The 264,966-nt window shown below is 42.8% G+C and overlaps 4 protein-coding genes across 9 annotated transcripts; 3 read left to right on the forward strand and 1 right to left on the reverse strand.

Annotated features, from left to right (window-relative positions):
- Positions 1-2,772: 2,772 nt before the first annotated feature.
- On the reverse strand, positions 2,773-18,976 carry sh2d4a (SH2 domain containing 4A). Of its 2 annotated transcripts, XM_029646789.2 has the most exons (9): positions 18,649-18,972; positions 17,466-17,801; positions 16,288-16,447; positions 12,552-12,717; positions 10,909-11,041; positions 6,038-6,236; positions 5,124-5,254; positions 3,941-4,158; positions 2,773-3,605 (listed from the first exon to the last, which is right to left on the reverse strand). In XM_029646789.2, the coding sequence occupies exons 2-9, from the start codon at positions 17,638-17,640 to the stop codon at positions 3,513-3,515; spliced, it is 1,275 nt and encodes a 424-aa protein (XP_029502649.1). In that variant the 5' UTR covers positions 17,641-17,801; positions 18,649-18,972; the 3' UTR covers positions 2,773-3,512. The 2 variants fall into 2 exon arrangements, with proteins under 2 accessions (XP_029502649.1, XP_029502657.1); XM_029646797.2 differs by lacking the exon at positions 3,941-4,158 and having other exon boundaries at positions 18,649-18,976.
- An 8,356-nt stretch (positions 18,977-27,332) lies between these two features.
- Positions 27,333-33,431, forward strand: LOC115118237 (E3 ubiquitin/ISG15 ligase TRIM25-like). The gene is made up of 4 exons (XM_029646814.2): positions 27,333-27,382; positions 27,472-27,573; positions 30,802-30,915; positions 32,677-33,431. The coding sequence occupies exons 2-4, from the start codon at positions 27,533-27,535 to the stop codon at positions 33,182-33,184; spliced, it is 663 nt and encodes a 220-aa protein (XP_029502674.2). The 5' UTR covers positions 27,333-27,382; positions 27,472-27,532; the 3' UTR covers positions 33,185-33,431.
- Positions 33,081-43,849, forward strand: LOC115118228 (stonustoxin subunit alpha-like). 2 transcript variants are annotated; one of them, XM_065017230.1, is made up of 4 exons: positions 33,081-33,163; positions 40,547-40,627; positions 40,784-42,733; positions 42,890-43,849. In XM_065017230.1, exons 2-4 carry the CDS (start codon positions 40,591-40,593, stop codon positions 43,405-43,407), a joined length of 2,505 nt encoding a protein of 834 aa, XP_064873302.1. In that variant the 5' UTR covers positions 33,081-33,163; positions 40,547-40,590; the 3' UTR covers positions 43,408-43,849. The 2 variants fall into 2 exon arrangements, with proteins under 2 accessions (XP_064873302.1, XP_029502665.2); XM_029646805.2 differs by lacking the exon at positions 33,081-33,163 and having other exon boundaries at positions 38,950-40,627.
- Positions 43,850-83,427: 39,578 nt separating this feature from the next.
- Positions 83,428-234,779, forward strand: psd3l (pleckstrin and Sec7 domain containing 3, like). 4 transcript variants are annotated; one of them, XR_010463741.1, is made up of 17 exons: positions 83,428-84,534; positions 100,235-100,346; positions 103,292-104,357; positions 108,721-109,215; positions 158,715-158,909; positions 164,858-164,938; positions 165,172-165,284; positions 166,238-166,296; positions 173,778-173,867; positions 194,038-194,081; positions 202,073-202,254; positions 204,061-204,131; positions 217,574-217,731; positions 218,426-218,570; positions 222,102-222,245; positions 222,397-230,744; positions 230,787-231,300. XR_010463741.1 is itself a non-coding variant. In XM_029646845.2 (17 exons), the coding sequence occupies exons 2-17, from the start codon at positions 99,803-99,805 to the stop codon at positions 231,499-231,501; spliced, it is 3,183 nt and encodes a 1,060-aa protein (XP_029502705.1). In that variant the 5' UTR covers positions 91,341-91,552; positions 99,792-99,802; the 3' UTR covers positions 231,502-234,779. The 4 variants fall into 4 exon arrangements, 3 of the variants coding, with proteins under 3 accessions (XP_029502691.1, XP_029502699.1, XP_029502705.1); XM_029646845.2 differs by lacking the exons at positions 83,428-84,534; positions 222,397-230,744; positions 230,787-231,300 and adding exons at positions 91,341-91,552; positions 99,792-99,835; positions 231,307-234,779; XM_029646831.2 differs by lacking the exons at positions 222,397-230,744; positions 230,787-231,300 and adding an exon at positions 231,307-234,779.
- The last annotated feature ends 30,187 nt before the right edge of the window (positions 234,780-264,966 follow it).

Raw genomic sequence — 264,966 nt, forward strand, 5'->3', positions numbered from 1 at the left:
TTAGCTAGACACACATCCCTGAGCATGCGTGCCAGATTTCAGCACTCAGTCAAATAGATCAAGAGATATAAACATGTGCCAGTTATAGTGCCACCATGTGGTCGATATGAATGCTCTTACATATGTTGAGTCTTGACAGTGTTTGCAATGTGTACCAATACAAATATTCTTGACTGATTTTTATGTGTATGTGCCAGACCACACCTCCATGAATGTTTATTGGTCAATAGCAGCTATGTTGTTTTAGGTACTAGTCTGGAAAATATTGCGTTGAGACCTTTGTCCATAGACGCCACAAAGTTTTGTGCAAATCATTTTTTCAGTACCAGAAGAGTAGCTTTTGACACGTTTCTCACAAAATTCTTATTTGTTCCTTGTGAGAGGGACCTATGTACCAAATTTCATGACTTTAAGTCAAAACGGACTGACATTTTAATTGTATTTTCACTTGTTATAGCACCATCATCTGGCCAATCAGTGTAATTTTGTAAACAACTGCTCTCTGTGGCAAGACGCAGCATTCACCCAAGTTTGGTCAAAATCGTGCCAGTGGTGTCCGAGATATCGCGTGTGACTAAAGGACGGATAGAGACAGATACACAGTACCCTCAACCAATTTCATCGTGGGGGAAAATGAAGGTTACATGCACTATGATTTGGTACTTACTGTTGCATTAACATGTACAATGTTTTATCGGTAAAGAAACAGAAAAGGCAAGATGCGCCAGGGGGAATTGCGCTGATGCATTGAAGTTCATTGAAGAATTATTATTCATGCTTGGCAGAGAAATGCACAAGGCGAGTAGAACAGAGACCGTGCATAAAGTAGAGATTCCCGCCCATGCACAGAAGGAGAAATGCACAAGGCGAGTAGAACAGAGACCGTGCATAAAGTAGAGAATCCCGCCCATGCACAGAAGGAGAAATGCACAAGGCGAGAAGAACAGAGACCGTGCATAAAGTAGAGAATCCCGCCCATGCACAGAAGGAGAAATGCACAAGGCGAGTAGAACAGAGACCGTGCATAAAGTAGAGAATCCCGCCCATGCACAGAAGGAGAAATGCACAAGGCGAGAAGAACAGAGACCGTGCATAAAGTAGAGAATCCCGCCCATGCACAGAAGGAGAAATGCACAAGGCGAGTAGAACAGAGACCGTGCATAAAGTAGAGATTCCCGCCCATGCACAGAAGGAGAAATGCACAAGGCGAGAAGAACAGAGACCGTGCATAAAGTAGAGAATCCCGCCCATGCACAGAAGGAGAAATGCACAAGGCGAGTAGAACAGAGACCGTGCATAAAGTAGAGAATCCCGCCCATGCACAGAAGGAGAAATGCACAAGGCGAGTAGAACAGAGACCGTGCATAAAGTAGAGAATCCCGCCCATGCACAGAAGGAGAAATGCACAAGGCGAGTAGAACAGAGACTGTGCATAAAGTAGAGAATCCCGCCCATGCACAGAAGGAGAAATGCACAAGGCGAGTAGAACAGAGACTGTGCATAAAGTAGAGAATCCCGCCCATGCACAGAAGGAGAAATGCACAAGGCGAGTAGAACAGAGACCGTGCATAAAGTAGAGATTCCCGCCCATGCACAGAAGGAGAAATGCACAAGGCGAGAAGAACAGAGACCGTGCATAAAGTAGAGAATCCCGCCCATGCACAGAAGGAGAAATGCACAAGGCGAGTAGAACAGAGAACGTGCATAAAGTAGAGAATCCCGCCCATGCACAGAAGGAGAAATGCACAAGGCGAGTAGAACAGAGACCGTGCATAAAGTAGAGAATCCCGCCCATGCACAGAAGGAGAAATGCACAAGGCGAGTAGAACAGAGACCGTGCATAAAGTAGAGATTCCCGCCCATGCACACACCTTTTCCTGGCGGGAAGAACGGTCCAGAAAAGTCTCATCTGCAGCCTTTACTTTTTTAAAATAGTTTATTAAAATTGCTAGAGTAGAATGACTTCTTGTTTTAGGAATGTGTGGGTGATACATTAATTGGTTCTACTAAATGTATGCTGTATTCACACAGGCAGTCCAATTCTGATCTTTTGCCCATTATTGGCAAAATATCTGATCTTAAATGGTCTGAAAGTGGCAGATCGGATTTCAGCTGCCTTTGTAAACGCAGCCATAGACTCCCCAAAGCTGAATCAGTTATTGTTTCTTTGCAGGTAATGTATTATGTTCATAATGTGCTTTTAGAAAACAAAAACTGCAACATGAAATTAATCTCTTTGTCATGTGTTTTGTCAGACTCCTATAGGGGTATAATCCAAACCACGATTCATTAGTTAGCCAGCTAACTTTGATAAACAACCAGACGTAACTATTGATTTTCCGGTTCATAAAAGCGAAACCTAGATGTGTTTTTGGTTGTTGAGTCAATTACACCATGCCCATCTTTAAAAAAAAATCTGAATATTTAAGCAAGTTAGCTAGCCAACTCATTGATGGTGCTTTTTGTAGTACTAGCATACTCCTCAGGTCAGCATTGATGGTGCTTTTTGTAGTACTAGCATACTCCTCAGGTCAGCATTGATGGTGCTTTTTGTAGTACTAGCATACTCCTCAGGTCAGCATTGATGGTGCTTTTTGTAGTACTAGCATACTCCTCAGGTCAGCATTGATGGTGCTTTTTGTAGTACTAGCATACTCCTCAGGTCAGCATTGATGGTGCTTTTTGTAGTACTAGCATACTCCTCAGGTCAGCATTGATGGTGCTTTTTGTAGTACTAGCATACTCCTCAGGTTAGCATTGAAACCAACTAGACAGTTGCAATACAAAGTGCAGAATTTATTCAAGTGATTCGTCCCCAAACAGGCGACTGTTGTTTGTTGTCGCTGTCAAATGTGCCTTTACAATACTGGCCGCCTGGTACTTGTCTATGAATACATTAGCAGAAATTATATTACAGGCCTGTTCATATTGTACATGTGGGATAGAGGAGGTCTAGATATAATAGAAAGTCAGTGGCTTGACAGTTGGCACTGGGGGGGGGATAAGAGTCAACACGGATGTGAAACTTTCTGAACATTGCAGATAGAAATAGAATTACTTGAGCGGACACGATTTCCTAGTATGAAGTTAACCGAAGTTCCTCCTTGATAAAAAAAAAAGAAGGTTATTCTATTATTGTTCTAGTCTACATGAGACATCGTAATCGGTTCTAAACATTACACTTCTATCTGAACATCCTGTAAATCCTCCTGAGAAAAAAAAAGAAAAAGCTATGTTGGTTATCTAACCATAGCGTGAGTCTCCCGTAGAAACACTTTGTTCCACAGAGATCAGTCTCATGCCTGAAGGTTGTCTTAATATTCTAAAGTGGCTTCCTTCCTGGTCTCTTTCCCTCCTTGACTACCGTCCATAGACTTTAAAAGCTACTGACAGGTGAAACCACTTGGTCTCGATCATTCACCTGTTGAGACCTTTCTGACCAGTGGTCATGAAGGAAGGAGATTAGGAAAGGAGTCTGTTTTAGACTATTGGGACATGACCCTTGCAGGGTTTCAGGTAAAGAGGTCTGCATAGTCCACACCACTAGGCCTCTGGCCACATGGCTGGAGCAGCTGCTCCCCTCCTGACATGGTGATTGGCTCCCCCTAGTGACAGAAGAAAATGCAAAGCGTCATTATTCTGCTCCACTACAACAGTTCATGTGAATACAAAACAAGGTACATTACAGTCTCAATATTGAGGAAGAGAAGAGGTGATATTCAACATACCACCCACAGAAATCCTGTATTATTTCAACTTTAGTCATTTAGCACACGCCTATCCAGAGCGACTTATAAGTGCATTCAACTACAGTCGGCAAAACCACCAAATATCACAACCATTGCCAGTAAAAACCCTCAAAGCTACCCTAAACAACCCCCAAATACAACAACATTTTGTTTTTTAAAGCACAAAATAAGGGCTCTAAATGTGCCACTACCTCATGGAACTCCACAAGCTCTGCCAACGAGGTGAATCTGATCTGGTGTCCCAGCAGCATGTAGCAGCCCTCTGTCGCGTCAACGAGGAAGTGTTTAAACTCCTCTTTGCATCGATAAGACAGGACGTATCCCAGAATCCTTTCGCTGACCCTCACCAGAAAGTGCCCGGGTTCCCCCTCGCTCAGTAAGTCCTCGGCTTCCTGCCGCGAAATGATGCCTTGGTGGTAAAAATAACAGTGGGTCAGTTATTAAGTATTGCCAAGTCAGAATGACACCCTGATGTGACATTAAGGATGGAACACATACATGTACATGTTTTACTCTCCAGAAAACTACCTGTAGCCCTGAGATACTTGTGGAGATCTGACAGGATTTAATAGGTTTAAGCAATATAACAATAGCTCCACTTGGCCTTCTGATAGGCCAAATTCTAATTCCTCCATATTGCAACCCAGTCAGAGCTACACAAGTGCATCTAGGGAGTAGGGAAAAGGAGGTGTTTCTGGACAGGGCCGTTGCTTCCGTTCAACATGAGAAACCTGTCTGGGGTGTATTCATTAGTCGCATACCGCAACGAAAACAAGAGTTTCTATTGGACACATTGAGGTCGGTCCCTCCCTGTTTCGTTCCATTTGGTTCCTAGTGAATACACCTCTGATCATGCTACTGCCAGTCCTTTCAGATAAGTATTAAAAATAGCAGAAGTCCCAAGGCAAGAGAGTTACTGATAAACCCGCTGTATAGCAGCAGAATTTGCATAGGTGCCCAGCACCTACTATGTCAGGGGTAGCTAGGCAACCCTGGTCCTGGAGCGCCCAGCATGTACTTCACGTTTTTGGAAGACCAAGTGTGTTGAATCTAGGCCATCACTAAACAATTAGCTGGTCAGGTCTGGTGCCTAGTTGGAATACTGCAGTACCTGCGGCACTCCAGGAATAGGGTTACTTACCCCTGCACTGTGTGGTTCAGTAAATTGATCAAACTTGGGTGTTCTGTGGTATAATTAAGATATTACAAACAGTAGGAGGCATCAGACCTAATTCTAACCAACTGTGCTGCGTGGCATGGAGACTGATGTGGTCTCTTCACACACATACAGTAAATGACTTCCGGTCTAATGTAAACTAATTAAGATCCTCTTGTTCAGTTTAGAAACATTTCCAGTTCAACTTGGCCCCTTACCATGGAACCAAGACGCTATGCGACTCTGGTCCTTCTGGAAACCCGCTCGGTAAGGCAGCTGTTCCTCCTGGAACCATCTAATAATGTGCTCCCTGCTGGAGGTGGACAGTGTGCGTCGCACCCCTTGCTTCCTGTCAGGCAGCGACACAGAGAGAAAAAGTGGGTCAGGCAGTCAGCCAGCCAGCCAGCCAGTGAAAGGCATTCATGTGTTTAAGCTCTAAGGCTCAGTGTTTTTCTGCATGGCTTTGTCTGAAAGGGGAATCCCTAGACATCAGCTTTCAGTGAATGGGACAAACCATCACAAGCACGAGGATTGACATGTACTCACAGGATGACTACTGCAAAGAAACATTACCATATCAGGCTGGTGGAAAGATTTGGTTCACTAATACCAGTGTGAATATAGAGTGGATTTAACCATCTATTCAATAATAGAACTATTATTGAATAGTTATATTATTGACCTTCAGACCTGCAAAGTCCTAAGTGGTAGTCACTAAGGGAAGGGACTAGGGTTTTGGGCTGTGCCATAGCAGATGACTGGATACCATTGGGTTTCAGTGGGGTCGAGCCTAGTCCAGGGTGTATTCAGTAATGTCAAACATCCTTAACGGTGCAGATATAAATGTAATTAATAGAGCCAACATAACTGCAGAATGATTCCCTACTCCACATAACCAACAATAGTATTTATATCGGAATGTTCTAGAATGTTGGACCCTAGACCTCCTGAACAGCAGGGTTGGGGTCAACTCCGGAAGTAAACAGACATTCCGATTCCAACAAATGCACACATTTCCCCGAGAAGTATTGAGGAACATTTTAATTTCAGTTTCCATCCTGAATTTAAAAGGAATTGACCCCAACTCTGCTGAACAGGCCCTGTATTACTGTGAAGGCACAGGTCAGCTCACGGGTTAAGGGTGTCGCTGGTCACAGTAAGGTTCCTGGGTTTGGGTTTGGGCGGGAGGGCAGGTCTGTCCCCGCCGAAGGCCTTGGTGACGGCAGCCACACGGCCTCGCTCCAGAGCCTTGACCGATTGCCGCCGGTGGTCATCACGGGTCTGCTTGGCAATGGACCGGCGCCGCAGGTCAGCCGCTTTGGACTTCCGCACTGTGGAAAAACACAAAACACATACATGTAAACTCTCTCACACACACACACACACAAAATCCTACATTCATGGTTCGTCATATACATGACGTTTGTTTTTGTTAAAATCAAGTGAGAAATAAAAAAAGAGAAAGTTAGATCTGCATAAAACCATTTGAACATGGCGCCATAAGGTTCTATCTACAATCCAATCACAAGCCTGAACCAATCAGAACACATCTTTGCCATCTCCCTCCAAGTATGGTCTAGGCTTAGAAGGAGATGGCAAAGACCTTACTGTGACCAGCGACACCCTTAACCCATGAGCTGACCTGTGCCTTCACAGTAATACAGGACCTGTTCAGCCAACAATAATGGCACGCAAGCAACAAAAAAAAAAAAAAACTCTGTCAGAAATTGTAAAGTAAATGATGTGGCCACATCGTTGTTCAGTGATGACAGTCATTTGTATGATAATCATAATACATTTCATAACGTATTTGATATGTTCTGACTATCTTAGTGTTATTCTAATCACTGACCACGTTTACATTCACACCAATATCCTATTATTATTCAGGATACTCAAGTGTACAGTTTTTGTGTTAATGCATATAAATAAAACATCATATCCTGTTTACAATAACCCGAAAAGACTTATATCCCGGTTATGAGAAACCCGGATAAGATGCCTGGGATATGCTGATGTAAGACAGAATACTGTGGCATGTCAACATCTTATATCCCGTTTACTGTTGTGTTTTTTTGTGGTCTGTTCATGCTGTTTCACAAATCACTTCATAAAAGCAGGCTACCTGCACAATTCCATCCAGCATAATAATTTAGCCTACTATAATTAATTTACTACTGGCGACTTTCACCTCTAATTTAGGCAAGTTCCTGCTTATAATTTCCTACATTTGGTAGGCCATATTATAATTTCCTACAGTTGGTAGGCCATATTATAATTTCCTACAGTTGGTAGGCCATATTATAATTTCCTACATTTGGTAGGCCATATTATAATTTCCTATATTTTGGTAGGCCATATTATAATTTCCTATATTTTGGTAGGCCATATTATAATTTCCTACATTTGGTAGGCCATATTATAATTTCCTACATTTGGTAGGCCATATTATAATTTCCTACATTTGGTAGGCCATATTATAATTTCCTATATTTTGGTAGGCCATATTATAATTTCCTACATTTGGTAGGCCATATTATAATTTCCTACATTTGGTAGGCCATATTATAATTTCCTACATTTGGTAGGCCATATTATAATTTCCTACATTTGGTAGGCCATATTATAATTTCCTACATTTGGTAGGCCATATTATAATTTCCTACATTTGGTAGGCCATATTATAATTTCCTACATTTGGTAGGCCATATTATAATTTCCTACATTTGGTAGGCCATATTATAATTTCCTACATTTGGTAGGCCATATTATAATTTTTGACATAGTAAGAAACATGCAGCTTCTCTTCTAGAATATTATTATTATTTTTTACCCCTTTTTCGTGTTTTCCAATTGGTGGTTGCAGTCTTGTCCCATCGCTGCGTCTCCCGTACGGACTCGGGAGAGGCGACCGTGTCAGCGTGCACTGCGCCCTAACCCGGACGATGCTGGGCCAATTGTGCGCCGCCCCATGGGTCTCCTGGTCAACGCCGGCTGCGACAGAGCCTGGACGCGAACCCAGAATCTCTAGTGGCACAGAGAGAACTCGATGCAGTGCCTTAGAACCCTGCGCCACTCGGGAGGCCTGCCCCAGAAGACTAAATAAAGTAGTGCTCTTCAGAATAATGTCTTACATTGATAAAATGAATGTATTAATAATCTAGTTAACAGCGGTAAAGTTGTCGGTTTCGTTTAGGGACCGGGGAGAAAACGCAATAACTTCAAAACAGTGGAAAGATTGATGACATTTTGCACAGTGACAGTTTGACCGGTTTTTAAATGAAAAGCTGAGAAAACGACGTAACATGTTTCGTCGTTTGAGTTTGTCTTGGGGGCATATTTTCCATGGTTGAAATACTGTCTGCTTGCATAAGTGTCAAAAGATAACATTACATGCACATTCACATTTTCTCGAGAGATGCTGAAATCACATTTCACTGCAAGAAATGCAGAATCTAATTCTGCAGGAGTTAATATTAGATTACTCTACATGTAAGAGGTTATTGGCCTACGGTCAATGTCTTTATTTCAGTATCTATTCCATTTAACCCTTATACTTAAATGAGGAATATTCTGTTTATTCATGGATACTATTGAACGGGCGACAGAGAGAGATGGATCTATCCATCTCTATAGGTGCATGTAAACAGCTTATCCCAAATAAGACCTTAAGCAGGATATGAGCTCTTATCCGGAATACTATGCACATGTAAACGTGGTCATTTATATATTAAAAAAACATAACATGTATAATTCCTTAGTGTCAGAACCTTATGGTTGAACCCAGATAGAACCTTATGGCTCTGAAATGTCAATCTACCACTGGACACGCCTACTCATTCCAGGGTTTTTCTTTATTTTTACTATTTTCTACATTGTAGAATATTAGTGAAGACATCGAAACTATGAAATAACACATATGGAATCATGTAGTAACCAAATAACTTAAATCAAAATATATTTTATAGTTGAGATTCTTCAAAGTAGCCACCCTTTGCCTTGATAACAGCTTTGCACTATCTTGGCATTCTCTCAACCAGCAGACACCTGGAATGCATTTCAATTAACAGGTGTGCCTTCTTAAAAGTTAATTTGTGGAATTTCTTTCCTTCTTAATGCATTTAAGCCAATCAGTTGTGTTGTGACAAAGTATGGGTGGTAAACAGAAGATGGTATTTTACCAAATAGGGCTAAGTCCACATTATGGCAAGAACAGCACAAATAAGCAAAGAACAGTCCATCATTACTTTAAGACATGAAGGTCAGTCAATATGGAACATTTCAAGAACTTTGAAAGTTTCTTCAAATGCATTCGCAAAAACCATCAAGCGCTATGATGAAACTGGCTCTCACGAGGACCGCCACAGGAAAGGAAGTCCCAGAGGTACCTCTGCTGCAGAGGATAAGTTCATTAGAGTTAACTGCACCCCAAATCAATGCTTCACAGAGTTCAAGTAACTGACAACTGTTCAGAGGAGACTCCGTGAGTCAGGCCTTCATGGTTGAATTGCTGCAAAGAAACCACAACTAAAGGACACCAATAATAAGAAGAGGCTTCCTTGGGCCAAGAAACACGAGCAATGGACATTAGACAGGTGGAAATCTGTCCTTTCGTCCTTTCCTTTGAGATTTTTGGTTCCAACCGCCGTGTCTTTGTGAGACGCAGAGCTTCTACTCAATATCTCAGAACAGATATAACCTTATAGTCCCAAGGTCACGATTTGTCTGGTTACCCTACTGAATGTAAACAAACCGTTTCACAAGGCCAAGAAACAGTCATCTGTGTAATGATCAACTGGTGTGCCCTATATAGCTCTATCCAGAGGCCCAAGGGGGTTTCCTGCCTTCCATACATTTTATTTCAACCCATTTATGATTGGTGTTAAAGTGTTAAGTGTGAAAACAGCAGAAAGGGTTTTCACATTCAGAGAGGCAACAGTGGAAGACTGGTGTACATTTCAGACTAAGCACAAGACAAACATATGTCCACACTTTGGCAGAAAATGAATTTTAAAAAACATTCAAAGCAGCATGATTATTTATATTGTTAATCAGTGCAACTGAAGGTCAGCTCCAATCTTTGTCAAACAAGATGGTTAAATATTAACTTGTGTGTTGGAACTATATTCATTATACTTGGGAGTTTGCCATGGAGGAAATAATCATCATATTTTATATGATGTACGTTTGTCCAATTTAACATTAATACAATACTTAAAATCCTATTTATACAATCTAGATGTTCAGGTCGGTGGTAAACTATAGGACTGCACGGATCCCCCAGACATGTCTTCTCCTTCACGAAATCAAAACCTTTTCCAATGAGGTCAACATATTTTTGCAGCCATTCTGAGATCATGTTGAGTGTTCTAAAATTAGCGCCAACAAAGAATGGCAAGTAACACACATCACCCCAAGCCATGCTAAGGATCTGGCTGAGGACCGAGGTTTCCAAGGATATCAGGAATCACATTCTGGGCTTGTCCAATAGATGGGTTAGCTGACAACGTCATGAAAGCGATGCTTCAAATCAGGCAGAAGTCTGTCACTTGTTATTCTGGATGACCAGATATTACTACCAACAATGACAAGAAACTACCATGTGGGGAATCGTAGGTGACTCGTTTCAGCTAGTTTCTTCTTCTTGATACCATGGCTTGTTTTGAGGCGTTTTGACTGATTTCATGTCAATGCTAATATGGCTAGAATTCCCTAGCTAGCTAACCAACAACTGTAACGATGTAATTGAGAGACAACAAGTGCTCATTGTGCAAATGGATGTTTTCAATCAACATATTGGAGACGAAATATAGTTTACATGTTTCAACAATCTAAGCCAACCCTGTCCGTTTTGCCCCATAGTTGCATCCGTGAAGGTTTTGTTGCTGCACAACCAACCAGTCTATAAGAAACACCGGTTTTAATGGCAATCTTCTGAGATGCGAAGCTCGACTGCAAAAATGACGACCTAGAATGTGTGTGTGTGTGTGTGTGTTTGTTTACATGAATCTTGCCAGTGTTGGTCATCTCTCTCCTCTCTGACCTCCCTCAAGTCCATGTAGATCTCCTGCTTTCTCTTCTGCTCCACTCTTCGCACCTCTTCCTCAGCCCTCCTCCTCTCCTCCGCCTCTCTTTTCTGAGAGAAAGAGGGGGAAGGAGAGAATGAAATGTCACCATTGAACAGTAGTGGCTAAACAAATAGTAAGACTGTGGTATTGAACCAGGGTCATGTTCATTAGAGCACACCTGGCAAAAAGTTCAAACATTTTTTTCCTCCTCCAGAGTTTTACCTGCAGTAAATCAAGTCAATTTCAAACACTGTGTAAAGACAGTTATGCTATGAGCTCAAACAAATGTATTTAATCATCCTTTTGAACTGGCCTATATGGGGAACTGACTGTTTAGGAAGGACATTGTTCTAAAAGTTGGTCAAATGAACGATAACTGGAAAGCGATTATATGGGTTGTTTAGTTAACGTGTTATTGTCTTGAGGACGTGGGCAAACAATACCATTGATGAAACACTGAGTTGTTCCTGTAAGTTGACAAAATGAGCTTTCAACACCTATTGTGAGGCTAATTGTTTTATATCAATGCATCATCAACTTCCTTGTTTACATAACTTAAACACTCATACTGTGACAATATTATAGAATGACATTATTTTAATCAATGGGCTAATACTTAACCATATAACCTGTCGAACTGTACTTATGATCAAAACCCTTGATGTAATGACTGTAAAAACCTTAGAATAATTGTTCAACTGTCTTAAGATTTAAGGCAAGCGGCCCCGGAGAGCTAGAGTACTGGGAGTGCAGGCTTTTGATCCAGCAAATCACAAAAATAAGTAATTTCAACAAATCACCCCCCCCCCCCCCTTTCAGTTACTGGCCCAATGCTCTAACCACTAGGCTACCTACCGCCCGTGTAGTCAACTGGATTTCCTATGGGTTAAGGAAGGATCACACAATTCCATCCAGGTCATCAGGAAGGAACGGCAAATGAATTAACGAGTGAGCAAACATTCCATAAAGGCCTTGCCTTTATACCTGTGCAAACAACACACAGGATGGCAGGATGTACCCTTTCAGTTTGTTTGCCAACGTAGAAGTAATAGAGAAACTAAATTAACTACTTCAAAATGGAGATTGTATCTGTCCCATGGCCAGCGCCATTGAGGCAATGTCTATCCAAGTCTACAGCTGGAAGAAAAGTCTAACTCTCTAAATAAGCTGTGGCATGTGAATTAGTTCAAAATGATGGGCTAGGGGGCCTTAATGATGGGCTAGGGGGCCTTAATGATGGGCTAGGGGGGCCTTAATGATGGGATAGGGGGCCTTAATGATGGGATAGGGGGCCTTAATGATGGGATAGGGGCCTTAATGATGGGATAGGGGGCCTTAATGATGGGATAGGGGGCCTTAATGATGGGCTAGGGGGCCTTAATGATGGGCTAGGGGGCCTTAATGATGGGCTAGGGGGCCTTAATGATGGGCTAGGGGGCCTTAATGATGGGCTAGGGGGCCTTAATGATGGGCTAGGGGCCTTAATGATGGGCTAGGGGGCCTTAATGATGGGCTAGGGGGGCCTTAATGATGGGCTAGGGGGCCTTAATGATGGGCTAGGGGGGCCTTAATCTCCACCTCCTGTTGGCTCTGCTCCTGAGCTGCAGCCCGTCGCTCCACCTCCTGTCGCTCCACCTCCTGTCGCTCCACCTCCTGTCGCTCCACCTCCTCCTTCCACAACTGCAGCTCTGAGTCCATCAACACACTGGAGAACCTCTTGACCAGCTCCGCCTCCTTCTTCGCCCTACCACACACACACACACACACACACACACACACACACACACACACACACACACACACACATTGACTGAGTGAGAACACACACGAGCACCTGTAGATCTTTACCTGTCCACTGATTTGTAAAGCTTTCCCTAAAAATCGAAATACCTTCCACCTCTCCAAATAGTCCCATGGCCCCTCCAATGACCGTCCACAATCCCCTACCTCGAGGCATGGATAGAAAAAAAGAGCTACAGATATGTCCTATCCATACAGGCACATTGTAACTACTATGAGGAAAACAGGAAAACGCTCCCAGGTGATTTTATTATAACATTTCGACCCTTCATCAGGCATCCATGGAGGTCTTCATCAGGCATCCACAGAGCCTGTGAGCATGAGTATCCATGGAGCCTGGGAGCATGAGTATCCATGGAGCATGAGTATCCATGGACCCTGGGAGCATGCATGGAGCCTGGGAGCATGAGTATCCATGGACCCTGGGAGCATGCATGGAGCCTGGGAGCATGAGTATCCATGGAGCCTGGGAGCATGCATGGAGCCTGGGAGCATGCATGGAGCCTGGGAGCATGCATGGAGCATGAATATCCATGGAGCCTGGGAGCATCCATGGAGCATGAGTATCCATGGACCCTGGGAGCATCCATGGAGCATGAGTATCCATGGACCCTGGGAGCATCCATGGAGCATGAGTATCCATGGACCCTGGGAGCATCCATGGAGCATGAATGTCCATGGACCCTGGGAGCATCCATGGAGCATGAATATCCATGGAGCCTGGGAGCATCCATGGAGCATGAATATCCATGGAGCATCCATGGAGCATGAGTATCCATGGACCCTGGGAGCATCCATGGAGCATGAGTATCCATGGACCCTAGGAGCATCCATGGAGCATGAGTATCCATGGACCCTGGGAGTATCCATGGAGCCTGGAAGCCTGAGCAGCAGTGTGCAGCGTTCACCTTATTATTTACCATGAATTCACCTACACCTCCAGCAAAAATTACCTCGATGTGCGTATGTGCTTCAGATGTTTTAACTACTATGAGGACACACTCCTAACACCACGCAGATTGACGTTTATTGGGGTGAGGCTTGTCCTGGAGGCAGAACTGAGCAATTTCAACTCGATGGCCCAGCTGCTGAGTCAAATAGGCTACATTATAAAAATGTATGAAAACAAAAATGTGCTTTTTGGTCTTCATATATTAGGGTTAGCAGTGTGTTTAAGGTTAAAAATCAGATTTAGAGAACATTAAGCATCCATCAGCTAGTTACCACTGCCTCCAGAACAACATTCATGATGAATAAAAGCTAACCCGCTGAGGACTCAACAATAGAAGGTCTGAGGACCTTCTTCTGAGGAGTGGAATGTTATGACACACATCCAGATCAGGATGGTAACAGCCAACATGCAGGCACTGAGGACCAAGTCGTAATTTAAACACTTGCCTGTAACTTTATTTTACCCCCTTTTCTCCCCAATTTTGTGGTATCCAATTAGTAGTAGTTACCGTCTTGTCTCATCGCTGTAACTCCCGTACGGACTCGGGAGAGACGAAGGTCGAGAGCCATGCGTCCTCCGAAACACAACCCAGCCAAGCCACACTGCTTCTTGACACAACGCACATACAACACAGAAGCCAGCCGCACCAATGTGTCGGATGTTTTCACTGTACACCTAGCGACCTGGTTAGCGTGCACTGCACCCGGCCCGCCACAGGAGTCGCTAGTGCGCAATGAGACAAGGATATCCCTACCGGCCAAACCCTCCCTAACCCGGACAACGCTGGGCCAATTGTGCGTCGCCCCATGAGCCTCCCGGTCGCGGCCGGCTGCGGCAGAGCCTGGGCTCGAATCCAGAATCTCTGGTGGCACAGCTAGCACTGCGATGCAGTGCCTTAAACCACTGTGCCACCCGGGAGGCTGCTTCTAACTTTTTACAGCGATTTTACAGATCTCCAGTTAGGATTTGGCCCAGAATTATCAACACATTCATTTAAAATGAATTCTGTGATAGACTGTCTGTAAAAAAAGTTGTTACTTTAGGTTTAAATTTAGAAACCACTTAGTAAGAGAACTCAAGTATCCACAAGTACAGAACAGTGGGGCGTGAGACGGCATGTTCTCAAATGGAATTCTATTATATAACCCATATGGGCGGTTAAGTAAGGCTTTTGTCTGACCAGCCTTAGAGAAGAATTTGAAACGTCAGAATGATGTCAATTTAGTAGAATGTTCAACAACAATGTTCGCACATACAGATGATGGAATGTGAAATTGCGAAGGGGCATGAAGACAGAGGAATTCATACAGGACATCATTGTTTTAGCACTATCCATGGTTCAATGTGACAGCAAATCATCACAATCTACTTTTGTATTTTTTTCTCTCAAAATGGCCACCATCTTGGAGCTTTGTCGATGATACAAAAAAAAGAGTCACGGAGAGCAATGAACAATACGGCCAACGGAGCAATAGAAAGGCATTTGTACACGGTGGCCGCCATCTTTATGCACCTTCTCCATTGGAAGACGGGCATTTTGTAATGGCTGGAATCGAACAAATGGGAAGGTTTTAAACACATAGCGTTGCATTCATTCCATTACGACGAGCACCTCTGACTTAAAGTGACACCAGCCACCTGCTCACAGGAACTTTAATTTGTTACTTTTACTTATCACTTGTTTTTTCTTAACTTATTAAAGCATTTGTTGTTTAAAGGCCTGTAAGTAAGCATGTCACTGTAAGGTCTACTACACCTGTTGTATTTGGCACTAACCACAGGTGGAGATGACACATTGATTCCTGCCCACACAAGTTACCATGTCTTCTGATTGCAGGTTAATTTGGCGTTATACATACCTGTGGCTCAACCAAACTATTACAGCAGCCGGTTATCATTATCACCACACTAACAGGGAAACATGACTAAGAAGTCATACTCCCCACAGCGTTGAATGACTTGTTGTTGTGGGAACAACGTTATAGGCAACACTATCAGTGTTGAGTGCCTGACTCAATAAAAAGAGAGGTTTAGTTGAAGAAATGTTTAACTTGTGCTTCCTGGCTGGGAAGGGCGATGTCTAGATTAAACCAAACTATAGCCCTGTGGGTATTACAGACAGCCAGAGAATCTGTGCAGAGCCTACCTTACAGGTCATTTTGTGTTGGCTGGTGTTGTAAGCCACAAATAGACCATAGACACACACTTTGCCTACATCAACCACTGCATCCCATGACAGGGTCTGTAAATTAAGTAAGTGTATATGCCACTGTTCAAGACAACAAGCTTAACCACCTGTCAGAAAGCGGTGTTATTGGTGGCTATGACAACCATGTCTGTCTCCATAGAAGGTGTTCTATTTAAAGTGTTAAGAGTCAAATATGTGGCTAATGACCTGACAGTCAGGTCTCTCTCTGCTTTGACTGACGTATTTAACCTTTAACATTTTTGCCAATGACAAAGGGCGTTTGGCACGACAACAACAAAGGAGAGGGATAAAGCACAAACACGTTGCACTACTAAAAAAAATGTACAGCATGTGATGATGTAATTTCCTCCCACCTGAGCTCCTCAGCCTCTCTCTGGGCCTGGCAGGCTGCCCTCTGGGCTATGATGTCATCACAGATCTGCTCGTAGGACTGGTCGGCAGGGTGGTCCCCCATCACCCACACCCATACGTCACTATCCATCCCTGCCAGCCACTGTACACTCTTCACAGAGGCTGATGCACAAAATGCGCACACACACACACACACACAGACACACACACACAGCACAGCCAGTTAGAGAAATACTGTGCTCATTAATCCTAGCATAATATTGCTCAATTCATTTTCCACAGTGCAACACAGTTGTAAAACTACTTTAACAGGAGTGAATCGTACTCTCCATCACTACATCTGAACGCAACGTTTCAGTGGAGATCCCGATATGTCCTTTAGTCTCCAGTTTGGCATATAACTAGCTGGGTTTCTCAACACCACGGTATGTAAATCTCTGTGGAGTTGGGTTGTAACGCCTGTGGGCGGAGTGTTCCTCGGACTACATCAAGTCGCTGTCAGTGGATACGAGGAAACAGTCGGTGGTTTTATAAGAAAGTATGGATCTAAGCAAACAAAGGCAGGCAGCTACAGAAGAAAAACTTAGGTACACGGTAAGGGTTTCAGAATGTACATTTTCGAAAATATCGACCTGACAGCGGCTCGATGTAGTTGGAGATCCAACCCACACACCCACACCCACACACTTGATGTGATGAACATCATGGAGTTGAGAATAACTCAGCTAGCATATAGAAAAACAGAAACATCCCAGGAGACCAACAGTAAATGTGCTTTTCACAGAGAGAGGAATGGAACATATCCAAAATGGAACCTAATTCCCCCATAGGGCTCTAGTCAAAAGTAGTACACTATTTATTTTACCTTTATTTAACTAGGCAAGTCAGTTAAGACCAAATTCTTATTTTCAATGCCGGCCTAGGAACAGTGGGTTAACTGCCTTGTTCAGGAGCAGAGCAACAGAGCTTTACTTGTCAGCTCGGGAATTCGATCTTGCAACCTTTCGGTTACTAGTCCAACACTCTAACCACTAGGCTTTCTGCCACTACAGAGTAGTAGTACACTATACAGAGTAGTAGTACACTATACAGAGTAGTAGTACACTAGAAAGTGAATAGGGTGCCATGAGGGACACACACACACAACCATTCATTGTCAGTATTGACGGCTCACTGATACCTTTCTTGGGTTTCGTCAGAGTGGCATCCTCCTTCTCTAGTCGAGCCTCTCTATCCTTCCAGCGTCGGACCTGTTCCTCACGCATCTTAATGAACAACACCTGCTTCTGCTCCTCGCTCAGCTCAGCCAGGAGCTCAGGTGATATGAACATGTCCGTCAAAATCTGCTGGAGCATCGTAGAGCTGCAATGTCTCACCAAAAGTATGCAGAGAAAACTTTAGTATTAGCAGAGAACACCTGGTGTTGGTTGGATGTTGGGAGTTTCTCAGTTGAAATAGGGAGTTGTTAATCATCTAATGAAGGCTGGTCCATGCCTGTATTCACTCTGAATTCCCACTGAAAGAAACAGAAATGTCCATAAGAAATGGCTGCTTTGACCATAACTGTGCATCAGAGTACCTGCTGCCTTCTCCACACATTTTCTATTGGTATAGCCAGTACAGTGCCTGATATGTTTGTCCACATCACAGGTCAGATGTTGCAACTGGTGTACACACACACACACACACACACACACACACACACACACACACACACACATACACACATAGGAGTATGTAGGAAGACAATAGTCCAGTCTCTGAACTCTCACATTCTCAATCGACTGTGATTCGTGCTTAATAAGCATGGACGAAACAGTTATACTATAACACAGCATAATGATCTCGTGGTGAGATAGCAGGCTATTTTGGCTCGGTGTCGCCAACTGTATGCAAACAATTAAAGGTGGCTGCGGGACATAGGAATTTGCCGTGCGAAATAAATTTGAAATACAGTGATTGAAAACTCGTCAAATCCATTGAATTGCACGTCGACTGTGAAGACATGGCTGTCATTTTGATTTTCAAATAGTAATAGGATACAGTGGAGTTCACTACAACCTGCCCATTTAACTACCAGTATCTACTTAAGTACTTAAGTACAGAAACGTCACTACACAGACCTACAACAGCTAGAGTAGGGACGTTAATTAAAGGAAGATACAACAAAAAAAAGTAACTTAAGTCCATAATCAACTATGACTAAGCACATTCACAATGGATGATGATCATGCTGGCAGTAAATGATAACGCCGACTTAACATTTGCAATGTTGATATATTTGTACTATCACTGGATATTGAAATGGTAAACAAAAATACGTTCCATACATTTCATTACGGAGTTCATCCAAATGTACTTACCGCTAGGGTATATATCCTGAAAGTGGAAATCACAGGCGATACGTGGGACGTGGAGCCTTAAAAAATAACTTGTTTACAAAATCTCCCATGGGAATGTTCGGCATGAGTCACACTATGGGCCGATGGTCACGCCTACAAATGCATATATTTTTCCTGTAGCCTACTATTTAGCGGTATTTCGCAGGTTTAACGAAAATGACAAATGTTCCGTTGCCGGTAACGTTTTCCGTAAGTTACTTATTTCCTAAATGAAGGACAAAAGTGCCAACAAGTTTCGCAAGAAAAAAACACTCCTTTATGCAAATGTTAATATTTGTCCATCCCACCCGCTGTTATTGCAGGTAGACTACTGCAGCGTTCAAAACAACTGGAAACTCGGAAATCTCTGACTTCAGTGCGTTCAAGACAACTGGTAACTCAGCAAAAAACTAGCTCCGACTGGGAAAAGTCGTTTTGAAATGTCATCCAACTCGGAATTCCAATACGAAAAATCGGGCATCTTTCTGGAGCTTCAACTTTCCGACGTGAGGATCACTGACGTCATGATTTGACCTAGTTTCCCCCCCGAGTACCCAGTAGTCTTGAAAGCGCCATAAACTTGGCTAAAACAGAACTAAAGTCTCTCGTAATTGGTCTGCAGCCAGATCTATCTAGTGTGTCCAGGAGAGAGTACAGGATACTAATTTACTTCAGGTAAAAGTAATGCTATTCTGTAGGGGTCTAAATTGTGTGCAAATTATCCGTAGGCTAGAGACTAGTATGATATAAACAATTGTCAGTGTTATGGCACATTTTCAGTGGCACATGTAATAATGCAATGTGCGTTATGTGCTGACCAGAACAATTATTTATGGAACTATATATTTTTATCAACAACTTGTTTATAAAATAGGTTGAGAGCAGATGGACAGACAGACAAAAAGACAGACAGACAAAAAGATAGACAAACAAAAAAACAGAAAGACATTGGCAAGATAGGGGCATTTCAACCATAAAATACCTAAATAAATGTGAATGTTTGAGTGCTTCATTTTGAGTATGATGCTTGCAGTAATAGAAGACAGGTAACTGAAGCGAATAGGCCTATTGTTTCCTGGGAGCAGCGGTAATGTTGTCGGCTACAGTAGATGCAATGTTATCTGAACTAAAAATAGTTACGTTGTCAGTGTCACATATTTTGGACCTCATATTCAAACTACCGAAGAGTACCATGTGATATTGTACCTGGAACAGCGTTTGCTGTGGAATAACTAGTTTGCACGTTAGTGGTTATTATTATAATGGAGCTCATTGCTGTCTAGACTATATTGAGTGTCATGTGTTGCAACGTGGTCTCCAGAGCATTTCAAATGATTCTGTATGTCAATCCGAGACACTCTATTTCTTATATGTTACGAATTTGCAACACGCATGATATGTTACGAATTCCAATTTGTTGTGGCTAACAACAAAATGCTAACAATAGCTAGCTCTAGATTAAGGTTAGATTAAGGTTAAAGGGTAAATTTAGGGTTGGGGCAGGGTTATGTGAAGGGTTAGCTAACATGCTAAGTAGTTGCAAAGTAGCAAAAAGAGTAGTTGCTAATTAGCTAAAGTTGTCTACAATGAGATTCGAACACGCAATTTTGGGGTTTGATAGACGTTTGCATAATAAGTAACCTATTTTATGTAACCATACCAAATGTAACATATCATACTAATTTGTGAGTTCCGGATTTACATTTACTATGTTACGTCGAGTCTACGTGACCAGTGTTGAAGACAGACAGGCTAAACTATAGTTTATGACCTCCTGTCAATTTCCCGTCTATCATCTATGCAGATGATTCTGCACTGTTGGTTTCCCACCCAGAGCGACGTGGTTGAGAAACCCTCAGGGCTGTACATTTTTCATGTTATAATTTTTAATTTGGTTTATTTACTAAATATTTATTTTTAACTCTATTTCTTGAACAGCATCGTTGGTTAAGGACTTTTAAGTAAGAATTTTACGGTAAGGTCTACTAAACCTGTTGTAGTCGGCGCATGTGACAAATAAAATTTGATTTGATTTGAAGAGAAAAACCTTGTCATGTTGTTTGTACAGAAGATGGCGCTCTTGTTATATCTGTCTACACTTTCAGTTGAGGCCTAAAGAACTATAATCAAATGTTTTTGGTTATACTGAATAAAGTGGGATGACCCGAGGAGGATTCAATTGTAATTCGATGTACTGTTATTATGTGTCAATGTTTTAATTGTATCTATCCTTTAACATTTCAATGCAAAAATCTGCAATATAATGCAATTTAATCTTTGGTGACTGTAAACCATAGACAATTAATTTATTTATATGACTGAAATCGCTACAATACCTTTAACTTAATAACCCCTCTGCAAAGCACAAATTCAGGCGTGCTAGGCAGGCTAAGCTATCGGTTATGGCCTACTGTCAATTTCCCGTCAACCGTCTATCATCTATGCAGATGATTCGGCACTGTTGGCTTCCCACCAAGACAAAACATGTGGTTTATTTTTTAAATGTTTTTATTTCACCTTTATTTCACCAGGTAGGTTAGTTGAGAACAAGTTCTCATTTACAACTGCGACCTGGCCAAGATAAAGCAAAGCAGTGCGACACAAACAACAACACAGTTACACATGGAATAAACAAACATACAGTCAATAATACAATAGAAAAAGTCTATATACAGTGTGTGCAAATGAGGTAGGATAAGGGAGGTAAGGCAATAAATAGGCCATAGTGGCGAAATAATTACAATATAGCAATTAAACACTGGAGTGATACAGTGCCTTGCGAAAGTATTCGGCCCCCTTGAACTTTGCGACCTTTTGCCACATTTCAGGCTTCAAACATAAAGATATAAAACTGTATTTTTTGTGAAGAATCAACAACAAGTGGGACACAATCATAAAGTGGAACAACATTTATTGGATATTTCAAACTTTTTTAACAAATCAAAAACTGAAAAATTGGGCGTGCAAAATTATTCAGCCCCTTTACTTTCAGTGCAGCAAACTCTCTCCAGAAGTTCAGTGAGGATCTCTGAATGATCCAATGTTGACCTAAATGACTAATGATGATAAATACAATCCACCTGTGTGTAATCAAGTCTCCGTATTAATGCACCTGCACTGTGATAGTCTCAGAGGTCCGTTAAAAGCGCAGAGAGCATCATGAAGAACAAGGAACACACCAGGCAGGTCCGAGATACTGTTGTGAAATTTAAAGACGGATTTGGATACAAAAATATTTCCCAAGCTTTAAACATCCCAAGGAGCACTGTGCAAGCGATAATATTGAAATGGAAGGAGTATCAGACCACTGTAAATCTACCAAGACCTGGCCGTCCCTCTAAACTTTCAGCTCATACAAGGAGAAGACTGATCAGAGATGCAGCCAAGAGGCCCATGATCACTCTGGATGAACTGCAGAGATCTACAGCTGAGGTGGGAGACTCTGTCCATAGGACAACAATCAGTCGTATATTGCACAAATCTGGCCTTTATGGAAAAGTGGCAAGAAGAAAGCCATTTCTTAAAGAGATCTATAAAAAGTGTTGTTTAAAGTTTGCCACAAGCCACCTGGGAGACACACCAAACATGTGGAAGAAGGTGCTCTGGTCAGATGAAACCAAAATTGAACTTTTTGGCAACAATGCAAAACGTTATGTTTGGCGTAAAAGCAACACAGCTCATCACCCTGAACACACCATCCCCACTGTCAAACATGGTGGTGGTAGCATCATGGTTTGGGCCTGCTTTTCTTCAGCAGGGACAGGGAAGATGGTTAAAATTGATGGGAAGATGGATGGAGCCAAATACAGGACCATTCTGGAAGAAAACCTGATGGAGTCTGCAAAAGACCTGAGACTGGGACGGAGATTTGTCTTCCAACAAGACAATGATCCAAAACATAAAGCAAAATCCACAATGGAATGGTTCAAAAATAAACATATCCAGGTGTTAAAATGGCCAAGTCAAAGTCCAGACCTGAATCCAATCGAGAATCTGTGGAAAGAACTGAAAACTGCTGTTCACAAATGCTCTCCATCCAACCTCACTGAGCTCGAGCTGTTTTGCAAGGAGGAATGGGAAAAAATGTCAGTCTCTCGATGTGCAAAACTGATAGAGACATACCCCAAGCGACTTACAGCTGTAATCGCAGCAGAAGGTGGCGCTACAAAGTATTAACGTAAGGGGGCTGAATAATTTTGCACACCCAATTTTTCAGTTTTTGATTTGTTAAAAAAGTATGAAATATCCAATAAATGTCGTTCCACTTCATGATTGTGTCCCACTTGTTGTTGATTCTTCACAAAAAAATACAGTTTTATATCTTTATGTTTGAAGCCTGAAATGTGGCAAAAGGTCGCAAAGTTCAAGGGGGCCGAATACTTTCGCAAGGCACTGTAGATGTGCAGAAGATGAGTGTGTAAGTAGAGATACTGCAGTGCAAAGGAGCAAAATATATAACAGTCCGGGGATGAGGTAGTTGGATGGGCTATTTGCGGATGGGCTATGTACAGGTGCAGTGATCTGTGAGCCGCTCTGACAGCTGGTGCTTAAAAGCTAGGGAGGGAGATATGAGTCTCCAGCTTCTGTGATTTTTGCAGTTCGTTCCAGTCATTGGCAGCAGAGAACTGGAAGGAAAGGCGGCCGAAGGAGGAATTGGCTTTGGGGGTGACCAGTGAAATATACCTGCTGGAGCGCGTGCTACGGGTGGGTGCTGCTATGGTGACCAGTGAGCTGAGATAAGGCGGGGTTTTACCTAGCAAAGAATTATAAATGACCTGGAGCCAGTGGGTTTGGCAACGAATTTGAAGCGAGGGCCAGCCAACAAGAGCATACAGTTTGCAGTGGTGGGTAGTATATGGGGCTTTGATGACAAAATGGATGGCACTGTGATAGACTATGTCCAATTTGCTGAGTTCAGTGTTGGAGGCTATTTTGTAAATGACATCGCCGAAGTCAAGGATTGTTAGGATAGTCAGTTTTAACGAGGGTATGTTCGGCAGCATGATTAAAGGAGGCTTTGTTGCGAAATAGGAAGCCAATTCTAGATTTAATTCTGGATTGGAGATGCTTAATGTGAGTCTAGAAGGAGAGTTTACAGTCTAACTAGACACCTAAGTATTTGTAGTGAATTTCTGTTTGAAAAAGCTAGCCTTTGCCTTCAAATCAAATCAAATTTATTTATATAGCCCTTCGTACATCAGCTGATATCTCAAAGTGCTGTACAGAAACCCAGTCTAAAACCCCAAACAGCAAGCAATGCAGGTGTAGAAGCACGGTGGCTAGGAAAAACTCCTTAGAAAGGCCAAAACCTAGGAAGAAACCTAGAGAGGAACCAGGCTATGTGGGGTGGCCAGTCCTCTTCTAGCTGTGCCGGGTGGAGATTATAACAGAACATGGCCAAGATGTTCAAATGTTCATAAATGACCAGCATGGTCGAATAATAGTAAGGCAGAACAGTTGAAACTGGAGCAGCAGCACGGCCAGGTGGACTGGGGACAGCAAGGAGTCATCATGTCAGGTAGTCCCGGGGCATGGTCCTAGGGCTCAGGTCCTCCGAGAGAGAGAAAGAAAGAGAGAATTAGAGAGAGCATATGTGGGGTGGCCAGTCCTCTTCTGGCTGTGCCGGGTGGAGATTATAACAGAACATGGCCAAGATGTTCAAATGTTCATAAATGACCAGCATGGTCGAATAATAGTAAGGCAGAACAGTTGAAACTGGAGCAGCAGCATGGCCAGGTGGACTGGGGACAGCAAGGAGTCATCATGTCAGGTAGTCCTGGGGCATGGTCCTAGGGCTCAGGTCAGTTGAAACTGGAGCAGCAGCATGGCCAGGTGGACTGGGGACAGCAAGGAGTCATCATGTCAGGTAGTCCTGGGGCATGGTCCTAGGGCTCAGGTCAGTTGAAACTGGAGCAGCAGCATGGCCAGGTGGACTGGGGACAGCAAGGAGTCATCATGTCAGGTAGTCCTGGGGCATGGTCCTCCAAGAGAGAGAAAGAAAGAGAGAAGGAGAGAATTAGAGAACGCACACTTAGATTCACACAGGACACCGAATAGGACAGGAGAAGTACTCCAGATATAACAAACTGACCCCAGCCCCCCGACACATAAACTACTGCAGCATAAATACTGGAGGCTGAGACAGGACTGCCTAACTGCCTGTGTATATTGGTTCCTAACTTCCCTGAAAAGTTACATATTGCGGGGGCTATTCGATGCTAATGCAGTACTCCACAGGATGTTTTTGTGCTGGTCAAGGGCAGTCAGGTCTGGAGTGAAGCAAGGGCTATATCTGTTCTTAGTTCAACATTTTTTGAATGGAGCATGGCTATTTAAGATGGTGAGGAAGGAACTTTTAAAGAATAACCAGGCATCCTCTACTGACGGAATGAGGTCAATATCCTTCCAGGATACCCTGGCCAGGTCGATTAGAAAGGCCTGCTCACTGAAATGTTTTAGGGAGCGTTTGACAGTGAAAGCCCTCAGTGCTGAACTTCTGAATGTCAGTAAATGGCTATATGACAATAAGCTGTCACTTTGCTTGGAGTCCATCTTGTTTGGGTCTAAAGTGAAACGAATGAAATCCCCTGACTTTAAGGTGGTAGTAGCTGACTTAGCAGAAGACTGCATAAGACTGTTAATTATCTTGGACGTGTGCTAGATACCCATCTGACAAGGGAGAGGATGGCACAAAAACTTTTCTCCAAAGTGAACCATAAAATTAGGTTTCTGGATAAGTGCAATGGGGTCATTGGCAAGGGCTCTTGTTCAGTGCCACTTTGACTATTTGTGCTCTTCCTGGTACAGTGCCCCCAAGATAAGAAAAATAATTTGCAGACATCTCAGAGCAAATTACTCAGGATTATTCTTACAATTCCAGCACTTCCACATCTTGACCATTCCCACTTTGAAAGCCTTAGATGCCTCAAAGGGGAGGAGAGTCTCAGAATAAATTGTGTCCTGTGAATAAGATTGTTAAGAGTATTTTTTCCTTTATTTTACTAGGCAAGTCAGTTAAGAACAAATTCTTATTTTCAATGACAGCCTAGGAACAATGGATTAACTGCCTTGTTCAGGGGCAGAACAACAGATTTTTACCTTGTCAGTCCTGGGATTCAATCTTGCAACCTTTCGGTTACTAGTCTAACGCTCTAACCACTAGGCTACCTGCCACCCCATGGTCTCCGGGTATGGTCCCCGGGTACCTATGTACTACTTTAACCTGGTACTGGATAACCTAAACTATTCCACTAGAAGGAGTGAACAAACGTTGTTTGTTTTAGATTTAAAAGTGGTATGGGGAAATAAACTTTTTATACTCAGCTGCCATTCTTTGGAATAGTCTTCCAAAGGATTTGAAACGTATAAAACCTCCATAGCTATTTTTTTTAAATGGCTAAATAGTAGTATGTCCCAAAAGTTAGTCGTAAGACTGTAGGATGTGGCTGAGAAGGAAATGCCTGTTTATTTACAAGAGTTTATTTACAAGAGTGTACAAAGCAGTCATCAAGGCAAAAGGTGGCTACTTTGAAGAATCTCAAATATAAAATATATATTTTGATTTGTTTAACACTTTTTAGTTACTACATGATTCCATATGTTATATTTCATAGTTTTGATGTCTTCACTGTTATTCTACAATGTAGAAAATAGTAAAAATAAAGAAAACCCTTGAATGAGTAAGTGTCCAAACTTTTGACTGGTACTTAAATATTTTTTTTTCTTCTAAAAAATATATATTTTCCTTTATTATTTTCCTCTAACCCTAACACCCATCCCCTAATTGAAGTGAACTTATCGACAGCAGCACTTCTACTTCCAGTTTATACATACTATATATAAAGGGGAAAAGGCCATTCTTGAACATGGAGTACTGCCTTAATGTTTCTGGACCCCAGGAAGAGTAGCTGCTACCTTGGCAGCCACTAATAGTGATCTGTAATAAATACAAATACAAAGCAGTGTTTTTATGTACTGAAGAAGTTCATTTCAAAGTTGTTATTAGACTTAGGACAGACTGAGTGGTTCTAGACAAAATGACTCCCCAAGTCCCTACATGTTCTGAGCTATTGATATGAAAAGTGGTGGATTTTGGACACTACGAAAGTAGCTTAAAGGAACTGGACAACCTAATTAGCCTACACGGTACATTTAAAACTAGGCCAAACCCTGAGCTTAGTTCAGTTTTACCACTGATTATAAGCCACGATAACAACCAACCCGTAAACTTTTTACTATCCCAGAACTTAATGTTAAACTACTGATTATAAAACATCTCTGAGTCAAACATTAGATGCTTTATGCAAAACCTTGTGTGATATATGATAACAATTGTGTCTAAAATTGTAGTGTCAAGAAATATTTTGCTGCTTTCCTAATTAAATATCTTCTGAAGGGAGGAATCTGTAGGTCAGTTGTAACATACTGAAGAATTACATTTCAGAGTTGTTATTAGACTTTGGAAAGACTGACTGGCTTTAGTGTTCAGAAAGAAATGACTCCCCAAGCCCCTTCATGTTTTTGGTATAGTTGTTAAAGTTAGATTCACTTAAGGTTAGTGCTATGTGGGATCCTTGGGACATTCAAAGGCCAAAGTTGAATATGAAGCCACTGTCTGTCAACAGTATCTGTCAGCCGACTCCGCCCATTGAAATGTTTAATACGCCATTAACATAGGAAGATCAGGGGGACTAAGGGTGCTGAAGAACTGAGTTCAGTGAGTATAAGTAAATAGGTTTTTGAGGTTGAAATTGTTATTGCGTTGTTGCACATAGAGTATTAATGTATTATGTTTGTGTTGTCTAGGTAGCCTTCCTGATTGAGAGATCTCTCTGAGCAGCATAGTCTTAAAGAGGCATTAGACGATATGGAGCTTGAGGGAGACCCCTCAGAAGTCATGAGTAGGAGGTGAGTCAGAGAGAGGGGCTGTCCATAATAGACCAATAACAATACTTCCTCTGTTTTGATTTTATTAGAGGATGTTTTAAGCTATTGATTTTAAGAGACTAGATTTTTGACGCTACAAAAGCAGCGTAAAGAAACACAATGTCCTAACTATCCTACATGGTAAATGTACAATACTGTACGTGTCCTACACTGAACTATGCTGCTGGAATCTGGGGTTTTAAAGAATTTAAAACAGCTAACACTACAAAAAAAAGAGAGCCATACAATGTTTTCTGGGAAGTGTATAAGTTTGCCCCAATCCTTGCTATTCAAGGAGACATGGGATGAGACCTGTGAAAAAAGGCAGAGGGTTAAATGATTAGGTTATGGAACCATCTTATCAATATATCAGAGGACAGAATAACAAAAACGTTTTTAAACTGAGATAAAACACACAACTACCACTGGAGAAAGGAAGTCAATTACATATTCAAGAAAGCTGATCTACAACACATATTTAGAAACAAGTTAAGATGCAATATCAACCTGATCAAACACAAGTTAACCCTTAGCTACAAAGACAAATGTTCAACTGAAAAATGGCTAAAACCAAAACTCTAAACTTAGAACCAGATCAAAAACAGCGACGATCCAGAACCTTATGTCACCTATCACCTAACCAGAAACCGAAAGTCCTTGTGTGCCCAGTTGAGAACCGGGATAGTGCCTCTGGCAATTGAAGTAGGTAGGTTCAATGCCTTAGATGAGGGAGAGTGACTATGTACTGTTTGTGGTTTAAGGGGGGTTGAGAATAAACTGCACCTCTTAGTTTACTGTACTTTATATGATGATTTAAGAGCTATACTGTTTGACCAAATGTTGCATAGAAAACATGAACTCTTCTGGAGTAAAGATGAAGAAAAACTTAAATGGCTATTTAGGAAATAAATATTCCTGGTTGCAAATTTTATTTCCAAAGCTTGGAAGATGCAACAAGATAAGTTGAATACTTGAAAGGTTGTTTTCTCAATAGTTTTTCACTGCCGTATGAACGTATGTTTATATATCTATACAGTTGAAGTCAGAAGTTTACATACACTTAGTTTGGGAGTCATTGAAACTCATTTTTCAACCACTCCACAAATTTCTTGTTAACAAACTATAGTTCTGGGAAGTCGGTTAGGACATTTACTTTGTGCACGACACAAGTCATTTTTCAAACAATTTTTTACAGACAGATTATTTAACTTATAATTCACTGTATCACAATTCCAGTGGGTCAGAAGTTTACATACACTAAATTGAATGTGCCTTTAAACAGCTTGGAAAATTTCAGAAAATGATGGCATGGCTTTAGAAGCTTCTGATAGGCTAATTGACATAATTTGAGTCAATGGGAGGTGTATCTGTGGATGCATTTCAAGGCCTACCTTCAAACTCAGTGCCTCTTTGCTTGACATCATGGGAAAATCAGAAGAAATCAGCCAATACCTCAGAAAGAAAATTGTAGACCTTCACAAGTCTGGTTCATCCTTGGGAGCAATTTCCAAATGCCTGAAGGTACCACATTCATCTGTACAAACAATAGTATGCAAGTATAAACACCATGGGAACACGCAGCCTCATACCGCTCAGGAAGGAGATGCGTTCTGTCTCCTAGAGATGAACGTACTTTGGTGCGAAAAGTGCAAATCAATCCCAGAACAACAGCAAAGGACCTTGTGAAGATGCTGGAGGAAACAGGTACAAAAGTATCTATATCTACAGTAAAAAGAGTCCTATATCGACATAACCTGAAAGGCCACTCAGCAAGGAAAAAGCCACTGCTCCAAAACTGCCATAAAAAAAGCCAGACTATGGTTTGCAACTGCACATGGGGACAAAGAAATATCCTCTGGTCTGATGAAACAAAAATATAACTATTTGGCCATAATGATCATTGTTATGTTTGGAGGAAAAAGGGGGATGCTTGCAAGCCGAAGAACACCATCCCAACCGTGAAGCACGGGGGTGGCAGCGTCATGTTGTGGGGATGCTTTGCTGCAGGAGGGACTGATGCACTTCACAAAATAGATGGCATAATGAGGTAGGAAAGTTATGTGGATATATTGATGCAACATCCCAAGACATCAGTCAGGAAGTTAAAGCTTGGTCGCAAATGGCTCTTCCAAATGGACAATGGCCCCAAGCATACTTCCAAAGTTGTGGCAAAATGACTGAAGGACAACAAAGTCAAGGTATTGGAGTAGCCATCACAAAACCCTGACCTCAATCCTATAGAAAATTTGTGGGCAGAACAAAAAAGGTGTGTGTGAGAAAGGAGGCCTACAAACCTGACTCAGTTACACCAGCTCTCAGGAGGAATGGGCCAAAATTCACCCAACTTATTGTGGGAAGCTTGTGGAAGGCTACCTGAAACATTTGACCCAAGTTAAACAATTTAAAGGCAATATTACCAAATACTAATTGAGTGTATGTAAACTTCTGACCCACTGGGCATGTGATAAAAGAAATAAAAGCTGAAATAAATCATTCTCTTTACCATTATTCTGACATTTCACATTCTTAAAATAAAGTGGTGATCCTTAGTGACCTAAAACAGGGAATTTTTACTAGGATTAAATGTCAGGAATTGTGAAAAACTGAGTTTAAATATATTTGGCTAAAGTGTATGTAAACTTCAGACTTCAACTGAATATATATATATATGTATGTGTGTGTGTAAGTGTGCACATATAGACATAATTATTTTATTTAGCTACAGCAAATACAGTGTCTTATAAGCCCATGTGGGAGGGGCATCCTCCAGCAGGTAGCCTAGTGTTTAGAGCCAGAAACCAAAATGTTGCTGGATCGAATCCCCGAGCTGACAAGGTAAAAATCTGACGTTCTGCCCCTGAACAAGGCAGTTAAACCACTGGTCCCCGGGAGGCCGTCATTGTAAATAAGAATGTGTTCTTAACTGACTTGCCTAGTTAAATAAAGGTATATTTTTTATTTTTTAAATGCTGAAGATGTAATAATAAAATGTATCAATTAATCAAATCCATCAATCATGTACAACTATCTGAGGCCAAACCCTGAGCAAAGTTCAGTTTTACCACTGATTATAGTCCAGAATTACAAACAACCCATAAACCTTTACTATCCCATAAATTCATGTTACACTACGGATTATAAAACATCTCTGAATCAAACATTAGTTGCTTAAAACAAAACCTTGTGATAAGAATATTGTCTGAATTGTAGTGTCAAGGAGGAGAGAGTTGAGTCACCTGGTCTCAGCTGCCTGTCTATGAAGAGTAACAGGTCAATGTTTGAACCCATTCACTTCAGAGGAGAAACCATGCCCCCAGATCTAAGGTGAGAGGTTTGAAAAAGGCCAGACTGCAACACTACATAGTTTCAGCCCGGTCGCACCAACTAGATATAGGATAGTACACGTTTTTTGAGCACAAATGGTCTGTTCACACCAAAATAATATAATCAGCTCTATCATATGAACCCGCATCATGAGACATGGAGGAACGTATTATATCATGAGACATGGAGGGATGTATCATATCATGAGACATGGAGGGATGTATCATATCATGAGACATGGAGGGATGTATCATATCATGAGACATGGAGGGATGTATCATATCATGAGACATGGAGGAACGTATCATATCATGAGACATGGAGGGATGTATCATATCATGAGACATGGAGGGATGTATCATATCATGAGACATGGAGGGTTGTATCATATCATGAGACATGGAGGGATGTATCATATCATGAGACATGGAGGAACGTATCATATCATGAGACATGGAGGGATGTATCATATCATGAGACATGGAGGGATGTATCATATCATGAGACATGGAGGGATGTATCATATCATGAGACATGGAGGGATGTATCATGTCATGTGACATGGAGGGATGTATCATATCATGAGACATGGAGGGATGTATCATGTCATGTGACATGGAGGAACGTATCATATCATGAGACATGGAGGGATGTATCATATCATGAGACATGGAGGAACGTATCATATCATGAGACATGGAGGGATGTATCATATCATGAGACATGGAGGGATGTATCATATCATGAGACATGGAGGAACGTATCATATCATGAGACATGGAGGAATGTATCATATCATGTGACATGGGCTGCATTCCCGAACACGCAAAACCCTCTCCCCTCAGTCCTCAAATTAAGTGGATACTTCTGATGACGTATCATAACATATGATGAGTTGACAGTTGCAGGGCAAGGAGCGAGGGAAGAATTCATTCATTTTAAATGGACCACCCTTGCCCGGAAATTTGTCACTTGTTCATCCTACAGTTGTGTTTTCAGTTATCATGGAAAAACCGATAGCTGTTGTGTGTGTTTATATGCGCTACAGTCAATTATGATTTGCTTTTCATATCTAGGCTGGAAGACAAAGCATCCACAGACATCGAATACTAGCCATCCAAACGATATCAGGTCAAATGGAAAATTACAACGTATAAGTGTGATGTTAGGGAAAGTTATATGAGCTAGCTAACGTTTCCAAAAGCTAACCAAACAAAAACATCATTACTTTTACCATACGTGTTTGTGCCGTCATGTGCATCAGGAGCACAATTTCTGACTGTTTTTACTTACACTTGTATGTTGACTTCTCCATATTGATGTTGGTTTTAAGTTTCGGATGACTTTTCTTAGCGGATGTACAATCATCGCAAATTGAATTATGGGGCGTTTCAGGACAGCACACTCGATCACAAACGAGGGCTGTTACGTTGCCAACTTCCTTTGCTTGGCTAATTCTTTGGACTGACGGCAAAGATGGCCGCGTGAGTTTCCCGAAGGGCATAAAGTGAGCGTGTCTTTTACGTGTTTGAAACGCAGCCATAGAGGAACGTATCATATCATATGACATGGAGGATCGTATCACACCATGTGACACGGAAGAACCTAAAAAAATATAATATAATGTTAATTGGTGCGACCAGGTTGACCGTTTTGAAGGAAGGCAATACACAGTTAACTATGTCTGTCTGTCTGTCTGTCTGTCTGTCTGTCTGTCTGTCTGTCTGTCTGTCTCTGTGTATCTCTCTCTCTCTCTCTCAGGGCCAGTTTGCTGACTGTACATCATTTCAGATGCCCTTTGTGTTCAGATGTGATGAGGAACCCGGTCTCCATTCCCTGTGGACACAGTTACTGCAGGCAGTGTATCAGCACACACTGGGCCCAGCCCGGCCATGCAGGAAACTATGTGTGCCCCCAGTGCAATAAGAGATTCAGAGCCAAGCCTGTGCTCTACACTAACACAGCCTTGGCCAAGGTGCTCCACGAGCTCCAGCAGGCAGGCTTCAGTCCTGCCCTCCCTGCTCTGGGCTACGCTGGGCCCGTGGATGTGGCATGTGATATATGCTCTGGCCAGAAGCTGAGGGCGGTTAAGTCCTGTTTGACCTGCACTGTCTCCTACTGTGAGCCTCACGTCAGGCAGCACTACACCATCCCAGCTCTGCAGAGACACACCCTGGCCGATGTTATTGGATACGGTGGACACAAAGACCACCATGGTAACACTGGAAAGACAGAGAGAATCAAAGAGGTACTGTCATTAGAAATATAATATTAGACATGACTACAAGCACTTATCTGGGTTGTTCCACCAATCGAGTACTTTTTGGGTAGTGTAATTTGGTCATTTAAATGTTTTTACATTTTAGCATTCGGTCATAAAGGCACATGAATAACTTCAATAATCATGTTTTCCCATCACAAGAGGTGAAATAAATAAAATGACTATAGTAAGTGACAAATAAAGTAACATGTTTGACCATAACAGGGTTGATGTTTTCATCTTAAATCGTCCATAAATCCACTTGTGACAGGGCCAGGGGTAAGGGCGAGGGCCAGGGGTAAGGGCGAGGGCCAGGGGTAAGGGAGAGGGCCAGGGGTAAGGGAGAGGGCCAGGGGTAAGAGGGACAGGGGTAAGGGAGAGGGCCAGGGGTAGGGGGAGGGCCAGGGGTAAGGGAGAGGGCCAGGGGTAAGGGAGGGGAGGGCCAGGGGTAAGGGAGAGGGCCAGGGGGTAAGGGAGAGGGCCAGGGGTAAGGGAGGGGAGGGCCAGGGGTAAGGGAGAGGGCCAGGGGTAAGGGAGAGGGCCAGGGGTAGGGGAGGGCCAGGGGTAAGGGAGAGGGCCAGGGTTATGGGAGAGGGCCAGGAGTAAGGGAGAGGGCCAGGGTTATAGGAGAGGGCCAGGGGTAAGGGAGAGGGCCAGGGGTAAGGGAGAGGGCCAGGGGTAAGGGAGAGGGACAGGGGTAAGGGGAGAGGGCCAGGGTTATGGGAGAGGGCCAGGGGAGAGGGCCAGGGGTAAGGGAGAAGGCCAGGGGTAAGGGCTAAGGGAGAGGGGTAAGGGGAGGGCCAGGGGTAAGGGCCAGGGGGTAAGGGAGAGGGCCAGGGGGTAAGGGAGAGGGCCAGGGGTAAGGGAGAGGGCCAGGGGTAAGGGAGAGGGCCAGGGGTAGGGGAGGGCCAGGGGTAAGGGAGAGGGCCAGGAGTAAGGGAGAGGGCCAGGGTTATAGGAGAGGGCCAGGGTTATAGGAGAGGGCCAGGGGTAAGGGAGAGGGCCAGGGGTAAGGGAGAGGGCCAGGGGTAAGGGGAGAGGGCCAGGGGTAAGGGAGAGGGCCAGGGTTATGGGAGAGGGCCAGGGGTAAGGGAGAAGGCCAGGGGTAAGGGCCAGGGCTAAGGGAGAGGGGTAAGGGGAGGGCCAGGGGTAAGGGCCAGGGGGTAAGGAAGAGGGCCAGGGGTAAGGGAGAGGGCCAGGGGTAAGGGAGAGGGCCAGGGGTAGGGCCAGGGGTAAGGGAGAGGGCCAGGGGTAAGGGAGAGGGGTAAGGGCCAGGGGTAAGGGAGAGGGCCAGGGGTAAGGGCCAGGGGTAAGGGAGAGGGCCAGGGGTAAGGGAGAGGGCCAGGGGTAAGGGAGAGGGCCAGGGTTATGGGAGAGGGCCAGGGGTAAGGGAGAAGGCCAGGGGTAAGGGCCAGGGCTAAGGGAGAGGGGTAAGGGGAGGGCCAGGGGGTAAGGGCCAGGGGGTAAGGGAGAGGGCCAGGGGTAAGGGAGAGGGCCAGGGGTAAGGAGAGGGCCAGGGGTAGGGCCAGGGGTAAGGGAGAGGGCCAGGGGTAAGGGAGAGGGGTAAGGGCCAGGGGTAAGGGAGAGGGCCAGGGGTAAAGGAGAGGAACAGGGATAAGGTAGAGGGGTAAGGGAGAGGGCCAGGGGTAAGGGAGAAGGCCAGGGGTAAGGGCCAGGGCTAAGGGAGAGGGGTAAGGGGAGGGCCAGGGGTAAGGGCCAGGGGGTAAGGGAGAGGGCCAGGGGTAAGGGAGAGGGCCAGGGGTAAGGGAGAGGGCCAGGGGTAGGGCCAGGGGTAAGGGAGAGGGCCAGGGGTAAGGGAGAGGGGTAAGGGCCAGGGGTAAGGGAGAGGGCCAGGGGTAAAGGAGAGGAACAGGGATAAGGTAGAGGGGTAAGGGAGAGGGCCAGGGGTAAGGGAGAGGGCCAGTGGTAAGGGAGAGGGGTAAGGGAGAGGGCCAGGGATAAGGTAGAGGGAGAGGGGTAAGGGAGAGGGCCAGGGGTAAGGGAGAGGGCCAGGGGTAAGGGAGAGGACCAGGGGTAAGGGAGAGGGGTAAGGGAGAGGGCCCAGGGTAAGGGAGAGGGGTAACGGAGAGGTGCAAGTTTAGTCATTTTTTACCTTCATACTGGCTTCACATGCTCGTGGAAAATAGGAAACTGGGATGTGGAAAGTACGACATGATAGTGTTCAAATGATTTTGAAGTCATAACAATTCTTTAACCAATACAATTCTAGCTTGCTTGATAAGCTAGCTAACAATTCTAATAATAAAGTTAGCTAGCTTGCTTAACATTGACAATATGGTCAGACTAGCTACATCAAAATATTGACATGGTTGTAATGGTCAAAATCTGATTTGTCATCATCTTTTGGTTGAAAAGGGGAAAGGTGGTGAAAAGTCACAACTCGGATAACAACATTTTCCCACTTGTAATTCCGACATGGAGGGTTGTTCAAGTGAACTTTCCCACTGGGAACTAGGAGCTCCGATAGCGCGTGAATGTGGCATCAGCATCACTCCTGTCACAGGCGTCCTCCTCTTCATCTGAAGAGGAGAGGCGAGAAGGATCGGAGGACCAAAATGCAGCGTGGTATGTGTTCATGATGAAATTTAATAAAGAAAACACTGAACACTGAAACACACGAAACATAACAAAAAACAAATAACGACCGTGAAGCTAAATGAGAACTGTGCTGACACAAGAAATCAACATAGACAATCACCCACAAACAAACAGTAAAACCCAGGCTACCTAAGTATGATTCTCAATCAGAGACAACTAATGACACCTGCCTCTGATTGAGAACCATACTCGGCCGAAACATAGAAATCCCAAAATCATAGAAAAACAAACATAGACTGCCCACCCCAACTCACGCCCTGACCATACAAAATAATGACAAAAACAACAGAAATAAAGGTCAGAACGTGACAACTCCGTCATATAGTATTCTTTCTAACAAAGATATCAACATATATTTTAGGATGTTGTGGACCCCTGGAAATAATCAGAATTAATGTAAACATTATGGTTTTAAAAACATAGCTTGTCCAAAAAAGTGGTCTCTTGGGGTATAAGCCGCTGGACATAAGAAGTTAATTAACCTCTTAAGAATCCGACTCTTTATTTCAATTTCCACCTAAAATGACATACCCAAATCTAACTGCCTGTAACTCAGGCCCTGAAGCAAGGATAGGCATATTATTGTTACTATTTCAAAGGAAACACTTTAAAGGTTGTGGAAATGTGAAAGGAATGTAGGAGAATATAACATAATAGATCTGGTAAAAGATAATACAAAGAAAAAAACAACCGTTCTTTTGTATTTGTTTTGTACCATCATCTTTGAAATGCAAGAGGAAGGCCAAAATGTAGTTTTCCAGCCCAGCTGCAATTTAGATTATGGCCAATATATGTGCAAAGTTTTAGACTGATCCAATGAACCATTGCGTTTCAGTAAAAGGATTTGTATCTATACTGCCCACATGTGCCTAATTCGTTTATTAATAACTTTTCAAGTTTAAAACTGTGCACTCTCCTCAAGCAATAGCATGGTATTATTTCACTGTAATAGCTACTGTAAATTGGACAGTGCAGTTCGATTAACAAGAATTTAAGCTTTCTGCCAATATCAGATATGTCTTTGTCCTGGGAAATTCTCTTGTTACTTACACTTTTAACATAGGCCCTGTTGTTACCTCATATTCCAGCGATAATGCCTTGCAATACGCCTGGGAAGAAAACACACAACTTGCCGTTGGCTCAACTTACACCAAGGCAAACATTTTGACAGTATTAGCCCACACAGCTACAAGGATGCACTTTCATGCCAGGTTTAGGACCTCATTTTAAGCTTATATAGACCCCAACTGATGTATAGAACAATCTTAAAATGATCTACTTTGGTTTAGATACAAATATCATGAAACCTACAACGCAAACCTATAACTCAATTTTCCACCCCAAAACACCAGAAAATGGCCAAAATGAGTGGAAATATCTCACATGCTTTTACATTATGATTTGACTATTATGTGTTCTATGTTGCTTTTGAAAAAATTATAAAAAAATAGTTTCACTATATTAAAACAAGAATGTAGTTCACTTAACAGGGTTGACCTTAAAATGAAAGAGAGACATAATGTATCACTAAACACAAGGAATAAATAATAATAATAACCAGAAATGACTTCAAAGCAACAAAATAACTTTACAATGAGAAATTGAGAAATGTTGTGATTTCATTGGGTAAGAATCTTCCTAGAAGTCAGAAAAACATGACAAAACGCAGATTTCTTTGCACTTTCGCAAGTCTTTATTCATAAAAATCTGATTTATTGAATTTTCCATGCAGTCTTCATTATTTTATATGCACTTCATTTAATATAACAGGCTTTTAAAATGAGATATTTGTGCACAATCTCTACTTAAAACATCAAAGGGAGGAAAAACGTACTCCATTCGTGGAACGACCCAACTATTGTTGATATAATGAGACTTACTGTGTGTGTGTCCTGTTTACTCTTCGGGAGAGGAATAATGAGAATGAGGTAGAGGGGAGCGTCTCTAAAAAGATGAAGATGGGGGAAGAAGATTCTGAGCTGAAGAAAATCATCTCTGAGCTGAAGAAGGAGAATTCAGTATTAAAACAAGAGGCAATTGAGAAACAACGGATGGACATGCACCAATTTGTAAGTCGCTCTGGATAAGAGCGTCTGCTAAATGACTTAAATGTAATGTAAATGACATCAGAACTGCTGACCTGTGTAAGACCATCAACAAACTCCGCTCAGACCTTCAGCAGAAAGCAGCTGAGACTGAGAGAGGAAACCTGGAGAATATTACAGCTGGTCAGTGTTAGGGTTGAATATTTTACCGGTATTTTACAAATGTTTCATCCCGAGAATAAATCACTTTTCTCCCGGGTAACCCGGTATTTCACGGCAAAACCGAAAGTGTGATTCAAAAGCATTGTAAAGCATATACTCGACCATGGAAACCCATTTCATGAAGCTCCCGACAAACAGTTATTGTGCCGACATTGCTTCCAGAGGCTGTTTGGAACTTGTTGCAACCGAGGACAGGCGATTTCAGCACTTGGCTGTCCTGTTCTGTGAGCTTGTGTGGCCTACCACTTTGCGCTGAGCCTGTGCTGCTCCTAGACGTTGCCACTTCACAATAATAGCACTTACAGTTGACCAGGCAGCTCTAGCAGGGCATAACTTTGATGAACTGACTTGTTGGAAAGGTGCCATCCTACGACAGTGCCACGTTCAGTCTCTCGATGTGCAAACCTGATAGAGACATACCCCAAGCGACTTACAGCTGTAATCGCAGCAAAAGGTGGCGCTACAAAGTATTAACTTAAGGGGGCTGAATAATTTTGCACGCCCAATTTTTCAGTTTTTGATTTGTTAAAAAAGTTTGAAATATCCAATAAATGTCGTTCCACTTCATGATTGTGTCCCACTTGTTGTTGATTCTTCACAAAAAAATACAGTTTTATATCTTTATGTTTGAAGCCTGAAATGTGGCAAAAGGTCGCAAAGTTCAAGGGGGCCGAATACTTTCGCAAGGCACTGTACATAACAATTCAGACCCTTTACTCAGTACTTTGTTGAAACACCTTTGGCAGCGATTACAGCCTTGCGTCTTCTTGGGTATGACGCTACAAGCTTGGCATACCTGTATTTGGGGAGTTTCTCCCATTCTTCTCTGCAGATAATCTCAAACTCTGTCAAGTTGGATGGGGAGCGTCGCTGCACAGTTATTTTCAGATATCCCCAGAGATGTTCAATCAAGTCCAGGCTCTGGCTGGGCTACTCAAGGACATTCAGAGACTTGTCCCGAAGCCACTCCTGCATTGTCTTGGCTGTGTGCTTAGGGTCATTGTCCTGTTGGAAGGTAAACCTTTGCCCCAGTCTGAGGTCCTGAGTTCTCTGGAGTAGGTTTTAATCAAGGATCTCTCTGTACTTTGCTCCGTTCATCTTTCCCTCGATCCTGACAAGTCTCCCAGTTCCTGCTGCTGAAAACATCCCCACAGCATGATACTGCCACCACCATGCTTCCTCCAGACATGATGCTTGGCATTCAGGCCAAAGAGTTCAATCTTTGTTTCACCAGATCAGAGAATCTTGTATCTCATGGTCTGAGAGTCCTTTAGGTGCCTTTTGGCAAACTTCAAGCTGGCTGTCATGTCCCTTTTACTGAGAAGTGGCTTCTGCCTGGCCACTCTACTATAAAGGCTTGATTGGTGGAGTGCTGCAGAGATGGTTGTCCTTCTGGAAGGTTCTCCCATCTCCACAGAGGAACTCTGGAGCTCTGTCAGAGTGACCATCGGGTTCTTGGTCACCTCCCTGACCAAAAGGCCTTTCTCCCCATATTGCTCAGTTTGGCTGGGAGGCCAGCTCTAAGAAGAGTCTTGGCCTCCATCATTCCATTTAAGAATGATGGAGGCCACTGTATTCTTGAGGACGTTCAATGCTGCAGACATTTTTTGGTACCCTTCCCCAGATCTGTGCCTAGACACAATCCTGTTTCGGAGCTCTACAGACAATTCCTTAGACTTCATGGCTTGGTTTTTTCTCTGACATGCACTGTTAACTATGGGACCTTATATAGACAGGTGTGTGCCTCTCCAAATCATGTCCAATCAATTGAATTTACCACAGGTGGACACCAATCAAGTTGTAGAAACATCTAAAGGCTGATCAATGGAAACACGATGCACCTGATCTCAATTCCAATTCTTATAGTAAAGGGTCTGAATACTTATGTAAATAAGTTTGAAAAAATGTCTAAAAACCTGTTTTCGCTTTGTCACTATGGGGTATTGTGTGTAGATTGATGAGAGAAAAAAGGGATTTAGTCCATTTTAGAATAAGGCTGTAACGTAACAACATTTGGAAATATTCAAGGGGTCTTAATACTTTCCAAATGCAATGTATAGAGATATATATCAATCTACAACAGGATTATCTATTTTGGATGCAATTTGAATGGATTTGATAGAGAGAGAAAGATGTTGAGATCGGTTGTCTGTCCCCACCCTGAGCGTTAAAGATTCATCATGCAGAGGCCAGAGTTAGACATGGCATATATTTAACAGTTCCATTCCATGCTGTTCATATAAATAATTTATTATAATTTTACGGGTTTCTCACAGTTATTTTTCCCAGGAAAAGGGAGTGGTTTTAGGCGGCAAATCCCAGTAAATCTCGGTGTCTCCCGCAATCAACTCTAGTCAGTGTGACTATGATCCTATCAGAATGACAGTTATATATTTCTGAAGTAAATAAGATAGTATTATCAACATGTCTCCTTGTGTGGACTATTGTCTCATATCTTACTGTTCTCTCCCATGTGGTCTCTCAGGCTGGGTGGAGGTGCCAGCTCTGGGTCGGCCCATTCACCCTGGAATGCTGTATGACTGTTGCTCTGAGTCCTTCACTCCAGGTAACTCTACATTGAAGTGATATCTGCACTGATTATGTTCAGAATTATTATGTGTTTATAGGGATAGTGGAATGGATGAGAATAATATAAATGTCTTGGAGAATAAGGAATTATATTAAATTATAATACTGTACATGACATTTTCACTCCCTTCAGACTTCTTGTGTGACTCAGACAATAAGATAAAAAGGAAAATATCCCTGCCGTTCCCATTCACTGAGACCAAGGTAATAGAGACAGACTCTCTGCAGGAGAGGTTCAGAGCTCTGGGACTGGATCAGCCAATCAGAACCAGTTTCCTGTCTGGACTGGTGGATGTGGGAGGAGCTGCAGAGTATCTAAACCATCCTCTCCTGCACAAAGGGGACTATGTGACTCTGCACTACAAGAGAACCACCCGACTGGATCAGTTGACTTTCTTCCTGTTAGAGAAGGTGAGGCGTCCTGAAGTGATTCAGCAGCAAACATCCACACACATGGTCATGGCTGTGACATATGGAACTCAGGCCTTCATCGTTTGTAAGACCAACAGAACATGGACCATGAGCAAAGTTATCAATAAACTGAAGAAAATGATCCAACTTCTCACAGCAGAGGACGGAGCTGCTCAACTAGCTACATCTTCTGGTCTCACCTGTACCTACTATGGAGATCTTGAGACAAATAGAGGTGATAGGGAGATAACTGATCTCAGTGAGTCCTTCCCTAAGCTGCTGGGTCTCAGTGGAGAGAAGGCTGTTCCTCTGAGAGTTTGGCTCTGCCCTCTGAAGAACCTGTACCCTGCAGCAACCTGTGTGAGGGAGATCAGTGAAGACCTGCAGTCCAGGGTAGAGAGAGAGATGGAACACTACAGACGCACAGGCACAAGGTGTGAGGAGATGGTAAAACATGAGTGGGTCAGTAAAGTTCAGGACCTGAAGGATAAAGTGATCCATTTTATAGATCTCATTCAACAGTACCTAGCTCAACTGCAGAAACTCATGGGTAGAATTTTGGTGTCTGTGAGGTCAGGAGTGCAGGAGGAGAAAGCTGTTGAAGAGGAGATGAAAGGTCATGATCTGTCCCCGTTCAGAATGGAAGCAACAGGACAGTGGCTGGATGACAAACAGGCTGAGCTGAAGTTCCTTGAATCTCTTGACTCTAAAATCAGATCTAAGATGGTGTCTACAGACCAGCTGCAAAAAGTCATTAGTAATTCAAAGACAGACACTGTGGTGTGTTTCACTCTCACCTCTCTGGGTGAAACAGACCTGTATCTCTCATCCCTGAAGCAGCATCTTGATTCCCTACAGACATACTCACAGACCAGGCCTGGCCACCGCTACCAGCACACTCAACCCTGGTTCAAGTCTGAGGAGAACAAGGAGAGAGTAACAACGGCAGCTAGAGCTTTTCTTGATTTCGTTAAGGTCACCAAGAAACTCAAGTTCGTTGCAACCTCCATTCCAAATTATTCCACTCCTGGAGCCTCCATCCATCTCTACCAGGGAGGCAGGTTAGTGGACTCTGACTATGAAGCTGTGTCAAAGCCTGAGACTGTTAAGGTAGTAGACACAGAGCAGAGTAGTGTGACCCTCCTCTTATCCCCGTCAAAGACTGGACACACTGACAGGTTCAGAGTGGAGTACAGACCTGTCAGACCTGACCTGTTCTTTCTCCATGAGGAGAAGAACTGGAGAAGCATGACGACCGGAGAAAATGGGAAAGCCTTTGTGATATCAGGCCTGGAGAGAGATACACAGTACCAGATCAGACACAGAGCAGAGGACATGGCAGGAGTGACTAGTGAGTTCAGTGACATCACTGTGGCAGAGACTGGGTCAGGGTCTGAGCCTGGGCGTCCGGTAGTCCAGTCAGCAGACAGAAACTCGGTCACTCTGACCTGGAGAAGACCAGTGGAGGCTGCAAAGGGACGGCCTGTGCTCCACTACAGACTGGAGTACAGAGAGGAGGGACAGGACGAGTGGGTCATACTGCTAACAGACAGGGACGAGTGTGTGTACTCCCTAACACCCACACACACCTCTTGCAGAGTCAGAGTGTGTGCCATCTATAGAGAGGGAGACATGAGTGAACCTAGCAAAGAAACAGTCATCCCACTGGCAGGTACGGTTATTTTGAGTATTATATTATTCATACTTCAGTATAACATGCGCCTGTTCCAAAATCTAGTAAACCATCATGTTGTATCTCAAATCAGATTTTTCCTTTCTAATCTATAGTGACATTTGTGATCGTGGTAATTGTTGTTCCTCTCCACAGCTGATGTGACTCTGGACCCTGATACAGCTCACTGTGAGTTGATCCTGTCTGATAATGGGAGGAGAGTGACAGTAGGAAAAAATAGGAAGGTTCCTAATAATCCACAGAGATTTGATGGGTGGGCCTGTATCCTGGGAAAGGAGGGCTTCCGCTCTGGACGACACTTCTGGCACGTGGAGGTGAATATTGAGGTGGAGGCAAGTTGGGCTGTAGGAGAGACCAAGGAGTCTGCTGAAAGGAAAGGATGGTTCTCTTTCTCTCCAAATGAAGGTTACTGGTGTTCTTCTTGTAGTTCCACCCTGTGTGTCTTCAAGACCAACCTCCCCTGGCCCTCTAACCTCAAAGTGTTGGATGTGTGTGTGGATATTGAGGAGAGGTGGGTCTCCTTCTACAACGCCGTGTCCAGGAGTCACGTTTACACCATCACTGACATGGTCTTCACTAAGGGAGAGAGGATCTACCCACTGTTTCGAACTTATGGAAGAGATAAAGGCCTTGTGATCCAGGAGCTGAAATAGACTTCCAGGCATCATAAGAACCCTTGAACAGAAAAGTGGGCAGTCATCCAAAGAGCAGACAACATTAGAGGTTCAGAGTGCGTCCTAATTATCTCCCTTTGTCCCATAGTGTGCACTTGCTCACCCCCTTCACTGATTTGAAAGAAAATGACTGGTATAAGAAATATGGTGGAAACTAACTCCCACTAGCACATGACTCCACCAATCCAAAATATTAATGGGGAGTAATGAACGAGTGCACACTTCAGGAGGAAGGGAGAGATTTTTGGGACAACCTCAGCGTGTGCAACGTTCTGTTGCGGTTTAGGGAATTCCATAATCACACACCAGTGCTGTACCTCCCTCTAGTGGCTGGTGTCTGCAGCACATATGTTTGCCAATGTGTGAATAGAAATCTCCAACAACGGGCGCCAAAACAGCCCGCAGTGGGGGGGGGGGGGGGGGTAAATATGCATACATACATACATTGTATATATATATACATACATATATTTTTTTACCTATATTTTCCTTTATTATTTTCCCCTAACCCTAACTCCCATCCCCTAATTGTAGTGAACTTATAGACAACAGCACTTAGGCTTCTACTTCGAGCTTATACATACTATATACATTTTAGTGACACAGTATATTTAAAATGTGTTATATTTTGTTTGTTTTAAATCTCATATTTCAGCTACCATCAACCCCTCAACTATCTCTGAAGACCATCCAGTTTGATACATTGTTTTGCCATATATTTTTAACTGTGCTGTTTCACAAAAGTTCTGAACGTATGTGTATATACAGTACCAGTCAAAAGTTACTATGAAATAACACATATGAATCATGTAGTAACCAAAAAAGTGTTATATTTGATTTTTATTACATTTTTTAGATTCTTCTAAGTAGTCACTCTTTGCCTTGATGACAGCGTTGCACAATCTTGGCATTCTCTTAATCAGCTTCACCTGGAATGCTTTTCCAACAGTCTTGAAGAAGTTTCCACGTATGCTGACCACTTGTTGGCTGGTTGAGAGAATGCCGAGAGTGTGCAAAGGTGTTATCAAGGCAAAGGGTAGCTACTTTGTTATTTCATAGTGTTGATGTCTTCACTATTATTCTACAACGTAGAAAATAGTAACAAATTAAGAAAAACCCTTGAATGAGTAGGTGTGTCCCAAATATTTAATATTTATTTAATATTTGTTTTGAATCCCACCCTTCAGCTCAACCCCTCTCATCTATCTCTTAAAACAATCCATTTTTTATTTCAATATGCCATATATTTTACAACTGCGCTGTGATGTTTCACAAAAGTTCTGAACCTTTCTTTTCTCATAGTTTCTAGAGATTGTAAATTAAAGATAACATTTTTTGCTTAAAGTATTATATTATTGATGGATTGACTATGACATTTCAAATCACCCAGTAGTGCTATCTGCAGAGTTAGCTCCAGGTAAATGTTGCACTTCTTTAACCAATCATGTACCTGCTACCAAAAACAATCTACATATGGACAAATTATCTCCATGATTCGGTCTCTTTGCAGCAAAATCTGCAGAGCTGGGATTGTTGTATCCCCCATATAACATTCTATTGGTTGCAAGAGTTTTGTATAATTATTTAAATGGAAAAATTCTACATTTTGAATCCGTGTTTTGTGTATCAGTTCATAAACCATGTGCAATGGAATCAGTACATCGAAAATCTCTTTCCAATTATTTTGCAATCTATATGGCACAGCTGTCAATGTTTTGGTCCTTAAATGCAACTGGTATACTTTTTTTTATTTATCACAATTTTCTTTAACCAATTTTGGTCTTTAATGCCGACAGACAAGTTCCTTACTTTTTCCCCCTTCCACTTTCATTTTCCACTTTTGTGGTAATACTGCAATTCATTGGTTGTAATTTTGGGTAGAGCAAACATTTCCAAATATTTTTGTTAGCTGCATGTGTGACAACTCCACCAGTCCTATTTATGATATGATTTACAATGATTATACAGTGCCTTGCGAAAGTATTCGGCCCCCTTGAACTTTGCGACCTTTTGCCACATTTCAGGCTTCAAACATAAAGATATAAAACTGTATTTTTTGTGAAGAATCAACAACAAGTGGGACACAATCATGAAGTGGAACGACATTTATTGGATATTTCAAACTTTTTTAACAAATCAAAAACTGAAAAATTGGGCGTGCAAAATGATTCAGCCCCTTTACTTTCAGTGCAGCAAACTCTCTCCAGAAGTTCAGTGAGGATCTCTGAATGATCCAATGTTGACCTAAATGACTAATGATGATAAATAAAATCCACCTGTGTGTAATCAAGTCTCCGTATAAATGCACCTGCACTGTGATAGTCTCAGAGGTCCGTTAAAAGCGCAGAGAGCATCATGAAGAACAAGGAACACACCAGGCAGGTCCGAGATACTGTTGTGAAGAAGTTTAAAGCCGGATTTGGATAAACAAATATTTCCCAAGCTTTAAACATCCCAAGGAGCACTGTGCAAGCGATAATATTGAAATGGAAGGAGTATCAGACCACTGCAAATCTACCAAGACCTGGCCGTCCCTCTAAACTTTCAGCTCATACAAGGAGAAGACTGATCAGAGATGCAGCCAAGAGGCCCATGATCACTCTGGATGAACTGCAGAGATCTACAGCTGAGGTGGGAGACTCTGTCCATAGGACAACAATCAGTCATATATTGCACAAATCTGGCCTTTATGGAAGAGTGGCAAGAAGAAAGCCATTTCTTAAAGATATCCATAAAAAGTGTTGTTTAAAGTTTGCCACAATCCACCTGGGAGACACACCAAACATGTGGAAGAAGGTGCTCTGGTCAGATGAAACCAAAATTGAACTTTTTGGCAACAATGCAAAATGTTATGTTTGGCGTAAAAGCAACACAGCTCATCACCCTGAACACACCATCCCCACTGTCAAACATGGTGGTGGCAGCATCATGGTTTGGGCCTGCTTTTCTTCAGCAGGGACAGAGAAGATGGTTAAAATTGATGGGAAGATGGATGGAGCCAAATACAGGACCATTCTGGAAGAAAACCTGATGGAGTCTGCAAAAGACCTGAGACTGGGACGGAGATTTGTCTTCCAACAAGACAATGATCAAAACATAAAGCAAAATCTACAATGGAATGGTTCAAAAATAAACATATCCAGGTGTTAGAATGGCCAAGTCAAAGTCCAGACCTGAATCCAATCGAGAATCTGTGGAAAGAACTGAAAACTGCTGTTCACAAATGCTCTCCATCCAACCTCACTGAGCTCGAGCTGTTCTGCAAGGAGGAATGGGATCAAATTTCAGTCTCTCGATGTGCAAAACTGATAGAGACATACCCCAAGCGACTTACAGCTGTAATCGCAGCAAAAGGTGGCGCTACAAAGTATTAACTTAAGGGGGCTGAATAATTTTGCACACCCAATTTTTCAGTTTTTGATTTGTTAAAAAAGTTTGAAATATCCAATAAATGTCGTTCCACTTCATGATTGTGTCCCACTTGTTGTTGATTCTTCACAAAAAAATACAGTTTTATATCTTTATGTTTGAAGCCTGAAATGTGGCAAAAGGTCGCAAAGTTCAAGGGGGCCGAATACTTTCGCAAGGCACTGTACCTTTTTAAAACTTTTTTTTGTATAATGTTTTTTTTTAATCAATTACTATGTTTGAGTTAAACACCCTTTGTTGTATACTTTCTTCTGTATTTTCTGGTGAATTAAACTGAAATTGCAACCAACTTTCTATGGCTTTTTTAAAAAACAGTGATATTTTGGAGATTTATTTCATTTTCAAATAACCGAAAGTGAGAGGTTGTAATCTGAATAAAGGGAAAAAGGCAATAATTGAATATGGGGTGAAACATTCTTACTAATCTGATAGAGAACCAGTTCGGATTTAAGTATTACTTTTAGTATGACTGACGCTTTAGTGAGAGGTCTAATGCTTTAATATTTAATCATTTCTGCCCATCCGATTTCCTACTCATTATATAAAAAGGCCTGTTTAATTTTGTCTGGCTTGCCGTTCCAAATCAAATTTGAATATTTTTTGCCCATATCATTTAAAAAAACAGGTCACTAGGTGTAGGCAAGACTATAAACAAATAGGTAAACTGGGATATGACTAAATAGTTAATCAGGGTGATTTTTTAAAAACATTTCAATGGCCATAACAAATAGATATGCCGATAGTGGTTTAAACTCTTGACAGTTTAATACTTTCTGAGAGGAATCCATTATTTACTATTTTATACCTAGGGTTACTATACATAACTTTAACCCATTTTATAGTACCAGTCAAAAGTTTGGACACCTGCTCATTCAAGTTTTTATTTGGACTATTTTCTATATTGTAGAATGTAGTAAAGACATTACATCTATGAAATAACACATGGAATCATGTAGTATCCAAAAAAGTGTTAAACAAATCAAAATATATATTTATATTTGAGATTCTTCAAAGTTGCCACCCTTTGCCTTAATGACTGCTTTGCACACAAAGCTGGTTGAGAGAATGCCAAGAGTGTGCAAAGCTGTCATCAAGGCAAAGGGTGGCTACTTTGAAGAATCTCAAATATAAAACATATTTTGATTTGTTTAACACTTTTTTGGTTACTACATGATTCCATATTTGTTATTTCATAGTTTTGATGTCTTCACTATTACTAGAAAATAGTAAAAATAAAGAAAAACCCTGGAATGAGTAGGTGTGTCCAAACTTTTGACTGATACTGTGTACAAATTCCAGCCGTACTTTATCAAAAGCTTTTTCAAAGTCAGCTACGAATACCAGGCCATGTTTCCCAGATTTAGTGTTCTATTGTTTCCAGTACTTGTCTTATATTATAGCCAATGTATCGTCCATGTCTGATTAGGAGGAATAATATCCAACAATACTTTTTTCATTCTATGCGCTATGCATTTTGCTAGAATTTTTGCATCACTCCGCTGAAGTGTAAGTGGCCTACAGTTTTGTCAATGGATCTGTCACACCCTGATCCGTTTCACCTGTCCTTGTTATTGTCTCCACCCCATCCAGGTGTCGCTTGTTTTCCCCAGTGTATTTATCTCTGTGTTTCCTGTCTCTATGTGCCAGTTTGTCTTGTATGTTTCCAAGTCAACCAGCAGTTTTCCCCTTTCTCTTGCTTTTTGCATTCTCCTTTTTCTAGTCCTCCCGGTTTTGACCCTTGCCTGTTTCTGGACTTTGTACCCGCCTGCCTGACCTGACCATGAGCCTGTCTGCCACTCTGTACCTCTTGAACTCTGATCTGGTTTGGACCTTTTTGCCTGTCCACGACCATTCTCTTGCCTACCCCTTTGGATTAATAAACATTGTAAGACTCCAATCTGCCTCCTGTGTCTGCATTTGGGTCTCACCTTGCGCCTTGATAGGATCCTGTTTCAGTAATTATGAAATAAGACCTTCTTGTTGAGTATCTAATAATCAACCAGTTTTGTAGGAGTGGTTAAAACATGCTAATAACGGTCCTCTGAGTCTATCAAAAAGGTTTGCTATACCTCCACTGGTTTGCCATCCAACCCTGGAGTTTTCCCAGACTTAAAGGCTTTAATTGTATCAAGAAGTTATTCCTCTGTAATTTGTCCTTCACATGAGTCTTTCTGTACAGCTGTTCATTTTTACATAATTAATAGACAAAAAATCCATACAATTATCTTTGGTTAGTGGAGATGGAGGAGATGGAGGAGACTGAAACAAAAACATATGCTTAAAGTACTTCCTCTTGTTGTGGGAAATTCTAATCACGTGAGCGTTAGACTTTGTCATTTCTTCAATCAATGTATCTTTATTACATAATTATTGTTAAGCATACATTTAAACAAACAAAATACATATTTCTGGTGCCTGACATTTCCTCCATGGTAAACAACCTTCATTTGAGTTGCTGAGTTTAATACCTTATTTATCAAAACACTGACTCTGGAAAATAATAAAAAACATACAATTAACATCACACACACGCTTCATTACAGCAAATGGGACAATCATCCTGCTGACAACTAGCACAGTGGTGGGGTCAGTGTGATGGAAAGGTCCATTTTGTTTAGAACCCTTCCTAAACCAGTGACAGAGACCCCTCTTTGGGCACTTTGTACACACAGTGTGGAACATGATCTCTACATTTGGGCCCTCATGCTCAGGATTGGGGTCCTCATCATCAGAGATGTTGTCAGGAATAGGTCAGGGAAATCATTCAGTTTCCAAATCATAATTAAAACCCAATTATCCAACCGAATTTAGAATGACATTGCTCAGTGATTCACGTTGGTTCTATCACTCAAAGTTAAAACTCTCAACTTAGCACACATAAGCTCTAGCAGAATGTACATTTACATTAACATACAGTGTAATTATCCATAATTCTAGCATGAACTTTCTGGTGATAATTACAGATCATTATCTCAATGCATTCTTAGTCTAAATTACTATACATTTCGCAGTGTGTAGACCTCTACAATCAACTTAATACCCCAATACAGGCACAGTTGACCAACCCCCTTCCCTCCCCGTCACTAAGTCTTCTGGAGTCTCTTAATTTTCTTCTTCAGATAGCTTTAAAGTTAGTCCTCCCGATGGCACACATGTTCAAAGTGGATGGCCCTTGATAATGTCTTTCACACTGTCCTTTACAGTCCGTTATGACTTGTCCATTTGCCAACCAGTATACCAGCAACATGAGAGAAGTTTGGAACAGATTTCTCTCGATGCTCACTCCACGTGGACTTCTGTCGCACTCCTGAGAGAAAAGGCATGAGAGCACAGGCAGTTGATAGCATCGACTGGATGCTGTGTACAGGTTGCTGGCTCGGACTCAGGTGTCACGGTAGAAGTGGTGAAGGACCATACTGAACGCCATTTTCTCCTCATTACTTCAGACGGTTAGAAGGGGTTTAGGTTCACACTTTTCTCAGTCAAATTGTCCCTTTCATGCAACTAGATTTTTATTTTTTTATTGAACCTTTATTTAACTAGGCAAGTCAGTTAAGAACATATTCTTATTTACAATACATCTGTGGTCCAAAGATACCATCTGAGGTCACCTTCGCCATAACCTCGAGAGAGGACAGATCAGAACAACAGTTTAGTTTAGGGCATTTCCAAGTCAAGAAATCCAGACAAATTATTTACTGTATGACAAGTTATTACTTCTACCAATATTCTTAATACACATTTCTAAGACACATGTCAAAGAAAATAGTACTCCCCCATCATATCGACGACCTCACTGCAGAGCTACAGGGAGGGAGTTAGGTGGCTAATTCTTAGGGAGAAATTTTGATCATCCAGCAGACCCAATCTGGTGAGATTCATATTAAAGCAAGATAGAAACTTGTTAAGGGATTTTTTTAAATCAATAATGACTAATTGTGTATACATTTCAATCAGGACTGACTAATCAGAATACTATTATGTTACTGTATATGTATGAATTTTATTTTAATCCTAGTACTGAATATAATGTGTGTAAATATAATCAAGAATTAGAACAATGACTGTCTGTTCCTTGGTAGAAATGAATTAACTTATTGCTAGACTGGCTAGAATGCTTATCTACACAGGCAGACCTTGGCTCGGATCATAAATGATCTAAATTAGGAGAGACGATGTGGGAAGGCTTGAGAACTATACAGCCTTTGTACCAGGGTGAAGAAGAGACGGGACAGTTCAAAAACTAACGACGTCATTTTCAGTTTATAACCTGTGGTAAACTGTATCATGTTCAGTACTTTCGAGAATAAATGCTGCTGATTGATTTTGAGACTGGTCTCTGTCCATTTTATGCAAATAAGAGTCTTACAAATTCTTAGGAATTGACAGAGTGTTTAATTTAATTCCTGTAACAGAAACAGAACAAAACTTCTGCATATATCCTTTGATACACTGCTTCTTTTTACAGGCAGGTATCAATCTGCATATTTAATCAAAAAGCCTTAAATTAAAATAATTAATAATAACAAATAGAGTTAGAGTTAATACCCTTACATATGACCTTTAAATCAGTATTGCATGTGACCTTCAAATCATCAAATCAAATCACGTCAAATTTATTTATATAGCCCTTCGTACATTAGCTGATATCTCAAAGTGCTGTACAGAAACCCAGCCTAAAACCCAAACAAACACTAATCACTAATAAGAAATCATCATGTCTCTCGCCTCTCCAGTGAGGGTGATCAAACCACACTAGAAAGTCAGGACAGAGGTCATTCATCCCCTTTCCCTTTCCTTTCCCTGTACCTCAGACTAATTATTTTAAAACATTTCAAACATTTCATACATTTTGTATACCAGGTTTACATTGGGTGTTTTCAGTACATTTCTTCTCAAAAGAATTCACGTGTTTAATTAAAACTCAGAAAAATAAAAACAGAAAAAAATGTAATTTGTGTACCCCTTAAGGTACCTCCTCATCCTAACCTGTGAAAACCACACTAAAACCAAATGAAAAGACCCCACACAAGAAATCAAACACGGTATTAACACCACTAACAAATATTCATAACAGGTGTGTTGTGTGTGGGTGCTTGCGAACCGTAGTGTAAACCTAAAACACATCAGATGATAGTATCCCCTTGAGCAGAACACCTTCTAAAGTAAACAATCCCCAGAACCCTGACACCAATCTTATCATCTTAACCTGTTGCATTGATTTAGTCAAAATATACAACCTGTTGTTTAACAAATCTATTAGGACCTTCACAAAGTTGGTTCCGTCTTATCATCTTAATATTCAATACTAAAACATTTACTTCAATCTACTTTAAATAGGGCGGCAAGGTAGCCTAGTGGTTAGAGCATTGGACTAGTAACCGGAAGGTTGCACGTTTAAATCCCCTGTTACGATTAATGAGTGAAGAGGTGTGGAGTCAGGCGCAGAGAGCAAAAGGATGTGGGAAAAACACACTTTAATGTCCAGGAAAAATAACATGAACAAAAGTAGGAAAACAAATGATAGGAAATAATCACGGAAAGCGCGAAACCCGAAAATGCAAACAAAAATCACTCTAACACAAAACAGAAGAACAAGCCCGCACGAAACAGAAGCGGGCTGAACAAACTTATATAACCCCACCCTAACAACCAAACAAGAAACAGGTGATACCAATCAGACAAAACCAAAGGAACCACAGAACAAAGGATCGGTGATAGGTAGTAGACCGGTGACGACGACCGCCGAGCTCCACCCGAACAAGAAGGGGAGTCACCTTCGGTAATATTCGTGACATCCCCGAGCTGACAAGGTACAAATCTGTCGCTCTGCCCCTGAACAGGCAGTTAACCCGCTGTTCCTAGGCCATCATTGAAAATAAGAATTTGTTCTTAACTGACTTGCCTAGTTAAATAAAGGTAAAAAAATTAAACAAAAATACTTGACACTGTTCCTCGTAATGGAAACAGATTATAATTTTAAATGACATAACCTTCTTTCATAAATTCAAACTATAACATTTAGTAATAATAATTAGAAATAGTCAAAGAGCGTCTCCCATTCAACTATTCATACCTCTGCTCCAAATGTCCCATTTTGGCCCTTACATCCTGTTTGAGTTCAGTGAGTACTACTCACTGTCACTCGCAGCTTATCTATTTTGTCAGCCTCAAAGCTTAATCCTTCTATTCATCATTTAACCTTGTATTGAAACTCAGCTGCTTCAAACTTCACATGACTAAAATATGGCATTAGGGTACTATCCAAAAAATCACAAATAACATATTACCATTCACATTGTGTCAACACTCATTAAGTTTACATCAACACTCCTTATCAATGTCTACGTCACTGTCCCTTATCGTAAGATTTAGAAAACAAAAAAAACCAACATGATTATTCTCTCCTTATTAGAAGGCAATGTTTTGATTGTATTATTAAATGTCTGTTATTTTAAGATGAACATGTAATGCTCCAAATTCACAAAATACCTCAGCCAATTCCTAAGGGAAAATATATATTTCGGGGGGAGCTAAAATAGTTCACAATACTAGAGCCTCTTACTGCCCACAATTCATTGTTGTTGTAGCCTTGTTTTATCATGCAATAATTAATACCCATGTTTAGTTATCAATTATGATCATGGTCACAGGTCCATCGCAATTGCCGATCGTCTGTTATTAGAATGCATTAGATTTAGTTAACTGTCCCTTCTGATTAGACTACAGGTAATATAACTTGCTGTTGTTGACAAGAATATATTCAGTTCATATCCATATGATTAATATTTGATTCAGTGGTTTAGATTACGACCTCATTCTCACTCAGTAGGCTACTCCAGCAGACCATTAGGCAACAAAAAGAGTTTTTACCTCGAAATCGCCCTGCTATTCATGTTGAATAAATTAGCCTTTCAATTTGAACTAAGCAAGCCACTAAATCATTCAGATTACATCTTAAAACAAATTTTTAGGCTTTGTGGGCAGGTTTATAAAAATAAAATAAAAATTAATTACCAAGACAGAGAAAATCCCATAAGTGTTTATAATTTTATTGGTTAGGGTTAAGTCAAGTCCCCTACCATTACCAAAAGTGGATATACACCAATCTTGTTCTGAGCATATTTCCCAAACCTATTTAGACATACAATGCAAAACCTTATTTTTATTGAATGATCGATAAACGGACCACACTGAACCTGTCAGAATACTTTGACACCCCTTGGGGAGGTCTAAATATGGAGTGCAAGTTCTATATTATTATAATTTTTTACCATTGTTACTTTATCAAATCTCTAGTAATTGATTATACCCACATACAATTTCTCATGTTTTCATATCCTCACAGGATCCCCCATATAACGTTATAAATCAAAACTTGTTATCCAAATTTCAATCACTTATTATGCAAATTTCTAGATATTTTTATCCACATGTCAAATTATCAAAATTTCAATCTCTTATTACCCAAAATCCAGCTTAACACTTATTTCCACCCTCACACAACTCTCATATCACATTCACACAGTACTGTTCCCAAACATACTTAATCAATATTTTTATAACATGCAGGAATATTTTCTTACTTATACACGTTTCTACTTCAGGACTATTTCCTGGAATTACATAATTTGCACATTTGCATCTTACAATACTAACCCAGAGCATTATAATGCATTTCACACCTCTCCTTACAACAACAGTATGCTCACAACTCCATGTTTTCTCCTCTTAGGACAGTATCATCAGAACTTCCTCTCTATTATGACGTTTGCTTAAAAATCTTATAATCTTAAGAATGGCAGTACGGTCACGACTCCGTCTTTTACTTGAGGGCAGTATGGTCACGACTCCGCCAGCCCCCTCTGGAGTATCCTGGGCAGGTCCCTCCTGTATCTGTCCGCCGTCCCTCTCTGCAGGACCCTGGGCAGGTCCCTTTCTGCTCCCTTAATGAAGTGCTGGTTGCCTTGAATCACACCTAGAGTGATTCCCATGCACAGATGACCCTGGTCCTCTGGAGTGGTCAGCAGACAAAGATAAGGATAATGAATGTTGTTTGAAATTCTAATCAAGTGAGAGCGACTTTGTAATTTCTTCAAACAATTAACCTTTATTATCAATTTAAGTATTGCAATAATGGAGCTGGTCAACAAATCACCCATAGGTAAAAAAAAACAACTACTTAGTCATGGTTGTTTCCCCTCCTCTGCGGCAGATTGAGGCATCATAAGCTACCTTGTTTTCTTCTTGTGGTTCTGTGTACTTTCTCCACTTTCTGGAGGACCGAGTTTGGAAATCAGTGGAATTAGATTATGATAGCTAAGAAGATGGAGAAAATTCTGGGCGTTTGAATGCAAATATGCAGACAGAGTCAAAAAGGGAACACAGAGAAAGCTGTTGTAAAACACCTGTCTCCGGATTACATCTTCAAACTAAGGGCAACCATGGCATCCGTGATAGAGAGGGAGAAGCGTCCATCCATGTATACAGGTAAGAGAGTCTAGCTAGCTACATTTTCGGATATTACACATTTAAAATTTTGTCAGGAAGTTGTTTTAATTTCATGTTAAAGTGTACTGTTAGCTAGCTAGCTAACGTTAGCTGGCTGGCTAGCTAGCTAATGTTACGTGTATGATCTGTGTAGTAATATTATTCGTATCTCCGAGATATTTGCATTGCTAGTTATAGCCTAATGTTAGCTAGCTAACATTGAACCTGGTTGGTTAGCTACCTGCAGATTCATGCAGGGTAGTAACGTTATGAGTTGGAATTATGGTTCATTGTTTAGCTAGCTAAACAAGACTTCACTCTGCATGTAACTATTTCAATAGAATGTTTATGATGTCACTGCGACAATTGTCGATAGACGTAGCTGGTAAATTTGTTCTGGCTATCTACTGCGATTTCAGAGCACTCTCGTCTGAGTGTGCCAGAGCACAGAATAATTGCCAAATTTACGAACGCTCTGGTTGAATATGGCCAGTGTCAATAAACGTTGGCAAAAGGCATAATTAAATTGTTGCCAGCAGCACAGTTACAGTCACCAACGCTCTGGATAACATAACAGCCTAACCAGCTCTGCTAGGGCAAGTAAAATGGTCAGAGTGAGCTGTTCTCTCATTTGTGTCTGGAAGTTGCTAGCAAGCTAGCCAACATTAGCCAGTTAGCTTGAGTGCTTGACTGCTGTTGTTTGTTCAGAACGCTCAGTTCAACCATATTTTTCGGCCAGAGCGTCCAGTGTGCGTTCTGAAGCTTTACGAACGCCCAGAGCACAATCTGGCACTCCAGATTAAATTTACGAACACACCCGTAGTATAAACCAGCCTTTAATCTAGAAATCTTTGGTTGTTTAGTACATGGTCTCACGTTATTCCTTAAAGAGATGGGTGGGGCTAAAGCTTAAAAGGGTGTGAACGGTGCTGAATGGGTGTAGACAAAGAAAACCTCTAGTAGGTACCAAAATATTAATGGGCCATTTTCTCAAAAGTGAGTTTACAAGTTTATCAACTTTCAAAGCAGAATTACTTTCCCATTGTTCCTCAACTGTAGTGTGTGATATACCATTTTCTGGCTCTGAGTCTCTAATGTAAAAAACACCATTTCAAATTTTGCTCCATAAGACCGAATCGAGACAGTCGGTCACATTTTGTTACAATACAGCCTTATTCTAAAATGAATTAAATAATTTTTCCGCCTCATCAATTTACACACAATACCCCATAATGACAAAGTGAAAAACAGTTGTTGTTTTTTTAATTTAAAAAATTCGGAAATATATATACACTGCTCAAAAATCCCGACCTCCATGGGTTGATAGATTTGATTTCCATTGATAATTTTTGTGTGATTTTGTTGTCAGCACATTCAACTATGTAAAGAAAAAAGTATTTAATAAGATTATTTCATTCATTCAGATCTAGGATGTGTTATTTTAGTGTTCACTTAATTTTTTTGAGCAGTGTATATATATATTTAAAAAAGTAATCAGACCCTTTGCTATGAGACTCTAAATTGAGCTCAGGTGCATCCTGTTTCCATTGATCATCCTTGAGATGTTTCTACAACTTGACTGGAGTCCACCTGTGGTAAATTCAATTGATTGGAAATTATTTGGAAAGGCACACACCTGTAAGGTCCCACAGTTGACAGGGCATGTCAGAGGACAAAATAAGCCATGAGGTCAAAGGAATTGTCCGTAGAGCTCCGAGACAGGATTGTGTCGAGGCACAGATCTGGGGAAGAGTACCAACACATTTCTGCAGCATTGAAGGTCCCCAAGAACACAGCGGAGATCCTTCCCCTGAAACACTCACACGCTGGTCCCCCGTTGTGATAATTTCCCCAAGCATCTCTGTGCAGTCAGAACTTTGATTATTTTTTACAATAATATGCCCTCTCTCTGAATGTCCGAGTGTGACCCCTTCCCGATTGGTTACTGCAGCTAATGTTGCCAGCTCTGCCACTACCTGGGTGGGGGCACCCCACCGGAAACCCCACCGACTCGGTACAAGGTCGTCAAGGTTCTCATTAGTAGCTTTGAGAAATTCCTTGTATATTATGCTCTCCCATCAGGGGGCTCTGGCTTTGTAGAACCAGCCCTGCCAGGCAGGCTCAGAATCTTGAGGGGGCGGTGCTGCTTTAGTGGGTCTCTGACCACATTTATCTTACTGTCTTGGCTGCGTATAGCCTACTCACAGTAGGCCTATAAAACAGATAAGGATGGGTCTTAGTGTGAGGGTCACTCAGGTAGGTGTCTAGGGGATAGGGTTGGGGACTGTCTCATCATGATAGGACAATAAATACATTTACTGTATTTATAATTTATTTAAAAATGTATATCCCATATCTGCACAGAATTGAAAGCTCTCTCTCATAACCCATGCTCGCAGACACACATGGGCTCTGGGATTTACAACCATTTTCCTTTTTCACTCACTTAACTCCACACTTTTCAGAACACAAAAACACACACCTCAGCTTTCATGCCAATACACCCACACATACCCACACACTGTGCCTTCTATGTCCTCTGTTTGCTGTGTTTTTATCTCTACCATGTTGATTCTGAGTACTTTGTGTTCCAGTTCCTTATACACGTTTTCTTTATTTACAGACAGCCTGTGGCACACTCCAATACTCACACATAATTTACGAACAAAGCATGTGTTTAGTGAGTCCGCCAGATCAAAGGCAGCAGTGATGACAAGGGATGTTCTCTTGATAAGTGTTGTGAAGTAGACCATTTTCCTGTCCTGCTAAAAATTCAAAATGTAACAAGTAATTTGGGGTGTCAGGAAAAATGCATGGAGTAGAAAGTACATACTTTTCTTTGGGAATGTAGTGTTGTAAATGTACTAAAGTAAATATAAATAGTAAAGTAAAGTACAGATAACCAACAAAACGACTTAAGTAGTACTCTAAAGTATGTTTACCTAAGTACTTTACACCACTGCATACATGCCACAAACACCCTTTTGGCAAAAAGAAACAACAGATGTTTAAATATTTTATATTTTATATAATGAAGAATCCTTTCAGAGTTCTTTGACTTGACAGACTGGTTCTCGTGTTCAGACAAAATGACTCCTTTATTCCTCACCAATTTTTAGTAAAGAGTTGTTGAAGTTAGATTCACAAGATGGTGCCACTGTACAATACTCCCAGCACCAACAGAGGAGATAACAAAATGACACATTTCAACTTAATAAGACTTTGATAAGGTCAAGGCTGGGTGAAACAATGCAACACTAGACAATCTGTCACTATAGGCAACCTGTCAGCAGACTCTGCCCCTTTGGAATGTGAAAGTGAAACGTTCAGCACACCATTTTTAACAGAGGAAGGTGAAAGGGACAAATGGTTTGGTAAAAAAAAAAAAAAAAATCCTAGAAACCGAATGTAGATTTTAGCATGGGTTCTTGTGATCAATTTGAAGAGAATTTACTGTATAATAATTCAATTATTTGGAACAATGCACAAAGAATGACATCTCACCTGGAACAAGTTGGTCCCGACTCACAGTTTGGGAACCACTGACTTGGGCATTAAAGTAAGAGCAAATGGGGCATGTAAATGGGAAAGAAGATACTTGTTTTGGGTCGATTAACAATAAATATCTCACTTGCGACCTCTGCAAAACACTTGACTTGATCTTGTATTGAATAGCAAGCAAACTCCGATATTCCCAAATGGCATCCTATTCACTATATAGTGCACTACTTTTGACCAGGGCCCATAGGGAATAAATAGGGAGTAGGTTGCCATTTGAGATACAACATGTGAAAAACTCAGCGCTAAGAAGTTCAAGGGCCAGTCCATTAGTATTCCATTGAGGAGATGCTTGAGAGTTAACCAGACTGAACAAGTCTTTGTGCTTTGGATCTTGAACGATGGGGTTTGGTTGGTTTTGGTTTAAGTTGAAAGATCAATGTAAAAAACTTGTTTAGGAGTTAATATTCCTTGTTTTGAAATATTGTGCAGTATAATCAGCGGTGTACTTATATATAAAAGTGAATCTAAGATTACAAGGAATTCAGCTGAGAAGAAAAGAACGTTTCACGTTCCTGTTCTCACACGTTACTTTGACCACACAATATTACACTCAGGACATTGATATATATTTTCTTTACCATTTAGCAGTACTTCGACCTTGCATAGCAACCTTTTAGACCAGAATTATATCAAATCAAAGTTTATTGGCTGATGTTATCGTTTATGTGTCTAGCTCCAACAATGCAGCAATAGAATAGCAAAACGTAATCCTACCAAAAATAAAAGAACAAAGAAATGAAGACATATCAGAACGTGTTTGGAATATAAATAAATATATACGTATGAGAATAGTGTGTATAGACAATATATGAATATAATATAATTGTAAGAGTGCCTGTGTGTAGCTGGTGTAGAGGCGCAGGACAGCAGAGATGAGTAATAAACGTAATTTACTCAAGTATGTCCACAAATATAACACAATAATTCTAGCCCACAATAACGGACCGTATTACAAATAATCAATCACTCACAAACAAACATGGGGGAACAGAGGGTTAAATAATGAACAAGTAATTGGGGGATTGAAACCAGGGGTGTAAGAAAAAGACAAAACAAATGGAAAATGAAAAGTGGATCGGCGATGGCTAGAAGTGACGTCGACCACCGAACGACGCCCGAACAAGGAGAGGGACCGACTTCGGCGGAAGTCGTGACACACTGGCCTTGTTAGTGTCCTCCCCAGAAAAAATTTTTTGCGTCTCTGTTTGGCATTCAGCATTAAGGAGATGGATTGGGGGTAAGGCCCTGCTATAGACAAGCATCCTGACCAGGATGTGTTCTTGTTCATCAGGCTGCCCCACACTACAGAAACAGGAGATGGGCTCCTGCTCTATTTTTTTTATTTTACCTTTATTTAACTAGGCAAGTCAGTTAAGAACAAATTCTTAATTTCATTGACTCAGGTTAACTGCCTGTTCAGGGGCAGAACAACAGATTTGTACTTTGTCAGCTCAGGGATTTGAACTTGCAACCTTTCGGTTACTAGTCCAACGCTCTAACCACTAGGCTACCCTGCCACACCTATGAGCCGTTCCAAATCACACAAGCCAAGGCTCCTACTGCAAGGTTACTGACTTATAATAGAAATAAGTGCTTACCCATACAAACATATCCTTTATCATCAACCCATTACTTCAACAGGGTCTTTATGTAAATGTTTCTGTCCTTTATGGTCTCCTTTGTGGACCCTATTCTTAACAGTGCAACACTAGGGGCTGTATGGAGACTTGAACACAGTATTCCTTTAACAAAAGACTTGCTATTGGTAAGACTGCGAGAGTCCCATTGCTCTTATGGTGTGCTCCTTTTATATGGAGACTGTGGGACCACATTCAAACCACTGAATGGTCCCTTTTTGCTGCAGTCATTGGTTACGGTGAGCCCTCAGCCTGGTGTGAGTTTCCTAATAAAGAACATGAAACGTTGCACCTGGGATAGGACATTATTTAATTTAGTTATAAAAGGATCGTAATAGAAAAAAGGCACTTCTCAAAGCCATGATATATAGCTGGCTGGCTAGCTAGCAAAGCCATGATATATAGCTAGCTGGCTAGCTAGCAAAGCCATGATATATAGCTAGCCTTATTTCCATTACAGCATATTGGATGACTCTCATTCATTTTCCATTCACCCAGTTCAATGTAACAGCGATAGGTTTAGGTTATTACATGATATCATTTTCCCTATACCCATCATGAGGTTGCTACAACCTAGCCTATGAATGAAAGTTTACAGTGTAGGTGCACACAAGTTGAGAGAAAATGTTGAGGTGACAAACAGTGACACATGGACAGACAGTACCACATTCAAAACCACCTTGTACACTCTTGCCTGCATCTAGCTGATATAGGGTATAATCATTAGTCCAACAGTTGCAAACAAGAGTTTCTATTGAACAAATTCAGACATGTTTATCCCCATTTTATTCCGTTTAAGAAAAGTTTTTCAACAGAATAGCTTTTTCAACAGCTGAATGAATATACCCCTGATCACGTGTAAACACAGTTCACTTTCATAACAGCCATGTTGTATTCCTTCTCTATGCGCTCTCCTCCTCTCACCTTTCTTTTAGTCGCTTGTGGACATCAATGCACAACATACATCAGCTGTATCTGACCAGGCGAAGATACCTTACCAAGCCTTTCCACACACACACACACACACACACACACACACACACACACACACACACACACACACACACACACACACACACACACACACACACACACACACACACACACACACACACACGTAACCTGTAAAAGCTGGACATTCAGCTAACACACATTTAAAGAACCCACAACATGCATCGGTTTAGGAAATACACCGAGGAATAGAACCCACAACATACATCGGTATAGGAAATACACAGAGGAATAGAACCCACAACATACATCGGTATAGGAAATACACAGAGGAATAGAACCCACAACATGCATCGGTTTAGGAAATACACAGAGGAATAGAACCCACAACATACATCGGTATAGGAAATACACAGAGGAATAGAACCCACAACATACATCGGTATAGGAAATACACAGAGGAATAGAACCCACAACATACATCGGTATAGGAAATACACAGAGGAATAGAACCCACAACATACATCGGTATAGGAAATACACAGAGGAATAGAACCCACAACATACATCGGTATAGGATATACACAGCATAAGTATAAACTGTGAATATTTTTGGGGAATTGTGTCCAGCATATTGTCTTAACCTTTCATTTGGGTTGTTTGGGCTTCTCTGGGATTATCTCTCATTGCTCTCCCACCAGGCCTGCATGCACATTGAGAGAAACAGCATATTGATAAATATCACAACATTAAAGCATTAAACTGCACTCTCTTTGACCTGGCACCAGCTATAGAAAGCAGGAGAAGAGCAGCCTATATTCCTCCGGTAGGTACAATACGCCGAACCACAGACATGGTCAAACTACCAGTTTCCTAACAGAAAGCACATGTTTCCTTAGGAAAGGACATGTTTCGTTAGGAAAGGACCCAACATTAGGCTGCATTGCTCGCTGTACATTTGCTTTTGGTTTGCAGATTGCCCCTCCTAGCCAAGCTATATGAACAAAGACTGAGACTGCAGCATCTGCCTTTGAGAGAAAGAGAGAGAGTGAGTGTGTGTGTGAGAGAGTGGGGCGGGGGTGCGTGGGGGGCGGGTGCGAGAGAGAGAACCCAGGCAGAGACTTGAAGGTTTTAATTTGCAGAATGTTTACAAAATATATATTTGGGAATAGCACTGGGCATGGGCTCAAAGGCAATAACCATTTCCTGGTCCACGTTCCAACGGAACTCTATAATTTTCTGTGTTTACGCAACCGCTGATGTTATCATGTTGGTACGTGACATTGTTTTAGAAGTGGTATCATAGACCAATTAGACATGGCCCTAGACAGTTTGTGCCCTGTTGAGTGTTTGATGTCAACAGTGTTGTACAGGCGTGGAGGGGTTAGGGGGACATTCCTCTGTTGTTCCCAAGAGAAGGACAGTTTGGTTTCAGAAGATGGATGGGGCAGATGGACATGTACATCATTTGGCTGAGAGGGTGAGGACCTGTTATCAAAAGTTTCACAGTGAAGATTGTGTGTTAGTTAGAGGAGGAGACGTGCTAGATAGCAGTAAGGTTGAGTCAATGAGAGGGTCTGGATAGCAGGACGACTGAGTCAATGAGAGGGTCTGGATAGCAGGAAGACTGAGTCAATGAGAGGGTCTGGATAGCAGGACGACTGAGTCAATGAGAGGGTCTGGATAGCAGGAAGACCGAGTCAATGAGAGGGTCTGGATAGCAGGAAGACTGAGTCAATGAGAGGGTCTGGATAGCAGGAAGACTGAGTTAATGAGAGGGTCTGGATAGCAGTAAGGTTGAGTCAATGAGAGTGGCTGGATAGCAGGAAGACTGAGTCAATGAGAGGGTCTGGATAGCAGTAAGGTTGAGTCAATGAGAGGGTCTGGATAGCAGGAAGACTGAGTCAATGAGAGGGTCTGGATAGCAGGAAGACTGAGACAATGAGAGGGTCTGGATAGCAGGAAGACTGAGTCAATGAGAGGGTCTGGATAGCAGGAAGACTGAGTCAATGAGAGGGTCTGGATAGCAGGAAGACTGAGTCAATGAGAGCGTCTGGATAGCAGGAAGACTGAGTCAATGAAAATGTCCTTTTGATCTTCCGTGAGCAGCTGAATGTCTCTATTTATATAGAACAGGTGGGTCTAATCCTGAATGCTGAAAAGCGCATTCCAGCCGGTGTCAATTTCACAAGTTACCACAGGAAAAATCTATGACATTAAAATGCCTATTTACTCTGTTCCATCTGACTACACAATCCACTGTCTCATCAGCCCAGGCAGGGAAGTTATAAACTTGATATCCACTATAAAAGCATCCAGACATTTTCTCACATTTCGTCTGACATTATTTATGTACCTTGTTGGACCGCGGTAGTGGTCTCATCTCAAGGTCTCAGTGTTTGCCCCATTGAGGACATACACACAAGTTTCAGTGTTCTTTCACAGATAATTCCATCAAGGCATTGTGAACTATTTGTGACAGAGCATACATGTCCATGAATGTGTGGTGGTCAGAGAGACCAATGACTGCCAGTAAGTGAGAGTTTAAAGGGTTATGTTCAGTAGTACACCATAGCCAAATGTAAGAAAGCAGGGTTCTTTCTCTTTCTCTTTCTCTGAAAGTTTGTTATTGGACAAATCCAGATAGTCCCTCCCTGCTTGTCTGTTTTCCTCGATTACATTCCTAATGAACATGACCGTGGATATGGGAAGGGTCTGCATGTCAGGATCCAGACGTTGGGTCTAATACTTCTCCGTGTTGACAGATAGGGTCTTTGGAGGTGCAGAGGAAAATCCAGTGAGCTTGTGGTGTAAAGCTGTCATCACGCCTGTTGGTCACGTTCCTGTGATTTCTTTAATGGTTTAGGATCGTACCAATGACCTCCTCTCAACATGTGAGCAGAAGTCATGTTAAGTGGTCCAGGTAGATTGAAAGACTGCATTGAAAGGGGAAGTGCTCTTGATAGTAATTTGTATTTCATTTTTTACATAGTAGGCTACAAATGTGGATATCTTTATACTCACCTCTCCTCACTTGTGGTATACCTATAATAACAAAGGACAGTTTAATTTGAGTATGAAAATATACTTATTGAAATTGTTTCATCATGTGTTTCTCACAATGACAATCTCAAACATTTGATCCTCCCATTTTCAACAAAAATAAAATAATATTGTAGCGAAATTGGGGGGTAGCCCCCACCAAGACTTGAATCCCGGTCAAGCTACGTTCAAGCCAACACCTTAACCGTTACACCAAGAGGTCTGAACGTCTTGATGTGGTTGCTAGGTGACTTGAGGTTGCTACAATATCATCACAGAACACAGAAAACATGTACAACATGTACAAAATTATAAAATATACATTCTTGACTTGTTTGCATTCTGATGTCTGAAGAAACAATAGTATTTTATTGTGTAGGAAATAATAATTCCGCATCAGACCTGATTGAAACAGAAATCATTTATATTTATAACATGAAAATGAATCATTGTGGTACAGCATAGCCAGTGCACATATATCTCTCCTGGATATGATTGGAGGAAGTTATATTTTCATGCCAAGACATCAGCATGCAGGTGGTATTGGGTGTGGTAATATAGTCCTTCCAAATCCCTTGCCTCTGCAGACCTCATTACTTCTCCAAAAAAATGCATCACCAAAGCTAAAGAAATTCATCTCAAAGCATTGAATGACATTTACCCGTGTAATGCTTTCTTAAGACGGAGATTTAACTTTGACATTAACCGTTGTGTGTTTTGTCACTCATATATTGAAATGGCAGAACATGTTTTTCTTTCACGTCAGCCTATTAAAACCTTTTGGGGTGTATTTCAGTACTGGATGACATATAATGGTCTATTCATACCCACTTTAACATGTAATAATATCAGGTTTGGTTTTCTAATGGAGGACAGGAAAGCTGAATGGATGTATACTCAAAAAACAAAAATATAAACGTAACATGTAAAGTGCTGGTCCCATGTTTCATGAGCTGAAATAAAAGATCCCAGAAGTGTTCCAATAAGCACAAAAAGCATATTTTTCTCAAATTTTGTGCACAAATTTGTTTACATCCCTGTTAGTGAGCATTTCTTCTTTGCCAATATAATCCATCCACCTGACAGGTGTGACATATCTAGAAGCTGATTAAACATCATGATCATTACACAGGTGCACCTTGTGCTTGGGACAATAAAAGGCCACTCTAAAATGTGCCGTTTTGTTACACAACACAATGCCAGATGTCTCAAGTTTTGAGGGAGCTTGCAATTTGCATGCTGACAGCAGGAATGTCCACCAGAGCTATTGCCAGATATTTTAATGTTCATTTCTCTACCATAAGCCGCCTCCACAGTTGTTTTAGAGAATTTGGCAGTAAGTACAACATTGACTCAAAACCGCAGACAACGTGTAACCACACCAGCCCAGGACCTCCACATCCAACTTCTTCACCAACTGAGGAGTATTTCTGTCTGTAATAAAGCCCTTTTATGGGGAAAAATTATTCTGATTGGCTGGGCCTGGCTCCCGAGTGGTTGGACATGGCTCCCAAGTGGGTGGGCTTATGCCCTCCCAGGCCCACCCATGGCTGCACCCCTGCCTAGTCACGTGAAATCCATATCTTAGGGCCTAATTTATTTATTTCAGTCAATTCAATTGACTGATTTCCTTAAATGAAATGTAACTCAGTAAAATCGTTGAAATTGTTGCATTCATATTTTTTTTCAGTATTTATAATTTACCTTTATTTAACTAGGCAAGTCAGTTAAGAACATTTTTTTTTATTTTCATTGATGGCCATGAACAGTGGGTTAACTGCCTTGTTCAGGGGTAGAATAACATATTTCTACCTTGTCAGCTCAGGGCTTTGATCTCGCAACATTTCAGTTATTAGTCCAATGCTCTAACCACTAGTCTACCTGCCGCCCCAAGCTGAAAAAACTTGATCATCAGAGCAAAATATTTAATTTACAAATTTTAAAAAATGACCTCCCCTTGTTAAGTTATAAAAACAAGCCATTGATATTTATAAAAATCTCTGTAATTTGATTCCTAATTCCTGGATGTTTGTTTTATTTTTATTTAATTTAAGTTTGCTCAGTGTGTTTATTGAAAGAAATGGTCTTTCTATATGTGAATTATGCCCGTTAGATTTGTGAAAACGTCAACAACAAAATAAATCATTAAAAGTCGCTAAATTTTGACAGAATTCCAAATGCGCAGATTCGACATCAGCAAATATAGTTGTGATTCACAGAAGATGATTCACCACTCTCAAGTTTCGTAAATTAGTTGCATACATTCTCAAATTGAGTTGCATGCTTGCAAATCTTACTGAATTCATTCACGTAATCAGATAAAAATATTTACTACGTATCCCCCCCAAAAAATCTGAATGAGTAACTACATTTTTCCTTGTGCGCAGGTATTATTGTATTATTTTACCTCACTAATTCTGCAAATGAAGTGCAATTATGCAATTAAAGACACACAATTGGATTCAGATTCTTTGTACCCTTTTGTCACAATCAGAACACCGCCAATTCATGTGGACATTGCCAAGACAGGTTCTGATTGACTGGATTATGTCATCATCACAAGCCTGCCACATTCAAGATGCAGGGGGCAGGCTCCCAACTATAGACTTAGTGAGACAACACATCTCTGTATCGTCCAATTCTGGAGTCTGTGACGGCATGGGCAGCGCCATTGAGGCCATCTCCATTTTGAAGTAGTCCAAGTTCTTCTTATTCTGCTTATATGAGTTGGTAAACAAACTGAAAGGGTGCATACTGCCACCTAGAGTGTGTTGTTTGAACAGGTATAAAGGCAAGGCCTTTATGGAACGTTTGCACACTCGTTAATTAATTTGCTGATCCTTCCTGATGACCTGGATGGAATTGTGTGATCCTTCCTTAACCCATAGGAAGTCCCACCCAGTTGATTACTTTAAAATGATGGAAGTCCTCAAAGCAAATCTACATGCAAAAACAGGCTATTTCCAAGTAGTGATATATATGTATCTCTAAGGTCCTAACAGTTGTCTTATGATGTCTGAGGAACGTCTTGGTAATTAAAGACATGCTACTGCCGTATTTGGTTGACAAACTAGTTTCCCTCCATGTAGTGAATGGCTTCTCTGTTTCTGCCTGGTCATTTTGTTTTTTTATTTTACCTTTATTTAACTAGGCAAGTCAGTTAAGAACAAATTCTTATTTTCAATGACGGCCTAGGAACAGTGGGTTAACTGCCGGCCTAGGAACAGTGGGTTAACTACCCTGCCGTCCCAGTCATGGGCTGCGACTGTTTAAAGTGTCTCCTGTGCTTGGGCTGAGGAATGGGGATGTGATTGCATTCATTCGTTTCCTGCTGTCTCCACAGACAGACCATGCCAGAGGATTCTAACATATGACTCATCACAACAAAATATTGTTTCGGGAATGTTGTAATTTTCTGAATAATGTCTTGGGAATATAGTTTTTTTTTAAAACATGTTTTTGTTTATTTAAATATCGCCTTACAGCAATAGTCAAAAGAGGCAGGTCACGGTGCATCTGGATGTCAAAAACTCTATTTCTCATGTGTTGCAACTGTGCACATATAAATGAATGTACTCAACAAATGTATCAATTACTTTAATATTTTCAAATTGGAGTAACCCTGCCATCCCCTGCCATCCCCTGCTGCATCCCCTGCTGCACCCCCTGCCATCCCCTGCTGCATCCCCTGCTGCACCCCCTGCTGCACCCCCTGCCATCCCCTGCTGCACCCCCTGCTGCATCCCCTGCCATCCCCTGCTGCACCCCCTGCTGCATCCCCTGCCATCCCCTGCTGCACCCCCTGCTGCATCCCCTGCTGCATCCCCTGCCGCACCCCCTGCTGCATCCCCTACCATCCCCTGCTGCATCCCCTGCTGCATCCCCTGCCGCACCCCCTGCTGCATCCCCTGCCATCCCCTGCTGCATCCCCTGCTGCACCCCTGCCATCCCCTGCTGCACCCCTGCCATCCCCTGCTGCACCCCCTGCTGCATCCCCTGCCATCCCCTGCTGCATCCCCTGCTGCACCCCCTTCTGCACCCCTGCTGCATCCCCTGCTGCACCCCTGCTGCACCCCCTGCTGCATCCCCTGCTGCACCCCCTGCTGCACCCCCTGCTGCACCCCTGCTGCACCCCCTGCTGCATCCCCTGCTGCACCCCCTGCTGTACCCCCTGCTGCATCCCCTGCCATCTCCTGCCCCTTTCCTCCCAGCAGACTCAGTCCTCCCCTCCTGCTCTGTGGCTGAGTGACTCATTGCGAACTTACAGAACAGGGCTGTGGGCAGCTGAATGAAAATTTAGGAAAACGAAACTTCCGGAGGACCTACGATCCTTCCACTCCCTCCCCTCAACCTCCTTTTCCTCTGTATCCGCTGCTAAAACCACTTTCTATCACTCTAAATGTCAAGCTTCTGCCTCTAACCCTAGGAAACTATTTTCCACTGTCTCCTCTCTCCAATTTGAAAGAAGGTTGACAACATCCACTCCTCATTCATTCAACCTAATGAGTCCACTGGTCCCAGTCACACAGAACTACCCTACTGAGTCCACTGGTCCCAGTCACACAGAACTACCCTACTGAGTCCACTGGTCCCACTCACACAGAACTACCCTAATGAGTCCACTGGTCCTAGTCACACAGAACTACCCTACTGAGTCCACTGGTCCCACTCACACAGAACTACCCTAATGAGTCCACTGGTCCCAGTCACACAGAACTACCCTAATGAGTCCACTGGTCCCACTCACACATAACTACCCTACTGAGTCCACTGGTCCCAGTCACACAGAACTACCCTACTGAATCCACTGGTCCCACTCACACAGAACTACCCTAATGAGTCCACTGGTCCCAGTCACACAGAACTACCCTACTGAGTCCACTGGTCCCACTTACACAGAACTACCCTACTGAGTCCACTGGTCCCACTCACACAGAACTACCCTAATGAGTCCACTGGTCCCACTCACACAGAACTACCCTACTGAGTCCACTGGTCCCACTCACACAGAACTACCCTACTGAGTCCACTGGTCCCACTCACACAGAACTACCCTAATAAGTCCACTGGTCCCACTCACACAGAACTACCCTACTGAGTCCACTGGTCCCACTCACACAGAACTACCCTACTGAGTCCACTGGTCCCACTCACACAGAACTACCCTACTGAATCCACTGGTCCCACTCACACAGAACTACCCTACTGAGTCCACTGGTCCCACTCACACAGAACTACCCTAATAAGTCCACTGGTCCCACTCACACAGAACTACCCTACTGAGTCCACTGGTCCCACTCACACAGAACTACCCTACTGAGTCCACTGGTCCCACTCACACAGAACTACCCTACTGAATCCACTGGTCCCACTCACACAGAACTACCCTACTGAGTCCACTGGTCCCAGTCACACAGAACTACCCTAATGAGTCCACTGGTCCCACTCACACAGAACTACCCTACTGAGTCCACTGGTCCCAGTCACACAGAACTACCCTACTGAATCCACTGGTCCCACTCACACAGAACTACCCTACTGAGTCCACTGGTCCCAGTCACAGAACTACCCTAATGAGTCCACTGGTCCCACTCACACAGAACTACCCTACTGAGTCCACTGGTCCCACTCACACAGAACTACCCTACTGAGTCCACTGGTCCCACTCACACAGAACTACCCTACTGAGTCCACTGGTCCCACTCACACAGAACTACCCTACTGAATCCACTGGTCCCACTCACACAGAACTACCCTACTGAGTCCACTGGTCCCAGTCACACAGAACTACCCTAATGAGTCCACTGGTCCCACTCACACAGTACTACCCTACTGAGTCCACTGGTCCCACTCACACAGAACTACCCTACTGAATCCACTGGTCCCACTCACACAGAACTACCCTACTGAGTCCACTGGTCCCACTCACACAGAACTACCCTACTGAATCCACTGGTCCCACTCACACAGAACTACCCTACTGAGTCCACTGGTCCCAGTCACACAGAACTACCCTAATGAGTCCACTGGTCCCACTCACACAGTACTACCCTAATGAGTCCACTGGTCCCAGTCACACAGAACTACCCTACTGAGTCCACTGGTCCCACTCACACAGAACTACCCTACTGAGTCCACTGGTCCCACTCACACAGAACTACCCTAATGAGTCCACTGGTCCCACTCACACAGAACTACCCTACTGAGTCCACTGGTCCCACTCACACAGAACTACCCTACTGAGTCCACTGGTCCCACTCACACAGAACTACCCTACTGAGTCCACTGGGCCCACTCACACAGAACTACCCTACTGAGTCCACTGGTCCCACTCACACAGAACTACCCTACTGAGTCCACTGGTCCCACCCACACAGAACTACCCTACTGAGTCCACTGGTCCCACTCACACAGAACTACCCTACTGAGTCCACTGGTCCCACTCACACAGAACTACCCTACTGAATCCACTGGTCCCACTCACACAGAACTACCCTTGACCTTTTTCTCCCCTCTCTCACCAGATGAAATCCTGCGACTAGTGAGGTCCGGCATCCCGACAACCTGCCCGCTCTACCCCATCCCCTCCTCCCTTCTCCAGACAATCTCTGGAGACCTTCTCCCATTCCTCATCAACTCATCCCTGACCACTGACTGCGTCCCAACTGACTTCAAAATGGTCAGAGTTGCTCCCCTCCTCAAGGAAACAACACTCGACCCTTCTGACGTCAAAAGGCAGACCGGTATCCCTTTCTTTTCTTTCCAAATCACTTGAGCATGCTGTCTCTAACCAACTCTGTCGCTATCTCTCACAGAATGATCTTCTTGACCCTAACCAGTCAGGCTTAAATACAAATCACTTAACCAAGACTGCTCTCCTGTGTCACAGAGGCTCTCCTCACTGCCAAAGCTGACTCTCTCTCTCTTCTGTTCTCATCCTCCTAGATGTATCCACTACACCCTATAGGGGCTGATCAGCCCTGCAAATCTTGGATTGAATATGACCTTGCAGGCCGTTCTAACCGGGTTCACCCAGGACTCGGTTCTAGGCCCTCTTCTCTCTATACAGTGTATTCTCAAAGACTTTTTCCACATTTTGTTACGTTACAGCCTTATTCTAAAATTGATTTTTGTTTTAAACCCCCTCATCGATCTACACACAATAAATACCCCACAATCACAAATCGAAAACAGGTTTTTGGAAATTGAGCTCAGGTGCTTCCTGTTTCCATTGATCATCCTTGAGATATTTCCACAACTTGATTAGAGTCCACTTGTGGTAAATTCAATTGATTGGACATGTTTTGAAAGGCACACAGCTGTCTATATAAGGTCCCACAGTTGACAGTGCATTTCAGACCAAAAACCAAGCCACGAGGTCGAAGGAATTGTCCGTAGAGCTCAGAGACAGGATTGTGTCGAGGCACAGATCTGGGGAAGGCTACCAAAATCATTCTGCAGCATTGAAGGTCCCCAAGAAGACAGTGGCCTCCATCATTCTTAAATGAAAGAAGTTTGGAACTTCCAAGACTTTTCATAGAGCTGCCTGCTCGGCCAAACTGCGCAATCGGGGGAGAAGGGCCTTGGTCAGGGGGGTGACCAAGAACCCGATGGTCACTATGTCAGAGCTCTAGAGTTCCTCTGTGGAGATGGGAGAACCCTCCAGAAGGACAACCATCTCTGCAGCACTCAACCAATCAGGCCTTTATGGTAACGTTACAAAATTTGGAAAAAGTCAAGGGGTCTGAATACTTTCTGAATGCACTGTACATATCCTCACATAGTATCTCCTATCACTGCTATGCGGATGACACTAAACTAATTTCTCCTTCCCTTCCTGACACCTAGGTGGTGACATGCATCTCAGTGTGCCTGACAGATCTCAGCTTGGATGTTGGCTCACTGCCTCAAGCTCAACCTCGACAAGGCAGAGCTGCTCTTCCTCCCGGGGAAGGCCGTCCCACTCCAAGACCTATGTATAACGGTTGACAACTCCAAGATTTCCCCCTCCCAGAGTGCAAAGAACCTTGGCGTGACCCTGGACAACACCCTGTGGTTCTCTGCAAACATAAAAGCAGTGGCTCACTCCTGCAGATTCATGCTGTACAATATTGTAACGTATGACCCTACTTCACATGCACTTGTTATCTCCTGTATGGACTAGTGCAACTCGCTGTTGGCTGGGCTCCTCGCTTGTGCCATCAAACCCCTGCAACTAATCCAGAACACCACAGCCACCTGGTGTTCAACTTTCTCAAGTTCTCCCATCTCACCCCGTTCCTCCGCACACTCCACTGGCTTCCAGTTGAAGCTTGCGTCCAATTCAAGCTTGTGTCCAATTCCCTAACTTCAGGCTATGCTCAAACCCTACACCTCAACCCAAGTACCCCTTTCTGCCAACTCTGGTCTCTTGGCCCTCTTGACACTTTATCTCCACTTTAAGCAGTGTTTTGCCATCAGCGTCATGTCATTGTGACGTTCTACCTGCTACACAGAGTAGTACCATATCCATCCGTTATGCATCAGTACAATAGCTTTGGTCCATTTTTTTGCAAATACTCTTAAATTGTTGCTCGTGGTCGTGCGAAATGATCCTCTAATTTCACATTTTGCTTTTGTTTACATTGTGAACATAGTCAAGCTAGCTTGAGTTTCTAGTAGCTTCTCAGTAAAATAACCAGTGGTGTCTAGTGGAGGCCATATGCAACCCAAATTAACTTTATTTCTCATTGTTTAAATAGGCAGTATAGCAGCTTTCATTGATTTCAAGGGAAGCATTCCCTTTTTAACGTCTGTCTGACGCCAACGCCGGTCACCCGATGATTGTAGTGTAGCGGGACTGTTAGACTTGCAATTGACCCCCCCACTAGCAATGACTTTGCACTTAACTTCTTTATTGAGGACAAATTGTCTTACTATGACATGTGGTTGTCCCACTTCACTATCTTAAGATGAATGCACTAACTGTAAGTCACTCTAGATAAGAGTGTCTGCTAAATGACAGACATGTAAATAACACAATGTATTTTCTTCCTCCTTCACTTTAATCATTGCATGTCATGTTGAGAAAATGGCGATTTCAATCATAACTCCAGCTATAGGTCTGTGCTGCTCTGAGCCAAACTGACATCTTACTTCTACATGTAGCCCAGCTATAGGTCTGTGCTGCTCTGAGCCAAACTGACATCTTACTTCTACATGTAGCCCAGCTAAAGGTCTGTGCTGCTCTGAGCCAAACTGACATCTTACTTCTACATGTAGCCCAGCTATAGGTCTGTGCTGCTCTGAGCCAAACTGACATCTTACTTCTACATGTAGCCCAGCTATAGGTCTGTGCTGCTCTGAGCCAAACTGACATCTTACTTCTACATGTAGCCCAGCTAAAGGTCTGTGCTGCTCTGAGCCAAACTGACATCTTACTTCTACATGTAGCCCAGCTATAGGTCTGTGCTGCTCTGAGCCAAACTGACATCTTACTTCTACATGTAGCCCAGCTATAGGTCTGTGCTGCTCTGAGCCAAACTGACATCTTACTTCTACATGTAGCCCAGCTATAGGTCTGTGCTGCTCTGAGCCAAACTGACATCTTACTTCTACATGTAGCCCAGCTATAGGTCTGTGCTGCTCTGAGCCAAACTGACATCTTACTTCTACATGTAGCCCAGGCATGATTAACAGAACAATGGCCCTTTCAGACCTCCCTCTGTTTTGACTGGAATTCCTCCTCCAACGCACGGCACTGCAATTAGGTCGACCTCTGGGCTGCCGGGGTCAACATCTGGGTCTCTCTTTCCAAGGACTGGCACCTGGCCTGTCTGTCTGGGCGAGCTGAAGTGATTGTTTAAATGGAACTCCTGTGTATCACATTCCATAAATCATCAAACAATCCTTGATAACTAGGCAGCCCCACGCACATGTGCACACACACACACACACACACACACACACACACACACACACACACACACACTGATTTGAGCGGCATTGTCAGCACAGCTTGTCACAGTATGGCAGGGTTATAGCTGGTGTGTTTGATGGGATGAAGAAGGAGATGACTAGGGTGGTGGTGCTGGTGATGATGATGGTGAGGATCATGTCGACTACAGATTATGATTATGTGGAATGGAATCAACAGTGAAAGCTGTTGATATTGTTACATTGGAACGTTACAGTACGTTCTGTAACTATGTCAACAGGGCTAAAGGCAGCTATACAAACAAAAAAATATTACTGGGTGACTGTTTTGTGTCGACCAACTTTAACTGGAGCTTCAGCAAACTGGTCCAGGTGGTGTGAAACATAGAGAGAGAGAGAGACGGGGCCTGTCGATTAGCCCTGGTCAAAAGTAGTGCACTACATAGGAAGTAGGGTGCTATTTGGGACAGAGACAGGGTGGCTGATGGTTCTCATGTCTCTCTCTGACCCATTTCTTTATTGTGGGGAGAAGTGTGTCTCTAATTAGCACTGACCTCGAATCAGAAGGAAATTCATTTCATAAATCATGTCCTAATTTTGAAACCCTCACATTAAAAACGCTGTCCTCTTTACAAATGCATCTGGTTTAGGAACAGGAGATTTCAAGAAGGTTATTGGAGGTTTAAAAAATATATATACATTGCTACATGTTTAAAAAAAAATGTTTTACTATTTTATCCTGCCACCAACCCCCCCTTCGGATGACAACATTGTTTTTTTCTATCAAGTTAAAATAGAGTTTAATTTTCAATACTTACACACTGTATGAGTTTGAAGGTGTATGTATTTGAAATAGTCATGATGAAATAAATATAGGTTACATATTCAGGCGCCATACTGCCATCGTACAATCACCTCAGTCTGACCAAGACAAGCATGCAAATAACTGTGTGTGTGTGCGCATATGTGTGTCTCACTTCTCCAACGGTAATATATCAGGTTAAATATACAGTAATGTCCAAATGGATGAAGATAAAAAGGTACCCAGTGAGTGACAACATCCTTGAATAGCAGGAAGCTGTGTCACACAAGGAGAGGCAGTGGTTACCAACTGAACTGCCGGGAGGAATGAATCGTTACTTGGGAAACTAACTTACTGCGGAAGAGAAGGCATCTAAATGAACCAAGATGTTGAACTTTTGTCAACAAGTGCTGTCCAAAGGGTTGGTACCGACAAAGGCTTCCTTGGCCACACAGACTTTGTCACATGCACATGAGTGCACACACAAGTGGACACACATATACACAGACACACACACACACACACACACACACACACACACACACACACACACACACACACACACACACACACACACACACACACACACACACACACACACACACACACACACACACACACACACTTTTATTCCCTTCCAGAACCTGTCATCACATACACACAGTAATGCATCTTCATGACCTGCTGGCTGACATTATTTAGATGCACTTTAAGTACACTCTTAGAAAAAAAGGTTCCAAAAGGGTTCTTCGGGCTGTCCCCATAGGAGAACCCTTTTGGATATCAAGTTAGAACCCTTTTGGGTATCAGATAGAACCCTCTGTGGAAAGGGTTCTACCTGGAACCAAAAGGGTTCTACCTAGGACTAGCAATTATTCTACAAAGTGGTTATCCTATGGGGACAGCGGAATAACCCTTTAAGGTTCTAGATAGCACCTTTTATTCTAAGAGTATGTAGGCTTTTTGTATGCACAGTGTGGGACCATTGTACAGTGTAGCGCTATTGCAAGTGTGCTGTTCTGGTGCTAATGAAAGAGGCGAGCATAAGATCATTTCCTCTGAGCACAATCAATGCATTGTGCTTAACTGACACAAGCATACTCTTTGGATTAGAGGCAGAACGAGAGCAGATTGGAAACAGCTCTACTTCTGTCATACACAACGGCCTTCTATAGGAAAACCAGGGATGTGTGGGCCTACACATGCTTTATAGACGAAATGGTCCCCTACGTTTCTATTGAATTTGCTGTGTGACTGTTTTTTTTGTAGCATTTGTATAGAGTGTTCCCAATATGATATGCATACTTCCTTTAATGTCACATCAACATTAAAAATGTTATAAAAAATGACATAAAACATTTACAATTATTGTACATAACACGTCTCTGTCTGTCTGTCTGTCTGTCTGTCTGTCTGTCTGTCTGTCTGTCTGTCTGTCTGTCTGTCTGTCTGTCTGTCTGTGTGTGTGTGTGTGTGTGTGTGTGTGTGTGTGTGTGTGTGCTTTTGTCGTGTCTGGATGGACAGGTCAGTCATTGTGCTGTTCCACTGAGTTCAGGGTGTAATACAACACTGTATTTCCCTGGGCAATCAGCTGGAAACACCTCCTATCCCTATCATCACAATCATCTGGTTCACTGGTGCCATCACTGTTAAGTAAACACACTGCCATTTGACAATGAACAGAGAGGAAGGAGAAATATTGGACAGGTTGTGACTACTATGCAAAAATGTCAAATGATTCCTACAGAGACAAATACATTATTTCAACATAATTAGGTCTGCCTGTAAAAATAGTAAGAAGCAACACAACATTTTTTTTAAAGTATGAAGCACAATGAAAGTCAATCCCTGAATATGTTATTTTGTCAGTTGCGGAACTGATTATAGACATATTGTCAATTCTACAGAATGTCTGAATATCTTAACCTCTCCTGCGCTCCGGTCTGAGGGTGCCGATGACACATAAGAGGGTTTGACAGTATATTTTCCCCCACTTGACAAAGTATGCCTTTGAGAACCTGCGATGCAAAATAAGGTCGCCAAAAAATCTCAGTTTGGGGTACATGGAGCGAGAGAACGAGGTAACAGGAAAAGAACGGAGAGACCACGGGAAGCACACCTTTGCGCGCATGTAGCAAGAAGTTCAGCAACGTTACATGGTATTTAATTATCTCTCTTATACACGTACATCTGAAGCCCTGCTGGATCTGACCGCTGTTGCCTTTGCAAGAGATTTTGGACACAATGATTCAAGAGTGAAGGTATACTTTCATGAAAGTAAGTCAATGACTGATTCCAGAAACTGCCTCTTGTAAACGACTGTAAAGCTTCAATTAAAAACCAGAGTTGGTTTGGAGAATTGACTATAAATGGTACATTTAAATTATTATAAGGGGGAACTTAGCATCTGACTCTGTGGTTTATGTCAAGTTGTGCAAATTGGAAGTTTCAGTAATTGGATTTGAGGTATTTGAGTGACCTGGAATAAACTTTAGTCACCTTGAGATGTAGATGATGGTGCCTTTTATGACCTGAGGGAGGATGAAGTGTCATGTACATATTTTGATACTATATAAGTGGCTGAGGTATGTGTACTGGGGAGGAAAATGTTAAACTACTGAACAAAAATGATCATTACATTATTACAGTATTGTAAAAAATAATTGTCATTATTATAGACACAACAGAGAGTTATCAGCCCTCCAAAACAGTGATGATTACCTTAAAATATTTTTTTAAAACCTTTATTTAACTCTGCAAGTCAGTTAAGAACAAATTCTTATTAACATTGATGGCCTACACCGGCCAAACCCGGACGACGCTGGGCCAATTGTGTGCCACCCTATGGGACTCCCAATCACGGCCGGATGTGATACAGCCTGGATGACTTGGGAGGACAAGAAAACGACATATTATTTGATCCTTTTCATACAAGATCCACTTGTGTCTTATTACATTATCTTGCTTTTACTTGAATGTAAACGTTCCATCAGAACAGTATGCTGTATCAATACTTCCTGTAGAATAGACTGTTGGTGTATTAACATTATAGGTGTGTTCTTTTTTCCCCCAATACACTGACTCACCTTGCTTTAATACACTGACTCACCTTGCTTTAATACACTGACTCACCTTGCTTTAATACACTGACTCACCTTGCTTTAATACACTGACTCACCTTGCTTTAATCACCTTGCTTTAATACACTGACTCACTTTAATACTGACTCACCTTGCTTTAATACACTGACTCACCTTGCTTTAATACACTGACTCGCCTTACTTTAATACACTGACTCACCTTGCTTTAATACACTGACTCACCTTGCGTTAATACACTGACTCACCTTGCTTTAATACACTGACTCACCTTGCTTTAATACACTGACTCGCCTTGCTTTAATACACTGACTCGCCTTGCTTTAATACACTGACTCACCTTGCTTTAATACACTGACTCACCTTGCTTTAATACACTGACTCACCTTGCTTTAATACACTGACTCACCTTGCTTTAATACACTGACTCACCTTGCTTTAATACACTGACTCACCTTGCTTTAATACACTGACTCACCTTGCTTTAATACACTGACTCACCTTGCTTTAATACACTGACTCACCTTGCTTTAATACACTGACTCACCTTGCTTTAATACACTGACTCACCTTGCTTTAATACACTGACTCACCTTGCTTTAATACACTGACTCGCCTTGCTTTAATACACTGACTCACCTTGCTTTAATACACTGACTCACCTTGCTTTAATACACTGACTCACCTTGCTTTAATACACTGACTCACCTTGCTTTAATACCTTACTTTAATACACTGACTCACCTTGCTTTAATACACTGACTCACCTTGACTCACCTTGCTTTAATACACTGACTCACCTTGCTTTAATACACTGACTCACCTTGCTTTAATACTGACTCACCTTGCTTTAATACACTGACTGCTTTAATACACTGACTCACCTTGCTTTAATACACTGACTCACCTTGCTTTAATACACTGACTCACCTTGCTTTAATACACTGACTCACCTTGCTTTAATACACTGACTCACCTTGCTTTAATACACTGACTCACCTTGCTTTAATACACTGACTCGCCTTGCTTTAATACACTGACTCGCCTTGCTTTAATACACTGACTCACCTTGCTTTAATACACTGACTCGCCTTGCTGTTTTCTGAATAAATTATACAATGCGTAGAATGAATCTAAATAGCCTGTTACTATAAGTAACTTAACCTTACATCTTGTGCATTCAAGAGTAGCATATGCAGTCATTTCAATTACATTGGTTGTCTTTAATGTTATCTTCAAAATCGCAAGAAAGCATCATTAAGGAGGAATCGATGTTAGCATACAGAACCCCATAGCAATGACAGCAAATAGTGTCCATCAGCAGTAAAATGCTCTAACGGTCCGACTCCCTGCAGAAAGACTTCCTATAAAGAGAGGTTTGTTTCCCAGACAGATTCCTCTCTGTTAGGACTAGGTCACAAGCTGTAGGCCGGGATTATGACAACGCCCCCCACTCTTTCCTTTTATCACGACTGTGAATGTTTGGTTGGCCGCCCATGCAAGGCACCACCATGTCTTCTGCCTTATCACTACACCGCCACCAGCATCCAAGGCATGTGGGCGAGAGACCAAGACTTCTGAAGGACTTTAGTTTAACTCTGTCCACACTCCCAAGTGGTGCTTATATTAGACTACATTGCCTTTGGAGTCTTTCTGAAACTAGGCCATTGAAAGGCAGACATTGGGCTTGTAACATTGTTGGGACTATCAAAAACATATATGGATGTTAAATACCATTTAATTTGATGGTTCTGACGTGGAATGAGTAGTTTAGCTTTGAGTCTGACCCTTTGGAAGCTAGTTCCCATGATTGTATCACATTCAACGGCTACTTTTTGTGGTACTTGAAATTATGAATAAACACTTGTTTTCTAAGAAAAGCTCATGACTTCCTCTGGGCCTAAAAAAATGGAGGTTCTTTTATCAAATAGAGGGGTGGTCTATTTTCATTGCTAGCCCAGCTGTTTTCATTGCTAGCCCAGCTAGCCCCGCTGTTGTCATTGCTAGCCCAGCTGTTTTCATTGCTAGCCCAGCTGTTGTCATTGCTAGCCCAGCTATTGTCATTGCTAGCCCAGCTAGCCCAGCTGTTGTCATTCCTAGCCCAGCTGTTTTCAATGCTAGCCCAGCTAGCCCAGCTATTGTCATTGCTAGTCCAGCTGTTTTCATTACTAGCCCAGCTGTTTTCATTGCTAGCCCAGCTAGCCCAGCTGTTGTCATTGCACATTTAACTTGAAACTTTGCAGCCTGTGATATTGAGGCTTTGGTCAGGTTGTGGGGGACACTGGGGCGAGATGGAGGGTGGGTGTTTGAGGCTGTGGTCAGGTTGTGGGGGACACTGGGAAGGGATGGAGGGTGGGTGTTTGAGGCTGTGGTCAGGTTGTGGGGGACACTGGGAAGGGATGGAGGGTGGGTGTTTGAGGCTGTGGTCAGGTTGTGGGGGACACTGGGGCGAGATGGAGGGTGGGTGTTTGAGGCTGTGGTCAGGTTGTGGGGGACACTGGGAAGGGATGGAGGGTGGGTGTTTGAGGCTGTGGTCAGGTTGTGGGGGACACTGGGACGGGATGGAGGGTGGGTGTTTGAGGCTGTGGTCAGGTTGTGGGGGACACTGGGGCGAGATGGAGGGTGGGTGTTTGAGGCTGTGGTCAGGTTGTGGGGGACACTGGGAAGGGATGGAGGGTGGGTGTTTGAGGCTGTGGTCAGGTTGTGGGGGACACTGGGAAGGGATGGAGGGTGGGTGTTTGAGGCTGTGGTCAGGTTGTGGGGGACACTGGGAAGGGATGGAGGGTGGGTTCACTACTTTGTTTTCACCAGTAAAAGAAAGAACACAAACAAGACAAATTCTCCAGTTAAAAATGTCATTACATTTGCAATGTAGAGTAACTTCAGCTTTGAAAAGACATGGCTTGGGGTACTTACAATGTGGTCAGCTTTGGAATCAGTTCAGTTGGACTTCCAGCATTTTGTATGCTACAGTAAGTTAATGGCCAACCATTCTGTAAACAGAGGATATACTATAATTGGGCAGTACTACACAGTACTATGATAACAGTGGAAAATTGCTTATTGGCGGTCGGTCCATCTAACCTCCACCACCACAGCACTAGGAAAGTGGAAATCTGTCTGTATACTTACAATACACAATTGGCCATTCAGAAATGTTTAAAGCAGTGTAGGCTATCATAGCTACCATCAACTCTACCATCCTATTCTTAAATTTGCCACTGGCCAGCAAAAAAAGCACAAAGACAATGGTTAGACCACATTGGCTGTACAGTCTGTGGCAACATCTTGACCCTGGTTGGAGATAATGTTTTTCCTGTTAGAAACGTCTCTGTGTGTTTCTGTATGTGGGTCACACTGCTTGACTACTGAATTAGACGGATCCCACTTCAAACTGGCATTAAGCACGTCCCCTAAACCTCGGCTCCACAGTAATAACCGTACTGGAGATGAAATGGGCATTCTGCCACACATTTCAGCATCGGTCTGGTCTGCTCAGTACAATGGTGTGCGTTCCAAAAAAATAAAAAATAAAGCATGCATCCCAAATGGCATCGTATTTTTTTGACTCAAGCCATATTGCTCTGGTCAAAAGTAGTGCAGTGTAAAAGAAAAGGGGTGCAATTTAGGATTCGGCCAGAGTAAAGATTAAAGAGTAAAGGACAGGTGTGGAGGGGGGCGAGGTGTTTGGTCTGATTGAAGACCTGGTCTGACTAAATAGTCATAGTCTAGCACGTTCTGTATTCATACAGCCTATTGATTGTTGAATTGATTTAATGAGCATATTTAATTAGGGTAAGTATTTATAACCCACATCGTCAATATTACAATACTTTTCTATGCATATAAGTCTTGGGCGGTGTTTTATTTAATCTTTACCAGAATTGCATCAGTCTGAGTGACTGTAGATGAAGTCACATGATTAAATGGTTTCTTCCTCAGTTATCAGATTAAGAAATGCCCCAGAGGGGATCTACTGTGCTGCCATATTGCATATTTGCTGACAAAACCTCAAGTGGATATTCTTCTGTACTACCAAACAGCTCCTGACAATGCATGCTTGCAAAGTTTCACTTTCAATTTGCCAATTTTTTCGGTCTACTGACATTCATGAGAGTTGGCCTGTATCACATTTATTTCACTGCAGGCCTAAGAGATATCTTATGAGCTGTCGAAGTGTAGCCCTTATTCAATGATACAATGTATTTCCCAGTAAAAATCCCCCATTGCAATTAATACATTTGCCAGTTTAAGAATTAACAGTATATTCTGTGAATTAACACACTACATTTACCCAGTGGTTTCATTTCTCTTATTGGTACTGTGAGAAACAGTGCGTGTGACCAGGGAAATAGCAGATGTATTGTATGGGAGGGTGGGCATTTCACTGCTGTTGGTTAGATGACCCCAGCACACTCCTAGCCTTTTCACTGTGGCAAAGGGCACGAGAGTCCATGTTGATTTGATGATGTACGTAAGTGAACCCTGGGCATTAGAGGCTTATGTTTAGGTCACAGTGTCAGCACTGATATGTTAGCTTGGGATGGGGGATGGGCTTGATGTGTGTGTGTGTGCTTTTGTATGTGTGCGTGTGTGTATGTGCATGTGTGTGTGTGCGTGTGTGTGTGTGTGTGTGTATGTGTGTGTGTGTGTGTGTGTGTGTGTGTGTGTGTGTGTGTGTGTGTGTATGCCTGTGTGTGTGTGTGTGTGGCAGGGAGGGGGGATTGTAGAATGATCTGACCAGATGTATCATAGTGACTTCATAGCAGTTGGGTCTTATGCAAGGCTGCTGAGACTTGAGTGGAACTGGTGTTTTCTAAAGTGTGTAAAAGCAGAGAGGAGGGTAACTCTAAAATATACCTTCTTTAGGACCATTAATGGATCTCTCTCTCTCTCTCTCTCTCTCTCTCTCTCTCTCTCTCTCTCTCTCTCTCTCTCTCTCTCTCTCTCTCTCCCAACTCTGCAGTGACATATGTAGAACTGGCCTTGGGAACCCATCTCCTCTTTCACTGAGCCCTCTGCCGGGCCGTGTTGCCCCCTCTCACCCCCCTCCTGCAGCGCACCAAAAGATCCCCCTCCCTTAGAGGAAATGGCCGATCATCATCATCAGGTTAAGACTTCCTTCCTCTTTATTCGACTGCAGTCGCCCTCTAAGGCCCATGACCTGCCGTATCCTGCTGACACTGCCAGCTCCATCGCCACAGAGGAAGGAGGGTCGACGAACAACTCGGCTGGAGCTATAGTGACATCCACAGCTGTAGCCGCAGCACCCATCCCACCTGACCACATAGAGGACTGCAGTGTCACGGCCTTGAGAGTAGACATCAACTCAAATCAAGAAGTAGACGAAAAAGCCAGAGAGAGAGTGGAAACATCAGATTATTCAGCTCATGCTGGAGATGTGGCTTCGGTCGTCTCAGGAGACCCTCAGACTCAGAACTACCAGAACTTATTGTTGAAAGCTGATCTGGAATCAGTGACTGGATTACAGGACCATAGTCTCAGTACCTCGGAGTCGGATTTCCCTGTTTGGGTCCTGCGGGAGGACAGTCCTCGGACAAAGATGAACAAAGACAATCAACAGCCACTAGCGGGAACACCAACCACCGCCACCAACCCAGCACCCCCCTCTCAAGCTTATTCTGCAGCACCACGAGTAAGCTTCCTGCACCCAGCAGAAGGATCCGTGCCCGACACCCACGGGCCCAAGGCCACTGAGATGGAGGTGGACAAGCCAAGCCAGAAGCCTTTCCACCAGGCCCCGGCCCCAGCCCCAGCACCTACCCAACCCAACGTGGCTCCCAGCCCCCATTGCCCCAGCAGCACTAACAGTTGGGTTAGCAGTGCAAAGCAGAAGGAGGCTGGTGAGAAGCCAAGAGGTCCACAGAGTGGTTCACAAGTGTTCCTTAGAAGTCCAGAAGAGCGCAAGACCTTTCTGTATGCAGTCAAGGAGAGGTCCTCAAAGGTACCTGGAGACACGTACAGGAACGCAGTGACAAGGAGTCTCTCCACGTCTATAGCTGTCACTCAACCCAGTGTTGTGACTTCACCGGCTTCTTCTTCAGAGCCTTCTGTGGTGAGCTCAGCTATGTCAAAACCCACAGTCTCAATAGTTGCTGCTCCATCCTCTGTGATCAGTGCTGCTCGTCCCTCCATGATAAAGCCTATTCCAGCTCAGAAGGTGAGTTGCTGTTTAGGTTCTGTGTGTGCAGAGATGTGCTGCTACTGAAAGTGTATCTGATGAATGATCCAGTTGCATGTACAGTTGATGACTTGATGAGATGTTGTGGCTTCACATCCTTGATTGTTCCGTAATTACAGTACAGTATACTGTTTGCATTTGTGTCCTTAGGCTACTACATAAGTATGTGATTTTTACAATCAACATTACATTGATAATTCCCAAGAAGAGCATTTGTGATTTTGAGCACTGGGATTATACCAAAACTAACCATCCAAGGCCCTAATGTACAGTAGATTAAACTAACCAGCCAGGGATAAATATAAAGTAGATTTGAGATGTTAAAGTGCTCTTGGTAGTGTAGACATAAAACCAGCCAATCAACTTCCATGAGACATGAGTCATGACAACGTAAGACGAATAATACTCTCTATAGCTCCACACCCAGATGGAATGATAGCTAGTAGGTATCCGGGGCTTGTCTGTCATTCCTCAGACTAAATGGCCTAGAAAGACATATCATCTTTTCAAGAGATAACCCACCGGTCTCTGAAGTCCTCTGGACAATAATCACAAACAGCCCATGGAGCAGTCCTGTATTTTAGCCTCTTGAAATTGGTATTTATAACAAACAGTTGCGCAGTGTCATTACAGTGTAATTACTGAAGAGACAGATTTCACACACATCTCCTGGTTGTCTGTGTCCACACTAATGAAGTAATGAGATTATTAGTATTTAGGTGGATTAAGCCCACCAGTATCCTCTGTCTAACCTTAACCCTCTGTAAATAAATCCAACTCCACTTATTCTTGTAGGCCTCTCCATGCTACTGTGGTAAACTGAACGTCGCGGTCTGTATTCACAAAGTGTCTCAGAGTAGGAGTGCTGATCTAGGATCAGGTCAGCACTCTTATTTGTTATGATTTGAAAGGCAAAACCAATTATGTGTTGCTTTGTGTATATAGGCCATGGTCGTCTTTGACACCATTGGGATGCCATAGTATTATTATGAGAAAACCTTCCAAATAAGATTGAGGTGGGGGGGGTGAATGGCTCAACCTGGAATTGGATCACCCCCTAGTGTTGGATTTTCAAATATTGTACTGGAAAATAGGAATACTGCTTTATTTGCTATGCTTTATGAATTATTTGCAGAGAGGATTAAACAATATTATTCCACGAATCCCGCAAATTAATCCTGCGCTGTCAAATATATGATTAACAATGTCCTTTCAACTCTTAACACTCTGATCAGATATGGCAGTCTGTGATCTAAATATCCATGCATTTGCAATGAGGAACGCGTCTATATTTACATAAATGCCTATAAAAATCTATATTTATGCAGGTAAATTTGAATTTTCTAAAGTCTAGCAGTCTCTTGCTAAATGTATTGCTTTATTTACCTACAGTATCTTGTTAAAGGTAGACTCATCAATATGACATCTCGATATCAAATCAAATCAATGTTTTATTTGTCAAATGCGCTGAATACAACTACTAAACCTTACAGTGAAATGCTTACTTACAAGCCCTTAACCAACAATGTAGTTTTAAGAAAATACAACAAAAAAAGTAGGAGATAAGAATAACAAATGATTAAAGAGCAGCAGTACATAACAATAGCGGGGCTTTATACAGTGGGTTACGGTACAGAGTCAATGTGGAGGCTATATACAGGGTGTTACGGTACAGAGTCAATGTGGAGGCTATATACAGGGTGTTACGGTACAGAGTCAATGTGGAGGCTATATACAGGGTGTTACGGTACAGAGTCAATGTGGAGGCTATATACAGGGGGTACTGGTACAGAGTCAATGTGGAGGCTATATACAGGGGGTACTGGTACAGAGTCAATGTGGAGGCTATATACAGGGGGGTACTGGTACAGAGTCAATGTGGAGGCTATATACAGGGGTTACGGTACAGAGTCAATGTGGAGGCTATATACAGGGGTTACGGTACAGAGTCAATGTGGAGGCTATATACAGGGGGTACGGTACAGAGTCAATGTGGAGGCTATATACAGGGGTTACGGTACAGAGTCAATGTGGAGGCTATATACAGGGGTACTGGTACAGAGTCAATGTGGAGGCTATATACAGGGGTTACGGTACAGAGTCAATGTGGAGGCTATATACACAGGGGTACTGGTACAGAGTCAATGTGGAGGCTATATACAGGGGTTACGGTACAGAGTCAATGTGGAGGCTATATACAGGGTACTGGGGTTACGGTACAGAGTCAATGTGGAGGCTATATACAGGGGGTTAGGGTTGGTACAGAGTCAATGTGGAGGCTATATACAGGGGGTACTGGTACAGAGTCAATGTGGAGGCTATATACAGGGGTTACGGTACAGAGTCAATGTGGAGGCTATATACAGGGTGTTAGGTACAGAGTCAATGTGGAGGCTATATACAGGGTGTTACGGTACAGAGTCAATGTGGAGGCTATATACAGGGGGTTACGGTACAGAGTCAATGTGGAGGCTATATACAGGGTGTTACGGTACAGAGTCAATGTGGAGGCTATATACAGGGGGTTACGGTACAGAGTCAATGTGGAGGCTATATACAGGGTGTTACGGTACAGAGTCAATGTGGAGGCTATATACAGGGGTTACGGTACAGAGTCAATGTGGAGGCTATATACAGGGGGTACTGGTACAGAGTCAATGTGGAGGCTATATACAGGGGGTTACGGTACAGAGTCAATGTGGAGGCTATATACAGGGGGTACTGGTACAGAGTCAATGTGGAGGCTATATACAGGGGTACTGGTACAGAGTCAATGTGGAGGCTATATAGTCAATGGGGGTACCGGTACAGAGTCAATGTGGAGGCTATATAGGGGTTACGGTACAGAGTCAGGGGTACCGGTACAGAGTCAATGTGGAGGCTATATACAGGGGGTTACGGTACAGAGTCAATGTGGAGGCTATATACAGGGGGTACCGGTACAGAGTCAATGTGGAGGCTATATACAGGGGGTACCGGTACAGAGTCAATGTGGAGGCTATATACAGGGGTACGGTACAGAGTCAATGTGGAGGCTATATACAGGGGGTACAGAGTCGGTACAGAGTCAATGTGGAGGCTATATACAGGGGGTACCGGTACAGAGTCAATGTGGAGGCTATATACAGGGGGTACCGGTACAGAGTCAATGTGCGGGGGCACCGGTGTCGAGGTAATATGTACACATAGGTAGAGTGATTAAAGTGCATAGATGATAACAGAGAGTAGCAGCAGCGTTCCGGGGGTGGGGGAGGGGGGGGCAATGCAGTGTACAGCGGGGTGGATTCCTGCTTACAGACATCAACAATAATATCATTCAAATCCGCTACATTGGAAAGAGAGAAGTCTTTTACAGCAAAATGTTCTGCAATTCTAGCCATTTTGCCATGGGGTGGAGAGATGTTTGCAGTTTTAAAGCTAATTTTCTGCAATTCTAGCCATTTTGCCATGGGGTGGAGAGGTGTTTGCAGTTTTAAAGCTAATTTTCTGCAATTCTAGCCATTTTGCCATGGGGTGGAGAGGTGTTTGCAGTTTTAAAGCAATTTCCTGCAATTCTACACATTTTGTAATGACTCATGTCATGTTAATTTGATATCTGAGTGAGTATGACTAACATTTACATTTACATTTAAGTCATTTAGCAGACGCTCTTATCCAGAGCGACTTACAAATTGGTGCTTTCACCTTATGACATCCAGTGGAACAGCCACTTTACAATAGTGCATCTAGGTCTTTTAAGGGGGTGAGAATGATTACTTTATCCTATCCTAGGTATTCCTTAAAGAGGTGGGGTTTCAGGTGTCTCCGGAAGGTGGTGATTGACTCCGCTGTCCTGGCGTCGTGAGGGAGTTTGTTCCACCATTGGGGGGCCAGAGCAGCGAACAGTTTTGACTGGGCTGAGCGGGAACTGTACTTCCTCAGTGGTAGGGAGGCGAGCAGGCCAGAGGTGGATGAACGCAGTGCCCTTGTTTGGGTGTAGGGCCTGATCAGAGCCTGGAGGTACTGAGGTGCCGTTCCCCTCACAGCTCCGTAGGCAAGCACCATGGTCTTGTAGCGGATGCGAGCTTCAACTGGAAGCCAGTGGAGAGAGCGGAGGAGCGGGGTGACGTGAGAGAACTTGGGAAGGTTGAACACCAGACGGGCTGCGGCGTTCTGGATGAGTTGTAGGGTTTAATGGCACAGGCAGGGAGCCCAGCCAACAGCGAGTTGCAGTAATCCAGACGGGAGATGACAAGTGCCTGGATTAGGACCTGCGCCGCTTCCTGTGTGAGGCAGGGTCGTACTCTGCGGATGTTGTAGAGCATGAACCTACAGGAACGGGCCACCGCCTTGATGTTATTTGAGAACGACAGGGTGTTGTCCAGGATCACGCCAAGGTTCTTAGCGCTCTGGGACGAGAACACAATGGAGTTGTCAACCGTGATGGCGAGATCATGGAACGGGCAGTCCTTCCCGGGAGGAAGAGCAGCTCCGTCTTGCCGAGGTTCAGCTTCAGGTGATGATCCGTCATCCACACTGATATGTCTGCCAGACATGCAGAGATGCGATTCGCCACCTGGTCGTCAGAAGGGGGAAAGGAGAAGATTAATTGTGTGTCGTCTGCATAGCAATGATAGGAGAGACCATGTGAGGTTATGACAGAACCAAGTGACTTGGTGTATAGCGAGAATAGGAGAGGGCCTAGAACAGAGCCCTGGGGACACCAGTGGTGAGAGCACGTGGTGAGGAGACGGATTCTCGCCACGCCACCTGGTAGGAGCGACCTGTCAGGTAGGACGCAATCCAGCGTGGGCCGCGCCGGAGATGCCCAACTCGGAGAGGGTGGAGAGGAGGATCTGATGGTTCACAGTATCGAAGGCAGCCGATAGGTCTAGAAGGATGAGAGCAGAGGAGAGAGAGTTAGCTTTAGCAGTGCGGAGCGCCTCCGTGATACAGAGAAGAGCAGTCTCAGTTGAATGACTAGTCTTGAAACCTGACTGATTTGGATCAAGAAGGTCATTCTGAGAGAGATAGCGGGAGACCTGGCCAAGGACGGCACGTTCAAGAGTTTTGGAGAGAAAAGAAAGAAGGGATACTGGTCTGTAGTTGTTGACATCGGAGGGATCGAGTGTAGGTTTTTTCAGAAGGGGTGCAACTCTCGCTCTCTTGAAGACGGGAGGGACGTAGCCAGCGGTCAGGGATGAGTTGATGAGCGAGGTGAGGTAAGGGAGAAGGTCACCGGAGATGGTCTGGAGAAGAGAGGAGGGGATAGGGTCAAGCGGGCAGGTTGTTGGGCGGCCGGCCGTCACAAGACGCGAGATGTCATCTGGAGAGAGAGGGGAGAAAGAGGTCAGAGCACAGGGTAGGGCAGTGTGAGCAGAACAAAATCAATGGGGGGCCCTTTGAGATCAGGGCCCCTGGGTACATGGCCTGCGGGCCCAGTCGGTATTCGGCAATGATTACTACAAGTTTATAGCTGGCTAGACTAATTACCAAACAAAAAATTGTTGACATGGCTAATGGAGTAACTGTCAGTGACTGATAATAACATGAAAAAAACTGCTGATGCACATCCAAATTTTGAAATTGCATCTAGTGTGTTCTACTAAATAACAATTTGGGTTGGGGGGCCCTTACCGGCTGGGGGCCCTAAGCACAAGTTTAAGCCTGAACCCAGCCCTGACCATCCAGGAAATTATGCTACAGAGTATTTGTTTTCTTTAAGAATCAGACAGGAAAAACTGGTTCTTTCCACTTATGTTCTTGCTTAAAACAGCAAAATCATAATCCCCATTTCTGTGGGCTTGTGCACATCTGTGCCACCCATCCCGTAGCTTGTTTTCTGTCCTGATGTTTGGGAAGTCTAACACTTTGCAGTAAATGTCTATTTAAGGATTACATGTGGTGATGTAAAAATACAGACATTTTTGAAAGATAAACATAATAATGGTGTTTAGTCTGTCTGTGCCCCTAGAGACCAGTAATAGAAGAGAGTGGTGAAAAAGTACTGTATCAAATACATGTACATGCCACAGAACATAAACCCTGCATGTATAGGCCGACTGCCACATGGAGCTTTGCACTAACTCTATTCATTTTGTACCATACATTTCTTGCCAATCATTATCTGAGAGGTATCATGGGCTGTGTTTTTTGTTTTTCTCTTTCCATTTTGCACACACTGCATTTCAACCGCATGTCTTGATTGGATGTGTTTTTTATCTGTACAATCAGGTTATTTTTCGGTTGAGATTTTCAGGTTTTGTAAAACGTGTGTAATATGGATTCGTTTCCAATTGTATTAGTGAATGTACATGATACACATGGTACTGTCCAATGAAATTCTTACTTGGGGGTTCCTTTTAGACAATGCAACAACAATAAGAAATAATAACAAATAAGAATACGAACATAAAGTATATGTCTCAGTAAAATATCATATACAGGAAGGCACAATTTATAGTCATGCTGTACAGACACGCTTGGCGATTGCAACACCGCTTAAACCAAATTTAAATCGTTTCTCATGAATGAGGGGAAATTGTCGTCTGAGAATTTCTGAACTAGCAGGCAGAATGGGTTCCAGAGAATAGTTTAGCCATAGTCATGATAGCCTATCATCACGGGGAAAACAACTTTCATAAGCACAAGGTAGCCTACATAAATACAGCATGCATGACTGAAATTCTCTATACTAAAATGATTGCAAATGTATGATGGATAGATAGTTCATGAACAGGTTTTCATGCTGCCAGTCAGTTTAATCTTTGGATAAGAGCTTCATTATTTTCCTTTCTCGATGTCGATAATCTACCCTCGTTAGATCAGGAATAGTATGAACTACGAAGCGATTTTAGATGGGAACGTACCAAGTGTCACCATATTTGAGGGGAAGGCTGGAAAGCGTAACAAAAGTCAATAGATAAACACCGAGGGCAAAGTGTAGCAGATAGGAAGCGGGAGTAGGACGTCGGATCAAGAAAATGCTTTGCACACAGATGGAATAAATCAATCGTTGGTAAGTAAATGCATTGTTAACTACCCGAAGAACAAACTTTTCGAGTCAACAATGGCTGGTTATTTGATTCAGAAGGATGCTGGAGCTGGCTGAAGTCGAATTCGTGGTTAGCTCGCTGGCTAGCTAGCTACAGTACAGTAGTTCGTGGGGTTTCGAGTTCCTCCAGTCATCCATTCCCAGCCAGACGGATTCTGCTCCTTGGATTGAGGGCTGCAAGTAGACGTTACGAGTCGTGCAAACCACGTCCTGCATGTTAGGAAAACGGGTCAGTTTTCTTCGGAGGACAGAACTGTTTGATGCGTTTGTAGCATAAGTCAATATTGGCTAGTTTTATATACTGAGAAATGGTGGTGGTGGGGATTTCAGTCAGTCAAGGGATATGAAGTGAACAACTGTCAGAACAGTTTGCCAGCTCCTTCGCGAAGAGTGATCACAAAACATTGGGGATATGGACGAGAGTGATGATGGGGTAAGGTGCTTATAGCAGTAACGGTAAACTGGCTAAAATAAATTCCATAATGTCTTATTGTTTTTTATTTTTTTTTATAGCTAGTTACCTAGCCAGCTCAGAATATAACGATAATTTGGCTTGTTGGCTAGCACATTGTCAGCTGTGATTGTTACTGTTAGCTGTTGTCCCTGGCAGTTGATAGCATCATGCTATCTATCTAACTGTCATATCACACCATAGCAAGCATAGTGACAAATATATATTTTTTAAATACAATTTTTCCAAACGTCTTATGTTTGCCACTAACATTATACCAGTAAGAATATGTAACGATAGCCAAGACATTTTGAAATGTGTGGCTTGCTGTGGTGCTGGATAAGTATCAAGTGGAAGCTCTTTGTTGTCAGGAAGCCCCTTCAATTCACCATATTCTAATGTTATAGTCTAACTGTTAGCTAGTTAGCCAGCACTTTTCATTTTATCCATTGAAGAGGCTAGATTTTGTTGTTTGTAATTCATGATCAAAGCCTAGTTTTCACTCTTCACTAAATCAACTTGCTCTTTATTTTTGTAAATTTTGTGAAATAAACCATTTTTACGGTAAACCTAGTAGCTACATTATTTACAGTAACTGAGTTGTTAGTTCAGTTTTCAACACTGTAGTCATTGTAACATTATTTTGAAGGTAGATTCAACTAGCCAAGGGGTTTAACATAACAAGGATGCTCCTATAATATGACATTTAAATTGGCTGTGCTTGCTTGGATTAATCCTTGGATCAGATTCAAATCTGGGGTAGAGCCCCAACAGTGTTTTCCCCTCAGCAAATGTTTCCACTTCAGTATTTTCCCCTCATTCCCTCTTCAATTTCAGGAGCTTTAGCTAGAAGTCAGCGGGGTCTGCCTGAACTAATTCTTCACTTTGTACAGTTGTGCTCTGTTTGGATGTGATTATGTTAATGTAATTGGGAAGGCTTGGAGTGGTCCAGCAGTCTTACTGGCATTGTAAAATGAATTGCCAAGAGAGCAGTGCATTTAGCAGCAATGGCTTCGTTCGTAAACTGTTTGATTGACTGAGTACAGGATTGAAAAATCGACAGTGTTTCTTTCTCTTGCTTTTTTACACAGTAAGGATTTGTCATAAATTTACCTTAGTGAGAAGACAGATCACATGGTTAAATTCAAGGGGCTCAATAAGTTACCTATTGTCCAAGACACATCTTACAGTTCATCCCATACACGGTGCAGTTGATCCACTCGGCCTTTGTATGACAGAACATTAGAGATGTATTGACGCATGCATCTCACAGTCCCTTAACTAGCTGTCAGAGACAATTTCCCTCCTAAGTATTTTCACTACTTATGAGGATGACCTGTTTTTACCACATCATAGCACAGTTCTGAAAGACAGTCTTTATTGTATTGCTACATAAGCCTTCAATGGCCCTGAGTCAGGATGGGCCAGAAGTCTATCCTGTATGCAATAGGAATGCCTGCAACCTGTCATTAAGAGCACACTTCCTTCACTGTTCCAGAAAATGTTAATGACGACATAGGCTTTTTACGGAGTTCCCCGCTTACACTCAGTAGAGAGATTTCTGCCACCTCCTGTAGGTGTCCCGTGTTTGTCTGGGATTCTGTCTCCCCCTGTTCACCTGACACTTGGCCTGGTCTGACATGGGAGTGGCTGCATATGGTGTTGACTGGCTTGACAGCTGTGAAGGATGCATTGTTTCCTTAGGGGAGAGACAGAAACAAAGCATTATGCTAAGAGCCAAAAGGGAGCTGGGAATTGGCTAGTCTTTGTACAGGAGTAAGGCTATCATAAAAAGTGGCTTGATCAACATCAAATAATCATTTAAATGATTCTACATTTGTCCTGTTATCAGGTGAATTAAAGTCAGTGAGCATATAAGATCATTATTGCTTTCATTTGGTTGACTTCCTCCATGCTAACCTACTCTTTAGCTCATTGCTATTAGAAGTGCCTCCTAACCCAGCTCCTTCTCCCATAACCCACGCGGCACAGATTTTGGGCAAACACTCTTGTCTTTTTTTTTTACAGGCAAACAAGGAATAGTTTTTTCCTCAGCTAATGTGAATAGTGAGAGTTTTGTGCCTTCTTGGACAGACCTTCCTTTACTTCCATGAGTCAAGCTAAACCCAATGACACATGGGGTTCTGTTTTCCATTAATAAAGTGTGCATGCATTGCAAACCTCCAAAAATGAGGTCTTGTAGCAAAACATGACTTGATTTGGTACATCATTTAAAAGTGTTTGGAATCTTTCTGGTGTTTTTTTCCCTCATTATGCATTGGCAAATGTAATTCACTAATGCCGTGTAGCCTATCTATTCTATCGTATCTAAGGTCTCCAGATGCACAATCATTGTTATTGAAATCCTGTAACAGGACTTTTCCGGAACAGAAATGTGATAAGGAAATGTAAAAGCAGTCTTGCCCTTGCAGAACGTCGCACTAACTAGATCATGTCTAATTTACAAGCTCCCTCTCTATAAGGAGTCTGCTTCTTCCTATAAGTAGTGCCCTACATGGAAGCCCCCATTTCACCTCATTAACAGATGTTATTATCACCTCTTAAATGGTATTACCCTTCAGGGTTCATATCCAGTCTATCCTGTTTTACTGATAGGTCATATGACAATCCCACTAACTAACATCCAGTGATCTGTAAAGGAATACAACTGCATCACCAACCCCATTTATATGCATGTTATAGGCCTACATCTTTGGGTCAAATGTATTGGATTTTTAAACTCAGTTTAAAAGCACTTTGCTGAAGAGAGTGCAGGTATAAAGCCCTGTGTCAAGTGACTGATGTGTCTGGCACCTGATATAAATAAGAGATTTGGCAAGAAGCTCCTCTAAAGGAAGCTCTTTTGTCCTATTTATCAAATGCTCATGAAAGATCCAAAAGCGGATTATACCGGAAGATTCATGAGATTCACTTTAGTTGTAATTTATGGCTGACTCTGCACTACAGATTTACAAAGCCTATTTACAAACAGAACAGAGAGAAATACAAAAAAAACTGATTGTACTCAAAGTAGGTTAGATGAGCATATTTAGGCATATGACATTACTGGTCTGGAATAATAAGCCTAAAATATTTTGCTTTGATAAAAGCATATTTTGCCTCCATTTCTTGTTACTTGTATTACTCTCTTCTAAATCTTCAGTCCAATGGTGTACTTACTATGTACCATTTCATACACTCACAGGACCAGGTTGTGAACACACACTTTAGTTGTGTAATAATTAGTACTTTTGCACCTCCTCCATTACATGGTGACACAGCCACAACAGATCACAGGTAGACATGCTGCTCAGCTTTAATCTGGAATGTTTGCCCATGGCAGAGCCACTGTGGCCCAGCCTTATTATGGCATTGCAAAAATGACAGGGGAAATGTATTTTGTCATCACCCTCGAATGACTGAGGATTGGTCAGTGTGTTCATTTGAGTAGCATGTCATCTTATGCAACTTCTCAAAAGCAGATTTTTTTTTCACCTTTAGCCTATCTGCTGTTCTGGCTTGATATTGTCTGGGACATTACTCTCCCTTTAGAGAGTTAAAGTTCTCTAGGAGTCTATGTGGGCCGTGCCTGTGTCATAACGGAAAAGCTGACCTGTAGGTTAGGCGCTCCAAACGCAGTGAACCAACTGTGCAGCTGCGTGTTCCGAGCCATCTGCACTTTTGAATTTTCTTTGAACCTCCAAAAACATTTTCCGACCCTAGATGGATCGGAGCACGGTCGTCCCACAGCCTTTTGGATTGACAAATACTTACTAACCATAAAATACACATCGGCTGTTTTGTTTCTGACCATGTTTACTACTCTAGTAGTGAAGACTTGCTCTTTATGTGTGTACTGTCAAAGTTGACAATAACTTTAGAATGCTCGGGTTTGTCCTCCGAACACTATCCCTGATCTCTGCACACTGTATGACAGAAGTTAAGAGGGTTGAAAACCTTTTCATTGACTAAGAGGAGCTTCTCAAATTCAGGAGATGCAGGTAGGCCAATCTATTTTCACTTATTTAGCGTTCTGTATGTTTGTGTTCACCTGGATATGGTTGGTATTTTTCTCTCCTTATCAGTACAGCAGAACAGTTGCACCATTATTCAACAACTGTTCCTCAGTCAGTTTGAGTTAGTGTACCATTTGATAACATTGGAAATAATGTCAAGAAGCATTTTTTTGATCGTTTGGAATAAGATGTTTGTTTGTGGACTGGGTAGGGTATGGAAGACCCCCAGAAACTTGTCAGTCTGCTAGTCCTTGAAAAGAAAAAGCCCAACCTTTTTCTGTGCTTGTTTACACAAGTCTCACACATGCTGAGTTCTGGAAGCACTATACCTAGTTCTACAGCCGAGCACAGCTTTCACAGTCAAAGTAATGATATCCTGTTTGAGATGTACCGCTACTTCTTTTACCCAGATGTAAGTTTGGCTCAGATATTGAGCTAGCAAAATGCAATACATCCTACACTCTAATGTCCCTTGTGATTTGGGATGAGGCAAATTTGAACCAAAAAATGGGAACCCCCTTTCCTCATTTTGTCAAACATAAACTGTTTCATTTGACTAATTCCCCAAAACATTGTGATGGATTTGCAATGTTTTATTATCCTGAATCACGCTGATCTTTTGTCATTCATTTCCATCAGATTTAGGCAGGTCATAGGCAGGTCATTCACTGTACATAGACTTGTTCTGTTGTGTTATTGACTGTATGTTTGTTTATTCCATGTGTAACTCTGTTGTTTGTTTCGCACTGCTTTGCTTTATCTTGGCCATGTTGCAGTTGTAAATGAGAACTTGTTCTCAACTGGCCTACCTGGTGAAATAAGACATTTCAGCTCAGAGTGGATCTGGTTTAGATGTTCTCTTTTCAAATGTAGTTTGATGCCTTTGAGGACGAAACATTGCCAGATTGGTTACGGGCAATTCCAAGTAAACAGAATTAGGCTGAGATTCGCTTTAAAATTCTCAGTTTTAAAATGTATGCTGAACAAAAAACATTGATTTAAAATACATTTTAAAAAATGACTGCAAAGTTTGGTAACAGTATTAAGATAAAATCTCCCTCCATTTTTATTCTGTTACCAAACTTTATATCTGCACAGTTCTTCAGATTTTTCACTTTAAAATCTATACCAAATAAAACATCGATTTCAAAGTTGAACAAAACACAGAACTCTATGCACAATGACTACTGTGCAGATACAGAGTTTGGTAACAGAGTAAAACTGAGATTTTACTGTAATTATTTTGACCAAACTTTGAAAATCAATGGTTTTTGTTTGGTCAACATTTATAGTGAAAAATCTAGGTCTCAGTGTAATTCTGTTACCATGGAATTGCCCTTACCAGAGAGTGACTTTACTTTAGCACAGGCGGTGAATTTCTGAACCCTCTGGAGTATAACTCTTAGCTCGAGTTCTTGAGCTCCAGTGTTTTCTAGGACCTTGATGTGACACTGCTCTGGCTCCTGTGGGAAAGGACAATGTGCTGAGTTATGGTGCCTCTCTGGAGTGTAAAGAATAGACTAATGTAAAGTCCCAAATGGCAACATATTCCCTATCTAGTGCACTACTTTTGACCAGGGCCCATATTCCCATATAGTGCACTACTTTTGACCAGGATCCAATGTATGAATCCTGGTCAAAAGTAGTTTACTAGATAGGGAATAGTGTGCCATTTGGAATATAGACAAGAGATCATCGTGACCTTTTTAATGGAAAGCTGATTGACAGCTCACCTCCCATGACTATGTGGAAGTCAACTCTATTAATTACCCGAAGCATTAAACAAACTAGTGAATTATGATGTGGCCTTCACCCTCCAATGAGATTCCCAGCTGTTGCTAGCGAAATAATTGAGTCCATCTGGGCAGATTTAGTGGAGTAGCCTATCTAGGCTAACCAGAGTGTTTTTTGTTTTTGTTGCTGTACGAAATGTTTTCTGTGAAAAACACTGCCATAGTGTCTTGTCTTTCACAAAATGATGGAATTTTGTTAATTTTCTAGGCTTTGTTCACCTTGATCAACACAACAGTTCTCATGAATGTCATAACAGTTCCAAAAGATGCTCTGTCTAACCAACCACCTCATTTGAATAGCATAAATTCTGTTATTGCAGTCAACATGATACCTTTTTAGTTTGTGTGGGCATTGAGTCTTCAATATTGGCTTATCAATTGTTCATTTTAAGCAATGTCTAATTTCAAGAGAGTTGGGGGGGGGCTGCAAAAAACAACAACACTTTTCTGGTAAAAAAAAGGGTCTGCATTCTCACGTCTCACATTGGCAGCCATGGCAACAACCGCTTTCCCACAGAGAGCTAAGTTCGCTTCATAGTTTCTTCTACAATTTAACCTCTCAATTTAGATTGGAATGTAATTTCCAAGGTCATTTTACTTTGGAAGTTGTTATTTAGTCTATGTAGGAATTGTAATCAATCATTCAGATTATGCTAGTGTTCATATTAGCCTACTAGTGTAGGTTATTGACTATTTCTCAATAATGATCTCACTGTGTTTTTGTGGCCCATCTATAGTGTTTTCCCAGTCTTCCCCTTTTGTGCTCGTTGATGGATGCTGGCGTAATTCTAGTTTTAGTTGCCTGTCATTTGATCTGCAGAGCTTAATTCTTGTAATGGTCATGGCACTAAGCTTTGGAATGGTTTCAAATGTGGATTTCATTGAATCAGAGTGCCTTTCTCCTGTTGAGTCATCCTGAATGAACGTCATGCAATCCCTGTTGTAGACTTTAGCAGAACTAGGCCTATTAATTGTATGGCTGTTGGGAATGTTGGCTAATGAACTACTTTACTGAGCCTTTGCTAAGGTTCAAACAGAATTCACTAGCCTTACTTGGATTGAGAGAGCCAAATGCTTCACGTACATTAGATGGATCCTTCCTATGTGAACCTTTGACCTCCTCGGCACTTAGGCAGTAGCTTAAGCGTCTTTTGAGATCATGGCAGGTGAGTAGCTACTCTGATACATGAGACCACTTTCTGATGGCATTGGCGGCCTGGCAGGCAGAAATCACGATCTAGAGACACATCACTGTAAGCTGTTTTAAGAGAGGCTTTGACTTTCAGAACATGGACTGATTGAGCTTTTATTGAGAATGCTGTGTGGCATGTTCTTATCTATAACACAGATAGTTTAGGATAATGTAGGCCTGAACTCTACTCCTGTATCACATTTAGCTTTACCCTTTAGCACTGTCTTTGATCTTCAAAAAAAGTCAGATTGTTTAAGAATTCTTCAACTTTGTCAATGTTTGATTAGATCAGTGGTTCCCAAATTCTGAGGGCTCTAGGGGGGGCGTAGGGGTCGGGGGGTCTGGCTATTTTTTTCTAAACTGTATTTATAACTTGGCAGAAATGTCGAGATCAACTATCCCATGTCAGTTTTTTGGGGGGCTAGGTTTTTTAGCCCATAGATTTTGTAGTACACATTAGACATGGCAAAATGTATGGAATTGTAAGAAAATTAGCTTTAAAACTGCAAAATGTTCTCTGCACCCAATGATAAATGTGTAGAATTGCAGAAAATATGCTTTAAACCCGGTAAAATGTTCTCCCTGCCAACAAGAGGTGCACTGGATGTTCCCCAATGCTGGAAGGGGGGCCTAAGTGAAGAGTTTTGGAACCCCCTGGGCTAGGTTACGCTGTTTCAAGATTTTTTAAATTTGTAATAATGTTATGGTTTTACGTTACAAACTCATGTTAGTTTTACCCTTATGCTCACAGAGATTTTACCAATGAGTGTTCCCTGCTTTGAAAGAGACATGGCGGTAAGTGGCTGATGGTACTCTGTACGTTATAAATCAATCAAAGATGTTGCTGTTAAAAACAAAATCAATAAATCAAACTAAAGCAACCGGAAATGATTTTGGTCGTTTAAAATCAGAAACGATGTCAAGATCTGAAGTTGATTCGTAGAGCATGGTCAAGGGAAATGCTTTTGAAAACATGGCCAGATGGTTAAATAGCGGTAGGTCTACTGTCAAGGTGATGTGATCAGCCTCAATCTGATTTTGGTTTCAAAACACCCAGATGAAATGAACTCTGTTTTACTGTCCAATCAATGGCCACTGGTGGAGAGAGATCTCAATGATTTATGAATGATAATGCTTACTTATCAGAGAATCATCTTGCCTACGGTAAATACATGTTCTTGTTTATTCTTGCAGGCTGAAACGTTTGTTTGGGTTAACAGCTCGTCTTCACACGCTCAAAGTGTTGCGAAGGCCAAGTACCAGTTTCTCTTTGGAAAAGGAGACGAGACCAGCTCTACTGAAAGCGGTATGGCACCTTCCATATAATCTACCCCACATGATACTTCACAACAGTATGATGTTATGCTGTTTGCTGTAGCTACGGCTACACTTGGCATTAGACCTGGGTCATTATCCTCTTTTTATTTTTAATTGTTCATTTAATAACATGCATGAAATGTGTCAGTTGGACCCCTGCATTTAGCTGAAAAGTGTTCTTGAAATCCACTAAAAATATAGACTAATCCTGGTCTATTAATCATTCATCATCAGGCCTAATGCATACATTATTTTACTGGCTAATATGAATAATTCTAAATGATTAGTGCAGGACTGCCCAATTACAGTACTTAGCTATTTATAGTGCACTGTAAGAACCATACTGTGAAAGTTATAGGAAGCTCCTATATCAACCAGTTATTGATGAATCGGCCCAACAAGCCAATTTCTCTACAGAAAGAGGCTGTAGAAGTTGAGCCTTTGGCTTTCACTGCCTTTTAGCCATGAGTTGAACAGAGCCTACTTTCCCAAAGTGCAATGAATAATTTTGGGGAACTGTAGTAGGGCCTATATAAACAAACCATTTTTCACAGCAAGCCCATGAACAGTAGTTAAGTGCTGTGTCAAACATTCCCAGAAACTAGAGATGAATAAGTACTGTATAGTGATGTGTTTCTATCGTTCCATTTAGTGTGAACATTAGCCTGTTTGCTGAGGTAATGCTACATCTGCACAGGGAAGACTTCCTCTTTTTATTACCTGTCAAGAGCCAGTCCGATAAGAGGTCTTCAGCCCTGACTGGTTACCCAGGCTATTTAGCAGGAGCTTAAAAGGTCATTAGTAGTCCACAGGGATTTGCAAACATCATCTAGACATCTCCCAAGTGATGCTGCAAAGTCATGACTTAGTGCTATCACTTTCACTCTGTCCACTATCCTATCCTTCTCTACAGGGGTCACACAACTGGTGATCCTCAGCCTCCCTCGTCAACTAGACATTATATACAACTGTTGTATAAGATACGCTGTCTGTGTCCAAAATGGCATATGACGTGCACTACTATAGGGCCCATAGGGCATTGTTCTAAAGTAGTGCACTATGCCTGACGCAACACCAGTCTAAATAAAGGTCTATTGTTTTAACTCCTTGTGTCACCCCAAGTCATAAGTTATTTTGATGGCAGAAATCTAATTTAGCATAATAATAATAAATCCCCATGAAAATCCGTACGTTTAATCTAGAGATTTTGTTTTGTTTTGGATGCATCTCAATCCACCTCATCGGCCTATGTCGAACTTCTGCATTTGCGGTGAAAGGTGACAGAGCTAGATCGGTGTTTATCAGACCATGAGACATCCTGAAAATCGGTCTTCTCACACAACTGGAGTCGGTACAACCAATCTGCCAACTTCAGTCTGTAGCGTCCAGACAGTTTGGGATACACACTAATATGACCCCTCTGTGGAAAGGTGAGACTCTCTAGGATGCCCACAGGCCTCACAAGAATCGCCTGAAGGTCCCCGGGGACAGTTGAAAAAAAATGAATGGAAGTACAGTATATATGGAGATTGTTTAGTGCCAAAAATAAGTAGTTAAATACCTGTCCAAAAAAATAACAAATGCTTCCTGATCTTTCTTATACGCTCAGATATAGGACAGAAACTTCAGAACAAACTTCCCTTTGGAACTATCTGTTGTTCCATGTAGGGAATCTTTTATTCATTGCGTTTGTATGGGCTAATGACAGTAAGGCCCCCCGCGGCTTGGACAGAGCTTAGACTCTTATGCCTTACGCCATGAATCTCTCATGCTATGTCAGTCACTCTCCAGTAGAAACAGATATTGATACAGTAAAAACAAGGAAATGCTGCCATCTAGTGTAATCGTGTTCTTGACATAACGTCTTCTATGACGAGGACATACAGTAACTGGAGACAGAGATCAGGGTCTTGTTAAGTAGGCAGGACATGGAAGAAAACGCTCTGAAATGGAGTGGTACGATCTGAAAAGGAACGATTGCTTTCTTTTACCGTAGCAAAACGGTGTCCCCTAATAAACACAACCGTGTTGAACTCATTGTGTTGGTTTGAAGTATGGGCCTATTAGCATAAACAGGGCGGAGCAGGCTGCACATGATGTTTTTACTTTTAAGCTACCTCCTGTTCATCCAGTTCTGTTCTGGGTTTCATTAGCCTACATGCTAATGATGCTGTACCTTTGATGGTATTCACTATGTATCACTGTGACAATAGACCTCTTACTTGACCTCATCCACTCCACCGTTCATGTCAAATTAAACTGGATAATTGTATTAATTGACACAGCTGTCTCGTCCAACTCTTCGTGAACAGGTTCAACAAGAGGACAGAGCGAAATACTCCAGGATAAAAACCCTTAGGTGTATTTTGTTAATTTAGTAATTATACATTCTCCCTACATGGCTCAAAGCAGCTTAAAGCTGTTCAATATTTAACTAGATACTAAGGTATTCAATAGAAAAAAAGACCTGCTGTTTTGGCAAAATTGTATCCATCACACTCGGCTAATTTGTAATAAATGTTTGTGAATACATGTGAACTGAGCATGCTGAGCTTTGGTCCACTGTCTGAAGCCGTTTGCCGGCCAGTGAAAGGGACATCTGCGTGTGAAGGGACGAAAGAAAGAAAAGGAACCAGCAGTATTAGTTTGGATTCATCCCAGCCCTTCCTTGGCACCTCCTAGCCCTTCTCCTTTCATGAAGTGGACACAGTGCCGTAGTGTTCAGACTACAAGGCTTATTCAGAATTAGTCCAAGAGAGATATTTATCTTACACCGAGAGGAAATACACATTGTTTCACATCCTAAATCAATATAATCTATCTAATGATGGTGATAGCGATGATAAGTAACAATTGATATATTTTTAAAGTGCACATGTGACATTTGTATTGATCTATTTATCTTGTAGTATTTGACACATCTAATTTTCTCAGTTTCAGCATCAACCTCTCACGTCTTAGCGGACGAGGGGAGTAGTAGCACCAGTCTAGACGCCTGTCTCCAGGACGATGACATCGATGAAACCTCGCTGTTCCTGGAGATCGACCGTGAGCTGGCCAACCTGCTGAGCGGCCTCAGCGCCAGGAGCCAGAATGCTCCAGCCGCCTACACCCAACCTGAGGACAGCCTACACCCAGCGGACAGTAGTGAACAGCAGAGCGCAGCCATCATGATCCCCTGTAGCGGTCAAAACGGGGCCTCGCAGGATGTGGCCAGCCGGACCTCAGAGAGAAACGGTGAGGGGGTGGAGACCAATGTGGACCTGGACATGTCTGGCCTGGGCCTTGTTCCACCGGGAGACCCACTCCTCTCGCCCACCTTCCTCCTGGACTCGTGGACGGAGGCGCTGCTGAAAGATACGGCTTCCCTGAGCTCCGCGGCCCAGAAGGCCTTGGGCGTCTCCACCGTGGCGGCCGAGGTAAACGGAGACTTCAGGAATGCGCCCGCTGCGAACTGCCAAGAAAAAACAAGTGCCGGCCTGACAGCTGCTGCATTCACATCTGGGCCATGCTCAGGGGCGGGTGTGGTACCCGTGGTGGACCATTCTGAACCTCCCAGGAGGGGTTCAGAGGCAGCGACCGAGCCTGCCGGAGGGGGGCTGCTCCTGGACGAGGAGTCCCTGGAGGAGTCCAGTAAAATCCTGGCCGAGATCCCAGGCATTTTCACCGCCTTCCTAGACGGGGGCCAGCTGAGGGAGAAGCCCCCTAAGAAACTGCGATTTGCGGAGAGCCGGCCAGGGAGCACGACGACGGTGGTGGCGGCGACAGACGTTTGTGGTCAGATGGGACATGAGCGAGGTAGTGAGGACTCGGAGAAGGGACTGGAGGGAGGTAGGAGCTGCAGCGGTCTGAAGGTAGAGAGCTCTGTGGACAGTCTGAGTCCTCTAGAGAGACTCCCCTGCCGGCTGTCCCTGGAGGACGAGGTGTTCCGGGTGCTCCCTGACATATTTCTGCACCAGAGCCCTGATGGAGACGCGGCACGGGAGCCCAGCTCAGATAGGTACGTCACATATCTGCTATATTCCAAATGGCCTCTGACCCATAGCCACTCCTGTGGGTCTGGGGCTGTATTCAGCTTCATTGTTTTCTTTCAATGAATACGGTTATATGGACAGGAAGTAGCTGATCTTAGATCAGCACTCATACTTTGAGACACTTGTTACATATGGCCTCTGAAAGGATTGGACAGCTGTAATTAAGTTTAGTCCAAACCAGAACAGCCCATAGGGCAGGACGATCCAATCCTCTCAGATCTACAGATGCCCCTAGTCCCTAGTGCAGGGGTCTGAAACGTGTGGCTTTGGTGATCTATAATTTGTCAAAGTAATCAATACACTATAGGCCTAATAGTACTAGAATAAACACATCAAATTAGCTCTACTCACACTTGAACAGCCACAGAAAAGGTTATTTGAAAACCGTTGAAGTTGACTACACCCCTTACTATTCAACACAATTCTGTTTCGTTTGAAATGCAGCCAAGTGCGCCAATGTCTCTCAAATTTTGTAAAGAAAAATACATTTAAATTGAGGTATTTTGTATGTTTATTGGATAGTGATCGATAGAGGTGAATAATAGGAGAGAGAGTGTTGAAAACCCATGCTGTCAGCTGTACATCATACATGTGCTACAGAGTGTTGAAAACCCATGCTGTCAGCTATACATCATACATGTGCTACAGAGTGTTGAAAACCCATGCTGTCAGCTATACATCATACATGTGCTACAGGGTGTTGAAAACCCATGCTGTCAGCTGTACATCATACATGTGCTACAGAGTGTTGAAAACCCATGCTGTCAGCTGTACATCATACATGTGCTACAGTGTTGAAAACCCATGCTGTCAGCTGTACATCATACATGTGCTACAGAGTGTTGAAAACCCATGCTGTCAGCTATACATCATACATGTGCTACAGTGTTGAAAACCCATGCTGTCAGCTGTACACCATACATGTGCTACAGAGTGTTGAAAACCCATGCTGTCAGCTGTACATCATACATGTGCTACAGAGTGTTGAAAACCCATGCTGTCAGCTGTACATCATACATGTGCTACAGAGTGTTGAAAACCCATGCTGTCAGCTGTACATCATACATGTGCTACAGAGTGTTGAAAACCCATGCTGTCAGCTGTACATCATACATGTGCTACAGGGTGTTGAAATCCCATGCTGTCAGCTGTACATCATACATGTGCTACAGGGTGTTGAAAACCCATGCTGTCAGCTGTACATCATACATGTGCTACAGGGTGTTGAAAACCCATGCTGTCAGCTGTACATCATACATGTGCTACAGGGTGTTGAAAACCCATGCTGTCAGCTGTACATCATACATGTGCTACAGGGTGTTGAAAACCCATGCTGTCAGCTGTACATCATACATGTGCTACAGGGTATTGAAAACCCATGCTGTCAGCTGTACATCATACATGTGCTACAGTGTTGAAAACCCATGCTGTCAGCTGTACATCATACATGTGCTACAGAGTGTTGAAAACCCATGCTGTCAGCTATACATCATACATGTGCTACAGTGTTGAAAACCCATGCTGTCAGCTGTACACCATACATGTGCTACAGAGTGTTGAAAACCCATGCTGTCAGCTGTACATCATACATGTGCTACAGAGTGTTGAAAACCCATGCTGTCAGCTGTACATCATACATGTGCTACAGAGTGTTGAAAACCCATGCTGTCAGCTGTACATCATACATGTGCTACAGAGTGTTGAAAACCCATGCTGTCAGCTGTACATCATACATGTGCTACAGAGTGTTGAAAACCCATGCTGTCAGCTGTACATCATACATGTGCTACAGGGTGTTGAAATCCCATGCTGTCAGCTGTACATCATACATGTGCTACAGGGTGTTGAAAACCCATGCTGTCAGCTGTACATCATACATGTGCTACAGGGTGTTGAAAACCCATGCTGTCAGCTGTACATCATACATGTGCTACAGGGTGTTGAAAACCCATGCTGTCAGCTGTACATCATACATGTGCTACAGGGTGTTGAAAACCCATGCTGTCAGCTGTACATCATACATGTGCTACAGAGTGTTGAAAACCCATGCTGTCAGCTATACATCATACATGTGCTACAGGGTGTTGAAAACCCATGCTGTCAGCTGTACATCATACATGTGCTACAGAGTGTTGAAAACCCATGCTATCAGCTGTACATCATACATGTGCTACAGGGTGTTGAAAACCCATGCTGTCAGCTGTACATCATACATGTGCTACAGAGGCAGTGGTTTAGACTGCTAGTCCACCTCAGGCCAAGTCTCATTGTTTTTGACGGGTTCATCTGTGGGGTATTTCCATCGTGGCTCCCAGAGTACTACGTTTTAGTGAACATTTGAAAAAATGAATCTTCCTGTCAACTTGGTTCCCATCCCCCTGCCCTAGGGGCTATTGGGGGCTAGGTGTCTATTTGGAATTCAGCACTTCTCTCCTCAGCTCATCCCCTTGTGACCAATTAGATTGTCATGACTGAAGGCCTGTAAAATAAGATGTCAAAGTAAATAGTGTGATTATGATTCACTGTTTATTTTATGGAACTATTTACACTTGATCCTCCACTGTGTTTCAATATTTCTAACGTCCGTAGCTTTTTTGTCCTCAGAGTTCCTTTTAGTTGCTGGATGTTTCCATTACATGGAAACGAGCATTGTCACAGTCCACAGAAATGTGTTGTTTTGTTAGTTTCGCTGAGAGGAGGTAGAAAGGTGCAAGGTCTCTGGGTTAATAATGGAATCGTGTGCTTTATAACTTCCTCTGAGAGTTCACCACAGCGGCTATAGGCCTCTACGACAGGGACAGTGTATTTAGCGGAGTTCACCACAACGGCTATAGGCCTCTACGACAGGGACAGTGTATTTAGCGGAGTTCACCACAGCGGCTATAGGCCTCTATGACAGGGACAGTGTATTTAGCTGAGTTCACCACAGCGGCTATAGGCCTCTATGACAGGGACAGTGTATTTAGCTGAGTTCACCACAGCGGCTATAGGCCTCTACGACAGGGACAGTGTATTTAGCTGGGTTCACCACAGCGGCTATAGGCCTCTACGACAGGGACAGTGTATTTAGCGGAGTTCACCACAACGGCTATAGGCCTCTACGACAGGGACAGTGTATTTAGCGGAGTTCACCACAGCGGCTATAGGCCTCTATGACAGGGACAGTGTATTTAGCTGAGTTCACCACAGCGGCTATAGGCCTCTATGACAGGGACAGTGTATTTAGCTGAGTTCACCACAGCGGCTATAGGCCTCTACGACAGGGACAGTGTATTTAGCTCTGTTTGAGGAGCAGGAAGTAAGCAGTATGATGTGACCATAAACAGCAGTGGGACCAAAGATGTTATCATGGGGAGTGCCAAGCAAGATGCTGCACTAGTTAACTCGTACAGATACTTTTGAGCATGTGCAGGGGAGTTACACGCTTCCCTCGAGCAACATGATAGCCGCTTGAGAACAAATGCTGACGAGATTAGCATCTTGTTTTTTACTCTTCTTGTTTGGGTTGCAAGTTGCCCCGCTTCTTATGGTAGCGTCATATTGCTGAATCTAATCTATTTCTTCTTGGTAGAGGAACAATATCCTAATCCAAGAAATTCAGGCCAGGTTTCAGTACCCTTGTGGAACCAGCCTGATCGCAGCGTTCTCCATTTTGATTCACTTCACAATCACATCAGTCAGGCCTTTCTCCAATAGATTGGCGTTTGGAACGAGTTAGCAAATGATCGGTCCAATCCGCATCCTTTCAGAACCAATGGGTGGGTTTTAGGACAAAATCACAGGTGGCCAAACACTGCTTTGAATTAGGCCGTCCTCTGGTTGGTTGAAGGTGATCCAATTGCAGATGAGGTGGTTTTGAATAATGCCTCTCATTAAAGGTAGTCTCAGACCATAGAGGATGATAGAGGCCACTAGTGGCCAAAAGACCGTGTTAGCATGGGCAGTGCCCTTGAGGGCTTCCACAATTTTAATGTAGTAAACTGGATGGGACTTCCAACTTCATTGACTCATCCCTCCTGGTGACCCTGTTGGAGTCATGTTCAACTGGGTCATCAGGAGGGATCAGCCAATAGTGAAGAAAAATTGACTACTTCAAAATGGAGATGCTAGCACAGATACAAAGATGAGTCCTCTATCGATCTCTTATGGTTCAAACCATTTCATTGAGGAGGAATGCCAGATGGATATGTACTGTGAAATATAATGGCTAAGGTTTCCCACAGGCTAGTTTGAATTCCAGTCTTCTTCTGCTAAGTTAAGACTAAGACTTGACTTTTGTCCCCAGTCAAAGTTTTCATGATTGTCTCTGTTTGTCCCCGACTCCCTCAGGAGTACGAAGACCAATGGCAGCGAGGACCCGTCGGATAACCGGGATGGCAAGGAGACATCGGAGAGCCAGGAGGCCACCGACGTCTTCAGCTCGCAGTTCGAGAGCATCCTGGAGTCAGACCGTTTCCGTAGCACCCTTTACAGCAGCCTGGACTCTCTGGATGCCCTATCTTCCTCGGCTGACGACGAGGCGGACTCGGGCTTCACTTTCGACATGCCCCTTACTCCCATGATCCAGCAACGCCTCAAGGAGACGGGCCACTTTGTGGAGTTGTTGCCCGACGCGGGGCGCCAGCGGGAGCGCCAGGAGCTACTCAGCGTCACGACCACGGGGAAGGGCGGGAAAGCCGCCCTGGAAGTGACGTCTTCCTACCTAGAGGAGGTGGTAGCGAGTGGGGACCCCGCTTTCAGCGGCCAATCAGATAAACATTCCAGCGGACCCCTGGCCAATGGGGTGGAGCGGGACCCAAAGGACTGGCTGCACGGCTGCCTGAGGTAGGAAAGAATAGACTTTATTATTGTGGCTGAATAACAACAGGCTCACTGTACTGTTAGGCCTGTACTCTCATGGAGAATTTGTTATAGGTTGTAGCACTTCTTACACTGGCACTGAACAGAAGGTTCAAGGTGATTTATTCTGCATAAACTTATAGAAAGAGGTGAGGTGTGTGTGTGTGTGTGTGTGAGGTAAAACAACATGCTTCCTTACATAAGGCAACACAAACTAGTGGCATGGGTTGACAACTAGAAACAACTACATTTCTCAACAACCTGTTCATCTATTTGTCCTTTGACCTCCTCCAGGGACACCAGGTCCTGTAGTTGTAGGTTGGCTGAGTAATGAAAGGTACATATTCCATGCTCTTGTTCTAATGCTCGGGTCTGTTAGTATTAAACAAGATTGAGATCTGAGCTTGTATGTTTTTTTCATTCTGAGCTAGAAGAGAGGACAAATAAAATGGCCTTATAAATAAGAATGTAGCAGTGTTTGAGCCTGCGTGTTGCTACTATGTCCACCCGGCAGCACTGTAGAGATCACAATGGTGAGTTAGACGTCTCTGATTTGTGACAAAACTAAGTAGTACCACCATAGTCACATACAGATAATCAACTATTTTCTGGCGGCAAAGGAAAAACAAGCTTTGTGTTGGTAATAAAACCCCAATACGCAGCTTGAGTTTCCTGACAAGGTTCTCTACATGGGTGGTGAAGCTTAACTTCTCATCCATCCAAACTCCCAGACATTGGTACATTTTGACTTGCTCTATATAATGTTCTTTCAAGGTGTGTATGAGGTTGTGCCTGCACCAATCTTACCCAGTTCCTGCTTCACAGTGCCTGCCAATCTTACCCTGTTCCTGCTTCACAGTGCCTGCCAATCTTACCCTGTTCCTACTTCACAGTGCCTGCCAATCTTACCCTGTTCCTGCTTCACAGTGCCTGCCAATCTTACCCTGTTCCTGCTTCACAGTGCCTGCCAATCTTACCCTGTTCCTACTTCACAGTGCCTGCCAATCTTACCCTGTTCCTGCTTCACAGTGCCTGCCAATCTTACCCAGTTCCTGCTTCACATTGCCTGCCAATCTTACCCAGTTCCTGCTTCACAGTGCCTGCCAATCTTACCCTGTTCCTGCTTCACAGTGCCTGCCAATCTTACCCTGTTCCTACTTCACAGTGCCTGCCAATCTTACCCTGTTCCTGCTTCACAGTGCCTGCCAATCTTACCCAGTTCCTGCTTCACATTGCCTGCCAATCTTACCCAGTTCCTGCTTCACAGTGCCAGCCAATCTTACCCAGTTCCTGCTTCACAGTGCCTGCCAATCTTACCCTGTTCCTGCTTCACAGTGCCAGCCAATCTTACCCTGTTCCTGCTTCACAGTGCCAGCCAATCTTACCCTGTTCCTGTTTTATTACTATGGTAATGCTGCCCTCTGCAGGACACATCCTTCTGTTGCAGTATTCCATGGGGATAATGATACTAGAGGTCCACTGCCTTGGGTCAAGTTTAAACTCCAATTCAGGAATTGTATGAATCAAGATCTCCATTATTCAATCCGGTATCTATGATTACAGTTTTGTTTTGATATGATTACAGCCTAGGTGTTAAGAAACACGCCTCAGTGTCTCCTAATATACAGACATAGGTAGGTTTTTGCATACTTTCTTCCACTCCAGGAACACTTAAAAGAGCAGTTTGTAAATCCATCACCGTAATAATAGGCTTTTATAATGGGTTTGCAGGAGCCATTAGGGTCAGGCCATTAGGGTAATTTAATACATTATTGTTTTAGCACGGTGTACCGTGGACGCAACAAAAACATCTAAAGCACAGAATTGAATTTGTACAACCCACCAGCTCAGTTACAATAACTTGGCTATCGTGCTTTGTGGTAAAGCATTCTTTTGTGAATCCTAAATTGGCCATAATCAAATAATGTCTTGTTGTTCTATAACTTGACTTTTTAGGTGCTCTCAGAATCAACATTTAGTCTAGGCTTACTGTACCCCTCCACGAGTCAAAACATTGTCAACTTTGTTCCTCTACTTTTTAAAAAGCTAACAGACAATAAAAACCAGAACTGTAAGAGCACAAATTACATTGGAAACGGCTTTTAGGATTTGAGGTTTGAATTCCTGGGCACATTACTGAGCAGGAGGCATTGAGTCTGCAGACATTTCCTTCCTTTTCCCAACAGAAATGTGAAAGCACACAGGAAATCCTCCTCTGCATGGGTGGGGTGCAGCAGGGGTAAACTGTATGCTCCCTTAGATTATTTTCTTTAAAAAGGAATATACTATTTCAAATAGGGCTGGCACGGTAATTGTATAATCGTGTAACTGCCGATTTTATAGATGAAGATTGTCATGAAAGTATATAACTGTCATAACCATTTTTTTTGTGTTGAATGAACAGCTGACCAAAGACTCTGGTTGGGCATTTGTGCGGTTTAGTCCATTTCCATGGTAACACAAACTCTTTACAAGGTGATGAAACTTGTTGTCGGTGTTGTAGCAAATTAGTCTTCGGTTGCCTAGGAACCCCCCCCCCCCCTCCCTGCAGCAGCAGCACATGCCTTCAGGAGAGGAGAAAATAAATAAATAGAAAAATGTACAGTGACCGCGGCCATTTGGCTGACAAAACGTCATCTTAAATTCCATAACCGTCACAGTCCTAACTTCAAAAGCGTCTCAAGCCAAGTGGTCTGACCCTGCCTCCACATTTGAAAGGAAAGCTTCACCCCGATGTTTATCATCAACCTTTGATAGGAATTGACTCACATCATGTCAAATTGCAAGGATGGATAAGAGTAGTGGGTCAAATTAATTGATACAACCATCTACCCTTGAAAAAGGTCAAATGAGCAGTGAATTGTAAATAATTTTTCTTTACACTTGGCAATAATCTATCCTAATTTCGATTCATTCAGAATTTTATCCAATGGCTCTTGCATCCAATTTGTAGTGAGCTTTTTGTAAAAGATTTCTTCTGAAACACAGCCTATTTAATACGCGTCTCCAAACACTGCAGCTATTATATTCCATTCGGGAAAATGAATTTGGCATTCAATCTGTTACGTCACTGCAGTACATCATCAGATGTTAGGTATCTGTGTTGTGAGCAGAGGCTCATACTGTAGCTTACTATTTCCACCATATGTGTGCAACTGACATCCCTCTGCGAAGGCATTTTTTTCTCATTTTACCACCAAGCCAGGTTAGAGGATATTAAGCAGCAGTGTTATTTATAGCCTGAGTAGAACAGCAGACACAAGCCCCGTGGAGCCCCGACTCTCACACTCATATGGTGAAGGACATAAATACCCCCTCCCACACACACACACCCTGCCTGCCACCACCCGAGCAGCCAGCACAATCCCACTTCTTCCTTCATTCATGCTTCTGTGAGGAGTGGCCTCAGCACACAGTCAGGGCTCAGGCCCCTTCAGCAGATGGGGAGGGAGGCAGGAAGCAAGGCTCATTTCCAGCTGGATATCACAGGGAGCACCGTGATGGACTAAAACTCGTGTCCTCTTGCCGGCTCCCTGCCGCACGCATGCAGACATACACACACACACACACACACACACACATACACAGACAGACAGACACACTCCAGCCAGTCGGGCCCAGAGCTTTCGGCTTCAAATGAATAAGCAGAATCGAGGCTTTCTACCTGTGTTGTCCTAGCAGCAGCAGCAGCAGCCGAGGGCAAGAAACAGCAGTGCTCTTGTCTCCATGTAGGTCAAAGCACAGAGCGCTAAGGGACCCGGCCGCCGGTCACATGGCGCAGGCTAAAGCTAAAGAGTTTCATTCTTAGGGACTTTTCTCCTCTTCCTCCTCCCCCTCTTCTCCTGCTGGTGAGGCCGGCTTCCTATGGGCTCCTTTGTATCGGCCTGTTTCTCCCAGCCAGGCCCAGCCGACGCCGCTGATGCAACTGAAAGCGACTCCATCCAGTAAGTGGCGACCTTCAGCAATGCATGACATTCTGCCTTATCGTCATGACGATGGCTGCTCCTAGCCTTTCTTTCATAGGCTGTCGGCTGGGAGAATGCAGCCAAGCGGTTTGCTCTCCTCTCCTGCTGTTTAACGTGTGCTGTGTGCTCTGCAGTGTGGCTTGTAGAAACAGTTGCCGATTTACTCCTCTCTCTCTCTCTCTCTCTCTCTCTTTCCCTCTCTCTCCAGCAAAGGTTGTTAACGGGAGGCTTTGCTTTGCAGTATTAATTTTGTTGTCCTTTTCGCCCTCGCTCTCTCCTTCTCCCAGGAAGTGGGTGGTTCCTGTACCACCAGGAAAGAGAACAGGAGTATGACAAGAATAGTAATGTACTGTTCAATGTCATGCTAATTGGAAAGCCATTTGAGATATTAGGCCCATTTGAATATTTGCTGAATGGGTTGAGAAAATATAGCCTCTCTGGGCATTTAAGTTAAGTCTGCAGCTGTATAACGTGAAGCCCACTAACTCATCCAGGACCGAAATGCAAAAGGCCATTCAAGACATGCTGTTTACTTTCTACACACAAAATAGACAATTGACAGTGGTACATGTATATGTCATATCAGTGACCATTGAGTTACAAGCAGAAATGGAAAGGACTAATCTCCCATAAGACTTTAATACTCAGTTTCATTGCATTGAATTGTTAAAACCTTCATCCTTCCTGCACGTGTAGTTCTCTACATCCAATTTGGTGTTGTGGGGAGAGTTTCATGCAACATGCAGATCAAAATGTAGCAAGGCTGGGAAAAAATATACTTTAGTGTAAAAACATTTTTGTAATTTTTACAGTTGATATTTGCAGTTAAAATGTGAGATCAAATTTTATTGGTCACATACTTGTGGTTAGCAGATGTTATTGCGGGTGTAGTGAAATGCTTATGCTTCTAGATCCGACAGTGCAGCAGTGTCTTAACAGGTAATATCTAACAACTCCACAACAAAACCTAATATCTAACATATTCCACAACAAAACCTAATACACACAATCTAGTGAAGGAATGGGATGAGAATATATATGTATAACATATATGGATGAGCAGTGACAGGGCGGATAAGATGCAATAGATGGTAAAGAATAGATAGTGAAGGGTCGTGGCCAAACGTTTTGAGAATGACATATTAATTTCCACAAAGTCTGCTGCTTCAGTGTCTTTTAGATATTTTTTGTCAGATTTTACTATGAAATACAGAAGTATAATTACAAGCATTTCATAAGTGTCAAAGGCTTTTATTGACAATTACATGAAGTTGATGCAAAGAGTCAATATTTGCAGTGTTGACCCTTCTTTTTCAAGACCTCTGCAATCTGCCATGGCATGCTGTCAATTAACTTCTGGGTTTCATGGCAGCCCAGCTGATGGCAGACCATTCTTGCATAATCATTGCTTGGAGTTTGTCAGAATTTGTGGGTTTTTGTTTGTCCACCCGTCTCTTGAGGATTGACCACAAGTTCTCAATGGGATTAAGGTCTGGGGAGTTTCCTGGCCATGGACCCAAAATATCAATGTTTTGGCAAGGTGCTCCATCATGCTGGAAATGGCATTGTTCGTCACTAAACTGTTCCTGGATGGTTGGGAGAAGTTGCTCTCGGAGGATGTGTTGGTACCATTCTTTATTCATGGCTGTGTTCTTAGGCTAAATAGTGAGTGAGCCCACTCCCTTGGCTGAGAAGCAACCCCACACATGAATGTTCTCAGGATGCTTTACTGTTGGCATGACGCAGGACTGATGGTAGCGCTCACCTTGTCTTCTCCGGACAAGCTTTTTTCCGGATGCCCCAAACAAAAGGGGATTCATCAGACAAAATGACTTTACCCCAGTCCTCAGCAGTCCAATCCCTGTACCTTTTGCAGAATATCAGTCTGTCCCTGATGCTTTTCCTGGAGAGAAGTGGCTTCTTTGCTGCCCTTCTTGACACCAGGCAATCCTCCAAAAGTCTTCGCCTCACTGTGCGTGCAGATACACTCACACCTGCCTGCTGCCATTCCTGAGCAAGCTCTGTACTGGTGGTGCCCCGATCCCGCAGCTGAATCAACTTTAGGAGACGGTCCTGGCGCTTGCTGAACTTTCTTGGGCGCCCTGAAGCCTTCTTCACAACAATTGAACTGCTCTCCTTGAAGTTCTTGATGATCTGATAAATGGTTGATTTAGGTGCAATCTTACTGGCAGCAATATCATTGCCTGTGAAGCCCTTTTTGTGCAAAGCAATGATGACGGCACGTGTTTCCTTGCAGGTGCTTGACAGAGGAAGAACAATGATTCCAAGCACCACCCTCCTTTTGAAGCTTCCAGTCGTTTATTCAAACTCAATCAGCATGACAGAGTGATCTCCAGCCCTTTCCTCGTCAACACTCATACCTGTGTTAACGAGAGAATCACTGACATGATGGTCAGCTGGTCCTTTTGTGGCAGGGCTGAAATGCAGTGGAAATGTTTTTGGGGATTCGGTTCATTTGCATGGCAAAGAGGGGCTTTGCAATTAATTGCAATTCATCTGATCACTCTTCATAACATTCTGGAGTATATGCAAATTGCCATCATACAAACTGAGGCAGCAGACTTTGTGAAAATTAATATTTGTGTCATTCTCATAACTTTTGGCCACGGCTGTACAGTATATACAGATGAGTAATGCGATATATGTAAACATTCTTAAAGTGGCATTATTAAAGTGACTATTGTTCCATTTGTTAAAGTGGCCAATGATATCAAGTCTGTAGGTAGGCAGACGCCTCTGTGCTAGTGCTGGCTGTTTAACAATCTGATGGCTTGAGATAGAAGCTGTTTTTCAATCTCTCTGTCCCAGCTTTGATGCACCTGTACTGACCTCACCTTCTGGATGATAGCTGGGTGAACAGGCAGTGGCTCGGGTGGTTATTGTCCTTGATTATCTTTTTTGCCTTCCTGTGTCATCGGGTGTTGTAGGTGTCCTGGAGGGCAGGTAGTTTGCCCCCGGTAATGCGTTGTGCAGACCCGACCACCCTCTGGAGAGCCCTGCAGTTGTGGGCGTGCAGTTGCCGTTCCAGGCGGTGATACAGCCCGACAGGATGCTCTCAATTGTGCACCTGTAAAGGTTAGTGAGGGTTTTTGGTGACACTGCAATTTTTTTAGCCTCCTGAAGTTGAAGAGGCGCTGTTGCGCCTTCTTCACCACATTGTCTGGGTGCGTGGACCATTGCAGTTCGTCGGTGATATGTACACAGAGGAACTTAAAACTTTCCACCTTCTCCACTGCTATCCCTTCGAAGTGAATAGGAGGGTGTACCCTTTGCCATTTTCTGAAGTCCACGATCATCTCTTTTGTTTTGCTGACATTGAGTGAGAGGTTATTTTCCTGACATCACACTCCGAAGGCCCTCACCTCCTCCCTCTAGGTCGTCTCGTCGTTTTTGGTAATCAAGCCTACCACTGTAGTGTTGCCTGCAAGCTTGATGTTTGAATTGGAGGTGTGCATGGCCACGTAGTCGTGGGTGAACAGGGATTACAGGAGAGGGCTGAGAACGCACCCTTGTGGGGCCCTAGTGTTGAGGATCAGCGGAGTGGAGATGTTGTTTCTTACCTTCACCACCTGGGGGCGGCCCATCAGGAAGTCCAGGACCCAGTTGCACAGGGTGGGGTTGAGACCCAGGGTCTCGAGCTTAATGATGCATTTGGAGGGTACTTTGGTGTTGAATGCTGAGCTGTAGTCAATGAACAGCATTCTTACATAGTTGTTCCTCTTGTCTAAATGGGATTGTGCAGTGTGATGGCGATTGCATCGTCTGTGGATTTGTTGGGGCGGTAAGCAGGTAGGGTGGAGGTAATATGATTCTTGACTAGTCTCTCAAAGCACTTCATAAAGGACAGAAGTAAGCGCTTAGTCATTTAGTTCAGTTACCTTAGCTTTCTTGGGAACAGGAACAATGGTGGCCATCTTGAAGCATGTGGGGACAGCAGACTGGGATAGGGATTGATTGAATATGTCTGTAAACACACCAGCCAGCTGGTCTGTGCATGCTCTGGAAATGCGGCTAGGGATGCCGTCTGGACCGGCAGCCTTGCGAGGGTTAACATGTTTCAATATTTTACTCATGTTGGCCACGGAAAAGGAGAGCCCACAGTCCCTGGTAGCAGGCCGTGTCAGTGCCACTGTATTTTCTTCAAAGCACGCAAAGAAGTTGTTTAATTTGTCTGGGAGCCAAATGTCGATTTCTGCAACAGGGCTGGTTTTCTTTTTGTAATCTGTGATTGTCTGTAGACCCTGCCAAATACGTCTCGTGTTTGAGCCGTTGAATTGCGACTCCACTTTGTCTCTGTACTGACGCTTTGCTTGTTTGATTGCCCTATGGAGGGAATAACTACACTGTTTGTATTCGGCCATGTTTCCAGACGCCTTGTCATGATTAAAAATCGGTGGTACATGCTTTCAGTTTTGCGTGAATGCTGCCATCAATCCACAGTTTCTGGTTCGGGAAGGTTTTAATCGTCACAGTGGGTACAACATCTCCTATACACTTCCTTATATACTCGCTCACAGAGTCGGCGTATACGTCAATGTTATTGTCTGAGGCTACCCGGAACATATCCCAGTCCACGTGATCGAAGCAATCTTGAAGCATGGAATCTATTTGGCAGACCAGCGTTGGATAGACCGAAGCATGGGCGTTTCCTGTTTTAGTTTGTGCCTATAGGATGGGAGCAACAAGATGGAGTCATGGTCAGATTTGGTCAGATGGAGGGCGGGGGAGGGCCTTGTATGCATCGCGGACGTTAGAGTTGCAATGGTTGAGTGTGTTACTCGCTCGTGTACTGCAATCGATATGCTGATAGAATTTAGGTAGCCTTGTTCTCAGATTAGCTTTGTTAAAATCCCCAGCTACAATAAATGCAGCCTCAGGATATATGGTTTCCAGTTTGCATAAAGTCCAGTGAAGTTCCTTGATGGCCGTCTTGGTATCTGCTTGAGGGGGGATATATGCGGCTGTGACGATAACCGAGGAGAGTTCTCTTGTGAGATAATACGGTTGGCATTTGATTGTGAGGAATTCTAGGTCAGGTTAACAAAATGACTTGAGTTCCTGTATGTTGTTATGATTACACCACGAGCCGTTAATCATGAAATATACACCCCCACCCTTCTTTTTATCAGAATTATGTTTGTTCCTGTCGGCGCGATACACTGGAAATCCCGTTGGCTGTACTGACTCTGACAGCATGTCCTCAGCTAGCCATGTCTCCGTGAAACCGAGTATGTTACAATCCCTGATATCTCTTTCGAAAGCAACTCTTGCCCTAATTTTTGTCAACTTTGTTAACTAGGGACTGGACATTAGCGAGTAATATACTCGGAAGCGGTGGGTGGTGTGCGCGCATCCGAAGCCTCACTAGAAGACCGCTCCGGCACCCTCTCCTCCGACAGCTTTGTTTTGGGTCGGCCTCTGGTATCAGTTTAAATGACCTGGGAGGTGCAGACAAAGGATCTGCTTTGGGAAAGTCATATTCCTGGTCGTAGTGCTGGTAAGTTTGGTATTTTAGTAGGATCCCCATTAGCTGTTGCAAAAGCAGCAGCTTTTCTTCCTGGGGTCCAACACAAAACATGAAATGTAATACAGAATGACATAATACAGAACATCATCAGACAAGAAAAGCTAAAGGACAGAACTACATACATTTTTAAAAAGGCACACGTAGCCTACATATCAATGCATACACACAAACTATCTAGGTCAAATAGGGGAGAGGCGTTGTGCCACCAGGTGTTGCTTTATCTGTTTTTTGAAACCAGGTTTGCCGTTTATTTGAGCAATATGAGATGGAAGGAAGTTCCATGCAATAAGGGCTCTATATTAGACTGTACATTTTCTTGAATGTGTTCTGGATTTGGGACTATGAAAAGACCCCTGGTGGCATGTCTGGTGGGATACGTGTGTGTGTGTCAGAGCTATGTGTAAGTTGACTATGCAAACAATTTGGGATTTTCAACAGATTGCATCACTTCTTTTTATAAGAAACAGTCACTCTCCTCGACTCTTAGACAAGAAAGACTGGCATGCATAGTATTCATATCAGCCCTTTGATTACAATTAACAGCAAAACGTGCCACTCTGTTCTGGGCCAGCTGCAGCTCAACTAGATATTTCATTGCAACACTGGACCACACGACTGGACAACAATCAAGATTAGACCAAACTAAAGTTGACGTCTCTCTGATATCCAATCGTTCTTCCCGGCTGTATGTAATAACACGTAAGATTTTCTGGGCTAACAATGTAAGAAATAATACATTAAAAAAATATATATTGCACAGTTTCCTAAGGACTTGAAGCGAAGCTGCCATCTCTATCGGCGCCATCTTGAAAAATAAGTGTTGTAGTCGTACATTAATTCTAGTCCAAAAACCCACCTTTTGGTGGAAAAACTAGTGGAAACTGGCAGATAATAATTCCTCCTCACTATTGATAAGACTATACTGATTTTGAATTGTTTTACATTGAATCTGAGGTCATTATTGATCAACAGCAGCCCATTATTTTTCTTAAATTAGCCTAATTTAATAAGGAGATTTTTCTTGTGAAGAGTCACGCTTGCAAGTTATATGATTGAAGTTTCTTTAACCATTTGCCATTTTACTCCAATATTGGATGTTGAAATTGTATATTTCCTTCATGTTGTTGTTTGGAGCAGGTTGGCATGTCATGCATGTGAGTACCGAATACTGCACATTTCTATATTTGGATTTAGGCCTAATCCTGTAGCTCTCTGTGGATTTACAGTTGAGGTCGGAAGTTTACATAGCGAAATACAATACACAAGTACCTAGGTGTCTGGCTAGACTGTAAACTCTCCTTCCAGACTCATATCAAACATCTCCAATTGAAAATCAAATCTAGAGTCGGCTTTCTATTCCGCAACAAAGCCTCCTTCACTCACGCCGCCAAACTTACCCTAGTAAAACTGACTATCCTACCGATCCTTGACTTCGGCGATGTCATCTACAAAATTGCTTCCAACACTCTACTCAGCAAACTGGATGCAGTTTATCACAGTGCCATCCGTTTTGTCACTAAAGCACCTTATACCACCCACCACTGCGACCTGTATGCTCTAGTCGGCTGGCCCTCGCTACATATTCGTCGCCAGACCCACTGGCTCCAGGTCATCTACAAGTCCATGCTAGGTAAAGCTCCGCCTTATCTCAGTTCACTGTTCACGATGGCAACACCCACCTGTAGCACGCGCTCCAGCAGGTGTATGTCACTGATCATCCCTAAAGCCAACACCTCATTTGGCCGCCTTTCGTTCCAGTTCTCTGCTGCCTGTGACTGGAACGAATTGCAAAAATCGCTGAAGTTGGAGACTTTTATCTCCCTCACCAACTTCAAACATCTGCTATCTGAGCAGCTAACCGATCGCTGCAGCTGTACATAGTCTATCGGTAAATAGCCCACCCAATTTTACCTACCTCATCCCCATACTGTTTATATTGATTTACTTTTCTGCTCTTTTGCACACCAATATCTACCTGTACATGACCATCTGATCATTTATCACTCCAGTGTTAATCTGCAAAATTGTAATTATTCGCCTACCTCCTCATGCCTTTTGCACACAATGTATATAGACTCCCTTTTTTCTACTGTGTTATTGACTTGTTAATTGTTTACTCCATGTGTAACTCTGTGTTGTCTGTTCACACTGCTATGCTTTATCTTGGCCAGGTCGCAGTTGTAAATGAGAACTTGTTCTCAACTAGCCTACCTGGTTAAATAAAGGTGTTCTCAACTAGCCTACCTGGTTAAATAAAGGTGTTCTCAACTAGCCTACCTGGTTAAATAAAGGTGTTCTCAACTAGCCTACCTGGTTAAATAAAGGTGTTCTCAACTAGCCTACCTGGTTAAATAAAGGTGTTCTCAACTAGCCTACCTGGTTAAATAAAGGTGTTCTCAACTAGCCTACCTGGTTAAATAAAGGTGTTCTCAACTAGCCTACCTGGTTAAATAAAGGTGTTCTCAACTAGCCTACCTGGTTAAATAAAGGTGTTCTCAACTAGCCTACCTGGTTAAATAAAGGTGTTCTCAACTAGCCTACCTGGTTAAATAAAGGTGTTCTCAACTAGCCTACCTGGTTAAATAAAGGTGTTCTCAACTAGCCTACCTGGTTAAATAAAGGTGTTCTCAACTAGCCTACCTGGTTAAATAAAGGTGTTCTCAACTAGCCTACCTGGTTAAATAAAGGTGTTCTCAACTAGCCTACCTGGTTAAATAAAGGTGTTCTCAACTAGCCTACCTGGTTAAATAAAGGTGTTCTCAACTAGCCTACCTGGTTAAATAAAGGTGTTCTCAACTAGCCTACCTGGTTAAATAAAGGTGTTCTCAACTAGCATACCTGGTTAAATAAAGGTGTTCTCAACTAGCCTACCTGGTTAAATAAAGGTGTTCTCAACTAGCCTACCTGGTTAAATAAAGGTGTTCTCAACTAGCCTACCTGGTTAAATAAAGGTGTTCTCAACTAGCCTACCTGGTTAAATAAAGGTGTTCTCAACTAGCCTACCTGGTTAAATAAAGGTGTTCTCAACTAGCATACCTGGTTAAATAAAGGTGTTCTCAACTAGCCTACCTGGTTAAATAAAGGTGTTCTCAACTAGCATACCTGGTTAAATAAAGGTGTTCTCAACTAGCCTACCTGGTTAAATAAAGGTGTTCTCAACTAGCCTACCTGGTTAAATAAAGGTGTTCTCAACTAGCCTACCTGGTTAAATAAAGGTGTTCTCAACTAGCCTACCTGGTTAAATAAAGGTGTTCTCAACTAGCCTACCTGGTTAAATAAAGGTGTTCTCAACTAGCCTACCTGGTTAAATAAAGGTGTTCTCAACTAGCCTACCTGGTTAAATAAAGGTGTTCTCAACTAGCCTACCTGGTTAAATAAAGGTGTTCTCAACTAGCCTACCTGGTTAAATAAAGGTGTTCTCAACTAGCATACCTGGTTAAATAAAGGTGGGAAAAAAAATACTTAAAAAAAAAAATGGAGATGTTTCTTCAATATATCTGTCTCCTTCCTGAGCGTTATGACTGCTGCATGGTCCCATGGTGTTTATACTTGTGTACTATTGTTTGTATAGATGAACGTGGTACCTTGAGATGTTCCCATCTCAAGGATGAGCCAGACTTGTGGAGGTCTACAATTTTTTTTCTGAGGTCTTGGCTGATTTCTTTTGATTTTCCCATGATTTCAAGCAAAGAAGCACTGAGTTTGAAGGTAGGCCTTGAAATACATCCACAGGTACACCTCCAATTGACTCATACGATGTCAATTAGCCTATCAGAAGCTTCTAAAGCCATGACATCATTTTCTGGAATTTTCCAAGCTGTTTAAAGTCAGTCAACTTAGTGTATGTAAACTTCTGACCCACTGGAATTATGATACAGTGAAATAATCTGTCTGTAAACAATTGTTGGAAAAATGAATTGTGTCATGCACAAAGTAGATGTCCTAACAAACTTGCCAAAACTATAGTTTGTTAACAAGACATTTGTGGAGTGGTTGAAACTAGTTTTAATGACTCCAACCTAAGTGTATGTAAACTCCCGACTTCAACTGTAAGTAATGATGATTGCAATTTACTTCTTCAGGGGTAGCCTGGATCAAATGCACCATTGTCACCCTTTAATCATGATGAGGAATGTTCATCAATATTCTGTGCTGTTTATTGTTCAGAATAATATTAAAACACTATTTTACACATTTTGAGGACTAGCCTGATGACTGTCTGACTGACAGGTCCCTCAGTGGTGACTGTCTGACTGACTGACTGATAAACAGGTCCCTCAGTGGTGACTGACACTGAATGACTGTCCGGTCGCTCAGGGGTGACTGACTGACTAACCGGTCCCTCAGCAGTGACTGACTAACCGGTCCCTCAGCAGTGACTGACTAACCGGTCCCTCAGCAGTGACTGACTAACCGGTCCCTCAGCGGTGACTGACTGACTAACCGGTCCCTCAGCACTGACTGACCGGTCCCTCAGCGGGGACTGACTGGTCCCTCAGCGGGGACTGACTGACTGACCGGTCCCTCAGCGGGGACTGACTGACTGACCGGTCCCTCAGCGGGGACTGACTGAATGACCGGTCCCTCTGCGGGGACTGACTGACAGACCGGTCCCTCTGCGGGGACTGACTGACCGACCGGTCCCTCTGCGGGGACTGACTGACCGACCGGTCCCTCTGTGGGGACTGACTGACCGACCGGTCCCTCTGTGGGGACTGACTGACCGACCGGTCCCTCTGTGGGGACTGACTGACCGACCGGTCCCTCTGTGGGGACTGACTGACCGACCGGTCCTTCTGTGGGGACTGACTGACCGACCGGTCCCTCTGTGGGGACTGACTGTCTGACCGGTCCCTCAGCGGGGACTGACTGACTAGCAGGTCCCTCAGGGGTGGCTGACTGACATGTCCCTCAGTGGTGACTGACTGACAGGTCCCTCGGTGGGGACTGATGACTGACTGACAGGTCCCTCATGGTGATTGACTGACTGACTGACTAGCAGGTCCCTCGGGTGGGTGACCGATTGACCGGTCCCTCACTGCCGGTCCCTCCCCTGACCGGTCCCTCTGCGGGGACTGACTGACCGACTGACCGGTCCCTCTGCGGGGACTGACTGACCGACTGACCGGTCCCTCAGCGGGGACTGACTGACCGACTGACCGGTCCCTCAGCGGGGACTGACTGACTAACCGGTCCCTCAGCACTGACTGACCGGTCCCTCAGCGGGGACTGACTGGTCCCTCAGCGGGGACTGACTGACTGACCGGTCCCTCAGCGGGGACTGACTGACTGACCGGTCCCTCAGCGGGGACTGACTGAATGACCGGTCCCTCTGCGGGGACTGACTGACAGACCGGTCCCTCTGCGGGGACTGACTGACCGACCGGTCCCTCTGCGGGGACTGACTGACCGACCGGTCCCTCTGTGGGGACTGACTGACCGACCGGTCCCTCTGTGGGGACTGACTGACCGACCGGTCCCTCTGTGGGGACTGACTGACCGACCGGTCCCTCTGTGGGGACTGACTGACCGACCGGTCCCTCTGTGGGGACTGACTGACCGACCGGTCCCTCTGTGGGGACTGACTGACCGACCGGTCCCTCTGTGGGGACTGACTGTCTGACCGGTCCCTCAGCGGGGACTGACTGACTAGCAGGTCCCTCAGGGGTGGCTGACTGACATGTCCCTCAGTGGTGACTGACTGACAGGTCCCTCGGTGGGGACTGATGACTGACTGACAGGTCCCTCATGGTGATTGACTGACTGACTGACTAGCAGGTCCCTCGGGTGGGTGACCGATTGACCGGTCCCTCACTGCCGGTCCCTCCCCTGACCGGTCCCTCAGCGGTGACTGACTGACCGACTGACCGGTCCCTCTGCGGGGACTGACTGACCGACTGACCGGTCCCTCAGCGGGGACTGACTGACCGACTGACCGGTCCCTCAGCGGGGACTGACTGACTGACCGGTCCCTCAGCGGGGACTGACTGACTGACCGGTCCCTCAGCGGGGACTGACTGACTGACCGGTCCCTCAGCGGGGACTGACTTGACTGACCGGTCCCTCAGCGGGGACTGACTGACTGACCGGTCCCTCAGCGGGGACTGACTGACTGACCGGTCCCTCAGGGGTGACTGATGACTGACTGACAGGTCCCTCAGGGGTGACTGATGACTGACTGACAGGTCCCTCAGGGGTGGGTAACTGACTGACTGACCGGTCCCTCAGCGGTGACTGAGTGACAGGTCCCTCAGGGGTGATTGACTGACTAAATTATTTGAATTCCATTTTGTTCCTTTTTTTCTGTGATGTTGCTCGATCAACTTCCCGAGCTGACAAGGTAAAAATCTGTCGTTCTGCTCCTGAACAAGGCAGTTAACCCACTGTTCCTAGGCCGTCATTGTAAATAAGAATGTGTTCTTAACTGACTTGCCTAGTTAACTAAAGGTTAAATAAAAAAATACTCTACATAGTTTAGCGTATAAAACGTGGTAATTGACAACAATGACCATAATACATTGTGCATCTACTTGTCCGGTCTGTTTCTTTTATGCCTGCTACTTAAGAAGCAGAAGAATGTGCGATCTTGAGGGGATATAGAGAGCAGCTGTTGCTTTGTGAGGTATCTCTACCTGATAATACATCATCTAAGTGATTGATAGTTGGTATTCAGCAGTCATAAAAGTATGTCTTATTTACTTTGAACAACTACTGAGACAACATAGGCAGCATGTCTTCAGAGAAGAGATGATGACTTGGAATGAAATAATAAAGTCATCAAATAATACAAATGTAATATACACAACTGAAATATTTTATTAAAGTAATGTGATTAAATGAGGGTTAAGCAGCACTACCATCATGGGACTTTTATTCTGTGTTAAAGCGTGCAACCCACATAATCAAAATCGAAATCCGTGATTATTTTTAAATAATCGTACCAAAACCACTTAAAACATTATTTTGTCAATTACTTGTGATTCTCTCTCTGGCTCTCTCTCTTTCTCACTCTCTTTCTCTCTGCCTCTTTCTCTTTGTATTTCTCTGTATCCACGCCAGCCTCACCAGGAGCTGATGGGTAAAAGTCAAACCAACACCATAGTGTTATCACTGCCAACACCATAGTGTTAATACTGCCAACACCATAGTGTTATCACTGCCAACACCATAGTGTTATTACTGCCAACACCATAGTATTATCACTGCCAACACCATAGTGTTATTACTGCCAACACCATAGTATTATCACTGCCAACACCATAGTGTTATCACTGCCAACACCATAGTGTTAATACTGCCAACACCATAGTATTATCACTGCCAACACCATAGTATTATCACTGCCAACACCATAGTGTTATCACTGCCAACACCATAGTGTTAATACTGCCAACACCATAGTGTTATCACTGCCAACACCATAGTGTTATCACTGCCAACACCATAGTGTTAATACTGCCACCGCCATAGTGTTAATACTGCCAACACCATAGTGTTAATACTGCCAACACCATAGTGTTAATACTGCCAACACCATAGTGTTAATACTGCCAACACCATAGTGTTAATACTGCCAACACCATAGTGTTAATACTGCCAACACCATAGTGTTAATACTGCCAACACCATAGTGTTATTACTGCCAACACCATAGTATTATCACTGCCAACACCATAGTGTTATCACTGCCAACACCATAGTGTTAATACTGCCAACACCATAGTATTATCACTGCCAACACCATAGTATTATCACTGCCAACACCATAGTGTTATCACTGCCAACACCATAGTGTTAATACTGCCAACACCATAGTGTTAATACTGCCAACACCATAGTGTTAATACTGCCAACACCATAGTGTTAATACTGCCAACACCATAGTGTTAATACTGCCAACACCATAGTGTTAATACTGCCAACACCATAGTGTTAATACTGCCAACACCATAGTGTTAATACTGCCAACACCATAGTGTTAATACTGCCAACACCATAGTGTTAATACTGCCAACACCATAGTGTTAATACTGCCAACACCATAGTGTTATCACTGCCAACACCATAGTGTTATCACTGCCAACACCATAGTGTTAATACTGCCAACACCATAGTGTTAATACTGCCAACACCATAGTGTTAATACTGCCAACACCATAGTGTTAATACTGCCAACACCATAGTGTTAATACTGCCAACACCATAGTGTTAATACTGCCAACACCATAGTGTTAATACTGCCAACACCATAGTGTTAATACTGCCAACACCATAGTGTTAATACTGCCAACACCATAGTGTTAATACTGCCAACACCATAGTGTTAATACTGCCAACACCATAGTGTTAATACTGCCAACACCATAGTGTTATCACTGCCAACACCATAGTGTTAATACTGCCAACACCATAGTGTTAATACTGCCAACACCATAGTGTTAATACTGCCAACACCATATTGTTAATACTGCCAACACCATAGTGTTAATACTGCCAACACCATAGTATTATCACTGCCAACACCATAGTGTTAATACTGCCAACACCATAGTATTATCACTGCCAACACCATATTGTTAATACTGCCAACACCATAGTATTATCACTGCCAACACCATAGTGTTAATACTGCCAACACCATAGTGTTAATACTGCCAACACCATAGTGTTATCACAGCCAACACCATAGTGTTATCACAGCCAACACCATAGTGTTATCACAGCCAACACCATAGTGTTATCACAGCCAACACCATAGTGTTATCACAGCCAACACCATAGTGTCATCACTGCCACCACCATAGTGTCATCACTGCCAACACCATAGTGTCATCTCACTGCCAACATCATAGTGTCATCTCACTGCCAACACCATAGTGTTAATACTGCCAACACCATAGTGTCATCACTGCCAACACCATAGTGTCATCACTGCCAACACCATAGTGTCATCACTGCCAACACCATAGTGTTAATACTGCCGAATTGAGTTGTTTGGAACTTTTTAAGAACGCCTTTGAGTGTTTCAGTGTCCAGAAAGCCTTATACCTTCTCCATTCTCTCTATACCCTCTCACCCTTTCCCTATACCCTCTCACCCTTTCCCTATACCCTCTCACCCTTTCCCTATACCCTCTCTCCCTATACCCTCTCTCCCTTTCCCTATACCCTCTCTCCCTATACCCTCTCTCCCTTTCCCTATACCCTCTCTCCCTTTCCCTATACCCTCTCTCCCTTTCCCTATACCCTCTCTCCCTTTCCCTATACCCTCTCACCCTTTCCCTATACCCTCTCTCCCTTTCCCTATACCCTCTCTCCCTATACCCTCTCTCCCTTTCCCTATACCCTCTCACCCTTTCCCTATACCCTCTCTCCCTATACCCTCTCTCCCTTTCCCTATACCCTCTCTCCCTATACCCTCTCTCCCTATACCCTCTCACCCTATATCCTCCCTTTCCCTATACCCTCTCTCCCTATACCCTCCCTTTCCCTATACCCTCTCACCCTTTCCCTATACCCTCTCTCCCTATACCCTCTCTCCCTATACCCTCTCACCCTTTCCCTATACCCTCTCACCCTTTCCCTATACCCTCCCTCTCCCTATACCCTCCCTCTCCCTATACCCTCTCACCCTTTCCCTATACCCTCTCTCCCTATACCCTCCCTCTCCCTATACCCTCTCACCCTTTCCCTATACCCTCTCTCCCTATACCCTCCCTTTCCCTATACCCTCTCTCCCTATACCCTCCCTTTCCCTATACCCTCTCTCCCTATACCCTCCCTTTCCCTATACCCTCTCCCTATACCCTCTCCCTATACCCTCTCTCCCTATACCCTCTCCCTATACCCTCTCCCTATACCCTCTCTCCCTATACCCGCTCCCCTATACCCTCTCTCCCTATACCCGCTCTCCCTATACCCGCTCTCCCTATACCCCTCTCTCCCTATACCCTCTCTCCCTATACCCCTCCCTATATCCTCTCTCCCTATATCCTCTCTCCCTATACCCTCTCTCCCTATACCCTCCCTCCCTATACCCTCTCTCCCTATACCCTCCCTTTCCCTATTCCCTCTCTTTCCCTATACCCCTCTCTTTCCCTATACCCTCTCTTTCCCTATACCCTCTCTCCCTATACCCTCCCTTTCCCTATACCCTCTCTCCCTATACCCTCTCTCCCTATACCCTCCCTTTCCCTATACCCTCTCTCCCTATACCCTCTCTCCCTATACCCTCTCTCCCTATACCCTCCCTTTCCCTATACCCTCTCTCCCTATACCCTCTCACCCTTTCCCTATACCCTCTCTCCCTTTTCCTATACCCTCTCTCCCTATACCCTCTCTCCCTATACCCTCTCTCCCTATACCCTCTCTTTCCCTATACCCTCCCTTTCCCTATACCCTCCCTTTCCCTATACCCTCCCTTTCCCTATACCCTCCCTTTCCCTATACCCTCCCTTTCCCTATACCCTCCCTTTCCCTATACCCTCTCTCCCTATACCCTCCCTTTCCCTATACCCTCTCTCCCTATACCCTCCCTTTCCCTATACCCTCTCTCCCTATACCCTCCCTTTCCCTATACCCTCCCTTTCCCTATACCCTCTCTCCCTATACCCTCTCTCCCTTTCCCTATACCCTCTCTCCTTTCCCTATACCCCTTTCCCTATACCCTCTTTCCCTATACCCCCTTTCCCTATACCCTCTCTCCCTATACCCTCTCTCCCTATACCCTCTCTCCCTATACCCTCTCTCCCTATACCCTCTCTCCCTATACCCTCTCACCCTTTCCCTATACCCTCTCTCCCTATACCCTCTTTCCCTATACCCTCTCTCCCTATACCCTCTCTCCCTATACCCTCTCTCCCTATACCCTCTCTCCCTATACCCTCCCTTTCCTATACCCTCCCTTTCCCTATACCCTCTCTCCCTTTCCCTATACCCTCTCTCACTTTCCCTATACCCACTTTCCCTATACCCTCTTTCCCTATACCCCCTTTCCCTATACCCTCTCACCCTTTCCCTATACACTCTCTCCCTACCTTTCCCTATACCCTCTCACCCTTTCCCTATACCCTCTCACCCTTTCCCTATACCCTCTCTCCCTATACCCTCTCACCCTTTCCCTATACCCTCTCACCCTTTCCCTATACCCTCTCTCCCTATACCCTCTCACCCTTTCCCTATACCTCTCTCCTTTCCCTATACCCTCTCTCCCTATACCCTCTCACCCTTTCCTATACCCTCTCACCCTTTCCCTATACCCTCTCTCCCTTCTCTCTATACCCTCTCACCCTTTCCCTATACCCTCTCACCCTTTCCCTATACCCTCTCTCCCTTCTCTCTATACCCTCTCACCCTTTCCCTATACCCTCTCACCCTTTCCCTATACCCTCTCTCCCTATACCCTCTCACCCTTTCCCTATACCCTCTCACCCTTTCCCTATACCCTCTCTCCCTATACCCTCTCACCCTTTCCCTATACCCTCTCTCCCTTTCCCTATACCCTCTCTCCCTATACCCTCTCACCCTTTCCCTATACCCTCTCACCCCTTTCCCTATACCCTCTCTCCCTTTCCCTATACCCTCTCTCCCTTTCCCTATACCCTCTCTCCCTATACCCTCTCACCCTTTCCCTATACCCTCTCTCCCTTTCCCTATACCCTCTCACCCTTTCCCTATACCCTCTCTCCCTTCTCTCTATACCCTCTCACCCTTTCCCTATACCCTCTCTCCCTTCTCTCTATACCCTCTCACCCTTTCCCTGCACCCTTTCCCCTTCTAGGTCACTCGTTTTGCCCATTCTAACATTAATTCGAACAGTAACTGAATGCCTGTCTGCCTGCTTTATATAGCATGCCACTGCCTTGTGACTTACTGTCTGTAGGGGCGTACCTAATAGACTGTGTACATTCATGCTACATGTAACAGGGTTATATTGGTGATTCCCCTTGCCACTTTATTGTTAAGCCAATGGGTTTTTGGTTTTAGTTTTGTCTTGCCTTCAATTACTCAACATGGCATCTTATTGGCTGGTTTGCGTAGCTTGCTTACGAGGGAGGATGTTTCAGTTAGAATCATCCCAGTGAACAAGCACCAAACCAGCGGTAAGTTGTTGGTTGCAAAGCACTGTACGTCAAAAGTGATTTTTATACTCCCAAGTGATGATTTAAATGTACAATTTATATCAATTTGTTTGTAAATGTTATTCGAACATCACACATAAGATGCAGCGTATTTTGGTGCATATTTGGTGTGCATTTTGTTGTAGAGAATTCCAGCTAATACTAGCTAGCAGCTTACTGTGTCTGGTGGGGGGGGGTTCGTATATTTTGTACAGTGTGTGAGTGCAGAGTTGGATGGTGAGCTGTGCACTGCATGATGTGCAATTTTGTGCTGTTTCTATCCGATACATTGTTCAAAATATTATATTGTATATTGTAATTGTCATATTATGTTGTTAACTACATTGGCCAGTGAACAAGCACCAAACCAGCGTGCGTGAGTGCAGAGTGGGATGGTGAGCTGTGCATTGCATGACGTGCAATTTTGTGATGGCATGGTAGCAAGCGTTCTATTATAAAGGCTGTCATGGTAACAAGCGTTCTATTATAAAGGCTGTTTCTATCAGAATAAAGCTCCATGACTGGTGCTACAAGTTGGAGTTTGTGTCGATGATTGATTGTACACAACGCAAGAAGAGGACTGTTACATACACACACACATCACAACTGCTGCTACCAGACTCTTATTATACTGCTCAGTTTATAAACTTCCCCCCTTCCCCAATACAAATGTAAGTATTGGACTATAAATTGTGCCTTCCTGTATATTCTATTCTACTGAGACATTGACTTTGTTTGTATTGTTTTATTATTATTGTTGTTGCATTGTTGAGAAGGAACTTTTAAGTGTGCTTTTCTAATTATACCTTAAGAATCCCGTACATAGGACTAATAAAACCTGAAACTTGGCAATTGAAGTGAATGTTTGACTTGCTGACGTTTTCTGGGTTGCGTTCATCAGGACACATCGTAACAAAATGTTACAACGGAAAATAAAAACAAGTGGTTCTTATTGGACAAGTCCAGGTATTCCCTCGCTGTTATAGACTTTTATTCCATTTGGTTTCTAATAAAAATGACCCTGCTGTCAGTTCCTCCTCCTGAAAGCCAGAGGTCAGTGATGAGCAGGGAAAGACTCCGAACTAAGCAGATGTTTACTAACATAACATTGCAGGCGTAAAATAAACACGGGAACCTCTGGAGGATGACACTAATACTGAGCCTTGTCAGAAAATCACACCAATTTTCTGCTGCCAAATAATCATGTGAACTAGCTAATTATGAAGCATATCCGATTCACAACCAAATGAGAAGCTTGTGGAAGCTTAACAAGACATACTGAATCAAAGAGCAATCAATGATGTAGCCATGTCTTTTAGTGTTTTCTAAGGACGGTGAAGCTGAGCTTATAGGCTAGATGACGGTGCAGATGCTGAGTCATTCCTCCAGAGACACATGGCCCTCTACCCACATTCCCTATCCTCTCTGTCAGGGTTTCCCTTAGGCACAGATCTAGGATCAGCTTCCTCTCCCCAAATCCTAACCTTAACCATTAAATGGGGGAAATGCAAAGCTGGCCCAAGATCAGTGTCTAGTGGCAACTTCACCCTAGATTAGTGGTCCCCCACACGTTTTGGTTCTTGACCTAGCACTACATAGCTAATTCAACCGAGTTGGGGAAACCCTGCCTTAGAGAGTTATTTGTAACTTGACAGAAATGTCCAGATCAACTAGGCCCTGTCAGCTATCATATTTTTTAGCTAGGTTTTTTAGCCCATAGATTTTGTAGTAATGTTCGAGTCACACATATCACATGAATACACATAAGACATGCCGAAATGTGTAGAATTGATGGAAATAAGCTTTAAAACCAGCAAAAATGTTTCTCTGCAAACAAGAGGGGGGGGGGAATGTTTAAGTGAAACAGTTTGGGATTCCCTGTCCTATACCGTCATGGTTCAGTGTTAGGACTGAGCTTAATCTGCAGGCCATGTTCATCTCCTGAGCCGATGCGATGCGGGGGAGGATAACAGGAAGCAGCTCCATTCCTCTGGTATGGGAAGTGTCATGTGCTCTTTGATTACCCGCTCTTAGATCACCCCTCTTCTTTCCCCCCCCATTCCTCACACACACTTTCTGTGTGTGTGTGTGTGTGTGTGTGTGTGTGTGTGTGTGTGTCTGTCTGTCTGTCTTTTGTTCACAAACCAACACACCCTCTTTAAGTCTGAGTCAGTGCAGTTCTGTAATCCCCTGTCTTTCCACTCACTCCAGGACCATGATGGTTGAGCAGACGGTGCTGCCGGGTCATATGATGATTGGTGAGCAGACGGTGCTGCCGGGTCATATGATGATTGGTGAGCAGACAGGGCTACCTGGGTCATATGATGAATGGTGAGCAGACGGTGCTGCCGGGTCATATGATGATTGGTGAGCTGGGTCATATGATGAATGGTGAGCAGACAGTGCTGCCGGGTCATATGATGAATGGTGAGCAGACAGTGCTGCCGGGTCATATGATGAATGGTGAGCAGACAGTGCTGCCGGGTCATATGATGAAGGGTGAGCAGACGGTGCTGCCGGGTCATATGATGATTGGTGAGCTGGGTCATATGATGAATGGTGAGCAGACAGTGCTGCCGGGTCATATGATGAATGGTGAGCAGACAGTGCTGCCGGGTCATATGATGAATGGTGAGCAGACAGTGCTGCCGGGTCATATGATGAATAGTGAGCAGACTGCTGCCGGGTCATATGATGAATGGTGAGCAGACAGTGCTGCCGGGTCATATGATGAATGGTGAGCAGACAGTGCTGCCGGGTCATATGATGAATGGTGAGCAGACAGGGCTGCCGGGTGATATGATGAATGGTGAGCAGACAGTGCTGCCGGGTCATATGATGAATGGTGAGCCGGGTCATATGGTGAATGGTGAGCTGGGTCATATGATGAATAGTGAGCAGACTGCTGCTGGGTCATGATGATGAATGGTGAGCAGACTGCTGCCGGGTCATGATGATGAATGGTGAGCAGACGGTGCTGCCGGGTCATGATGATGAATGGTGAGCAGACGGTGCTGCCGGGTCATATGATGAATGGTGGGCAGACAGGGCTACCTGGGTCATATGATGAATGGTGAGCAGACAGGGATACCTGGGTCATATGATGAATGGTGAGCAGACAGGGCTACCTGGGTCATATGATGAATGGTGAGCAGACTGCTGCCTGGGTCATATGATGAATGGTGAGCAGACAGGGCTGCCTGGGTCATATGATGAATGGTGAGCAGACAGGGCTGCCTGGGTCATATGATGAATGGTGACCAGACAGGGCTGCCTGGGTCATATGATGAATGGTGTAAAGAAAATTAAGCATGTGGGAGGGGCCCACCGTATGGAGGAGGCACAGTTAGGCTAACGCAGGCCAGGATAGGGACTCGGATGATATACGAAGGAAAGAGGGAAATACCAGACACTTATTTTTTTTTTGTAAAATCTTTTGCTGGTCTCAGTATTTATTATTGTTGATTTGTGATACCTGAACTTTTTTTTCTATCAATCAGTAAAAAGTGGGCCTAATAAAAACCATTGGCTCTGAAAGTGGGAAAGGGGATACCTAGTCAGCTGTACAACTGAATGCCTTCAACTGAAATGTGTCTTCCGCATTTAACCCAAACTTTCTGAATCAGAGAGGTGTCTGGGGATGCCATAATCGACATCCATGTCTTCGGGGAAAAGTGGGCTAACTGCCTTGCTAAGGGGAAGCCTCTTGTGTTCCAGTCAACAGTCCTTTATTTGTGCTTCTTGTTACGTCAATGGCAAAGATCAAGACACGTGACACAAGTATACTACCATTCAAATGTTTGGGGTCACTTAGAAATGTACTTGTTTTTGAAAGAAAAGCTTCTTTTTTTGTCCATTTTTGAATCACTACTGGCTGTATGCGAACGAGTGATGTGCGTTTGGAGCAATACTGTCTGTTTCCAAGGCTCAGCCAATCGTTTACATAACAACAGAATGCAGCGCAGCATGCGACTTAAGAAAGAATAGACAACCAACTTACTAGTTACAGCACGATAATGAAGAGGTAAAGTTAGGTGAGATGCCTGACCACGGAGACGGGGGTGAGAAGGTGATGAAGCGAACTTCATGAGCTGTAACCTAAAAAAAACTAGCATTTGGAAAGTTTGAGGTGAGGGAGAAAGTGTGGTGGAACAAGTATTAGCATTATGTATCTTGCAAGCTGGATCGAATTCTCCGTTAGCTAGCCAGAGAAATGTTGCACAAAATTAGCCAAATCATCTAATCAAATAATTGAGTTTATGGTGTGAAAATTAGCTTGCTAATAAAGTCAGACAGCCAACGTTAGCTAGTTATGAGAGAATTAGGTGAAAATTAGGCGTTGCTTGTTAGACAAGTGGATTCTATTGTAAAGTGGCTGTTCCACTGGATGTCATAAGGTGAAAGCACCAATTTGTAAGTCGCTCTGGATAAGAGCGTCTGCTAAATGACTTAAATGTTAAATGTTCAGGGATGAAGTGTAGCAGGAGCTGGGCCTGGCTTAAACTGGATGCCACTATAGAGGTGAAAGAAACACCACACGCTTCCCTCTTTCTCACTTTTGCTGGCACATTGTAGAACTGATGTCCCCACAGGCAGAACGTGTACAATGTAATAATGTGCAGTGTTGCCCAAATACACTGCTCAAAAAAATAAAGGGAACACTTAAACAACACAATGTAACTCCAAGTCAATCACACTTCTGTGAAATCAAACTGTCCACTTAGGAAGCAACACTGATTGACAATAAATTTCACATGCTGTTGTGCAAATGGAATAGACAACAGGTGGAAATTATAGGCACCCCCAATAAAGGAGTGGTTCTGCAGGTGATAACCACAGACCACCTCTCAGTTCCTATGCTTCATGGCTGATGTTTTGGTCACTTTTGAATGCTGGCGGTGCTTTCACTCTAGTGGTAGCATGAGACGGAGTCTACAACCCACACAAGTGGCTCAGGTAGTGCAGCTCATCCAGGATGGAAAATCAATGCGAGCTGTGGCAAGAAGGTTTACTGTGTCTGTCAGCGTAGTGTCCAGAGCATGGAGGCGCTACCAGGAGACAGGCCAATATGTCAGGAGACGTGGAGGAGGCCGTAGGAGGGCAACAACCCAGCAGCAGGACCGCTACCTCCGCCTTTGTGCAAGGAGGAGCAGGAGGAGCACTGCCAGAGCCCTGCAAAATGACCTCCAGAAGGCCACAACTGTGCATGTGTCTGCTCAAACGGCCAGAAACAGACTCCATGAGGGTGGTATGAGGGCCCGACGTCCACAGGTGGGGGTTGTGCTTACAGCCCAACACCGTGCAGGACATTTGGCATTTGCCAGAGAACACCAAGATTGGTGGAGAACGTTCTGCTGCCTGCAACATCCTCCAGCATGACCGGTTTGGCGGTGGGTCAGTCATGGTGTGGGGTGGCATTTCTTTGGGGGGCCGCACAGCCCTCCATGTGCTCGCCAGAGGTAGCCTGACTGCCATTAGGTACTGAGATGAGATCCTCAGACCCCTTGTGAGACCATGCTGGTGCGGTTGGCCCTGGGTTCCTTCTAATGCACGACAATGCTAGATCTCATGTGGCTGGAGTGTGTCAGCAGTTCCTGCAAGAGGAAGGCATTGGACTGGCCCGCCCGTTCCCCAGACCTGAATCCAATTGAGCACATCTGGGATATCATTTTTAAAATTGTATTTTTAACTTTATTTAACCAGGTAGGCTAGTTGAGAACAAGTTCTCTTTTACAACTGCGACCTGGCCAAGATAAAGCATAGCAGTGTGAACAGACAACACAGAGTTACACATGGAGTAAACAATTAACAAGTCAATAACACAGTAGAAAAAAAGTAGAAAAAAAGAGTCTATATTACATTGTGTGCAAAAGGCATGAGGTAGGCAAATAATTACAATTTTGCAGATTAACACTGGAGTGATAAATGATCACATGGTCATGTACAGGTAGAGATACTGGTGTGCAAAAGAGCAGAAAAGTAAATAAATATAAACAGTATGGGGATGAGGTAGGTAAATTGGGTGGGCTATTTACCGATAGACTATGTACAGCTGCAGCGATCGGTTAGCTGCTCAGATAGCAGATGTTTGAAGTTGGTGAGGGAGATAAAAGTCTCCAACTTCAGCGATTTTTGCAATTCGTTCCAGTCACAGGCAGCAGAGAACTGGAACGAAAGGCGGCCAAATGAGGTGTTTGCTTTAGGGATGATCAGTGAGATACACCTGCTGGAGCGCGTGCTACGGGTGTGTGTTGCCATCGTGACCAGTGAACTGAGATAAGGCGGAGCTTTACCTAGCATGGACTTGTAGATGACCTGGAGCCAGTGGGTCTGGCGACGAATATGTAGCGAGGGCCAGCCGACTAGAGCATACAGGTCGCAGTGGTGGGTGGTATAAGGTGCTTTAGTAACAAAACGGATGGCACTGTGATAAACTGCATCCAGTTTGCTGAGTAGAGTATTGGAAGCTATTTTGTAGATGACATCGCCGAAGTCGAGGATCGGTAGGATAGTCAGTTTTACTAGGGTAAGTTTGGCGGCGTGAGTGAAGGAGGCTTTTTGCGGAATAGAAAGCTGACTCTAAATTTGATTTTCGATTGGAGATGTTTGATATGAGTCTGGAAGGAGAGTTTACAGTCTAGCCAGACACCTAGGTACTTATAGATGTCCACATATTCTAGGTCGGAACAATCCAGGGTGGTGATGCTTGTCGGGCGTGCGGGTGCAGGCAGCAAATGGTTGAATAGCATGCATTTGGTTTTACAGTTGGAGGCCACGGAAGGAGTGTTGTATGGCGTTGAAGCTTGTTTGGAGGTTAGATAGCACAGTGTCCAAGGAAGGGCCGGAAGTATACAGAATGGTGTCTGCGTAGAGGTGGATCAGGGAATCGCCCGCAGCAAGAGCAACATCATTGATATATACATCATGTCTCGCTCCATCCACCAACGCCACGATGCACCACAGACTGTCTAGGAGTTGGCGGATGCTTTAGTCCAGCGTTCTATTGTAAATGCTGTCATGGTAACACGCATTCTATTATAAAGGCTGTCATGGTAACAAGCGTTCTATTATAAAGGCTGTCATGGTAGCAAGCGTTCTATTATAAAGGCTGTCATGGTAACAAGCATTCTATTATAAAGGCTGTCATGGTTACGAGCGTTTTATTATAAAGGCTGTCATGGTTACGAGCATTTTATTATAACGGCTGTCATGGTAACAAGCGTTCTATTATAAAGGCTGTCATGGTAACACGTGTTCTATTATAAAGGCTGTGATGGTAGCAAGCGTTCTATCGTAAAGGCTGTGATGGTAGCAAGCGTTCTATCGTAAAGGCTGTCATGGTAACAAGCATTCTATTGTAAATGCTGTCATGATAACAAGCGTTCTGTTGTAAAGGCTGTCATGATAACAAGCGTTCTATTGTAAAGGCTGTCTTGTTAACAAGCGTTCTATTGTAAAGGCTGTCTTGGTAACAAGCATTCTATTGTAAAGGCTGTCATGGTAACAAGCGTTCTATTATTAAGGCTGTCTTGGTAGCAAGCGATCTATTGTAAAGGCTGTCATGGTAACAAGCATTCTATTATAAAGGCTGTCATGGCTAACTGCAATATTAGTGCTGTTTTCTTCTCAAGACTTGAGTGTCATTTGCAGTAAAGTCTAGGCAACATAACATTGGATTGCTTTCTTTATATTTTTTAGATGTGAGTTAGGTTCACATTAGCCACTTTTTATTTTACACAAAACAAGTGTCACCTTTTTGAGCCCTCACCAGAGTGCATTCCTGCTGTATGCCTATGTTAATGTTGAAAATGACTATTGTAGCTGGAAATATTTACAATGTCTACACTGTATTTCTGACAAAAATGGACCCCAAACTTTTGAATGGTAGTGTACGTGAGCTGTTTCATGAGCTGAAATAAAAGATCCCAATAATGGTCCATATGCACAAAAAGCTTGTTTCTCTCTCTCCAACCGGCCTCACAACCACAGACCACATGTAACCACGCCAGCCCAGGACCTCCACATCGGGCTTCTTCACCTACTGGATCGTGTTTCAACTGTACCGGGCAGATGCCAGACATTGTGTATGCCGTTGTGTGGGCGAGCAGTTTGCTGATGTCAACGTTGTGAACAGAGTGCCACATGATGATGGTGGGGTTATGGTATGTATGGGCAGGCATAAGCTACGGACAACAAACACAATTGCATTTTATCGATGGCAATTTGAATGCACAGAGATACCGGGACAAGATGTTGAGGCCCATTATCGTGCCATTCATCCACCGACCATCACCTCATGTTTCAGCATGATAATGCACGACCCAATGTCCCAAGGATCTGTACACAATTCCTGGAAGCTGAAAATGTCCCAGTTCTTCCATGGCTTGTATACTCACCAGACATGTCACCCATTGAGCATGTTTGGGATGCTCTGGATTGACGTGTGCAACAGCGTGTTACAGTTCCCGGTAATATCCAGCAACTTCGCACAGCCACTGAAGAGGAGTGGGACAACATTCCATGGGCCACAATCAACAGCCTGATCAGCTCTATGCGAAGGAGATGTATCGAAGGAGAAACAGGTGCCAGCGGCCATTATGTACTAAGCGTCTCAGAGTAGGAGTGCTGATCTAGGATCAGGTCTCCCCACACCAGGTAATCTTATTCATTGTGATCTAAAAGCCAAAACCGATCCTAGTCTTACAGGCTGACTACACTGCTCGTGTCGCGTGCACGAGCATTGCAAAATACATTTAGAAATCTATATTATTCAATTATTGCACCCACACTGCTTGCGCACGCCAACGAGCTTCTGCGTTGCCAAGGGCTAAAATAGAGGTCAGTTCTATTTGTGATGCAGTTCCCGCTGCAAGTCCTGCCTCTCATATCTTGATTGGTTTATAGAAGCAGGTACCCACCTGCTATCTCCTCACTGGTTATACCCACGTGGGTGACTGAAAGACGAACGAGGTTGGTGGCGGTAATACACCTAATTTATGAAAGTTGCCAATCCCAATATAAAGTCAAGAGAAGGAAAAGCCTGGAAGGAGGAGAGATGACTAGAAATGAGTCGGTTGAACGTTTTATTTGGGGATTAATTGGCAGAGTAGATGACCTTGTGCATTTCAGGTAAAATAACAACTCAATGTTGAAATCCCAGGATAAATTAGCTAGCAACAGAAAGCTAGCTAAATAGGACAAATTAGCTAGCAAGTGCAAGCTAGCTAGCTACATTTCCATAAATATTTAATGCTTTTCAACCTGTCCCCAAATTAATATAATTGGTTCAGAGTTTGTTTTGATATTTTAACCTGCGTGTCATGGTCACGTTTGGTGTGGGGGGACAAAATAAATGTATGCACGATGGCGCACACGCTCAGCCAGTTTGGGTTCCGTGTAGACGTCGACTGACTGATTTTCAACGCCGATACCGATTTCTTGGAGGACAAAAAAAAGCTGATACCGATTAATCAGCCGATTTATAAAAAATATAAGAAAAAATTAAGAAAAAATGTATTTGTAATAATGACAATTACAACAATACTGAATGAACTTATTTTAACTTAATATAATACATCAATAAAATCTATTTAGCCTCAAGTAAATAATGAAACATGTTCAATTTGGTTTAAATAATGCAAAAACAAAGTGTTGAAGAAGAAAGTAAGTGCAATATATGCTATGTAAGAAAGCTAACGTTTCAGTTCCTTGCTCAGAACATGAACATATGAAAGCTGGTGGTTCCTTTTAACATGAGTCTTCAATATTCCCAGGTAAGGAGTTTTAGTTTGTAGTTATTATTGGAATTATAGGACTATTTCCGTCTATACCATTTGTATTTCATTAACCTTTGACTATTGGATGTTCTTATAGGCACTTTAGTATTGCCAGTGTAACAGTATAGCTTCCGTCTCTCTCCTCGCTCCTCCCTGGGCTCGAACCAGCAATACAACGACAATTAGCGCGCGCTAACTAGCTAGCCATTTCACTTCGGCTACACCAGCCTCATCTCGGGAGTTGATAGGCTTGAAGTCATAAACAGCGCAATGCTTGACGCTCAACGAAGAGCTGCTGGCAAAACGCACGAAAGTGCTGTTTGAATGAATGTTTACGCGCCTGCTTCTGCCTACCACCACTCAGTCAGATACGTGTATGCACAGTCAGATTATATGCAATGCAGGACATGCTAGATAATATCTAGTAATATCATCAACCATGTGTAGTTAACTACTGATTATGATTGATTGGTTTTTTATAAGATAAGTGTAATGCTAGCTAGCAACTTACCTTGGCTTACTGCATTCGCGTAACAGGCAGTCTCCTTGTGGAGTGCAACGAGAGAGAGGCAGGTCGTTATTGCGTTGGACTAGTTAACTGTAAGGTTGCAAGATTGGATCCCCCGACCTGACAAGGTGAAAATCTGTCGTTCTGCACCTGAACAATGCAGTTAACCCACCGTTCCTAGGGCGTCATTGAAAATAAGAATGTGTTCTTAACTGACTTGCCTAGTTAAATAAAGGTATAAAACAAAATCGGCGCCCAAAAATACCAATTTCCGATTGTTATGAAAACTTGAAATCGGCCCTAATTAATCGGCCATTCCGATTAATCGGTCGACCTCTAGTTCCGTGTTAAACCGCTGTACGAATATGGGCCCCTCGAGACAGGTCTTTTTGTTGTTGTATTTATTAAGGATCCCCATTAGCTGTTGCCATAGCTACTCTTCCTGGGGTCCAAACAAGATTTAAGGCAATTACATCACAAAATAATTCTAATAAAACAGTACATCATACAACACATTATTACACAACTACTCTACCACTACATATCTACAATACAACATGTATTATACCACGATATCGTTATGCATGGATGTGTAGGTTCAGAGTTTGAGGTTGTCATGCCTAAATTTGCTAATCTTGTCAATGAAAAAAGTAAAGTATTTGGCATTATCAGTGTGTTTTAAAAAAATGAATGAGCCATCTGATTCAATGGAGTTCGCCTTTGTTTCATAGTACAGTTTCTTCTTATTTTTGTTTAGTCACATGATTTCACAATCTACAGTACGTTTGCCAATCGTCTGGGCAGCCAAACTTATTTGCCATTTCCTTTTGCCTCATCCCTTTCAACCATACCGTGCCATACCGTGCCATACCGTGCTTATTAGTAACTGGAATAAGCAATTTCATTAATGCGTCAAGTGCAGCGTCTGATTTACTTCTCATTACACACAACAGAACAGCAAATAGCTGGTATACAAGACATCCACCTCTTCTCTTATTCACATCTTCCAGTTAAAAGCACTTATTTAGGATGCCTTTGTCTGTTTTAGTTTTATATGGCTTGAAAATATATTTTGTGGCATAAACCCACAGGGCACATTTAGAGACATTCTTCACATGCAAAGTATTCAGCTGAAAACAATTTCACTGCAATTAAATCCCTTCACGTGTTTCTCAAGCAAGCGGAGTGTCATAACCAGGTTTGATTTGGATGAAGTGAGAGGCATACTTTGTGTTTGCTGGAGTAGTATACAGGTTGTCATGACGACAAGAACTTCCTCATGCTGTGTAGTTCCCTCTTTAGATGTCAGAGGAAATGAATGTAAATGATCATGTTTACTGTACTAAAGTAGTCACAATGTGTTTTAGCACCTCCACCCCTTTCGTTTTCTGTAATGACACCAGAAACCAAACCGAATTATTCATAATCTCTCAGGCCGTGCTCCAAAATGGCACCCTATTCCCTGTATAGTGCACTATTGACCAGGGCCCATAGTACCCTGGGTAAAAGTAGTGCACTAAATCAGGAATAAAGTTCCATTTAAAGTTCCAATAAAGTTCAATTTGGGATGTAGCCCCAATTCTTCTGTTGCAGTACAGTAAATAACTGTATGACAAGCTGTGTTTGAGTACGGTTCCAATGGCTCACTGGGTTAGAGCACAGTACTGGTAACATTAGGCCGGTTGGTTATACTGTAGAGCACAGTACTGGTAACATTAGGCTGGTGGGTTATACTGTAGAGCACGGTACTGGTAACATTAGGCTGGTGGGTTATACTGTAGAGCACGGTACTGGTAACATTAGGCTGGTGGGTTATACTGTAGAGCACGGTACTGGTAACATTAGGCTGGTGGGTTATACTGTAGAGCACGGTACTGGTAACATTAGGCTGGTGGGTTATACTGTAGAGCACGGTGTTGGTAACATTAGGCTGGTTGGTTATACTGTAGAGCACGGTACTGGTAACATTAGGCTGGTTGGTTATACTGTAGAGCACGGTACTGGTAACATTAGGCTGGTTGGTTATACTGTAGAGCACGGTACTGGTAACATTAGGCTGGTTGGTTATACTGTAGAGCACGGTACTGGTAACATTAGGCTGGTGGGTTATACTGTAGAGCATGGTACTGGTAACATTAGGCTGGTGGGTTATACTGTAGAGCACGGTACTGGTAACATTAGGCTGGTGGGTTATACTGTAGAGCGCGGTACTGGTAACATTAGGCTGGTGGGTTATACTGTAGAGCGCGGTACTGGTAACATTAGGCTGGTGGGTTATACTGTAGAGCACGGTGTTGGTAACATTAGGCTGGTGGGTTATACTGTAGAGCGCGGTACTGGTAACATTAGGCTGGTGGGTTATACTGTAGAGCGCGGTACTGGTAACATTAGGCTGGTGGGTTATACTGTAGAGCACAGTACTGGTAACATTAGGCTGGTGGGTTATACTGTAGAGCACGGTACTGGTAACATTAGGCTGGTTGGTTATACTGTAGAGCACGGTGTTGGTAACATTAGGGTGGTGGGTTATACTGTAGAGCACGGTACTGGTAACATTAGGCTGGTGGGTTATACTGTAGAGCACGGTGTTGGTAACATTAGGTGGGTTATACTGTAGAGCACGGTGCTGGTAACATTAGGTGGGTTATACTGTAGAGCACAGTGCTGGTAACATTAGGCTGGTGGGTTATACTGTAGAGCGCGGTACTGGTAACATTAGGCTGGTGGGTTATACTGTAGAGCACAGTACTGGTAACATTAGGCTGGTTGGTTATACTGTAGAGCACGGTACTGGTAACATTAGGCTGGTGGGTTATACTGTAGAGCACGGTACTGGTAACATTAGGCTGGTGGGTTATACTGTAGAGCACGGTACAGGTAACATTAGGCTGGTGGGTTATACTGTAGAGCGCGGTACTGGTAACATTAGGCTGGTGGGTTATACTGTAGAGCGCGGTACTGGTAACATTAGGCTGGTGGGTTATACTGTAGAGCACGGTACTGGTAACATTAGGCTGGTGGGTTATACTGTAGAGCACGGTACTGGTAACATTAGGCTGGTGGGTTATACTGTAGAGCACGGTACTGGTAACATTAGGCTGGTGGGTTATACTGTAGAGCACGGTACTGGTAACATTAGGCTGGTGGGTTATGCTGTAGAGCACGGTGTTGGTAACATTAGGCTGGTGGGTTATGCTGTAGAGCACGGTACTGGTAACATTAGGCTGGTTGGTTATACTGTAGAGCACGGTACTGGTAACATTAGGCTGGTGGGTTATACTGTAGAGCACGGTGCTGGTAACATTAGGTGGGTTATACTGTAGAGCACAGTGCTGGTAACATTAGGCTGGTGGGTTATACTGTAGAGCGCGGTACTGGTAACATTAGGCTGGTGGGTTATACTGTAGAGCGCGGTACTGGTAACATTAGGCTGGTGGGTTATACTGTAGAGCACAGTACTGGTAACATTAGGTGGGTTATTCTGTAGAGCACGGTGCTGGTAACATTAGGTGGGTTATACTGTAGAGCACAATGCTGGTAACATTAGGCTGGTGGGTTATACTGTAGAGCGCGGTACTGGTAACATTAGGCTGGTGGGTTATACTGTAGAGCACAGTACTGGTAACATTAGGCTGGTTGGTTATACTGTAGAGCACGGTACTGGTAACATTAGGCTGGTGGGTTATACTGTAGAGCACGGTACTGGTAACATTAGGCTGGTGGGTTATACTGTAGAGCACGGTACAGGTAACATTAGGCTGGTGGGTTATACTGTAGAGCGCGGTACTGGTAACATTAGGCTGGTGGGTTATACTGTAGAGCGCGGTACTGGTAACATTAGGCTGGTGGGTTATACTGTAGAGCACGGTACTGGTAACATTAGGCTGGTGGGTTATACTGTAGAGCACGGTACTGGTAACATTAGGCTGGTGGGTTATACTGTAGAGCACGGTACTGGTAACATTAGGCTGGTGGGTTATACTGTAGAGCACGGTACTGGTAACATTAGGCTGGTGGGTTATGCTGTAGAGCACGGTGTTGGTAACATTAGGCTGGTGGGTTATGCTGTAGAGCACGGTACTGGTAACATTAGGCTGGTTGGTTATACTGTAGAGCACGGTACTGGTAACATTAGGCTGGTGGGTTATACTGTAGAGCACGGTACTGGTAACATTAGGCTGGTGGGTTATACTGTAGAGCGCGGTACTGGTAACATTAGGCTGGTGGGTTATACTGTAGAGCGCGGTGTTGGTAACATTAGGCTGGTGGGTTATCCTGTAGAGCACGGTACTGGTAACATTAGGCTGGTGGGTTATACTGTAGAGCACGGTGTTGGTAACATTAGGCTGGTGGGTTATCCTGTAGAGCACGGTACTGGTAACATTAGGCTGGTGGGTTATACTGTAGAGCACGGTACTGGTAACATTAGGCTGGTGGGTTATACTGTAGGGCACGGTACTGGTAACATTAGGCTGGTGGGTTATACTGTAGAGCGCGGTACTGGTAACATTAGGCTGGTGGGTTATACTGTAGAGCGCGGTACTGGTAACATTAGGCTGGTGGGTTATCCTGTAGAGCGCGGTACTGGTAACATTAGGCTGGTGGGTTATCCTGTAGAGCACGGTACTGGTAACATTAGGCTGGTGGGTTATACTGTAGAGCGCGGTACTGGTAACATTAGGCTGGTGGGTTATCCTGTAGAGCGCGGTACTGGTAACATTAGGCCGGTGGGTTATACTGTAGAGCACGGTACTGGTAACATTAGGCTGGTGGGTTATACTGTAGAGCACGGTACTGGTAACATTAGGCTGGTGGGTTATACTGTAGAGCACGGTACTGGTAACATTAGGCTGGTTGGTTATACTGTAGAGCACGGTACTGGTAACATTAGGCTGGTTGGTTATACTGTAGAGCACGGTGTTGGTAACATTAGGCTGGTGGGTTATACTGTAGAGCACGGTACTGGTAACATTAGGTGGGTTGATTTTTCCCCATAGGTCATGTACAGTAATGAATGAATACGCTGATTGATTTTGATACCCCCCCCCCTTTCTACATGTTTTTTTATGAACCAGTGTCAGACAGTTTTAGTGACTGTGACAGAGTTTTATCTGTCAATCAATGTAGTAATTGCAAAACGGTGATGTAAAAAGACTATGGTGTTGGAGGAGGTTTGAGAAAGTAGGGATTGAGACGTGCTGGTGTCAGACTATGATTTGAAAAGGATTTGATCTTCTGCCACATGCAGACATAAACGCTGCTAAGCATTAAGTGATCCTCCCCGTTTGTGGACAATGAGAATAGATTCATTTCATCCGAGTTAAGTTCAAATGCAATATTAATAACGTTTAGTTAGTCCATGTGACAGCTCTTTAGTGCAGCTCAAATGGTGCTCGTGAGAGCGCCCCACTGAAAAATGTACTGCTAAGCAGAAGAAATTAAATTGCATATTCTTGATGGCTCCAGTAACTTCTACTCTGTTGGCTCTAGTAACTGCTACTCTGTTGGTTCCAGTAACTGCTACTCTGTTGGCTCTAGTAACTTCTACTCTGTTGGCTCTAGCAACTTCTACTCTGTTGGTTCTAGTAACTGCTACTATGTTGGCTCTAGTAACTTCTACTCTGTTGGCTCTAGCAATTGCTTCTCTGTTGGTTGTAGTAATTTCTACTATTGGTTCTAGAAACTGCTACTGGTTTTTCAACAGTACCATTTGTGCCCCAAATAGCACCCTATTCTTTGTATAGTGCACTACTTTTCGACCAGAACCATATAGGCTCTATGGGCCTTGTTCAAAAGTATTTCACTACACAGGGAATAGGGTGCCATTTGGTGCACAGGCTCCTGATCCTTCATTGTCCCAGATGGAGGAGGCCTCCAGGACGTCTAATGAGACGAGTGAGACCATGGATGGGCGAGACGACAGTGAGTCATTGCTGGGAAATCTCTCGGCAGCTGTTTTTGGACACACCCTCTGGAGACTTGGGAATACAGAGCAGAACACCGCTGGCTTGGTCTGCCTGTGGTTACAGACAGTGACAGAGAGACAATCATTGGAGAGTAGAGGAGGCATTCAAGTTATCCATTCACCAAAAAATGACCTACTCAAACACCACATTCGCATGCTGGTTTCCCCTTGTGGTGTTTCAATGGTCAATCACCAGAGCGTGGTCAGCTTACTTTATCTGTCTCTGAAAGCTTAAGCTGGGGTTTGTTTATGTTATAGATCATTTAATGGTTTAAGGGTCTGTCATTTGCTTTATTAGACGATGAGCTTGTGTACGACATGTTTTTTCTTTAAAGCTCTGTTTTGTTGGAGGGTTTTCATGCAATAGGCTTAGGCCTATGTTTTAGTGCAGATTCTGATGTTCTTGATTATTCATTGTCATTCAAATTAAAGGTTAATTTCGTTTTGATATTCCAAAATGTTGCAACCTTAACTTGACAGAATTGAGGAACATCCAACCCAACGTCACAGATGAGTTGGTTCTGTAATTGCAGTGGTTTCTCATTTTCAGACCAAATGACACATGATTTCAATGCTCAGTAAAAGCCTTCTAAATGCTGATTATACACTGGCTGTATGCAAATGGTTTGTTTTGTCTCTATCTTGATCCCAGGAGGATCAACTGTGTATTTTTGTTATTGCCTGTTTGGCTGAAATAAGGGTTACTGTGGTCGAGAAATGGTCTCTGTGTTTTCTTTGCTAGTTTAGACCTATATAAGAGGCTTTACTGCTTTAAAATGGAGGTTTGTTTTGGTATGACTCATCAGACAAAATGCAGTCGATTAAAATGAGGAATAGTTTATTGTCCATGTCAATCCCAAAGATGGAGAATGCCAAACCATATCATTAACATAACCATTAACATAAATTAGATATACTTGGGCAAGTCCGATGGATGAGCAGATTGAAGTGTTCATTTTCAGCATCCGTCTTTCATTACTTCTGTTCTTACACTCTTTGCCTATTCAGCTGAAGGGGAAGTTGTGCTGCACTCGCGGGGAGGCAGGATGTTATAACTTTCTCTGTTTGATGTGTGTTTCAATGCACGGGACCAGAGATGCTGTATAATGACGAGACTATCTTGTTTCCGCTTTAACAATGAGAGTCGTTGTCCCAAAGGCGGGAAGGCAGGCGGTCTGCATATCGTGGACAGATTTTGACGGGAGTGAACCTTCTCGCTTCGCCTCTTGCTCTCTGACGGGACTCTCTTCTTTCGGTACTTGCTATCTGGATGCAATGGTTTGTGGGAAATGCCTCCAGATTTCAGCCTAGTAGGAGATGAGCCGAGATTCAACAAAGTAAAAGTATTTTCTTCTTCGTTGAACAAACGTATTGTGGACTGCGCGCGGTACTAATACACAGCCCGAGCTGCACTCTATACATGTGGACTGGAATGCACGCGAATAACTTTCCGTAGTATTTTTAAAGCAACGTTTTCAGACTTAATTGTTGGATATCTGTGCACAATCTCGCAGCAGGTAAAGTTTTTTTTGTTGTTGGATGAAACGCTGACACGGTGGTCAATTGAATTCGAACTTGCGATGAGACGATTTAGTGCTATTTACTCGCATGAAACACAAAACCAACAACTCACCAAATGTGACGTATAACCGACGGGACGCAGGAATGTTTGGAAGGTGAGATTATCCATGGCACAGTTACAAATTGGCAAATAGGCTACACTGTTGTCTTTTTAGGAGGGTGGAGTTTAGGAGTTTCCTTTTGAGAGATTTTCAACAGGTTTATTCTCTCAGTAATGTCTAATTTCTCACTTCACGAAACAACTAAGGCTAAGTTTAGACGGGCAGCCCAAATCTGATATTTTTCCACTAATTGGTCTATTGACTAAACACATCAGATTTTTTTTACAGAACTGTTCTGGTTGGTCAAAATACCTATTGAGAAAATATCAGAATTGGTCTGCCTGATTTAACGCAGCCCATGTAACGTTCAACGGTAACATTTGTGCCGCTAACGTTACTCACTAAACTGAGCTCTTTTGGTTGTCTTTTTTTAGTGCATGGAATCATGACATATATTCGTTGTTTTAGTGAATATCCTTTCAAAATAAGAAAATACATTCTTTATTACCCTGGAATTGCGTGACAGTCAGAACGAAGCACGTGATTACCAAACCAGCTTTCTGTTTCATTGTCTATAATTAAACGATACGTTTCAATCAAACGACACGTGCAGTTCATGGTTGCATTTATGAAAAACTATTTAAATTATTCAATTATTTCCTTACGATTCACACCAATTGTTTTGCTCCACGTCAGGGATTCATCAGTCAACCACTGTCAATTTAGTGTGTTCTGCTTTCACATTACTAATGCCATGGATGCTTTGACTGAAATAGTCATACATTCAAGCTTTTGATGATCTTTTGTCTGCTTATTTCCTATTAACATTTTAGATGTCTTAACGATAAGCTCTTCCTGCTACTATTTTGTAATTGGCAAAATGACACATGCAAATAACCTCTTTTGACTCACAAATACTCTAAAAAGTCCAGTTGACTGAGAAGCTATATTGAAAAGGCTGTATAGTATGTGTTTTTATCTGGCTATATCAACTGGACTGTGTGTGTGCTTATGCTGGGCTATCCTGAGTGAAGAATGCCAGACATTCTTTGATGTATTGCATTGGATTTGCAAAGAATACCTGGCATAGCGTGTTGCCTAGGTAACTCCTTGAGGGATGAGTCAGTGAAGCGATGTCCAATTTGAAGAAACAAGTTTGTAGTCCATGTCTAGCAATACAGTTGAATGAGGTGATTTCTGAGGAACAAGAGGATAAACCTTTATAACCCATCGGGCAGCTGTACAATAGATGAAGCTGAATCTCCCTTGGCTTTCACTTAGTTGTGCCACACAGTGGTAGATATCTAGAACAGCATCCTTAACTTTCACTCACTCACGGATAACCTTTGTGTATGAATTCAAGCATGCTTTTTTAGGACACATGCCTACGAGATGAATGTGCTAGGTCAAGTAAACAGTGGTCCATTGCTATGGTCGGAGGAGTGCTGACATTAAATCAAGCACTTGAGGAGAACTGAATAAATGGACCAACCTTCTGCGCAACATCTGTCAGTAACACCCCAGGCTGGTGCCGACAAACGCTGTTTCATAGATAATGGCACAAACCTACATTTTACTTAGCAGAAGTTGTAGCCATATTTGTTAAGAAATCAAATTGGGAAGTGTTGGAGTTATAAGATGATAGAGTAGACTGCACTCCTGAGCAAGTTCACCTTTTCTGTCATGGCCTCAATGTATTTTCAGTAAGCTTTTTCTAAATTAAATAATTGAAACCAAGGGCATTCATGTCCTGTAAATACCATGATTAGTAGTGCCACGGTTCCATAGTGCAAGCAGCCAGATTGTGTTTAGGTGACATTTTAAGGATTCGGCTCGGGCAGCAGAAAGTATTTTCACTAATTGTTTCCCTCAAACACATCTGTGTTATTTTACATTGCGTTTAGTGCCAGATCCACAATCTAAAACGCACTGTGAACTCCCTAATGAAAAATCATAGTTTCAAAAAAGACTTCTCTTTGTATAGCTTTATTATAGTTTTGGTTGGTGCATAGCTCTAGAAATATATGTTTTGGGGTCACTGTATTGGCTGGACAACTTCAGTTATTGGTTGTATAAAAATAAAGGTTTAAGTACTTGGGCCTCTACTCAATAGACAGTTATTGAAACAAAGGCTGTCTTTTTGTGCTAAACAATCAGTTTACTTTAACGTGTGACTACCATTTGCTCAGTTAAATGCAGAACTATGAAAGACTTGGTTTGTCTAACCTTCAATAGTGAATTTCTGTTTGTCTTACATTGCTCCACTGACCCAGGAATGTGAATTCTTCACTAGGGCTGTGGTGCTGGAATTGAAACCGTTCCGTATTTTCACAGTATACAGTTCCTTCAGAAAGTGTTCACACCCTTTTACTTATCCACACGTTATAGCCTAAATTGAAAATAGATTAAATAAGGTTTTTGTGTCACTGAGCTACACAATACACCATCATTTGAAGGTGGACATATTTTTAATTTTTCTAGATTATTTTAGAAATTTTAATAAATGTAAAGCTGAAATGTCATCAGACTAAGTATTCAACCCCTTTGTTATGGCAAGCCTAAATAAGTTCAGGAGTAGAAATGTGCTTCACAAGTTTCATGGACTCATTCTATTTTCAATAAAAGTGGTTAACATGATTTTTGAATAACTACCCCATCTCTGTACCCTACACATACAATTATCCTGAAGGTCCCTCAATCAAGTAGGGAATTTAAGGAACAGATTCAATCACAAACACCATGAGGTTTTCCAATGCCTCGCAAAGAAGGGCACCAATTGGTAGATGTGTAAAAAATAAAGTAGACATTTGGCTATGGTGAAGTTATTAATTACACTTTGGATGGTGTATCAATACACCCAGTCACTATGAAGATGCAGGTGTCCTTCCTAACTCTGTTGCCGGAGAGAAGGAAACAGCTCAGGGATTTCACCATGAGGCCAATGGTGACTTCTAACAGTTCCAGAGTTTAATGGTTGTGATATGAGAACTGATGATGGACTAACAACATTGTAGTTACTTCACAATACTAACCTAAATGACAGTGAAAAACAGGAAGCCTGTACAGAACATAAATATTCCAAAATATTCATCCTGTTTGCAACAAGGAACTTAAGTAATACTGCAAATACTGTTCTGAATACAAAGCATTATATTTAGGGCAAATCCAACACATCACTGAGTACCACTCTTCATATTGTCAAACATGGGGGTGGCTGCATCATGTAATGGGTATGTAATCGTTAAGGACTGGCCAGTTTTTTGGGGGGGATACAAATAAATGGAATACAACTATAAGCACAGACAAAATCCTAGAGGAAAACCTGGTTCTGTCTGCTTTCCAACAGACACTGGGAGACATTCACCTTTCAGCAGGACAATAACCTAAAACCCAAGGCCAAATATACACTGGAGTTGGTCACCAAGATGACAGTGAATGTTCCTGAGTGGCCTAATTACAGTTTTAACTTAAATCAGCTTGAAAATCAATGGCAAGACTTAAATGGCAGTCTAGCATTGATCAACAACCACCTTGGCAGAGCTTGAAGAATTTTAACAAGAATAATGGGCAATTGTACAATCCAGGTGTGCAACCAAGAAGGATTCGTAGCTGTAATCACTGCCAAAGGTGATTCTAACATTTATTGGCTCAGGATTGAATACGTATTTGAATGAGATTTAATTTTCAATAAATTAGCTACAATTTCTAAACATGTTTTGACTTTGTCATGTGTTTGTGGGTGAGGGGGGGAGATATATTTAATACATTTTTTTAATTCGGGCTGTAATTTCTGAAGGCACTAAGAACTCAAAAATAACCCTTTTCTTGTAACCTAGCACCATTTCACAGATCAATACAAGTTGTTGCCTCGCATAAAAACAATTCTGCATAGCAACGAGTGTTTTGAGGATGAGTCAGAGGATGGTGTCAAAGTGGAGTGCGTCTCCACATCCCTCCCCTTACTACTTAGTACACTATATAGGGTTCAGTTTGTGATGCAGCTCATATATATCCGTCCAGCTCTTTAGCCCTGGGGCCTCTGGCTCTGCCAGAGAGCTTTCCAAGTATAACACTGCCGTGGGTGGAGCGCCTGTCGTTCGGATCCAGTACACATCTCACTCCATCAAAATTAGTAAAAGGCGCTGGCCAAGCTCCTCCTTTTAGTCTCTCAGGATCACTGGACAAGCTCCCCCTTTTAGTCTCCCAGGATCTCTTATTGTGGCTGCTGTGAAAAAGTAATCCATCTAGGTGGTAATAGGTGTGATGTGTGTTGTCCATCTAGTCTAAGCGGTAATGGGTATGATGCGTGTCAATCAAATGTTATTTGTCACATGCGCCACATACAACAGGTGTAGACCTTACAGTGAAATGCTTACTTACAAGCCCTTAACCAACAATGTAGTTAAGAAAATACCCCCCAAAAAGCAAGAGATAAGAATAAGAAATTATTAAAGAGCAGCAGTAAATAACAATAGCAGGGCTTTATACAGTGGGTGCCTGTACAGAGTCAATGTGTGGGGGCACCGGTGTCGAGGTAATATGTACATGTAGGTAGAGTTATTAAAGTGACAATGCATAGATAATGAGTAGCAGCAGCAGCGTAGAAGGGGAGGGGGGGGGGGGAGGTTGCAATATAATCTGACTGAGCATACAAGTATCTGACTGAGCGGTGGTAGGCAGAAGCAGGTGCGTGAACACTCATTCAAACAGCACTTTCGTGCGTTTTGCCAGCAGCTCTTCGTTGTGCGTCAAGCATTGCGCTGTTTATGACTTCAAGCCTATCAACTCCCTAGATGAGGCTGGTGTAACCGAAGTGAAATGGCTGGCTAGTTAGCGCACGCTAATAGCGTTTCAAACGTCACTTGCTCTGAGCCTGTGGTTGTTTCCCTTGCTCTGCATCGGTAACGCTGTTTCGAGCGTGGCTTTTGTCGTTGTATTGCTGGTTCGAGCCCAGGGAGGAGCGAGGAGAGAGACGGAAGCTATACTGTTACACTGGCAATACTATAGTGCCTATCAGAACATCCAATAGTCAAAGGTTAATGAAATACAAATGGTATAGAGGGAAATAGTCCTATAATAACTACAACCTAAAACTTCTTACCTGGGAATATTGAAGACTCATGTTAAAAGGAACCACCGGCTTTCATGTTCTGAGCAAGGAACTTAAATGTTAGCTTTCTTACATAGCACATATTACCCTTTTACTTTCTTCTCCAACACTTTGTTTTTGCATTATTTAAACCAAATTGAACATGTTTCATTATCTACTTGAGGCTAAATTGATTTTATTGATGTATTATATTAAGTTAAAATAAGTGTTCATTCAGTATTGTTGTAATTGTCATTATTACAAATAAATCCTTATCTGCTTTTTTGGTCATCCAATAATCGGCATCGGTGTTGAAAAATCACAATTGGTCAACCCTCTGTAGTGCCTTGCGGTCGGAGGCCGAGCAGTTGCCATACCAGGCAGTGATGAAACCCATCGGGATGCTCTCGATGGTGCAGCTGTAAAACCTTTTGAGGATCTGAGGACCCATGCCAAATCTTTTCAGTCTCCTGAGGGGGAATAGGTTTTGTCGTGCCCTCTTCACGACTGTCTTGGTGTGCTTGGACCATGTTAGTTTGGTGATGTGGACGCCAAGGAACTTGAAGCTTACAACCTGCTCCACTACAGCCCCGTCGATGAGAATAGGTGTGTGCTCGGTCCTCCTTTTCCTGTAGTCAAAAATCATCTCCGTTGTCTTTATCACATTGAGGGAGAGGCTGTTTTCCTTGCACCACATTGTCAGGTCTCTGACCTCCCTACAGGCTGTCTCATCGTTGTCGGTGATCAAGCCTACCACTTGTGTCATCAGCAAACTTAATGATGGTGTTGGAGTTGTGCCTGGCTGTGCAGTCATGAGTGTACAGGAGGGGACTGAGCACACACCCCTGAGGGGCCCCCCTGTTGAGGATCAGTGTGGCGGATGTGTTGTTACCTACCCTTACCACCTGGGGGCAGCACCATCAGGAAGTCCAAGATCCAGTTGCAGAGGGAGGTGTTTAGTCCCAGGATCCGTAGCTTATTGATGAGCTTTGAGGGAGAGGTAGAAAATGTCAGTGAAGACACTTGCCTGTTGTTCAGCGCATGCTCGGCGGACACGTCCTTGTAATCCATCTGGCCCTGCGGCTTTGTGAATGTTGACCTGTTTAAAGCTCTTACTCACATCGGCTGCGGAGAGTGTGATCACAGTCGTCCGGAACAGCTGATGCTCTCATGCATGTTTCAGTGTTACTTGCCTCGACGCGAGCATAGAAGTTATTTAGCTCATCTGGTAGGATCGTGTAATTGGGCATCTCTCGGCTGTGCTTCCTTTTTGTAGTCTAATAGTTTGCAAGCCCTACCACATCCGACGAGGGTCGGAGCTGGTGTAGTATGATTCGATCCTAGTCCTGTATTGACACTTTGCCTGTTTGATGGTTCGTCGGAGGGTATAGTGGGATTTCTTACAAGCTTCCGGGTTAGAGTCCCACTCCTTGAAAGGGGCAGCTCTACCCTTTGACTCAGTGTGAATGTTGCCTGTAATTCATGGCTTCTGGTTGGGGGCACAGTTGAAGTCAAAGTTTACATACACTTAGGTTGGAGTCATTGAAACTCGTTAACAAACTATAGTTTTGGCAAGTCTGTTAGGACATCTACTTTGTTCATGACACAAGTAGTTTTTCCAACAATTGTTTACAGACACATTATTTAACTTATAATTCACTGTATCACAATTCCAGTGGGTCAGAAGTTTACATACACTAAGTTGACTGTGCCTTTAAACAGCCTGGAAAATTCCAGAAAATTATGTCATGGCTTTAGAAGTTTCTGATAGGCTAATTGACATAATTTGAGTCAATTGGAGGTGTACCTGTGGATGTACCTACCTTCAAACTCAGTGCCTCTTTGCTTGACATCATGGGAAAATCAAAAGAAATCAGCCAAGACCTCAGAAAAAAAATTGTAGACCTCCACAAGTCTGGTTCATCCTTGAGAGCAATTTCCAAAAGCCTGAAGGTACCACGTTCGCAAGTATACACAAGTATAAACACCATAGGAACATGCAGCCGTCATACCGCTCAGGAGGGAGACGCGTACTGTCTTCTAGAGATGAACGTACTTTGGTGCAAAAAGTGCGTGCCATCCATCCGGGTGGTAGTGGGTATGATGCGTGCCATCCATCCAGGTGGTAGTGGGTATGATGCGTGCCATCCATCCAGGTGGTAGTGGGTATGATGCGTGCCATCCATCCGGGTGGTAGTGGGTATGATGCGTGCCATCCATCCAGGTGGTAGTGGGTATGATGCGTGCCATCCATCCAGGTAGTAGTGGGTATGATGCGTGCCATCCATCCAGGTGGTAGTGGGTATGATGCGTGCCATCCATCCAGGTGGTAGTGGGTATGATGCGTGCCATCCATCCAGGTGGTAGTGGGTATGATGCGTGCCATCCATCCAGGTGGTAGTGGGTATGATGCGTGCCATCCATCCAGGTGGTAGTGGGTATGATGCGTGCCATCCATCCAGGTGGTAGTGGGTATGATGCGTGCCATCCATCCAGGTGGTAGTGGGTATGATGCGTGCCATCCATCCAGGTGGTAGTGGGTATGATGCGTGCCATCCATCCAGGTGGTAGTGGGTATGATGCGTGCCATCCATCCAGGTGGTAGTGGGTATGATGCGTGCCATCCATCCAGGTGGTAGTGGGTATGATACATTTACTGTTGCTTAATATAAAAAAAGTCAGGCAGACACACACACACACACACACACACACACACACACACACACACAGCACTAGACAGTGTATTAAACAATTTTTTGTTTGTTTTTAGAGCAGTGGGTTATAGTAAAATGATGGGATTAAACACTGGTATGTTGATGTAGGGAAATGGGATGCAAATGGGAAACGCTGTTACAGTGACCTTCTCTAGTCCTGCCTGATGTTCAGGGCCACGTTCAGTATACAAATGTTGCAGATAGTTACACTTCTAAATGTCCTGAATCGAGCTGGCATGATACCTCTATATATCATGAACCTATTTCACATGCTGTTCCAAATTGTTCCCAACTGAATGCTCCTCTGGATAAACAGGGCCATTTAGTTTGACTCGTTTTGCTCTGTCTTCCACACGTCCCTTTTTTTGCAGTGGTTTAATTGCAATAGTAGTACATTGTAATTTCCAAACATTAAAAACATAGGTCTATGTAATAGAAATGTAGGCTATTGTACTGCTGTGTGCTTGTACGATCAACAGGTGGCAGTGCAGTATAAAATATTGGGCTTTCTTTTTTACCCAGTACAGTGTTGAAAAAGCCCACCAACTCTTGACTGGCTATATTGTTTTAATTTATAAGCTCAGTCGTGGTATTGCTCCATGTTATCCACTCTTATTAAGCACATTAGGATTGCAGTTGTCCTAAGTTCCTGGTGCAGTATGGCTGATAGAAATAGACCTTTCGTACCAGCTGACCTTTCAACTCCATTACTGGATATTGTGCTCCAATGACTAGGATTTTACGCCTGAGAGTGATGCAATTAATTGTGTTACTACCAATGAACCAATTTACAGTAGGCCAACATTTGCACAGAAGTTAGGAACTCAAGTTGTTTCTCAACTCTACAGTTTTGTTCAAATTACGTTTTTTTTATTTAGCGGTTGTCCTTGTGCAACATCCAAATCGCTTACCATTCATCATGGTTCATCATGCCACCTGCCCGCTGTGCCAGCCTTGCTGGAGAGAAATGGACCGAGCAGCACACACACACACCCTGGATGTTACAGCTTAATTGCTACTGACACCGCCTCTCATCAGGGCCGGCCCTGTGCGAGTACTCCCTAATGGCTGGTTCTAGCTCGTCCTTGTCATTCCCTCTTTTCTCTCTCTGTGTTATGAGTGGATCCACTGTGTTCTGTGAGGCAGCAGAACCTGCTCCTCTGATCCAGTACTGGGTTTAGATACTGCATATACCCCATTACATCATCTCACTGATCTAGTTTGAGGATCCCCCCCCTGATGCCCACTCATGGTGATTTTGTATTATTTTTAAATGTTGGACTGTCTGGTTAGATGTAAGATGGATTCCTTTCTTAGTCTAGGTACAGATCGTCATTATAAATAAGAAATGGTTGTTAATTGACAGGCTGGACTCGTTTGAAAGACAATCTACTGTATTTAGCCTAGCAAGTACACTATTTGTACTTGGCGTCACTTCTAATATTGGGTCAATGGGAAGGTGATCCCAGTGCTAATACTGCCACCATCACAGTCTGTCTTTCTTTCACCCATCAGCATGAACTTAATGTGCAGCCATTATCTTCCCAGCAGGTAAAAGCAATTGACATGACATTGTCAGGAATGAAAGGCAAACTACAAAATAAGCACTTGACTCCCAGGCTCCACTGTCACTGCAATCTGATGTCTCCAAGGAGTTTATATGAAACGTTTCAAATGAGTGTCAGGCAGAAGAAAAGCACAGAACTGGATTGAAAAGCACAGAACTGGATTGAAAAGCACAGAACTGGATTGAAAAGCACAGAACTGGATTGAAAAGCACAGAACTGGATTGAAAAGCACAGAACTGGTTTGAAAAGCACAGAACTGGTCTAACAGGTTGAAACTGGGAGGGACAAACCCCCCAGGTTTGTCCCTGGGAGGGACAAACCAAACTTGTCAATTTTTAGAAATGCATGTTTTAGTTTTTCCATGAATGAATACGGCCCTAGTTTGACATGATTAATCTATACGTTTCTGGGACCAAGCTTTTCAGTGTGTGATCCCCATTGCAAGCCCTTCAAGGTGTGCTCTACGTTCTAGATTTGTGTGTTGACAGGTTTGACCAGGGTTATTTGTGTTTGGGGTAATGCTTGGTTATTGTGCCCTGATAAACATCTCTTTCACTCTCCCTCTTGCTCGCTTTATATTTCTCCTCATCTCTTCCATCCTTCTCTCCCAGCAGTGATGCAGGGCTGAAGACGGCGCTGTCGGACTGGGACTCAGACATGGGCAGCACGGAGCGGCTGAAGGACAGCACAGACACTCTGCTCAATGGAAACCGAGGAGACCAAGAGGGGGCCCAGCGCCTCGCACGACGGCTCTACCACCTGGAGGGCTTTCGCCGCTCCGACGTGGCCAAGCACCTGGGAAAGAAGTGAGTGTGTCCTACCCTCTACTGTTACCTAAACCAGGTCTCCTTCATGTCCTCCACTGTTGTTACCTAACTCAGGTCTTCTCCACTCCTTCTCAGACTCTGTGGCCAAGGACCTGGAGTCTGTTGCATGAAACATCTTCAGTTAATTTCACCCTTTTCTCTTAGTTTCCTTTAAGTTAGATGCGCAAAACATTTTAAGGTGAATTTCCCCCTTAAATTAAGTGAAAAATATAAGGGTGCCCACAAGGCCCCTTAACTGCTTTATTCAGTATGGATATCAATGTAAACAGCATTTGTGGAGGTGAATATTGCTTTCATCTGTTCTGCTTACATAAGGAAAACCATCAACCAGCTAGCTACTTAGCTAAACAATGGAAGGTGCACAATCTATGGCTACAGAGTTAGCTGGCGTTTGTTTGTTTACTAGCATAATATCACTGCTTATCTAAAACACAGTTTTTGACAGGGAAATTACTGCTCTTTGCTGAAAATGTTGTGGTGCGGATAGTTATGAATTTCTTACCATTTGTGATGAGTCAATGAAAGGTCAACAAACACGATCTCCCAACCCTAGAAATCCCACACATGCAAAAATCCAGTATTTTATTTGCATGCTGGCATCAAAAATAGTCCTGGCTAAACAGCCGCCAATACAGGCTTGGTCTTTGCTTAATTTATGCATTTGTGGTCTCATCACTTTCTAGTTGCGTCGCCAATGCCTCCTTATTTAGCGCACTCCTTTTGACACTAGCTCTATGGGCCCTGGTCAAAAGGAGTGGACTAAACAGGGCATAGGGTGCCATTTGGAATTTAGCTTTGGCCAGGATTTCCTTTGGTTCTAGCGACTCATCCAATTTCCTAATGCTGCGGGTCTGCTTCCCTGCCAGGCCTGAACGTTGCCCTGGGGTGCAGCTGTTCTGCCTCTAGGACCCCAATCCTTTTATACACCCCCTCACTCCAGAAAAATAGCAGCACCTCCTCTCCACCTGCAATAACCGCAGCACACACACACACACCTCTCACAGGCCTGTCAGACAAACACTTCAAAATGCCCCAAAATTTGACCCCTCAGTGGTATTGATTACATATCACATTCTATAAATTATTATTTTGTGTCTAGGCTGCACCAGGGTTGATGTGTGTGTGGTGACAAGCACTACAAAGAAATAGGATATGCTTGTCCTGTCTCAAGGATTAGATTCTACTACATGACTCGCTACTAACCTCACCAGATGTGAGATGCTTAAAGATGCACTACGTTGCAAAATCACAGGCATTAATATGGAGTTGGTCCCCCTTTTGCTGCTATAACAGCCTCTACTCTTCTGGGAAGGCTTTCCACTAGATGTTGGAACATTACTACGTGGACCTAGCCCGAACCATGAAAAACAGCCCCAGACCATTATTCCTCCTCCACCAAACTTTACAGTTGGCTCTATGCATTGGGGCAGGTAGCGTTCTCCTGGCATCCGCCAAACCCAGATTCGTCCGTCGGAACGCCAGATGGTGAAGCGTGATTCATCACTCCAGGGAACGCGTTTCCCCTGCTCCAGAGTCCAATGGCGGCGAGCTTTACACCACTCCAGCCAACGCTTTGCGTTGCGCATGGGGATTTTAGGCTTGTGTGCGGCTGCTCGGCCATGGAAACCCATTTCATGAAGATTCCGACAAACCATGCTTGTGCTGATGTTGCTTCCAAAGGCAGTTTGGAACTCGATAGTGAGTGTTGCAACTGAGGACAGACACTTTTTATGCACTTCAGCACGGGGCAGTCCCATTTTGTGAGCATGTGTGGCCTATCACGTTGCAGCTGAGTCGTAGTTGCTCTTAGACGTTTCCACTTCAAAATAACAGCACTTACAATTGACTGGGACAGCTCTAGCAGGGCAGAAATGACGAATTGATGATCAGTACTATAGTGGTTTATCTTGCTGTTCATGGCAATTTAAGATTAAGATCACAAGGTCCAATCGAAATTTGACTTCCACCTTGTGAGGGGCTCAGTGCCTTGCACAATGGCAGGCAATGGCATCTAGGATTTGATTCCAGCAACCCTCTGTTTGCCAGCCCATCAGACCCAGGATTCGAACTGGCAGCCCTCCGGTTACTGGCTCACCTCTCTAAGCGCTAGGCTACCGGCTGCCCCAATGTCATATAGCGGTCTCAGTTTAACCATGACATTAACTTGGAGTGCGTTGTTGAAGAAGTTGTCACAAGATCTGACATGTTCAGAGATTCAGCTAATGAGCAATGTGTCAACATGGAACATCCCACTAACACCTCAAAAGGATATGGTTATTAAGTACCTTCACCTCCAAAAGGTACCAAGTACTTTAACACACACTCAGAACACTCTTGGAGCCACCAGCTGTCTCGCACTAGCTACCTTCAAACAAATGCTCTTTAGTATGGTTGATTCAGGAGAAGGTGGGCCATGCATAGGCCACCAATGCCTGAATCCTCTTGACATCTGAGCCACTCATCCTCATTACGCCCCATTCACCAGCCCCGCGCTTGGACCACTCCCCTCACTTACAAAGACGAACATGCCTAATGAGACAAGCAATTGGATCGTCACTTACCATTTGATCACATAGTGACTTCCCCTTTTCCGCAGAAACTGACAAAGAGCAAATTCGTGTCTACTCCATGGGTGTAAATGGGGGGGAGGACCTGGTTGTTCTGCCTCAACCAGCCTTCCTTTGGCATTTCTGCTGCTACTTTACTACAGAGCTTCACCACCATCCCCCATAGGCCTCTTGTTCCAAGCTGCTGTGGACGCTGCCCTCACCCCCCCAGTACTTGTGTGGCACTCACCTGATGGACGCCCTCTACCTGGTGTGCGGAGAGAAAGGCCAAAAGAGACTCAGATCTTCTTCCAGAGTTCCTCTCGCTGAAATCGGTCCAGGAGAATGAGGTAGAAGAGTACCAGATGGATATGATGGTTAAGAGAGGCATCTTGGATCAGTGCTGCCACAACCCCTGCAACGTTTTCCACCATAAGTAAATACTGCAACTGAAGCCCCAACGTCACACAGCTTGGCCTGCTTCACTCACTGCCCAACGCTCAGAGACAAAATCACGTGTCTCAAAGATCAAGAAAAGTTATGTGAAAAAAAAAAAAAACTGTGACAACAATGTTGCTGGCTAGGTTGTTACAGTTACCAATAGGAGAAAGAAAAGGAGACTATTGCTCTCTTTCTAATAATCATTGGAATAGTATCCTGGACCCTGATTTTTGTTTTTATTTTGTCATTTCAACTCCTAAGGTAATTTAAAACAGATCTGGGACCAGGCTAGTGGAAATGAGTAGCATAATTAACATCAGACCGGTCTGTTGCGCAATTTGACTGCTGTGCCAGAAGGCTCAGATTGGAAAGTTTTTTTCAAAAAGACAAACTGATGAGAATTGAGGCAAATTAGATAATCACCACCAATTATCATTTCAATTACACTTAGGAAATTGAGCAGAACAAATTAGGCTTATTAGCATATTTTAGTAAGACGTTATGAAATGGTATTCGGGCTGTTTTGTTTGTCAATTGCCATCCTCAGCGACTTTGGGTTCTTTTATGAGCTCTATATAAAACCTATTGCACCAACATACGTATGCCAAATTCTGGAGAGCTACTCCCCAGTACACCCACTACAGTCAGAGTCAAACAGCCTGTGCAGCATGGGTGACGAGGCCTTCGCACATGTCCCCTCAGCTCTTCAACACTCAACCTTCACACGTGTCCCCTCAGCTCTGGAACACTCAACCTGCACACGTATCCCCTCAGCTCTTCAACACTCATCCTTCACACGTGTCCCCTCAGCTCTTCAACACTCAACCTGCACACGTGTCCCCTCAGCTCTTCAACACTCAACCTGCACACGTGTCCCCTCAGCTCTTCAACACTCAACCTGCACACGTGTCCCCTCAGCTCTTCAACACTCAACCTGCACACGTGTCCCCTCAGCTCTTCAACACTCAACCTGCACACGTATCCCCTCAGCTCTTCAACACTCATCCTTCACACGTGTCCCCTCAGCTCTTCAACACTCAACCTTCACACGTGTCCCCTCAGCTCTTCAACACTCAACCTTCACATGTCAAGGAGGCAGCTTCAATTTCCTCATTTAAAAACAACTGAAGACTGACCTACTCCAGCTAACTTTTGTTTGATTGCTTAGTCTGCTTAGTCTGTCTTTGACATCAAAATATAACCTAATGCATAGTTTTTTTCCTTTCTACTTTTTGTTGTTTTTACCTGTTTTCCTGTGTGCGGTGAGGGTGGAGAATATACTCTACAAATTATTATTAGTATTCATTGGAATAACCCCAAAATGAACTGGCTGTCAGATGCACACAGATTTTTAAGGAGAGTCTCTGATCAAATACAGTGGTCTGTGTCGCCAAGGAAACCAACTCCTACATTTCTTTGTCCTTTATTCTGACTATTCCCAGATACAGCTGTAGTGGCCAGTAATATTTGGTGTGTGTGTATATGTATATATATATATATACTATATATATATACTATATATATATATACTATATATATATATACTATATATATATATACTATATATACTATATATATACATATACTATATATATATATACATATATATATACATATATATATATATATATATATACTATATATATACTATATATATATATACATATATATATATATATATATACTATATTTATATATATATATACTATATATATATATTGTGTATATATATATACTATGTGTATATATATATACTATGTGTATATATATATACTATGTATATATATACTATATATATTGTGTATATATATATATTTATAGTATCTTATATACTATATATATAGTATATATATAGTATATAAGATACTATAAATACATAACATGCGACTTGTAATTAGCCTATTAGAATGTTTTTCTGATTCCATAAAGATAATAAAAAATATACAAGCAAAGCATTAGGCAATGAGTTGACGTTGACTAGCAAGAATTTGTCTGAGAATTGTCTATATCAAAGGCAGAAATTGTATTAAAATTGTGCACTGAATGGATTCACATACAAGGCGTAAAGCTTAATTTACAAAGCATACTTCTAGGCGTATAGATCCTGAACTTGGAAGACGAAGCATGAACAAAGAGATTTGATCATATAACCTTCCCCTGTGGACTGGGTACAGGATAAGAGAGAACAAAGGCATTTAATTCTGAAGGTGTCACCTTTCAACATAAAACCAAGACAGAATTCCTAAGACAAAAACCCTTTGCGTAATAGTAAATCAGAGTTCACCCTGTGCAGATGCAAGTTACCACCGAGATCATGCATCCATGGATAACAACAGTTATCTAGAGTAAACAAGTTTCAGATACCATATATGATGGATACTATAGAATTATTCAGTCCACTGAATACTTTAACAGATGCATTTTGGCTAGTCCTTGGGCACTGTCCTTTGATCCTGGTCCATTTGCCATGTAACTCCAGGTGTCAGAGCACATAAATTAGGGCCAAGCCGATAAAGCCCAGATAAAACCCCAGCTAGAGCCCCAGCTAGAGCCCTAGGTAGAGCTAGAAGAAAGTGGAGTTGTCCTCTACAGTACATTTGTTGATTGAAACTGGAACAGGGTTTTTTTCTCTGTGGGCGTTCATAGAAACGCAAGTGTATTTTTCCCTTCTAAATAACAATGAATCTAACGCTGTGTAGAAGTCAAGGCCTGCTGTGTTTTAGGTATGAAAGTGATGTGCTCTGTACACGGCTCTGTACACGGCTCTGTACAAACCAGTGAGAGCCTGAGATCCTTGACCCTTTCAGGGTAGTGTGTGGGGAGTTTTGAATCCTCGTGGCAAGGCAACAGTTACCTATAAACTATTTACTTGTGAGTTTTGTTACTGGCAATTGTGGTCTTTGGTGTGTATCTAAACACTATCATCTTTCTTTCTTACAGCAATGACTTCAGCAAGATGGTTGCTGAAGAGTACCTTACATTTTTTGAATTTACAGGGATGACATTGGACCAATCTCTCAGGTAACCATTTATCACTATTGTAGCCATTTGACACATTTAGTTCAAGCATGAAGGCAACAAAGGCATTTCTCAAAAAATAGACGTTTAATGCCTGCCACCCCGGTAATCCAAATAAATTATATCTTGATTTGACCAGTGTTTTGTTTTTCCTCAAGAGACCCAGGGTCCTCTTCGAACCCTGATATTGATGTATGCTCTTCATTTCATCTGACTTGCTGCTTCTGTGTCCTCAGATCTTTCTTGAAAGCTTTTGCACTAATAGGCGAAACCCAGGAGAGAGAAAGGGTTTTGATCCACTTTTCCAATAGGTACTATCAATGTAACCCCACCGTCATCTCCTCACAAGGTACTTGTTAACTTCTTTGTGTCTATGCTACATGACTTGACAAGTGTTTTGAGTGATTAAACAAGATTGAATGACTGGCAATATGAAAAGTGCTTACCCAATGGCTGACATACCAAAGATTTTGTCATATCTCAGTGTGTGCTGAAGGGTTACTATTTGCTGTGTTAGTTCCACTAGTTATACTGGGTGGTGCCAGCCCTGAATGCTGATTGGCTGACAGCCATGGTATATGAGACTGTATACCATGGCTATTGGCAAAATATATATATATTTTTTACTGCTCTAATTACATTGGTAACCAGTTTATAATAGCAATAAGGCACCTCGGGGGTGTGTGTGATATACGCTTTGCGTCGTGCATAAGAACAGCCCTTAGCCGTGGTATATTGGCCATATTCCACTCCCCCTCGTTCCTCATTGCTTGATTATATCGTGTAGCTTCATTGGCTCAGTAGTCATATTAGACTAGTCTTTCTAACAATGTCAATTTCAATGGAATCAAATGCATTGGTTTTTAACTTCAAATGCAGTCTACAGTACTCCCCCAATACCAGTGTCATGTCTTCCATAGCAACAGTCTTAGTAACAACAAGCCTCTGACCAGTATGGGTAAAAGCTAAAACGGTCCTCTCGTTGCCATGGAAGTGATGTTACACCACTATGTAGAAATGGATGAAGTGATCTTCATTGGGGGGACTTGTTCCTTTCTAGAGGGCATCTTTATAAATCTGTGCATGATGTGACATTTCAGCAGCATGAGAAAGATAAAACTATGTTTTTGTTCCTTGCTGGTCTAACCAACAGTACGCACCACAACCTGTATCCCGTTGCTCATGAAATATAACATTAAAAAAACATTTGTTGATGTACATATGAGCACAGAACAACCATCCGTCATTGCTAAAATGGGTACTCCTAAAATTCGCCTTCACTAATTAACCTAATTTTTGCAGATGGAGCCCATTGCCTTACATGTGCTCTGATGCTGTTGAACACGGACCTTCATGGCCATGTAAGTTCTTCACTCTCTTTCTCTGCTGAGCTTTTGACCTTTTGTTCCTGCCATTCTAACCCTTCAGAACCACTACACTAATCTTATCACATAAGCCATTGTTAAAGGGGCAATCTGGCATTCAAACAACAGCAAAGCATTCACCCTGACAATTTTTGGGGGGTTAAAACAACTGAAGGATAGGAATGGAGAAATGTAACCACTCTCAAATGACTAGACAGAGCTATAGATGTAAGTACTGACCCTCCATGAGATCAAGGGGATAGTGTTAAACATGTTTTGAAGTTATACATTGTTTACAAAAAAATAAATGGACTAAAATAAGCTTATTTAAGGTTCTGATGGGGTGCAACATTTGACCTAAGCTCATAAGGCATTTCTAAGTTAGATTCTTCAATAATGATTGGCTATAGACCATACTTAAAATATATATAATAATTGGCTATGAATCATACATAAAATATATATATAATGATTGGCTATAGATCATACATAAATAAATGTATAATGAATATACCAACCCCAGATTGCCCCTTTTTGTGTCTTTCCAAGGAGACTCACTAATATATATGTATGATTACAAAAACGGCAATTATTCTTATTCTAAATATTAAGCTTGAATAATTGAATAATTTTTAACTTCATGTATTTTTTAATTTTTTATTGTTTTACATCATCCTCTCTGAGAACTGGCTGCTAAAGTTCAGGCTTTTATTTGATTTAGTGTTTTTTAAAGCTTTGAGCAATTTATAAAGTGAAGGCTACCACTTCACCCTGGGATCCTCTCCAGTCCCTCCTGTAAAATGGCTGAATACTCCTAGACAAGGACACAGAGCAGTGATGAATGGCTATCGAAGCGGTGCCTGTCCAACACACTCCTTCTGTTTGGGGACAGGGTCAGTTAGAGGATGACTGGTTGGTTTGCCCACCACCACAACTCAATAAATACTGGGATCAATAGTTTTCGGGGGAGATCTGTCCATTTAGTTATATAATGTGCTCCTCTTACAGAGACGAGGGGTAGGCTATGCACTCTGATGATTCCAATGTGCATGCAAGTGATGGAAAGTAGTGTTAATGTAACTTTGTATTGGCTCAATGTTTTGGATATTTTCTCCGTCTGGTCAATGTTTTTTCTCCCATGTACCATCTGCTTGTGGCTCCCTACTCGGCCATACAGGCTTTGGTTAGGTAGGCATTAATTAGTCGGTCTGATCAACACCCTGACACTGTCTGACAGACTCGGTTTGCTCTTAAGAAAGCCTTGTCTCACTTCTTCTAAGTCAAGCTAACTGTCAAACACATCGCAACTGGTGAGAGATTACATTTATTTGAATTAGTCTCTTCCTTTTCAGACTAGCCTTTGATTTAAAATTTTAAAAATACTACACTGAACAAAAATATAAAGTCAACACGTGAAGTGCTGGTTGCATATTTCACAAGCTGAAATAAAAGATCACAAAAATTATCCATATGCCCAAAAAGCTTATTTCTCAAATGTTGTGCACAAATTAGTTTACGTGCCTGTTAGTGAGCATTTTATCCTTTGTCAAGATAATCCCGCCACTTGGGACAGGTGTGGCATATCAAGAAGCTGATTAACACTTAGCCTACAATGGTCACGCACCCGCAGAAATGTAATTAATCCGTCTGTTTAAACTAGATATGCGGTACCAGTCAAAAGTTCAGACACCTACTCATTCCAGGGGTTTTATTTATTTGTTACTATTTTCTGCATCGTAGAATAATAGAAGACATCAAAACTATGAAATGACACATGGAATCATGTACTAGCCAAGAAAGTGTCAAACAAATCAAAATATATTTGAGATCCAGTTGGAAGGTGAACCTTCATCCCATTCTGAGGTCCTGAGTGCTCTGGAGAAGGTTTTCATCAAGGATCTCTCTGTACTTTGCACATTCATCTTTCCCCCGATCCTGACTAGTCTCCCAGTCCCTGCCGCTGAAAAACATCCCAACAGCATGATGCTGCCACTACCATGCTTCACCTTAGGGATGGTGCCAGGTTTCCTCCAGACGTGAGCCTTGGAATTCAGGCCAAAGAGTTCGATGTTGGTTTTATCAGACCAGAGTATCTTGTTTGTCATGGTCAGTCTTTTAGGTGCCTTTTGGCAAACTCCATGCAGGCTGTCATGTGCCTTTTACTGAGGAGTTGGTTCCATCTGTCCTGATTGGTGGAGTGCTGCAGAGATGGTTGTGTTTCTGGAAGGTTCTTCCATCTCCACAGAGGAACTCTGGAGCTCAATCAGTGTCCGTCGGGTTCTTGGTCACCTCCCTGACCAAGGCCCTTCTCCCGTGATTGCTCAGTTTGGCCAGGCGGCCAGCTCTAGGAAGAGTCTTGGGGGTTCCAAACTTCTTCCATTTAAGAATGATGGAAACCACTGTGTTCTTGAGGACCCTCAATTAAGGTCACAGTTATGAAAATGTGGGACACTGAAGAGGTCTTTCTTCTGAAAATACCAAAGAAAGATGCCCAGGGTCCCTGCTCATCTGCGTGAACGTGCCTTAGGCATGCTGCAAGGAGGACTGCAGATGTTGCCAGGGCAATAAATTGCAATGTCTGTACTCTGAGACGCCTAAGACGGCACTTCAGGGAGACAGGACGGACAGCTGATCGTCCTCACATTGGCAGACCATGTGTAACAACACCTGCACAGGATCGGTACATCCGAACATCACACCTGCGGGACAGGTACAGGATGGCAACAACTGCCCGAGTTACACCAGGAATGCACTATCCCTCCTTCAGTCCTCCGACTGTCCGCAATAGGCTGAGAGAGGCTGGACTGAGGGCTTGTAGGTTTGTTGTAAGGCAGGTCCTCACCGGCAACAACGTCGCCTATGGGCACAAACCCACCCTCGCTGGACCAGACACGACTGGCAAAAAGTGCTCTTCACTGAGGAGTCGCGGTTTTGTCTCACCAGGGGTGATGGTCGGATTCACGTTTATCGTCGAAGGAATGAGCGTTACACCGAGGCCTGTACTCTGGAGCGGGATTGATTTGAACTGGAGGGTCCGTCATGGTCTGGGGCAGTGTGTCACAGCATCATCGGACTGAGTTTGTTGTCATTGCAGGCATTCTCAACACTGTGCGTTACAGGGAAGTCCTCCTCCTCCCACCAGCCATACTGCTTGTTCTGTATGTGATTTCCAGCGAGACAGGAATGTCAGTGTTCTGCCATGGCCAGCGAAGAGCCCGGATCTCAATCCTATTGAGCACATCTGGGACCTGCTGGATCGGAGGTTGAGGGCTAGGGCCATTCCCCCCCAGAAATGTCTGGGAACTTGCAGGTGCCTTGGTGGAAGAGTGGGTTAATATCTCACAGCAAGGGTCAAATCTGGTGCAGTCCATGAGCAGATGCACTGCAGTACTTAATGCATCTGGTGGCCACACCAGATACTGACTGTTACTTTTGATTTGCCCCCCCCCTGTTGTTCATGGACACATTATTCCATTTTTGTTAGTCACATGTCTGTCGAACTTGTTCAGTTTGTCTGTTGTTGAATCTGGTTATGTTCATACAAATATTTACACATGTTAAGTTTGCTTAAAATATACGCAGTTAACAGTGAGAGGATGTTTATTTTTTTGCTGTGTGTCGGTATGTTGTTTCCTGATCGTGTCTCTGATATAGGACAGACTCTTAAACATACTTTCTTTTAATATGTTCCATGTAGTGAATGTTATTGAATGAGTTTCTATTGGCTGTTATCCGTAATGACAAAAAAAAAAAAATTCATACCTTAATTAAGGGATGCGTGCGAAGGATTCGTTCTTTCTGTATTAAAGCCCTTTTGTGGGGAAAAAACAATTCTGATTGACCTGACCTGGCTCCCAGTGGGTGGGTCTAGGCCCACCCATGGCCGCGCCCCTGCCCAGTCATGTGAATTCCATAGATTAGGGCCTTATGAATAAATTTAAATGGACTGAATTCCTTAGATGAACTATAACTCAGCTGAATCTGGGAAATTGTTGCATGTTTATTTTTGTTTAGTATAGTTCAATGATTACTCTGCTGCACGGGGCCCACAGCACTATGCCATTAAAACATGATTCAACTCTGCCATTAGAATAGTCCAGCCTGAAACGGCCTCAGCATCGCTGTGTGGCCACGAGCTGCTATGCTGTGCTAACATGAAAGCATACATCTTCTTTTTGTTGCTGGAACTGTGTTTTCGAGAGCCCTGAGTGAAAACAACCTGCTGTGAATTCATTTAATGGTCACTAAAGTATTATGTACCTTCTCAGGGGGGATAAAATTACTTGTGCTCATTGGCACTATGGGCAAGTTATGGGGTGCACACAGCCACCAGAGGCTCTCTCTGACCTTGCCTATACGTAGTCACAAGTCTTGTTCTGAAGGTTGGGGGGACTAAACATAAGAAATAGTTTGCTAGTGAGTTGAAACGGGGAGGTTATTTTAATGTCTTAGTTGGGTCCACGGCGTCATCGCACAGTAAATGTATGCCTCTTGGTGTAGCATAGATTAGAGAGAATCTCTGAACAACAGAATTTTGATGTGTAGTATGCATCCTAAACACAATGTATAGGATTTCATTACAAGCCCTCCTTGCACTCTAACACTCGTACACAGAGAGATTGTCAGCTCTTGCAGTTATATAGATCAAAACGTGCTCGGTGTGCCAGTCTGAACATTTGTCAGTGCCGTCCACCTACAAACTCTGGCCGGTGTTGGCAGGAACCGTCAAGTCATTGGAACAAACACCGTCTGCTCATTCTGTTAGAATTAGAACAAGCGCTTGCAGTGAATACTAGCTTTCGTCCCCTACACTATTAACAGCAATATTAGAGTGATCTAGTCTACAACCATTTCGTACTGAGAAGGAAAAACCTTGTTCAATCTTTACTAATGATACATGTAATGTTACAAGTGTTTTAATTTTGTCAAAGGTATTTTTATGTTTCTGAGAGGGGGAGGATATTTTTATGTTTCTGAGAGACAGTAGTACAGGATTCCATTGGGAAACAGACCCCTTACTTTCTGAGAGACAGTAGTACAGGGTTCCATTGGGTAACAGACCCCTTACTTTCTGAGAGACAGTAGTACAGGGTTCCATTGGGTAACAGACCCCTTACTTTCTGAGAGACAGTAGTACAGGGTTCCATTGGGTAACAGACCCCTTACTTTCTGAGAGACAGTAGTACAGGGTTCCATTGGGTAACAGACCCCTTACTTTCTGAGAGACAGTAGTACAGGATTCCATTGGGAAACAGACCCCTTACTTTCTGAGAGACAGTAGGACAGGGTTCCATTGGGAAACAGACCCCTTACTTTCTGAGAGACAGTAGTACAGGGTTCCATTGGGTAACAGACCCCTTACTTTCTGAGAGACAGTAGTACAGGGTTCCATTGGGTAACAGACCCCTTACTTTCTGAGAGACAGTAGTACAGGGTTCCATTGGGTAACAGACCCCTTACTTTCTGAGAGACAGTAGTACAGGGTTCCATTGGGTAACAGACCCCTTACTTTCTGAGAGACAGTAGTACAGGGTTCCATTGGGTAACAGACCCCTTACTTTCTGAGAGACAGTAGTACAGGGTTCCATTGGGTAACAGACCCCTTACTTTCTGAGAGACCGTAGTACAGGGTTCCATTGGGTAACAGACCCCGTACTTTCTGAGAGACAGTAGTACAGGGTTCCATTGGGTAACAGACCCCTTACTTTCTGAGAGACAGTAGTACAGGGTTCCATTGGGTAACAGACCCCTTACTTTCTGAGAGACAGTAGTACAGGGTTCCATTGGGTAACAGACCCCTTACTTTCTGAGAGACAGTAGTACAGGGTTCCATTGGGTAACAGACCCCATACTTTCTGAGGGACAGTAGTACAGGGTTCCATTGGGTAACAGACCCCATACTTTCTGAGGGACAGTAGTTCAGGGTTCCATTGGGTAACAGACCCCTTACTTTCTGAGAGACAGTAGTACAGGGTTCCATTGGGTAACAGACCCCTTACTTTCTGAGGGACAGTAGTACAGGGTTCCATTGGGTAACAGACCCCGTACTTTCTGAGGGACAGTAGTACAGGGTTCCATTGGGTAACAGACCCCTTACTTTCTGAGAGACAGTAGTACAGGGTTCCATTGGGTAACAGACCCCTTACTTTCTGAGAGACAGTAGTACAGGGTTCCATTGGGTAACAGACCCCTTACTTTCTGAGAGACAGTAGTACAGGGTTCCATTGGGTAACAGACCCCTTACTTTCTGAGAGACAGTAGTACAGGGTTCCATTGGGTAACAGACCCCTTACTTTCTGAGGGACAGTAGTACAGGGTTCCATTGGGTAACAGACCCCTTACTTTCTGAGGGACAGTAGTACAGGGTTCCATTGGGTAACAGACCCCTTACTTTCTGAGGGACAGTAGTACAGGGTTCCATTGGGTAACAGACCCCTTACTTTCTGAGAGACAGTAGTACAGAGTTCCATTGGGTAACAGACCCCTTACTTTCTGCGAGACAGTAGTACAGGTTCCATTGGGTAACAGACCCCTTTACTTGACATGAGTGTACAGTACCAGCGTGTTTTGGTTGAGTGCTTTAATGGAGTTTAGTTTTAGACTGGGATTTCATTGTGGTGCATTGTGGGAACACACTGCACAACAATGAAGTACCAGATAATGTAGGTCATTTTAGTTGTAGTTAATATTAACAATGTCCAAACTTTTTAGTTTTAGTCCACCATAGGTACCTCCTCTAAAACCCACTGATATACTATGCCGCCTAAAACCCACTGATATACTATGCCGCCTAAAACCCACTGATATACTATGCCGCCTAAAACCCACTGATATACTATGCCGCCTAAAACCCACTGATATACTATGCCGCCTAAAACCCACTGATATACTATGCCGCCTAAAACCCACTGATATACTATGCCGCAGCAATGATCTTGTAACTTTTCTTTTACAACGTTTGGTTATTTGAATTAAATCCAATGTATCGAATAAAGATATTTGATTGCACCTACATTCCACCAACATTCAGTCGGGACTTGAAATTCCCCCTAGTGTACTCTTATCCAGCCAGCGACTGACTTACTGCCTCAGAGCAAAAAGCTTAATGGTCTTTTATTATGGGAGCTAAGTGATTATATCTTCCAGTTCAATAAGATGCCACTTTCCCACCTCCGTTTATCCTTGATGTCCGTATTAGAATTCTGGACTTGGTGCTTATTCTGAAATGATAAATGTATGGATGATGCCAAATTTATAGTAGCTCAGTTTGACGTAGCCATGAATGTAGCACCTATCCACTTAGTTTTGTATTTAGGGTCAGGAACTATTTTGGAATGCAGACGACACTCTGCTTCCTGCATAAAGTAAGTCATGATCATGGCCCCCTTAATTGTGTAAGTTTGATAGGGTTAACCAAGGCCTCGGTCTGATGCTCTTTTCACATCGTCCCAGTAATAAATCTTTCCTACACCTTACAGAATATCGGGAAGAAGATGACGTGCCAGGAATTCATCAATAACCTGGAAGGGTTAAATGGAGGACAAGATTTCCCCCGAGAGCTCCTAAAGGTAGGTCCTGTTGCTTTGCCTCATTCAATAATTTGCCAGTGATTGTGTAAGGGTGATGGAGGATCATGTCTGGAGGCCCTCGAATGTAAAATGATGAGTGCCTTAATGGCGTGAGTGAAACAAGACTGTGGATAGACTGGTCCAATGGCCTGTCATGTGAAAGAGGAGACTTCTATTGCACCAAGTAACACAAAACGCGATATTAGCTCCACTCTGTTCGAATGACAATCCGATCCCTTCAGCCGTCAGACAGCACTTGCCTCGGCCATTCAGCCCACGTTAACCTGATATTTGTTCACCTGATATTCTGAATGACTTACAACCGAATGACAAACGTTCTACCCTGGTATTAATTAGTGCTAGTTAGGTTCTGTCATTGGAGACCGGGTATAAAGGTCTTGGGACTTTGCCTCAAAGTGAAACATCAGACCACACAAGCATAGAAGGTTCTATTACAGTCCACTTATATTATGGCAGCTGCTGTGGTCTATGGCGAACTATGCAAAATATTTGTTGCTACTAGTTCTTCAGTTAGTACACTGCAAAAACATTAGACATATTGTAATATTCTTAATGTCTTTTTGTTTACTTGAGGGCCTTCAAGTTTTTAGGTATCATTTTCTCTAAGAAGATATTGATTATAGGCAAGGTATACTGTAGTTTAATGAACCTGCAGTATTTTCACCGTCAGCAAATATTGCAATCATCTCCGTGACCTGCCAATATTGCACCAATAGAAAGCAACACTTCCTGCTGCTTAATCTCTTCCCACGGTCATTCTGAGATGTCCGGTGTTGGCACACTCAGTGTGGCAAAAGCTTACTCCCTTGCTGGGCGAACCAGAGCACAGCCCTGCTGGCCATAAGCTCCACTGGCCAAGAAAATAGGAAATTAGCATGTTCTGCCAAGACTCCTTCTCACTGTTCATCATTTAATGAAATAATATCCCCCCCTCCTGTCTAATTAAAAAGAACACACACCTAGCTCTCACAGCAAATTTCTTGCATCGACTAGCGTTTGGCAATAACACCCGTTGGCATTGGACATGGCCAAATGGTGGGCAGGATGACGATCTCCAGGCAAAGCAAAATGCCCTTACTGTGCCTCCTCGGCATCGCCTGGCGCCAGCTTGGATAAGTCATCTTAGATTCTCTTCTCTTTCCTCTTTAGTCTTTTGGGAATTTGCTTCATGGCTCTAGTTTGGCTCTGTAGAGAATGGGACTGTACTATTTCGTCTACAAAATTCGGACATGAATTACTGTACATTTTGTGCATCTTTTCAGATTAGATATTTTCTGCATTTCAGATTAATAAATACACATGTGGACACCCCTTCAAATTTGTTAATTCACCTATTTCACCCACAACAGTTGTTGACAACACACAGCCATGCAATCTCTATAAACAAATATTGGCAGAATGTCCTTACTAAAGATCTCAGTGACTTTCAACGTGGCACTATCATAGGATACCACCTTTCCAACAAGTCAGTTTGTAAAATTTCTGGCCTGCTAGAGCTGCCTCGGTCAACTAAGTGCAGTTATTTTGAAGTGTGGGGTGGGGGGATGCCAACCCAGACAGGAAGATCACATCAGTGACTCAACCCACAAACGCACCTGCATCGAGTGCAAATTATCAGATAACATAAAATAAAAGCAGTGCCTCACTGTGACGCAAGACATTAAATAAAGACTAGAAGTACTTGATCTCGCAGATATCTTTCATACTTCATATGTGGAAACCCGGCAGAGCAGTAATCTGTTTTCTTAACTTTATCCTATTGCTCTGGAATGTCTCTGACGAGATAAAATATTAACATTTTATCTATTTTGCAACCACACATTTTTTCACCCCCTATTAATACTCCAACCCTAATTGATCAATATTGGTGTCCATAGTAAAACATTTTAAAATGTCCTTTTTTAATATATTTGTTACATTTTAACGGGCCAAATAACAGTTATAAAACTCAAAAACCACCCTGTAGCCTATTCACAACCATTAGTCATCTAATTTCACCTCATTTAAAAAATAACACTACTGCATTTGCAGAGACATCACTGGGGAAACCACTCGCTAAACTGGTGGCAAATGAATGAATGAATGCGACTGAGTGTACTGGCACTGCAAACATTATTCACATTTTGAGCATTTTATGTTGTTGCTATAAGTATTTTGCAAAAAAATTCTGTATGACAAAAGGCCATTTTGGATCATTTACAGATGTACATGTCCTACGATGATGGATGGCCTTTACACTCATCACTGAAATGTTCGGATCATGTCAGCTGTCATATCATAACACAGTCCTTTTGTAATGTCAAATATGAGATGTAGGGATTATAGGTCAGGGGATGTTCATTCAACAAACAAATGTATTACAAATAAAACAAATTACATTTACATAAGTATTCAGATCCTTTACTCATTACTTTGTTGAAGCACCTTTGGCAGCGATTACAGCCTTGAATCGTCTTGGGTATGACGCTACATGCTTGCCACGCCTGTATTTGGGGAGTGTCTCCCGCTCCTCTATGCAGATCCTCTTAAGCTCTGTCAGGTTGTATGGTTAGCGTTGCTGCACAGCTATTTTCAGGTCTCTCCGGATATGTTAGATCGGGTTCAAGTCTGGGCTCTGGCTGGGTAACTCAAGGACATTCAGAACTCCTGCGTTGTCTTGGCTCTGTGCTTAGGATCGGTGTCCTGTTGGACGGTGAACCTCAATCCCAGCCTGAGGTCCTGAGCGCTCTGGAGAAGGTTTTCATCAAGGATCTGTCTGTACTTTTCTCTATTAATCTTTCCTTCCATCCTGACACCCCTACACCATGATGCTGCCACCACCATGCTTCACCGTAGGGATGGTACCAGGTTTCCAGACGTGATGCTTGGCATTCAGGCCAAAGAGTTCAATTTTGGTTTCATTTTGGTCTGATAGTTCATTAGGTGCCTTTTTGCAAACTGCAAGCGGGTTGTCATGTGCCTTTTTACTGAGCAGTGGCTTCTGTCTGGCCACTCTACTGTAAAGGCCTGATTTGGTCGAGTGCTGCAGAGATGGGAAAACCTTCCAGAAGGACAACCATCTCCACAGAGGAACTCTGAGCTCTGTCAGAGTGACCATCTGTTTCTTGATCACCTCCCTGACCAAGGCCCTTCTCCCCCCAATTGCTCAGTTTGGCCTGGCGGCCACCTCTGAGAAGAGCCTTGGTGGATCCAAACTTCCATTTAAGAATGAAGGTGGCCACTGTTCTTGGGGACTGTCAATGCTGCCGACATTCTTTGGTACCCTTCGCCAGATCTGTGGCTCGACACAATCCTGTCTCTGAGCTCTACGGACAATTCCTTCAAACTCATGGCTTGGTTCTTGCTCTGTCGTGCACGGTCAACTATGGGACCTTATATAGACAGGTGTGTGCCTTTCCAAATCATGTACAATCAATTACATTTACCACAGGTGGACTCCAAGTTGTAGAAACACCTCAAATATGATCAGTGGAACCCGAATGCACCGGAGCTCAATTTTGAGTCGAATAGCAACGGGTCTGAATACTTACGTTAAGGTATTTCTGTAAAAGAAAATATATAAATTAGCAAAAATGTCAAACCTGTTTTCACATTGTTGTTATGGGGTATTGTGTGTAGATTGAGGGGGAAACAATATTTAATCAATTTCAGAAGGCTGTAATGTAACATTTTTAGAAAGTCCAGGGGTCTGAATACTTTCCGAATGAATAGGCAAGTCCATCTTAGCCCATTGCCTAATGGCAGAATTATCGATTTCATAAAAAATATTCATCCTTTTCTATGGCCTCTGCTATGGTAATATTCTGCAGTTGCTTGACTGGTTCCCCAAGTGACATCAGTCCATTGTTTCAGAATACCAAACATCGACAAAGTTCAAAAGTACTTTTGTAACTATTTAGTTTTAAAATTCATATTTTTGGGGGGTCAAATGTTTACTGACAAACAGTACAATGGAGCCTGCTGATGCGTTTCCTTATCTATGATACCTTGTTTCATATACACACTTTAAATATGAGTACTGGATTAATGGGTGTGACAAACCAATATTTACACTGTGAAACAAAAGAAATATAAGCAGCATTATCTTCACATTTTGCACTTATCCTTTAAATCCAGATGCTAGTTTGGTTTGAATACACCCGTGAGATAATATGAAGTGGAGGGCCCCGAGTTTTCTGTTTGTGATCAGAAAAAAAACTGTTCTACATTTTTACACCACAAAATAATCAAAAGTGGTGTGCAGTGCACTAATGGAAGTTTAGATGTATCACATCTGTTTAAATCATAGTTGTTATTTTACAATTGTAGTTCTGTCAAAATAGGAATCTTACAGTATAGTTAGTAGTTTTGACTAACTACATTTGAACAATGTGGGAAGGATCTAGCTCAGCCATGATAAATGTGATTGGTTGAATATTATTTTCCACACTAGCCGTTTTTTGTTTTTGTTCCAATCTTCAGGTAGTTCACTTGCTGTAATTACAACCTTGGAAAAGGGTTTAGGTTACATGGAAGATTAAATTACTATTCATTCTGGAGATTTCTTGGCCTATAAACTAAGCCTACTGGGAAAGGGGGATACCTAGTCAGTTGTCCAACTGAAATGTGTCTTCCACATTTAACACAACCCCTCTTAATCAAATCAAATCAAATCAAATTTTATTTGTCACATACACATGGTTAGCAGATGTTAATGCGAGTGTAGCGAAATGCTTGTGCTTCTAGTTCCGACAATGCAGTGATAACCAACAAGTAATCTAACTAACAATTCTAAAACTACTGTCTTATACACAGTGTAAGGGGATAAAGAATATGTACATAAGGATATATGAGTGAGTGATGGTACAGAGCAGCATACAGTAGATGGTATCGAGTACAGTATATACATATGAGATGAGTATGTAGACAAAGTAAACAAAGTGGCATAGTTAAAGTGGCTAGTGATACATGTATTACATAAGGATGCAGTCGATGATGTAGAGTACAGTATGCATATGAGATGAATAATGTAGGGTAAGTAACATTATATAAGGTAGCATTGTTTAAAGTGGCTAGTGATATATTTACATCATTTCCCATCAATTCCCATTATTAAAGTGGCTGGAGTTGGGTCAGTGTCAATGACAGAGTGTTGGCAGCAGCCACTCAATGGTGGCTGTTTAACAGTCTGATAGCCTTGATCAGAGAGGTGCGGGGGGCTGCTGCCTTAATAGACATCCACGTCTTCCACGCCTGGGGAACAATGGGAGAACTGCCTTGCTCAGGGGCAGAATGACATTTGTACCTTGTCAGCTCGAGGATTCGATCCAGCAACCTTCCGGTTACTGGCCCACTGCACCTTATTGTCTAGGTCCTGAAGTTTTCTGCCATTTGTCACTAAAGGTTGACCCATCAGATAAACAGTAAACACATTTGACTTAGCTATGGTTAGCGATTTGATTCATGAGAAAGTTAACCTGAGGATTACAAGCATAGCTGTTGTATGTAAATCAAGATGCCTCCTATTGCATTTACCCGTTGGCACTTGGTGCATAGCAAAACATCAGCTTATGTAAGCAGAGGTAGCGTTCCCTTAAGCTTGGCCAACACAGGCTCCAGCATGACTCCTACAGTATGAATACTTGCATGGATGGACTGGTGGATAACATTTAGAAGGGAGAGCCGAATGTTAAGTGTTGGCTTCTTGGTGTTTGAGTCTTTAGGCAGATGAGTACAGAAACTTGGAGACATTTGGCAGTGTACAATCCTAACATGTAGACAGCTTCATCTTAATCTCAGACACCCAGGACTAACATCTTGCAGAATTGTCAGATTCTCGATTATGTTCTGGGGGAGATATATGAGTAAATATACTAAGAAGCAATGTTCCCTCAATTTGTTTTGCCACTGAGCATCATTTTAACATGGAAATAGCTGTTCTATCATTCAGCCTACAGTAGCAGCCTATATTGTGGTGTAAAATGTAGGCTTACATTCCATGAGACTTTTGGAAAACAAACACACAGGGATTGACATGAATCTGTTTATCTACATGTCCTTCAGACAAGGTGACTGAAAATGTTGTTTGATGCAAGAAACCACTTTATAAAATAAGATGCTTTGTTATTCCCACAGCATTATTACAGAGAATGCTGCTCTCTGCCTATTGGCTAATTAGATTATTCAAAAGCCTGCCTCAAAATACAACACTGCCCCTTTTAAGACATACAAAAGTTCTTTACCAGTTTACTGCAAGTCTATGGCCCAAATGTCGCCTCCCCTACTAACATTTGAATGATGCGAGCACTTACAAAATCCATCGTGAATTCATCGTGCTGATGGAGTTCAGTAAACGTTCATTGAGGAGTTTTGTCAGGGGTTTAAGGACGATTAGTCTTGGCCGACAGCTGAAACCTCAATTTAGGGCAGTAGAATGATGTTGAATTGAATGACAGCCACCAAACCACTACATTTAGTCTGACTCGAGAGTTTTTATTTACTAAATCTGTCGTTGATCTTTATGGTCATGCAAGAAATCAGAACAAGATGGTGAGGGGAAACTGACACTCAGACCGAAAGCTTGAATCACAGAAATATTCTGGCTGTACTTTGTCTCTAAAATGTGTACAACCAGCTGTTTTCTTGGCTGGTGATTGTAACTGTTTTATGTTTGTTTTAGTACATTGCTCAAAGAAACCTGGGTGCTCTACCAACTGGATGGATGTCACGAATCCACTAAAGTTTCAAGACCTTTTCGCCCTAAACAACTGTTTCCATTTGTGTGGCTGTTTTTGAAGGGACCAAATTGTATAGTCTCTTGTCAACATTGTATGTTGATGTTGTATGAGTGAGTGTCGGTCAGTTGAATTCTACAAATCCTGTAGTGTGTCTTCTACTCTGCTTAGCAAATGGGTCAGGGTTGAGTGTATTTTCGTTCATGGTTGTTTTGCCTAAGGGAGCTCTACCACTTTGGAAATGCTTAGTACTGGATGGAAGTGTCCATAATATCCCTGAATTTGTTCTCACTAGATGGAGTTGATTCCTGGAGTGTTACATACATACTTTCTCCCTAGATTAGTACACTGTTGTGTAAAAATAGAATGTATACTGCACGCTCAGACAGGTAGAGCAGGTTGGACAGATGCAAAAACTATTGAATGGTGTTCTGGACTGTTTTCAAAGTTAAGCGTTATATAGCGTAATATTAGATTCCCAGTAGCAGTGTCTGTGAGAATCGATCTCTAAATATCCAAATGCAATTTGGTCCACACACTGTTGACGTGTCCTCTGTCACCGCCTGAAAGTCATTGGAACAGTAGTTCTGCTGTCTTCTCTGGTCCAGGAAAAAGCTGACACCAATGGCTTGTATTAGAAAGCATGACGTGCTGTTTGGTCGTGAGTTAACCTTCAATCTGCCTTCGCTTTTTGGCCAAAGGCTCCATGTGATCGTCAAACAAGAGGATACATATGGAAATATGGGAGCTGTCTCTTGTAATATTAAACAGCGTCTATGTAGCTGTATCCCTCTTATAGCCTAGATGTACTCCTGTTACGTAGTCTAATTTTCCTCCGGGTACTTGTGCGGTATGGCTCGTCAATGCAATTTGCTTGGTTGTTCATGTAATGACTTTCGTCGGTAGCTGGGTTAGAAATGAAAATCCTTCATACCTGGCTAGTTGCCTTGAATATGAAACTGATCATTTCATGGACTTTTTCATAGTTATGATTCATCACTAACATGCTGTAAAAGTTGAATGTTGATCTGAGACTCAGTGATGTCATTCCTTCAGTTCGTCCCAAGGTTATAATGACCTTGTAAGCCAGGATTGTCTGCAGCACATCCATCCGTTACATAGTCGATAGCCTTATTCGGACGGGATGAGCACAAATCACCACATTTTGTCTTTTTAATCCTGTCCTAATCTGCCATGTCAGTACTTTTGATTTGACAGGAAGGTTATTATCTCAGCACTAATAACCTGCTGTTTCTCAGGAAAGGTCCTCTGATAATACTTATCCTGTGGAATTGATACATCACCAAATACGTCAGTTTAATGAAATGATCTGCATACAGTTCATGGTTGATATTGATTCTTGTTGAGTTTTCCGAACTGAAAGCCAGTAATAGGCTATCCCTAGCGAAGTTGAAATATCTTCACACCTAGAACAGCCTCCAGGCTACTGTCATAACGGTCCATTTTCAATTAATTAAAAATCTATTGAATTACAGGGGGCTGTTTGGTAAACTAATCCGGTCCGACTCGTCCACTGGAAACAGGCATGCTGGGGTAATAAATACATAGCCAACCTTCTATAATGTACTAGTCAAGTGTGAATAGGGCTTTTGTTTAGGGGTTTTTCAACGCCTTCTCTGTTTTACTGGTATTCTTTTATTCACACTAAAAAATGGTTTAGTAGATTATCTAAATCCAGACATGCAATTTAGAAAGAATGCTTAATGGTTAACTGATTTTTATTGAACAGAGACCCCCAAGTCAACTGCTGTTCAAAATCTAGTAATACATTTAAAAAACAAGTTGTTCAATATTGCACTATACAGTTTGAATGCTTATAACGGGGCTTATTTCTTCATTTTTATCAGTGCCTTTTCCATTTGATGGTTACTAAGCACTACCATGTGTGAGCTGAGAACCCTTGATGAGGTGAGGTACATTTTGTCAAGGCTGGGTGAAAACAACTGAAGTGCAAAGTGGCAAGTTTTCTAATTATCTGGTGATTTACTCTTAGCATTTCAATATCACATCAACCAGAATAGGCATTTATGAGTTAGCCTACATCCTAATATTTAACCTGGCTTCTTCTCTTACTTTTAAGAACAAGCAGAACATATTGGCCCCCTGTTCAATCCAACACAGATGAAGGAATGTGTATACTCTATTGGAGGTGTTAACCATGTTTTAAACCGATACATCCCGCAATCTGCTCCTCTCGCAAATATTGGATATTGAGGGAAACCACATCTGTGAACCCTCAGTGCTGATTTTTCTGTGATTTATGAAATTGGGGCCTTAGCTTCATTCTGTAGATCCCTAGATTTCCTCTGTAATAACTAGATGGCACACACCAGTCCATGGACTGCTGTTGTGAATGTGTGTTTGCTCTAGAAAGGTAGGGTATTATGATGTCCGACTCCTCTATGTGAAGCCCTATATCCTCTGCATTAGCAGGGAGTCCAGATAGGTCCTGCTGACAGCACAGGATGTTATTGAATTTTGCCTTAGTCGGTCACTCCAGTGCCTTAATAAACCCTGTCTAGTGGATGTGACCACAGGGTTGGTCATCATTGTCTTGTTATTGGGTGCTGAGATGGTGCTACGCCACTTCTTATAACTAGTTAACTATCTAAGCTGTATCAAATAAGTGATATCCAGCTCGGGGCTCCAGCTATGCATTTGGTTTGCTATCTAAGCGGCTTGATGGAAAGATCAAGCTTCTTGGTTCCAGCAGAGATAATCAATCCCCACCTGGATCAAGATCCCTGCTGCCTAAATTTGTTTTGTGCCTTGAAAAATAAAATGACATGTTTTTGGAAAGAAAATGGGGCCCCTTGTGTGCACTGCCGGTAATACCATATACCCCGGTATGGTACAGGAACGGTATAAAAATCTGGATACTGGCCAACCCTTTCGAAAGAGGTTTTGTTGTGGCCCTGAGCACACAATGAGATCAAATATCAGGGTGATTAAAGGGGCAGGTTTTTGGGCCAACATTTTATGACCCTGGACAATGTTTTCACAGGAGCGCATCACTAAGCTTACATGCTTACCAATGTTCAGATGCTGACCTTCAGAACAGAGGAGCCGCTCAAATGTCCCTTTATGTAATCAGACACTCATCGACATCCACAAAAGCTGCGATGACAGTTTGGGATCATCAGCACCTTAAACGTGTACAATTCCAGGGTTTATACACGGAACAAAAATATAAACGCAACATGTAAAGTGTTGGTTTCATGAGCTGAAATAAAAGATCCCAGAAATGTTCCATTATATATACACAAAAGCTGATTTCTCTCAAATTTTGTTCACAAATTGGTTGACATCCCTGTTAGTGAGCATTTTATCCTTTTGTCAAGGTAATCCATCCACTTGGCAAGTGTGACATATCAAGAAGCTGATTTAAATAGCATGATCATTACACAAGTGCACCTTGTGCTGAGGACAATAAAAGGCCTTGCTTCCATTCAACCACAAGCATTAGTGAGGTCGGGCACTGATTTTAAGCCCGGCTCACAGTCGACATTCCAGTTCATCCCAAAGATGTTCGATGGGGTTGCGGTCAGCGCTCTGTGTAGGCCAGTCAAGTTCTTCCACACAGATCTCAACAAACATTTCTGTATGGATCTTGCTTTGTGTACGCGGGCATTGTCATGCTGAAACAGTAAAGGGCCTTCCCCAAACTGTTGCCACAAAGCTGGAAGCACAGTATCGTCTAGAATGTCATTGTATGCTGTAGTGTTCAGATTTCCCTTCACTGGAACTAAGGGGCGTAGTCCGAACCATGAAAAACCAAACTTTACAGTTGGCACTATGCTTTGGGGAAGGCAGCCTACTCCTGGTATCTGTCAAACCCAATTTCATCCGCCGGACCGCTAGATGGTGAAGCGTGACTCATCACTCCAGAGAACGCGTTCCCATTGCTTCAGAACCTAATCGTGGCAAGCTTTACCCCACTCCAGCCGACGCTTGGCGTTACGCATGGTGTTCTTAGGCTTGTGTGCGGCTGCTCGGCCATGGAAACCCATTTTATGAAGCTTCTGATGAACAGTTAATGTGCTGACGTTGTTCCAGGGAAAGTAACAGCACTTACAGTTGACCTGGGGCATCTCTAGCAGGGCAAACATTTGATGAGCTGATTTGTTGAAAGGTGTCAAGTTGAAAGTCACAGCTCTTCAGGAAGGCCGTACTACTGACAATATTTGTTTATGGCAATTGCAATTTTTATACACCTGTCGGGAACCTGAAAGAGGTGAATCCACTCATTTGAGGGTCCACATACTTTGTGTATAAATAGCGTATCATATTTTTTTTATTTTAACTAGGCAAGTCAGTTAAGAACAAATTCTTATTTTCAATGACGGCCTAGTAACAGTGGGTTAACTGCCTGTTCAGGGGCAGAACGACAGATTTGTACCTTGTCAGCTCGGGGATTTGAACTTGCAACCTTTCGGTTACTAGTCCAACGCTCTAACCACTAGGCTACCCTGCCGCCCCTTGTCATGGGGAAATATGCATTTAAATCTGTGCAAATGTCTTCCCACCCAATGTGTAGAATTGCAGAATATTTGCTGTAAAACTGAAAAATAAATGGTTCTGTAAACCATTTTATTCATCAATACTTTCTCTGCTACCACTCTGCTACGTATTAAATTGTTTTTAACCCCCCTGTCTGGACCTCACTAAAATTCACCCTGACTATGCCCCTGATCTATTGTTAATGTAGCATTTCAAACTTTGTATGCAGTTATAATAGCTGTATGCAATGGTTTTGACCTGCACTTAGTTGAAATGTTGTCTTTATTGCATTGAAGGAAGCTGTAGCGACATGGACATTGATGGCACATCGAATCATAAACATTACTATAGTATTGAGGGCAGAGCCACCTTCTATCTAATATCTCCTGACACAGTAGCTCTCCCAAGAATCGCGTGAGGATCACTTTCGACTACTATCTACTTTTACTGCAACGTAGATGACTCCTTTTAGATAAAGTGCATGTAGGTTTAATGACTGGGGCGTAGCTGTCGTTGACATGATCTCAGGATGAAAAGGTAGAACAATCCATCACACTCTCAATCGTCTTTAGGTCTGTGAAAAGCGCTGAGATTTAAACCCAGTTTAGATTGTTGGCTTACTGCTCCCGCATAACATGTTTCCTCTCAGTGTTCTGCTAGAATATTTACTTAATTTGTTTTGATCTAAAGTTGTTTTGGAATGTCATTCTTGGACACTACATTTCTGGTCTTGGGTTGAGTTTGGCTTAATTGCAATTATAATACTGTTTTGGGTTTATGTAGGCTATTTTTCATTTGTTTTTAGAATGCAAACATTATTTAGCTGTAAAATAATCAAATGGACTGTGGTGGCCAGTGAACCACTACTGAAATACTGATTATCGAGTTAAACTGACAAACTGGGACCATAGTTGATATCGCTCACTGGCAGTGCTCCTGTGACAAGCTCCAATTTTGGGTTCGACTTGGCTCTCAGATCTTAATCTGTGTCAAAACGGCTTAGATCAACTGTGCAAGCCGCACCAGAGACGCTGCTCCTCCTTTAGGGCAGAACTCTATCTCCCCCATCTCCGTCCTCCTGCTAAGACGAGACCCAGTCAGTGACTCATGACTGTGCACTTTCCTGAGAAGTTGAAAATGCCATGAATGAATGGTTATTATTGAATTTACTGTACAATAAAACAATTATGGAATACTTTTGTTTTCTCCCCACGTGTCATTGAAGCATTACTAGTAATGCTCAGCTTCTGTAGAAGCAAATGAAGCCGCTGTTTTTAACATTGTCGTTTTCTCCCCACGTGTCATTGAAGCATTACTAGTAATGCTCAGCTTCTGTAGAAGCAAATGAAGCCGCTGTTTTTAACATTGTCGTTATCTCCACATGGGTCATATTACCCAGAACGTTCTTTCCTCTTGGTCGTTGGTGTTTGAACAGTGCCTGTCATATTGGGATGAATTTACCCATATATTTAGCACAGCTAAGCCTCCCAGACACATCCTTTTGTACTGTATGTTGGCAACGCAGGTGCCAGGGCCCTGTTTTATCATTTCTAAGAAAGGGCAAGTAAATAATGGAAAACCAGTGCCCCCTCCGTCAGACAAATTTGACAAATGTTGGAAATGTAATGTGCATTGAGGGTTAGTGGTGAAATGACTGAACATTTGACTGTTGGAAGGAACATTTCTGACAAAACATTTGTCAGGTTTAATTATTCTAGCTTCCTTTTGGATATGACGTTTAAGAAGGATCACAACCCTGTGTAAGCAGTGCCACTAAGGCACTTCCTGCTCTGTGTAGCCTAGATATTAACAGACATGTTTCTATAGATGCTGGTGTCTGTGCCTATAGCCCATCAGGAGCTGCTCTATAGAATAATTACTGCTGTGGTATTTTTAACAACCCGCAGTAGTGAGCGAGTCAGCGGCAGAGATGATCGACCCCTGGTTTTAAAAAAAAAATGCGTGTGGGAGACTGGGAGAGAGGGAGACTGGGAGAGGGAGGGAGTGGGAGAGGGAGAGGGAGACTGGGAGGGAGAGAGAGAGAGGGAGACGGGGGGGTTACATGAAGAGAGAGAGAGACTGGGAGAGAGAGACTGGGAGGGAGAGAGAGGGAGACGGGGGGGGGACATGGAGAGAGAGAGAGAGACTGGGGGAGAGAGACTGGGAGGGAGAGCGCTGTGGCTGTACTCTCCTTTCTGATCCATTCTCAGCCTACGCAATCATTTACACATCTCCCAGTAAATGCTATTCATAGCAGCATGGTTTTTCAGAGATTTGTAGGACATTGACATCTTTTCATACATCTTGCTGAATGCTGATTGGTGTATATAGTTTGTCATAGGTTTATTTTATCAATTTATTTCAGAAAATAGGAACGATAGTGTTAGGACAATTTTACAGAATAACAAAATGACTTTCTGTTAACGTCCATGTACAGTAGAAAACGTCTTCTGCTAATTTACTTTAAACCTACAGTACTTGCATGTCCAATTTTAACAGTGACACTGTAAAGCAATTTAGTAGACACTTGTATAATAAACAGATCGCTTTATCTTATCTGATTAAATTGCTAATGCTGAACAGCTTGTTGCCATGTAAGCCACCCAGATCCACAGTGAATGAATGAGTCCAGTCTGTTGAAGATGTGATTACTGATAGAAGGGTAAAATGATCAAGTCACATAATGGGACTATAACCCCAAACACTGAAGCTTAAATCGGGGCCCAGCAGAGCATGCTGGTGGTTGACGCTGTTGATTTAAGTAGTTCTCGTGCTGTGATTTTTAAATTGAAATGTTATCTGAAAAAAAGTGAATTCCATTTAGGGATAGTGAAAAACATGCTCGGGTAGTTTTCTGCAACCATTTGCATATTTTCTGCTGTACAGTATTTATTACGGGTAATAAACTATCGCCACCGAGGGTTATAATAGTCGGGAGCAGTGCTGCAAATCATCCTTATAAAGCTGGTCCTTATCAATCATCTCCGCTTGCTTTATTACTTTAACCTCAGACACCAAGATGGCGAGCTATGAAATGGGAGAGGTGACACTGAGATGAGTAGGAAAGTGCAGAAAATTCCTTTGTACGGTTATAGTCATCATTTATTCATAGTTCATCAACTGTATTAACGTCAAGACAATGAGCTCCATATGCTCAGCCTCACAGAACCCGCTTCACAACAGAAAGCCCCACAAGACCCCCTTCACAACACAACGCCTCACAAAACTCCCTCCACAACAGAAAGACCCCTTTCACAACACCTCACAAACCCCCTTCACAACAGAAAGACAAAAAAACGTTCACAACACAACAGAAAGCCTCACAAACCCCCCTCACAACACAACAGAATGCCTCACAAACCCCCTCACAACACAACAGAATGCCTCACAAACCCCCCTCACAACACAACAGAAGGCCTCACAAAACCCCCTTGACAACACAACAGAAGGCCTCACAAAACCCCCTTGACAACACAACAGAAAGCCTCACAAAACCCCCTTCACAACACAACAGAAAGCCTCACAAAACCCCCTTCACAACACAACAAAGCCTCACAAAACCCCTTCACAACAGAAAGCATCACAAAACCCCTTCACAACACAACAGAAAGCCTCACAAAACCCCTTCACAACAGAAAGCATCACAAAACCCCTTCACAACACAACAGAAGGCCTCACAAAACCCCCTTCACAACAGAAAGCATCACAAAACCCCCTTCACAACACAACAGAAGGCCTCACAAAACCCCCTTCACAACACAACAGAAGGCCTCACAAAACCCCCTTCACAACACAACAGAAGGCCTCACAAAACCCCCTTCACAACACAACAGAAGGCCTCACAAAACCCCTTCACAACACAACAGAAAGCCTCCCACATGTAGCTGGCGGGGCATCAGAGTAGCGTGAGCAATGCGCTCCAAGAAAAACAACTGAAGGTGTGCCTTTCCAAACACTGGGCCGTGAGCCAAATGCACACACTCTGGCTGAATAGATGGAAGCCCTGTAAACAGTCTGTTTTGCTGCTGTATTCCTGTTTCAAAACGCATTAACACAAATGTCAATTGTTATGGCAAGTCTCAAACAGTTAATTGAAAAAGATAAACAATACAAAACACCCATTAGGAAAATGTATTGATTAGAGGTCGTTGCCATTTCTCAACCTCTTTCCACTTATCTCCGGTTACTCAAAGGGTACATCTTCTCAACCTCTTTCCACTTATCTCAGGTTACTCAAAGGGTACATCTTCTCAACCTCTTTCCACTTATCTCAGGTTACATCTCATACAGCATTATCCACTATTATGCTCTGTCCTCATCTAGTCATAAAACCTTTTGATTTGATGGAATCATTACTTAACAAAACTATTAAAACGGCATGGTAATTGTCAAAGTAAAAGCATGCCTGAATGATGCTGAGGGGTGTGGCTGAGGGGTGTGGCTGAGGGGTGTGGCTGAGGGGTGTGGCTGAGGGGTGTGGCTGAGGGGTGTGGCTGAGGGGTGTGGCTGAGGGTGTGGCTATGAGGGGTGTGGCTATGAGGGGTGTGGCTATGAGCCTGTGACATTACCAGCTTTAATGATCTGCTGTAGATTTCCACTGAAGGATCTTGGTTAGTACATGAACGGAAGAAATATTGGATGAAAAAGAAAATCAAAATGTAACTTTTTTTGAATGAACTTCCCCTTTTAATGGCAATTTTAAACCAATGATTAGTGTAGTTATATCAGTTGGAAACAGTGTTGATGAGTTAATAATAGCTACTCTGACTATCCTTTTGTGTTTTACAGTCTCATGAGACTAATTTGCTGTGTCCAAATGTTGTAGGGTAATTCATTTAGCCTTGTTGGCCTGTCACACCCACTCTTTCTCTGGTGGATATATACGTGTGGTCTTGGTATGTTATGGAAGTGAGGCGGTACATATGGAAGACCCAACAGTTGGTCATACTGACAGCCTGCCTGTATTTAGTCATATGGCCAGAGAACGGCTACAATCTCATATCTTGCTGTGTTTTGTAAACGCAGATCTCAAATTAATTCATTTTCATTTCTGCTCGGCTTCGGACTAATTTTGGGGTTCAGTTGCATATCTACACTCTGATGAGAGATCTTTCCTCTCGTCTTTATGAATGTGGGAATTTCATGTCTGAACAACCATTCAATCAGCAGACAGCGCTCTGAATGTGTAGCTACTTCTCTCCAGAACTTTTCTGTGTACTTTTTTCTGGTAAAATGCAAGATTGATTTCAGCCAAAACAGTAGGAGATGTAGCTGGCTACATGTTTTTTCTATAATTAACATTAGAAGGTATGATGCCCATGCATTGTTTTTGCAAAAAAAAGACAGTGCTTTTTCATTGTAAGCTAATTTATGTGTGTGGCTGCTAACCACATAGTGTTGCACTTCTGTTGTAATCTGCCGAAGGTTTTTGCACAAATGTATTTTCTGTGAATGAAAACTACAGTTGCATTTTCCTGGTCACGTTAATGAAGCCAAAAAAACACGTGAATTACGCATGTTTCAATTACATTTTTTATGATTTCTGAAATTTAATGCAGCCCCTAGATTGTACCACATTTTGACAATCCCAGTTTGATAAAACCAGAGAGCAGAGGTGAAGCGAGAGGTTTCACTCTCGACATAATCTCTGCTTCCCGTCTTAGACTCCCATTGTTAGGGTGGAGACATGAGCATCTCCTCATATACAGATCTCTAAGAAAACACAAAGTACCACACAGTGGGAAAGAGGCTGAGCAGCACTGGGGAGAAATGGGAGCAGCCTAAGTGCTGCAGGAGACGCCAGGAGACGCCAGGAGACATGGTTCAGCAACATTCTCCCCTGCATACTGTCAAGTAACAGATGGCCAAGATGATTACATCAGGCCACTGCTTCAGTGATCACGTGAAGCCATGTTGATGACGACAGGCCACTGCTTCAGTGATCACGTGAAGCCATGTTGATGACGACAGGCCACTGCTTCAGTGATCACGTGAAGCCATGTTGATGACGACAGGCCACTGCTTCAGTGATCACGTGAAGCCATGCCGATGACGACAGGCCACTGCTTCAGTGATCACGTGAAGCCATGCCGATGACGACCGGCCACTGCTTCAGTGATCACGTGAAGCCATGTTGATGACGACAGGCCACTGCTTCAGTGATCACGTGAAGCCATGTTGATGACGACAGGCCACTGCTTCAGTGATCACGTGAAGCCATGCCGATGACGACAGGCCACTGCTTCAGTGATCACGTGAAGCCATGTCGATGACGACAGGCCACTGCTTCAGTGATCACGTGAAGCCATGTCGATGACGACATGCCACTGCTTCAGTGATCACGTGAAGCCATGGCGATGACGACAGGCCACTGCTTCAGTGATCACGTGAAGCCATGTTGATGACGACAGGCCACTGCTTCAGTGATCACGTGAAGCCATGCCGATGACGACAGGCCACTGCTTCAGTGATCACGTGAAGCCATGTTGATGACGACAGGCCACTGCTTCAGTGATCACGTGAAGCCATGTTGATGACGACAGGCCACTGCTTCAGTGATCACATGAAGCCAGTTACGGAATTGGCCAAGAGTTAATTATCTAACCAATGAGCCCATTCCCAGCGGTGAACATTTTACTGGCATTTTTATTTTAGTCCAACACATTTCCACAGAACATGGCACATACCCAAAATGGTCATTTATCTCTGGTGTGAGATGACCCAAATGAAATGTTTTTGACATTTTCACCGACACACTCAATCCAATGCCAATGCAACTACATTACACCTCCTGAATTTAGTTAAATCAGTGCTTTTGGGTCCATAGTTGTGCAAGATTAAGTTGGTGGCAAGTCTAAGAGCTGTCATGTTTATTCATAGAAAAACACATGTTCACTGTCCAGAAAATTAAGATTCTCATTTGCAAACCTTGACAGCTCACTGAAATGGCAATTTGATCAAGCCTGTTTAAACTCCAGTATGTCATGATTGTTAGTCTTGTTTGTGTTTTATACTCATCCCTCTGAATTGTTTTAGATTCATTTGAGTGAATGTGTTGCGGGGAGGGGGGGCTGTGCTATATTAGGCATGAAGGACATTGTGGTTCATAGTGTGAATTTATTTAGCCAGCCCCTCATCATTTACATCTTGGCTTGTTGGAATAATTGGAACCAGCTGTGTAATCCCAAGCATTAATCATTTATTTCAATTTAATCGCACTTTGAATTCGGTAATAGTTCTGGATTATTGATTTTGCTCGAATTACGCATTGAATGAATCAGAAGTGGTGTGAAAACAGTGCTGTTTGCTCATTGGGCTAATCAGTCCATTTAGGCATCAGGTGTCTACCACAAGCCAGTGACAAAGCCAGAGGTTTCTGCTCAGTGTTGTTTTAACGTGGCAGGTTTGGTGACCTGTGGCAAATTTTATTTCAACTATATACATTTGCCTTAGTTTTGTAAAGGGAGGTTTTGTCCTCTTCTTCCCTCTGTCCCTCCCTCCTCCTCTCTGTGTGTAACACACAGACGCTGACGCCAGAATCTCACTGAAACTGTCGCTCTGAATCCGAGCACTAGTGGAGCGATGCTGGAGAAGGCAGCACTGCTGGTGCTTTGAGAGAGCTTGGACGTGTTCTATGATCATTCCTGCTCCGTCTCTCTCTCTTGTTGCCTCGGCTTCAGTGAAACACTCTACTCCCCGCTACAGGGGCTGGAACAGCGCAGGTCTCTGGGACAGCTGTGCGTGTAGGAGCTTCTCCAGGTCTCTATCGCTACTGCTTGGTCTCGTGTCTGTTTTGGGAGCTGCCTTTTTTTGATTTTTCGGAAATGATCGGAGTAAACAGTGTCCAGGGGACAGGCAGCCATCGGCGGCCCGGGAGTAGCTCGGTCAAATATGGCAGGGAGGAGTCTATGCGTCGGGCCCCGCAGCACCGCTCCAAGTCACTCAAAACGTCCCACTCCACCGAATTTGCATCTGAAAAACATAAGAAGGACAAACTAGAGAAGGACAAACAGAAGGTAAAAAGCATTGCACTGCTTGATTGTAAAATCCAGTTTGGGAGATTACGTTTTGGGAGATTTAATTAGGATGAGACGGAGAACAAGCGTTATTGATTCTGAAGTCAAAGGGACATTTTTTTTCTCGCACGGCATTTACAACTGACTGGAATAGTTTGACTGTATCCAGGCAGCTGGTTTTGAGTTGCATGGTCTGTGCATTGGTGCTTTTCTCCTTAACTCGACATCTGTTTAAATCAATAGTCTTTTTTTGTATTACTGTGGGTCAGGACAGAGCTTTCCAGTAAGTAACCACTTGTTAGACCAGGGACTCTGTCTAGACGTGTTAGTGTTGAGTCTGCAGTGTTAGTGGTGTTAGGGGACATGCCAGGGATCAAATGGCTACATTTCCCTCCTGGTTAAATGCTCCTTTTTGTATTTCCACTAAATATTATTTGACCGATTGGGCGCGGCATGGGACTTTTCAAAGAGATGGATGCTTTATACCTCCCTTTTCTCTTCTCCTGCTCTGTTACTGACGGAAGCAAGCGGCCGTGTTGTTGGCCCACTGCGAATCCAGTGCTTTTGTTTTCTTCTACCCTGATTAACATAACGTTGTCACCTGTCCCTCAGCTGTCAATGCCAATAGATCTTCTCTGTAATGCACTGGATATGAATACCAGCCACCCTGAATGAACACTCTGCTAGTTGTGCATGTAAACATGTAGACTACCACTATATGGTCACTTTATTTAGCCTTGTGGTCTTAATGTTTTTAGAGTGTGTGTGTGTGTGCGCGCAAAAGGCTTTAGATGTGATGGAAGCTGTCAAGATGTCGATACATGGTTTTGAACCATGCACAAGCTCAAACATTTTTTTTTCTTAAATAATGTATACTAATAGATTTGATTTTCTTCACAGGCCTTGCACAACTCAATCAAAAACGACAAGCTGGAATGGGCCATGTAAGTAAGATTCTATTTTGAACTCTAAACATAAGCATTCGTGGGCCAATATAGGGAGAGCATGTCGACACTGTATATGAATAAAATGTTTATATAGCTAGATCTACCCTGGCATCTTCCACATCTTACTACTGTACCTACTAGAACGAACGAGGTGACGTCTCAGCATTTACACTGCCCCAGTGTACCATTCAAAAGGGCAACATAGCAACATGATCCCATTTAATAAACTCTGTTTCAGATGGCCCAATTTAATTACATTGGTCACACATTTGTGTTGCAGGCCTCGTGAAAATGAATTGGAACCAATGGGCGCCACAGTCAATTATCTAGTTGGTGGCAGATGAATTGTGCACTCCACTGAAAATATAAACTAGTTAAACGATGCATAGAAATACCGTGTCAATTATGTGTTGCGTATATTGAATTCTCCAGGGAGCGAGTTATCGACAACGGAGTGTTCAGTCGATAAGGAATCATGTTTTTATTTTTTATTGTTTGTAGACATTTAAGACGTTTACAACAATGTGCATCAAGTTATACTGGATGACATTGAATTTATAATTTGGGACTCATCTAAAATGACTCTTAGCATTTTGTAAAAATGATTTTCATAAGACTAAAGGGACCCGTAGGACTATGTTCAAACAAAGCTGTGAATATGTAAATGTATGTGTTTGTATATCATCCCATGCTAAATTATAGGACAGGTGACAGCTGAGCAGTGTACCGTAATTAGCATTAGAAAAACATGACAATCTGTCTCCCTGATAAAAGTAATAAGGAATGAAGCTGGCCTATTGTGCCATTGGCAATCTACAAAGTCCTCTCAATGAGCTACAACAGGTCAGTGGTGATCTGAAAGTCTTCTCAATGAGCTACAACAGGTCAGTGGTGATCTGAAAGTCCTCTCAATGAGCTACAACAGGTCAGTGGTGAGGTCCTCTCAATGAGCTACAACAGCTCAGTGGTGATCTGAAAGTCCTCTCAATGAGCTACAACAGGTCAGTGGTGATCTGAAAGTCTTCTCAATGAGCTACAACAGGTCAGTGGTGATCTGAAAGTCCTCTCAATGAGCTACAACAGGTCAGTGGTGATCTGAAAGTCCTCTCAATGAGCTACAACAGGTCAGTGGTGATCTGAAAGTCTTCTCAATGAGCTACAACAGGTCAGTGGTGATCTGAAAGTCCTCTCAATGAGCTACAACAGGTCAGTGGTGATCTGAAAGTCCTCTCAATGAGCTACAACAGGTCAGTGGTGATCTGAAAGTCCTCTCAATGAGCTACAACAGGTCAGTGGTGATCTGAAAGTCCTCTCAATGAGCTACAACAGGTCAGTGGTGATCTGAAAGTCCTCTCAATGAGCTACAACAGCTCAGTGGTGATCTGAAAGTCCTCTCAATGAGCTACAACAGCTCAGTGGTGATCTGAAAGTCCTCTCAATGAGCTACAACAGCTCAGTGGTGATCTGAAAGTCCTCTCAATGAGCTACAACAGCTCAGTGGTGATCTGAAAGTCCTTCGTCACTGTTTGGGACCAGGGTTGTTAGCATTTAGTTAAAATACGCGCTTCTCACACAATGTTTCAAACCTCCGTGACCCTGCTGCTTTAATCAATCTCTAAGAAGGTTTGCAGACAAATACTGCACTGTATTAACTCAGAGCCAGACACGGACTGATTCAAAGCAAATGTCTTAATTAATTCTAGATATTTCTAAAATAGAATATTAATTTTGACCAAGCGGATTGAAAGCGAGTATACATGGAAGGTGTATCACAATTGCTAAATTTAAACAGAATTCAATACACCTTGTCATTTTTGGATATCTGTTTGACATGACTGCGTTATGGTAGCTAGCAAAAGAGTGTAGTAGCGTTTGCTTACTTACTGTAAACTACCTTAGCTAGCTAATGATCTTGGCTAACTGGGTTGAGACAATTAACTTATTTACCGCTCTTTGCAAGCAAACAAAGGCTGTCTGCAGTTTTGTTTACATTCTTGCAGTTTGTCATCTCCATTTTCCAAGAATATTAGCCTTCAATGTTATTTGAGGTGAAAGATCATTTTTGACATTAAGGGGCCCGAGCCGGAAGATTTTAAATGTCACAGTAGTAAGGGATGTTTAACTTGTCATTGAAAACGTAGCATAGACCGACCCAAAGGATACATTAACATGAAATGGATTACACTTGGTACATAAATGGTTATTGTAGCACTGGTTTAAGTTTAATGTGTTGTGTGATGGAGGAGCCTTCACTGTCCCCTCGCCAAAAATGGCTGCCATGAACGGAAAATACTCCTCTGTTGTCATAGCGACATATAGACAAATTAGGATATTCAGCATGTTACACCAGGGGAATCCTGTTCTTGGACTAAAAAGCATGCAGCCCCACTGCAGCATTTCTGACCTGAGCACAGCCCCACTGCAGCATTTCTGACCTGAGCACAGCCCCACAAAGCATTTCTGACCTGAGCACAGCCCCACAAAGCATTTCTGACCTGAGCACAGCCCCACAAAGCATTTCTGACCTGAGCACAGCCCCACAAAGCATTTCTGACCTGAGCACAGCCCCACAAAGCATTTCTGACCTGAGCACAGCCCCACAAAGCATTTCTGACCTGAGCACAGCCCCACAAAGCATTTCTGACCTGAGCACAGCCCCACAAAGCATTTCTGACCTGAGCACAGCCCCACAAAGCATTTCTGACCTGAGCACAGCCCCACAAAGCATTTCTGACCTGAGCACAGCCCCACAAAGCTTGGCTGCACTCCTGATCCACAGCTGCTCGCCTTTTAATAAGAACATATTCCTTGTGAGCACTGTGGGCCTGCTGGAATAGGTTCACTAAAATAGATTTAGTAGTAGTCTGTTATGGCTTTTTGCAGAGTTGTTTTTGTCAAAATTCAGAAGTATTCATAGTTTCACTATTTCACTACATTTTAGGAGTTCATGGCTCAACCGCCGTGTGGGAACCCAGATCGTATGTATTCTGAGCAAAGCAATTAAACTAAATGGACATGGAAAACTCCAGAGTGTGGCTGTCAGATAATGCGACGAGGGAAAGTGCATGAGGAAATATGGCTTTGCTATAATTTACTAGTTTATCTTAAAGATTGTGCCATAACTCTGTCTCGAGACTCTCTGGTGTTGAGCTACTTTGCGGAAGATGCAGGGGGAAACAGGTGCTAAAACTAAGTTCATTCCAATTACAGCAATTTATTACCCATATCCCTTTGTTGTTGGGTCAAATAACTCATATCTGTTAACGTTGCTTTATTGCTGCCAACTCTGAAACCTCAAGGCGAGTGTGTGTGATGAGAAGATGTATTACTGAATATGGGACATTATGGTTACACTGTAGCTCACTTTGAAGTGCACAAAACAAATGGGTTGTAATGATGCCATTATGAAGCATTTTATGTCATGGTCATGTTCTATACTGGTTGTATTGAAGCATTTTAGGATGTCAGGTTCTAATCTGTCTGCATAGATGCATTGTATGATGTCATGGTCAGGTTCTAATCGGTCTGCATAGATGCATTGTGTGATGTCATGGTCAGGTTCTAATCTGGCGGCATAGAAGCATTTGATGTCATGGTCGGGTTCTACACTGGCTGCATGGAACCATTTTATGATGTCATGGTCGGGTTCTACACTTTTTTTTCTTTATCAGGTTATGTGGGTATATGTCCAGATACCTACCAAAATAAGTATTTCTCAGGATCTGGTCCTAATCCAGTCATGAAAATGATTACCTGGTTCTAATAGAGACTAGTTCGTTAATCTGTTTATGACCTCTCAACCAGAAAACCAGACAATTATGTCTAAATGAACTTTTTAAAGGAACAAATGTTTTTCTACCTGTGAGTGCCCTATCGTCTGAACATATTCCTGTGACCCGAAATACAGCTGGAACACAGTCAAAACAGGTTTTTAAAAATGAATCTGTGGTTTAGCAACCTACGTAGCAAATTGCCAATGGTAAGATGTATATAAATCCATGTACTGTGCATGCGGAAAGTATTTCAACTCCTTCCCTTTTCCACATTTGGTTACGATACAGCCTTATTCTAAAATGGATTAAATAAAACAATGTTCTTAACCTCTCTAGGGTACGTGGGACACTAGCATCCCATCTGGCCAACATCCAGGGAGATTGCAGAGCGCCATATTCAAATACAGAAAACATATTTTACATAGGTTTAAAGATGAACTTCTTGTTAAACCAACCACTATCATATTTATAAAATGCTTTTTGGCAAAAGCATACCTAGCCCAGAACATAGCCCAGTTGACAAATTATTACAAACCGTAACCAGCCAAGCAGAAGCTTTACAAAACTCAGAAATAGAGAAAATTAATCCCTTACCTTTGATGATCTTCATATGGTGGCAATCAGAAGACATTAATTTACTCAATAAATCTTCCTTTTGTTTGATGAAGTCTCTTTATATCCAAAAACCTCCGTTTTGTTAGCGTGTTTTCTTCAGTAATCCACAGGCTCAAACGTAGTCAAAACAATCAGACAAAAAAAATCCAAATTGTATCCGTAAAGTTCATAGAAACATGTCAAACGATGTTTATATTCAATCCTCAGGTAGTTTTTTTTTTGCCTAAATGATCTATAATATTTCAACCGGACAATAACGGCGTCAATATAAAAGGTAAACAAGAAATGCACATGCGCATGAAAAAGCTCTGCGACACGGTAGGGTCCACTCGTTCAGACTGGTCTTACCCCTCATTTATAAGAATACAAGCCTGAAACGATTTCTAAAGACTCTTGACATCTAGTGGAAGGCATAGGAACTGCAAATGGAGTCCTCTAAGTCAATGGATACTGTAATGGCATTGAATAGAAAACTACAACAAAACAAGAAAAACTACTTCCTGACTGGATTTCTCAGGTTTTCGCCTGCTAAATAAGTTATGTTATACTCAGACACTATTTAACAGTTTTGGAATCTTTAGAGTGTTTTCTATCCAAATCTACCAGTTATATGCATATCATATCTTCTGGGCCCGAGTAGCAGGCAGTTTAATTTGGGAATGCTTTTCATCCAAAATTTCCGAATGCTGCCCCCTACCCTAGAGAAGTTAACAATCTGCATTCAATACCCCATAATGACAAAGCGAAAACTGTTGACATGTTTGCGCATTTGTGTGTGTGTGTATTTTCAATCATTCAGACCCTTTGCTATGAGACTCAATGTAGCTCAGGTGCGTCCTGTTTCCATTGATCATCCTTGATGTTTCTACAACTTGATTGGAGTCCACCTGTGGTAAATTCAATTGATCAGACATGATTTGGAAAGTCACACACCTGTCTATATAAGGTCCCAAAGTTGACAGTGCATTTCAGAGCAAAAACCAAGACACGAGGACGAAGGAATTGTCCAAAGAGCCTCAAGACAGGATTATGTCTAGGCACAGATCTGGGAAGGCTACCAAAAAATATCTGCAGAATTGAAGGTCCCCAAGAACACGGTGACCACCATCATTCTTAAATGGAAGTTTGGAACTATGAAGACTATGAAGACAAACTGAGCAATCGGGGGAGAAGGGCCTTGGTCAGGGAGGTGACCAAGAACCCGATGACAGAGCTCCAGAGTTCCTCTGTGGAGATGGAAGAACCTTCCAGAAACATAACCATCTCTGCAGCACTCCACCAATCAGACCTTTATGGGAGTTTGGCCAGATGGAAGCCACTCTTCAGTGAAAGGCACGACAGCCTACTTGGAGTTTGCCAAAAGACACCTAAAGGACTCCGACCATGAGATACTAGATTCTCTGGTCTGATGAAACCAATATTGAACTCTTTGGCCTGAATGCCAAGCCTCACATCTGGAGGAAACCTGGCACCATCCCTACGGTGAGGCATGGTGGTGGCAGCATCATTCTGTGGGGATGTTTTTCAGCATCAGGGATTGAGAGACTAGTAAGGATCAAGGGAAAGATGAACATGGAAAGTACAGAGATCCTTGATGAAAACCTGCTCAGGACTTCAGTCTGGGGCGACGGTTCACCTTCCAACAGGACGACCCTATGCCCCCACAGCCAAGACAACTCAGGAGTCGCTCCATGACAAGTCTCTGAATGTCCTTGAGTGCCCCAGTCAGAGCCTGGACTTGAACCTGATCAAACATCTCTGGAGAGACCTGAAAAGGGCTGTGCAGCGACACTCCCCATCCAACCTGACAGAGCTTGAGAGGATCTGCAGAGAAGAATGGGAGAAACTCACCAAATACAGGTGTGCCAATGGTGTGCCAATTTTGTAGCATCATACCCAAGAGTCAAGGCTGTAATCGCTGCTAAAGGTGCTTCAGCAAAAGGTCTCAATACTTACGTAAAAGTGATATTTCAGTTTATAAATTATATTTTTTGTTTTGTTATTATGGGGTATTGTGTGTAGATGTATGGGGGGGACAATATCATCCATTTTAGAATAATGCTCTAAAATAGCCATATGGAAAAAGTCGAGGGTCTTGAATACTTTCTGAATACACTGTATATACAGTACGTTTGGACACCTACTCATTCAAGCGTTTATTTTTATTTTTTAATGTTTCTACATTGTAGAATAATAGTGAAGACGTGTGTGTGTGTGTGTGTGTGTGTGTGTGTGGTACGTTGGTATGAAACATTTGGTTTGGTTTTCCCACATACTGTACAGTATACAGTCCCCATGGGGGAGAAGTCTGAACACCCGTGCCTAGTTGTCACATTTTGCTGCCTTCATTTTAAATCTGTTCTCTTGCAGTGTTACTTAAAGGCCTCGATGCAATCAGGATGGATGATTTGGACTGGATTTCTTTAGCACAGGCTTCTTCCTTTTCAGTCTTGTCACACAGGCCAGTATTGTGGAGTGAATGCATTGTTGATCCATGCATAGTTTTCTCACCACTCAGCCTATGAACTCTGTTTTAAAAGCACCTTTAGCCTCAGTGATATCCCTGAGCAGGTTGTATTCATTACAACCCGAGTTGCGCAGCAGTCTAAGGCACTGTATCGCAGTGCTAGAGGCGTCACTACAGACCCAGGTTCGATCCCGGGCTATGTCACAAACTGCTGTGATCATATGGATCAGGAGTCCCATATGGCAGTGCACAATTGGCCCAGCGTCGTCCGGATTTGAATTTGTTAAATAAAGATTACATTTCAAAAATATAAACATTCCACGACTCAGTTAGGATGGACGGACAGATCTAGGTGATGTGATACTTCATCCACAGATGTAATTACCATACGTGACCGTACTCAAAGGGATATTTATGTCTTGGAATTATTTCATGACCTTCCTCTGATCAGTGGCTGTTGAATGTGAGATTTGTGCAGGGTCTACTGTAGACTTTGACTAGGCAGGAACTGTACCTAGCTCCTTAAATGTCTGGGTAGAATACTGCATTAATCATTTTTCATTTTGTTCACTGAGAACTATATTTGAGTTTCAAAATCACCATCAGTTCAATAAACAAGACCATATTTAGAGTTCCATGTTTGTGAATAGAAACTGACACACTCAAAGATCAAACTCATTGGTGTAATGGCATTGTCCTGTGTGTGTGGTGCTGTACTACCCAGTGATTGTGTGTGTGCACCATGGTGCCATGACACGGAGGTTCCAGAATTGATTGTGATGAAGGTGGACAGGGTGATGTTAGTAGAGCCGTCTGACTGGGGCTGTTGTTCCGACTGCACAAACGCCCCCACTGAGTCCCCTAATACGCCAACAAAGCACCGAACAACATTCTAAGTGGTCAATAGTACATAATTTACTTCGACAGCGGAGTGGTTCTGTAGGATATACTACGACAACCAGAAAGCTCCAAAATCACAGCCTCTGTTCCACTAGAAAATAACCCAAATGATGGGAGGAGGAAAAAAAAGCCAAATTGCCTCTATCCATTCAGGGAGTATGATCAAAGTTATCTTGCCTCTTACCTAGCCAACATCCGCAACACAGAATCCTATTTGTCGGTTTTATTTCCAGAGATGGTGATGAGCTGAAGAAGTCTCTGTCTGAGCTGGCAGACAACAAGGACAATAAAAGTATCACGCGGATCAGCAGTGGCAGTAACCCCTTCCTGGACATTGCCCACGACCCCAACGCCGCAGTCTACAAAACAGGCTTCCTGGCCCGCAAAATCCACGCCGACATGGACGGCAAGAAAAGTAAGTGATCAATGAGTCTTAGACCGATTTTTCTCAGTGTTCTTTTGAAGTATGCCTTCAGATGAACCCAAGCTGGACCATTTTAAATGTCCCTTACATACAGTATGTAACACATGGTATTTAAAATGGCTCTGTGCTCAGCATGTATTTCATATGCCCACTCAGGTTATTATTAGCATTCTGTGGGTTCCTAACTAGCCTCAGTCAGAGAAACATATTTTATACCATTTCTAATGAGGGATGGGATTTTGGGACTTTTTGAAATGCTGATTCGCTGCAGCCTCTCGGTTAAAAGACTAAGCATTGTGACAAACCTCTGCTCTCTAGGATCCCACTAATGGCCGATTTTCCCTGTCTGAAGCTCCAGATTCCACCTCGACCTTCAGATTGTGATGTGTGTCTGGAAACAGTAGAGACAAATAGGTCATTAATATAATTGCTGCGTAATGCGAAACCCCTAACGGGTGCACTTTAGATGCAGAACCTGCCGGTTAACCCGACGAGAATGGATGGTGTTGGTGTTTCACATCCATTTATCTCTGGGCGCTAATGACTTTACCTGCTGACTTATTAGCACTGAGCTTTATGCCTGCAGAAAACCATCCAGATTACAGTCAATATCTGCTGCACAGGGTAACCTGGCGTTTTTATACACGAGTTTAATTTACTTCCAAGATACCACGATGGCTTTCCAACTGATAGTAAATATATTGAAATATATGGCATGAAACGAGAGGTCACCGGTTAAAGTGTTAGAAGCTGCTTGATTAATGTCTTTGATAAATGTTTAGTATTCTGTATCAGGTCCTGTCGTCGAGGTTTACACCATGCGGATTTTTTACAATGGCCTATTTAAATTCTGGACACAGCTCGTGGGAGATAAGTCACTCAAAATGAAGCCCTCTCAAGTATCAGTCTCTATGGTCATTGTAAATAACTATAGTGATGCCTTTCAGAGCAGGCCGGTTTCAGGTACATTAATCCAAGCCAGAAACATTCCAAAAATTCAGACCTTTCCTCCAATATTTTCCATACCCCTGGATGGTTATTAACTTCCTATACCATTACCAATGGAGTTTAAAAGCAGCTCTGGTTACGAGTTTCAACTCATTTCTGATCCCCGCTAATCACATGATGCCCTGTAAGAATGCACGTTGTTGTCCCACGGGGCTGCTGTGGTCGGGCTGCAACATTATGACCAGCTAGAGACTAGATTCTCCCAACTTCGGACTCTAGGTCTGCTTTCCAAATGGCACCCTACTCCCTATATAGTGCACTCTATGGGCCATGGTCAACAGTTAAAGGAATAGGGTGTCATTTTGGATGCAGCCCTAGGCACTGCTCGGAATGAATGCCATGTCCCACACGAGTGGCACGGCTGAAAATACACTTTTTACATTTTTGTTTTGCCACATTTTTTAAATCTTTCAACTGAATGATTTAGATTACTTTTGCTAAATTGTTCATAATCTGATTTGGGTTTTGTTTTGATCAGTTGTTGATGTCAAAATCATGAAAGAAGGGTTTTAAAGTAATGGGGCAGACCTGAAATTAATTCCAGAACTGGGCTTGATTCCATTCCGATTCCTGACAGGAATTTCTCTATATGAATTCCTTATTTGATTGGAATTAAATGATTGTCCCCAACACTGAAGCAGATTGTATCAGTAATTAACACAACAGATTAGAGATGAAATTGCAATTGAATATTACTTCAGCTCCTACACAAATAATATTGTACCTAATAATCATAATTCTCTTATTAAAATGATGTTGTTCACTAAAATGTCCCCTTTCATTTTCCAGCACCAAGAGGAAAGCGAGGCTGGAAAACATTCTATGCTGTTCTCAAAGGAATGATCCTCTACTTGCAGAAGGTAATACAATGCTATGTATACCACCTTCAATTAAGCTTTCTGTAACATTTGTGGTCGTTGCTCAGGTTAACATGTCATTGATGACACTGAGTTGACTATGTCCATTCTAGCGGTTAGGAGCGTTGTGCCAGTAATGAAACGTTGCTGGTTCGAATCCCCCCCCAGCGGACTAGGTGAATAATCTGTCGATGTGCCCTTGAGCAAGGCACTTAACCCTAATTGCTCCTGTAAGTCGCTCTGTAAATGTAAAAAAGCATGAAATGTTGCGAATCATTTTATTAACACCATATGTGCCACACAGTGCACATAGTTCCATATACTACCCATATGTTTCCAACTAGGGGTGTTAATAGTAAACTGTTAATCGGTTAGCTGCCGAAAATACATATGACCGGTTATGCATATCGGTCTAAAGGTCATTTGCATAATTTAGTTGAATTAAATTGGCGGGTGTGTATTTTCGTTAATAGTAACCCCGGTCACAGCAAACAACAATTGTAAATGCGATGGTGTGTTAAACTGTTGATTACCACGATTTAAAAATAGCTATTTTCATTTCTCAATCTCAACTCGTAATTAAAGTATGTCTCGCATTCGCTATTCGAGTGCATAGGCTGTAGTCAACAGAAGGCGGAGCAGCTTATTGTTATAAACACTTCCTGGTGCCATTAACCGGCATTTCTCTCCTGTTCTGTTCACTTTCATATCACCTTTCTTTCGTTGTCAAGAAGTCAAAGGCACAATCCTAGTCATATTAGCAACCCATCCCTGTTGCTATTAGATTCCCCCTCTAAGTTTCTACGGGATATTTTCATGTCTGTCACACATGGGACCTCTTGCATTAGGGTGAACTGTTAAGAACAGTCCTGCTAATTGCATTTAGGCAAATATCGTTTTATAAGTTGCTTCATTACAGCAGTTGCATGTTCAATTATAACATAGTGTTTTGACTGGAAGACGATAGGCTTGCTATGATTGCATGTTCAATCATAACATTATAGTGTTTTGACTGGAAGATAACATTATAGGTGTTTGACTATGATTGCATGTTCAATAATAACATAGTGTTTTGACTGGGAAGGCTTGCTATGATTGACATTATAGTTTTGACTTGCTATGATTGCATGTTCAATAATAACATAGTGTTTTGACTGGAAGACGATAGGCTTGCTATGATTGCATGTTCAATAATAACATAGTGTTTTGACTGGAAGACGATAGGCTTGCTGTGATTGCATGTTCAATCGTAACATTATAGTGTTTTGACTGGAAGACGATAGGCTTGCTATGATTGCATGTTCAATAATAACATAGTGTTTTGACTGGAAGACGATAGGCTTGCTATGATTGCATGTTCAATAATAACATAGTGTTTTGACTGGAAGACGATAGGCTTGCTATGATTGCATGTTCAATAATAACATAGTGTTTTGACTGGAAGACGATAGGCTTGCTATGATTGCATGTTCAATAATAACATAGTGTTTTGACTGGAAAGAGGCTTGCTATGATTGCATGTTCAATAATAACATAGTGTTTTGCTATGATTGCATGTTCAATAATAACATAGTGTTTTGACTGGAAGACGATAGGCTTGCTATGATTGCATGTTTCCATTAAGCTGCGTTAATGACATGGCTCTTTGTATACATGCATCGTGTTACTGTTCGTTGACCGGTTAATGAGTCAGTTAGTCGGCAGCGAAATTGACCGAACTGTGTACCCCTTTTTCCAACCTTATCAAACCCCTGATCCTAGGCCAGCTCTTACTGTCTGGACTGCCAGATAGGCACAGAGTCAACCCACATTGGGCCTCTCTCTGGGCCAGGATCAGTGCAGAGCAGATATCATGTCCAATGCTGCAGCTAAGCTGCTTGTGAGGACACAGTCATGTTCAGTAGGGAGAAAACGTTTTTGAAGGACTTTTAACAACCTGAAATTGAGAACACAGTTAAAGAATACAGATTTTTGTATTCGGCACACAACCCAAATGGCACTGCCAAGGCAAAAAAAGGCAATTGTATTATTTTGATGTTCTCTGACAGTCAGACACCCCTCCCCTGTTAGACACCCCACCTCTCTCTGTGTCAGTTTTGGGAGGGGAAGTTATTGTTATGAGTCCTCTTACGTTACCAACCAGAGCAACTTAATTATTCCAGCATGGATGATCTTTAATGGCTACAGATGGGACCAGTCAACATGTCACTGCTCTTGTGGCCAGCATCCGTTCTGCTTACCCCATCACTAACAGATGCAGCTATTCATTATCAACATCTGTAGTAGAATATTGGATTACATGTTAATATCTGAAGTGGCACAGACAAAATGTTTCCAAATGTTAACATGGTCCTTATTAAAACCTTATCGTGCTAAACATGGTCCTTATTAAAACCTTATCGTGCTAAACATGGTCCTTATTAAAACCTTATCGTGCTAAACATGGTCCTTATTAAAACCTTATCGTGCTAAACATGGTCCTTATTAAAACCTTATCGTGCTAAACATGGTCCTTATTAAAACCTTATCGTACTAAACATGGTCCTTATTAAAACCTTATCGTGCTAAACATGGTCCTTTATTAAAACCTTATCGTGCTAAACATGGTCCTTACTAAAACCTTATCGTGCTAAACATGGGCCTTATTAAAACCTTATCGTGCTAAACATGGTCCTTATTAAAACCTTATCGTGCTAAACATGGTCCTTATTAACCTTATCGTGCTAAACACGGTCCTTATTAAAACCTTGACAAAAGGTGTGGAGAACTTTTTCCTCCTTGTGACTGATTTCAAACAGATGAGCTCTGTGGCCCGGTGCCGTTGCGCTGTAGCCCGGTGCCGCTGCTCTGTGGCCCGGTGCCGTTGCGCTGTAGCCCGGTGCCGCTGCTCTGTGGCCCGGTGCCGTTGCTCTGTGGCCCGGTGCCGTTGCGCTGTAGCCCGGTGCCGTTGCGCTGTAGCCCGGTGCCGCTGCTCTGTGGCCCGGTGCCGTTGCTCTGTGGCCCGGTGCCGCTGCTCTGTGGCCCGGTGCCGCTGCTCTGTGGCCCGGTGCCGTTGCTCTGTGGCCCGGTGCCGCTGCTCTGTGGCCCGGTGCCGCTGCTCTGTGGCCCGGTGCCGCTGCTCTAGGCCGGTGCCGCGGTGCCGTTGCTCTATGGCCCTGCTCTGTGCCGCTGCTCTGTGGCCCGCTGCTCTGTGGCCCGGTGCCGCTGCTCTGTGGCCCGGTGCCGCTGCTCTGTGGCCCGGTGCCGCTGCTCTCTGGCCCGGTGCCGCTGCTCTGTGGCCCGGTGCCGCTGCTCTGTGGCCCGGTGCCGCTGCTCTGTGGCCCGGTGCCGCTGCTCTCTGGCCCGGTGCCGCTGCTCTCTGGCCCGGTGCCGCTGCTCTGTGGCCCGGTGCCGCTGCTCTGTGGCCCGGTGCCGCTGCTCTGTGGCCCGGTGCCGCTGTGTGCCGCTGCTCTGTGCCGGTGCCGCTGCTCTGTGGCCCGGTGCTCGCCCGGTGCCGCTGCTCTCTGGCCCGGTGCCGTTGCTCTGTGGCCCGGTGCCGCTGCTCTGTGGCCCGGTGCCGTTGCTCTCTGGCCCGGTGCCGTTGCTCTGTGGCCCGGTGCCGCTGCTCTGTGGCCCGGTACCGCTGCTCTGTGGCCCGGTGCCGCTGCTCTGTGGCCCGGTGCCGCTGCTCTGTGGCCCGGTACCGCTGCTCTGTGGCCCGGTGCCGCTGCTCTGTGGCCCGGTGCCGCTGCAAAGCACAGATTAGAAATGGCTAGGAAACCGGCAGTCTTGAAGATTGCGTTTCTACTTCTGTGTGCTGATTTTGATGCCTGGCTGCAAGAGGTTGCTGTGGTATTGTCGGCTAATGACCAATGACGTTACAGCTACATTAACTTTGGAGTAGCAATCACCGCAAATGAATCTGTGTGCCTCGTCAATAGGCTCTGGGAAGCAGAGAATAATTTGTCCTACGTTTATAATGTGAACTCCTGTGACGTGTGGAGGCAGTGAGGTGCTCAGACTTGCCACCAGCTCTAGGACTCATCACAACACCTGAGAACACTGAGTGACAATCACGACTGGCAGAGGTCAATTGCACTTCCCTTTAGTACATCACACACACAGGAAGTTACATAAACTACTCCTGGAATTCAGTAATGGTTCTTACGAAACATTATGCTCTGGAGATGTATGGAAGGCTCCTTTAAAGATGATAATAAAAGGTTGCCAGTACTCCTACATATCTGAATAATGTAAATCCTGATGCGTATTTCAGCATAACTGTTCAACTGTTTTATAACTGAAGTGAAGGTCAAAATAGTGCATTCCGCTTGTTGACATGGTTATGAACTTTCTAGGGTGTAAATTGGATGGAGTGTGCACTTGTAGAGGCTTTAAGTGCAGTTTTATTGCAGGGCAAAACAGACTGGTTGTGTTCATCTATTTTTCTGTGTCCTAGTCCAGTTTCTCTATTCCAGTTTCCTATTATCTTGATCTGATGCCGTGTGTTTTACTGTAGACTGTAGTGTTTTACTGTAGACTGTAGTGTTTTACTGTAGACTGTAGTGTTTTACTGTAGAGACTGTAGTGTTTTACTGTAGAGACTGTAGTGTTTTACTGTAGAGACTGTAGTGTTTTACTGTAGAGACTGTAGTGTTTTACTGTAGACTGTAGTGTTTTACTGTGTTTTACTGTAGACTGTAGTGTTTTACTGTAGTGTTTTACTGTAGTGTTTTACTGTAGAGACTAGTGTTTTACTGTAGTGTTACTGTAGTGTTACTGTAGAGACTAGTGTTTTACTGTTTAGAGACTAGTGTTTTACTGTTTAGAGACTAGTGTTTTACTGTTTAGAGACTAGTGTTTTACTGAGACTAGTGTTTTACTGTTTAGAGACTAGTGTTTTACTGTTTAGAGACTAGTGTTTTACTGTTTAGAGACTGTAGTGTTTTACTGTTTAGAGACTAGTGTTTTACTGTTTAGAGACTAGTGTTTTACTGTTTAGAGACTAGTGTTTTACTGTTTAGAGACTAGTGTTTTACTGTTTAGAGACTAGTGTTTTACTGTTTAGAGACTGTAGTGTTTTACTGTTTAGAGACTAGTGTTTTACTGTTTAGAGACTAGTGTTTTACTGTTTAGAGACTAGTGTTTTACTGTTTAGAGACTAGTGTTTTACTGTAGTGTTTTACTGTTTAGAGACTGTAGTGTTTTACTGTTTAGAGACTAGTGTTTTACTGTAGTGTTTTACTGTTTAGAGACTGTAGTGTTTTACTGTTTAGAGACTGTAGTGTTTTACTGTTTAGAGACTGTAGTGTTTTACTGTTTAGAGACTGTAGTGTTTTACTGTAGTGTTTTACTGTTTAGAGACTGTAGTGTTTTACTGTAGAGACTGTAGTGTTTTACTGTAGAGACTGTAGTGTTTTACTGTTTAGAGACTGTAGTGTTTTACTGTTTAGAGACTGTAGTGTTTTACTGTAGAGGCTGTAGTGTTTTACTGTAGAGACTGTAGTGTTTTACTGTAGAGACTGTAGTGTTTTACTGTAGAGACTGTAGTGTTTTACTGTAGAGACTGTAGTGTTTTACTGTAGAGACTGTAGTGTTTTACTGTAGAGACTGTAGTGTTTTACTGTAGAGACTGTAGTGTTTTACTGTAGAGACTGTAGTGTTTTACTGTAGTGTTACTGTAGAGACTAGTGTTTTACTGTTTAGAGACTAGTGTTTTACTGTTTAGAGACTAGTGTTTTACTGTTTAGAGACTGTAGTGTTACTGTAGTGTTACTGTATAGACTAGTGTTTTACTGTTTAGAGACTAGTGTTTTACTGTTTAGAGACTAGTGTTTTACTGTTTAGAGACTAGTGTTTTACTGTTTAGAGACTAGTGTTTTACTGTTTAGAGACTAGTGTTTTACTGTTTAGAGACTAGTGTTTTACTGTTTAGAGACTAGTGTTTTACTGTTTAGAGACTAGTGTTTTACTGTAGTGTTTTACTGTTTAGAGACTGTAGTGTTTTACTGAGACTAGTGTTTTACTGTTTAGAGACTAGTGTTTTACTGTTTAGAGACTAGTGTTTTACTGTTTAGAGACTAGTGTTTTACTGTTTAAACTAGTGTTTTACTGTTTAGAGACTGTAGTGTTTTACTGTTTAGAGACTAGTGTTTTACTGTTTAGAGACTAGTGTTTTACTGTTTAGACTAGTGTTTTACTGTTTAGAGACTAGTGTTTTACTGTTTAGAGACTAGTGTTTTACTGTTTAGAGACTAGTGTTTTACTGTTTAGAGACTAGTGTTTTACTGTTTAGAGACTGTAGTGTTTTACTGTTTAGAGACTGTAGTGTTTTACTGTTTAGAGACTGTAGTGTTTTACTGTTTAGAGACTAGTGTTTGTAGTGTTTTACTGTTTAGAGACTAGTGTTTTACTAGTGTTTTACTGTTTAGAGACTAGTGTTTTACTGTTTAGAGACTAGTGTTTAACTGTAGTGTTTTACTGTTTATAGACTGTAGTGTTTTACTGTTTAGAGACTGTAGTGTTTTACTGTTTAGAGACTAGTGTTTTACTGTTTAGAGACTAGTGTTTTACTGTTTAGAGACTAGTGTTTTACTGTTTAGAGACTAGTGTTTTACTGTTTAGAGACTAGTGTTTTACTGTTTAGAGACTAGTGTTTTACTGTTTAGAGACTAGTGTTTTACTGTTTAGAGACTAGTGTTTTACTGTTTAGAGACTAGTGTTTTACTGTTTAGAGACTAGTGTTTTACTGTTTAGAGACTGTAGTGTTTTACTGTTTAGACTAGTGTTTTACTGTTTAGACTAGTGTTTTACTGTTTAGAGACTAGTGTTTTACTGTTTAGAGACTAGTGTTTTACTGTTTAGAGACTAGTGTTTTACTGTTTAGACTAGTGTTTTACTGTTTAGAGACTAGTGTTTTACTGTTTAGAGACTAGTGTTTTACTGTTTAGACTAGTGTTTTACTGTTTAGAGACTAGTGTTTTACTGTAGTGTTTTACTGTTTAGAGACTAGTGTTTTACTGTTTAGAGAGTGTTTTAGTGTTTACTGTTTTACTGTTTAGAGACTAGTGTTTTACTGTTTAGAGACTAGTGTTTTACTGTTTAGAGACTAGTGTTTTACTGTTTAGAGACTAGTGTTTTACTGTTTAGAGACTAGTGTTTTACTGTTTAGAGACTAGTGTTTTACTGTTTAGAGACTAGTGTTTAACTGTAGTGTTTTACTGTTTAGAGACTAGTGTTTAACTGTAGTGTTTTACTGTTTAGAGACTAGTGTTTTACTGTTTAGAGACTAGTGTTTTACTGTTTAGACTGTAGTGTTTTACTGTTTAGAGACTAGTGTTTTACTGTTTAGAGACTAGTGTTTTACTGTTTAGAGACTAGTGTTTTACTGTTTAGAGACTAGTGTTTTACTGTTTAGAGACTAGTGTTTTACTGTTTAGAGACTAGTGTTTTACTGTTTAGAGACTAGTGTTTTACTGTTTAGACTAGTGTTTTACTGTTTAGAGACTAGTGTTTTACTGTTTAGAGACTAGTGTTTTACTGTTTAGAGACTAGTGTTTTACTGTTTAGAGACTAGTGTTTTACTGTTTAGAGACTAGTGTTTTACTGTTTAGAGACTGTAGTGTTTTACTGTTTAGAGACTAGTGTTTTACTGTTTAGAGACTAGTGTTTTACTGTTTAGAGACTAGTATTTAACTGTAGTGTTTTACTGTTTAGAGACTAGTGTTTTACTGTTTAGAGACTAGTGTTTAACTGTAGTGTTTTACTGTTTAGAGACTAGTGTTTTACTGTTTAGAGACTAGTGTTTTACTGTTTAGAGACTAGTGTTTTACTGTTTAGAGACTAGTGTTTTACTGTTTAAACTAGTGTTTTACTGTTTAGAGACTAGTGTTTTACTGTTTAGAGACTAGTGTTTTACTGTTTAGAGACTAGTGTTTAACTGTAGTGTTTTACTGTTTAGAGACTAGTGTTTTACTGTTTAGACTAGTGTTTTACTGTAGTGTTTTACTGTTTAGACTAGTGTTTAACTGTAGTGTTTTACTGTTTATAGACTGTAGTGTTTTACTGTTTAGAGACTAGTGTTTTACTGTAGTGTTTTACTGTTTAGAGACTAGTGTTTTACTGTTTAGAGACTAGTGTTTTACTGTTTAGAGACTAGTGTTTACTGTTTACTAGTGTTTTACTGTTTAGAGACTAGTGTTTTACTGTTTAGACTAGTGTTTTACTGTAGTGTTTTACTGTTTAGACTAGTGTTTTACTGTAGTGTTTTACTGTTTAGAGACTAGTGTTTAACTGTAGTGTTTTACTGTTTAGAGACTAGTGTTTTACTGTTTAGACTAGTGTTTTACTGTAGTGTTTTACTGTTTAGAGACTGTAGTGTTTTACTGTAGTGTTTTACTGTTTAGACTAGTGTTTTACTGTAGTGTTTAGAGACTAGTGTTTTTTACTGTTTACTGTAGAGACTAGTGTTTTACTGTTTAGAAACTGTAGTGTTTTAGTGTTTAGAAACTGTAGTGTTTTACTGTAGAGGCTGTAGTGTTTTACTTAGAGACTGTAGTGTTTTTTTACTGTAGTGTTTTACTGTAGACTGTAGTGTTTTACTGTAGTGTTTTACTGTAGAAACTGTAGTGTTTTACTGTTTAGAGACTGTGGTGTTTTACTGTAGTGTTTTACTGTAGAAACTGTAGTGTTTTACTGTAGAGCTGTAGTGTTTTACTGTAGAGGCTGTAGTGTTTTACTGTAGAGAGTTTTTTAGAGACTGTAGGTTTTACTGTGTTTTACTGTAGAACTGTAGTGTTTTACTGTAGAGACTGTAGTGTTTTACTGTAGAAACTGTAGTGTTTTACTGTTTAGAGACTGTGGTGTTTTACTGTAGTGTTTTACTGTAGAAACTGTAGTGTTTTACTGTAGAGGCTGTAGTGTTTTACTGTAGAGGCTGTAGTGTTTTACTGTAGAGGCTGTAGTGTTTTACAGTAGAGGCTGTAGTGTTTTACAGTAGAGGCTGTAGTGTTTTACAGTAGAGGCTGTAGTGTTTTACTGTAGAGGCTGTAGTGTTTTACTGTAGAGGCTGTAGTGTTTTACTGTAGAGGCTGTAGTGTTTTACTGTAGAGGCTGTAGTGTTTTACTGTAGAGGCTGTAGTGTTTTACTGTAGAGGCTGTAGTGTTTTACTGTAGAGACTGTAGTGTTTTACTGTAGAGACTGTAGTGTTTTACTGTAGAGACTGTAGTGTTTTACTGTAGAGACTGTAGTGTTTTACTGTTTAGAGACTGTAGTGTTTTACTGTTTAGAGACTGTGGTGTTTTACTGTTGGACGCTGTGGTGTTTTACTGTTGGACGCTGTGGTGTTTTACTGTTGGACGCTGTGGTGTTTTACTGTAGAGACTGTAGTGTTTTACTGTGGAGACTGTAGTGTTTTACTGTTGGACGCTGTGGTGTTTTACTGTTGGACGCTGTAGTGTTTTACTGTTGGACGCTGTAGTGTTTTACTGTTGGACGCTGTAGTGTTTTACTGTTGGACGCTGTAGTGTTTTACTGTTGGACGCTGTAGTGTTTTACTGTTGGACGCTGTGGTGTTTTAGGGGTGGACATGGGGTGTTTTACTGTTGGACGCTGTGGTGTTTTACTGTTGGACGCTGTGGTGTTTTACTGTTGGACGCTGTGGTGTTTTACTGTTGGACGCTGTGGTGTTTTACTGTAGAGACTGTAGTGTTGGACGCTGTAGTGTTTTACTGTTGGACGCTGTTGTGTTTTACTGTTGGACGCTGTGGTGTTTTACTGTTGGACGCTGTGGTGTTTTACTGTTGGACGCTGTGGTGTTTTACTGTAGAGACTGTAGTGTTTTACTGTAGAGACTGTAGTGTTTTACTGTAGAGACTGTAGTGTTTTACTGTAGAGACTAGTGTTTTACTGTAGAGACTAGTGTTTTACTGTAGAGACTGTAGTGTTTTACTGTAGAGACTGTAGTGTTTTACTGTAGAGACTGTAGTGTTTTACTGTAGAGACTGTAGTGTTTTACTGTAGAGACTGTAGTGTTTTACTGTAGAGACTGTAGTGTTTTACTGTTTAGAGACTGTGGTGTTTTACTGTTTAGACTGTGGTGTTTTACTGTTTAGAGACTGTGGTGTTTTACTGTTGGACGCTGTGGTGTTTTACTGTTGGACGCTGTGGTGTTTTACTGTAGAGACTGTAGTGTTTTACTGTGGAGACTGTAGTGTTTTACTGTTGGACGCTGTAGTGTTTTACTGTTGGACGCTGTGGTGTTTTACTGTTGGACGCTGTGGTGTTTTACTGTTGGACGCTGTGGTGTTTTACTGTTGGACGCTGTAGTGTTTTACTGTTGGACGCTGTGGTGTTTTAGGGGTGGACATGGGGTTTTTAGGGGTTGGACGCTGTGGTGTTTTACTGTTGGACGCTGTGGTGTTTTACTGTTGGACGCTGTGGTGTTTTACTGTAGAGACTGTAGTGTTGGACGCTGTAGTGTTTTACTGTTGGACGCTGTGGTGTTTTACTGTTGGACGTTTTACTGTTGTGGTGTTTTACTGTTGGACGCTGTGGTGTTTTACTTAGAGACTGGTGGTGTTTTACTGTTGACGCTGTTTTACTGGTGTTTTACTGTGACGCTGTGGTGTTTTACTGACTGTGGTGTGTTTTACTGTGGAGACTGTAGTGTTTTACTGTGGGACGCTGTAGTGTTTTACTGTGGGACGCTGTAGTGTTTTACTGTTGGACGCTGTAGTGTTTTACTGTTGGACGCTGTGGTGTTTTAGGGGTGGACATGGGGTGTTTTAGGGGGTGGACGCTGTGTTAGACTTGTGTTTTACTGTCGACTCTAGGGTATTTTGTATTGTATTTGGGGGAAAAATACATTGAGAAGATTGTGTAGTAGTGGTGATTTTAATGAATGAATTTGCATGGTATTGAAAAATGACACTGCTTTGAATTATTGTTGGTGAAGGATGACCGGCAGGGCTCTAGATGATAAATTCAGAACGACAAATTTTCCATGTAGTGCGATTGACAGCAGGAATATTGAGTCTCTGGGATGTTAGGCAAATGATCAACCGTAACCTATTAAGGCTAAATGATCAACTGTAACCTATTAAGGCTAAATGATCAACTGTAACCTATTAAGGCTAAATGATCAACAGTAACCTATTGAAGCTAAAGTATCAACTGTAACCTATTGAATCTTGGGGATGTTATGTTAAATTATAACCTTGATATGCGACCTGACAGGTTTACTGTTATCAGCACCCCAGTCAATACTGTTTACCATTCTCCACACATTTGTCAATGCACTGAGGCGCAAAGGTGTGAGGGGATTTCATATGAATCCCCACCCCTCGTATTCAGACACCTCTGTCTCGTCAAGTTAGATTTGTTGATGAAGTCAGTTCAACTACTTTGTCATCTTTTGAGCCATCCTGAGTCACTCTTCTGTGTCATTTGGGTTTTGTACGCCATGAGGGGTCGCTTGAGTAACTGTTTTATGACATAAAACAAAAAGGTTTGACAAACTTCACACTGGCCTACACAGAAGGTCATGGGTTGCATTCGTATCATTCACTCCCCCCTGTTGCATTTAGCAGCATTGGATTGGTGCTAGAGGTCGACCGATTAATCGGCATGGCGATTTCAACTTTTCATAACAATCGGTAATCTGCATTTTTGAATGCCGATTACTTTGCACTCCACGAGGAGATTGCGTGGCAGGCTTGACCACCTGTTACGCGTGTGCAGCAAGGAGCCAAGGTAAGTTGCTAGCTAGCATTAAACTTACCTTGTAAAAATCAATCTTAACATAATCACTCGTTTAACTACACATGGTTTATGATATTACTAGTTTATCTAGCTTGCCCTGCGTTGCATATAATCGATGCGGTGCCTGTTAATTTATCATTGAATCATAGCCTACTTTGCCAAACGGGTGATAATTTAAGAAGAGCATTTGCGAAAAAGCACTGTTGCCACAATGTGTACCTAACCATAAACATGAATGCCTTTTCTTAAAATCAATACACAAGTATATATTTTTTTAAACCTGCATATTTAGTTAATATTGCCTGCTAACATTAATTTATTTGAACTAGGGAAATTGTCGCTTCTCTTGCGTTCTGTGCAGCAGTTTGGGCCACCTGGCTCATTGCGAACTGTGTGAAGACCATTTCTTTCTAACAAAGACCGTAATTATTTTTGCCAGAATTTTGCATAATTATGACATAACATTGAAGCTTGTGCAATGTAACAGCAACATTTAGACTTAAGGATTCCATTTTCCGTATTTCACTGAAAGAATAAACGTTTTGTTTTTAAAATGATGGTTTCTGGATTTGACCATATTATTGACCTAAGGCTCATATTTCTATGTTTATTATATTATAATTAAGTCTATGATTTGATAGAGCAGTCTGACTGAGCGGTGGGGTAGGCAGCAGCAGGCTCGTAAGCATTCATTCAAACAGCACTTTCCTGCGTTTTGCCAGCAGGTCTTCACTTTGCTTCAAGCATTGCGCTGTTTATGACTTCAAGCCTATCAACTCCCGAGATTAGGTTGGCAATACTATAGTTTCTATAAGAACATCCAATAGTCAAAGGTATATGAAATACAAATGGTATAAAGAGAAATATTCCTATAATAACTACAACCTAAAACTTCTTAACTGGGAATATTGAAGACTCATGTTAAAGGAACCACCAGCTTTCATATGTTCTCATGTTCTGAGCAAGGAACTTAAACGTCAGCTTTTTTACGTGGCACATATTGCACTTTTACTTTCTTCTCCAACACTGTTTTTGCATTTTTTAAAACCAAATTCAACATGTTTCATTATTTATTTGAGACTAAATTGATTTTATTGATGTATTATATTACGTTAAAATAAGTGTTCAGTATTGTTGTAATTGTCATTATTACAAATATATAAAAATCGCTTTTTTTTGGTCCTCCAATAATCGGTATCGGCATTGAAAACTCAAATGGTCGACCTCTAATTGGTGCAAGCATGGCTGGACAATGCACTCTTCCGGAGAAGAGTTTAGAGCAGGGGTTGTCAACAGGCAGTGATATATTTTTTTGGCCCCCTTAGTTTTGATTTTTGTTTTGTCGTTTTGGACAAAAAAAAATGTAATTTAGGAAATCTATATCCAAGTATTCCCACAGAAAAAGATGTGATCGTGTCTCATTGTTATTATTTTGAAATACATTCTATTTGGGGGCTTAGTTGTGGTCAATTCGCAGTGTAAAAATGATTTTCTGGCCCCCAGAACCATCTCAGATTTAGAGCCAGCCATGGTATCATATACCCAGTGAGAAAAATGGAACCCTTGAGACATGTTACTTTATGGTTGTGAACTATTTTTCTGGTTGAGAAAATATCATATGATTACATCCAACTGGTTTCTTATGCAGTGTAGGGGTGTGTGACCCAATGCCTGATTTCTGTTGTTGTCTCCTACCCTCCCACAGGACGAGTACAAGGCTGAGAAGGCCCTCTCAGAGGAGGACCTAAAGAATGCCATCAGCATCCACCACGCCTTGTCCATCAAAGCCGTGGACTACGAGAAGAAGCCCAACGTTCTCAAGCTCAAGACAGCCGACTGGAGGGTCTTCCTCTTCCAGGCCCAGTAAGTTGGCTCTGGAGTGAAGTTTACCCTAGGGTGATCTAGGATCAGCTTTCCCTCCAATTCTAACCCGAACCATTAGTGGGAGAAATGCAAAACTGACCCCAGGATCAGCGTCTAGGGACAACTTCACCTTTTATCCTTAAATTGCACCACCAGCGACCGTTGCCTATGCAATCGGGTGGCACAATTTACTGCCGCAAAACAACCTAACGTTATTTCCAGTAGAGCTAGAGAGACGAGGGAGAGAAAAGGACCACTTCTGGAAGCAAAATGTCATTTCACGCTTGGCTTCAAGCGCAGTGAAAATCCATTTGTCTCGGCCATTACTCTGTCCAAAGTCTATTGTTCTTGGTTTCCTCTGTTCCCTCATCATGGAATATTCCAGGTGCCTAATAGAGGTGCTTATCATTGAAGAAGATAGGACCTCCTCCTGGGATGTGCTTCCATGATGCATAAATGAACAGTGGCCCAGTTGGGTTGTATTTCTAAGTAGTTCACCGTACTCTATCAACTTTGAACGATTATTTTCCCCATCACAACCGAACACATTGCTATTCCAGGGGAAATTGTTTGCGGCTTTAGCCTGGATTTGGTTGAATACCAAAGCTGTGTTTTATTCAAAATGTTCCCATATAAAATCTCAAAGCAAATGGCTGCTTTTGTAAGTTGTTTATTTGTCTCTGTTTCCCAACAGGAGCCCAGAGGAAATGGACTCTTGGATCAGAGTAGTCAACTCTGTGGCGGCCATGTTCTCTGCCCCCTCGTTCCCCGCCGCCATTGGCTCTCAGAAGAAATTCAGCCGTCCACTGCTACCGGCCACCACCACGAGGATGTCACAGGTACGGTAGAGCCTCCAGAAACACCACTGCTGGAATATCACCGTTACCTACAATACCAGTCCAATGTTTGGACACACCTACTCATTCAATGGTTTTTCTTTATTTGTACTATTTTCTACATTGTAGAATAATAGGGAAGACATCAAAACTATGAAATAACACGTATGGAATCATGTAGTAACCAAAAAAGTGTTAAACAACTTCTTCAAAGGAGCCCTTTGCCTTGATAACATCTTTGCACAATCTTGGCATTTTCTCAACCAGCTTCACCTGTAATGGTTTTCCAACCGTCTTTTGAAGGAGTGACCACATATGCTGAGCACTTGTTGGCTGCTTTTCCTTCACTCTGCGGTCCAACTCATCCCAAACCATCTCAATTGGGTTGCGGTCGGGTGATTGTGGAGGCCAGGTCATCTGTCTCCTTCTTGGTCAAATAGCCACAGTGGGAACCACACAAGCGGAGGTCATCCGTTCACCAACTGCGTCTTAAAGACACAGCGATTGGAACCAAAAATCTCAAACTTGGACTCATCAGACCAAAGGACAGATTTCCACTGGTCTAATGTCCATTGCTTGTTGTTCTTGTCCCAAGCAAGTCTGTTCTTCTTATTGGTGTCCTTTAGTAGTGGTTTCTTTGCAGCAATTTGATCTGTCGTGGAAATTTCCTCTATTTACCAAATCATGGGAGCAAACCACACACACAAGTCAGAGTTAGTTATCAAGGTCCATCTTTAATTATATAAGCTCTATCACAATCCGGTGACTCTCAGGTAATTCAGTGTCTCTCAGTGAATTCTCTGAGAGCCCCCCCCTGCATTGCAACTGAGATCCTTTAATAGCAAAGAACACACATAGACAGCATAGACATAATAAATCGTTCAGCTTTGTCTCCTTTACTCAAACCCCAGAACCATAAACCAACCCTCCATATCAACAGGCATATATCAAATTGTCATTTAGATACAACCAACTCTAAATACAACCAATCCTGGACAAGCTCACGGAGAGGAGAGTGAGGCTATAGGTTAAGATAAAAGGGAGCATGAGAATGATTCCAGACACTGCCACCCTCCTTTCCCCGCTAGAAAAAGGTAGGGAGTAAAAGATATGTTTTACACATGATGACACTTTGACCTCTCCCCTCTCAGCGGCCCATGCAACTTAGTCTTGACATAGAACAGATAACTGCAACCTCGCCACAGTATTATACAAAAATACCATTCTGATGAGAAGTAACTTACACACATCTGATGAATATAAAACATCTTACATATGTTACCAACAAATTCTGAATCTTCCACGACAGATCATGAAGGCCTGATTGGGGCGGCAGGTAGCCTAGTGGTTAGAGCGTTGGACTAGTAACCGAAAGGTTGCAAGATAATAAATATCTGTCGTTCTACCCCTGAACAAGGCAGTTAACCCACTGTTCCTAGGCCGTCATTGAAAATAAGAATTTGTTCAAGATCAAGTTCTTATTTACAATGATGGCCAAACCCGGAAAACACTGCCCTACAGAACTCTCAATCACTGCCGGATGTGATAGATAGAGCCTGGAATCGAACCAGGTACTTTAGTGACGCCTCTTGCACTGAGATGCAGTGCATTAGACCACTGCGCCACTCGGGAGCCCATATTGAGATGTGTCTGTTTTGAACTCTGTAGCATTTATTTGGGCTGCAATTTCTGAGGCTGGTAACTCTAATGAACTTATGCTCTGCAACAGAGGTAACTCTGGCTCTTACATTCCTGTGGCGGTCCTCATGAGAGCCAGTTTCATCATAGCGCTTGATCATTTTTGCTACTGCACTTGAAAACTTTTGAGGTTCTTGAAATTTCCCGGATTGACTGACCTTCGTGTCTTAAAGTAATGATGGATTGTTTCTCTTTGCTTATTTGAGCTGTTCTTGCCATAATGTGGACTTGAGCCCTATTTGGTAAAAGACCATCTTCTCTATACCACCCCTACCTTGTCACAACACAACTGATTGGCTCAAATGCATTAAGAAGGAAAGAAATTCCACAAAATAACTTTTATCAAGGCACACGTGTTAATTGAAATGCATTCCAGGTGTCTACCTTATGAAGCTGGCTGAGGGAATGCCAAGGCATAGGGTGGCTACTTTGAAGAATCTCAATTTTGATTTAACAATTTTTTTTGGTTACTACATGATTCCATATTCCAAACTATTTCATAGTTTTGATGTCTTCACTATTATTCTACAATGTAGAAAATAGTGAAAATAAAGAAAAAAAAATTAATGAGTAGGTGTGTCAAAACTTCCGAATGGTACTGTAGGTAAACATTAGGGTTCCCTCACGGAGAGCCCAAACTTTCACTTTAGTCAAACGTTCACTTCTGCCATTGATATAAATGCCTGACTAGCGCAAATGTCCTTCTAGACCAGGGGTGAGCAACTCTAGTCCTCCAGGGCCTGATTGGTGTCCTATTTTTTTCTCTCCATCCCTAGCAAACACAGCTGATTTAATCAAATGTCATTCTAAACTGAAGATCATGATTAGGTGATTACTGGAGTCAGGTGTGTTAGCTGTGGCAAAACTGTGACACCAATCAGGCCCTCGAGACTGGAATTGCCCACCCCTGTTCTAGACCGTGGTCACCATCCAGTCAATCTCCAAGGCATTCCTAGTCGGATCACCAAACATTTCTGTAAAAAAAAAAAAACGATAAAGCCCTGAGTTCATTTTTTTATTTTTATGTATTGAGCTGTTGGCGGTAGGTGCATTTGATTCAGCAGCCCTAGCTCCGGGAAGGGAAAGTGTTCCCATTTTGAACAATTTCATGTGTCTGAAGGTAGAGCTCTGCCTACCCGGCAGGCCCAGAGAGAAAATCAAGTGCACCTGCTGGCAAATCAGCTGGCAAATCGGATAGCCCTGGAATGCACAGCAAAATTGATACTGTGACATTTGAAAAATGTTTAAAACGTAACTATAGACTTGATGAATACAGCTGAGCTGCTGATTTTGTGTAAGTGTTGCGTTGGTGTCATTAGCGGCTCGTCTTTTTTTTTTATATCGTGGAATATTTTCCTTTCTCTGGTCATTGGAGTCACAACATGAATTGGTGCATGAGGCAGAAATAATGCAGTGTGACTTGAGTTTCACCACCAGCTTTAAAGACTGGCCCGTTTTCTCGACGCAGGGAAGGAGGGACGGTGAGTTGGGCAGCCTCACCGCTTCTCCCTCCCCTCAGACTGACCATCAGATGCAGACCATCAGTCCAATATGCAGTGATGTTGTATTGGGCCTATAACTTACTGCACAAACCTCTTTACTACAAAACTGTTTTTAATTGGTTCATGTTGCATTGGCTTACTTTATTTTGTTATTCTTAATCTGAGCAGTAGATGCATTTTGACTTAGAAAGTGATATTGACGCAGGAATGGTTGGTGACCACTGTTCTAGACCAGCCTACCATTTAAATACATTGTTGGCCCAGAATAATTTTTTGAGATGACTGTCTGGTGTTTTAAGAACCTGGTATTACATCTATAAAGTGCTATCTACAGGAGGAACAGCTGAAGTCTCACGAGGCGAAGCTGAAGCACGTATCCACAGAGCTGGCAGAGCACAGATCCTACCCTCCTGACAAGAAGGTTAAAGCCAAGGAGATCGACGAGTACCGACTCAAAGAGCACTACCTGGAGTTTGAGGTAAGACATCACCATTCACCACAGATGTGCACTGGCAGAGGGTTGGTTGGGCCAGGCCAGGCAGCAGGTTGCTGCCAGTCATCGTCCAACGCTCTGGTTCGTATGGTCTTTTCTTTTATGCCGCTTCACTCTTGTTTCATTCTGCATCTAGCCCTTCGGAACACTGATCCGTGCGGAAACAGACCGTTTCTGACATGCCTCCAGGCAGACCGCTGGGGAAGTCTCTGACAACCTTAATGGAGCTTTGCTTTTCTTATCTGACAGGCTCAGGAGTGCATCTCTCTCAGCCCTGCTCTCTATTCTGAACACGGTCGTGTCCTTAGGTCAAGATTCCAAGGATATCACCAAAGATGGGATAGAAACATTTGAGAAGTCATTGCATTTGTTTGTTTTTTAAACACACAAGGTCACAAACTGCCAAGTAGCTGCTTGAAAGGTCATTCTTGGCGTTTGTTTCCCGGATTTAAAGTAGAGTGGGTATGGTCGACGTACAGTATGCATCTATCACTGTTTAGGGGGTGGCTGTACTGGCAAGCTTAACGAGAGCATATGTAAAAGGAACTCTCTGACCTCTATTGTCATGGCGTTACAATATAGAGCTCAGACAAACGTCCATTAAAATGTCATTTCAATTTCGTCCCTTGAGCTCATTTATGCTGGTGAACACAAATCTATTTATTTACATGAGTCTTAAACATTGATTATGGATAAAGAATATATTTTTATTTTTTTTCTTCTGAGAAAGCATTAGTTGACATGCTTCTCGTCAGTGTCAGCAATTATTCCATCACAGCTTTCCTCTGGCCTTCCTCAATTTCCATGTCATAGGTTTCTAATGAACCCCACGAAAGCCCTGTATTAATTGAGCTGTCACTATAACACTGTTTTCCAATCAAACTTCCGCAGGAGAAGACACGACCTCATCAATAACCTTCTTCATTGAGCAAATTGTTTGTTTTTTTTGTTTGTTTTTTCATCAAAGAAACAGCGCTTTCTTGAAGTACCAGATAATCAATTAAATTGTGTGCTCCCTTTGTGCAAAACATCATAGGAATAATGATATCCTCCTGGCTTTACCACTCTGCCTGCGGAGCTTTACCACTTTCCTACTCGCCTGTCGCGCCAAATGGCATCCTCTATATAGTGCACTACCCTTTGGGCCCTGGTCAAAGCAATGCACTATAAAGGGAATAGGGTGTCATTTAGGACGCCCTGGTCAAAGCAATGCACTATAAAGGGAATAGGGTGTCATTTAGGACGCAGACCCTGTTTACACAGGGATCAATGTGGTCAGATCTCTTTGAGTAAGGTTCAGACATACAGGTCAGGCCCCTCAGATCCTGAACCCTAACCCTCAGCTCCCTAACCCTCAGAACCTTTTCTTAAATCTGTTAATGGTTGATTGCAGTCTTTTTACTGTGTCCAGCCCACAATCGCCAAAACAAAAGCTAGAGAGAGAGGGCATAGACAGTCACAGGCATACCTCTGTGAATGACATTCATCAAGCACAGCACTTACACAAATCATTCACTAAACCCTAACCCTCAGCTAAATCTTGTAATGAATCATGTGGAAATTTAGCAAGTTTAGGAGATATGTTCATAACATATTGATTAACAGTAGCTAGGCTGGGGAGAAGTCTGTTCATAATAAAGCTCTGCGTTCTTAACAGCACCATCAACAAGGCAGGTCCTAGTTTTGTTGCGCCTGGTTTACTGTTAAGCCATGTGGTCAGGTGCCACAAAGAGGGACTTTGCAATTGGCACAGGACAGCACGGCTGGCCCTTGCATTTACACAGGCAGCTGATATTAATAGTATGCATGTCAATCTCTCCTGGCTCAAATTGAGGGAGGGATTGACTTCATCACTACTTGTGTTTGTGAGAGGTATTGCCATGTTTAATTCACCGAGCTGTCTGTCTGAACTACTGGCACACGCAGCTCAGACCCTCATTCATACCCCAGACATGCCACCAGAGGTCTCTTCACAGTCCCCAAGTTGACTATAGGAGCCGAACAGTACTACATAGAGCCATGACTGTATGAAGATGGCGTCGGAGGGGGATGGCTGTAGCCTTATTGGCTCTTACCAACCGTACTATTTTTGTTTTTTGCATTATTCGTAACTAGTTTTGTACATAATGTTGCTGCTACTGTCTCTTATGACTGAAAAGAGCTTCTGGACATCAGAACTGCGTTTACTCACCTCAGATTAGACCGTTTTTCTTCAAGGAGTCTGACAGGAGGGTGATACTAGACACCCGACCAGGCCCTCATCCCCGTCATTCGCTGAAGAAGGAAATATATATTTTGCGGAAAAAGATTAGGGTTTCTTACGAGGATCAGGCGACGAGTGGCTAATCTGCCTTTGCCTTCCGTCCTGCTAGCTAACATTCTATCGCTGGAAAATAAATGGGACGAACTGAAAGCACGTATATCCTACCAACGGGACATGAAAAACTGTAATATCTTATGTTTCACTTAGTCATGGCTGAACGACGACATTAAGAAAATGGTGTATAACCCACCAGCTCTATCGGCAGGATAGAACAGAAACCTCTCGTTAGACACTGGGCGGGGGCCTATGCATTTATGTAAAGAGCTGGTGCATGATATCTAAGGCAAGTCTCGAGGTTTTGCTCGCCTGAGGTATAATATCTCATAAGCTGTAGACCACATCTGCCTAGAGAGTTCATCTGTATTTTTCGTAGCTGTCTACATAACACCACAGTCCGAAGCTGGAACTAAAACTGCACTCAATGAGCTGTATACCGCCATACGCAAACAGGAAAACACTCATCGAGACGGCGCCCCTAGTGGCCGAGGGACTTTAATGCAGGGAAACTTAAATCAGTTTAATCTAATTTTATCAGCATGTTAAATGTGCAGCCAGAGGGAAAACAATTCTAGACCACCTTCACTCCACGCACAGAGATGCGTACAAAGCTCTCCTTCGCCCTCCATTTGGCAAATCTGACCATAACTCTGTGCTCCTGATTCCTGCTTAAGAGCAAAAATTAAAGCAGGAAGCCCCAATAACACCAGCGACAAAAAAATAATATTTTTTTTAAAAGTAGTCAGATGAAGCAGATACTAAACTACAGGACTGTTTTGCTAGTACGGAGTGGAATATGTTCTGGGATTCTTCCAATGGCATTAAGGAGTACACGTCAGTGACTGGCTTTATCAATAAGTGCATCGAGAACGCATACCCCAACCAGAAGCCACAGATTGCAGGCAACATTCGCACTGAGCTAAGGGTAGAGCTGTCGCTTTCAAGGAGCGGTACTCTAACCCGGAAGCTTATAAAAAATCCTGCTATGTCCTCTGATGAACCATCACAGGCAACATCAATACAGGACTAAGATCGAAACGTACTACACAGGCTCCGACGCTCGTCGGATGTGGCAGGGCTTGCACTATTAGACTATAAAGGGAAGTACAGCCGAGAGCTGCACAGTGACATGAGCCTACCAGGCGAGCTAAATAACTTCTATGCTCGCTTCGAGGCAAGTAACACTGAAACATGCATGAGAACATCAGCTGTTCCGGATGACTCTGTTATCACGCTCTCCGCAGCCGATGTGAGAAAAACCTTTAAACAGGTCAACATTCACAAGGTCGCTGGGCCAGACGGATTACCAGGACGTTTTCAATCTCTGCCTGTCTGAGTCTGTAATACCAACATGTTTCAAGCAGACCACTATAGTCCCTGTGCCCAAGAACACTAAGGTAACCTGCCTAAATGACTACTGACCTGTGCACTCACATCTGTAGCTATGAAATGCTTTGAAAAGCTGGTCATGGCTCACATCAAAACCATTATTCCAGAAACCCTAGACCCGCTCCAATTTGCGTACCAAATCCACAGATGACGCAATCTCTACTGCACTCCACACTGCCCATTCACCCCTGGACAAAAGGAACACCTATGTGAAAATGCTATTCATTGACTACAGCTCAGCGTTCAATACCGTACTCCCCTCAAAGCTCGTCACTAAGCGAAGGACCCTGGGACTAAACACCTCCCTCTGCAACTGGATCCTGGACTTCCTGACGGGCCGCCCCCAGGTGGAAAGGGTAGGTAACATCACATCCGCCACACTGATCCTCAACACGGGGGGCCCCTCAGGGGTGCGTGCTCAGTCCCCTCCTGTACTCCCTGTTCACTCATGACTGCACGGCTAGGCACGACTCAAACATCATGAAGTTTGCTGATGACACAACAGTGGTAGGCCTGATTACCGACAACAATGACAGCCATTAGGGAGGTGGTCAGAGACCTGACCGTGTGGAAAGACAACAACCTCTCCCTCAACATGATCAAGACAAAGGAGATGATTGTGTACTGCAGGAGGAGGACGACTGAGCACGCCCACATTCTCATTAATGGGGCTGTAGTGGAGCAGGTTGAGAGTTTCAAGTCCCTTGACTTCCACATCACCAACAAACTAACATGGTCCAAGCACACCAAGACAGTCGTGAATAGGGCACAACACAAACCTATTCCCCCTCAGGAGACTGAAAATATTTGGAATGCGTCCTCAGATCCTCAAAAGGTTTTACAGCTGCACCATTGAGCATCCTGACGGGTTGCATCACTGCCTGGTATGCCAACTGCTCAGCCTCCAACCGCAAGGCATTGCAGAGGGTAGTGCGTACGGCCCAGTACATCACCGGGGCCAAGCTTCCTGCCATCCAGGACCTCTATACCAGGCGGTGTCAGAGGAAGGCCCTAAAAATTGTCAGAGACTACAGCCACCCTAGTCATAGATTGTTCTCTCTGCTACCGCACGGCAAGTGGTACCGGAGCGCCAAGTCTAGGTCCAAGAGGCTTCTCAACAGCTTCTACCCCCAAGCCGTAAGACTCCTGAACAGCTAATCAAATGGCTACCCAGACTCTTTGCATTGCCCCCCCCACCCTCTTCTACTCTGTTGGTATCTATGCATAGTCATTTTAACTCTACCTAAATGTACATATTGCCTTGACACCGGTGCCCCCGCACATTGATTCTGTACCGGTAACCGTGAAGCAACACAAACATAGGCACATGCATACAAACACACAATAACATACTCACTATACACACATACACATGGATTTTGTGTTGTAGATATGTGGTACTAGAGTAGGGGCCTGAGGGGGCACACTTACAATGTTGGGAAATCTGTTGTGAATGTTTTGATGTTTCTTTTTTAATGTATTACTGCCTTAGTTTTGCAGGACCCCAGGAAGACTAGCTGCCTCCATAATAAATACAAAAATCAAGCACTGCCTTTTAAGCTAGCTCTACCTCTGTGAAACACTACCGTAATCAATGAGCTAGCTATACCTCTGTGAAACACTACCGTAATCAATGAGCTAGCTATACCTCTGTGAAACACTACCGTAATCAATGAGCTAGCTATACCTCTGAAACACTACCGTAATCAATGAGCTAGCTCTACCTCTGTGAAACACTACCGTAATCAATGAGCTAGCTCTACCTCTGTGAAACACTACTGTAATCAATGAGCTAGCTCTACCTCTGAAACACTACCGTAATCAATGAGCTAGCTCTACCTCTGTGAAACACTACCGTAATCAATGAGCTAGCTCTACCTCGGTGAACAACTACCGTAATCAATGAGCTAGCTCTACCTCTGTGAAACACTACCGTAATCAATGAGCTAGCTCTACCTCTGAAACACTACCGTAATCAATGAGCTAGCTCTACCTCTGAAACACTACCGTAATCAATGAGCTAGCTCTACCTCTGAAACACTACCGTAATCAATGAGCTAGCTCTACCTCTGTGAAACACTACCGTAATCAATGAGCTAGCTCTACCTCGGTGAACCACTACCGTAATCAATGAGTTAGCTCTACCTCTGTGAAACACTACCGTAATCAATGAGCTAGCTATACCTCTGTGAAACACTACCGTAATCAATGAGCTAGCTCTACCTCGGTGAACAACTACCGTAATCAATGAGCTAGCTCTACCTCTGTGAAACACTACCGTAATCAATGAGCTAGCTATGCCTCTGTGAAACACTACTGTAATCAATGAGCTAACTACTGTAATCAATGAGCAGACCCCAACCACAGGGAAATTAATGCGCTAATTGGTCAAGGAATGATCTGGATGCAAAGCCAAGGAGATCTCTTTTTAGATCTACGGTAGATCTAGTTATATGTACTTTAGTTTTCTAATATATTTCTTTTATATATTGGTATTCCATTAGTACAAGCTTGGCATGCAAGTGGGGGTGACGGTCAGCGACGGTATTGAATTAGTAATCAGCAGGGTTAAGAGGATTTAGTGGTGGGCCAGGACGATCTGAGAACCAAGTCCACCTCTCTGCCACATGTCTTATCAATGCTTCTGCTATTCCAGTTTAGTTCATTATTACTCCATTTTAGCAGAGTTCTTCTACCACAGGGAGATATGATAAAGAACAATTAAACATTCATGACCAACTCATTAATTCTGTTGTCGATCTCCAATGAATCCTTCCCTGAATTAATAGAATTATCTTTAGTCAGAGAGAGAACAGAAACGTTCTCCCCTGGCCCCTCTCCACTGTAAGGCTCTTAACATCTCAGAAACTGTTTCATACTAGAGAAGAACATGTCTCTGGGGTTGTTGCTATCTGTGTGTTAGTCTGTCTCCCTGGAATTGTTATGTGTCACATAGAACCTTAAAGAAATTATGAGAGAATGCTGCAGTCACTCGAATTGCAGATATATCTGTTTCTCTGGTTAAACAAGGAACACATCCTGGAATGTGGAGACTTACAGCACTGGGACACAACCTTGACTGGATGCCCTTTCTTGTTGTTTACAGTGCACACCATTTGTTGTAATGAATTGCCTTATCGGCCTGTGATTTCACCTCTTAATCCTGTGGTAAGTAGGGGTCCAAGCACTGCAAAAGGGTTGCCGTGAAACAATGAACTTGAATAAGGTCGTTGATGCTGACATTTAACACCATAGTACCCTCCAAACTTGTCATTAACCGTGGGTCTCAATCCCGCCCTGTGCAACTGGGTCCTGGACTTCCTAACGGGCCACCACCAGGTGGTGAGGGTAGGAAACATCTCCACCCCTCTGATCCTCAACACTGGGACCCCACAAGGGTGCGTTCTCAGCCCTCTCCTGTACTCCCTGTTCACCCATGACTGTGTGACCATGCACACCTCCAACTCAATCAAGTTTGCAGGCGACACTACAGTGGTAGGCTTGATTACCAACAACGACGAGACTGCCTACAGGGAAGAAGTGAGGGCCCTCGGAGTGTGTTGTCAGGAAAATAACCTCGCACTCAACGTCAACAAAACAAATGAGATGATCGTGGACTTCAGGAAACAGCAGAGGGAGCACTCCCCTATCCACGGAACAGTAGTGGAGAAGGTGGAAAGTTTTAAGTTCCTTTGCGTACACATCACTGACAAACTGAAATGGTCCACCCCCACAGACAGTGTGGTGAAGAAGGCACAACAGCGTCTCTTCAACCTCAGGAGGCTGAAGAAATTCGGCTTGTCACCAAAAACACTCAAGAGCATCCTGTTGGGCTGTATCACCGCCTGGTATGGCAACTGCTCCGCCCACAACCGTAAGGCTCTCCAGAGGGTAGTGAGGTCTGCACAACGCATCACCGGGGGGAAACTGCTCTCCAGGACACCTACACCACCCGGTGTCACAGGAAGGCCAAAAAGACCAAGGGCAACAACCACCCGAGTCACTGTCTTTTCACCCCTCTATCATCCAGAAGGCGAGGTCAGTACAGGTGCATCAAAGCTGGGACCGAGAGACTGAAAAACAGCTTCTATCTCAAGGCCATCAGACTGTTAAACAGCCATCACTAACATTGATTGGCTGCTGCCAACATACTGACTCAATCTCTAGCCACTTTAATAATGGAAAAATGTATGTAATAAATTTATCACTAGTCACTTTAAACTCTGCCACTTTATATAATGTTTACATACCCTACACTACTCATCTCATATGTATATACTGTACTCTATTCCATCTACTGCATATTGCCTATGCCGTTCGGCCATATTTTCATATACATATTCTTATTCATTGCTTTACACTTGTGTATAAGGTAGTTGTTGTGAAATTGTTAGATATTAGATATTACTGCAAGGTCGGAACTAGAAGCGCAAGCATTTCACTACACTCGCATTAACATCTGCTAACCGTGTGTATGTGACAAATAAAATTTGATTTTGACATTGTTTGTGCTATAATCAGCACAAGATTATTTAACTTGTTTGGTTGTCATGATATTTGGCAGACTTGTAGAGAGGCATGAGAGGGACTCATTCAATGGATATGTGATCAGGCCAGAGGTGGTGATATCATTCATTGGATACGTGATCAGGCCAGAGGTGGCGATATCATTCAATGGATACGTGATCAGGCCAGAGGTGGCGATATCATTCAATGGATACGTGATCAGGCCAGAGGTGGCGATATCATTCAATGGATACGTGATCAGGCCAGAGGTGGCTTATATCATTCAATGGATACATTGGATCAGGCCAGAGGTGGCGATATCATTCAATGGATACGTGATCAGGCCAGAGGTGGCGATATCATTCAATGGATACGTGATCAGGCCAGAGGTGGCGATATCATTCAATGGATACGTGATCAGGCCAGAGGTGGCGATATCATTCAATGGATACGTGATCAGGCCAGAGGTGGCGATATCATTCAATGGATACGTGATCAGGCCAGAGGTGGCGATATCATTCAATGGATACGTGATCAGGCCAGAGGTGGCGATATCATTCAATGGATACGTGATCAGGCCAGAGGTGGCGATATCATTCAATGGATACGTGATCAGGCCAGAGGTGGCGATATCATTCATTGGATACGTGATCAGGCCAGAGGTGGCGATATCATTCAATGGATACGTGATCAGGCCAGAGGTGGCGATATAAACCAAAGTAGTTGCTGTAGTTGTTTTCCGTCATTTCTTGTTCGCCAGTATATAAGTCTTACATGTGTTTGTATTCTACACCGTAACACCCTATTCTCTGTGTCGTCTCTCCGCTGTAGGAGAACCGCTATGAGATGTACGTCAAGCTCCTGAGGGAGGGCGTGAAGGAGCTGCTCATTGGCAAAGATGGTGACGCGGGCCTCAAGAAGTCCCAGTCCAGCCCCTCTCTCAACCAGGAGGGCCAGCCGGCCGCGGCCAAAGTCAAACGCAACACCTCGGAGAGGAGACCCGAGACGCCGCCCAAGGTCACATAGGAAGCTACCCCCCTCGCGAGCCTGTGAAAGAGCCATGAATACGCAACAAAAGTGTGTGAATATATTTTATGTAATTTATTTATCTGGCCACTGTTGTAACAAAAACAGTTGTGTAAAATGTAAATGATGAATACTCGTCCTTAAATTGACTGGCGTAGCATTTTTGTATGGAAACATTGCATTATATGTTTGTGGTCCTTTTTATTTTGATGTTGATGTTGTCATTCTTGTATTGAACGTAATATTCTTTGTGACACATTTGACTCTATTGCTTTATTCAATATCGCTGTATTGTTCCCCCCTCTCATAAAAACAATTTATTTGCCTTTCAGTCAAGAGAGAGGATTTTTCTTGTCTCCAGTTTAGTGGAATTACCAACGCTAGCTCTTGGATATATAAATAGTAGCTAGATGTAGAATAGTCTTACTCAGAAGTTTTTATTTTGATATGTAGTTTAAGTAAACATTGGACATATTGAACCAGTTAAGTTGAGAGTATTTTACACATATGACTTCCATTGAGAATAGGCAGGTGATTTGGACATCCAATTTCCTCCCTGCTTTTCCTCATCGACCTTTTTAAGGTTCCTTTCACCTGGGAATGTTTATTTTTCATACAGAAGATGCACCAAGGTGTAAATCCTGGAAAGGGATTCATTGTGGATCTAAAAAATGTGGTTGGGATCTTCAATCTCTTGCTTCTCATTTACAACAGAAAATGTGGTTAGGATCTTCAATCTCTTGCCTCTCATTTACAACAGGAATAACAACCCCAGATAAAACACAGTAATGTCCTTAGTTGTGTGGAAGGCTGCACTATCATGTTAGAAAACGCAGTTCAAAAGCGTTCCAATCCCTAATTTTGCACATTAACAATTTGGGATGTTTAAACATATTCCCCAGATTGGGTCAGTCGCAGCTGCATCCGTATCTTTTCAGACTGCAGTATTTCACTGATGTTGGACTTGAGATCAGAGTTTATGCAGCTGAGCCATTTTATTTTTTTATCCTTTATTGCAAAAAATATACTTCTGCTTTTTGAGTAGTGTAAAGACCAATGCCCCTTGTCTTTTCTAATTGTATGTGTTTTAGATTCTAAGTTGAAAACTATTGTTGTAAAGATCAAATGTAGTATTTATAGTGCACTTTATAAATGAGTTCTTTTTGGATATTATAGAGAGCTTTATAAAGGTTAGACTGCTATGTTTCTTTGACATCACAGGTTTTTCAGGCAGAACTATTTTTGTTTTCTTGAAGGTACTTGAGCGCGACAGTTCAGTAGGTTTCCGTCAGCTCAACTCGTAATGTCGTCTTAGTTTGTTTTAAGTGGTTCGGAAGTTTTGCTGTCCTAGGTAGATTTGTTGATTGACAAAGTTTCCTTTTAGGGAACTATTTATAGATGTGTACTTTGCAATTGTTGCCTTTTTCCAATGCTGGTGATATTACATTTATAATATCATTTACACATTTTCATTAGAAATATTACTGACATTTGAACGACATAAGCATTTAGTTAGACATTGGATTGTAATGTCTACACTTCCACAATGGACTTTTGCATACCAACATATGTTTTGTCCTTACCAAAAGGTTTGTGTTTTTTCATGTATTGAAGATTTTGGAAGGAATTTAGCTTTTTAACATGTTATGAAGAAACATTAGTAATGATGCAAAGCCAATTTGAAAATGTACTTGTTTTTGGAAGACATGAGGCTAGTACCGAGTCTTTACAGTTAAAAAATATATATTGTTTACTTCAAATGTTTTATTATTTACACTTTATTGTATTACTTTTTTTATTTTCTCTTAAATTCTCTACGAAGACACCAAATAGAATGTGTTAGTAGAGCTCGATGGTAATAGCCAACTAAATATACCTATATCCGTAATGCATGTTTTTAGACAAACGTTCTACAGTAGTTTGTGCTAGCTAGCTAGTGTGCAAACCTTTTCCTTGGAAATGTTCTCCTCACATAGTGGCACTATTTGACCTGTACGATTATTGTGAAAGTTAGTGAGTGTTTTGACATAGAAGCACTTAATATAGACAATACATGTGGTACATTTATCAAAGGTTTCAAGTTAATATCACGAGACCTTAACAGCTGATTCTGTTATATAAATGTGAGGATAGTATTTCTGTTTATATACAGAAGTCCATATGAAGAGGTCTACCCTTGAATTCATTTTGAATATAATATTAAATGTTTTTTATTCTTTTAACCTTTTGATATTTTATCGTAAGACGATGGCTGACCCCTTGAAGACATCTATAGTTAAAATTCCTCCGTAGTTTAAACTTAATCCCAGTATTTTCTTATGCAGATACAGTAATCCTTTGTTCAGACACATTAAATGTAGGATTTAACATATTGCTGTTTATCAGTTGGTACACTTGTTACATTTTCCCATTTTCAGAGGATTTGAATTAAATACAGGCTTTTGTTGTAATGACACGTTAGCGTAATCTGTGCTTCTGAGTGGAATGATAAATAATCTACGTCTATATATGGAATCCGTGAACTCATTTTAAACACAACCGTGTAATACTATCTTACCAGTGGATTGTGTTCATGTGGAACGACTCAACTAAAGCACTGTTTCAATTGACATGTCAAATCTCACCTGATGTCATTTCTGATTTGATAGTAGATGGTCTGGAGAAGGAGTAGCGAAGACGGCACAGTAAATGCGTCAATATGTGACATTTTCCAATTTAAGACTAGCAGTGATCCTTATCAGGCATCTTGTTACCTTTCCCTTAACATTTACAGCATTTCTCCATATCACTTCGATGGAGGGCTTATTTTTAGCACTTACCTCTAATGCTTCTCTCAACCATATCTGGCATAGCCTCTGTACACTGGCGTATCACTTGTGTTAGAATAGACTCAATCCTGCACCTCTGTCTGTAGATGTGAGAAGACAGATCGTGTGCACCTATAGTTCCCATGCCTCTTGATTGTTCTATACTGTAAAAAACAATGCAACTAAGTCTCCTATGAGGCTTTGTCTACACGTACGTACGCATCTAATATCTCTGAAAGCTGTGATCCTGTACAATCCTTTGACTCTGTAAATGTTGTTAAATATAACTGTTGCCCTGTTTTTTTTGTCCCCCCCCCCAAAAGGCCCAGGATTGCGTTGTTTGGTTGTTCAAGTGATCTCTTCTTTGGCCCAGAGCGTGTCTTACGCCCTTAGGTCAGGATTGGTAACACTATGTCAGTGGTAATACAACTGTAGGTGGTTTCAATTAATAAAATACTTTACTTAATTGAACGTTGCATTTTCTTGTGATTTATTCCCCATTCTTGTGCTGTGTTGGTAGAAAAGATCTGCTTCTCAAAGAAAATCATCCCAATGGACAAAAAAAGGTCAACTCAGGTGGCAAAGTTTATAACGTATTTATTTACTAGGGCAATATAATAATTGGGATGGTAGGTAGCCAAGCAGTTAGTGTTGTGCCAGTAACCGAATGTTGCTGGATCGAATCCCCGAGCTGACAAGGTAAAAATCTGTAGTTCTGCCCCTGAACAAGGTAGTTTGGGCAACTGTTCCCCCGTGCACCGATGGTGTGGATGTTGATTTAGGCAGCACCCCGCACCTCTCTGATTCAGAGGCGCTGGGTTAAATGCGGAAGACATAATTCAGTTAAATGCATTGTACAACTTCCCCCTTTTTTCTTGTTAATAGAGCAATAATCAAGGCAGTGCAGTCAATTAACGGGCTTTACTTTAATACACTATTGCATTTATCAATTGACAGGTTATTCAGTTTGTATAGTATAGTCTTAATGCATCTCATAACAGAAGAAAGAATGCCCAAAATTTGATTTGGTCCAATCAGGCAGTCAGTCGTGCAGAAATCAGCAAGGTAGTACTTGTTAAATGTCCTGATTTTCTATGGCCCAACATGCACCTCAGTCAATAGGCAACTGAGACACTTGTTTCTCTGTCTCACTCTTACTCTGTGGCAGTTGGAAACTGTTATTACACAAATTCATGTAAACCTCCACAAGGAAAAAAAATCCCTGTCTGGTTCTTAGTTTTCTGCCTTCGAGCAGCATGCAATAACATCCTTTGTACCAGAGTAGGTTCAAGAAAAATATATATTTTATTAATGACAATTTAATCTGATAAAATATTTAAATGTACCTTCTGACGTTTAAATTGCTTTCAAAACAGAATGGTGTAGAAAACTGTCTTAATGTACACACTACCCAAGTATAGAAGTTGCCTTGAGTACATGCTAATCTCAGTTTGGTCTGTTTTTTGGGTGACTTCTTTCAACTTAATTCCAGCAGAAAATGGTGTTCTCTCTGAAATCACAGAGAGAATTACAATATGATGGGCCAGAAAAGACCGATAGAATAATAGACTAGTGGGTAAACACAGATTGTAGAATGTTACCATCAGGAAGGTGAATACGGGGGTTGGGATCTAGTGTTCCTGTGGGGGAGATTTTAGAGGCATATAAACTGGCATTACAGGGGGAGCTTCATGATGGGGACAATGCATGTGGCAGGTCCAATGAGAGAGAGAGAGAGAGGGTGGACCTGTAAAGTAGCTTATCAATCAGAAAGTTAAAACTCAGAGCAAAGAGGGTGAGATCTAGGGATTGATATGTCTCCCTCTGTCTATGCCTGCCTCTTATTGATACATCTCCCTCAGTCTAGGCCCACCTCTTATTGATACGTCTCCCTCAGTCTAGGCCCACCTCTTATTGATACGTCTCCCTCAGTCTAGGCCCACCTCTTATTGATACGTCTCCCTCAGTCTAGGCCCACCTCTTATTGATACGTCTCCCTCAGTCTAGGTCCACCTCTTATTGATACGTCTCCCTCAGTCTAGGCCCGCCTCTTATTGATACGTCTCCCTCAGTCTAGGCCCGCCTCTTATTGATACGTCTCCCTCAGTCTAGGCCCACCTCTTATTGATACGTCTCCCTCAGTCCCGCCTCTTATTGATACGTCTCCCTCAGTCTAGGCTCGCCTCTTATTGATACGTCTCCCTCAGTCTAGGCCCACCTCTTATTGATACGTCTCCCTCAGTCTAGGCCCACCTCTTATTGATACGTCTCCTTCAGTCTACGCCCACCTCTTATTGATACGTCTCCCTCAGTCTACGCCCACCTCTTATTGATACGTCTCCCTCAGGCCCACCTCTTATTGATACGTCTCCCTCAGTCCCGCCTCTTATTGATACGTCTCCCTCAGTCTAGGCCCACCTCTTATTGATACGTCTCCCTCAGTCTACGCCCACCTCTTATTGATACGTCTCCCTCATTCTAGGCTCGCCTCTTATTGATACGTCTCCCTCAGTCTACGCCCACCTCTTATTGATACGTCTCCCTCAGTCCCGCCTCTTATTGATACGTCTCCCTCAGTCCCGCCTCTTATTGATACGTCTCCCTCAGTCTACGCCCACCTCTTATTGATACGTCTCCCTCAGTCTACGCCCACCTCTTATTGATACATCTCCCTCAGTCTCGCCTCTTATTGATACGTCTCCTTCAGTCTAGGCCCACCTCTTATTGATACGTCTCCTTCAGTCTAGGCCCACCTCTTATTGATACGTCTCCTTCAGTCTAGGCCCACCTCTTATTGATACGTCTCCCTCAGTCTGTCTAGACACATGACTTTGTGGTGTCTGTCTAGACACTAGATAGAGCAGCTGTTGCTTTGCAAGGTATTTCTTCCTGAAAATACATGGTCTTAAGTGATTTGATATTTGGTATTCAGCTGTCATAAAAGTATACCTGATTTACTTTGAAGAACTGCTCAAATTGTGATTTTTGTCAGACAGCATAGGCAGCATCTCTATACAGATGAGATGATGACTTGGAGTGAAATGAAGTAATCAAATAAAACTAATGTAATATACTGAAATATTTTATTGAAGTAATGCGATATGATGAACTGATGGGTAATAAGTGATAAGCAGTAATGGTCCGTGACTACCACAGTCACTTGTTTGCCCAAGCATTAGCTGATTCAAATCATTAAAGCTTGATGATTAGTTGATTATTTGAATCAGCTGTGTAGTGCTAGGACAAATATCAACATGCACTCCTTGGGGTCCCGAGGACCGAGTTTGGGAAACACTGCCCGACCATCATGGGACTTTTATTCATTGTTGTTACTGCATTCAACCCACATAATGCATAGTGCATTTAATGTTTCAAAAATCATCAAAAATCGTGATTATTTTTTAATAATTGAACTAAAACCAAACCAACTTTAAAAAAAGCATTAATTGTTTAGGCACTAATAGCAAGTTGCATTTTTTTAAATAACGTAGTTTATTGGCTATCGCTGCCACAGAAATGAGATGGAAACACTTCAATTGAAATACTCATGTTATGTATCAGAATATCATTACAGGCAATGTCCCTCTCTCAGTTCATCTGTCAGAGCAGATGCCATACAATGGAAAGGACAAAGGAGGGGAGGCTAATTCGTAGTCTGGTGGTATCCATGGTGCCTAATCAATGTGAACACTGAAAATAAATGACTGAGTAGGAGGGAGAGGCAGCCTGCTCCTCTCATTATCACAGTCAAACAATCCTTCAGCATAGAAGCCAGACAACCAAGACATACTCGATGTGATGAAGACCAAGAATGAAGAAAGGAACAAGGAGGTGAAGGGCAGTAAAGGGTCTGGCTGACGTCATTCTCAACTTCAGCACCTCTGCATGAATATATGTTTATGCCTACTGCTTTAATGTACGTATTGCCTAGATATACCATACGCCTCTCACCCACTGGAAGCCTTCATTACCATTTTAACAAGTATGTACTAAGTGCCAATTTTACCTCAAGCTGTGACCAAAGGCCTTGAAGAGCCATATGAGATGTTTTGTGTTTTGAACCTGTCATATATATATACACCAATGTATCAATATATACTTTTACTCTGGTAAAGGAAGTACCCAATTGTGATACTTGAGTAAAAGTATAGATACCTTAATAGAAAGTTACTCAAGTATAAGTTAGTCACCCGGTAAAATACTACTTGAGTAAAAGCCTAAAAGTATTTGGTTCTACATATACTATATAGTATCAAAATAAAAGGTAATTGCTAAAATATACTTAAGTATCAATTTAAAGTAGAAATCACTTCAAAGGCCTTATATTAAGCAAACCAGAAGGCACCATTTTGTTTTTAAAATGTAAAGATAGCCAGGGGCACACTCCAACAATTTTAAAATGATCCTTTTGTGTTTAGTGAGTCCGCCAGATCAGAGGCAGTAGGGATGACCACATGTTCTCTTGATAAGTGTGTGAATTGGACCATTTTCCTGTCCTGCTAGCCATTAAAAATGTAAGAAGTACTTTTGGGTGTTAGGGGAAATGTATGGAGTAAAAAGTAGATTATTTTCTTTAGGAATGTAGTGAAGAAAAGTTTTCAAAAAAATAAATGGTAAAGTACAGATGCCCCAAAAAACTACTTAACTAGTACTTTAAAGTATTTTTTCTTAAGTGCTTTGCACCACTTTTACTGTTAATCAATGTATGACAGCTCGGGTTTAGCTTTCAACTGCAGCTACCAAACCGCTTCAAAAGTAATCCTACAATACCCCACTAATGCATCTGAGATGCTAAGATCACCTATGAGATGTGGTCCTGTGTAGCTCAGTTGGTGGAGCATGGCGCTTGCAATGCCAGGGGTTGTGGGTTTGATTCCCAATTGGTCCACCCATACATAATATGTATGCACGGATAACTTAAGTCGCTTCGGATAAAAGTGTCTGCTATAAGGCATATACTGTATGATTTATGTTATATTATCACCTGCCACGTCCTGACCTTAGTTCCTTTTTTATGTCTCTATTTTTGGTTTGGTCAGGGCGTGAGTTGGGGTGGGCATTCTTTGTTTTTGTTCTATGTTTTGTATTTCTGTGTTTGGCCTGGTATGGTTCCCAATCAGAGGTAGCTGTCTACCGTTGTCTCTGATTGAGAACCATACTTAGGTAGCCTGTTCCCACCTGTGTTTGTGGGTAGTTGTTTTCTGTTTAGTGTGTTTTACACCTGACGGAGCTGTTTCGGTTGTTCTTTTGTTGCTTGTTTGATAGTGTTCAGTTTTACCATTAAAATGATGAACACTTACCACGCTACACCTTGGTCCTCACCTTCCACCAACGGCCGTTACATTACCACTCATATTTGTTCTGAATAGCTGCAAAATCTGGACCCCTACAAATCAGCTGGGCTAGACAATCTGGACCCTCTCTTTCTAAAAATTATCCAACACAATTGTTGCAACCCCTATTACTAGCCTGTTTAACCTCTCTTTCCTATCATCTGAGATCCCTAAAGATTGGAAAGCTGCCGCGGTCATCCCCCTCTTCAAAGGGGGTGACACTCTAGACCCATACGGTTACAGACCTATATCCATCCTGCCCTGCCTTTCTAAAGTCTTCGAAAGCCAAGTTAACAAACAGATCACCGACCATTTTGAATCCCACCACACCTTCTCCGCTATGCAATCTGGTTTCTGAGCTGGTCATGGGTGCACCTCAGCCACGTTCAATGTCCTAAACGATATCATAACCACCATCGATAAAAGACAATACTGTGCAGCCGCATTCATTGACCTGGCCAAGGCTTTCGACTCTGTCAATCACCGCATTCTTATCGCCAGTCTCAACAGCCTTGGTTTCTCAAATGACTGCCTCGCCTGGTTCACCAACTACTTCTCAGATAGAGTTCAGTGTGTCAAATCAGAGGTCCGGGCCTCTAGCAGTCTCTATGGGGGTGCCACAAGATTCAATTCTTGGGCCAACTCTTTTCTCTGTATATATCAAAGATGTTGCTCTTGCTCTTGTGATTCTCTGATCCACCTCTATGCAGATGACACCATTCTGTATACTTCTGGCCTTTCTTTGGACACTGTGTTAACAAACCTCCAGACGAGCATCAATGCCATGCAACTCTCCTTCCATGGCCTCCAACTGCTCTTTAATGCAAGCAAAACTAAATAGAAGCTCATTAACCGATTGCTGCCTGCACTCGCCTGCCCGTCTAGCATCACTACTCTGGACGGTTCTGACTTAGAATATGTGGACCACTACAAATAGCTAGGTGTCTGGTTAGACTGTAAACTCTCCTTCCAGACTCACATAAGCATCTCCAATCCAAAATTAAATCTAGAATCGGCTTCCTATTTCGCAACAAAGCATCCTTCACTCATGCTGCCAAACATACCCTCGTTAAAACTGACTATCCTACCAATACTTGACTTTGGCGATGTCATTTACAAAATAGCCTCCAACACTCTACTCAGCAAATTGGATGTAGTCTATCACAGTGCCATCCATTTTGTCACCAAATCCCCATATACTACCCACCACTGCTACCTGTATGCTCTCATTGGCTGGCCCTCACTTCATATTCGTAGCCAAACCCCTGGCTCCAGGTCATCTATAAGTCTTTGCTAGGTAAAGCCCTGCCTTATCTCACTGGTCACCCTAGAAGCACCCACCCGTAGCACGTGCTCCAGCAGGTATATTTCACTGGTCACCCCCAAAGCCAACTCCTCCTTTGGCCGCTTTTCCTTCCAGTTCTCTGCTGCCAATGACTGGAACGATTGCAAAAATCACTAAAGCTAGAGACATATCTCCCTCACTAAATTTAGGCATCAACTGTCAGAACAGCTTACCGATCATTGCACCTGTACATAGCCATCTGTAAATAGCCCACCCAACTACTTCATCCCCATACTGTTATTTTTTTTGCTCCTTTGCACCCCAGTATCTCTACTTGCACTTTCATCTTCTGCACATCTATCACTACAGTGTTTAATTGCTAAATTGCAATTATTTTGCCACTATTGGCCTATTTATTGCCTTACCTCCCTAATCTTACTACATTTGCACACACTGTATATAGACTTTTCTATTGTGTTATTGACTGTACATTTGTTTATCCCATGTGTAACTCTGTGTTGTTTGTGTCGCACTGCTTTGCTCTATCTTGGCCAGTTTGCAGTTGTAAATGAGAACTTGTTCTCAACTGGCCTACCGGGTTAAATAAAGATGAAATAAAACATTTAAAATGATGCCCACTGCTTTGATGCACTGTATGTACTAACTATATTTCTAGTTTTCTTTCTCTCACCGGTGATGTGATTCTCCATCAAATCACCAACAGTACCATTTCAACTAGTATACGTATACTGTATAAACCTTGGGAAGCTGTGACAAAAGACCTTGGAGCCCCCATTTCAGGATAGGTTGATGAAAGGGGCGGCAGGTTAGCCTAGTGGTTAGAGCGTTGGACTAGTAACCGAAAGGTTGCAAGTTTATACCCCCGAGCTGACAAGGTACAAATCTGTCGTTCTGGCCCTGAACAGGCAGTTAACCCACTGTTCATAGGCCGTCATTGAAAATAAGAGTTTGTTCTTAACTGACTTGCCTAGTTAAATAAAGGTTTAAAAAAAAGGTAGGCAAGCGGTGTTGGTGAAAACCCTGGCAGTAGGAAGTGCAGTCCTACATTAGGAACTGAAATAGCCAGGCCGGGTTGTGCACAAGGTCCAACTTCAAGTGGCTTTACTTTTTCAAGTCAGAAAGAAAGTGCAACTGAAAATCAGCGAATCCATACATTTAAAGCAGTGTGGTGTAAATTGGGTTGAAAAAACAGCGCACATTATATCTGACTTCAAGTTAATGAAAAAGTACACTCTGACTGTTGCCAAATAGTTAACCACCTCATGAGAGGTAATTTCCACCGTGCAATGTGTTGGTGCTAATCACAATCATTTGTCTGTGACATGTAGAGAAGCAACCAATTATTATGCTAACTGATTTGAAATGCAGTGGACCATAAGCTACAGTAAATTAATCTTGTAGACGTCTTTGTACAGGAGCATTTTAAATCATGTTATGTGTACAATACATGACACTTGTACAGTAATAGCAACTGAGTTTGGGTCTAAACTTGGCTTTTAAGGAATAGAGTAACACCTAACCATAATAATTACCACCAACATGTGGCATCTACTGAAACATCATCTTTGGAATAAACATACAGATGTTCTCTTTTATTCCAGTACCGAAACAATTGTAAATAATACATTTTCTTGGACAGAAAGGTGACACACTGAAGTCATTTTGACCTCTTCTCTCCACCCCCCTCTGTTCTGTCACTGCCTTGGTGACACACAACCAGACAATAGAGAGGAGAGATTTGAAGTGAGAAGAGTGGACACCCCTGACTGGTCCCAGTCATCAGGATCCCACTGTTAACCCTGGGTTTGATGGATTGTCTCTATTGTCGTGATTCCACCTGCCAGGACATTCTCAGGGTGACAGCCTAGTTGGCCCTTCATTCTACACTGTAGAGGAGAGGAGAGGCCTGTCTGCTTCCAGCTTCAGGTAAGGTCTTTTTTGTTTATTTTATTTAACTAGGAAAGTCAGTCAAGATGAGGATCACTTGACTAACCGGTGCCCACACACATTGACTCTGTATCGGTACCCCCTGTATATAGCCTCCACATTGACTCTGTACCGGTACCCCTTGTATATAGCCTCCACATTGACTCTGTATCGGTACCCCCTGTATATAGCCTCCACATTGACACTGTATCGGTACCCCCTGTATATAGCCTCCACATTGACTCTGTATCGGTACCCCCTGTATATAGCCTCCACATTGACTCTGTACCGGTACCCCTTGTATATAGCCTCCACATTGACTCTGTATTGGTACCCCCTGTATATAGCCTCCACATTGACTCTGTATCGGTACCCCCTGTATATAGCCTCTACATTGACTCTGTATCGGTACCCCCTGTATATAGCCTCTACATTGACTCTGTATCGGTACCCCCTGTATATAGCCTCTACATTGACTCTGTATCGGTACCCCCTGTATATAGCCTCCACATTGACTCTGTATCGGTACCCCCTGTATATAGCCTCCACATTGACTCTGTATCGGTACCCCCTGTATATAGCCTCCACATTGACTCTGTACCGGTACCCCCTGTATATAGCCTCCACATTGACTCTGTACCGGTACCCCCTGTATATAGTCTCCACATTGACTCTGTACCGGTACCCCCTGTATATAGCCTCCACATTGACTCTGTATCGGTACCCCCTGTATATAGCCTCCACATTGACTCTGTACCGGTACCCCCTGTATATACAGTGCCTTGCGAAAGTATTCGGCCCCCTTGAACTTTGCGACCTTTTGCCACATTTCAGGTTTCAAACAAAGATATAAAACTGTATTTTTTTGTGAAGAATCAACAACAAGTGGGACACAATCATGAAGTGGAACGACATTTATTGGATATTTCAAACTTTTTTAACAAATCAAAAACTGAAAAATTGGGCGTGCAAAATTATTCAGCCCCCTTAAGTTAATACTTTGTAGCGCCACCTTTTGCTGCGATTACAGCTGTAAGTCGCTTGGGGTATGTCTCTATCAGTTTTGCACATCGAGAGACTGAATTTTTTTCCCATTCCTCCTTGCAAAACAGCTCGAGCTTAGTGAGGTTGGATGGAGAGCATTTGTGAACAGCAGTTTTCAGTTCTTTCCACAGATTCTCGATTGGATTCAGGTCTGGACTTTGACTTGGCCATTCTAACACCTGGATATGTTTATTTTTGAACCATTCCATTGTAGATTTTGCTTTATGTTTTGGATCATTGTCTTGTTGGAAGACAAATCTCCGTCCCAGTCTCAGGTCTTTTGCAGACTCCATCAGGTTTTCTTCCAGAATGGTCCTGTATTTGGCTCCATCCATCTTCCCATCAATTTTAACCATCTTCCCTGTCCCTGCTGAAGAAAAGCAGGCCCAAACCATGATGCTGCCACCACCATGTTTGATAGTGGGGATGGTGTGTTCAGGGTGATGAGCTGTGTTGCTTTTACGCCAAACATAACGTTTTGCACTGTTGCCAAAAAGTTCAATTTTGGTTTCATCTGACCAGAGCACCTTCTTCCACATGTTTGGTGTGTCTCCCAGGTGGCTTGTGGCAAACTTTAAACAACACTTTTTATGGATATCTTTAAGAAATGGCTTTCTTCTTGCCACTCTTCCATAAAGGCCAGATTTGTGCAATATACGACTGATTGTTGTCCTATGGACAGAGTCTCCCACCTCAGCTGTAGATCTCTGCAGTTCATCCAGAGTGATCATGGGCCTCTTGGCTGCATCTCTGATCAGTCTTCTCCTTGTATGAGCTGAAAGTTTAGAGGGACGGCCAGGTCTTGGTAGATTTGCAGTGGTCTGATACTCCTTCCATTTCAATATTATCGCTTGCACGGTGCTCCTTGGGATGTTTAAAGCTTGGGAAATCTTTTTGTATCCAAATCCGGCTTTACACTTCTTCACAACAGTATCTCGGACCTGCCTGGTGTGTTCCTTGTTCTTCATCAAGGAGCCCACCAGGTACAACCCTAACTCTGTAAGCAAGGGCACCCTCATAGACGTCATCCTGACCAACTTGCCCTCCAAATACACCTCCGCTGTCTTCAACCAGGATCTCAGCGACCACTGCCTCATTGCCTGTATCCGCTACGGTGCCGCAGTCAAACGACCACCCCTCATCACTGTCAAACGCTCCCTAAAACACTTCTGTGAGCAGGCCTTTCTAATTGACCTGGCCCGGGTATCCTGGAAGGACATTGACCTCATCCCGTCAGTTGAGGATGCCTGGTCATTCTTTAAGAGTAACTTCCTCACCATTTTAGATAAGCATGCTCCGTTCAAAAAATGCAGAACTAAGAACAGATACAGCCCTTGGTTCACTCCAGACCTGACTGCCCTCGACCAGCACAAAAACATCCTGTGGCGGACTGCAATAGCATCGAACAGTCCCCGCGATATGCAACTGTTCAGGGAAGTCAGGAACCAATACACGCAGTCAGTCAGGAAAGCTAAGGCCAGCTTCTTCAGGCAGAAGTTTGCATCCTGTAGCTCCAACTCCAAAAAGTTCTGGGACACTGTGAAGTCCATGGAGAACAAGAGCACCTCCTCCCAGCTGCCCACTGCACTGAGGCTAGGGAACACGGTCACCACCGACAAATCCATGATTATCGAAAACTTCAACAAGCATTTCTCAACGGCTGGCCATGCCTTCCGCCTGGCTACTCCTACCTCGGCCAACAGCTCCGGCCCCCGCAGCTCCTCGCCCAAGCCTCTCCAGGTTCTCCTTTACCCAAATCCAGATAGCAGATGTTCTGAAAGAGCTGCAAAACCTGGACCCGTATAAATCAGCTGGGCTTGACAATCTGGACCCTCTATTTCTGAAACTATCCGCCGCCATTGTCGCAACCCCTATTACCAGCCTGTTCAACCTCTCTTTCATATCGTCTGAGATCCCCAAGGATTGGAAAGCTGCCGCAGTCATCCCCCTCTTCAAAGGGGAGACACCCTGGACCCAAACTGTTACAGACCTATATCCATTCTGCCCTGCCTATCTAAGGTCTTGAAAGCCAAGTCAACAAACAGGTCACTGACCATCTCGAATCCCACCGTACCTTCTCCGCTATGCAATCTGGTTTCCGAGCCGGTCACGGGTGCACCTCAGCCACACTCAAGGTACTAAACGACATCATAACCGCCATCGATAAAAGACAGTACTGTGCAGCCATCTTCATCGACCTTGCCAAGGCTTTCGACTCTGTCAATCACCATATTCTTATCGGCAGACTCAGTAGCCTCGGTTTTTCGGATGACTGCCTTGCCTGGTTCACCATTTACTTTGCAGACAGAGTTCAGTGTGTCAAATCGGAGGGCATGTTGTCCGGTCCTCTGGCAGTCTCTATGGGGGTGCCACAGGGTTCAATTCTCGGGCCGACTCTTTTCTCTGTATATATCAATGATGTTGCTCTTGCTGCGGGCGATTCCCTGATCCACCTCTACGCAGACGACACCATTCTATACACTTTCGGCCCGTCATTGGACACTGTGCTATCTAACCTCCAATCGAGCTTCAATGCCACACAACACTCCTTCCGTGGCCTCCAACTGCTCTTAAACGCTAGTAAAACCAAATGCATGCTTTTCAACCGATCGCTGCCTGCACCCGCATGCCCGACTAGCATCACCACACTGGATGGTTCCGACCTTGAATATGTGGACACCTATAAGTACCTAGGTGTCTGGCTAGACTGCAAACTCTCCTTCCAGACCCATATCAAACATCTCCAATCGAAAAGTCGGCTTTCTATTCCGCAACAAAGCCTCCTTCACTCACGCTGCCAAGCTTACCCTAGTAAAACTGACTATCCTACCGATCCTCGACTTCGGCGATGTCATCTACAAAATTGCTTCCAACACTCTTCTCAGCAAACTGGATGCAGTTTATCACAGTGCCATCCGTTTTGTCACTAAAGCACCTTATACTACCCACCACTGCGACTTGTATGCTCTAGTCGGCTGGCCCTCGCTACATATTCGTCGCCAGACCCACTGGCTCCAGGTCATCTACAAGGCCATGCTAGGCAAAGCTCCGCCTTATCTCAGCTCACTGGTCACGTTGGCAACACCCATCCGTAGCACGCGCTCCAGCAGGTGTATCTCATTGATCATCCCTAAAGCCAACACCTCATTCGGCCGCCTTTCGTTCCAGTACTCTGCTGCCTGTGACTGGAACGAATTGCAAAAATCGCTGAAGTTGGAGAATTTTATCTCCCTCACCAACTTTAAACATCAGCTATCTGAGCAGCTAACCGATCGCTGCAGCTGTACATAATCTATTGGTAAATAGCCCACCCATTTTCACCTACCTCATCCCCACAGTTTTTATTTATTTACTTTTCTGCTCTTTTGCACACCAATATCTCTACCTGTACATCATCATCTGATCATTTATCACTCCAGTGTTAATCTGCAATATTGTAATTATTCGCCTACTTCCTCATGCCTTTTGCACACAATTGTATATAGACTCCCCTTTTTTTCTCTACTGTGTTATTGACTTGTTAATTGTTTACTCCATGTGTAACTCTGTGTTGTCTGTTCACACTGCTATGCTTTATCTTGGCCAGGTCGCAGTTGCAAATGAGAACCTGTTCTCAACTAGCCTACCTGGTTAAATAAAGGTGAAATAAAAAATTTAAAAAATGATGCTCTCTGCGCTTTTAACGGACCTCTGAGACTATCAGAGTGCAGGTGCATTTATACGGAGACTTGATTACACACAGGTGGATTGTATTTATCATCATTAGTCATTTAGGTCAACATTGGATCATTCAGAGATCCTCACTGAACTTCTGGAGAGAGTTTGCTGCACTGAAAGTAAAGGGGCTGAATAATTTTGCACGCCCAATTTTTCAGTTTTTGATTTGTTAAAAAAGTTTGAAATATCCAATAAATGTCGTTCCACTTCATGATTGTGTCCTCACTTGTTGTTGATTCTTCACAAAAGAATACAGTTTTATATCTTTATGTTTGAAGCCTGAAATGTGGCAAAAGGTCGCAAAGTTCAAGGGGGCCGAATATTTTCGCAAGGCACTGTAGGCTTGCTATTGTTATTTTAGTGCTGCTCTTTAATTATTCGTTGCTTTTATTTCAAACTTTGTGTGTTTTTTCTTAAAACTGCATTGTTTGTTAAGGGCTTGTAAGTGAGTATTTCACTGTAAGGTCTACAACCTGTTGTATTCAGCATTTCACTGTAAGGTCTACAACCTGTTGTATTCAGCATTTCACTGTAAGGTCTACAACCTGTTGTATTCAGCATTTCACTGTAAGGTCTACAACCTGTTGTATTCAGCATTTCACTGTAAGGTCTACAACCTGTTGTATTCAGCATTTCACTGTAAGGTCTACAACCTGTTGTATTCAGCATTTCACTGTAAGGTCTACTACACCTGTTGTATTCAGCATTTCACTGTAAGGTCTACAACCTGTTGTATTCAGCATTTCACTGTAAGGTCTACAACCTGTTGTATTCGGCGCATGTGACAAATTTGATTTGTCTGTGAGACGTTTATTTCACTACCTTTAGCCACTACATCAAAGATCTCAAAGATATGTCAAACAGTAAACCCTATGATGGTACTATCACTCGTTTTACATAGCAGAATCTGTTTTTTTGGGCTGGTTTTAACTATTGTCTTTTTAATAAGTGACGGTTTTCACTCTTTTTTTTTTTTCAATCAGTGGCATTATGGATCAATAAAGTGTAAGGCAGGAACCAACACGTCTGCAGCCTTGAAGATGTGCACCCCTGCAGTAGATCTTGGATCTGGGGGTCTAGAATTTTACATTTACATTTAAGTCATTTAGCAGACGCTCTTATCCAGAGCGACTTACAAATTGGTGCATTCACCTTATGACATCCAGTGGAACAGTAGTGCATCTAAATCTTTTAAGGGGGGTGAGAGGGATTACTTTATCCTATCCTAGGTATTCCTTAAAGAGGTGGGGTTTCAGGTGTCTCCGGAAGGTGGTAGTTCCGACCGTGCAGTAATATCTAACAAGTAATCTAACAATCTAACAATTTCACAACAACTACCTTATACACACAAGTGTAAAGGAATGAATAAGAATATGTACATATAAATATATGAATGAGCGAAGGCCGAACGGCATAGGCAAGATGCAGTAGATGGTATAGAGTACAGTATATACATATGAGATAAGTAATGTAAGTTATGTAAACATTTTAAAAAGTGGCATTGTTAACAGTGACTAGTGATACATTTATTACATCCAATTTTTTTATTAAAGTGGCTACTCTCCACCTTCATTCGGGACAGTGGATTCCATAACTGTGTTTCGAGACCACACTCTCTGGATACTAATATAAAGAACTATTTATGTATAATTTTTTTTGTTAAACAATGAACAGTGCAGACCTGTACTTGCAGTAAAAACAACAACATTATGAACAACTGGCTTAATCACTACAGTAAAAACAACAACATTATGAACAACTGGCTTAATCACTACAGTAAAAACAACAACATTATGAACAACTGGCTTAATCACTACAGTAAAAAACAACAACATTATGAACAACTGGCTTAATCACTACAGTAAAAACAACAACATTATGAACAACTGGCTTAATCACTACAGTAAAAACAACAACATTATGAACAACTGGCTTAATCACTACAGTAAAAACAACAACATTATGAACAACTGGCTTAATCACTGCAGTAAAAACAACAACATTATGAACAACTGGCTTAATCACTACAGTAAAAACAACAACATTATGAACAACTGGCTTAATCACTGCAGTAAAAACAACAACATTATGAACAACTGGCTTAATCACTACAGTAAAAACAACAACATTATGAACAACTGGCTTAATCACTACAGTAAAAACAACAACATTATGAACAACTGGCTTAATCACTGCAGTAAAAACAACAACATTATGAACAACTGGCTTAATCACTACAGTAAAAACAACAACATTATGAACAACTGGCTTAATCACTGCAGTAAAAACAACAACATGAACAACTGGCTTAGTCACTGCAGTAAAAACAACAACATTATGAACAACTGGCTTAATCACTGCAGTAAAAAAAAAAACATTATGAACAACTGGCTTAATCACTACAGTAAAAACAACAACATTATGAACAACTGGCTTAATCACTACAGTAAAAACAACAACATTATGAACAACTGGCTTAATCACTGCAGTAAAAAACAACAACATTATGAACAACTGGCTTAATCACTGCAGTAAAAACAACAACATTATGAACAACTGGCTTAATCACTGCAGTAAAAACAACAACATTATGAACAACTGGCTTAATCACTGAACAGTAAAAACAACAACATTATGAACAACTGGCTTAATCACTACAGTAAAAACAACAACATTATGAACAACTGGCTTAATCACTACAGTAAAAACAACAACATTATGAACAACTGGCTTAATCACTGCAGTAAAAACAACAACATTATGAACAACTGGCTTAATCACTGCAGTAAAAACAACAACATTATGAACAACTGGCTTAATCACTGCAGTAAAAACAACAACATTATGAACAACTGGCTTAATCACTACAGTAAAAACAACAACATTATGAACAACTGGCTTAATCACTGCAGTAAAAACAACAACATTATGAACAACTGGCTTAATCACTGCAGTAAAAACAACAACATTATGAACAACTGGCTTAATCACTGCAGTAAAAACAACAACATTATGAACAACTGGCTTAATCACTACAGTAAAAACAACAACATTATGAACAACTGGCTTAGTCACTGCAGTAAAAACAACAACATTATGAACAACTGGCTTAATCACTACAGTAAAAACAACAACATTATGAACAACTGGCTTAATCACTGCAGTAAAAACAACAACATTATGAACAACTGGCTTAATCACTGCAGTAAAAACAACAACATTATGAACAACTGGCTTAATCACTGCAGTAAAAACAACAACATTATGAACAACTGGCTTAATCACTACAGTAAAAACAACAACATTATGAACAACTGGCTTAATCACTGCAGTAAAAACAACAACATTATGAACAACTGGCTTAATCACTGCAGTAAAAACAACAACATTATGAACAACTGGCTTAATCACTGCAGTAAAAACAACAACATTATGAACAACTGGCTTAATCACTACAGTAAAAACAACAACATTATGAACAACTGGCTTAATCACTGCAGTAAAAACAACAACATTATGAACAACTGGCTTAATCACTACAGTAAAAACAACAACATTATGAACAACTTTATGGCTTGCAGTAAAAAAACAACAACATTAAACAACTGGCTTAATCACTGCAGTAAAAACAACAACATTATGAACAACTGGCTTAATCACTGCAGTAAAAACAACAACATTATGAACAACTGGCTTAATCATGAACAGTAAAAAAACAACAACATTATGAACAACTGGCTTAATCACTACAGTAAAAAAACAACAAAACATTATGAACAATTGACTTAGTCACAACAAAACATATGAACAACTGGCTTAATTACAGTAAAAACAACAACATTATGAACAATTGACTTAATCACTGCAGTAAAAACAACAACATTATGAACAACTGGCTTAATCACTAAACAGTAAAAACAACATTATTGAACAACTTAGTATGCAGTAAAAACAACATTATGAACAACTGGCTTAGTCACTGCAGTAAAAACAACAACATTATGAACAACTGGCTTAATCACTGCAGTAAAAACAACAACATTATGAACAACTGGCTTAATCACTACAGTAAAAACAACAACATTATGAACAACTGGCTTAGTCACTGCAGTAAAGAAAATGTTTCAAAGAACAAAGCTCAAGTTTCCCTACATTTTTAGATGAGAAAGTAATCAGACCTTTTAGTTTTTACCTTCTCCTCTCTTGGCGTTTTCTACATTCCTCACTGGGACGATGGCGATATGGGCCATCAACTTCAAATGCTCCATTTTGGAGGATAGGAAGGTTTAGTTCTTTCTGTCTGCCATTGCCATAGATTACGTCTCTTTGATGAACTTCAAATACCATTGACTTGTACTTGACCTCATTCAGGACTTTTTCTTATCTGACATAAAATATGACTGATTGTAAAAAAGCAATATTACACCCCAGACACAGTAAATTAGCTATCGTTCCTTTCTAGACTTGTGGCCACCAACACACGTTGCCTTTAGCAACTAGATACAAGATGTCTCTCAAGTTGTCATTAGCGATGGCATTTTCTTGTAAACATATTTTCTGTAATAATTCACTTTTTTGTTATAATTTTTTCATAATTAGATCCACTTTCATATTCAGAAGCCATTGAGTTTGTATGACTTAAATGTACGTAATTTCTCAGCCATTCTTGAAAAGTACAGTTAAGTGTATTCAGACGGAGAATGGACTTTGACATTAGTATTCTAAATTAAAAAATAGAGTAAAAATGTGTCAATAAATATGCATTTACCTGCTCTATGATGGTATATTGTCTCTTTATTTAATGAATCTGGCTTATTTGATACCTCCTCTTCTTAGTTTTCATGCCATGTGTCAGTAATATGGGGCAGGACAGTGTCCCTCTATGTCCATTCAAGCACTAAACATGTTGAAAATACAGTTCCACTTCCTCTGTAGAGGCCCCTGTAGAGGCGAAAGGAATCGTATCTTTTCTTCCAGGAATTGGTTATGATCTTGGGAATGAAGGGCGCACTTCAACTTGATTAGAAAATTAAAACTAAAAAAATTACTGTCTGATTTAGTGTCTGTCACATGGTACAGAGGTCACACAGGTGCTTCTCTAGGACATGCCAATCAATCGGTCTCCAGCTCCAAGGAGAAGAGGGGGAAACGTACCAACCACATAGTGCCAACTCAGTCATTATAATGGAGGACTTCTCTCTGCAGATTTCCAGAGTATCAATCAATCAAATGTATTTATAAAGCCATTTTAACATCAGCCGATGTCACAAAGTGCTATACAGAAACCCAGCCTAAAACCCCAAACAGCAAGCAATGCAAATTTAGAAGTATGGTGGATAGGAAAAACTCCCTGGAACGGCAGGAACCTAGAAAGAAACCAAGTCCTCTTCTGGCTGTGCTGGGTGGAGATTATAGCACTACATGGCCAAGATGTTCAAACGTACATAGATGACCAGCAGGGTCAAATAATAATAATCACAGTGGTTATAGAGGGTGCAACAGGTCAGCACCTCAGGAGTAAATGTCAGTTGACTTTTCGTGGCCAATCATTCAGAGTTAGAGACAGCAGGTGCGGTAGAGAGAGTCGAAAACAGCAGGTCCAAGATAAGGTAGCACGTCCGGTAGCACGTCAGGTTTCCGTAGCCGTAGGCAGAACAGTTGAAACTGGAGCAGCAACACGACCAGGTGGACTTGGAACAGCAAGGAGAGTGCCTCCTACTGGCCCTCCAACACCACTTCCAGCAGCATCTGGTCTCCCATCCAGGAACTGACCAGGACCAGGCCTTAGCGTCAGAAACAAGCCAGCTGCTGGCAAAGATTAGATTAGACTTCTGCAATGCTCTACTTTCCGGCTACCCGGATAAAGCACAAAATAAACTTTTATTTTATTATTATTATTTATTTTTTAAATAAAATATCCCAATGCCCCAGGGAAGGGATTGGGGACACTGCCCTGTGTAGGGTGCCATCTTTCGGATGGGACGTTAAACGGGTGTCCTGACTCTCTGAGGTCGTTAAAGATCCCATGGCACTTATTGTAAGAGTAGGGGTGTTAACCACGGTGTCCTGGCTAAATTCCCAATCTGGCCCTCAAACCATCACGGTCACCTAATAATCCCCAGTTTACAATTGGCTCATTCATCCCCCTCCTCTCCCCTGTAACTATTCCCCAGGTCGTTGCTGTAAATGAGAACGTGTTCTCAGTCAACTTACCTGGTAAAATAATGGATAAATAAAAGAAGTGACAAAAGCATGGATACATTTTTGTGCCTCAGTTTTGGACAAGAAGTTTCTGATTTTTGCAATGTTACGTAGATGGAAAAAAATCTGTCCTTGAAACAGTCTTGATATGTTCACCAAAAGAGAGATCAGGGTCCAGAGTAACGCTGAGGTCCTTTACAGTTTTAATTAAGACGACTGTACAACCATCAAGATTAATTGTCAGATCCAACAGAAGATCTCTTTGTTCCTAGCATCTCTGTTTTGTCCAAGTTTAAAAGTAAAACAATTGCAGCAATCCACTTCCTTATGTCTGAAACACAGGCTCACAAGGAGGGCAATTGTGGGGCTTCACCATGTTTCATCGGAATGTACAGCTGTGTATCGTCCACATAGCAATGAAAGTTAACATTATGTTTCCAAATGACACCTCCAAGAGATAAAATATATAGTGAAAACAATAGAGGTCCTAAAACAGAACACCCAAATGTACAGTTGATTTGTCAGAGGACAAGCCATCCACAGAGACAAACTAATATATTTCTGACTGATAAGATCTAAACCAGGCCAGAACTTGTCTGTGTAGACCAATTTGGGTTTCCAATCTCTCCAAAAGAATGTGGTGATCGATGGTATCAAAAGCAGCACTAAGGTCTAGGAGCATGAGGACAAACGCAGAGCCTTGGTCTGACGCCATTAAAATGTAATTTACCATCTTCACGAGTGCAGTCTCAGTGCTATGATGGGGTCTAAAACCAGATTGAAGCGTTTCGTATACATTAGTCTTCAGGAAGGTAGTGAGTTGCTGCGCAACAGCTTTTTCAAAATTTTTGGAGAGGAATGGGAAATTTGATATAGTTTTTTATATTTTCCAAGGTTTGGCTTTTTCAAGAGGCTTTATTACTGCCTCTTTTAGTGAGTTTGGTACACATCCGGTGGATAGGGAGCCGTTTATTATGTTGAACATAGAAGGGCCAAGCACAGGAAGTAGCTCTTTCAGTAGATTAGTTGGAATAGGGTCTAGTATGAAGATTGACGGTTTAGAGGACATGACTATTTTCATCAATGTGTCAAGAAGAGTGTTGTGCAGACTCAGTGTCTCCCTTGGTCCTGGCTGTGTTGTGCAGACTCAGGACAACTGAGCTTTGGAGAAATATGCAGATTTAAAGAGGAGGTGGAATTTGTTTTCTAGTGATCATGATCTTTTCATCAAAGAGGTAGAGTGAAGTTTCCCTACAGTTTAACATTTTCCCCACTAATGGTTAAGGTTAGGATTGGGGGAGGGGTAGCTGATCCTAGACCTGTACCTAGAGGAAACTTCAACCTGGAAGATAGTTTTTCCCCACAGCAGATAGTTTTTCATTTCATTTCATTACAGTCCCAACGGTGTGATTTGTTTGATCGTAGCTAGCTACATAGCTAGCTACATAGCCGTCTTTGTTTCAAAGATAATTGTGTAGTCTAGAGCGATTTTCTAGGTTAGCTAGCCAGCTATTGTCGTTCTCCTAACGCAACGTAACGTAACCAACACTGCTAGCTAGCCAGCTAGCTCCCGAAAAGCAGCATTGTAGAAACTTCACACTCAACGGTACGACTTGATTAGGGTAGTGTCAACAACGCAGCTAGCCTACCCCAGCAGTACTGTATCATTTTAATCATTTTAGTCAATTAGATTCTTGCTACGTAAGCTTAACTTTCTGAACATTCGAGACGTGTAGTCCACTTGTCATTCCAATCTCCTCTGCATTAGCGTAGCCTCTTCTCTAGCCTGTCAACTATGTGTCTGTCTATCCCTGTTCTCTCCTCTCTGCACAGACCATACAAACGCTCCACACCGCATGGCCGGGGCCACCCTAATCTGGTGGTCCCAGCGCGCACGACCCACGTGGAGTTCCAGGTCTCCGGTAGCCTCTGGAACTGCCGATCTGCGGCCAACAAGGCAGAGTTCATCTCAGCCTATGCCTCCCTCCAGTCCCTCGACTTCTTGGCTCTGACGGAAACATGGATCACCACAGACAACACCGCTACTCCTACTGCTCTCTCTTCGTCCGCTCACGTGCTCTCGCACACCCCGAGAGCTTCTGGTCAGCGGGGTGGTGGCACCGGGATCCTCATCTCTCCCAAGTGGTCATTCTCTCTTTCTCCCCTTACCCATCTGTCTATCGCCTCCTTTGAATTCCATGCTGTCACAGTTACTAGCCCTTTCAAGCTTAACATCCTTATCATTTATCGCCCTCCAGGTTCCTCGGAGAGTTCATCAATGAGCTTGATGCCTTGATAAGCTCCTTTCCTGAGGACGGCTCACCTCTCACAGTTCTGGGCGACTTTAACCTCCCCACGTCTACCTTTGACTCATTCCTCTCTGCCTCCTTCTTTCCACTCCTCTCCTCTTTTGACCTCACCCTCTCACCTTCCCCCTACTCACAAGGCAGGCAATACGCTTGACCTCATCTTTACTAGATGCTGTTCCTCCACTAACCTCATTGCAACTCCCTCCAAGTCTCCGACCACTACCTTGTATCCTTTTCCCTCTCGCTCTCATCCAACACTTCCCACACTGCCCCTACTCGGATGGTATCGCGCCGTCCCAACCTTCGCTCTCTCTCCCCCGCTACTCTCTCCTCTTCCATCCTATCATCTCTTCCCTCTGCTCAAACCTTCTCCAACCTATCTCCTGATTCTGCCTCCTCAACCCTCCTCTCCTCCCTTTCTGCATCCTTTGACTCTCTATGTCCCCTATCCTCCAGGCCGGCTCGGTCCTCCCCTCCCGCTCCGTGGCTCGACGACTCATTGCGAGCTCACAGAACAGGGCTCCGGGCAGCCGAGCGGAAATGGAGGAAAACTCGCCTCCCTGCGGACCTGGCATCCTTTCACTCCCTCCTCTCTACATTTTCCTCCTCTGTCTCTGCTGCTAAAGCCACTTTCTACCACTCTAAATTCCAAGCATCTGCCTCTAACCCTAGGAAGCTCTTTGCCACCTTCTCCTCCCTCTTGAATCCTCCTCCCCCTCCCCCTCCTCCCTCTCTGCAGATGACTTCGTCAACCATTTTGAAAAGAAGGTCGACGACATCCGATCCTCGTTTGCTAAGTCAAACGACACCGCTGGTTCTGCTCACACTGCCCTACCCTGTGCTCTGACCTCTTTCTCCCTCTCTCTCCAGATGACATCTCGCGTCTTGTGACGGCCGGCCGCCCAACAACCTGCCCGCTTGACCCTATCCCCTCCTCTCTTCTCCAGACCATCTCCGGTGACCTTCTCCCTTACCTCACCTCCCTCATCAACTCATCCCTGACCGCTGGCTACGTCCCTCCTGTCTTCAAGAGAGCGAGAGTTGCACCCCTTCTGAAAAACCTACACTCGATCCCTCCGATGTCAACAACTACAGACCAGTATCCCTTCTTTCTTTTCTCTCCAAAACTCTTGAACGTGCCGTCCTTGGCCAGCTCTCCCGCTATCTCTCTCAGAATGACCTTCTTGATCCAAATCAGTCAGGTTTCAAGACTAGTCATTCAACTGAGACTGCTCTTCTCTGTATCACGGAGGCGCTCCGCACTGCTAAAGCTAACTCTCTCTCCTCTGCTCTCATCCTTCTAGACCTATCGGCTGCCTTCGATACTGTGAACCATCAGATCCTCCTCTCCACCCTCTCCGAGTTGGGCATCTCCGGCGCGGCCCACGCTTGGATTGCGTCCTACCTGACAGGTCGCTCCTACCAGGTGGCGTGGCGAGAATCCGTCTCCTCACCACGTGCTCTCACCACTGGTGTCCCCCAGGGCTCTGTTCTAGGCCCTCTCCTATTCTCGCTATACACCAAGTCACTTGGCTCTGTCATAACCTCACATGGTCTCTCCTATCATTGCTATGCAGACGACACACAATTAATCTTCTCCTTTCCCCCTTCTGACGACCAGGTGGCGAATCGCATCTCTGCATGTCTGGCAGACATATCAGTGTGGATGACGGATCATCACCTCAAGCTGAACCTCGGCAAGACGGAGCTGCTCTTCCTCCCGGGAAGGACTGCCCGTTCCATGATCTCGCCATCACGGTTGACAACTCCATTGTGTCCTCGTCCCAGAGCGCTAAGAACCTTGGCGTGATCCTGGACAACACCCTGTCGTTCTCAAATAACATCAAGGCGGTGGCCCGTTCCTGTAGGTTCATGCTCTACAACATCCGCAGAGTACGACCCTGCCTCACACAGGAAGCGGCGCAGGTCCTAATCCAGGCACTTGTCATCTCCCGTCTGGATTACTGCAACTCGCTGTTGGCTGGGCTCCCTGCCTGTGCCATTAAACCCCTACAACTCATCCAGAACGCCGCAGCCCGTCTGGTGTTCAACCTTCCCAAGTTCTCTCACGTCACCCCGCTCCTCCGCTCTCTCCACTGGCTTCCAGTTGAAGCTCGCATCCGCTACAAGACCATGGTGCTTGCCTACGGAGCTGTGAGGGGAACGGCACCTCAGTACCTCCAGGCTCTGATCAGGCCCTACACCCAAACAAGGGCACTGCGTTCATCCACCTCTGGCCTGCTCGCCTCCCTACCACTGAGGAAGTACAGTTCCTGCTCAGCCCAGTCAAAACTGTTCGCTGCTCTGGCCCCCCAATGGTGGAACAAACTCCCTCACGACGCCAGGACAGCGGAGTCAATCACCACCTTCCGGAGACACCTGAAACCCCACCTCTTTAAGGAATACCTAGGATAGGATAAAGTAATCCTTCTCCCCCCTTAAAAGACCTAGATGCACTATTGTAAAGTGGCTGTTCCACTGGATGTCATAAGGTGAAAGCACCAATTTGTAAGTCGCTCTGGATAAGAGCGTCTGCTAAATGACTTAAATGTAAAAATGTAAAATGTATAGTGTAAGCCTAACGCCTTGATCACACCAACAGCGTCCTTGCACAAAATGGTAAGCAGCATCATCTGGATATGTGTGCGACAAAAGTTCAACATTCACCTTCTGCTACCATGTGCTCCCGAGTGGCGCAGCGGTCTAAGGCACTGCATCTCAGTGCTAGACGCGTCACTACAGACACCCTGGTTTGAATCCAGGCTGTATCACAACCGGCCGTGATAGGGAGTCCCATAGTGCGGCGCACATTTGGCCCAGCAATGTCCGGGTTTGGCTGGTGTAGGCTGTCATTGTAAATAAGAATTTGTTCTTAACTGACTTGCCTAGTTAAATAAAGGTTCAATTAAAATTTTAAGAATTCTGTCAAGACGTCTACGCATACAGTTTGACACAAACACTGCGTTCCATTGGAAATGAATGTACAGAGTATTACAATGAGCATCACACTGCATTGTGAAAGGAGGCCCAGTTGTGGTTTCTAGTTTTGTGATGTTGTTTTGGTCTGTATTTTTGACAACTGGATTCATCAAAATGATGTCTGCAGGTGGTAATAGGGCCTCATGTTCTACAACACTACAATGTCATTCATTTTCAAGAGAAATCATTCCCTGAGGGCTAGACTTATGTCCTCCTAGGTTTGTACTTGTTAGAATCCACCTTTCACCCTTTAGGATTAATCACTGGTGATGTAACTTATGAGTTCCATATCTCAGTATTATATGTTGTGGATAATATAGGTGTAATGACCAGGGTTTATACATCTCAGTACTATATGTTGTGGATAATACAGGTGTAATGACCAGGGTTTATACATCTCAGTATTATGTGTTGTGGATAATATAGGTGTAATGACCAGGGTTTATACATCTCAGTACTATATGTTGTGGATAATACAGGTGTAATGACCAGGGTTTATACATCTCAGTATTATATGTTGTGGATAATATAGGTGTAATGACCAGGGTTTATATATCTCAGTATTATGTGTTGTGGATAATACACGTGTAATGACCAGGGTTTATACATCTCAGTACTATATGTTGTGGATAATACAGGTGTAATGACCAGGGTTTATACATCTCAGTATTATGTGTTGTGGATAATATAGGTGTAATGACCAGGGTTTATATATCAGTACTATATGTTGTGGATAATATAGGTGTAATGACCAGGGTTTATACATCTCAGTACTATATGGTGTGGATAATACAGGTGTAATGACCAGGGTTTATACATCTCAGTACTTACTATATGTTGTGGATAATATAGGTGTAATGACCAGGGTTTATACATCTCAGTACTATATGTTGTGGATAATACAGGTGTAATGACCAGGGTTTATACATCTCAGTACTTACTATATGTTGTGGATAATATAGGTGTAATGACCAGGGTTTATACATCTCAGTATTATGTGTTGTGGATAATATAGGTGTAATGACCAGGGTTTATATATCAGTACTATATGTTGTGGATAATATAGGTGTAATGACCAGGGTTTATACATCTCAGGACTATATGTTGTGGATAATACAGGTGTAATGACCAGGGTTTATATATCAGTACTATATGTTGTGGATAATATAGGTGTAATGACCAGGGTTTATACATCTCAGTATTATATGTTGTGGATAATACAGGTGTAATGACCAGGGTTTATACATCTCAGTACTATATGTTGTGGATAATACAGGTGTAATGACCAGGGTTTATACATCTCAGTACTATATGTTGTGGATAATATAGGTGTAATGACCAGGGTTTATACATCTCAGTACTATATGTTGTGGATAATATAGGTGTAATGACCAGGGTTTATACATCTCAGTACTATATGTTGTGGATAATATAGGTGTAATGACCAGGGTTTATACATCTCAGTACTATATGTTGTGGATAATACAGGTGTAATGACCAGGGTTTATACATCTCAGTATTTTGTGTTGTGGATAATATAGGTGTAATGACCAGGGTTTATATATCTCAGTATTATGTGTTGTGGATAATACAGGTGTAATGACCAGGGTTTATACATCTCGGTACTATATGTTGTGGATAATATAGGTGTAATGACCAGGGTTTATATATCAGGACTATATGTTGTGGATAATATAGGTGTAATGACCAGGGTTTATACATCTCAGTACTATATGTTGTGGATAATACAGGTGTAATGACCAGGGTTTATATCTCAGGACTATATGTTGTGGATAATATAGGTGTAATGACCAGGGTTTATATATCAGGACTATATGTTGTGGATAATATAGGTGTAATGACCAGGGTTTATATATCAGTACCCTATGTTGTGGATAATATAGGTGTAATGACCAGGGTTTATACATCTCAGTACTATATGTTGTGGATAATATTTATCAGGTGTAATGACCAGGGTTTATACATCTCAGTACTATATGTTGTGGATAATATAGGTGTAATGACCAGGGTTTATATATCAGGACTATATGTTGTGGATAATATAGGTGTAATGACCAGGGTTTATACATCTCAGTACTATATGTTGTGGATAATACAGGTGTAATGACCAGGGTTTATATATCAGTACTATATGTTGTGGATACTATAGGTGTAATGACCAGGGTTTATTTATCAGGACTATATGTTGTGGATAATACAGGTGTAATGACCAGGGTTTATACATCTCAGTATTATGTGTTGTGGATAATACAGGTGTAATGACCAGGGTTTATATATCAGGACTATATGTTGTGGATAATACAGGTGTAATGACCAGGGTTTATATATCAGGACTATATGTTGTGGATAATACAGGTGTAATGACCAGGGTTTATATATCAGTACTATATGTTGTGGATAATACAGGTGTAATGACCAGGGTTTATATATCAGTACTATATGTTGTGGATAATACAGGTGTAATGACCAGGGTTTATACATCTCAGTATTATGTGTTGTGGATAATATAGGTGTAATGACCAGGGTTTATATATCTCAGTATTATGTATTGTGGATAATACAGGTGTAATGACCAGGGTTTATACATCTCAGTATTATGTGTTGTGGATAATACAGGTGTAATGACCAGGGTTTATATATCAGGACTATATGTTGTGGATAATATAGGTGTAATGACCAGGGTTTATATATCAGTACTATATGTTGTGGATAATATAGGTGTAATGACCAGGGTTTATACATCTCAGTACTATATGTTGTGGATAATACAGGTGTAATGACCAGGGTTTATACATCTCAGTACTATATGTTGTGGATAATATAGGTGTAATGACCAGGGTTTATATATCTCAGTACTATATGTTGTGGATAATATAGGTGTAATGACCAGGGTTTATACATCTCAGTACTATATGTTGTGGATACTATAGGTGTAATGACCAGGGTTTATTTATCAGGACTATATGTTGTGGATAATACAGGTGTAATGACCAGGGTTTATATATCTCAGTACTATATGTTGGGATAATACAGGTGTAGAGAACAGGGTTTATATATCAGGACTATATATTGGGATACTATATGTGTAATGACCAGGGTTTACAGTATATATCTCAGTGCTATATGTTGGGATACTATAGGTGTAATGACCAGGGTTTACGGTATATATCTCAGTGCTATATGTTGGGATACTATAGGTGTAATGACCAGGGTTTATATATAAATACTCTATGTTGTGGATAATATAGGTGTAATGACCAGGGCTTATATATCTCAGAACAGGGCTCCGGGCAGCCGAGCGGAAATGGAGGAAAACTCGCCTCCCTGCGGACCTGGCATCCTTTCACTCCCTCCTCTCTACATTTTCCTCTTCTGTCTCTGCTGCTAAAGCCACTTTCTACCACTCTAAATTCCAAGCATCTGCCTCTAACCCTAGGAAGCTCTTTGCCACCTTCTCCTCCCTCCTGAATCCCCCCCCCCCTCCCTCTCTGCAGATGACTTCGTCAACCATTTTGAAAAGAAGGTCGACGACATCCGATCCTCGTTTGCTAAGTCAAACGACACCGCTGGTTCTGCTCACACTGCCCTACCCTGTGCTCTGACCTCTTTCTCCCCTCTCTCTCCAGATGAAATCTCGCGTCTTGTGACGGCCGGCCGCCCAACAACCTGCCCACTTGACCCTATCCCCTCCTCTCTTCTCCAGACCATTTCCGGAGACCTTCTCCCTTACCGCTGGCTACGTCCCTCCCGTCTTCAAGAGAGCGAGAGTTGCACCCCTTCTGAAAAAACCTACACTCGATCCCTCCGATGTCAACAACTACAGACCAGTATCCCTTCTTTCTTTTCTCTCCAAAACTCTTGAACGTGCCGTCCTTGGCCAGCTCTCCCGCTATCTCTCTCAGAATGACCTTCTTGATCCAAATCAGTCAGGTTTCAAGACTAGTCATTCAACTGAGACTGCTCTTCTCTGTATCACGGAGGCACTCCGCACTGCTAAAGCTAACTCTCTCTCCTCTGCTCTCATCCTTCTAGACCTATCGGCTGCCTTCGATACTGTGAACCATCAGATCCTCCTCTCCACCCTCTCCGAGTTGGGCATCTCCGGCGCGGCCCACGCTTGGATTGCGTCCTACCTGACAGGTCGCTCCTACCAGGTGGCGCGGCGAGAATCTGTCTCCTCACCACGCTCTCACCACTGGTGTCCCCCAGGGCTCTGTTCTAGGCCCTCTCCTATTCTCGCTATACACCAAGTCACTTGGCTCTGTCATAACCTCACATGGTCTCTCCTATCATTGCTATGCAGACGACACACAATTAATCTTCTCCTTTCCCCTTCTGATGACCAGGTGGCGAATCGCATCTCTGCATGTCTGGCAGACATATCAGTGTGGATGACGGATCACCACCTCAAGCTGAACCTCGGCAAGACGGAGCTGCTCTTCCTCCCGGGGAAGGACTGCCCGTTCCATGATCTCGCCATCACGGTTGACAACTCCATTGTGTCCTCGTCCCAGAGCGCTAAGAACCTTGGCGTGATCCTGGACAACACCCTGTCGTTCTCAAATAACATCAAGGCGGTGGCCCGTTCCTGTAGGTTCATGCTCTACAACATCCGCAGAGTACGACCCTGCCTCACACAGGAAGCGGCGCAGGTCCTAATCCAGGCACTTGTCATCTCCCGTCTGGATTACTGCAACTCGCTGTTGGCTGGGCTCCCTGCCTGTGCCATTAAACCCCTACAACTCATCCAGAACGCCGCAGCCCGTCTGGTGTTCAACCTTCCCAAGTTCTCTCATGTCACCCCGCTCCTCCGCTCTCTCCACTGGCTTCCAGTTGAAGCTCGCATCCGCTACAAGACCATGGTGCTTGCCTACGGAGCTGTGAGGGGAACGGCACCTCAGTACCTCCAGGCTCTGAACAGGCCCTACACCCAAACAAGGGCACTGCGTTCATCCACCTCTGGCCTGCTCGCCTCCCTACCACTGAGGAAGTACAGTTCCCGCTCAGCCCAGTCAAAACTGTTCGCTGCTCTGGCCCCCCAATGGTGGAACAAACTCCCTCACGACGCCAGGACAGCGGAGTCAATCACCACCTTCCGGAGACACCTGAAACCCCACCTCTTTAAGGAATACCTAGGATAGGATAAAGTAATCCTTCTCACCCCCCTTAAAAGATTTAGATGCACTATTGTAAAGTGGCTGTTCCACTGGATGTCATAAGGTGAATGCACCAATTTGTAAGTCGCTCTGGATAAGAGCGTCTGCTAAATGACTTAAATGTAATGTAAATGTACTATATGTTGGGATAATACAGGTGTAGAGACCAGGGTTTATACCACATTGAAAAGGGTATGTCAGGCGATACATTTGCTATTAATATTTTTTTGTGGCCACATTCCAAGAGTTGTTTTCGGTCTACACATTCAATATCAATGCAAATAGAGTTTCGGTTTTGGCTGTGCTGAATGCTGTTTCAATGGATGAGAAATGACTACCAGAAATGCAAGTCTCAAGGACAAATGTATTAATTTGTCTACCTACAGTGGTTGATTTAAAGCTACAGAAGTCTGACGTTAGGGAGTCATATGGTCACAGAAGAATGTTTATCAATTGATTTTATTATTGGTGTTTAGTTTTAAAGCCCCTATTTCACACACGTTACATAATGAATGCCAGTTAATAAGATTCAGAAGAAGTAAGAGAGAAAAAGTCTCTACATCTTTGGTCCTGAGGTGTGAATGCAGCAGTTTGTCATTTGGCTTGACATTTCCTCTGCTTACATATGCATTGAATCATATTCTTTTTATTCAACTCGGTAAGTAA

The sequence above is a fragment of the Oncorhynchus nerka genome, linkage group LG4 (genome assembly GCF_034236695.1).
Source record: "Oncorhynchus nerka isolate Pitt River linkage group LG4, Oner_Uvic_2.0, whole genome shotgun sequence".
In the NCBI taxonomy this organism is placed as follows: Eukaryota; Metazoa; Chordata; class Actinopteri; order Salmoniformes; family Salmonidae; genus Oncorhynchus; species Oncorhynchus nerka.

Bases quoted from the DNA above. Each gene is read 5' to 3' on its own strand.
- sh2d4a (XM_029646789.2), bottom strand. From the start codon at position 17,640: ATGCTCCAGCAGATTTTGACGGACATGTTCATATCACCTGAGCTCCTG. The intron at 12,718-16,287 runs GTGGGAGGAAAT...TGTGTGTGGTAG, and splicing joins AGAGAGGCTGAGGAGCTCAG to GGCGAAGAAGGAGGCGGAGC. The intron at 3,606-3,940 runs GTAGTGGCACAT...TTCTGTCACTAG, and splicing joins AGCTTGTGGAGTTCCATGAG to GGGGAGCCAATCACCATGTC.
- LOC115118237 (XM_029646814.2), top strand. From the start codon at position 27,533: ATGGAGCTTGAGGGAGACCCCTCAGAAGTCATGAGTAGGAG. The intron at 27,574-30,801 runs GTGAGTCAGAGA...TCTGAATTGTAG, and splicing joins TCAGAAGTCATGAGTAGGAG to TGTCAAGGAGGAGAGAGTTG. The intron at 30,916-32,676 runs GTGAGAGGTTTG...TCTCTCTCTCAG, and splicing joins ACCATGCCCCCAGATCTAAG to GGCCAGTTTGCTGACTGTAC.
- LOC115118228 (XM_029646805.2), top strand. From the start codon at position 40,486: ATGTCTCCTTGTGTGGACTATTGTCTCATATCTTACTGTTCTCTCCCA. The intron at 40,628-40,783 runs GTAACTCTACAT...CACTCCCTTCAG, and splicing joins CTCTGAGTCCTTCACTCCAG to ACTTCTTGTGTGACTCAGAC. The intron at 42,734-42,889 runs GTACGGTTATTT...TCCTCTCCACAG, and splicing joins AACAGTCATCCCACTGGCAG to CTGATGTGACTCTGGACCCT.
- psd3l (XM_029646831.2), top strand. From the start codon at position 83,443: ATGGCCGATCATCATCATCAGGTTAAGACTTCCTTCCTCTTTATTCGA. The intron at 109,216-158,714 runs GTAGGAAAGAAT...CTTCTCTCCCAG, and splicing joins TGGCTGCACGGCTGCCTGAG to CAGTGATGCAGGGCTGAAGA. The intron at 164,939-165,171 runs GTAACCATTTAT...CTGTGTCCTCAG, and splicing joins ACATTGGACCAATCTCTCAG to ATCTTTCTTGAAAGCTTTTG.